This window comes from Schistocerca cancellata, chromosome 10, assembly GCF_023864275.1.
Source record: "Schistocerca cancellata isolate TAMUIC-IGC-003103 chromosome 10, iqSchCanc2.1, whole genome shotgun sequence".
Taxonomy (NCBI): Eukaryota; Metazoa; Arthropoda; class Insecta; order Orthoptera; family Acrididae; genus Schistocerca; species Schistocerca cancellata.
The window spans coordinates 74078541-74299211 of record NC_064635.1 but is presented as its reverse complement, the minus strand read 5'-3'; the positions used below and the strand labels follow the sequence as shown (position 1 = coordinate 74299211).

General features: G+C 44.9%; 1 protein-coding gene, 1 non-coding gene and 1 pseudogene across 2 annotated transcripts; 2 read left to right on the top strand and 1 right to left on the bottom strand.

Moving 5' to 3' along the window:
* The first annotated feature begins 59733 nt into the window (after positions 1–59733).
* Positions 59734–196539, top strand: LOC126106636 (UDP-glucosyltransferase 2-like). The gene is made up of 5 exons (XM_049912991.1): positions 59734–59882; positions 137025–137859; positions 165498–165720; positions 176779–176998; positions 196060–196539. The coding sequence occupies exons 2-5, from the start codon at positions 137026–137028 to the stop codon at positions 196337–196339; spliced, it is 1557 nt and encodes a 518-aa protein (XP_049768948.1). The 5' UTR covers positions 59734–59882; position 137025; the 3' UTR covers positions 196340–196539.
* On the top strand, positions 85306–85423 carry LOC126106987 (5S ribosomal RNA; annotated as a pseudogene).
* Positions 106335–106409, bottom strand: Trnal-caa (transfer RNA leucine (anticodon CAA)). The gene has a single exon. It is a non-coding gene; the product is annotated as a tRNA-Leu (tRNA).
* Positions 196540–220671: the final 24132 nt, after the last annotated feature.

The following is a 220671-nucleotide window of genomic DNA, read 5'->3' as shown; positions in this document are numbered from 1 at the left end:
TACCTAGGCAACAAAATAGCCAATAACGGACAGAGTAAGGACGACATCAAAAGCAGACTAGCATTGACAAAATAGGGCACTCCTGGCCAAGAGAAGTCTATTACTATCAAACTTAGGCCTTAATATGGGACAAATTTCTGAGAATGTACGTTTTGAGCGCAGTATTGTATGATAGTGAAACATAGACTGTGGGAAAACCAGAACAGAAAAGAATCGAAGCATTTAAGATGTGGCGCTACAGACGAATGTCGAAAATTGGGTGGAGTTATAAGGGAAGGAATGAGGAGGTTCTGTGAAGAATCGGAGAGGAAAGGAATATGTGGGAAACACTGACAAAGAGATAGGACAGGATGACAGGACAATTGCAAAGACGTAAGGGAATGACTTCCATGGTACTAGAGGGAGCTGTAGAGGGTATAAACTATAGAGGAAGAGAGAGATTGGAATATATACAGCAAATAGTTGAGGACGTAGGTTGCAAGTGCTACTCTGAGATGAAGAGATTGGCACGGGAGAGGAACTCGTGGCGGGCGTCATCAAACCAGTCACCTGATGATGCCTACATGTATGATCGCCGAAATGTTGTGCCCGTTGGACACTATAGACCGGCAGTACACCCGTGGATATTTTGATTATCAAATACGCCGGTAGAAACTCAAGAATCAAATCTTTATTATGTGTGAAGTTTTACTGTGAATCACATTGTGTTGTGGTTCTTTTATTTATTTGCCTGAGGTATTTCCTATGGGCTTCATAGGGTGACAAGAACTGTACCTGTATCTGACAGCATCAAAAGTACACAAATTGATTGCTGCAGAATACTGGGACAGAAGGAATATCAACGATACGAACATGATATATTGCATAATGTCAGTACACAAGGAAACTTTTTGTAGTAGCGTTTTTCAGTTGGCTGAATATCGGTGAACCAGGTGTCAAGTCTCTATATGTAAAAGGGGATGGCCTGACTGACTGATTAACTGACTCATCATTGCTCAGCCAGCCCAAACTACTAAGGACAGAACCTCGAAATTTGGAGAGGGTGCTCATCTTATACTGCAGCCATCGTTTAAGAACGCATTTTTCGAAATTTCAACCCTAAAGGGATGAAATAGTGGATGAAGGTTCTTCTTTCTTTTTAATTGTGTAGTGGATGGAGCCAGGTGGTGCCGTATTAAAACTCGGCGAGAACTTTCCAAATGATTTATTTGTTTCCACTACAGAGCTCCATTAACCTCGGTCTGTGTCCCCACAATGCTGAGGAAGCACCTCAGTGGCATATGCAATGCAATGCACGGTAGTGCTCCTACAATTGCATCATTAAGGCAAATTTGAAGCTAGACTTACGAAAACTGGTATTTGGTTTCTCGGTCATAAATAAATACATATTTCAATATTCTTCGAAATTTAACCTATGGGCGTGAAATAGTGGGAGAAAGATTTCTTATAAATTATTAAAGAACTACTGAAGCGTTTTTAGCTACATCTATGAACACTGGTATTTGGCTTGTTGGTTACAAATAAAAAAATATGTGTTTCAGTGTTTTTGGAAATTGAACCGCTAAGAGGTTTAAAGAGAGGATGAGACTTTTTATGAAAATATTTTATTATGATAGCATTTTTAAAGCCAAATCTAACAAAATATAATTTGGCTTTTCAGTTATAATAAAATATGTGCTTTGTAGGTTATCGGGTGTACTGCCGGATGCAATCGACGAAGGTCAAAGTGTTTCCAACTAAGTAAGGCCAGGAGCCACTACTTAGCTCAGTAAAAGAAAATGGTAACACGCGCACGCGAGATGCGATGCCGAAGGTGGATGGCAGACAGAGTGTGTTAGAATGGACTACAAATTTTCTTTCATGCATTAACACTAAGAAAATTGCGTAAAATATCAAACAAGTACCGTGGAGTTACTTACGAACGCCATTGTCTGCAGGTATACACAAAAACGATTATGTAACACCAAAACGACGTCTTCCTGCCATAACATTGAACACAGCGGACATATAATACTCCTTCAATTGTTGCCAGAGCAACGGTTGGCAGCAGCGGAAATTTTCAAGTGTCTCTCATTCTAATCTACAGATGGCAGCACCTGCTAGACGTGGGTAATATTAAGTCCCTTGGCCCCGGGAGAGCATTGGAGTGTATGGAAAGGTATCATCCCAATACCCATGAAAGGGTCTGAAGGAGGATTTAGAAGCTTACTAGATGTCTATAATTCGTTGGGAAGATTAATTCGATTAAATCTTGCATTTTTACCAACTGAAAAATTATCAAGCAATTATGTTACAAGACAAGTGCTTGAAACTTCCTAGCAGATTAAAACTGTGTGCCGGACCGAGACTCTAACTCGGGACCTTTGCCTTTCGCGGGCAAGTGAGCAGGAGAGCTTCTGTAAAGTTTGGAAGGTAGGAGACGAGGTACTGGCAGAAGTAAAGCTGTGAGGACGGGACGTGAGTCCTGCTTGGGTAGATGGTAGAGCACTTGCCCGTGATAGGCAAAGGTCCCGAGTTCGAGTCTCTGTCAGGCACACAGTTTTAATCTGCCAGGAAGTTTCATATCAGCGCACACTCCGCTGCACAGTGAAAATCTCATTCTGAAGACAAGTGCTTATTAATCATTATTAAATAGATAAGAACAAACGAGACCATTCACAAATGATCGAAGTGGATCAACCTAACCCATTGATGTTCCACTGTAGTATGGGAGCCATTTATCAAGGGCATTGCATTTTCAACCTGGTTCCACAAGGGTGGGGAGCCCACAAAAGGTGGAGGTTCAGCCGTGGTGCAAGATGATTGCCCTGGGAAGACTTCGCAATCCATCGGCTCTGACGCAGAAGCAGCAGAGCCATCATGTCGAATGACATCGATATGACCAGTTGATTTACTGTCTGTTTTCGCCAGTGACGTAATCCCCCCGGTTGCTCTTTTATCCTGGAAGGGAGCTACTGCAGCAGCGGTGGATGTAGTGCTGGATTTTTTAACAGGCCCGTCCTTTTGAGACACTGGCAGGTCCACAGTGGTGGCAACTGTTGCTTGTCGTCAGTAGGGCTGAAACAGCTGCAGCTTAACATGTGCACTGACAAAGGCCGGTACTAGTGCTGACACTAGCAACCTACATTTGCGTAGAAGTGTTGGCCTTCGAAATAGACTTCTTAAGGACCAAAACAAAAACTGTAGTGAATGTGGGAGGCTGCATGGCCTTATAGATCTTCTTTGCCTCGTCATATGGCAGGCGTTTCGATGTTTTAATTTCCTGTATCTTTCTTTCTCCAAGATAGATATTCCAGTGCCTACCTCAGAACAATTTACAAACTTCAGAGGGGAGGAACAATCAACTCCATTGTGGGCAGCCTTGCCACATTTGTCACAAGTGGCTTCACCCTTACATCCTAAAGTGGTGTGCACCCTTACAACCTAAGAGGGTGTATCCAAAGCACTGGCATTCAAAACAGTGCACCGAGTTGGCGACATGTGGCTGAATGCTTAGATGAGGTATGCTCTGGGAGTTTTGTGCTATAGAAGGTAAGCATGAAGGAATCTGATTTTATGAGATCCCCATCCAACCTTTGAAATATATTTTACACATCAACGATCCCTTCCTACATGTACATCTACATCTACATGGATATGCAAATCAAATTTAAGTGCCTGTCAGAGAGTTCATCGAACCAACTTCTCAATTCTCTATTATTCCAATCTCGTATAGCGCGCGGAAAGAATGAACAACTGTAGCTTTCCGTACGAGCTCTGATTTCCCTTATTTTATCGTAGTCATCGTTCCTCCCTATATAGGTCGGTGTCAACAACATATATTCGCATTCAGTGCGGAAAGTTGGTGGTTGGAAGTTCGTAAGAAGATTCTGTCGCAACTAAAAATGCCTTTCTTTTAATGATTTCCAGCCCAAATCCTGTATCATTTCTGTTACACACTCTGCCATATTTCGCCATAATACAAAACGTGCTGCCTTTCTTTGAACTTTTTCGATGTACTCCGTCAGTCCTATCTGGTAAGGATCCCACACCGCGCAGCAATATTCTAAAAGAGGACGGACAAGTGTAGTGTAGGCAGTCCCTTTAGTAGATCTGTTACATTTTCTAAGTGTCTTGCCAATAAAACGCAGCCTTCGGTTAGTCTTCGCCACAACACTTTCTATGTGTTCCTTACAATTTAAATTCTTCGTAATTATAATTCTGAGGAATTTAAAATTACGGCATTAAGATTAGAGCGATTTATCGTGTAACCGAAGTTTAACGAGTTCCTTTTAGCACTCATTTAGGGTCAACTGCCACTTTTCGCACCATTCAGATATCATTTCTAAATCGTTTTTTCAGTTTGTTTTGATCTACCGATGACTTTATGTGGTGTGCGTACTGTAAGACCTTCGGTACACACACCATCAGATTATTTGACTTGTCACTCTAACGAAGTAGGCGAGTGTCAGCAATATGTCTCGTGGTCTTATCGTGGCGTGTTTATCTTCTGCCATTAGGTCAGACGATAGAAATACCACTTGCACGCTTAGAGTAGCAGATTGACGGTGATCAACTTTAAACAGAACTTGATTAATTTTCACACACATTTATTAAAATAATAAAGATCATAGATATTACGTAACTTGATTCTGGATGCTGTTTACAATTGACAATCTGAAGTTCCTTTGGTCTTGGTACGTTAATGTTATTCTCACATATCTCTGATACTTGACAAAAGTGTCTATTCATTTATCTTCATGGCTATGTATGAATATGGTAATCTTATAATGTGCAGACTGAAACTTGACTATAGACTGGTACAGACAAATGCAGACTAATGCAGACTAATGCAGACTGGCTAATTGGAGGTCTGTACACTCGTTATAATACCTCGCGCTTTCAGGTATCACTACGCAGGTGTGATCCGCGAGGAGAAAGGGTTCTACGTTAGCAGCACTCTCATTGGCTATGAGACATATTAATACGTGGATCGGCAGAAGCAGAATTTGGTCCGTCTATAAGACAGCGCCATCTCGTAGTGCGGAGACGAACGAGCGCTGCGCCTGTGCTGTTGTGCTTAAGCCGTCGGCACATGGACCGTGCTGTCTAACGTTAACGTTGAGCGTGCCAAGTTCAATGTGCTGCTGAACACTCAGGAACGATGCGATTTGTGCATACGGTACGTGGGCCCCAACGTGGTATACGCGATCGCAACGCACTCCAGTGACAGTTGAGGGATGTTTCTAGTTCGTAAATCACTGTTACTCAACGGGTGCGCGTAATTCCCACGTTAGCTCTATTAAAACGCACATTTCTTCCATCGTCCACGAAAAGGAAAGTACTATGTCCAATCAGTAAGGACACAGGTTTATAAAAGTTCCGTTACAGGCAGTGCGTTACAAATTTGGAATACTTCTCCGTGTAAGATAAACGTTATTTCATGATTCCCACATTTTAGTAAAACTCCAAGGTCAGTCTTACTTGATCACTGTTCCTACCCAGTAGCAGAATCTTTGCAACATGTGAATTACAAAGCGTAAAAGATGAAGGAGTAAAATATCTTTAAACAAGTAGCGCAAGCTGTCCTTTAGATTAAGCCAATCGAACAAAGTCACCCCCAAAAAAAGGTGAACTTGTATTTACATAACATCAAATATTATAGTCGACACTTGTATTAAACTAATAATAAAGTATCGGAACCTAATAAAACGTGAATGTTAAGAAAAAAAAATTGGTTGTGTCAGGACGCGAACCACCGCCCCAACAAAAAAACCCTTTATAGAACACTGACGCTCTTCATTACGCTAAACCAACATCTCCCATAGAGGTACTAATCATAGTAGCTTAGCGCATGCTAAAAACATCAATCGTAGATATGTTACTAACTGAAATTTAATTATAACAAATTGTACCAAGAACAATGCGTTTTGGGTGGATCTTCAGTGTGTCACTGCCTTCAAATAGCCTACTCTCATTATACGCAAGTTACAATAATTCTTTTGCCGCGAATATGATGTTTCTCATTATTTTATTGGAACGAATCACACAGTTAACAACGGGTTTTGCAGTGATTCTCAATTTGCTGGTGTTCGGAACGGCATATATACATATAGGCTTGAAATGAATGCCAATATGGCGCCTCACAACTCTGTACTGAAGGGAGACGGCGTGCTTGTGACGTAGGTGGCGTTGGGCCATCTCATTGGTCAACGCTCAGACGCACGCTCAGAATATCTGACATGCCAGATATTCCTCTGCACGTTCGGAAAGACTCCCGAGCGTGCTATTCCATGCTGTGACGTCAGAAACTCGGCACGCTCAACGCTCAACGTTCGGATGCACGGTCCGTGTGCCGACAGCTTTAGTGGGGCGTGCTCTAGTGGGAAAGTTATATACGCGCTGTCTATACGGAACTATGTACACAACACTATATTAGTCGATAAACGACAGCGTCATCTGCAAACAACCGAAAACGGCTGCGTAGTCTCCAACATCGTTTATATAGATAAGAAACAGCAAAGGGCCTATAACACTACCTTGGGGAACGCCAGAAATCACTTCTGTTTTACTCGATGATTTTCCCTCAATTACTACGAACTGTGACCTCTCTGACAGGAAATCGCAAATCCATTCACATAACTGAGACGATATTCCATAAGCACACAATTTCACTACAAGCCACTTCTGTGGTACAGTGTCAAAAGCCTTCCGGAAATCCAGAAATACGGAATCGATCTGAAATCCCTTGTCAGTAGCACTCAACATTTCATGTAAATAAAGAGATAGTTGTGTTTCACAGGTGCGACGTTTTCTAAACCCATGTTGACTGTGTGTCAATAGACCGTTTCCTTCGAGGTAATTCATAATGTTCGAACACAATATATGTTCTAAAATCCTGCTGCATATCGATGTTGACGATAAGGGCCTGTAATTTAGTGGATTACTCCTACTACCTTTCTTGAATATTGGTGTGAACTGTGCGACTTTCCAGTCTTTGGGTACGGATCTTTCGTCGAGCGAACGGTTGTATATGTTAAGTATGGAGCTAATGCATCAGCATACTCCGAAAGGAACCTAATTGGTATACAGTCTGGACCAGAAGACTTGCTTTTATTAAATGATTTAAGTTGCTTCACTACTCCGAGGATATTTACTTCTACACTACTCATGTTGTCAGCTGTTCTCGATTCGAATTCTGGAAATATTTATTTCGTCTTTTGTGAAAGCATTTCGGAAGGCTGTGTTTAGTAACTCTGCTTTGGCATCACTGTCTTCGTTAGTATCTCCATTGCTATCGCGCAGAGAAGGCATTAATTGTTTCTTGCCGCTAACATACTTCACATACGACCAGAATCTCTTTGGATTTTCTGCCAAGTTTCGAGACAAAGTTTCGTTGTGGAAACTGTTACAGGTATCTCGCATTGACGTCTGCGCTAAATTTCGAGATTCTGTAAAAGATCGCCAGTCTTGGGGATTTTTGCGTCTGTTTGATTTGGCATGTTTGTTTCGTTGTTTCTGCAACAGTGTTCTAACCCGTTTTTTGTACCAAGGCGGGTCAGCTCCGTCGTTTGTGAATTTATTTGGTATAAATCTCTGAGTTGCTGCCGATACTATTTCTTTGAATCTAAGCCACATCTGGTCTACAATTATATTATTAATTTGGAATGAGTGGAGATTGTCTCTTAGGAAGGCGTCAAGTGAATTTTTATCTGCTTTTTTGAACAGATATATTTTTCGCTTATTTTTCGAGGATTTGGGGATTACAATATTCAATCTCGCTACGACAACTCTATGTTCACTAATCCCTTAATCGGGTTTGATGCTCGTTATTAACTTCCACTACGTAAATCGACACTGCACTGGCTTCAGCTCACTCATCTGCAGAGCACTGATAACTAGGATCACTGTTATCAACACTGTAAGCGATAACTAATCGATTTCTGGCACCATGATAGTCATGCGCTCGATATATATCGCTTATGAGAGGTCTTGGAAGCTACCGTTCACGTTTCAGAAACATACAGTCTATTATAACTCGTAAACGGCAAGCTGATCGACAAACATCAATGTGTAAAAAAATGATTGAAATGGCTCTGATTACTATGGGACTATAACTTAGAACTACTTAAACCTTACTAACCTAAGGACGTCACACACATCCATGCCCGAGGCAGGATTCGAACCTGCGACCGTCGCGGTCGCGCGGTTCCAGACTAGCGCCTAGAACCGCTCGGCCACTCCGGCCGGCATCAATGTGTACATAATATAAAAACACACAGTATAAAATTTTGCGAAAAACTAAGGCTTCAGAAAGAGAATTAAACTGCTCAACAGTGAAAACGCTACGCAGGTAAAAGTAACCACTTTTTTCCTCATTTGATAGCGCAGATAACGAACATGACATTAGTTTTCGAAGATTGGCTAGGGTTTCAAAGATATACATTGTTACAGGATATTCCCTAGTGTGTAAAATAAGAGTTCATGACAACGGCCATTGTCTGCTTATTTAATAAAAATCCATTGTTCGGCGGTCAGCTACATCGCTATTCTTATCGCTAGCACTCTGACACCAACAAAGAAATTTCAACCACCTCATCACTGTTGCCAGTTTAGTAGTTTTGTCACAAAATCTAGGGATTTTGGATATTGTTCTGCGGAGAAAATCTTCCTAATTTTACGTTGCTTATATGGTAGTTTAGCAGTGGGAAGACATGAGGGCTGCCCGACTTTTTTTCTTCAACAATTCTTTATTGAACATAATGAAAATTACACACACGAAAGAATGCTATTTTATCCACACGCCCTATTTTTCAACGTAATCTCCATCCCATTCTATGGCCTTCCTCCAAAGCGAAACAAGGGCGTGGATGCCTTGTAGTTCCAATCCTTGTCCTGGAGGCGGAACCAGTGCTTCACTGTGTGAATCATCTCCTGATCGTCCTCAAAATGTCTTACGCGAATTGCATCCTTTAATGGAGAATGGCATCAGCACCTCGCTCCAACGTGTCAAGTTTGACAGCCGTGGATGGTCTCCCCGAACTGCCTTCTGTTGACCACACCCTCCGTGCCCAGCGACTAACTGTACTTCTGCCGACAGCAGATGCTCTATAGACATTGTACAAGCGTTTCTGAATATTCTCCACAGTTTCTTTCTCTGCAGTGATAAATTCAATGACGCCACGTTGCTTGTAACGTACATCACCTACAGGCGCAATTTTGAAACTGTCCTGCAGCTACGCTATCTGTCGGAAGTGACAGAAACTTGGCGTACTCACTCAGGAGACATCAAATTATACATACGTAACGTTTCGCATTGGTAGCACTGTTTTCGGCTGAGTTAAAAATGCGGTGCGTTACTTTCTAGGCAACCTTCGAATGCTTTTTTACGTTGAAAACATAGAAGTTACCGGACTTATTTTCCAGCGTTTGGTGGTTTTGGTTGAAATTAATTAACAACACTGAATATGAAACTTCCTGGCAGATTAAAACTGTGTGCCCGACCGAATCTCGACCTCGGGACCTTTGCCTTTAGCGGGCAAGTGCTCTACCAACTGAGCTACAGAAGCACGACTCAGGCCCGGTACCCACAGCTTTACTTCTGCCAGTATCTCGTTTCCTACCTTCCAAACTTTACAGAAGCTCTCCTGCGAACCTTGCAGATCTAGCATTCCTGAAAGAAAGGATATAGCGGAAACATGGCTTAGCCACAGCCTGGGGGATGTTTCCAGAATGAGATTTTCACTCTGCAGCGGAGTGTGCGCTGATATGAAACTTCCTGGCAGATTAAAACTGTGTGCCCGACCGAGTCTCGAGTTAAGTTTGGAAGGTAGGAGACGAGATACTGGCAGAAGTAAAGCTGTGGGTACCGGGCGTGAGTCGTGCTTCGGTAGCTCAGTTGGTAGATCACTTGCCCGCGAAAGGCAAAGGTCCCGAGATCGAGACTCGGTCGGGCACACAGTTTTAATCTGCCAGGAAGTTTCATATCAGCGCACACTCCGCTGCAGAGTGAAAATCTCATCCTGGGAACACTGAATATCATGCTTTAGTTTATATTACAAACTTTGCCAGGGAAAATGTGTTTGTGTAGAGTTCTTGTGTAGTTATGATTTGCATTCCCAGAGGTGGTCGTGGTGATATGTCACGTTACTGTGTTGTGTCACATGTTTTACCATTAGTTGAAGTGACTAATTTGACACATATCGCCTAAACCTGTGTGCACAGAAAATTTATTTTGCGAACTTGTAGGACAGGCTGCATGGGAAAAGACCGAGAATGCCGTTCGTTGTTCCCATGATGTGGAGAGATCCGACTGGTCATTCTACAAATTGCTATTTTTGCATGATTCCTCCAATTAAGGGCGTATCCAGAAAAAAGTGAATTATCACTGGCCCCAATATCCCTTTGGCTATTCAACCTGCGCCACATTCTGAAGAATCGCCTGTTCCACAAACTGCCACAGCTTATTCCAGTGGTTCATCCAACCAAGAGCAAGGCTCTAATAAACTCGACGCAGGAAAGCCAAACGCTGTTGTAGATTCGTCGTCACCCACTGATCCTGACTTCACAGCCAACATCTCGTCATCTAATCGCCATCTGATCACTCAATATAAATTAAATGATCTCGTTAGGGTCCTGGGGTGGTCAAAAAGTCTCATCCCCGTCCGACGTTCGAGTCCTTCCGTCACTGTTCCACCTACCACCTCAAAAAGTTCAAGGTAATCGTAAAATGTGTTCTAGCCAGGTACGTGCCAGGTAAAGCTGTGAGGGACGGGAAAAGCCCACTGTGGTTCAACAACAAAGTTAGGAAACTACTGCGAAAGCAAAGAGAGCTTCACTGCAAGTTTAAACGCAGCCAAAACCTCTCAGACAAACAGAAGCTAAACGATGTCAAAGTTAGCGTAAGGAGGGGTATGCGTGAAGCGTTCAGTGAATTCGAAAGTAAAATTCTATGTACCGACTTGACAGAAAATCCTAGGAAGTTCTGGTCTTACGTTAAATAAGTGGCTCGAAACAGCATATCCAGACACTCTGGGATGATGATGGCATTGAAACCGAGGATGACACGCGTAAAGCTGAAATACTAAACACCTTTTTCCAAAGCTGTTTCGCAGAGGAAGACCACACTGCAGTTCCTTTTCCAAATCCCCGCACAAACGAAAAAATGGCTGACATCGAAATAAGTGTCCAAGGAATAGAAAAGCAACTGGAATCACTCAACAAAGGAGAAAGTCCACTGGACTTGACGGGATACCAACTCAATTCTACACAGAGTACGCGAAAGAACTTGCCCCCTTCTAACAGACGTGTACCGTAAGTCTCTAGAGGAACGGAAGGTTCCAAATGATTGGAAAAGAGCACAGGTAGTCCCAGTCTTCAAGAATGGTCGTCGAGCAGATGCACAAAACTATAGACCTATATCTCTGACGTCGATCTATTGTAGAATTTTAGAACATGTTTTTTGCTCGCGTATCATGTCGTTTCTGGAAACCCAGAATCTATTCTGTAGGAATCAACATGGATTCCAGAATCAGCGATCGTGTGAGACGCAACTCGCTTTATTTGTTCATTTTTTTTTTTTTGTTTTGGTTGGGTTTAAGGGCGCTCAACTGCTGAGGTCATTAGCGCCCAGTCACTGTTGTTTGAGCACATGGAATCTGGTAAAACTCAAGGGGATGGAGGGGACACCAGAAGGACCCGACAAAGATGCAGACAAAATAAGTAAAAAGATTAAATGTCCTTGGACAAGCCAGTTAAAGTTATAAAACGCAGAATACGAGCAGCTGCTCGAGCGTCATCAGCTAAAACATCCGGTAAAGTAGATGGCAGGGACAGGACAACACGAAATTGACTAAAACGGGGACACGACAATAAAACATGGCGCACTGTTAATGCCTGACCACAAGGGCACTGCGGGGCTGGGTCACCGGAGAGCAGGTAGCGGTGGCTAAACCGGCAATGCCCAATCCGCAACCTGGTCAGAAGGACCTCCTCGCGCCGAGATGGTCGGGAGGATGTTGTCCAAGCAGTTGGCAGTGGTTTAACTGCCCGGAGCTTGTTTCCTTGGAGGGATGACCAAGCATCCCACCACAACGACACAAGCCTCTTACAGACATCCCCACGAACGTCGGATGACGGGACACAATGGGAGGCTGGCCGAGGCAGGAGGACTGCAGCCCTGGCTGCAGCATCCGCAGCCTCATTCCCAGGCACTCCCACATGTCCGGGAACCCACAGAAAGCTGACAGAACCACCATTATCAGCCAAAGAATGGAGGGACTGCTGTATCCGTTGTATCAAGGGATGGACCGGATAGGGAGCTCCAAGGCTCTGAAGAGCACTGAGTGAGTCAGAGCACAGTACATATGATGAATGGTGGTGGCGGCGGGCATACTGAACGGCCTGATGGAGAGCAAAAAGCTCGGCCGTAAAGCTGGAACACTGGTCGAGGAGCCTGTATTTAAATGTGGCGGCCCCGACGACAAAGGCACAGCCGACACCATCGTCAGTTTTGGAGCCATCGGTGTAAATAAAGGTGTGACCGGCAAGTCGAGCACGAAGTTCGGCAAACCGTGAGCAATAAATTGCAGCCGGAGTACCATCCTTCGGGAGTGAGCTGAGGTCGAGATAAATATGAACCGGAGCCTGGAGCCAAGGTGGTGTCGGGCTCTCACCCTCTCTGAAGGTGGTAGGGAGGGCAAAATCCAATTGTCGAAGCAGGCGACGGAAGCGGACTCCGGGGGGCAGCAGGGCAGACACATACAACCCGTACTGACGGTCGAGAGAATCGGCGAAGAAGGACTTGTAAGTGGGGTGGTCGGGCATAGACGACAGCCGGCAGGCATACCGACACAGCAGTACGTCGCGCCGGTAGGTCAACGGTAACTCGGCAGCTTCAGCATAAAGACTCTCGACAGGACTAGTGTAGAAGGCTCCGGTCGCAAGACGTAACCCCCGATGGTGGATGGAGTTGAGCCGGCGTAAGAGGGACGGCCGAGCGGACGAGTAGACGAAGCTCCCATAATCCAGCTTCGATCGGACTATGGACCGATACAAGCGAAGCAGGACAGTGCGATCCGCTCCCCAAGATGAACCGCTAAGAACTCTGAGGACATTAAGGGAACGTGTACAACGGGCCGCCAAATATGAGACGTGTGGAGACCAACACAGTTTCCTGTCCAACGTGAGCCCTAGAAACTTAGTTGTGTCCACGAATCGGAGAACAACGGGACCGAGATGTAAGGATGGCGGAAGGAACGCTTTATATCGCCAAAAGTTGATACAAACCGTCTTTTCTTCAGAGAACCGGAAGCCATTTGCCACGCTCCATGAGTAGAGGCTGTCTAGACAACGCTGAAGGCAGCGCTCCAGGAGGCATGTTCTCTGGGCACTGCAGTAGATCGCGAAGTCATCGACAAAGAGAGAGCCTGAGACATTAGGTGGAATGCAATCCATAATGGGATTGATCGCGATGGCAAAAAGGGCTACGCTCAAGACAGAGCCCTGAGGCACTCCGTTCTCCTGGAGGAAGACGTCGGACAATACGGAGCCCACCCGTACCCTAAACTTTCGTTCCGTTAAAAAGGAATCAATAAAAAGGGGCAGGCGACCGCGTAGGCCCCACCTGTGCATAGTGCGGAGGATACCTCCTCTCCAACAGGTGTCATAAGCCTTCTCCAAGTCGAAGAACACGGCTACCGTTTGGCGCCTTCGCAAAAAGTTGTTCATGATGAATGTCGACAAGGTCACGAGGTGGTCAACAGCGGAGCGGCGGCGACGAAAGCCACATTGGACATTAGTAAGGAGCCGTCGAGATTCAAGAATCCAGACTAACCGAGCATTAACCATGCGCTCCATCACCTTACAGACACAGCTTGTAAGAGAAATGGGGCGGTAACTAGAAGGAAGGTGTCTATCCTTCCCGGGTTTGGGTATAGGAACAACAACGGCGTCACGCCAACGCATGGGGACTTGACCTTCGGTCCAGACGCGATTGTAGGTACGGAGAAGGAAGCTTTTGCCCGCCGGAGAAAGGTGTGCCAGCATCTGAACGTGAATGGCATCCGGCCCCGGAGCAGAGGACCGGGACAGTGCAAGCGCACGTTCGAGTTCCCGCATAGTAAAGGGGGCATTATAGGTTTCCAGATTCAGCGAGTGGAAGGAAGGTCGCCGAGCCTCTTCGGCCTCTTTCCTGGGAAGGAAGGCAGGATGGTAATGGGCGGAGCTTGAAACCTCCTCGAAAAAGCGGCCAAAGGCGTTGGCGACAGCCACCGGATCAACAAGGACCGCATTACCTGAGGTCAGGCCAGGTACCGAGGAGTGGGCCTTAATGCCCGACAGCCGGCGCAGGCTACCCCAAACGACGGAAGAAGGAGTAAAACTGTTAAAGGAGCCGGTGAAAGAGGCCCAACAAGCTTTTTTGCTGTCTTTGATGACTCTACGGCATTGCGCTCGGAGTCGTTTGTATTCAATACAATTCGCCAACGTAGGATGGCGGCGAAAGGTGCGTAAAGCACGTCGTCGAGCACGGATAGCGTCCCTACAAGCCTCGTTCCACCAGGGGACGGAAACGCGACGTGAAGAAGTAGTACGAGGAATGGAACGTTCGGCAGCATGGATGATAACAGCCGAGAGGTATTCGACCTGACTGTCACAACTGGGAAAATCGTGGTCCGGAAAGGTTGCCAGGGATGAGTAAAGTCCCCAGTCAGCTTTCAGTATGTTCCAGCTCGAAGGACGTGGGGATGGGGTGTGGTGCAGGAGACGAACGACACAGGGGAAGTGGTCGCTCGAATAGGTGTCAGAAAGGACATACCACTCGAACCGATGGGCAAGAGTGGTAGAACATATTGATAGGTCCAAGTGGGAGAAGGTATGAGTGGAGTCCGAGAGGAAAGTCGGGGCGCCGGTATTGAGGCAGACAAGATTGAGATGGTTGAAGACATCTGCCAAGAGTGAGCCTCTTGGACAGGATGCAGGAGAGCCCCAAAGGGGATGATGGGCATTGAAGTCGCCAAACAATAAAAACGGCGGGGGAAGCTGAACGATCAGGTGCATCATGTCAGCCCGACTAACGGCAGACGACGGTGGAGTGTAGATGGTACAAACTGAAAAAGTAAAAGCAGAAAGAGTAATGCGGACAGCTATTGCTTGGAGTGGGGTGGTCAATGGGATGGGATGGTAATAGACGTCGTCCCGAATGAGCAACATGACCCCACCATGAGCTGGGACACCGTCCACAGGGGTAAGGTCATACCGCTCCGAGGTATAGTGGGTAAAGGCAATACGGTCAGTCGGGCGCAACTTGGTTTCCTGTAGTCCAAGGACGAGCGGACAGTGCAGGCGGAGGAGCAGTTGTAATTCCTCCCGATGAGATCGAATACCTCTTATGTTCCAATGAAACAATGCCATCGCTAGTCAAAAAGTTGTGGGAACGAGACGGGGGAAGAGCTGGTCACCTCGACGGCCGCGGAGGGCCAGGTTGCGAGGGAACAACGCTACAACCGACGGGAGGCGGATCCGGTTCCATCGACTGGTCGCCAGCTGCGGCCGCTGTCCCTGGTTGTGTAGGAGGGGCAGCATCATTTGCCGACGAAAGGCCAGCTGAGCGCCTGGCAGTAGAGCGTCCCGGCGAAACTGAGGACGGCCGGGAGCGGCGACTCACGGATGGAGCATCAGTCGAAACGCGCCGGGGTGGAGAGGGGGATAAAGATTTCTTCTTGGAGGCCTTCTTGGAAGGCCGAGGAGGCACAGGGACGGTGGGCTGGACCCGAAGAAGGTCCTCACGCGCGGGGTCCGTTTTGGAACGCCGGACCTCGGAAGCCGGGGTCCGGAACGTTTCCCCGATGGACGCCTGAGAAGAGGATCGCTTCTCAGGCGGCGTGTGGGGGGAAGGAGGAGGAAGGATGGCCCCTGGGGCAGAGGGGGTGGGGGCCACGGGGGAGGAGGATTTGGAAGGGAGGGATTTGGGAGGCGGAGGCAGAGCCCCCTGATGGGCGGAGGAGGCGGAGGGGGGATAGGAGAGGGGTGAGGATACCGCGGAAGGAGTGGACACAACTGAGGCAAATGAAGTGGTCAATGGCACGGGATGGAGGCGGTCGTACTTCTTCCTGGCCTCAGAATAAGACAGCCGATCCAAAGTTTTGATTTCTTGTATCTTCTTCTCCTTCTGATATGCGGGGCAGTCTGAGGATCTAGGCGAGTGGACGCCAGGACAATTAACGCACCGAGGTGGTGGGGTGCATGTATGTTCCTCACGAAGAGGACGGCCACAATCGCCACAGAGGGGCTCAGCCTCACACCGTGACGACATGTGCCCAAAGCGCAAACACCTAAAACAGCGCATAGGAGGCGGAACGTAGGGTCGCACGTCACACCGGTAGCACATTACCTTTACCTTCTCTGGGAGAACGTCCCCCTCGAAGGCGAGGATAAAGGCCCCAGTGTCGATGCGACGGTCTTTGGGGCCGCGCTGGACTCGCCGGACGAAATGCACGCCTCGGCGCTCCAGGTTGGCCCTGAGCTCCTCATCAGATTGTAGCAGGAGGTCACGATGAAAAATAACCCCCTGCGTCCTATTGAGTGCCTGATGTGGGACAATGGAGACTGGGATGTCCCCTAGGCGGTCGCACGCCTGGAGCGCCGCCGACTGTGTGGCGGACGTGGTCTTGATAAGTACGGACCCTGAACGCATCTTGCTGAGAGCCTCGATTTCCCCGAAGATGTCCTCAATGTGCTGAACAAAGAACATGGGCTTGGAGGTGGCGAATGTCCCCCCATCGGTCCGAGAACAGACTAAATAGCGGGGGAAGTACTTCGCTCCAAGCCGGCGGGCCTGTCCCTCCTCCCATGGAGTGGCCAAGGGGGAAGGGGCAGGAGAACCAGAACCAGAAACGGTACTTTTTCTTTTAAAAGACTCGGCCGCAGAGCGACCCGATACGTGGTGACGTTTCATCTGCGAAACGTCCGCCCCGATACCACCCACTCCGACCAGGGGCTCTCCCCACGGGCGCCACCCAGCCGCAGCAAGGGCCACCTGGCAGGATGACCATTGCCGGGAGTCCTGATGCCCCAAGGAGACGGGCATCTACTCCTTGGCCGACGTGGGGAGGGTGCAGCTCAGGTATCGGCAGTACGATCCCTGTGTTGTCAGGGGGCTACAACCTAGAGGGTACATGACGACCCCACCACAACGGGCTGGCTACCGTGCTGGATTTCTGGTGCCATGGAAAGTCCATCATGATCGCTGGTGCAGATGGAGACGCACTATGGGCGTAACTGGGACAACCCAAAAGGCGTTTAGGCCCAATTTGAGCAATAGTGGGTATGGTTACAACGCCGGTGCAATGCTGAGTGCCAAGGTCTGAGTGCACTTAGGACCAGTGGTACACCACGTAAGGTGTCCTTCCCCAAAAGGCTCGTACTTCTGTAGAAATTTAGAAAAATGGAGGTCAAACCCCAAGGGGGACCATCACATGGAAGGCCGAAACGGTTGAACTCCTTTTAGTCGCCTCGTACGACAGGCAGGAATACCTCGGGCCTATTCTTACCCCGGACCCGCAGGGGGGTTATTTGTTCATGAGACCCAGAAAATATCAGATACAGGCTCCCAGGTAGCTGCCATTTTCCTTGACGTCTGGAAGGCGTTCGATACAGTTCCGCACTGTCGCCTGATAAACAAAGTAAGAGCCTACGGGATATCAGGCCAGCTGTGTGGCTGGATTGAAGAGTTTTTAGCAAACAGAACACAGCATGTTGTTCTCAATGGAGAAACGTCTACAGACGTTAAAGTAACCTGTGGCGTGCCACAGGGGAGTGTTATGGGACCATTGCTTTTCACAATATACATAAATGACCTAGTAGATAGTGTCGGAAGTTCCAAGCGGCTTTTAGAGGATGATGCTGCAGTATACAGAAAAGTTGCAGCATTAGAAAATTGTAGCGAAATGCAGGAAGATCTGCAGCGGATAGGCACTTGGTGCAGGGAGTGGCAACTGACCCTTAACATAGACAGATGTAATATATTGCGAATACATAGAAAGAAGGATTTTTATTGTATGATTATATGATAGCGGAACAAAACCTGGTAGCAGTTACTTCTGTAAAATATCTGGGAGTATGCATGCGGAACGATTTGAAGTGGAATGATCATATATAATTAATTGTAGGTAAGGCGGGTACCGGGTTGAGATTCATTGTGAGAGTCCTTAGAAAATGTAGTCCATCAACAAAGGAGGTGGCTTACAAAACACTCGTTCGACCTATACTTCAGTATTGCTAATCAGTGTGGGATCCGTACCAGATTGGGTTGACAGAGGAGATAGAGAAGATCCAAAGAAGAGCGGCGCGTTTCGTCACAGGGTTATTTGATAAGCGTGATAGCGTTACGGAGATGTTTAGCAAACTCGAAGTGGCAGATTCTGCAAGAGAGGCGCTCTGCATCGCGGTGTAGCTTGCTGTCCAGGTTTCGAGAGGGTGCGTTTCTGGATGAGGTATCGAATATATTGCTTCCCCCTAGTTACACCTCCCGAGGAGATCACGAATGTAAAATTAGAGAGATTAGAGCGCGCACGGAGGCAGTCGTCCTTCCCGCGAACCATACGCGACTGGAACAGGAAAGGAGGTAATGGCAGTGGCACGTAAAGTGCCCTCCGCCACACATCGTTGGGTGGCTTGCGAAGTGTAGATGTAGATGTAGAAACGATAATCGATGCTAACGTTATACCTCCGCGAGGATTTTTTGAGAAAGTTGACAGTGAGGTAACCTTATGGAAATAGAACAATCAAACTGGAACTCCTTTCCAAAACACTCCAGCGGAGTATAACTAACAGTAAGATGTCGGTCAGGAACACGTTTTTCCAGCACAAAAGCAAGTTGTAGCATTAGATGCTGAAACCAGTCGCCAGCCTAATTAAGCACTCCTGTGTCAAATAAAATGATAAAGGAGAAGGCAGTGCTAAGGTTAAACTAACTTTCCTTGAGACACACAGACAAACTCTTTCCTTATAACTGTTCGTACTACAACACAGTAACCTAACCTTGAAGATAAATGTGCTACTAACGAACAAATGGCTATTGAGATAGTGAACTAGGTGTAGCAGTTTATAAAACCAATTATCGACACACATGAAACAAGTAGCAATACTGAACAGGGAAAAGCTGGAAATGGTTCTGAATTTAAATCTGGGGGTCCGCTAATGATCATAATCTATAACTTCATTGCCTAGTAACGGGTCTCTACGCCTGTGCATTAACCAACTTAATTAGAAGGGATAACACGGCAAATAGTTGTTTCTCAAACTCGGTTTGACGCAACGAAGCAGAATGCAAATATAACCACACTGGCTCTGTAGGAGCCTTTGCATTGCTTCATTAACTAACTACTCTAGTACATGATGACCCTTAATCTTCCATGGAGTGAAGAACCATGCTCATTAACACAACGCCAGTATGTACGAGAAATGGTAGGTATTCTTATCATAATTATTAATTAAATAAAGCACAACAAACTACAACTCTTTAAATAACAATTGTGCGTTGATAAGTAGTCTTTTGATCTACTCAAAAGTGTAATTGGTTGTGCAAATGACAAGAGAACATTAAATTCAAGTTCAACCACTTTTTAATAACAAATTAGGACAGGATTCCTGTCCAGGTTTTTGATTTGGGATAATCACGGATTTAAGATAGAGTTTTTAGCAATTATTATTATAAAATGAACCAAATTTCACAAATATCAGGTCCATTTACAGAGAACCAAATTTACGGAAGGCTGGTGGCAATGGTGGCGTAATTTGCAGTGGCTGTTAAACTGGCAGCGATGCAGTCATAACAATACTGTTAGCCTGTAACGTCCCCCTTCCCTTCTATCGACAATGTTAGAAATATATGACCGTGTAAGTATGTGGCTAAACAATTGGAATAAAATTTTGACAAGGCTGTCGTTCCGAAGATTCAATATAAAGTCGATAAACGAGCGGGAGGTGAACAAGAAGATGCCTTCTAGGACAACTTATTCTGCCTACTTAATTACTGTAAAATTTAGTATGGTTGTTCGAAAGGTTTGTGCTATCATTCACGTACTGTGCCAACGAGAAGGGGTACCACGTGGATCGGAACAGAATAATAAGAGTTACTGAACTAATTATAGCTAAAAGCCCAATTGGGCAAAATTTCTGTTCGGCAGGTGAATTAAATAGCCGAACAGTCAATGTCAAGAATTACTCGAACACGTGCGACAACAGAGGGCTGCGCGCACGTTAGCAAAAGCAATTCACGTAACAAAATGAGGAAGAAAATAGTTTGCACTCTAAGTATCATTAACTAATAGGGCTTAAATTTTGAAAACATACAAGATAACACTTAGATTAATCGTTACTTACTATTGTAAGTGACAATGGCGCTACTTCACAAAAATGGTTCAAATGGCTCTGAGCAGTATGGGACTCAATATCTATGGTCATAAGTCCCCTAGAACTTAGAACTACTTAAACCTAACTAACCTAAGGACATCACACAACACCCACTCATCACGAGGCAGAGAAAATCCCTGCCCCCGCCGGGAATCGAACCCGGGAACCCGGGCGTGGGAAGCCAGAACGCTACCGCACGACCACGAGCTGCGGACGCGCTACTTCACAATAACGTCTACTATTTTCGTATGAATTTTGGATAAATGGCAAAAAATAATTAAAAGAAACTCTATTGACTTCTGAACAGGGAAGTAGAAATTGATAATTATTGTATCAAAAGGTAATTATTATACCTTAGCACGACTGCACGTCGAACTGTGAACCAGAACTTTAGTAACAACAAATTACAATAATCAATGATATTTGCACTCTCTCGTTAATTCTAGTTAGTGCTTTTGTTCATAGTGCCAGGAATCGTTTTAATTTGATTAGTTGTTTTACTATTTGCAACAATTAGATCGCCTCAGATTAAAGTTCAAATTTAAAGTTAGTGAGACTGAAATTACTGAATGCTTTAAGTTCAAATCTTTAATCTAATTGAGCCATTTAGTTCATAAACAAAATTAACTGGCACTGCAATTTTCATTTTTCATAAACGGTACTCGGATTATTGTAACACTAGGACATGACAAGAACGTACTTGGTGAATGATTTTAGGAGAATCACAGGTAAACAGTTTTGATTAAACTATGGTAATTACTCACTCGCAAAACATCACAAAGCTGATTAACGCCGTTACAAAACTAGTTGACGATAAGCTGTGATGCAGCAATCTTGCTTCAGTCCATTCTCGCCGTAACGAAGTTGCTGACGACGATACTGCTGCTGGCTCCTTTCCGTGATAATTAGCGAGCACGGGAGTTGGTGGCAATGATATTGGCGTGGCGGGTTCTTGATGTTGCTGCAGCCAATATTGCCACCGCCCACGCTCACCACTTGCCACGTGCTGCTAAACAATCATTCCTCCAGTACAGTGCACGCCATCCATGCGTCCGCACTTCACCAAGTCTCACACCACAGTTCTCTCTCTGTGCAGCGCGCGCTCTGACGTAACATCCTCCCGCGTCCAGAGACGCCGCTACTCCAACGATACCTATTCGTTGACAAAAACCTAACGTTTCCCTAACATTCCCTCAGCGATTACTCAGTGATATTTACATAATATACATAATTGATTATACAGCAAAATAAACAAATTAATTCATACATTGTGTACATATAAATTTACATAAAGATAAAAGCAAGTATATATGCAATAATAAATAGTCAAAGAGCACATCGGCATGAAAGTGTTACAGGCCTCGTTCTGTTACGTATCTTATTGGCGTCGGAATTATATTTTTATATGGCCAACAACCATGCCATGATAATGGTATCACCAAATGCAGCATCCGAGGCCCATAAATACTGCCCTTTAGCTCTTCTGGCCTCAAAACTCCAGGAATACGAGCCACAATGATCCGCTACTGCTTGCGAGGTGTTAACCACAGCACTGCTCAGCCCAGACTCCTTCATCATCACAAAGGACGGGTTGCCACTTGCGTGCCAACCACACCTTTTCCACTCCGCAAGGCTACTTCCGTAGCTGCGGGGCTTCCCTACATCTTTTACATTCAACCGTATGGCTCTGAGCACTATGGGACTTAACTTCTGAGGACATCAGTCCCCTAGAACGTAGAACTACTTAAACCTAACTAACCTAAGGACATCACAAACATCCATGCCCGATGCAGGATTCGAACCTGCAACCGTAGCGATCGCGCGCTTCCAGACTGTAGCGCCTACAACCGCTCGGCCACCCCGGCCAGCCATTCAACAGTATAACCCCTGACTATGGACCAAATTATTTACAGTACATTATACAACAATTATCCAGTAGTTACACTCCTGGAAATGGAAAAAAGAACACATTGACACCGGTGTGTCAGACCCACCATACTTGCTCCGGACACTGCGAGAGGGCTGTACAAGCAATGATCACACGCACGGCACAGCGGACACACCAGGAACCGCGGTGTTGGCCGTCGAATGGCGCTAGCTGCGCAGCATTTGTGCACCGCCGCCGTCAGTGTCAGCCAGTTTGCCGTGGCATACGGAGCTCCATCGCAGTCTTTAACACTGGTAACATGCCGCGACAGCGTGGACGTGAACCGTATGTGCAGTTGACGGACTTTGAGCGAGGGCGTATAGTGGGCATGCGGGAGGCCGGGTGGACGTACCGCCGAATTTCTCAACACGTGGGGCGTGAGGTCTCCACAGTACATCGATGTTGTCGCCAGTGGTCGGCGGAAGGTGCACGTGCCCGTCGACCTGGGACCGGACCGCAGCGACGCACGGATGCACGCCAAGACCGTAGGATCCTACGCAGTGCCGTAGGGGACCGCACCGCCACTTCCCAGCAAATTAGGGACACTGTTGCTCCTGGGGTATCGGCGAGGACCATTCGCAACCGTCTCCATGAAGCTGGGCTACGGTCCCGCACACCGTTAGGCCGTCTTCCGCTCACGCCCCAACATCGTGCAGCCCGCCTCCAGTGGTGTCGCGACAGGCGTGAATGGAGGGACGAATGGAGACGTGTCGTCTTCAGCGATGAGAGTCGCTTCTGCCTTGGTGCCAATGATGGTCGTATGCGTGTTTGGCGCCGTGCAGGTGAGCGCCACAATCAGAACTGCATACGACCGAGGCACACAGGGCCAACACCCGGCATCATGGTGTGGGGAGCGATCTCCTACACTGGCCGTACACCACTGGTGATCGTCGAGGGGACACTGAATAGTGCACGGTACATCCAAACCGTCATCGAACCCATCGTTCTACCATTCCTAGACCGGCAAGGGAACTTGCTGTTCCAACAGGACAATGCACGTCCGCATGTATCCCGTGCCACCCAACGTGCTCTAGAAGGTGTAAGTCAACTACCCTGGCCAGCAAGATCTCCGGATCTGTCCCCCATTGAGCATGTTTGGGACTGGATGAAGCGTCGTCTCACGCGGTCTGCACGTCCAGCACGAACGCTGGTCCAACTGAGGCGCCAGGTGGAAATGGCATGGCAAGCCGTTCCACAGGACTACATCCAGCATCTCTACGATCGTCTCCATGGGAGAATAGCAGCCTGCATTGCTGCGAAAGGTGGATATACACTGTACTAGTGCCGACATTGTGCATGCTCTGTTGCCTGTGTCTATGTGCCTGTGGTTCTGTCAGTGTGATCATGTGATGTATCTGACCCCAGGAATGTGTCAATAAAGTTTCCCCTTCCTAGGACAATGAATTCACGGTGTTCTTATTTCAATTTCCAGGAGTGTATTTAAATTCACAAGCACAGTTTCAACTACATTGTCCAAAAGTTCACGTAACTGAAATCTGTATACATAGTCAAAGAATTTCCGTAATATATACAATATTCTATATAAGGAACACTAAAAACTGACAGAATTATCGATACAGATATAAAATATGTGGAAAATAGGTGTTACACTCCCTCAGGCATGGGCATGAGTGTTGACCGTAACGTACGTTAGTTTCAATTAGATTAAGTAGTGTATAAGCCTAGGCACCAATGACCTCAGCAGTTTGGTCTCCTAGGAATTTACCACAAATTAGAGTTTTCGTCAAAAAGTGGCACAGAATTGTTGGCATCTAGATTGCAGCAGTGGGGAGCTCTTGCTTAATATGTTATGGTATGCGTTTTCGGACACTCTCGAACATTATTTTTCAGTGTAAAGTGATCTAGAGTATTGTAAAAATGTAACTGGCCTTATAAATAAATTTAACATAGAACATAATCCCAATGAATGTTCATAGACGCATCCAAACTAAGTCCGAAAGCTGTGTTTGTGACTAGTGGAAATGTGTTGGCCATCAATTTCAATCGTTTATGCACTGAACTGGAAGGAGACACATATCAAGTTGGAAAAACTGTTGAGAGAAGTAAATTACAGTGAACACAATTGGGACATATGTGGTGACTTCATAATCCTAGCCATACTTCTTGGCCTGCAGCACGGCTACACAAAATATAGCTGTTTTCTGTGCGACTGGGGTAGCCGAGATAAGACTTCCCACTACGTAAAAAAAGACTGGCCATTCTGTAATTCTTTGGACCCAGAAAAAAAAGACCATTCAGCATGTTCCTTTAATGGATTCCAACAGGGTTTTACTTCCTCCTCTACCTATTAAACTAGGTGTAATCAAGAAGTTTTAAGAGTATAAACCGAGAAAGAGATTCATTCAAATACACTCTGAGTAAATTTCCACGAATTCCTGAAAGTAAAGTCATGAAGGTAAGTAAAGTTGGACCCCAACCTCGAGAACTCCTCATTGATCCCGACTTTGACGCACTGCTACAAGATAAGGCGAAGATTACATGGAATTCTTTCCGAAAAGTGATCGCAAATTTCTCGGGATATTTTCGAGCTCAGAACTCTAAGGACTTAGTGGAGTACTTCATATCATCGCACCAAGCAATGGGGTTCCGTATGTATCTACAAATATATATGTTACATTGCCACACACACTTCTTCCCATAAACTTGCGCAGCAGTCAGCGATGAGCAAGGGATACATTTCCACCAAGTGATGTCTACAGTGGAAAATTAATCTCAGAGCCATTGGAGCAAGTCATTGTTATAGATTATTGTTGGACGAAAGCTAGAGATGTTCCAGATCCACAATGCAAGCGAAAGGCAAAAATGTGCCGTTTGTAATATCTAGGTAAGTTATGTTATTATCACTTCCGTTGAGTGCATCCCGTTTATTTCTCAACACCACCCAATAACACTGACTCATGTGGTCACCTTAAACTGGAACCAAGTCAGCATTTTTATCATCATTTTCGTATTCATCACCCCTGAATTCATTAGAAACTTCACTTTTCGTTCTATCCTGAATTATTAATTAGAACACTACTAAAGCATGAAATAGAAATAGTACTTATAATACACACACCAAAAAAAGTTTTGCATCACTCCTATTCCCAAAACTCCTGAAGACAGACGTTGACTGTGGATGTTGTATCACAGACACAGTCCCATTGACTGACCAAAGATGTCACTAAACCCGCCCAAAGATGTAAACAACCGACAGCCGATCAGTTCCAGTCATTCCACCAGTAAGGAGGTACACGGCTCCTGCTGTCTGTAGTTCAACCATGCCTCGACGGTCAATACCGCGGTTCGATCGCGTCCGCATTGTTACTTTGTGCCAGGAACGGCACTTCGTGATGGAAGTGTCCATGCGTCTCGAAGTGAACCAAAGAAAAAAAAGTTCAAATGTGTGTGAAATCTAATGGGACTTAACTGCTAAGGTCATCAGTCCCTAAGCTCACACACCACTTAACCTAAACTATCCTAATGACAAACACATACACCCCTGCACGAGGGAGGACTCTAACCTCCGCCGGGACCAGCCGCACAGTCCTGAACCAAAGAGATGTTGTTCGGTCATGGAGGAGATACCGAGAGACAGGGACTGTCGGTAATATGCATCGCTCAGGCCACCCAAGGGCTACTACTGCAGTGGATGACCGCTGCCTAGGGATTATGGCTCGGGGGAACCCTGACTTCAACGCAACCATGTTGAATAATGCATTTCGTGCAGCCACAGGACGTCGTGTTACGACTCAAACTGTGCGCAATAGGCCTCATGATGAGCCCTTTGATTGTGGCACCATACACAATCATTAACCTGGCTCCAGGGAGGTAGGGTGCCCTTCCCTATTCCTCCACTGGGGTAATTCCTGTCTGGCGCGTCCACGTCGCGGGCATCCTACACTTCAGTAGGCCGGAGTGCTAGGATGGCTGAGTTCAGGCAGGGACCCAATCCCGTGGGGTATAACACGGAACCCATGCCCAGGGTTACGGGTGAAGACCTTAATGGCAGCGACGGCGGAGAAGGAAGACTTCGGAACGGCGTAGCTGGCAGATGAGGCAACCCTCCTTTCTGGGGATTAAATGAGAAGGGAACCACTGCCTTGTGGTGGAGGAGAAACTCCAAAGGCTAAGGGAGACAACCCCAACAGAAAATCCTTCCTTGCGTTAGGCCTAGCAAGCCAGTAGGAAAGTGTTCATATATTGCTTTCAAAACACAGACGAGCCTCGGAACGAACCACTCAGGATTTGACCCAACTGCTTCTTCAAGTACTGGTGCAAATGACGGGAGACCTGATGTTACTCATCAGTACAAGAAGAAGAAACCAACTGGACTAAAAAAATAAACTAAATATTGGCACCCTTAATATATTAACCCTCAATGGAAAAATGGAAGAAATGACAGATGTACTGACAGAGAGGAAGTTAGATATATTGGGATTAAGCGAAACAAAGTGGAAGGGAAAAGGTGAGAAGAATTTGAGAGGAGGAGGAAAACTGTACTGGAGTGGGAATAACAGGTCTGGAAGAAATGGTGTGGCAGTGATGGTGAATAAGAATGTACAAAGCTGTATTGAAAATGTGAGATATATATCAGACAGGATCATAATCTTAAACCTGAGATTCCAAAGGAAACACTAAAAGTAATCCAGATTTATGCACCTCAAGTGGGATGTAGCGAAGAAGAGAAGATGGACTTTGAAAATGTGTTAGAAAACCATATAGAGAGTGCTAATATAGTGATGGGAGATTTTAATGCACAGGTAGGCAAAGACAGAAAGGGATTTGAGCAAGTATTGGGATGTTTTGGATATGGAGGTAGAAATGAAGAAGGGGAAAGACTCCTGGATTTGTGCCAGAGAAATGGAATGAAAATAGCAAACAGCTGGTTTATGAAGAGAGAAAGTCATGTTATCACCAGATACAGTTGGGATGGAAGAACGAAGAGTGTAATTGATTATATTCTAGTAGATAGGGAATGGAGAGAGAAAGTTACAAATGTGAAGGTAATTCCAATTGTGAGTGCTGATGGAGACCATAGGTTACTGGTGGGACAATGGAAAATGAATCAGTGTGTGAAAAATAGAAAACAGAAGAAAGTGACGAGGATACGGGATTGGAAATTGAAGGAGAGTGAATGTGCTGAGAAGTACAGAGAATTAATAACACAAAAATTTCCAAAAGAAGTCTTCTGCGATGTAGAAAAAGAATGGAGTTTATTCAAAGACACTTTAGTCGAAGCAGCACAAAAAGTATGTGGCAGAACATCTGGAAAGGAAAAAATAAGACAGACAAGTTGGTGGGATGATACCACAATCCAAGCAGTTAGAAGAAAAAATGGAGGATGGAGAAAATGGTGGAAAACTAAAAATGACGAAGACCATAAAAGATATATAGAGGAAAAGAAGAAGTGCAAAGAAATAGTGGAAACAGCAAAGAAAAAGGCATGGGAAGAGTTTACAAAAAAACTTGAAGAAGATGTGAAGAGCAATAAGAAAATGTTCTATAAAATGATGCAAAATAAAAGGAAGGCTTCTGAAGTACCAGTAAAGATGGAAACAGAGGACGGTACCATTATTGAAGATCCAGGGAATATAAAAGATCTCTGGAAAGAACATTTTAAGAAGCTGTTAAACGCTGAGGACCAGGTACATGAGGAAACAATGGAGAAATTGAGAGAAGTTGGGAAGCAGAATTAGGACAAATTACACAGGAAGAAATGGAAAAAGCTGTGAAGAAGATGAATGGGGGGAAAGCCCCAGGACCTGATGAAGTATCAGTGGACATGATAAGAGCAGCAGGTCCAGTGGGAATGCAGTGGCTGTATAGAGTACTATCAAGCGTGTGGAGAAATAGTAAAATACCTGGCGACTGGAGAACAGGAGACATTGTTCCCATCTTCAAGAAAGGCAATAAAAGACTTTGTAAAAACTACAGAGGAATAACCCTCATAAGTCATACAGCCAAGATTTTTGAAAGAATTTTACTAAATCGAATAAGTGAAAAGATAGAAAAGGAGCTGAGTGAAGAACAGCATGGGTTTAGGAAAGGAAGGAGCACAATCGACCTGATATTTTCTATCCGTCAACTGATGGAAAAAAGTTGGGAGTATAACAAAAGGGTGATAATGGTTTTTATAGACATAGAAAAGGCATATGACTCAGTTGACAGGGAAAGACTCTGGGAAGAACTGAAGAAGATAGAATTAGAAGATGGATACATTAATGTTATAAAGACAATGTACAGAGGCCACAATTGTAGAATTAGAACACCATTGGGGAACTCTGAATACTTCGAAATAAGACAAGGACTTAAGCAAGGAAGTATTCTATCTCCTGCGCTTTTTAATGTTGTGATGGAGGGAATGAATAGGGCAGTTAAAGATATAGTAAAAGAAAAAGACAAAAAGATGATTTTTGCAGATGATATGGTAATATGGGGTGATAAAGAGGTAGATGTACAGTTACAGCTTGATGCGTGGAAGGAAATAATGAAAAGGTATGGATTAAGAATAAATAAAGATAAGAGTGAAGTAATGGTATTTGGAAGAGAGAAAGGAATCAATGGAAATATTACCTTGAATGGAGAACCCCTCAAAGTGGTAGAAAGTTTCACTTATTTAGGGAGTGAAATATCTAGGGATGGAAGAATAACTAACGAAATTAATAGGAGGTTACAGAAGGGAGGCAATTTCTACCAAACAATAAAACATCTGATTTGGAATAATGAAGTTTCAGAAAGAGCAAAACTCCTGATGTATAAGAATTATTACTTCCCTATTGTCACCTATGGTGGAGAAACATGGACAATGAAAGAAAGGGACTGGAGCAGACTGCAAGCAGGGGAAATGAAATTTCTCAGAGCAGTTAAGGGAAAAACAAGAATGGACAGAGTAAGGAATGTAGAGATTAGAAAGGACCTCAAACAAGAAAGTATGAGAGAAGAAGTTGAAAGAAAGAGATTAAGATGGTATGGGCATGTTAAGAGGATGCATGGGCAGAGACTCCCCAAAATTATGGAAGAACTAAAGATGGATGGGAAACGACCTATAGGGCGCCCAAGAACACGGTGGAAAATGGGAGTGAGAATATCTGTTGAAAGGAGAGGTGTGACCTGGCAGCAAGTGGAGGAAGAAAAGTGGTGGGAGGACCGAGCCAAATGGAGAGGACTCGTCAGCACCCAGACCCGGCAGTAGCTGGAGCGGGATTCGGATATAGATAGATAGATGAGCAACTTCACTCCCAAGGTCAATGGCGAGGTCCATCTTTGCAACCACGACGCCATGCAGCGCTGTACATATGGGCCCAACAACATGCCAAATGGACCGCTCAGAGTTGGCACCATGATCTCTTCACCGATGAGTGTCGCATATGCCTTCAACCAGGCAATCGTCGGTGATGTGTTTGGAGGCAACCCGGTCAGGCTGAACGCCTTAGACACACTGTCCAGCGAGTGCAGCACGGTGGAGGTTCCCTGCTGTTTTGCGTTGGCATTATGTGGGGCCGACGTACGCCGCTGATGGTCATGGAAGGTGCCGTATTGGCTACACGATTCGTGAATCCCATACTCCGACCGATAGTGCAACCTATCTGCAGCATATTGGCGAGGCATACGTCTTCATGGACGACAATTCGCGTCCCCATCGCGCACATTTTGTGAATGACTTCCTTCAGGATAACGACATCGCTCGACTAGAGTGGCTGGCATGTTCTCCAGACATGAACCCTATCGAACATGCCTGGGATAGATTGAAAAGTGCTGTTTATGGACGACGCGACCCACCAACCAGTCTGAGGGATGTACGCCGAATCGCCGTTGAGGAGTGGGACGATCTGGACCAACAGTGTCTTGATGAACTTGTGGATAGTATGCGTCGACGAATACAGGCATGCATCAATGCAAGAGGACGTGCTACTGGGTATTAGAGGTGCCGGTGTGTACAGCAATCTGGACCACCAACTCTGAAGGTGTCGTTGTATGGTGGTACAACATGCAATGTGTGGTTTTGTTGAGCGACAAAAAGGGTTGAAATGATCTTTATTTTGATCTTTATTCCAATTTTCGGTACAGGTTCCGGAACTCAAGGAAACGAGGTGATGCATAACTTTTTTTGATGCGTGTAATAACCAGTGCAAATAGCCCTACATATTTTATAGAAAAAAGGTCTATGTCACTGCCAGGTACACTCATAGGTGGGAATTTTATTACCATTACAAAAGAAGGGTAACACGGCAACACTTTAGCTTTAGAAAAAACCAAAAATGAAGTAAGGAAGGATGGAAGGAATTAGATCTTTTGACCAAGAGTAGAATAGTACGCCATAATCGTAATCTATTTACTGCGATACGAACTAAATAATTGAATCTAAAGTTCCCAAGATTTGTAGTTTCAGGAGACATTCATCTTGAGTTGTTTCTAAACTCCTTTAAGGGTGTGTTGCCAGAATCTCTGACAGATTGCAACAAGAGACTATTTGTAGTGAGTCAAACGACAGGTGACGCAGCACAATAGAGTATGCGGCAATTAGAAGATTTTGTAACTTATCAAGACCTCAGAATTGCTTACAAACCTAAATACTGAAGTAAAGGGGCACAAAAGGATTTACGACTAGAACCTTTTTGGTTCCAGCCTTTTTATGTAGTGGCTACACACGTTTCCGAGGATGGCACATTAACAATGCAAAGTATTTAAACGAGACAATAAGAGAAGGACAATTACTGGTGGACGTAATTCGAAGATTACCATGGAAAGTGAAAGACAAGTTCGTAGAAAATGGTTGGACAAAAGTTAACAGTTTATTAGAACGCTTGGAACAAGTACACACGGTGAAAAGACAGAGTCGTTGCTAACGATACCTGTTTGCCATCTTTCTGACTAGCCAGCATAACAATAACAGTAGAGGGTCAAGTGTACCTAGAGAAGATTAATAATGTAGAAATCAGAGAAAACAACAACCAGAATCATATTTGATTTGGAAATAATAATAGAAACGGAGATAGTAATATAAACAATCAGAACAGTACATTCAACAAAAGTTTTATTACGGAAAGGGAAAAGTAATATGCACCTGGGGAGGGGCTCGGTCCTCTGGAGAAATGCGAAATGAGCCACAAGAAACTGCTTGATTAGGTATGACCATGAGAATAAGTTAAGAGAAGAATTACTACTTGTGAATTAACATCCAATAAAAGAATATATTAAACCAAAATTAAGAGATATAGCGGAAAATGTAAAAGTATTAATAATTTTAGATTCTCAGAGTGATATTTTGGTGATTGATCACCATTTATTGGAACGAAATAACTTATTGGATGTATTCCCAGGACTATCAATAAGAGGACTAAAGATAACGGGAATAACAAGGATGGTGGATAAACTAGTACATGGTGAGTTATTTGTTACATTCACATTAAGAGATTATACATTTAAGCAACGAGTGTTAGTCGCTGCAGGTTTAAACGCACCTCTAGTATCAGGTGTAGACTGGCTTTCAGACCAGAAGGTAGGATTAAATTTCTGTAATGGAGTAGCAACATTTCCATACGCATAACAGGAAGAAATAGTTATGATATAATATGAACAAATAACCACATCAATTGGGTTTAACTCTTATGACAGAAGTGCAGCTAGGACAAATTACCAAACACCTATTACGCAATTACAATTTACTGTTTGATAAAAATGATGTGATCAGCACTAGAAATAAATAAAGAATAGCCCAGCGAAAACAAAAAAGAAAATATGATTGCTTTATAATGTAGCCATTAAAAATCAGATGTTACTGTGCAGTTGGTATTAGATGTACACACACTATTAGTATAAGAGTTGAACGAGAAAGAGGCAGGCCAACTATAATAGAAGAAATCTTAACAAAGTTATCAGGTGCAGGGTAGATAAGCACAATGGATTTAATGGGTGGATATAACCAAATTGCGCTACAGAACGATTTAAGAAAATATGCAACATTTTTATTCGAAGGTTTATCATATCAATATCAAATACTGGATTTTAATCTAAATATTTCCATATAAGTATTGATAAGGGCACTGGATAAGGCAACAGGTAATGAATTAAGGGGTAAAGTGTTCTTATGATTCAAATGGTTCTGAGCACTATGGGACTCAACTTCTAAGGTCATCAGTCCCCTAGAACTGAGAACTACTTAAACCTAACTAACCTAAGGACATCACACACACCCATGCCCGAGGCAGGATTCGAAACTGCGACCGTAGTGGTCGCGCGGTTCCAGACTGTAGCGCCTAGAACCGCTCGGCCAGCCGGCCGGCAAAGTGTTCTAATATGTGGATGATATGGTAGTGGTATCTACAACGTAGAAGGAATACCTTGGGAGTTTGGACGAATTTTTCAAGAGATTAAGTTATAAATAAATGTAACATATTGCGCATACATAGGAAAAGAAATCCACTACTGTACAGCTACACAACAGCTGGAGACAGCGGACGCGCGGGGTTAGCCGAGCGGTCAGAGGCGCTGCAGTCATGGGTTGTGCGGCTCGTCCCAGTGGAGGTTCGAGCCCTACCTCGGGCATGGGTGTGTATGTTTGTCCTTAGGATAATTTAGGTTAAATAGTGTGTAAGATTAGGGACTGATGACCTTAGCAGTTAAGTCCCATAACATTTCACACACACTTGAAAATTTTTTTGGAGACAGCGTCTGCCGCAAAATATCTAGGTGTAACTATCCAGAGCGACCTTCAGTGGAAAAGCACATAAAGCAGATAGTGGGGAAAGCAGATACCAGACTTAGATTCATAGGAAGAATCTTAAGGAATCGTAACTCATCCATGAAAGAATTTGCTTATAACGTGCATGTTCGCCCTATTCTTGAGTATTGTTCATCTATCTGGGATCCTTACCATGTAGGACTGATAGAGGAGGTAGAGAAGATCCAACGAAGAGCGGTGCGTTTCGCCACAGGATCGTTTAGCTGACGAGAGAGCGTTACGGAGATGCTGAAGAAACTCCACTGGCAGACGGTACAAGAGAGGCGTTGAGCATCACGGAGAGATTTATCACTGAAATTTCGAAACAGTACATTTCGGGAGGAGTCGGACGACATATTACTTCCCACCCACATACATCTCGCGTATTGACCACTAGGAGAAAATTCAGCCGGCCGCTGTGGCCGAGCGGTTCTAGGCGCTTCAGTCCGGAGCCAAGCTGCTGCTACGGTCGCAGGTTCGAATCCTGCCGCAATGGATGTGTGTGGTGTCCTTAGGTTAGTTAGGTTTAAGTAGCTCTAAGTCTAGGGGTTTGATGACCTCAGATGTTAAGTCCCATAGTGCTTAGAGCCATCTGAACCATTTGAGAAAATTCGAGGAATTAGAGCCAATAGAGAGATTTACCGACAATAATTCTTCCCACGCGCTATTCGCGAGTGGAACAGGCTTGGAGGGATCAGATAGTGGTACCGAAAGTACCCTCCGCTGTACACCAGTAGGTGGCTAGCAGAGTATAATGTAGTATAATGAAGTATCCGCAGCTTGTGGTCTAGTGGATAGCGTTGCTGCCTCAGGATCATAGGTTCCCAGGTTCGATTTCCGGCTGGATTTTCTCCTCATGGGGACTGGGTGTTTGTACTGTCCTCTTCATTTCATCATCATTCGGGAAAATGGCGAGATTGGACCGAGTAAAGACTGACAATTTGTACGGGCCCTGATAACCGCACAAACCAAACGTCATCATCATCAGCATCATCCGAGTAAGTGGACGTACCATCACGCAGCTCACTAGGGAATCTGACCTTCGCACCCCTTCAGATTTAGTGTTAAGATGTCCAAGTGGACAGCCCGTCCAAAACTGCACACAGTTCAGGCACGGAAACAGGAAGAAGATATACTAAACTGTGGAAAAAGAAGAAAACTCGAAACAGTGAGCTGTACAAGTTCAAGATGTGCAACATCGAGCAAATGTGAAAATCTGTGACGTCATGGTTATATGGTCACGCTGTTGGAATACGAAGCGGGAGGCCTCTCTCGCGCCCAATTATTATTATCATAATTATTATTATTTTTGTTTTCACAATATTTTGAACTGACCGTCCGGTTATCGGACGTGTCTCTTAGCTGCGTTCAGATTTTTGTCTATGTCATTTTGTAACGTCCGTTTGCAACAGCGAGGTCTAGGGAAGGGACTTACAGACGTATGTACGTCCTGTTCGTTCTAAATAAGTACTATATGTTCCGATTTGGAAGTTTTGACTATTTAATTGGTTTGTTGTTACGTAGTTCACATCCGATTATTTGTTGTTTTCATGTCTGTGAGCGGTCTATGCGACATCTCGTCTGCTCTCGCTGTTCATCGCATTAGCTTGCGATGTTAATATATTCTTACCACATGCATCATACTCTATAACCAAGGTACAGCATGGCAATTGCGAAGACTAGAGAAGGAGAACAGACACGTCAGTGACCGATTGTTTTCTGTGGGGGAAAAAAATGGGCTGGGAGGGAGATTTGAACACGGACATCCCAGTTAGCAATCCAAAATCGTAACCACAGCATCACGACGCCATGATTCTTATTTCACAGTTCAGTACACCACCTTCCTGTTTTCATGCCTGATCTGCGTTCAGTTTTTGAAGGGCTGACCGATGGGGCATTTTACCACTAAAGCTGAAGTGGGTGAGATGGGAAGTCTCCCTTGTCAAAATACAGTGAAGAAGCACCTATGGGTAACAGAAGATTTTGTCATTACACTTTTTATTCTATTTAATGATCGATGACACATTTCAAATGAATTTACAGTCATGCCTCAAAGCGAGTTTTTGTTTTCTGTGTCATCAGTTTCGAAAGAATGGGTAGATGCAAAACTTTTGTTGATATGTGTGTTAACTATTTCAACGCCGATGTAGATGTTGTGACGGCTGAAGAGCCAACACTATGTTAATAGAGGAGGCCGAAATGCACGCGTTTAGCTCACGCAGGCTGGCGTGAGGAGGGAAGGACTATACTGACGTGAGGCCTGGAAGATGACAAGGAATTAGAATTCAGAAAGCGGACGTTTGATACTTGACTTTAATCCATTAATGATGAACGTCGCTCTTGACGGTACATGAGTCACAATATTATCTGTTCAGAAGACATAGTAACTGAATATGGCGCCTTGCTAGGTCGTAGCAAACGACGTAGCTGAAGGCTATGCTAAACTGTCGTCTCTGCAAATGAGAGCGTAAGCTGACAGTGAACCATCGCTAGCAAAGTCGGCTGTACAACTGGGGTGAGTGCTAGGGAGTCTCTCTAGACTAGACCTGCCGTGTGGCAGCGCTTGGACTGCAATCACTGATAGTGGCGACACGCGGGTCCGACGTATACTAACGGACCGCGGCCGATTTAAAGGCTACCACCTAGCAAGTGTCTGGCGGTGACACCACAGTAGAAACGCCAGATTTTGTGGTGAAACTATTCATTGGTTTTGTACCATAATGATATACATGGTCACATCTCGTTGGTTATTGGTTAATTTTTGGTTATGTTAGTGGTCAACTGTCAGTCCATGCAGTAAGCGTACATCCTCTGCAGGTCTTCACGTATTTCGCTACAATTTTCTGGCGTTGCGAATTCTCTCATCATCCGCAGTTTTCCACTACATCATTTATAACTATAGTGAAAAGTAATGGTGCTATAGCGGACACTAACGGATACCGCCGAACATATTTTCTCGGCAGAATATTCCGCTCCCTTATGAAGGACGTGCTGTATTCTATTAGCTAGATACTCTTCAAAAAGATTTCGGGCTTGCTGCCGGTCGATGTAAACTTCATTGAGCGATATTTCGGCTGGACAACTGCCAGCCATCTTCAGGTGAGCCGAACGAGGACTGACGAAGATTTTTTTTCTTTATTGTGATTTCATTCCCCTGCCCCATATGGGCATGGGAGGGCTGTCAGCGGCACAATCCGCCGCTCTTCAGGCGAGTGAGATGACAACTTAAAATAAGAATAAAATGTTACATATAAGGCGATAAAAAAGGGGGATATAAAACAGAATAAGGGGAGATAGTGGAGGTAAAAATACACTGACATGGAGACGTTCATGGGGGGGTCAATTAAAAAAGTCGACATAAAGTTAAAAAGCACAGTTGTCGCTACTTAAAACACAAAGGAGACACTGAAGGCACACGCACACAGGTTAAAAGTCAGCCACAGTGTTAAAACCACTCCAGAACAACACACTTAAAACCCACTTGGAGCACACACAATGAAGAATAAAACTGCCGAGGGAGAGGCCAGAGAGGATGGAAAAGGAGAGGAGAGCAAGTTGCTGCAGGGGAGGGGGGCAGGAAGGAAAGAGGAGGGGCATCAGTGGGTACAGGAGATGAAGAGGGAAGACAAGGCAGGAGGGAGTGCAGAGACACTGACGGGGAGCACAAGAGAGGGAGGGGGAATAGGAGGGGAAAGCCACTCAGAAGAAGGGAGGGGAGGAGAGGGAGCCCTGAGGAGGAGGCAGGAGGAAGATGGGGTTAGAGTTGGTAGATGTCAGGGCAAAGGTCATCATCTGGGAGGGGTAGATGGTGGAAGTTGCATTGGGAAAGGAGGCGGAGGGTGTGCAGATGGAGAGAGGTTGGGACACAACGGTAAAGGCGTGGCAACGGGCTGGGGGTGGAAAGGAAGGGAGACACCAGGGGGTCAGAGGGATCAAGGTGGCAGACAATATATACTGTGCGGATGTGTTCAAGGAAAAGGAGAAGGTGGGAGAAGGGAATGAGGTCGTAGAGGATGCCCATGGGGGACAGAAGGCGGATGCGGAAAGCGAGGTGGAGCGCATGGCGTTCGAGGATTTGGAGGGATTTATAGAACTGGGGAGGGGCGGAAATCCAAGCTACGCTGGCATAACTTAGGATGGGTTGGATCACGGATTTGTAAGTGTGAAGGATGGTGGAAGGGACGAACATCTCCTCCACTCCGTCTTATATAGTACACTGATAGTAATGCCACGCATGCATTGCAGTCGCGTAGACAGAAGGACCACACCGCCCAGCGACAGCGCCTTCGCTGGTGGAACTGCAAGACTCAGCTGCCGTCGATGTTGTCTCTGGCCGCAGCTGTCGAAGTCTTCTGGCGTTTTTGTCTCGAGCAAATTTAGGAGATGACGGGGTTCCACGCGTTATTCAATTGGTAACCACTGTCATGGTTCATTAGATTTCCCGCAATGCGTATTTCAACGGATTCTTTGATGGTGGAGTCTCAAAAAATTGTTGCTGTGGCCAAAATCGAAGTTTTGTCGTACTCCATTGAATGTCCGTTAGAAACACAACGTTCCGCAACTGCAGACTTACTGCGCTGCAGAAGGCGAGTGCAACGTTGATGTTCCGTACAACGCACTTCCACCGTACGTGTTATCTGTCCTATATAGGTCATACCACATTGAGACGGTCTAACATTCTGCGTGGTGTCTGTTTGTCTTCCTACCACTTTCGCGCAACGACACTCTGAGCGTGTTTTTTAGGGAATTGACTAGTTTGAACCTGGGACCTGTTGCTGGTAAGGAGACGCCAGACCACACATGACATGTAGAGTTGAGAAGAGTTCAGTGAGACTAGCAATGATATAATCAAATACTTAATTATTTCAGCGTCAGCTCCACTGCACTCCCTGTAAAAGAATCTTAATACTAACTAAATTTAGTGGAAGGGGTTCAAGACTTTCCTATTTTTTAGTTAGCTGGTAAAATAACGTCGAGAAAGTAGTTGTTTACCATTGGAATTTTTATTCTATTCACAAAACATTGTTTATAAATTGCACTATTGATAAAAGGAAATATTTTAATATACGATGATAAAAACCAACTGTGTTCAACAAAAATGTGAACGAATATTGCCTGAATGGGTTTCCAAGTTCTATAATGGATCGAAGGATGACCTTTGCCATATCACATCTATAATCTAGGTTTAAGTTTCATAAGAGAGAAAACCATCAAAATGGTTTACAGTGACCCTCAATTATCTTTAATTACTTATTTAACTTGTCGTAAATTACAGTGGGTGATGTGGCTTCTCAATAATTACATAACAGAAAAATCATAGCGTTTCAGATTTTAACTTCAAGTAGCAAATGTGAATACCATGAGCTTTAATTGACGATCGATATTAGTATTACGTAAAAAGGGGATGTAACAGATGAGACTTCTGCAGTTCTGAGTGAAGCGTTATGCACTGTTATGCGGCATCATGTGCATTCATTACCTTGAAGGTGTTTAGGCAGCGTCAGGGGGCGGCGGACGGCACAGCTCCACACACCTCGCCGTCTCGGAAGCAACTCCCTCCTAACTTCTCCTTACTACAATGTACCGAAGTTGGTTTTAGAAAAGCTATCCAGCTGTGTTTTCAACCGACCAATCAGGGTCTGAATGTTAACCTTAAGCTCCGCCTACAAAAATTCTGTCTATCCAATGAGAAACGTTATACTTTCCATGATGGGGCAACGTTTTTAACGTTTGCAACGTAACAGAGACGCGAAAAAGTCTCACGCTAAGACTTGCAGCTGGTGTGGCCCTTTTAGTGTTATCGCAAGATCTATACTGTTCTTCTGGAGGGCTCTATCTTTTAACATGGGCTGGGGGGTGGTCCTGGCGGTCAGCTGGCGACGTGGGTCTCCGTCCCTTATCGAAGGGCCTCCTAGCCTACACGATTCTGCTCTCGGCTTCTGTTCTCGTTTCTCCCCTCAGAACTGCGGCTGTTTCATGGTGGGAAGGTATGACATGCATTTAGGCGTTCTTGTGTTAGTCAGTGGTATTCCATTTGCTCACTCGTTGATCGTATTACTTTGGTTAATTTAATGTCAGGGTTTATTCGGAACTATGTGACATACTGCCGGATTTGCTTATCATGTCAGGGTTTCCATGGAAGGTGTTGGATTTGCCTGACACCTTACAACGGTATTTTGTAAATTCCCGCCTTCCGCAGTAACAAATCATCCTTCACCGATCCCAGAAAATCCGAAATCTTAGAAGCCGGACGAAAAACCACTTCCACATGAAAATGATTAAGAATCCTCGTTATTTTGAAGGTGATATTTCGTCAGTCTTCGTTAGGCTCACCTGAAGATAGCTGGCGGTTGTCCAACCGAAATATCGTCCAATGAAGTTTACGACGACCGCTGCAAGCCCGAAATCTTTCTGAACAGTTGATTCGCTGCGAAAATTTCAAATTTTTCAGCTAGATACTCTTCAGTTACATCATAAAGTTGCTGTGCTATTCGGAACGCTTATATTTTGTTTAGCATACTGCAATACAGAACTATGTCCAACACCTGCCGCAACTCGAGGAAGGCAACACCAGCCTTGGCGCAGCCGTTTACTGACTTCCAGTCTCGTGGATGAACAGAGCGAGCCGGGTTTCACACGATCGTTGTCTGTGGAATGCGTCTAGTTTAATATCAGAGCATCACTCACACCCTACATCTACCATTACTTGTTGGTTGCATTCATGTCTCTGTATTTCCTACACATGTTACCCTCTACAGCTTCCTCTAATACCATGGACGTTATTCCCTGGTGTCTAAATAAATATATGTCCCATCATCCTGTCCCTTCTTCTTGTCAGTGTATTCTATATGCTCCATTCTCTGCCAGTTCTGCGGAGAACGTTATCATTTCTCATCTCACCAGTACACCTGATTTTCAAATCCTTCTGTAGCTCCATGTCTCAAAACTTTCATTGTCTTCTGTTCTGAGTTTCCCGTACACCAGGTTTTACTTCATACAGTGCTGTGCTGACAAAGAAACTGGAGTCGATAGAGAAGACATAGGAGATCCAGTACTAGGATCAGAATTTAAAACAGCTTTCGGAGACTTTTGGAGCAAATAAGTCAGGAGGGGTAGACAAGATCCCTTCGAAATTTCTAAAATAGCTGAGAGTAGTGGAACCAAAACAGCTATTCATGTTGGTGTGCTCCGGACGAACATTCTCAAAATGATTCAAGTGGCTCTGAGCACTATATGACTTAACATCTGAGGTCATCAGTCCCCTAGAACTACTTAAACCTAACTAACCCAAGGACTAACCTATGGAAATCACACACATCCATGCCCGAGGCAGGATTCGAACCTGCGACCGTCGCAGTCGCGAGGTTCCGGACTTATGTGCTTAGAACCGCTCGGCCACATCGGCCAGCGAACATTCTCACATATTTCTTCCTCAAATTAAGCTTTTAGCCATAAATGACCTCTTAGTCCGCTTTTATGTCCTGCTTGCTTCCTGTGTCGTAAGTTATTTTGCTTCGAAGGTAGCAGAATGACTTCATTTTGTCTATTTTGTGGGCCCTTATTTTAATGGTAAGTTCCTCATTATTTTCGTCTTTCTTCAGTTTACTTTCAGTCCACAGCGTGTGCTCATTAAGCTGTTCATTCCATTTAACAAATCCTGCAAATACTCTGAAGCGCCAAAGAAACTGATGTAGGCATGCTTATTCAAATACAAAAAATGGTTCAAATGGCTCTGAGCAATATGGGACTTAACATCTGAGGTCATCAGTCCCCTAGAACTTAGAACTACTTAAACCTAACTAACCTAAGAACAACACACACATCCATGCCCGAGGCAGGATTCGAACCTGCCCCTACAACTGCTCGGCCACACCGGCCGGCGTATTCAAATACAGAGATATGTAAACAGGCAGAATACGGCACTGCGGTCGGCAACGCCTATAGAAGACAACGAGTGTCTGGCGCAGTTGTAAGATCGGTTACTGCTGTTACAATGGCAGGTTATCATGATTTAAGGGTGTTTGAACGTAGTAGTCGGCGCACGAGCGATGGGGCGCAGCTTCTCCGAGGTTGTGATGAAAGGGGGATTTTCTGTTATGACTATTTCATAAGTGTATCGTGAATATCAGGAATCCGGTAAAAAATCAAATCTCCGACACTGTTGCGGCCGGAAAAAGAACGGGACCAACGACGACTGAAGATAATTGTTCAACGTGGCGGAAGCGCAACCCTTCCGCAAATTCCTGCAGATTTCAATGCTGGGCCATGAATAAGTGTCAGCATGCGAACCATTCAACGAAACGTCATCAATAAGGGCTTTCGGAGCCGAAAGCCCTCTCGTATAGCCTTGAAGACTGTACGACACAAAGCTTAACGCCTCTCCTGGGCCCTTCAACATCGACATTGGACTGTTGGTGGCTGGAAACATGTTACCTGACCGTATGAGTCTCGTTTCAATCAAACGGATGGACGTGTACGGGTATGGAGACAATCTCATGAATCCATGGACTCTGCATGTCAGCAGGGGAATTTTTAAGCTGGTGGAGGCTCTGTAATGGCGTAGGGCATGTGCAGTTGGATTGACATGGGACCCCTGATATGTCTAGATACGACTCTGACGGGTGACACATACGTAAGCATCCTGTCTGATCAGCTGCATCCATTCATATCCATTGTGCATTCCGATGGGTAATTCCAGCAGGACAATGCGACACCCCACACGTCCTTACTTGCTACAGAGTGGCTCCATCAACAGTCTTCTGAATGTAAACACTTCCGGTCGCCACCAAATTCCCCAGACATGAACATTATTGTGCATATCTGGGATGCTTTGCAACGTCCTGTTCAGAAGGGATCTCCACCCCTTCGTTCTCTTACGGATTCATGGGCAGCCCAGCAGGATTCGTGGTGTTACTTCCGTCCAGCACTACTTCAGACATTAATCGAGTAAATCCGACGTCGTGGTGCGGCACTTTTGCGTGCTCAAAGGGGCCCTACACAATATTACGCAGATGTACCCGTCTCTTTGGCTCTTCTGTGTGTTTTCGAGCTCCACTGAGAAAAGCATCCTAATGCTAGCACCTCGATCTTTATCCTCTGTTCTTATTTTTTCCTAATGGTACTTGTACGTATTTTTCTATAGATTACACCTTTCTCGCTCCTCTAGGACCATTTTACGCAACTTGTGATCATAGAACTCATTATAAAAACACCACAGCTGAGCGATGTAGGCCTATCGCGGTGTACCTATTTGTGACACATACGCGTCAAAAATCCGAAGATTAACGTCACACAAAATAAGGCTGATTGGAGAACCAGGTCAGAAGTGTGACGAAGCCGCTATGACGACACTTACGGATCGACCTCGTGACTGAGCAGCACGTACTTTGCGATAAACTTCTGCAGCCCACCGATAACAGCTGGTACCGAGCACGTGCTTTTCACGTGAGACACAGACTTGCCAGAAGGGACGAGTTATCACAGCGGGTCGTTGACGTAGCTTTCTCGTGACTACTGTGTGTTTACTAAGCGAGTCTCTGTTAGCTTCTGGATAAAAGGCCGGCGTATGTGCACCGTCACTGCCGTCAAATGCTCGCTATCTTTTCTTTGCCTTATTTCACTCACCCGTTGGAGCCGACAGCTATAAAAAGATGACTAATCTTCAGCCACAGATAGAACGGAGAATTAATTCAACATTTACAGGTTACATGAAATACACTACTGGCCATTAAATTTGCTACATCACGAAGATGATGTACTACAGACGTGAAATTTAACCGACAGGAAGAAGATGCTGTGATATGCAAATGATTAGCTTTCCCAGAGCATTCACACAAGGTTGGCGCCGGTGGCGACACCCACAACGTGCTGACATGAGGAAAGTTGCCAACCGATTTCTCAAACACAAACAGGTGTATATGGAATAGGTGGATTCAGGAGGGTAATATGGAACGCCGTGCTGGATCCCAACGGCCTCGTATCACTAGCAGTCTAGTTGACAGGCATCTTATCCGCACGACTGTAACGGATCCTGCAGCCACGTCTCGATCCCTGAGTCAACAGATGGGGACGTTTGCAAGACAACAACCATCTGCACGAACAGTTCAACGACGTTTGCAGCAGCATGGACTATCAGCTCGGAGACAATGGCTGCGGTTACCCTTGACACTGCATCACAGACAGGAACGCCTGCGATGGTGTAGTCGACGAACCTGGGTGCACGAATGGCTAAAAGTCATTTTTTCGGATGAATCCAGGTTCTGTTTACACAATCATCATGGTCGCATCCGTGTTTGGCGACATCGCGGTGAACGCACATTGGAAGCATGTATTCGTCATCGCCATACTGGCGTATCATCCGGCATGATGGTATGGGGTGCCATTGGTTACACGTCTCGGTCATCTCTTGTTCGCATTGACGGCACTTTGACTGTGTAAATCATGGAATACTTGTAAATAAGCTCAAGTACTGTGGTATGAATGGTTCAGTGCTCAAATGGTTTAAATCATACCTAACTGGAAGAGTGCAGAAAGTTGAAATAAGCAGTTCACATAATACGCAAAAAACTGATGATTTCTCAAACTGGGGAACAATCAAGAATGGGGTGCTGCACGGTTCGGTCTTTGGTCCTCTTCTGTTCTTAACATATATTAATGACTTGCCATTCTATATTCACGAAGATGCAAAGCTGGTACTTTTTGCCGATGATAGAAGTATAGCTATCACACCCAATAGACAAGAATTAACTGATGAAACTGTAAACGATGTTTTTGAGAAAATCATTGAGTGGTTCTCTGGAAATGGGCTCTCATTAAACTTTGACAAAACACAATATATACAGTTCCACACAGTAAAAGGAATGACACCATTAATAAATATAGACTTCGAGCAGAAATCGGTAGCTAAGGTAGAATATTCAAAATTTCTAGGTGTATGCACTGATGAGGGGTTGAACTAGAAAAAACACACTGAAGATCTGCTAAAACGTTTGAGCTCAGCTACTTATGCTATTAGGGTCATTGCAAATTTTGGCGATATATATTTCAGTAAATTAGCTTACCACGCCTATTTTCATTCTCTGCTTTCGTATGGCACAAAAGCGTGTAATCAGAATAATTGCTGGAGCTCATCCAAGATCATCCTGCAGACACTGTAGCCTCACAATATATATATTCACTTATGAAATTTGTTACTAACAATCCGAACGAATTGAAAAGGAATAGCAGTGTACATGGCTAGAACACTAGGAGAAAGGATTATCTTCGCTACTCAAGGTTAAATCTAGCTTCGGCTCAGAAGGTGGTAAGTTATGCTGCCACAAAAGTCTTCGGTCACTTACCTAATAGCATCAAAAGTCTGACAGATAGCCATATGGCATTTAAAAGGAAATTAAAAGTATTTCTGAATGGAAACTCCTTCTACTCATTAGATGAATTTTTGGATATAGTAAGTGGGTAATTTCCCCACCCCCCACCAAGAAAAAAAAATAGCTGTCATGTAATATTTTGTAATATCTCGTATAGACACATTTTATTAACCTGACACGTTCCACATCATTACGAAGTGTCGTATTCACGATCTATGGAACAAGTACTAATCTAATCTAATCTAATCTATTCCGAGAACGGAACTGATGAGGCTGCTACCCGGGGACTGTACAACTGGCCCTTAGTAGGGTAGTGATCTGGCATACATTTTCTGTCAAAATTTCATTTTCTTAGATACACCGAGAAGATTAACATGTGATCTTCCTTGTCTGTTATTCCTGTTACTCGTTTATTTCCACACTGGTAGTCTGAATCTATGGATTTCGCTAATAATTCTAACAACGCTGATCATTCGTACTCCGAATCGACAACATAGACAAACAGTGATTGGCATTCACCCATTGTTTTATTCGGCTCAGCTCGTATAGCCCCGTCCCCTTCTGTCTTCGGGAAAGTTTTTTTATTTCTAGATGTGAGGGGGATTCCCCTATCAGAGACATCACATACACTACGCGCGCATCATTCGTTCAGGAATCAAGTTAGAATGTGTTCAAATACATTCAAAAACCAACAGGGATGCGTTTCAAAATCGTATGGATAATCGATCGAAGTGTGAAACAGGGTCCTTCTTTTTTTTCTTTTTTTCAAGAAAACGAGTTTGGTACTCCCCTTAAATTGCCGCCCAGTGTTTGCATACTTTAGAATGTTATATGTTCGTATAATTACTATCACTGTCCGTACAGGAGGCAGTTCTCTTCCATCTGTACGTTTGGTTCGTAATAAACGTGCTTTCAGTGTTCAGTGTTGCATTCCATTGACGACCTGGATTCCCGATTTGGACTTGGTTGTGACTACGAGACATTACGAGACATTTTAACCATTACCTCCTGTTTTTCTTTTTTTTACTATAATTGGTCTCCCTGATCCTTTCCGTCCCCCCTCCCCCCGCCCATTTCCACCAACACCACCATCCAACGGCACAGCAATGCAAAGCTCCTATCTACAATATGAGGGTTATTCGGAAAGTGAGGAACGATCGATCGCCATTGGAAAATACAGTGAAAATCTGATGAAGCTTTGCACAGATGCGTGGGGCACTGTTTCTAGTATGCTTTTGATCGCATCATGTCTCTCTTTTCAGTTCTAAACTCACAGTGATAACGTAAAGATACCTAGAAATTAGCGTCTCCCGCCAAGTATGAGGGCCTGGCGAAAGATTTCGCCTGAAGCTATGCAACCCACCTACCATAATTGTCATGCAGCTGGTTCTACACGACAATTCTCGGCCGCACTCTGCAAGGGCAATGAAGATGCTCCTGCAGCGTTTTCGATGGGAAGTGTTTGATCACCCACAATACAGCCCGTAATTGGCTACCCCTGAGGTTCATCTCTGCTCAAATGAACCGCTGGCTCTGAAGACAATATTTTGACACAGCCAACGATCTGCAGTTCAAAGCAGAAAATTGTCGAAAAACACTGGCGGCTGTCTTCTACAACGAGGGAATTGAATAGTTGGTACAACTCTATGACAGATGTCTATGTCTGAGCGGCGACTGTGTAGAGAAGTAGCTGGAAGGTGTAGCTAAACGTTGCAAATAAAACAGTCTTGATTTTCACTGTTGTTTCCATTTCGCCGGCCGGTGTGGCCGAGTGGTTCTACGCGCTTCAGTCTGGAACCGCGCGACCGCTACGGTCGCAGTTTCGAATCCTGCCTCGGGCATGGATGTGTATGACGTCCTTAGGTTAGTTAGGTTTAAGTAGTTCTAAGTTCTAGGGGACTGATGACCTCAGATATTGAGTCCCATAGTGCTCAGAGCCATTTGAACCATTTTGTTTCCATTTCGTGATCTATCGTTCCTTACTTTCCGAAGAGCCGTCGTAGTTTTAGTCATTATATTACGATGACCAGCCATCCTTGTTGTCTGGGGACAGCCTTCAGTTTCAGGCTTTGTCCTCAAATGCTTTGAAACGGACTGAGGACAACAAATTTCGACAGCTTCCTATTTTTTGTCCTCAATTTTTGAAATTTCGCAAAGTAATTGAAATAGGAAGAATTTGTTGAACATTTTAAACTATAACTCAACTGAATACACCAGTGCACCCAGATTTGGCATCGAATAGTTGGTTAATTGCAAGGAAATGGACAAATAAAGGTGTGGAACTGATTTCTGGTATGAACGAATTTTTCCTTCAATTTAGAAATTATGCTATATACCGATGGAAGACATTGCGAAGCATCATAGTAGGTCATTTGGTGATCGTGGCGTTATTTCGTTTCTGTTTTAATTGAAGTAATTTTAAAATAATGACTAATGTTTTTCAGTATCCACTTTCTTGCCATTAAATAAATGACGCCCTGATTCCATTTCGTATTGAGGGTTTTAAACTTTTGTTAGCCGCAGTTGTCTAAGCGATTGGCCTCTGATCCCGGCGAGGGATGAATTCTGTAGTTTTCTAAAGACAGTGACTCTTTCCGCTGTTTCCGTTTCGTACTTAATAGTGGCTGCTTTAATTTTGAGTTACCAAGTAAAGACTTATTGAATAATTGTTCCCTATGCTTTTGAAAAGAGTTCGAAGTTTTCATTTTCCCTCTTTTCCATTTCTGTCCTCATTTCCCCAATTTTTTCCGCTGTTTGGCTTGAAATTAATTTTTTCCGCCCTTCGCCGTTCCTAAAATTTAGTCGCGCTAGGCGGCCACCTAGTCTTGCCTATAGGTAGAATCCTAGGTACATAGATCCAATGTGGGAGCGTACTGCTAAAACTAGTAATGAATAGAGGAAATTGGTGTTTCCGCTTATTTACGTGCGGTGCGTTACAATCGACTATGTGGAGCGTCAACTGTCACTCTGCGCACTAAGCTACAATTTTATAGCATTGCAACTTCTCAATATATTACACCATCATCCACAAGCCACCTAGTGAAACTTCAGACGTTATGCACTGCGTTTCTCGTCAACCATCTGACATCTGCTTTCTGAAAGAAAGCTTTCAATAGACTTCTTTGTGAATCACGTTCATCTAATCGTTTGCGATTAGGTTCTCAACTTAGTCGTTTCTCATTTCCTGGAACCCAGCATGCAGTTTTATTAGTACCTCTTCCATCCATTCCAATGACTACGTATTTATTCCTACGTACACTCCAACCCTACCTATGGAAACATTTTGGGATCCCGTAAATTAAACTCATACACATTAGTCAAACTACAGAATAGGGCATTAGAATAATACAGTTAATCGCGGTAACATTGCACTACTTTTTATAATTTTTTTTGAAAATAGCTGACAAAAAATACAACTAGGTCTTTACTCACACTTAGTGCTGAGTGCTACCGACAAGAAATTTCAGATTGATTCCGTGTATCTAGATTTCCAGAAGCCTCTTGACACCGTAGCTTACAATCGACTTGTACACAGATTGCATGTTCATGGAATACCGTTTCAATTATGCAACTGGATACGTGAATTCCTGTCACAGAGGTCACAGTTAGTAGTAATTGACGGAAAGACGTCGAGTAAAACATAAATGTTTTCTGGCGTTCTCCAAGGTAGTGTTATAGGCCCTCTGCTGTTACTTATCTATATAAACTAATTAGGAGAGAATCTGAGCAGCCATCGTAGGATGTTTGGACATGACGCTGTCGTTTATCGACTAATAAAGTCATCAGAAGATCAAAACAAGTTGCGAAACGATTCTGATAGTCTATCTGAATGGTGCGCAAACTGGCAATTGACTCTAAATGATGAAAAGTGTGAAGTCATGTACATGAGTGTTAAAAGTAAACCGTCAGACTTCGGTTACACGATAAATAAATCAAATCTCAAGGCCATAGATTCAACTAAATGTCTATGAATTACAATTACGAACAACTTCAGTTGGAAAGAACACAGAAAATGTTGTGGGGAAGGTCAACCAAAGACAGCGTTTTATTCGCGGAACACATAGAAGAAGCAAATGACCTACTAAAGAGACTGCCTGCACTATGATTGTCCACCCTCTTTTGGAGTATAGCTGCGCGGTATGGGATTCTTCCCAGGTAGGATTATCTGAGTACATCGATGAACTTCAGAGACAGGCAGCACGTTTAGTTATTAACGCGAAATGGGGGAATAACGAAATGGCGTTAGTCAGGCAGTAGTAGCCGACCGCGACAGACGCAGCAACAGATAAGTAAACCATCTTCTGCGTGTAAATTTAAAATCTAATAGCCACAGTTTTGCGGTTTTGTTTGTGTCAGAAAGTAAACCGATTGTGTGATATATTATAAGCTCCTTATCAGGGGCAAATTATTTAGTTTCACCTGAGTGCTTTGGTAGTTAGTTTTTTGAATATCTGCGTATTACTAGACACAGTTCGTGCGTTTTTGTCAGGGTCTACATTAGAGTTGCGCAGCACGTGCCGATAGTCCGTTTATCTCCATAGTTTAGTTTTCCACGGTCTTTGGTACGGACAGGGAGTGCGATTGTTGTGTGCAGATGTGAGCTGAGTTGGTGACACTTCGTTCTCAGCTTCAGGCTGTGATGGCTTCGGTTACTCAGCTTGAGGCTGCAGTGGATGGGGATCCTCTGATCGGTCCTCACCGGTGGCCAACCCAGTTCCTATTAGCACTGAGGTTGACCCCTCACCTGTGGTCGAGTGGAAGGTCGCCCCAAGAGAAGTAGGTGGCGAAAGACTTCCCAGGCAGCCGCACTTAAGGCCTCCCCAGCTTGTCTGACAAACAGGTACCAAGTGCTGTCTGTGACTGTCGCTGAGCCAGATGCTGTCGCCTGTCCGGTTTCAGCGGAAACCTCTGAGCCTGCAAGATTCGGGCAATCGCAGAGGGTGGGACTATTGATAGTTGGGAGCTAGAACGTTAGGCGCGTTATGGGGCTCCTTAGGGACTTGGCTGACAGGGAAGGTAAGAAAACCAATGTGCACTCCGTGTGCATACCTGGTGGAGTCATTCCAGATGTGGAAAGGGTCCTCCCGGATGCCATGAACAGCACAGTTTGCAGCCAACTGCAGGAGGTTGCTCACATCGGTACCAATTATGTCTGTCGCTTCGGATCAGAAGAGATTCTCTCTGGTTTCGAGTGGCTAACAGAAGTGGTAAAGGCTGCCAGTCTTGCTTGCAAGATGAAAGCAAAGCTGACCATTTGCAGCATAGTCGACAGGACCGATTGCGGACCACTGGTACAGAGCCGCGTGGAGGGTCTGAATCAGAGGCTCAGACGGTTCTGCGACCGTGTAGGCTGCAGATCCCTCGACTTGCGGCAAAGGGTGGTTGGGTTTCGGGTTCCGCTGAATAGGTCAGGTGTCTACTATACGCAGAAGGAGGCTACACGGGTAGCAGGGGCTGTGTGGCGCGGACTGGGCGGTTTTTTAGGTTAGAGCAGGCTGTTCCAGCTCGTCGGCTCCGTTGTGAGCCGCAGAGCGCTCCCCGCTCCAGGGAGCCGTGTCGCTGGCTGTGACCATTCCAGTGGGCCGGCACGCCGGCACGCCAGCATGTGGCACGGCTGGCTGAGGCAGGCGGCAAGGCAAGCGTTTTGATGTCCCAGCTGCGTCTTAACAAGATGACAACCTCATACTCTTTGCTGCTAAGACGTGGTGACATGCTACACCAGGAAATACAATGTCCAGGAAATAAGTAAGAAACAACTGTTTTACAAGAAATTGCATACTAAATTTATTGGGCCTTTGTAGCTTGACATTTTCTTTTCTTTACAAGACCGGAAATATCAGGCAACAAAGTGTTTGCAGCGTTAATGCAGAGGACGGCCTTCATTGTTGCATCCTGAAGAAACGATCATTCCTTACTTTTCACTCTTATCATTGCTGAGAAAAGCTGCTCACAACAATACGTAGATCCAAACATGCGCCTGATCTCAGCGGCATTGTTGTGAAGCTTGGGAAATGTTTTTTGCTGTAATGAACGATACCATCGTGACAAATCTAACGTGTTGTGGGTACCTCTCTTTCAACAAAGTTGAACTTTGCAAATCAATAATCTCCAATTGAAGTGACGATGACAAGTCATCGGGGGAAACTGAAAACCGAGTGCTGAACACCTTAAGGGGAGCTGGAGGTGGTCAAATCCAAAAAATTACGATTTTTTTTTTTTGCTACCGAAAATTAATTGGAACATTCCTCTTTAATGTAAACTTTGAATTATTGTTCTACTCGCCCTAGAAGTGGAATTATTAGCATTTTCCCCCACGCCTGCAGAGGAAATGGGCGGGCGCTGAATGCATCTAACACCCTCTCGTGACTTCCTGGCGAACTGCTTGGGATTTTCTCGGCCTGTTACGCATACAGCGCCTTATGTTACGCATACAGCGAGTGTGCAAGGGTTGGCTACATTGTTTTCTGTGACAAATGAAGCGCTAAGAGCGCGGAACATCGTCTCTTTGCTGTTTACCGTTTCGAATTAGTTCAGTGTTGCGCCTGTTGTTGGTAGTATTATACTTCTTGTGTAAAGCGTTGTTCTGGTTACGATGCCACGTTTTAGTAACCGTGTATATAAGAAGAGGAAAAACGGAGCGAAAAGAAAATTAACACTAATACCAAGTTGCGATACTACAATTACTGAAACAGTGCGTTCTTCTGCTAAGCAACACATGGCCGGCCATAGCCCTGTGACATTTTCTAGCAAATACTACCTTGGGGGTGGTGACTCCAAAGGTTTCAAGACTATAGAGGAACTGAAACCATATGGAAATGAATTTGTAGTTGAAAAGTTGGAATGCCCTGGGCATGTGCAAAAGCGTATGGGAGCACGGCTTCGAAGGCTCAAACAAACTTTGGGTTCAAGTAAGCTCAGTGATGGAAAGATAATAGGAGGGAGAGGCAGGCTTACTGATGAGGTGATTGAACGTCTACAGAGATACTATGGGTATGCTATAAGGCAAAATACTAGTAATGTTAGTGACATGCGAAAAGCAGTGTGGGCATTGTTCCTTCATTCTGCCTCTTCCAATGAATACCCTCAACACAGCCTGTGCCCAGAAGATTCCTGGTGCAAATATAATGCAAAAAAGGACTATGATCACAAACATGGTTTGCCAGCAGCTGTGATAAATGCAATAAAACCAATTTTTCATGACTTAGCACAGCCAGAATTGTTACACAAATGTCTACACGGTAAGACGCAAATTCCTAATGAGAGTGTAAACAATTTGATTTGGAAAGTGATTCCTAAAAGGGTGTTTGTAAGCATAAAAACACTGCACTTTGGCATTTATGATGCAATAGCAACCTACAACCAAGGGAACAGTGTAAAGTGTGAAGCTCTGAAGGCATTGGGATTTACAGCTGGGGTGAACACTGTACGAGCACTAAGAAATATTGACACAGAAAGGATAAGAGGAGCAGAAAGAAGAGAAAGGCATATGAAGTATGATGGAACAACAGGCCAGAAAAGAAGACAGAAGAGGAAGCTTTTGGAGGATGAAGAAGAAGACCCTGATAATCCATCCTGTAGTGCAGGAATGTATTGAGAAACTTTGATAGCCATTTCCCGTAAATTAGAATTTTTCGAATATAAGGAACATTTTCTCAAAATCCACTCAAGCTAGAGAGATGAAATTTTTATACAGCACTCCTAGTGGTCAAACTTACATTGTAACACAGCCATTTGGCAATATGTTCAGTAGTTTCATTTCAGTTTAATTATAAAGCAATTCTTTGTAAAAAAAAATTTGGGTCATTAATAAAAAAAAATAATTGGAAGGAAACTAGAAAAGATACTCCAAAATCCCTCTGTCATAACTGCAATACTAAACCACTCTATATGTAAAAAAAATTCAAATTTTTCTATTTGGTAGTTTATTCATAAATGTTCCTCAAACTTAGTGATTTTAACATGGGCAGCATAGGCACCTCCGGCTCCCCTTAAGTTCCATTTCCAAACTGCTGAAGTCTCGGAATCGTGTTTCAAACGACGTGATGAGCTGCTTTAACTTTGCTTGGTAATCGCCGAAAGTAGTACCTTCAGGTAGTTTTAAAGAAGCAAGACGATTGAAGAACGTTAAATGTCCATTACTCATCTGCCTCTCAAATAAACATAATTTTTCCATGAACGCTTTGATCTGGTCGTGCATGTCAATGCCCTGCAATGACAGATTTAAATTATTCAGATGCATAGTTATGTCAGCTAGGAACGCCAGGTCTGATACACATTTTATATCTTTCAGACAACGCATTTCTTCCCCTTTCATTTCGAGAAAAAGGGATATTTCCTCACGAATGGCAAAGAAAACATCAAGAGCTTTTCCCCGACTCAGCAAACGAACTGTACTGTGGTAAGGTGTATCCCCATACTCCGCTTCCATATCTTTCAGGAATCCTTTGAATTGGCGATGATTCATACCGTGACGTTGCACAAAATTCACACAAAAAAATGGTTCAAATGGCTCTGAGCACTATGGGACTTAACTTCTAAGGTCATCAGTCCCCTAGAACTTAGAACTACTTAAACCTAACTAACCTAAGGACATGACACACATCCATGCCCGAGGCAGGATTCGAACCTGCGACCGTAGCGGTCACGCGGTTCCAAACTGAAGCGCTTAGAACCGCACGGCCACACCGGCCGGCTATTCACACACTTCACGACATCTTTCATTACGGCACCTAGCTCTACTGTTTCAGCACTCAGCGCCTCATGGTGAATAAAACAATGAAGAGTCAAAATGTCTTTCCCGAATTCGTCCCTGAGTTTATTTTTCAAACGAGAAGCAAAACCTTGGTGATGCCCGATCATTTGTGGTGCACCGTCTGTCGCTACAGAATGGAGCTTATCCCACGGCAAATTCATGTTGTCCACTGATTCACAAACAGCTTCAAAAATGTCACGTCCTGTTGCGGTGTAATCGAGTGGTACCGCATCCAAGAGTTCTTCAGTTACTTGCAGCTCCATGTCGACACCACGCACAAAGACTGCAAGCTGAGCACAGTCCGATATGTCGGTGCTTTCGTCAAGCGCTAGCGAAAATGCAGCACAGCTCTCCGCCTTTTTCCTGAGCTGTGTCTCTAAATCTGCTGCCATGTGCAGGATTCGACGAGACATTGTTTGCTTCGACAGGCAAACCCCTTCAATTGCCTACACCTCCCTTGGAAACAAATATTCTGCAACTGCTACCATGCACGATTTTACGAGTGGTCCAACCGAAAACGGCTTGCCACTCGTCACAATGATGTGAGCGACCCTGTAGGTTGTTCGAATTGCAGATTCAGTAGTGTTTTCTCCGCTCTCATTCACCTGAAAATTATAAACGTATTACAGAACACGAACTATGTTGCATGTTTTTATACCCTCCGTATTACGAAACTGTTTTTAATCTTACGTGTCCTGGTACGTCGTTCTTAAGCCTGGCTACCAGTTCTCTGCGTGCAACGCCTTCTACCTGATTGTAGTGCGCTGCGTGAAGAAGTGTTTAATGTCGTTGTATATTGTACCTCTTCGCAGATTTAAACACTTTATGACATACAAGACACTGCGGACGACCATCCCTCTCAATGAATAGAAAGGTATCCTCCAATAGAGGCACAGGGCTCCCGCGGCTAGTCATAGCTGTCATTGAACACGGGTTATTGCGTCAGTAGCGGCTGCATGCGGCCAGGGGGCAGGGAGTTCGCTTTCCCCCTCCACGCGGGCTCCGAGCTGCCGCAGTGAGCGCTCCGGAGCGCTCCGCCCCCCTGGAGCTCGGTTGAAACAGCCTGGGTTAGAGGGTCTCGGGAAAACACAAAAAGGGCTTCAGTCGCAAGGGGTGCAGGCTGGACACAAGAAGAACATAGATACAGGAACCATTGGTATAACAGTTGTAAATTGTCGTAGCTGTGTTGGGAAAGTACCGAGTTCCAAGCGCTAATAGAAAGCACTGATGCTCAACTCGTTATAGGCACTGTAAGCTGGCTAAAGCAGGATATAAGCTGAGCCGAAATTTTTGCGAAGAACCTAACGGTGTTCCGAAAAGATAGGCTAAACACGGTTGGCGGTGGCGTGTTTGTTGCTGTTAGAAGTAGTTTAACTCGTAGCGAAATTGAAGTAGATACTTCCTGTGAGTTAGTGTGGGCAGAGGTCATTCTTGGCAACCTGAATAAAATAATAATTGGATCCTTTTACCGACCTCCCAGTTCAGATGCTACAGTTGCTGAAAGGTTCAAAGAAAACTTGAGTTTGATTTCAAACACGTACCTGACTCACACCTTAATTGGTGGTGACTTTAATTTACATTCGATATGTTGGCAAAAATACATGTTTAATTCTGGAGGTACGCATAAAATATCATCCGAAATTGTGCTAAACGTATTCTCTGAAAATTATTTCGAGCAGTTAGTTCATGAGCCCACGGGAATAGTAAACGGTTGTGAAAACACACTTGACCTCTTAGCAACAAATAATCCTGAGTTAATAACGAACATCAAACCCGATTCAGGGATTGGTGAACACAGAGTTGTCGTAGCGAGATTGAATATTGTAATCCCCAAATCTCCGAAAAATAAGCGAAAAATATACCTGTTCAAAAAAGCAGATAAAAATTCACTTGACGCCTTCCTAAGAGACAATCTCCACTCATTCCAAATTAATAATGTAACTGTACACCAGATGTGGCTTAAATTCAAAGAAATAGTATCGGCAGCAACTCAGAGATTTATACCAAATAAATTAACAAATGACGGAGCTGACCCGCCTTGGTACACAAAACGGGTTAGAACACTGTTGCACAAACAACGAAACAAACATGCCAAATTTAAACAGACGCAAAATCCCCAAGATTGGTGATCCTTTATAGAAGCTAGAAATTTAGCGTGGACTTCAATGCGAGATTCTTATGTTTCCACAACGAAACTTTGTCTCTAAACCTGGCAGAAAATCCAAAGAGATTTTGCTCGTATGTGAAGTATGTTAGCGGCAAGAAACAATCAATGCCTTCTCTGCACGATAGCAATGGAGATACTATCGAAGACAGTGCTGCCAAAGCAGAATTACTAAACACAGCCTTCCGAAATGCTTTCACAAAAGAAGACGAAGTAAATATTTCAGAATTCGAGTCGAGAACAGCTGCCAACATCAGTAACGTAGAAGTAAATATCCTGGGAGTAGTGAAGCAACTCAAATCACTTAATAAAAGCAAGTTTTCTGCTCCAGACTGTATACCAATTAGGTTCCTTTCGCAGTATGCTGATGCATTAGCTACATACTTAACAATCATACACAACCGTTCCCTCGACGAAAGATCCGTACCCAAAGACTGGAAAGTTGCACAGGTCACACCAATATTCAAGAAAGTTAGTAGGAGTAATCCACTAAATCAGAGCCCCATATCGTTTACGTCCATATGCAGCAGGATTTTAAAACATATATTGTGTTCGAACCTTATGAATTACCTCGAAGGAAACGGTCTATTGACACACAGTCAAAATGGTTTACAAAACATCCTTCTTGTGAAACACAGCTACCTCTTTATTCACATGAAGGGCTGAGTGCTACTGTCAAGGGATTTCAGATCGATTCCATATTCCTGGATTTCCGGTAGGCTTTTGACAATGTACCACACAAGCGGCTCGTAGTAAAATTTCGTACTTATGGAATATCGTCTCAGTTATGTGACTGGATATGCGATTTCCTGTCAGAGGGGTCATAGTTCGCCGTAATTGACGGAAAGTCATCGAGTAAAACAGAAGTTATTTCAGGCGTTCCCCAAGGTAGTGTTATACGCCCTTTGCTGTTCCTTATCTATATTAACGATTTTGGGGACAATCTGAGCAGCCGTCTTCTGTTTTTTGCAGGTGACGCTGTGGTTTATCGACTAATAAAGTCATCAGAAGACCGAAATAAACTGCAAAACGATTTAGAAAAGATATTTGAATGATGCGAAAAGTGGCAGTTGACCCTAAACAACGAAGAGTGTGAAGTCATCCACACGAGTACTAAAAGAAATTCGTTAAACTTTGGTTACACGATAAATCAGTCTAATCTAAAAGCCGTAAATTCAACTAAATACCTAGGTATTATAATTGCGAACAGCGTAAATTGGAAGGAACACATAGCAAATGTAGTGGGAAAGGCTAACCAAAGGCTGCGTTTTATTGGCAGGACGCTTAGGAAAATGTAACAGACCTACTAAGGAGACTGCCTACAATAAGCTTGTCCGTCCTCTTTTAGAATACTGCTGCGCAGTGTGGGATCCTTACCAGATAGGACTGACGGAGTACATCGAAAAAGTTCAAAGAAAGACAGCACGTTTTGTATTGTCGCGAAATATAGGAGAGAGTGTCACTGAAATGATACAGGATTTGGTTCAAAATGGTTCAAATGGCTCTGAGCACTATGGGACTCAACTGCTGAGGTTATTAGTCCCCTAGAACATAGAACTAGTTAAACCTAACTAACCTAAGGACATCACACACATCCATGCCCGAGGCAGGATTCGAACCTGCGACCGTAGCGGTCTCGCGGTTCCTGACTGCAGCGCCAGAACCGCGCGGCCACTTCGGCCGGCCAGGATTTGGTATGGACATCATTAAAAGACAGGCGTCTTACGTTGCGATGGAATCTTCTCACGAAATTCCAGTCACCAACTTTCCTCTCCGAGTGCGAAAATGTTTTGTTGACGCCGATCTACATAGGGAGAAACGGTCAAAATAATAAAATAAGGAAAACAGAGCTCGTACGGAAAGATATAGGTGTTCATTCTTTCCGCGCGCTATACGAGATTGGAATAATAGAGACTTGTGAAGATGGTTCGATGAGCCCTCTGCCAGGCACTTGAATGTGATTTTCAGAGTATCCATGTAGGTGTAGATGTAGATGTAGAGTGTCACTGAAATGACACAGGTTTGGGGGTGGACATAATTAAAACAAAGGCGTTTCTCGTTGCGGCGGTACCTTCTCACGAAGTGTCAGTCACCATCCTCCTCTTCTGTATGCGAAAATATTTTGTTGACGCCGACTTACATAGGGGGAAACGATCAATACGATAAACCTTGTGTGAATGCTCTGGAAAGCTAATCATTTGCATATCACAGCATCTTCTTCCTGTCGGTTAAATTTCGCGTCTGTAGCACGTCATCTTCGTGGTGTAGTAATTTTAATGGCCAGTAGTGTAGTATGTGTGAAGTGAGGGCAGCGACTAGTGATGCGATACAAATGCATAGTGTGAAAGTGTTTTTTACCGGAAAATAGGACTTAACTGCAAACATGAATTAGTTGTTCTCTTTTAAAGCTATATCGTTCTGGAATAAAGGTGACATGTCTGATATCATATTGTAACTAATCTCTATATGAATAGACAACTTATGAATCATTTTCTCCTCGTGTCTATTATCTTCTCAGTACGATAATACGTACGTTTCCATTATGAATTGCCGGACGCTGTGGCGAGTGGTTCTAGGCGCTTCAGTCCGAAACCGCGTTGCTGTTACGGGTTCGAATCCTTCCCCGGGCATGGATGTTTGTGATGTCGGTTAGTTATGTTTAAGTAGTTCTAAGTCTAGGGGACTGATGACCTCAGATGTTGTCCCATAGTGCCTAGAGTCATTTGAACCATTACGATCTCTTCCCAGATTGATTCGTTTGCATTCTCCTAGTAATTACCAAAACGCAACTCTCAAGTGGTCACTGAACAACCCTCATTGTCCGCTTATACGTTTTACGAATCCTGCAAAATACTACAGCCTCCTATAGATCGTTCCTTTACTGACCGTGACAACCATGACGGTGAAAATACATCCGGGCTTATATGACGGCTAACCGAAAGAAGTTCTTCCCGTGCAGGATTCACTGGTGAAACATGAAGGGGTGGAAGTGACTGTGGCTTGCGAAGCACCCTCCGCCATACACTAAAAGGTAGCTTGTGGTGTGTAGCTGAAGATGTTGAGGTGTGATTTTATCCATACTGGATCAGAGGTCGTGGTTGTGAATGTCAATGTTAAAAAATATATCGGCTCAACCACTTTTTTATAGCGTAAAACACTAAGATTGACGCGTTTCGGAAGTCAAGCTTCCATCATCAGAATAATAAAAGGTAAAAGAACCTGTTAAAACTCGCTAAAATCGAACATGCACCAGGCACAATAAAATTGATAATAAAATTAAAACATCGTGGCTGCTTGACTTGTTGCAGCCGTGTCTTCCAGGGTGCATCTCCACATAGTCGTCAAAATATAAAAAAAACTCTAAAATGATGTCACCTATGGTGTTCAGCCGGCCGGAGTGGCCGTGCGGTTCTAGGCGCTACAGTCTGGAACCCCGTGACCGCTACGGTCGCAGGTTCGAATCCTGCCTCGGGCATGCATGTGTGTGGTGTCCTTAGGTTAGGTAGGTTTAAGTAGTTCTAAGTTCTAGGGGACTAATGACCACAGAAGTTAAGTCCCATAGTGGTCAGAGCCATTTGAACCTATGGTGTTCAACATCTAACGACATGGCTCTTTCCTCTATCGTCATAAACTGCCCGTGCGTCTTCGTTGATACCACACACCACGTAGCCAAACATGAAATGTGTAGGATTGACGGAGTACATCGAAAGAGTTCAAAGAAGGACAGCACGTTTTGTATTGTCGCGAAATAGCAGAGAGAGTGTCACAGAAATGGTCAGAGCCATTTGAACGTATGGTGTTCAACACCTAACGACATGGCTCTTTCCTCTATCGTCATAAACCGCCCGTGCGTCTTCGTTGATACCACACACCACGTAGCCAAACACGACATGTGTAGGATTTGTAGGATTGACGGAGTACATCGAAAGAGTTCAAAGAAGGACAGCCAGTTTTGTATTGTCGCGAAATATCAGAGTCACAGAAATGATACAGGATTTGGGCTGGAAATCATTAGAAGATAGGCGTTTTCCGTTGCGACGGAATCTTCTCACGAAATTCCAATCACTAACTTTCTCCTCCGAATGTGGAAATATTTTTTTGACGCCGATCTACATAGGGGGAGACGATCAAAATATTAAAATAAGGGAAGTCAGAGTTCGTACGGAAAGATATAGGTGTTCATTCTTTCCGGCGCGCTATACGAGATTGGAATAATAGAGAATTATGAAGGTGGTTCGATGATCCCTCTGCCAGCCACTTAAATGTGGTTTGTAGAGTATGCATGTAGATGTAGATGTAGACGTGACGTCACAGCGGCGACCCTGCCCGCGGCGAGCCTCTCCCTGCGGCCACGCGTCGGCGCCTGACCTCGCACAGTGCGCTCCTGGACGTCCCGACTCGACGAGTAGCGAACTGCCGACCCGTTTCGTAACACCCTTTCAAGGTCAGCCCGCTCGTCTGTCTATTTGAACGGCGGAGGCGGTCGTCTCGCCTCTGTGCGCCAACTCCACTGACGGCGAGGCGACGGGGGACGGAGGACCACTCTCGCAGGCACCAAGGTACCACTCCATACGGTCTGCGTGGCGCAAGTGTTTGCTTTCGCAGCAGCTCCTACACCTCTCATTAAGCAGCCGCGCTTTTTGTAGCGGTAGGTACATCTGCAGCATTTGCGTCAACAACTCCTTTCATGTTTTTAGTAGGTAGTCAGTCTTCCGACTGCTTTGGCGTCGCCTGTCACGACGTCCTCTTCTGCACCAAACTTTTCCTCCTCATGATTAGGGCTAATGCGTGAAGCGTTCGGTGAATTCGAATGTAAAATTCTACATACCGACTTGACAGAAAATCCTAGGAACTTCTGGTCTTACGTTAAATCAACAAGTGGCTCGAAACAGCATATCCAGACGCTCTGGGATGATGATTGCATTGAAACAGAGGATGACTCGCCGTAAAGCTGAAATACTAAACACCTTTTTCCAAAGTTGTTTCACAGAGTTCCTTTCTAAATCCTCGCACGAACGAAAAAATGGCTAACATACAATAAGTGTCCAAGGAATAGAAAAACAACTAGAATCACTCAACAGAGGAAAGTCCACTGGACCTGACCGGGTACCAATTCGATTCTACACAGAGTACGCGAAAGAACTTGCCCCCCCCCTTATAACAGCCGTGTACCGCAAGTCTCTAGAGGAACGGAAGGTCCCAAATGATTGGAAAAGAGCACAGGTAGTCCCACTCTTCAAGAAGGGTCGTCGAGCAGATGAGCAAAACTATAGACCTATATCTCTGACGCAGATCTGTTGTAGAATTTTAGAACATGTTTTTCACTCGCGTATCATGTCGTTTCTGGAAACCCAGAATCTACTGTGTAGGAATCAACATGGATTCCGGAAACAGCGATCGTGTGAGATCCACAGAAAGTATTAGATACATGCTCCCAGGTAGACGCCATTTTCCTTGACTTCCAGGAGGCGTTCGATACAGTTCCGCACTGTCGCCTGATAACGTAAGAGCCTACGGAATATCAGACCAGCTGTGTTGCTGGATTGAAGAGTTTTTAGCAAACAGTACACAGCATGTTGTTGCCAATGGAAAGACGTCTACACACGTTAAAGTAACCTCTGGCGTGCCACAGGGGAGTGTTATGGGACCACTGCTTTTCACAATATATATAAATGACCTAGTAGATAGTGTCGGAAGTTCCATGCGGCTTTTCGCGGATGATGCTGTACTATACAGAGAAATTGCAGCATTAGAAAATTGCCGCGAAATGCAGGAAGATCTGCAGCGGATAGGCACTTGGTGCAGGGAGTGGCAACTGACCCTTAACAGAGACAAATGTAATGTATTGCGAATACATAGAAAGAAGGATCCTTTATTTTATGATTATATGATAGCGGAACATACGCTGGTCGCAGTTACTTCTGTAAAATATCTGGGAGTATGCGTACGGAACGATTTGAAGTGGAATCATCATATAAAATTAATTGTTGGTAAGGTAGGTGCCAGGTTGAGATTCATTGGGAGAGTCCTTAGAACCTGTAGTCCATCAACAAATGACGTGGCTTACAAAACACTCATTCGACCTATACTTGAGTATTGTTCGTCAGTGTGGGATCCGTACCAGGTCGGGTTGACAGAGGAGATAGAGAAGATACAAAGAAGAGCGGCGCTTTTCGTCACAGGGTAATTTGGTAAGCGTGATAGGGATGTTTAGCAAACTCAAGTGGCAGACTCTGCAAGAGAGGCGCTTTTTATCGCGGTGTAGCTTGCTGTCCAGGTTTCGAGAGGGTGCGTTTTTGGATGAGGTATCGAATATACTGCTTCCCCTTACTTATACCTCCCGAGGATATCACGAATATAAAATTAGAGAGATTCGAGCGCGCACGGAGGCTTTCCGGCAGTCGTTCTTCCCGCGACCCATACGCGAGTGGAAGAGGAAAGGCAGGTAATGACAGTGGCACGTAAAGTGCCCTCCGTCACACACCGTTGGGTGGCTTGCGGAGTATAAGTGTAGATGTAGATGTAGATGTAGCAAAGACACCCGCGTCGGTCGTCTGTTGCCACAGCCCATCAACTCCATTCACCACACTGTCCTAACGGATACGTTCCTCGTGCACTCCACATTGATTTCTAAGCTTATTTCACGCAGTACTGCTTGTCTGTTATCACTGACAACTCAGCGCAAACGCTGTTGCTCTCGGTCATCACGTGAAGTGGTCAGAGGTAATACCTGAAATTTGGTATCTCCGCCACATTTTTGACACTGTGGATCTCGAATTATTGAATGCCGTAAGGATGTCCGAAAACGGACTTGCTGTGTGGGTACTGCGAACGGCTAAAAGCAAGGGGAAACTACAGCCGTAATTTTTCCCGGGGGCATGCAGCATTATGTAAGGACGTGAACGTGGACGATAAATATTTTAGACAAGAAGAGAATAGAAGCTTTCGAAATGTGGTGCTACAGAAGAATGCTGAAGATTAGATCGGTAGATCACATAACGAGTGAGGAAGTATTGAATAGAATTGGAGGGAAGAGAAATTTGTGGCACAACTTGCCTAGAAGAAGGGATCGGTTGGTAGGGCATATTCTGACGCATGAAGGGATGACCAATTTAGTATTGGAGGGCAGCGTGGTGGGTAAAAATCGTAGAGGGAGACCAGGAGATGAATACACGAAACAGATTCAAAAGGATGTAGGTTGCAGTAGGTACTGGGAGATGAAGAACCTTGCACAGGATAGGGTAGCGTGGAGAGCTCCATCAAACAAGTCTCTGGACTGAAGACCATAACAACAACAACAACAAGGATTTCCGAACTGAAATGTCCCATGCATCTATCTCCAACTACGATTCCGCATTCAAAATCTGTTAATTCCCGTCGTGCTGCCTTAAGCATGCCGCAGATCCCCTCACATGGATCACCTGAGTAAAAATGAGAGCTCCGCCAATACACAGCCCTTTTGTAACTTATATATGCGATAACGTCACCGTGTGTATATGGGCATATCGCTATCCCACGACGTTTGTCACTTCAATTGAAACATGCCCTTAGAAAAATTTATAAATGACTGTGCTCATAAACCTCTTACGTTATATGATTTTCAAACAGCTGAACGTATTCAGACACTTCCATCTTTACTTATTCTGGTCAATACTATACTGACACACAATATTTTTTTAGCGCAAGCGCTGTGCACATCCAACTGCCCAACACTACAATAGTGAATATTCCAACAATGCAAACCAGCCACAGACTGCACACAGCACAGTCAGTGATTTTCACACAGAGTGTCGTTATCAACATAAAAACCTAAACAGCCTACTTAGACAGCGTAAACGTGAAGAAAATATGATCGGACGATTAATTTATGAAATCGCCGTCGTATGAAATTTTCTATTTGGATGACCTTGTTATCGCTATAGCTCTATTTTGTTACGTGTTTGTTCAGTGAAAATGATTTTCTGAGGTACTTTCGGCAGGACTGGCTCATTAGATGTTGTATTCGCTACTTTTCAGGTGCCACAAAGACACTTTTTTTTTTTTATATGCTGCTACACCAATGTTAGCACTGAATAGGGGATCATGGAGGAACTGTATAAGGGGGGCTATGCTCCAGACTGAACGCTGAAAGGCATAATCAGTCTTAAATGATGATGATGATGATGATGCAGCTAGATGAATACTTTTTGGACTCGTGTATCACACCGCAGCGACGCTCTGGACTTCACACTTCAGACCAAGGGCAATTCAGTCAGCGGTCTCCGGCCTCGAAATCAGTTCAAGGGCGGCTCGCTCAGCCGTGGTGCCACTGACCAGGCACGAGATAAGTGATCCTCATTGGAGCCTCCATCCACGATGCTGAATGCGATTCTCGTATGTCTCCCGAGGCAGCGACAAATCCCGCCTACGTAGCCGAGGTCGCTAAAGCCGGTATTACACTATCAAATTTCTTTGTCAAATGCCTTTGTCAAAGATATTTGATGGTGTAATAGGGAACTTTATCAAATGTCGTCCAATATTTGATCAAATCTAGGGCCTCGCTGTAGATTTGATCAAAGAAGTCGCTTGTCTTCTGTTCACTGCGATGTGACATGTTACCACGTGGAGCGCTAGCATCGCTACAGCGGCCTGTCGTCTGTAGTGTTTTTATAAACATTGCCAGTAAATACAATTGGAGTGTGCTGACAACTACAAAATTAATAGAGATGTATGAAGCTGATGAGGCGCTTTACAACGTGAGGCACCCTGAATACAAAAATAGATTCAGAAGATTTAGAGACCTAACCTGACCGAACCTAACCTAACCCTCTCCTGTAGCAAGGAACTGGTTACAGTGAGACTGTCTTCTGCAGATATAGCAGTTCTTAAGTGAGTATTGTGCTTTGTCATATGAAGAAACACTTCACTGTGCACATACAGAAATGTATGCTCATCCATTCGTAAGTAACTGATGCACGACTTGACGTCCTCCACTATAAGCTCACGTAACAAGTTTTGCTGATTGCTTTTATAGTCTCGTCGTAAAACCCACGGTTTCACCCAGGCATGTTTCCATTTTACCCCCCGCTTCTCTTCCACATGTGCGCACAGTGCAATTGTGGTACAAGCAACTGCTGCGGTTAATAACAGTTTGTTGTTATCAGCCATCTTGAACTTGACGAAAATTTTGATGACAGTGTAACACCCCTTTTTAGCACCACGTCAAAGATCTTTGTCCAATATATTTGAGGAATATTTGATCACGTCTTTGATCAAATCTTCAACAAAGAAAGTTGGTACTGTAATACCGGCCTAATCCACGTCTGTGCGCTGGCACTAGGCGCGGAGGTAAGCCAGTTCGAATCCTGGGGTGGATGATATAATAGCCAGTACGAAGGGGGGGGGGGGGGGCGGGGTCGAAAACTTTCTAGCCTAACAAATGAAGAATGGCAAAAATATCGTAATGCCATTTAATGTTTGGGAAACGGCCTTGCCGCAGTGGATGCAGCGGTTTCCGTGAGATCACCGAAGTTAAGCGCTGTCGGGCGTGGTCGGCACTTGGATGGGTGACCATCCAGGCCGCCATGCGCTGTTGCCATTTTTCGGGGTCCACTCAGCCTCGTGATGCCAATTGAGGAGCTACTCGACCGAATAGTAGCGTCTTCGGTCGAGAATACCATCATAACGACCGGGAGAGCGTTGTGCTGCCCCACGCCCCTCCTATCCGCATCCTCCACTGAGGATGACACGGCGGTGGGATGGTCCCAGTAGGCCAATCGTGGCCTGAAGACGGAGTGCAATAATTTTTCAATATAATGCCCGTGTACACTAATACACTCGCGGGCACGCTCAAAAAACTTCTGAAAACCATTCAAATAAAAGGTCTTCGAGTTCGAGTCCAACGAATCACCGAGCGAGGTGGCGCAGTGGTTAGACACTGGACTCGCACTCGGGAGGACGACGGTTCAATCCCGCGTCCGGCCATCCTGCTTTAGGTTTTCCGTGATTTCCCTAAATCGCTCCAGGCAAATGCCGGGATGGTTCCTTTGAAATGGCACGGCCGACTTCCTTCGCCATCCTTCCCTAATCCGATGAGACCGATGACCTCGCTGACTGGTCTCCTTCCCCAAACAAACCAACCCAACCCAACGAAGCGTTCACAGTATCCATTGCGTCATCGTTGTCAAATCGTCGTACTTTGAGGTCTTTCTTTAGATTTTGGAAAAGAAAAAAGTCCGATGGAGCCAAATCTGGAGAATATGGTGGATGACGTAACAATTCCAGCCCGCAGTCAGAGGTTCCAGTGTTACGAGAGTTTTGTACGCCGGTGAGTTATCCTGATGCGAAAGGTCTCCACACACCAATTTTCCACGCGCAGTAGGGTTCAAAAATGGCTCTGAGCACTATGGGACTTAACATCTGTGGTCATCAGTCCCCTAGAACTTAGAACTACGTAAACCTAACTAACCTAAGGACATCACACACATCCATGCCCGAGGCAGGATTCGAACCTGCGACCGTAGCAGTCGCGCGGGCGCAGTAGGGTGCAGTAGTATAATGCATTGATAGTTACTCGGACACTTTGCGAGTAATCCACCATAATTACCCCTTCTGCATCCCAGAAGACCAATGCTATCACCTTACCGAATCATTTTTGCACCCAGATTTTTTTTGGTGTAGAGGATGAAGGATGTTTCCATTGTTGTGACTATTGTTTTGTCTCAGGATCAACGTGGTTGGAACGTCCCCTTAGAAAAATTTATAAATGGCTGTGCTGATAAACCTCTTACATTATTTGATTTTCAAACAGCTGAGCAAAACTGAACGTACTCAGACATTTCTCTCTTTACTTATTCCGATCAACACTAAACTGACACACAATATTTTTAGCGCAACGCACTCTGACTTCCAATAATACCTAAAAAAGAATGGCCCTGACTAACAATAACCTATACCTTTCATGAATCACTTACCTCACAAAAATCTTCGTTACTCGAACTACTGCAATACAGCGAGTACCAATACTGCCAGCTAAATAAAAGATTCTAACTACTCAAGGCACTAACTACTGATAGGCATAGTTAGCAAATGAAAGATTTTGATATAGAACAAACAATGTATTTACCTTAATAATGTTCAAAAACCATTTTATACCAGTTCATGACATCGAGTCTTACAAATTTCCTTTTTCTAACGGACACACGTCCTGATCGTCAGCTCTTAAAATTCTGCCATCTCTCTACCCATATCCACCACTGCTGACGGCTCACCTCCAACTGCGCAATGCTATGCGCTGTTCACATCCAACTGCCCAACTCTACAATAGCAAATATTCCAACAATGCAAACCATCCACAGACTGCACACAGCAAAGTCAGTGATTTTCATACAGAGCGCTACGTGGCGTTACCAACATAAAAACCTAAACGGCCTACTTACATAGCCCTCATGTTCCCCACTAAAAATTTTACAAATTGTTTTGAGCAGTGGTCAAGACACATTTGTAATTTTTTTATATTAACGATACCAAATATAGCAAATGCACACAATTATTGATACAATGTTGGTCAAAAGCAAAAATTGTTCTCATAAAGACAGTCCTGATCATTCATCACAGTAGGAATTGCAGTTTTTTTCTCAAAGTCCGAGCAGTAAAAGAAAATGCACACAGAAGTAGTGGCTTTCCATGCAATCTTGAATCAATAGTGTTGTCCTTCCAACGGAAAGACATTGCTAACTCGTGACATGCAGACAGGTAATGGTCCACAACAGAACAAACCAGCCGCAGACTGCAAACAGCACAGTCAGTAATTTTCGTATAAAGCGCTATAAAAACCTAAACAGCCTACTTACATGGTGAACCCTCGCTTCGTCCATTGTCACATACCTTCCAAGAAAGTCGTCCTCATCCGCTTTAAATTGGCGGACGATTTCTTCACAACACTGCACACGCTCCCGTCTCTGATTTACATTCAAGTCTTTCGGGACGCACCGAGATGAAACTTTCCGTATTCCCAAAATATCGAGATTCGAAATGTGGGTTCAATGTGCTGCAACGTTGTTCGACAGTCCTGCTAAGTCGTATCGTGAATTGCAGTCGCTGTCTCATCAGCGGCAACGGTGACACATCTTTCGCTCCCTGGCGCATCTTCCACACTCGTTCTTCCACTGTTGCATAAGACGGAGGACTGTCCTTAAGTGTATTCCGCATGTCCTCCGCAATTTCCTTCGGCGTCATTCCCTTCGAATGAAGATATTCAGTCACAGCACGGTTCTTGATTCTCTCCATATTCGCTATTTTGCTTACAGTGCGGTATACAACGCACGCTAGCGGCAAAATGAACGAAGCTGGAGCCGCGAAATTTGACTATCATACCCACAAAGGGTCGCCGTAAAAGTAGGTGGTGTTGTTTGTGCGAGACATTAGGCAACTATCTCGGGCTAGAAACTTTTCGACCGCCCCTAGTATTTGCATATGGTTCCTATCCACCAATCTTTGCGTCAATGGCTGGGATTAAATTCCAAACTTCTCCAAGGTGTGCTACGAAGGGAGGACATGTCACACTGTGGATGGTGATACGTTCGCTGGATGGAGACTTGGGGCTGCCTTCACAGTCGCACCAAGAAATGTCATCAGACGCTGTTGCTAGAGATGGCCTGGTAACATTGGCCACCAGCTCAGTCTCAGTGCGTTAGATATCCTTCGTCAGTTTTTGGGGCAGCCAAGGAGATTAGGTTAGGTTATGTTGGAAGCTATTCTACGTGTGAAGTAGATTTTAAAGTCCTAGGGTGGGAAGGATAGTACGATATCTCTGTGCTGGAAGACGAGTGCTGCAACGCGGCTCCTTCTATTAACAAGGTGGCAAATGCACGTGAACCTGATGTATCTGCCCTCAGTTATTGGTGTTAGCAAACAAGTTTTACATACAGGGTGACAACTGCTGAAATACAGGGTGGTCCATTGATAGTGACAGTGCGAAATAGATCACGAAATAAGCATAAAACGAAAAAACTACAAAGAACGATACTAGTCTAGCTTGAAGGGGGAAACCAGATGGCGCTATGGTTGGCCCGCTTGGTGGCGCTGCCATAGGTCAAACGGATATCAACAGCGTTTTTTTTAGGAACTCCGATTTTATTACATTTTCATGCAGTACGTAAAGAAGTATGAATGTTTTAGTTGGACCACTTTTTTCGCTTTGTGATAGATGGCGCTGTAATAGTCACAAACGTATAAGTACGTGGTATCACGTAACATTCCGCCAGTGCGGACGGTATTTGCTACGTGATACATTACCCGTGTTAAAATGGACCGTTTACCAATTGCGGAAAAGGTCGATATTGTGTTCATGTATGGCTGTTGCGATGAAAATGCCCAAGGGGAGTGTGCTATGTATGCTGCTCGGTATCCTAGACGACATCATCCAAAGTGTCCGGACCGTTCGCCGGATAGTTACGTTATTTAACGAAACAGGAAAAGTTCAGCCGCATGTGAAACGCAACCACGACCTGCAACAAAAGATGATGCCCAAGTAGGTGTTTTAGCTGATGTCACGGCAAATCCGCACATCAGTAGCAGACAAATTGCGCCGAGAATCGAGAATCTCAACACGTCGGTGGTGAGAATGCTACATCAACATCGATTGCACCCGTACCATATTTCTATGCACCACGAATTGCACGGCGACGACTTTGAACGTCGTGTACAGTTCTGTCACTGGGCAAAAGGGAAATTACGGGACGATGACAGATTTTTTTGCACGCGTTCTATTTAGGGACGAAACGTCATTCACCAACAACGGTAACGTAGACCGGCATAATATGCACTATTGGGCAACGGAAAATCCACAATGGCTGCGACAAGTGGAACATCAGCGAGCTTGGCTGCTTAATGTATGGTGCGGCATTATGGCAGGAAGGATAATTGGCCCCCATTTTATCGATGGCAGTCTAAATGGTGCAATGTATGCTGATTTCCTATGTAATGTTCTACCGATGATACTACAAGATCTTTCACTGCATGACAGAATGGCGATGTACTTCCAACATGATGGATGTCCGGCACATAGCTCGTTTGCGGTTGAAGCGGTACTGAATAGCATATTTCATGACAGATGGATTGGTCGTCGAAGCACCATACCATGGCCCGCACGTTCACCGGATCTGACGTACCCGGGTTTCTTTCTGTGGGGAAAGTCAAAGGATATTTGCTATCGTGATCCACCGGCAACGACTGACAACATGCGTCAGCCCATTGTCAATGCATCTGCGAACATTACGGAAGGTGAACTACTCGCTGTTGAGAGGAATGTCGCTACATGTATTGCCAAATGCATTGATGCTGATGGACATCATTTTCAGCATTTATTGCATTATTGTGGTATTTACAGGTAATCACGCTGGAACAGCATGCGCATGATAAGTTCACAAAGGTACATGTATCACATTGGAACAGCCCAAATAAAATGGTCATGCGTACCTACGTTCTTAAAAACCCTACCTGTTACCAACTGTTGGTCTAAAATTGTGAGCCATATGTCTGTGACTATTACAGCGCCATCTATCACAAAGCGAAAAAAGTGGTCCAACTAAAACATTCATATTTCTTTACGTACTACACGAATATGTAATAAAAATGAGGGTTCCTATTTAAAAAAACGCAGTTGATATCCGTTTGACCTATGGCAGCGCCATCCAGCGGACCAACCACAGCGCCAGCTGGATTCCCCCTTCAAGCTGGACAAGTTTCGTTCTTTGAGGGTTTTCGTTCGACACTTATTTCGTGAGATATTTGGCCCGGTCACGATCAATGGACCACACTGAATATGAAATAACATCAGCGTTACTTCCGAACAGTTTGCGTTAGGACGTTCCAACTGCACGGTTGGCCGTGGGGCATGATGGGAATTAGAATGTAAATACAACCTGGTTTAGCGACGAAGCCCACTTTCACTTGGATGGGTAAGATAATAAGCAACATTGGCACATTTGGAAGACTGTGAATCCGCAAAATGCGGATCGAGAAATCTCTTCACCTTAACGGGTGACTGTGTGGTGTGTCGTGGAATAATCGGTGCGATGTTCCTTGATGGCACGGTGACTATCGAACGGGACGTGAGCCGGCCTCGGTAGCCGGCGCGACTGCTGCGGTCGCAGGTTATAATCCTGCCTCGGGCATGGATGTGTGTGATGTCCTTAGGTTAGTTAGGTTTAAGTAGTTCTGAGTTCTAGGGGACTGATGACCTCAGATGTTAAGTCCCATAGAACTCAGAGCCATTTGAACCATTTGAACGGGACGTGAAGGTTTTGGAAACTGATGCCATTCCCATTATGGGTAAGTTAATAACCCTTAAACCATAGCAGGGCTGAAAACAGCCATTCAGAAGGTCATCGATAGCATCGACACTTCAGCGGATCATGCAGAATTTCGCTATTCGTCTGCAGCACATAATCGCCAATGATGGCAGGGACATCGAACATGTCAAAACCTAAATCCGAATATCTGTAGGGACGTTTACATATTGAATAAAGTCTGTGCACGCCCTAGTTTGTAACTACACTCCTGGAAATGGAAAAAAGAACACATTGCCACCGGTGTGTCAGACCCACCATACTTGCTCCGGACACTGCGAGAGGGCTGTACAAGCAATGATCACACGCACGGCACAGCGGACACACCAGGAACCGCGGTGTTGGCCGTCGAATGGCGCTAGCTGCGCAGCATTTGTGCACCGCCGCCGTCAGTGTCAGCCAGTTTGCCGTGGCATACGGAACTCCATCGCAGTCTTTAACAATGGTAGCATGCCGCGACAGCGTGGACGTGAACCGTATGTGCAGTTGACGAACTTTGAGCGAGGGCGTATAGTGGGCATGCGGGAGGCCGGGTGGACGTACCGCCGAATTGCTCAACACGTGGGGCGTGAGGTCTCCACAGTACATCGATGTTGTCGCCAGTGGTCGGCCGAAGGTGCACGTGCCCGTCGACCTGGGACCGGACCGCAGCGACGCACGGATGCACGCCAAGACCGTAGGATCCTACGCAGTGCCGTAGGGGACCGCACCGCCACTTCCCAGCAAATTAGGGACACTGTTGCTCCTGGGGTATCGGCGAGGACCATTCGCAACCGTCTCCATGAAGCTGGGCTACGGTCCCGCACACCGTTAGGCCGTCTTCCGCTCACGCCCCAACATCGTGCAGCCCGCCTCCAGTGGTGTCGCGACAGGCGTGAATGGAGGGACGAATGGAGACGTGTCGTCTTCAGCGATGAGAGTCGCTTCTGCCTTGGTGCCAATGATGGTCGTATGCGTGTTTGGCGCCGTGCAGGTGAGCGCCACAATCAGGACTGCATACGACCGAGGCGCACAGGGCCAACACCCGGCATCATGGTGTGGGGAGCGATCTCCTACACTGGCCGTACACCACTGGTGATCGTCGAGGGGACACTGAATAGTGCACGGTACATCCAAACCGTCATCGAACCCATCGTTCTACCATTCCTAGACCGGCAAGGGAACTTGCTGTTCCAACAGGACAATGCACGTCCGCATGTATCCCGTGCCACCCAACGTGCTCTAGAAGGTGTAAGTCAACTACCCTGGCCAGCAAGATCTCCGGATCTGTCCCCCATTGAGCATGTTTGGGACTGGATGAAGCGTCGTCTCACGCGGTCTGCACGTCCAGCACGAACGCTGTTCCAACTGAGGCGCCAGGTGGAAATGGCATGGCAAGCCGTTCCACAGGACTACATCCAGCATCTCTACAATCGTCTCCATGGGAGAATAGCAGCCTGCATTGTTGCGAAAGGTGGATATACACTGTACTAGTGCCGACATTGTGCATGCTCTGTTGCCTTTGCCTATGTGCCTGTGGTTCTGTCAGTGTGATCATGTGATGTATCTGACCCCAGGAATGTGTCAATAAAGTTTCCCCTTCCTGGGACAATGAATTCACGGTGTTCTTATTTCAATTTCCAGGAGTGTATTTTACGTTTTTTTCATATACTGTAATTCAATAATTATGACCCTCTATATGTGAGATGAATAAACAACCATTATGTTACATACTGGAGGTGATTCGTGATGACTGTGAAAAGCAAAATTACAAACACTGCATTTTGCTGAATTTGGTTTTAGGGGTGTTTTGGGGGAGGGAACCAAACAGGTAGGTCATCGGTCTCATCGCATTTGGGAAGGATGAGGAAGGAATTCGGCTGTGCTTTTTTTTTTTTTTTTCTTTCTTCAAAGGAACCATCCCGGCATTTGACTGAAGCGATTTAAGGAAATCACGGAAAATCTAAATCAGGATGCCGGACGCAGGATTGAACAGTCGTCCTCCCAAATGCGAGTCCAGTGTGCTAACTACTGCACCACCTCGCTCGGTTGGCTGAATTTATTTGAACATGTGCAGACAAATTTCAATTGATGTACAATGACTGTCATTCAGCGTAAGTCTGAAGGACAGAGAAAGAGTTTAGAATAAGGTAGTCTGAACACCTAAACCACTGAAAAGTGGAAAGGCATACACCACGCTTGCAAACCACTCCATATGACGGAATCAGCGTCCAACTGGCATAAAGCGGCCAGCAAGTAGTAGGCTGACAATAATTTGTAGACAGCTAATGCCCAGCTACCACGACAGAAAAAAGATCCACTACAGTGTTAACAAATTATTTTTTGAGGTTATGGTTAGGCCTAAAATATCCGAATATTTTTCCTACTTGTGGTTTCCGAACTAAGAGGTTTTTAAGAAAAGTAAAGGTACTGACTACACAGCGAGCAATCTGACAACGCAGGGTTGTTCTGGGCGACTGGACTGGACCGCCCCGTTCCAACAACTTCAATCTCATCCAGCACGAACGGAATGCGTGGGAGAGACGTACTGCAGCCCGCCCACGTGCACCGACGGCCGTTCAAACAGTTGGCAACCGCCCTGGTGGAGGAATGCAACGCCCTACCACAGGGACTGCTTACCAACTTTGTGACCAGCCTGGAAGCGCGTTGTAGAGCGTGCACTGTTGTCAGCGATGATAAGACATCGTATTCAGAAATCATGTCACACCTTTTGTAATAGCCGGCGACCGTCACAGCTAGCCAGTCACCTCAGTGTAATAAGCACTCCGTCTTCAGGCCACAAGTGGCCCACCGAGACCATCCGACCGCCGTTTCATCCTCAGCTGATGGTGCGGATAGGAGGGGCGTGTAGTCAGCACAACACTCTCGCGGCCGTTAAGAAGGTTTTCTGTGACCGGAGCCGCTACTATTCGGTCTAGTAGCTCTTCAATTTGCATCACGCGGCTGAGTGCACCCCGAAAACTGGCAACAGCGCATGGCGGCCCGGATGGTCACCCATTCCAGTGGCGGCCACGCCCAACAGCGCTTAACTTCGGTGCGCCGGCGGGAACCGCTGTTTCCACTGCGGCAAGGCCGTTGCCCACCTCAGTGTAATAATTGTCTTTAAATGAAATTGTCGTTCGTCTCATGGCGTATTTCCTTCTGTTATCTTCTCTATTGTACCAATTCTGTCTGTGTAAGGTCCAAGTTTCCTCGAACTATTATACGTGGCAATGACACATTATCTGAAAGCTACTTTAGTTCTTAACTTTTGCACGTCGGTGAATCATAGAGATTTCTTGGAGCTGCTTCTTCTCAATGAACGGCACTTTTCGCTAAATTCGCGAATTGTTTGACGCGGAGACCGAAGCGTAAGAGGTTCGTCGCTGTAGAGACATTGTACTTGTTGAGGGCTTGTTCCGTGCCACGACTGCGTGCGTCTGCGTGCGTGCGGCTGCCTAGTTGTCTTCCGCCTGTTCGAGCCGCGGGCAGTTCTCCAAGGTCGTTCCCGTAAAGGAAAACTCTGAAGTTAATTACAGAATTGACCGTTTGCGAAACAGCAAAGTGGATGAGAGATTCTAGTCTGCAAACTGCCTGTACATCCTGCAGGCTATGTTTCCTCACGCAAAGATCTCTCACCTGTCAGAGAATGCACAGGAAGACGCTCGTCAAATATGCGAATGTTTCTGGATATCCTGTAACATACGCACATTCTCCTACAGTACAGGCCATTAAAATTGCTACACCAAGAAGAAATGCAGATGATAAACGGGTGTTCATTGGACAAATATATTATACTAGAACTAACATGTGATTACATTTTCACGCAATTTGGGTGCATAGATCCTGAAAAATCAGTACCCAGAACAACCACCTCTGGCTGTAATAACGGCCTTGATACGCCTGGGCATTAAGTCAAACAGACCTTGGACATCTGCCCGTACAGCTTCAGCACGACACCATAGTTCATCAAGAGTAGTGACTGGCGTATTGTGATGAGCCAGTTGCTTGACCAGACGTTTTAAAGTTGGTGAGATATCTGGAGGATGTGCTGGCCAGGGCAGCAGTCGACCATTTTCTGTATCCATAAAGGCCGGTACAGGACCTGCAGCATGCGGTCGTGCATTAAGGGTTTCGCAGGGATCGAATGAAGGGTAGAGCCACGGGACGAAACACATCTGAAATGTAACGTCCACTGTTCAAAGTGCCGTCAATACGAACAAGAGATGACCAAGACGTGTAACCAATGGCACCCCATACCAACACGCCGGGTGATACGCCAGTATGGCGATGACCAATACACACTTCCAATGTGCGTTCACCGCGATGTCGCCAAACACGGATGCGACCATCGTGATGCTGTAAACAGAACCTGCATTCATCCGAAAAAATGACGTTTTGCCATTCGTGCACCCAGGTTCGTCGTTGAGTACACCATCGCAGGCGCTCCTGTCTGTGATGCAGCGTCAAAGGTAACCGCAGCCGTGGTCTCCGAGCTGATAGTCCATGGTGCTGCAAACGTCGTCGAACTGTTCGTGCAGAGGGTTGTTGTCTTGCAAACGTCCCCATCTGTTGACTCAGGGATCGAGACGTGGCTGCACGATCCGATTCTGCTAACAGTCATTGGATCTCGACCAACGCGAGCAGGAATGTCGCGATACGATAAACCGCAATCGCGATAAGCAACAATCCGACCTTTATCAAAGTCGGAAACGTGATGGTACGCATTTCTCCTCCTTACACGAGGCATCACAACAACGTTTCACCAGGCAACGCCGGTCAACTGCTGTTTGTGTATGAGAAATCGGTTGGAAACTTTCCTCATGTCAGTACGTTGTTGGTGTAGCCACCGGCGCCAACCTTGTGTGAATGCTCTGAAAGCTAATCATTTGCGTATCACAGCATCTTCTTCCTGTCGGTTAAATTTCGCGTCTGTAGCACGTCATCTTCGTTGTGTAGCAATTTTAATGGCCAGTAGGGTATAATTAACGACTCGTGTTCTTAACATTCTGCAACTTTCAAAAATAGCATCATTTCCGAAGAATGTGTATCGACAGAATGCGGATTAGTGTGCTACTGAACATTACAATGCCAACGAAATAAGTTGTGCCAATAAGAACTGAAAGAAAGACGAATGTGGATTTTGTGTCGATGTGCAGCAGGATTTTCGAACATTTGTGTTCAAATATTATGAATTACTTCGAAAAAAAAAACAGTCTATTGACACACCATGAACATGGCTTTAGAAAACATCGTTCTTGTAAAACACAAATTGCTCTTTACTCGCAAGTAGTGTTGAGTGCTATCGACAAGGGATTTCAAACTGATTCTGTATGTCTGGTTTTCCGGAAGGTTTTTGACACTGATTCACACAAGCTGCTTGTAGTGGAATTGCGTGCCTATTGAATATCGTGTCAGTTATGTGACTGGATTCGTGATTTCCTGTCAGAGGAGTCACAATTCGTAGTAACTGACGGAAGCCATCGAGTAAAATATGAGTGATTTCTGGCGTTTCCCAAGGTATTGCTATAGGCCCTTGGCTGTTTCTTATCTGTATAAACGATTTGGGAGACAAACTGAGCAGCCGTCTTAGGTTGTTTGCAGATGTCGTTGTTTATCGACTAGTAAAGTCATCAGAAGATAAAAAAAAAACTCCAAAACGATTTACAAAAGATATCTGTATGGTGCGAAAATTGGCAATTGACCTTAAATAACGAAAAGTGTGAGGTCATCCACAGGAGTGCGAAAAGGAATCCGTTAAACTTGGGTTACATGGTAAATCAGTCAAATGTAACGGTCATAATTTCAACTAAATACCTAGAAATTACAATTACGACCAACTTAAATTGCAAGGAACACACAGAAAATGTTGTGTGAAAGGCTAACCAAAGACCGCGTTTTATTGGCAGGACACTTAGGAAATGCAACACATCTACTAAGGAGACTGCCTACATTACACCTGTCCGTCCTCTTTTAGAATACTGCTGAACGGTGTGGGATTCTTCCCAGATAGGATTGGCGGAGTACATCGAAAAAGTTCAAAGAAGGGCAGCACGTTTTGGATTGTCGCGAAATAGTGGAGAGAGTGTCACTGAAATGGTACAGGATCTGGGATGGACATCATTAAAACAAAGGCGTTTTTCGTTGCGGAGGAACCTTCTCACGAAATTCCAATCACCAACTTTCTCTTCCGAAGGCGAAAATGTTTGTACATAGGGAAAAACGATCACCATAATAAAATAAGGGAAATCAGAGCTCGTACCGAAAGATATATGTGTTTGTTCTTTCCGCGCCCTATATGAAAGAACTGTGAAGGTGGTTCGATGAACCCTCTGCCAGGTATTTAAATGTGATTTGCAGAGTGTCCATGTAGATATAGATGTAGCTTTGAACTAGTGGCATAAAATTTTACTAATTATGAACCTGAAATTTAGTAAGACTGTAGTAGTTTAACGAATGAGGAGAAAAGTTATGAAACTTACTACGTTGACCTAAAAATTGAATTTACGCAAGAATTACTGAAATTTATGTAACCGATAGCGGTCAACGCACGGGCGATAGCTCGACTGAAATTGCAAGAGGTTAATAAATGATTTGATAGTATATTATCATTATACTGAACATCCTGCAGTCATTCAAACTCAAAAGTAATATATTAACTGCAACACGTAACGCGTTAGTGACGGAGGAACTATACTTCACATTACCGTTCGCTCTCTTCAGTTTCACTAAACATTTCTTTCTAACAAACAAGACCTCTTACTAGAAACATAGAAACATAATAACGGCACTGAAGTTAAAATCTTCTGGGTTATTAGGCCGCGTCATGTTTCTTCTAAAATGTTCGACGTTTCGACCCCTCTGCTGGGATCTTCATCAGGATATTTTGGTGTCCACTACTGCTAGAACACTGTCAGAGACGAGTGTCGCGTCCATTTATAAAGGGGAAATTTTCTGGCGTTCGTGCAGGAGAAGTGATAGTATTGATTAAAATTCATATGGCTACCACTGGTGGGCCATAGTCATAGGCTAATACAGAAGAAGGGGCGATGGTAGCTTATCTCCTGTGGACACCATTGGCGGTCATCGTCATTGGATAGAAAGGCACTATTCCACACTATGCTGGAGAAGTGTTATTGGTTGAAATGCCTGCTACTGCTAGTGGTTAGTCGTCATCAGTGGCTAGATTCTAAACGGACAGAGCAAGAGAGGGGGAATGTTCACCCAAAATATTATTGTCCGCCGAGGTGACTTGCAGCGCATTGTTTATTCCGCTCACACACCGCGGCCGCGTATTTACTTCCTTGATGACGGAGAGCCACGATGCCGGCAGCCTATATCCGTCCTCTCTACTGAATGTAATAATAATGTGTCGTGTGAGGAGGGCCTCCCGTCCGGTAGACCGCTCGCCTGGTGCAAGTCTTTCGATTTGACGCCACTTCGGCGACTTGCGCGTCGATGGGGATGAAATGATGATAATTAAACAACACCCAGTCCCTGAGCGGAGAAAATCTCCGACCCAGCCGGGAATCGAACCCGGGCTCTAAAGGATTGACAGTCTGTCGCGCTGACCACTCAGCTACCGGGACGTACCTCTCTATTGAAATTAGATGCATTCTTAGAAATTTCAACCGCTTCTCGGACCTTTCTTCTATAAATGTTTGTTTCTTTAGCCAGTACAAGTACGTTATTAAAATCGATGTCAGAGCCACAGTTCTCGTGAGTTCCGCTATTGCCGATTTTTGTTTTAAGTGGACGCGACACTCGTCTCTGACAGTGTTCTAGCAGTAATGGACACCAAAAGATCCTGAGGACGATCCCAGCAGAGGGGTCGAAACGTCGAACATTTTAGAAGAAACATGACGCGGCTTTTTTTTTTTTTTTTTTTTTTTTTTTCATCAGTCTACTGACTGGTTTGATGCGGCCCGCCACGAATTCCTTTCCTGTGCTAACCTCTTCATCTCAGAGTAGCGCTTGCAACCTACGTCCTCAATTATTTGCTTGACGTATTCCAATCTCTGACTTGCTCTACAGTTTTTGCCCTCTACAGCTCAAGTCATTCCCTCATGTCTTAGTAGATGTCCTATCATCCTGTCCCTTCTCCTTATCAGTGTTTTCCACATATTCCTTTCCTCTCCGATTCTGCGTAGAACCTCCTCATTCCTTACCTTATCAGTCCACCTAATTTTCAACATTCTTCTATAGCACCACATATCAAATGCTTCGATTCTCTTCTGTTCCGGTTTTCCCACAGTACATGTTTCACTACCATACAATGCTGTACTCCAGACGTACATCCTCAGAAATTTCTTCCTCAAATTAAGGCCCGTATTTGATATTAGTAGACTTCTCTTGGCCAGAAATGCCTTTTTTGCCATAGCGAGTCTGCTTTTGATGTCCTCCTTGCTCCGTCCGTCATTGGTTATTTTACTGCCTAGGTAGCAGAATTCCTTAACTTCAATGACTTCGTGACCATCAATCCTGATGTTAACTTTCTCGCTGTTCTCATTTCTACTACTTCTCATTACCTTCGTCTTTCTCCGATTTACTCTCAAACCACACTGTGTACTCATTAGACTGTTCATTCCGTTCAGCAGATCATTTAATTCTTCTTCACTTTCACTCAGGATAGCAATGTCATCAGCGCATTGTATCATTGATATCCTTTCACCGTGTATTTTAATTCCACTCCTGAACCTTTCTTTTATTTCCATCATGCCTCCTCGATGTACAGATTGAAGAGTAGGGGCGAAAGGCTACAGCCTTGTCTTGCACCCTTCTTAATACGAGCACTTCGTTCTTGATCGTCCACTCTTGTTATTCCCTCTTGGTTTTTGTACATATTGTATATGACCCGTCTCTCCCTATAGCTTACCGCTACTTTTTTCAGAATCCCGAACAGCTTGCACCATTTTATGTTGTCGAACGGTTTCTCCAGGTCGACAAATCCTATGAAAGTGTCTTGATTTTTCCTTAGCCTTGCTTCCATTATTAGCCGTAACGTCAGAATTGCCTCTCTCGTCCCTTTACTTTTCCTAAAGCCAAACTGATCGTCACCTAGCGCATTCTCAATTTTCTTTTCCATTCTTCTGTATATTATTCTTGTAAGCAGCTTCGATGCGGCCTAATAACCCAGAAGATTTTAACTTCAGTGACACCGGCCACGAAAGCCTGCAGACTTGCACAATAAGGACACATTAACTTCATCAGAGTTACCGGTAATTAGAACAGATCAAACAAACACCGTCTGAACAGCCTTGCAGTCCCAACGGAACCGACCGGCCGCCATGTCATCCTCATCCTTTAGGCGTCACCGGATGCGGATACGGAGGAGCAGCACAAGGCTCTGCCGGCCGTTGTCAGTTATCGTGAGCGGTGCCTCCACTTCTTAATCGGGCGGCTCCCCAATTGGCCCGACGAGGCCCGAGTGCACCCAACACCGACTCAAAGGAAGGCCTCGGCGCTTGTTGGTGACGTCACGTCAGCTAGGCACGGCGAACGCCAGGTCTGTTGCTGGCAGAAACGCCTGGTCATCCTAATCACTATAAATCTCTTATTTTTTGACGGAATGTTTGGTATTGTTTTGAATTCTGCAGTTTTATTTAGATGAAATATTTTCTTAACTATCGTAAAACTTCAAATGAAGATCATAGTTCTGTATTACTGAATCCTGTCGAAGCAAACGTAGATCAATATGGGAAGATGCTTTGCCGCATTGCAAGCTTCGGAAATTTTACATTCAAGTAACTATATTTACTTGATCCATTTTGCTATCGAAACTTACCCCAACCCCCTACAGTTAACTCGTTTCTTTTATTTATTTATTTATTTTGGTTTGACATCGTCACTGGAAATGTGAACTAATTTACATGTGTAAATGTCCAACTGTTGCCAGTCATTAGATTATAGTCGTTTTCAACGAAAGGAATTGTAAACAGGAAACAAAATAGCTTCATACATCGAAAATACTGCTGAGCTTAAACTTTTTTAAACATGCACATTTGAAAAGATAAATATTCCCCTATTGCAACTGAAAGGAGAAACATTATAAGATAAAAAAATTTTATTTGATAAAACAAGTATCTCTCTTTTGCTTCTTCTTCTTCTGTCCCCCACCCCCTCCCCCAACGTGTACAATCGCAAGATATTTCATTAACATTCAGTGCTCCTCACCCCATAGTCAACCAAGATACCTGAAGAAGAACACCAATATGTTCACAGTTTCTTGTAAAAGCAACCCAGTACAAACGTAACTTCCTCAGATTTACAAATAAAGTAAAGAAGCACGAATTCTGTTGCTGCTGGACCATGAAGTTGTTTTTGTATGTCAATCCTTAAAACAGGTGGAAATTTAAGTTCTGGAGTACACTATTTGTTAAGAAGTGTAATGAACTGCACAATTAATTGATTGCTGAAATCTCTCAGAACAATGAGTGTTGGCCAACTACCGCCAATAGTTTCACACTTTCCTGTGTCCGAGAGGGAGACATCACCATTATGAGTATGCCTGCAACAGACCTGGCGTTCGCCGTGCCTAGCTGACGTGACGTCACGAACAAGCGCCGAGGCCTTCCTTTGAGTCGGTGTTGGTGCACCCCGCTTGCCAACGACACACGGTAGAGCCGGACGGTGGCCCATCCGAGTGCTCAACTTCTGTGGTCTGACGGGAACTGGGGTTACCACTGCGGCAAGGCCTCGTGCAGTAATTAAAAGAGGCAACGTCGAAGGTACGAAAACCAACATCGCAAACCAAAGAACAACTTCCAAACAACGCGTCCACTGTAGTATCGCGTTTGTCCGCCAATACCAAGCAAGGAGTTTCAATAAAAAACGTCCTCCCCTGTACCGGAATTACACAATGTGTACGAGTAAAGGTTGTGACACAGGAACGACAACTTATCCAAATTTTGGTCTGGCCCTATGTCGTGCACGGAAAGCCAAAGCGGTGAAGGGGACCGCTCCAGTAAAGCGGAATAACGGGGTTCGAGTCCCGATCTGGCACATACTGTCGCCATCTCCTTATACAACAGATGATGGTTCGTATTTGCAACTGCGAATACATTTCATGTAAATTACAAAATATTATTGAGTTATGTTATGAATTCCTACTTTTCCAGACAACATATTTTGATAATTAGTAAGTTTCCTCCTCAATTAGACAATGAACGTAGGAAATAAAATTTTAGCTAAATCGTTTCTCTTTTTCATTGAAATTTGCCAAATTTAATATTTACCTTCCGGTTTAAGGGGGGTAGGACTTCAAACGAGCCGACTTGGAGCAGGAGAGGCACCACAGGAAGTTTTAACTTCCACTGTCTACACTTTTACAAATAAATTCATAAAATTTTGTCAGCACGACCAGCAATGATTCAGGATTCACTCTCATGGAACTGCAAGTTGAAAAACATAACAAAATTTTTTTACATGTGAAATTTCATCACTTTTTTTTCATTTACAATTGACTGTATTTGCTGCGATAGGTACATTTCAGAGCAGTTGGCAAGTGGTGAGCGTCCCACTGTTGGGAGATGTCTTAAGTCGTAGGTGCTGATGCGAGAGCTAACGATCCAGTGACTGTACGGAAGGGGAATAGCAGTCAGACGATCCTACCAGCTGGCGTGAAGACAGGAGTGCAATGGAGCGTTCGGTGCGGAACAAAGAGCTCCATGAAATCTACGAACGCAAATTGCCAAAGATAGTAAATGTATTGTAATTGTTAATTATCAAGTTGAATACCAGATCTTTTATGAGCGTATCACAGAGTGGCAGTATGCGAGTTGATAGCTCTCAACACGTATCATGTCTTGAGATGATAGAAGAAATTGAATTGAATCTCGCCTCTTATTTACACTGAAGAGGCAAAGAAACTGGTACACCTGCCAAATATCGTGTAGGCCCCCGCAAGCACGCAGAAGTGCCGCGCCACGACATGGCATGAACTCGACTAATGTCTGAAGTAGTGCTGGAGGAAATTGACGCCACGAATCCTGCAGAGCTGTCCATAAATCCGTAAGAATACGAGGGGGTGGAGATATCTTCCGAACAGCGCATTGCTAGGAATCCCAGATATGCGCAATAATGTTCATGTCTGGGGACTCTGGTGGCCAACTGAAATGTTTAAACTCAGAATAGTGTTCCTGGAGCCACTCTGGATGTATGGGATGTCGCATTGTCCTGCTGGAATTGCCAAAGTCCGTGGGAATGCGCAGTGGACATGAATAGGTGCAGATGATCAGACAGGATGCTTACGTACGTGTCAGCCGTCACAGCCGTATCTGGACGTATCAGCGGTCCCATATCACTCCGACTGCACACGTCCCACACCATTACAGAGCCACGTCCATCAATTTATGAGGTTGTCTCTATACCCGTACACGTCTATCTGCTCGTCACAATTCGAAACGAGATTCGTCCGACCAGGCAGCATGTTTCCAGTCATCAACAGTCCAATGTCGGCGTTGACGTGACCAGGCGAGGCGTAAAGCCTTGTGTCGTGCAGTCATCAAGGGTACATCAGTGGGCCTTCGGCTCCGAAAGCCCATATCGATGATGCTTCGTTGAATGGTTCGCTCACATACACTTGTTGATGGTCCGGCATTGAAATCTGCAGTAATTGACGGAAGGGTTGCACTTCTGTGGTGTTGAATGATTCTCATCAGTCGTCGTCGGTCCCGTTCTTGCAGAATCTTTTCCCGGTCGCAGTGATGTGCGAGACTTGATGTTCTACCGGATTCCTGATATTCACGGTACACTCGTGAAATGGCCGTACGGGGATATCCCCACTTCATCGCTACCTCGGTGATGCTGTGCCCCATCGCTTGTGCGCCGACTGTGATACCCCGTTCAAAATCACTTAAATGTTAATAACCTGCCATTGTAGCAGCAGTAACCGATCTAACAACTGTGCCACACATTTGTTATCTTTTACAGACGTTGCCGACTGCGGCGTCGTATTCTGCCTGTTTACATATCTCTGTATTTGTATACTCAAGCCTATACCAGTTTCTTTGGCGTTTCAGTGTATATGGTGGAGTGAATGAGAACGTGAAGATTATTTTCAGCAGCTTTATCGGCAGCCTGTAAGGAGACGAATTCTGACCCCAGTTGGAGGAAGACGACACACCGATTCAGAGCACATACTAGCTGCACCCTGATTAATAATATACCGGCAGAATATCCCGTAAAGCAAAACTCATTGCATGTAAGGTTGTAGCCTATGCCCGATGTTATTCAGTCCGTATATTGAGCAAGCAGTAAAGGAAACAAAAGAAAAATTTGGAGTAAGAATTAAAATATAAGGAGAAGAAATAAAAACTTTGAGGTTCGCCGATGGCATTGTAATTCTGTCAGAGACAGCAAAAGACTTGGAAGAGCAGTTGAACGGAATGGACAGTGTCTTGAAAGGACTGTATAAGATGAACATCAACAAAAGCAAAACCAGGATAATGGAATGTAGTCGAATTAAATCGGGTGATGCAGAGGGAGTTAGATTAGGAAATGAGACACTTAAAGTAGTAAAGGAGTTTTCCTATTTGGGGAGCAAAATAACTGATGATGGTCGAAGTAGAGAGGGTATAAAATGTAGACTGGAAATGGCAAGGGAAGCGTTTCTGAAGAAGAGAAATTTGTTAACATCGAGTGTAGATGTAAGTGTCAGGAAGTCGTTTCTGAAAGTATTTGTATAGCGTGTAACCATGTATGGAAGTGAAACATGGACGATAAATAGTTCGGACAAGAAGAGAATAGAAGCTTTCGAAATGTGGTGCTACAGAAGAATGCTGGAGGTTAGATGGGTAAATCACATAAGTAATGCGGAGGTACTGAATAGAATTGGGGAGAAGAGAAATTTGTGGCACAACTTGATTAGAAGAAGGGATTTTTTGGGACATGTTCTGAGGCATCAAGGGATCACCAATTTAGTATTGGAGGTCAGCGTGCAGGGTAAAAATCGTGGAAGGAGACCAAGAGATGAATACACTAAGCAGATTCAGAAGGATGTAGGTTGCAGGAGGTACTGGGAGATAATGAAGCTTGCACAGAATAGAGTAGCATGGAGAGCTGCATCAAACCAGTCTCTTGACTGAAGACCACAATAGCATAAACGGAGTATTCGGGTAGCAACTTATTTTAGTATTTGGTGAATGATTTGAAATATAACAAACCACCACACAGCCCAAGCCAACCTGAAGCACTTCAAGGCTCGTACCAGTGCAGTGTACCGTATGGTATGAAACACAACCGCTGCCGCAAAGCACGGTCTAGTGACACATGACGGATGGCTATCACCTCGGCCTACGTGTCAAGCTGTGCTGCATGCGCTCCACGCCTTGAGCAGTCACACAGCCGTTGCCCGTGGATATACCCTAACATCAACATCCAGTGTCTTCAAACTCTCTCGTGTCATAGTTCGGTTCGAGAATCAGGAAGTGCAGCACCGCACTCTCGACGAAAATCACGCCGCACAGTAGAAACGCAACTACTGATGCTGAAACGGAAAACGCAAAACGCCTTTTGTTAGCTGAGTCATCTCCATGTCGACTCGACGCACGCTGAGCGACTAACAGGTGTGACAGCTAGCTGCAGAATGGAGAGCGCTACTGGCTGTATTTTAGTTTTAACGTAGAAAATATAACCCGAAGGTGTATCTTTATTCAGGTACGAGGCAATCTTGTGAGCCGACGGCCTTGCCACAGTGGTAACACCGGTTCCCGTCAGATCACCGAAGTTAAGAGCTGTCGGGCTGGGCTAGCACTTGGATGGGTGACCATCCGGTTTACGGAGTGCTGCTGGCAAGCGGGGTGCACTCAGCCTGTGTGAGGCAAACTGAGGAGCTACTTCATTGAGAAGTGACGACTCGGGTCTCGGAAGCTGACATACGGCTGGGAGAGTGGTGTGCTCACCACACGGCCCTCCATATCCGCATCCAGTGACACCTGTGGTCTGAGGATGGCATGGTCGCCAGTCTGTACCGTTGGGCCTTCCAAGGCCTGTTCGGGAGGAGTTTGTAAAACAGTCTTGTGACGTCGTAAGACTGTTCTTGAAACACCCTGTTCAAAGTGATAATGTTATCTCAAAACTTGGTGGTTCATTTCAATATTTTCATACGATTTTCATCTGGCTTTCTTTAAAATTTCTTTCTTCACATTATACTATCGCAAAGACAATCTACACTCCTGGAAATTGAAATAAGAACACCGTGAATTCATTGTCCCAGGAAGGGGAAACTTTATTGACACATTCCTGGGGTCAGATACATCACATGATCACACTGACAGAACCACAGGCACATAGACACAGGCAACAGAGCATGCACAATGTCGGCACTAGTACAGTGTATATCCACCTTTCGCAGCAATGCAGGCTGCTGTTCTCCCATGGAGACGATCGTAGAGATGCTGGATGTAGTCCTGTGGAACGGCTTGCCATGCCATTTCCACCTGGCGCCTCAGTTGGACCAGCGTTCGTGCTGGACGTGCAGACCGCGTGAGACGACGCTTCATCCAGTCCCAAACATGCTCAATGGGGGACAGATCCGGAGATCTTGCTGGCCAGGGTAGTTGACTTACACCTTCTAGAGCACGTTGGGTCGCACGGGATACATGCGGACGTGCATTGTCCTGTTGGAACAGCAAGTTCCCTTGCCGGTCTAGGAATGGTAGAACGATGGGTTCGATGACGGTTTGGATGTACCGTGCACTATTCAGTGTCCCCTCGACGATCACCAGTGGTGTACGGCCAGTGTAGGAGATCGCTCCCCACACCATGATGCCGGGTGTTGGCCCTGTGTGCCTCGGTCGTATGCAGTCCTGATTGTGGCGCTCACCTGCACGGCGCCTAACACGCATACGACCATCATTTAAGTGTCAGGAAGTCGTTTCTGAAAGGATTTGTATAGAGTGTAGCCATGTATGGAAGTGAAACATGGACGATAAATAGTTTGGACAAGAAGAGAATAGAAGCTTTTGAAATGTGGTGCTACAGAAGAATGCTCAAGATTAGATGGGTAGAACACACAACTAATGAGGAGGTATTGAATAGGATTGGGGAGAAGAGAAGCTTGTGGCACAACCTGGCTAGAAGAAGGGATCGGTTGGTAGGACATGTTCTGAGGCATCAAGGGATTACCAATTTAGTATTGGAGGGCAGCGTGGAGGGTAAAAATCGTAGAGGGAGACCAAGAGATGAATACACTAAGCAGATTCAGAAGGATGTAGGTTGCAGTAGTTACTGGGATATGAAGAAGCTTGTACAGGATAGAGTAGCATGGAGAGCTGCATCAAACCAGTCTCAGGACTGAAGACCACAACAACAACAACAACAACAATGCTGCTCATGTGAAATCAAGGAATCGTTGAAAATCGATAAATAAACGTACGTTTTGTTTCAGAACCTTCAGCTGTATTTTCTAGATAACACCTCCCTAGTACAGATGTCTACAAGTAATTAACTGTCTAGACAATATTATGACTTCCACTTTCCCAAGATAAGAATTTACTCAATGGCAGCCTTTAATACTGTACTGCCATAGAAAGGCTATCGTTATCAGAAAGCTTGACTATCTCGTACTCTGAATCGATTACGAGTGAATACTGATTACCAACGTTAGACTAACATAGGTGAAAACAAAGAATGATTATGAATGTCTCACAGTGCTGAAGGCGATCATAGGCGAATATAGCTGCTTCTTCTTTACAGTACATTAACAAATTTCCATAATAACTGCGCTCAGCAATTGGATGCGTGTGCTGCATTGTACTAGAAAAAACTTCATCTCCAATGGTTTGTGGCCAGAGCAACTACGACAGTATCCCGGTCATCAACTTCAGTAAAACCAAATCAGTGGACGGTAGAAACAGTTGAAAAACGGGTATGCTTAAAACAGTTACAAAAAATTCGTCGTCGGACACTTGGAGAAATAAACAAGACCGTAAAATCTATTCTTAGTGCATTTGGGAAACGCCCGTACTGAAAAGTAAATTCGCTATGCGTCTCAAAGAGAAAGTCTGTAATCAGTGTGTAGCGCCAGTACTGACTTACGAAAGAGAAAACACAGACGCTAAATGCGCAAACAGTTCCAAATCGAGGGTTGTCAGTGAGTAATGGACAAATGCGTAGTGGCCATAAGAAGAGGGGAGTGGTAAGTAAACAAATGGCTAAGAGGAAACAACAGCAGTGAGCGATGTGTGACATGAAATTGAGTGTTACATAGCTGAAGTGGAGGGGAACTTGATATATACAGGGTGAAGAAAAATTCGCGCACTCGGACTTTGCAATACAAAAATACCTGTCACAAAAATTTCGTCCTGTGCATATTTCTGGCAGTAAATAGGTGTTAAAGACTTGCAATGTGGTAGCGCTGTAATCACGTGTATACTAACTACCTCTGTCAGAATACCACAGTAGTGCTGTTCTGTTGGTGCAGTGGATCGCGTTTTAAGTTAGCGTGCAGGAGGTCGAGGGTTCGATTCTTGATCGAGGCTTATTCTTTTTATCTGCTAGAAGTAGTCTGCGTGGTACGGTGTCTGGCGTCTTAATCGTCATACAAAAAATACAGCACGTCTTCCACAAAACATTTGCAGTTACGTACTACCAACACAGAAATGGAAATACAGTCGTTTTCATTGGTCAGCTTTAAAACAAACCTTTTACACTTCATGCACGGGCATTGTTTCGCACGCCTGCCCTACTAGATTTCTAACTTGTTTTGTGTGTACCCTCCCGCAGTGGTCCAATCGATTAATAGCAACTTGTGACGTTCAGGTCCATTATATTCCGTCACGGTCTTGCGTCACCAGTAGGGCTAGCAACGTGCTTTACAAATACACTTCTGGAAATGGAAAAAAGAACACATTGACACCGGTGTGTCAGACCCACCATACTTGCTCCGGACACTGCGAGAGGGCTGTACAAGCAATGATCACACGCACGGCACAGCGGACACACCAGGAACCGCGGTGTACGCCGTCGAATGGCGCTAGCTGCGTAGCATTTGTGCACCGCCGCCGTCTGTGTCAGCCAGTTTGCCGTGGCATACGGAGCTCCATCGCAGTCTTTAACACTGGTAGCATGCCGCGACAGCGTGGACGTGAACCGTATGTGCAGTTGACGGACTTTGAGCGAGGGCGTATAGTGGGCATGCGGGAGGCCGGGTGGACGTACCACCGAATTGCTCAACACGTGGGGCGTGAGGTCTCCACAGTACATCGATGTTGTCGCCAGTGGTCGGCGGAAGGTGCACGTGCCCGTTGACCTGGGACCGGACTGCAGCGACGCACGGATGCACGCCAAGACCGTAGGTTCCTACGCAGTGCCGTAGGGGACCGCACCGCCACTTCCCAGCAAATTTGGGACACTGTTGCTCCTGGGGTATCGGCGAGGACCATTCGCAACCGTCTCCATGAAGCTGGGCTACCGTCCCCCACACCGTTAGGCTGTCTTCCGCTCACGCCCCAACATCGTGCAGCCCGCCTCCAGTGGTGTCGCGACAGGCGTGAATGGAGGGACGAATGGAGACGTGTCGTCTTCAGCGATGAGAGTCGCTTCTGCCTTGGTGCCAATGATGGTCGTATGCGTGTTTGGCGCCGTGCAGGTGAGCGCCACAATCAGGACTGCATACGACCGAGGCACACAGGGCCAACACCCGGCATCATGGTGTGGGGAGCGATCTTCTACACTGGCCGTACACCACTGGTGATCGTCGAGGGGACACTGAATAGTGCACGGTACATCCAAACCGTCATCGAACCCATCGTTCTATCATTCCTAGACCGGCAAGGGAACTTGCTGTTCCAACAGGACAATGCACGTCCGCATGTATCCCGTGCCACCCAACGTGCTCTAGGAGGTGTAAGTCAACTACCCTGGCAAGCAAGATCTCCCGATCTGTCCCCCATTGAGCATGTTTGGGACTGGATGAAGCGTCGTCTCACGCGGTCTGCACGTCCAGCACGAACGCTGGTCCAACTGAGGCGCCAGGTGGAAATGGCATGGCAAGCCGTTCCACAGGACTACATCCAGCATCTCTACGATCGTCTCCATGGGAGAATAGCAGCCTGCATTGCTGCGAAAGGTGGATATACACTGTACTAGTGCCGACATTGTGCATGCTCTGTTGCCTGTGTTATGTGCCTGTGGTTCTGTCAGTGTGATCATGTGATGTATCTGACCCCAGGAATGTGTCAATAAAGTTTCACCTTCCTGGGACAATGAATTCACGGTGTTCTTATTTCAATTTCCAGGAGTGTAATTTCGATGGGACCACTGGGGGAGGTTACACAGTAAAATCTGAAATCTAGCAGAAGCAGTGGCACGAAACAGTTCGCGTACGACGTGCAAAAGGCTTCTTTAAAAGCTGACCAATGAAAACGACTGTATTTCCATTTCTGTGTTCGTAGTACATAAATGCAAATGTTTTGCAGAAGTCTCACTGTAATCGCTGTAGATTAAGACGCTAGATTTCCCACCACGCAGACTATTTTTAGCTAGTTAGTTACGTGTTCCATTGATCAATCTCACGGTAACCGTTATGATGTGGAACGTGCCAAGTGCATAAAAAATGCAGATAGGAATCAACGTTCTTTTTTAAAAATAAAATAAAATAAGAGCTTAAAACTTTTTATTATCTACTCCATTTCCTTAAATGGCACAAAATGCATACATTATACCTATAGATTTATTATGTCACCCTGCTCATCATCAAATATGGGGTGTCTAGGAAACCTGCTTGTTCGGATCGCTAGACAACATCCAAACAAATCGTAGTAATGAAAAGGGACAATACTTAACTTTGCAATTACACAGATCGGTCGCAAAGAATGGGCGACACACTAAATAGCAATCGAAGCTGCTACTACTGAACTGGGCCGCGACCAATTGTTGGGACGCGCCGCTTATGTCCTCTTCACGTAGGAGCCGCTGCTGTAGTGTTGTCGTCCTGGAGAGGGTTCAGTCAGCGTGCGATCGGCTGACGTCTCCTTCACAGCCATCTCTTCTCTACCATTCCAGACTGGCGTCCCGGCGCTTGACTTTACACCGTAACTAGATTTATTTATTCCTATTCAAGAATTAATCCATGGTATAGAAGGAGTTCTCAAGGAGATATGATTTCAATTTGTTTTTTAAACTATTACTGCTGTCTGTCAGACATTTTGTTTCATCTGGTAATTTATCGCAAGGTTCTACAGCAGCATATTTTACCCCTTTCTTGCCCATGATATGTTAATTAAAGGACAGTGTCAGTCTTTCTTTTTTCTGGTATTATAGTCATGAATGTCACTGTTGTTTTTAAACTGGTCCATGTTGTTAAAAACTAATTTCATTACTGAGTAAATGTACTGTGTGGCTGTTGTAAGAATTCCTAACCTTTTAAACAGATGCCTTCAAGATGTGCGACTATGTGCCTCACACACTATTCTAGCCACTTTCTTTTGAGCACTGAATATTTTCTGCCAAAATGGCAGAATATTATTCAGTATGACATCTGAGACTGAAAACATGCAAAGTATGTTAGCCTGCTAATTCCTATGTCCCCAAAATTAGCAATTATTCTGATTGCAAAAGTTTCTGAACCTAGTCGTTTTAGGAAATTCAAAACATGAATTTTCCAATTGAGATTCTCGTCTATATCTACACCCAAAATCTTATCAATCTCTACCCTGGCTCCTGACTTCTGTTGATGTGTTATATATACTGAAGGAACTGTACTCCTTGCAGTGGAAAATTGGATGTACTGTGTTTTTTCAAAGTACAGAGCAAGCACATTCGCAGGAAACAAATCGAAAACTTTTCTAAGGCCATTATTTGTATCATTTTCTATTGGTGTTTCTTTTACTGGATTAATAATAATGCTTGTATCATCAGCATACAGTGACAGTTTAGCTTCTTGTTTCAGATAAGAAGGGAGGTCGTTCACATATATCAAAGCCGGCCGGGGTGGCCGAGTGGTTCTAGCCACTACAGTCTGGAACCGCGTGACCGCTACAGTCGCAGGTTCGAATCCTGCCTCGGGCATGGATGTGTGTGATGTCCTTAGGTTAGTTACATTTAAGTAGTTCTAAGTTCTAGGGGACTGATGACCTCAGAAGTTAAGTTCCATAGTGCTCAGAGCCATTTGAACCACTTATATGAAGCACAGAAGGGGACCCATGATCGAACCCTGTGGGACACTTAATGTAATTTCACCCCACTTGGATGAAGTGGGAAACTTTCTTGAATCACTTAAACCAAATAAAGAAACTTTTTGCCTCCTATTATGGAGATATGACTTAAACCACTCACATGTTGTTCCATTTATACCGTAGGATTGTATTTTCTGTAACGTAATGTCATGGTTCACACAATCAAATGCTCAATTTTACTATTTAAAGACTCTGTTATGTGGGCAGTGAAACTCTATATTTCTGTTTCAGTAGGACAGCATTTTTGAAATTCAAACTGTGATTTATTAAGTATCCCATTACCGCTGAGATGGCTGACTTTCTGAACGATTTTTGAAAATACTGTAAGCAAGGATGTTTGCGGGTAATCATCGACATCTGTGGTTTCCCCTTTTTTGTAGAAAGGCCTGACGAGGCACATTTTAACCCGTCTGAGAAAATACCTTGAGTTAGTGATGCATTACGGATTGCAAATAAAAAGAAATCAACCTCGACCTCCTCCATGCAAACCCAACACGCCATACACTCCGCCGATCATGCAAGACTGTTCGCTGTGCTGACAGAGGTAACTACCAGTCACGCGATTACAGTGTGGCCAGACTACCAGTCTACCATCCATTTACTGCCAGAAATATGCGCAGATATCTGTCAGATATTTTCGTATTGCCAGTATGTGAGGAATCGCGCTGGGAAGTCTTAGTGAGAGAGTTTTTCTTCACCTTGTACAGGGCTATTACAAATGATTGAAGCGGTTTCATAAATTCACTGTAGTTCCATTCATTGACATATGGTCACGACAAACTACAGATAGGTAGAAAAACTCATAAAGTTTTGTTCGACTAAAGCCGCACTTCAGGTTTCTGCCGCCAGAGCGCTCGAGAGCGCAGTGAGACAAAATGGCGACAGGAGCCGAGAAAGCGTATGTCGTGCTTGAAATGCACTCACATCAGTCAGTCATAACAGTGCAACGACACTTCAGGACGAAGTTCAACAAGGATCCACCAACTGCTAACTCCATTGGGCGATGGTATGCGCAGTTTAAAGCTTCTGGATGCCTCTGTAAGGGGAAATCAACGGGTTGGCCTGCAGTGAGCGAAGAAACGGTTGAACGTGTGCGGGCAAGTTTCACGCATAGTGATGTGAAAGATTCAGTGTTTAAACCTCCTCTACCAAGAAACGTGCGAGCTCGCATCAACAATGCTTTCGAACTCATTGATGGGGACATGCTGCGCCGAGTGTGAGAGGAACTTGATTATCGGCTTGATGTCTGCCGAATCACTAAAGGGGCACATATCGAACATTTGTGAATGCCTAAAAAAACTGTTTGAGTTTTTGTATGTGTGTGCAAAGCATTGTGAAAATATCTCAAATAATAAAGTTATTGTAGAGCTGTGAAATCGCTTCAATCATTTGTAATAACCCTGTATATAGGGTGATCGGAAATTCCATGTACAAACTTCTAGGATTCATATAGAGGGGACTGAGTACATAAAACTTGAAATAGGAACCCATGTTCGGAAAGGTACCGTTTCAATTCAGATATATAACGCGTCCACGTCTGCTGAGGGAAAGAGAAATGTCTCAGAATTACTTGCCGCGGTACACAATTTAACTCCTGTCGACTTGTTCTTGTAGTGTCGTATGCAAAGTTTAATTGAGGAAACTCCTGTAGAAGAAGAGGAAGATCTGCTGGCAGGAATTCGGGTCGCTGCATTAGAAACTGAAGAGACTCCAGGTGGGGTGGAGAGAGTGCACCAGAACATGCTTCAGATGTACAGTGCCTGTAACAAAGTTGGTGGTCGTCACATCGAACTTCTATCGTAATGCGTCAGTGCTGTTGTGTAAGTACAGTAACTGGGTTCTTTCTCGTTTTGTAACAACGTAAACACATAATGTACTAGTGTCCGTACAAATAAATGCGCTTAATTGATAAATGGATATTTCGAAATGTTCCCTTGCGAATTGTTACCTAATAACTGTACTGCGACACGCCTAATTCAGTTCCTCAAGCTGAAGTGTGTGAGGTAAACTTCTGAGTTGAAACTGTCATGGAACGGAAACAGTACGTTTCCAGACATAGGTTCCTATTCAAAATATTATGAACTCACTCCTCTCTACAAGTCCTAGAAGTTTGCAACGGGAATTACCGGACCCCTTATATGTTGCTGTTGTGGACCTCACTCCTGAGACTGGTTTGATGCAGCTCTCCATGCTACTCTATCCTGTGCAAGCTTCTTCATATCCCAGTACCTACTGCAACCTACATCCTTCCGAATCTGCTTCGTGTATTCATCTCTTGGTCTTCCTCTACGATTTTTACCCTCCATGCTGCCCTCCAATACTAAACTGGTGATCCCTTGGTGCCTTAGAACATGTCCTACTAACCGATCCCCTCTTCTAGTCCAGTTGTGCCACAAATTTCTTGTCTCCCCAGTTCTATTCAATACCTCCTCATTATTTATGTGATCTACCCATCTAATCTTCAGCATTCTTCTGCAGCACAACATTTCAAAAGCTTCTATTCTCTTCTTGTCCAAACTGTACATCGTCCATGTTTCACTTCCATATGTGACTACACTCCATACAAATACTTTCAGAAACGACTTCCTGAGGCTTAAATCTATACTCGATGTTAACAAATTTCTCTTCTTCAGAAACGCTTTCCTTGCCATTGCCAGTCTACATTTTATATCCTATTTACTTCGACCATCATCAGTTTTTTGATCCCCAAATAGCAAAACTCATTTACTACTTTAAGCGTCTCATTCAGTCTAATACCCTCAGCATCACCCGATTTAATTCGAATACATTCCATTATCCTCGTTTTGCTTTTTTTTATGTTCATCTAATATCCTCCTTACAAGACACTGTCCATTCCGTTCAGTTGCTCTTCCAGGTCCTTTGCTGTCTTTAACAGAATTACAATGTCATCGGCGAACCTCAAAGTTTTTATTCCTTCTCCATGGATTTTAATTCGTACTCCGAATTTTTCTTTTCTTTCTTTACTGCTTGCTCAATATACAGACTAAATAACATCGGGGATAGGCTAAAACCCTGCCTCACTCCCTTCCCAACCACTGCTTCCCTTTCATGTCCCTCGACTGTTATAACTGCCATCTGGTTTCTGTACAAATTGTAAATAGCCTTTCGCTCCCTGTATTTTACCCCTGACACCTTCAGAATTTGAAAGAGAGTATTCCAGTCAACATTGCCAAAAGCTTTCTGTAAGTCTACGAATGATAGAAACGTAGGTTCGCCTGTCCTTAATCTTTCTTCTAAGATGAGTCATGAGGTCAGTTTTGCCTCACGTGTTCCAATATTTCAACGGAATCCAAACTGATCTTCCCCGACGTCGGCTTCTACTAGTTTTTCCATTCGTCTGTAAAGAATTCGTGTTAGTACTTTGCAGCTGTGACTTATTAAACTGATCGTTCGGTAATTCTCACATCTGTCAACACCTGCTTTCTTTGGGATTGGAATTATTATATTCTTCTTGAAGTCTGAGGTTATTTCGCCTGTCTCATACATCTTTCTCACCAGATGGTAGGGTTTTGTGAAGGCTGGCTCTCCCAAGGCTATCAGTAGTTCTAATAGAACTGTTGCCTACTCCCGGGGCCTTGTTTCGATCTTTGAGTGCTTTGTTAAACTCTTCAGGCAGTATCATATCTCCTATTTCATCTTCATCTACATTCTCTTCCATTCCTATAATATTGTCCTCAAGAACATCGCCCTTGTATAGACCCTCTATATACTCCTTCCACCTTTGTGCCTTCCCTTCTTTGCTTGGAACTGGTATTCCATCTGAGCTCTTGATGTTCACACAAGTGGTTCTCTTCTCTCTAAAGGTCTCTTCAATTTTCCTGTAGGCAGCATCTATCTCACCCCTAGTGAGATAAGCCTCTACATCCTTGCATTTGCCCTCCAGTCATCCCTGCTTAGCCATTTTGCCCTTCCTGTCGATCTCATTTTTGGGACGTTTGTATTCTTTTTTGCCTGCCTCATTTACCGCATTTTTATATTTTCTCCTTTCATCAAATAAATTCAATATTTCTTCTGTTACCCAAGGATTTCTACTAGCCCTCGGCTTTTACCTACTTCATCCTCTGCTGTCTTCACTATTTCATCCCTCAAAGCTACCCATTCTTCATCTACTGTATTTCTTTCCCCCATTTTTGTCAATTGTTACCTGATGCTCTCCATCAAACACTCTACAACCTCTGGTTCTGTCAATTTATCCAGGTCCCATCTCCTTAAATTCCCACCGTTTTGCAGTTTTTTTCAGTTTTAAACCCCTGTGTAGCGAGAGGAAATGGAAAATGCGGTGATACTACGTTGGATTCCTCACGATAAGAAAATACCGAGAGCATGAGCACTACGGATGAATTGACGATATAAGGAAAATAATAATAATAATAATCAGTACAAATTTGGATGTACAGAACCTAAAGACGAATGGAGGAATTTGGTACAGGCCTGACTCCAGCAGTGTAGGCAAATGGATGATGATGATGATCAGGACACGTATGATGATAGGGCGATGACCATAGTGTGACTGTTGTATCTGATTCGAGAGTTCTCTGGACGTTAGGAGTGAAAGCTGGCTCCATCACGGGAGGAGGCGACGGACAAACGCGTTGCGCCACAGCAGCACGCCCTAGGGCACCGGCTTCCGTGACGGGTAGCAGGAAACTCAACTCGACGCCGGTGTCTGTCCTTCAGAGGAAACATGCAACTCTTAGCTCCTCTCCAGCCTTGAAGAAAGCTACTGTATCCCGCGGCCATTAGCAAAGAGCGCCTCAAAACAGCTTAGTCAGAGCACCGCGACGGACACAGTGGTTCAGGTGTAAACACGTGCGTGTATACGGACACCTACAGCTACAAGACGAAAATTACACGCAGCGTGAGGACTCCTAAGCCGAGTATTCTGGAATGACGACATCGACTGCAGTTGCTATTCACAGCTAATTTTTCACTGTTTGCCGATTTCTCCTACTATGTCGTTGGCAAGTGACAGTTGACGTGAATCGGTACTATACGTGTTTCTGTTTTTTAAAAATTGTTTTTGAATACATTTCCCATAAAGACAGGAGAATCTACATTAAAAGATATAAACGGAATTTTAGTGTAATATCTAGGGGTACGATAGATACTGTCTACAGGAAAATTAAAGAGACCTTTGGAGATAAGAGAACCACTTGTATGAACATCAAGAGCTCAGATGGAAACCCAGTTCTAAGCAAAGAAGGGAAAGCAGAAAGGTGGGAGGAGTATATAGAGGGTCTATACAAGGGCGATGTACTTGAGGACAATATTATGGAAATGGAAGAGGATGTAGAGGAAGATGAAATGGGAGATACGATACTGCGTGAAGAGTTTGACAGAGCACTGAAAGACCTGAGTCGAAACAAGGCCCCCGGAGTAGACAACATTCCATTGGAACTACTGACGGACTTGGGAGAGCCAGTCCTGACAAAACTCTACCATCTGGTCAGCAAGATGTATGAGACAGGCGAAATACCCTCAGACTTCAAGAAGAATATAATAATTCCAATCCCAAAGAAAGCAGGTGTTGACAGATTTGAAAATTACCAAACAATCAGATTAATAAGCCACAGCTATAAAATACTAACACGAATTCTTTACAGACGAATGGAAAAACTAGTAGAAGCCGACCTCAGGGAAGATCAGTTTGGATTCCATAGAAACACTGGAACACGTGAGGCAATACTGACCTTACGACTTATCTTAGAAGAAAGATTAAGGAAAGGCGAACCTACGTTTCTAGCATTTGTAGACTTAGAGAAAGCTTCTGACAATGTTGACTGGAACACTCTCTTTCAAATTCTAAAGGTGGCAGGGGTAAAATGCAGGGAGCGAAAGGCTATTTACAATTTGTACAGAAACCAGATGGCAGTTATAAGAGTCGAGGGACATGAAAGGGAAGCAGTGGTTGGGAAGGGAGTAAGACAGGGTTGTAGCCTCTCCCCAATGTTATTCAATCTGTATATTGAGCAAGCAGTAAAGGAAACAAAAGAAAAATTCGGAGTAGGTATTAAAATCCATGGAGAAGAAATAAAAACTTTGAGGTTCGCCGATGACGTTGTAATTCTGTCAGAGACAGCAAAGGACTTGGAAGAGCAGTTGAATGGAATGGGCAGTGTCTTGAAAGGAGGATATAAGATGTACATCAACAAAAGCAAAACGAGGATAATGGAATGTAGTCGAATTAAATCGGGTGATGCTGAGGGAATTAGATTAGGAAATGAGACACTTAAAGTAGTAAAGGAGTTTTGCTATTTGGGGAGCAAAATAACTGATGATGGTCGAAGTAGAGAGGATATAAAATGTAGACTAGCAATGGCAAGGAAAGCGTTTATGAAGAAGAGAAATTTGTTAACATCGAGTATAGATTTAAGCGTCAGGAAGTCGTTTCTGAAAGTATTTGTATGGAGTGTAGCCATGTATGGAAGTGAAACATGGACGATAAATAGTTTGGACAACAAGAGAATAGAAGCTTTCGAAATGTGGTGCTACAGAAGAATGCTCAAGATTAGATGGGTAGATCACATAAGTATTGAATAGGATTGGGGAGAAGAGAAGTTTGTGGCACAACTTGACCAGAAGAAGGGATCGGTTGGTAGGACATGTTCTGAGGCATCAAGGGATCACCAATTTAGTACTGGAGGGTAGCGTGGAGGGTAAAAATCGTAGAGGGAGACCAAGAGATGAATACACTAAGCAGATTCAGAAGGATGTAGGTTGCATTAGGTACTGGGAGATGAAGAAGCTTGCACAGGATAGAGTAGCATGGAGAGCTGCATCAAACCAGTCTCAGGACTGAAGACCACAACAACAACATCTTACAGGATGTCCGCAGTTCGTGGTCGTGCGGTAGCGTTCTCGCTTCCCACCCCCGGGTTCCTGGGTTCGATTCCCGGCGGGGTCATGGTTTTTCTCTGCCTCGTGATGACTGGGTGTTGTGTGCTGTCCTTAGGTTAGTTAGGTTTAGGTTGTTCTAAATTCTAGGGCACTGATGACCATAGATGTTAAGTCCCATAGTGCTCAGAGCCATTTTTTCCTTACAGGACGTATAGGGTGTATTGAGCAGCAACTATTTGCTGCACTTAGTGTTTCGTATGTTTAAGTAGGTTCGCAGCTGAATCAAGAAGTACGTACAAAATTGTTTGTCGGCATGTAACATACACTGAAGAGTCAAAGAAACTGATACACCTGCCTAATATCGTGTAAACCCAACCCCCTCCCCCCCCCCAACTCGTGACGTCATGCTGGATATCTACCACTACCAGACTGCTGAAGTGAGATTTGGAATGCAGCGTTTGACAGCTATTCCTCAGAGAGGTAGTAAGGCCGATACCAGACAGTATAGCAGTTTAAAGAGACTCGCGTTCACCTCCAGTTTTGGCTCCCACATAATACCTTTGTACGAGGGCAGTTCAATAAGTAATGCAACACATTTTTTTCTGAAACAGGGGTTGTTTTATTCAGCATTGAAATACACCAGGTTATTCCCCAATCATTTAGCTACACAACACTATTTTTCAACGTAATCTCCATTCAATGCTACGGCCTTACGCCACCTTGAAATGAGGGCCTGTATGCCTGCACGGTACCATTCCACTGGTCGATGTCGGAGCCAACGTCGTACTGCATCAATAACTTCTTCATCATCCGCGTAGTGCCTCCCACGGATTGCGTCCTTCATTGGGCCAAACATATGGAAATCCGACGGTGCGAGATCGGGGCTGTAGGGTGCATGAGGAAGAACAGTCCACTGAAGTTTTGTGAGCTTCTCTCGGGTGCGAAGACTTGTGTGAGGTCTTGCGTTGTCATGAAGAAGGAGAAGTTCGTTCAGATTTTTGTGCCTACGAACACGCTGAAGTCGTTTCTTCAATTTCTGAAGAGTAGCACAATACACTTCAGAGTCGATCGTTTGACCATGGGGAAGGACATCGAACAGAATAACCCCTTCAGCGTCCCAGAAGACTGTAACCATGACTTTACCGGCTGAGAGTATGGCTTTAAACTTTTTCTTGGTAGGGGAGTGGGTGTGGCGCCACTCCATTGATTGCCGTTTTGTTTCAGGTTCGAAGTGATGAACCCATGTTTCATCGCCTGTAACAATCTTTGACAAGAAATTGTCCCCCTCAGCCACATGACGAGCAAGCAATTCCGCACAGATGGTTCTCCTTTGCTCTTTATGGTGTTCGGTTAGACAACGAGGGACCCAACGGGAACAAACCTTTGAATATCCCAACTGGTGAACAATTGTGACAGCACTACCAACAGAGATGTCAAGTTGAGCACTGAGTTGTTTGATGGTGATCCGTCGATCATCTCGAACGAGTGTGTTCGCACGCTCCGCCATTGCAGGAGTCACAGCTGTGCACGGCCGGCCCGCACGCGGGAGATCAGACAGTCTTGCTTGACCTTGCGGCGATGATGAGACACGCTCTGCCCAACGACTCACAGTGCTTTTGTCCACTGCCAGATCACCGTAGACATTCTCCAAGCGCCTATGAATATCTGAGATGCCCTGGTTTTCCGCCAAAAGAAACTCGATCACTGCCCGTTGTTTGCAACGCACATCCGTTACAGACGCCATTTTAACAGCTCCGTACAGCGCTGCCACCTGTCGGAAGTCAATGAAACTATACGAGACGAAGCGGGAATGTTTGAAAATATTCCACAAGAAATTTCCGGTTTCTTCAACCAAAATTGGCCGAGAAAAAAAATGTGTTGCATTACTTATTGAACTGCCCTCGTAATATGTGGGTCCACTTCTCCTCAATATAGGCTACCTCCTGCTCCCAGGCGTTCGGAACGCTTCAATGGACTGACTCGAGTGATACTTAAGGTTTTTTGAAACATAAACCAAATCCTTATGTTCACTAGTACAGTTTAATCATAATCATAATGTTAATAAGTCTTCTTCTTAGAGTCCGCACCTCGTGATCTAGTGGCTAGCGTTGCTGCCTGTGGATCACGGGATCCCGGGTTCGATTCCCGGTCGGGTCGGGGATTTTCTCCACCTGGGGACTAGGTGTCTTGACCTCATCATCTCATCATCATTCTGGAAGTGCCGAGACTCGAAATGGAAATATTTAGAGCTTTTACAGGCGCTGATGACCACGATGCTGAGCGCTCCACAAACCAACATCATCACCATCTTCTTCTTCTTAGCGTTTATGCCGCGCGAGCGTCTTGCTGACACAGCTGCCTCCGTTTGGGTCTGTCAAGGGCATCTTCATGGATGGCATTGGTGAATTTCATATCTTTCATTATACTGTCCATCCATCTTGTCTTGGGTCTGCCACTAGCTCGTCGGCCATTTATGTCCAGATGCATAGCTGTTCTTCCCACCAAGTCTGCTTTACCGCGCATGGCATGTCCGTACCATCTTCGCCTACTTTCCCGTTTTGTCTGAGATGGATGCAACTCCCAAGTCGCCGTCGATCGTCGACCTTGGTTGCATGGTCAAACCGGGTAAGCCCAAGAGACCACGCATTTCCATCACGTGGAGAGCCTGCCCATGCTACATTGTCGTTGGCCAACACTCCGACCTTTAAAGTCCTATAAACCTTTGACTTAAGGCGTAAAAGCATAGAGAAATCACACAGGACGCCGATCACTTGGCGCCAGGCTATGTAAACACGGGCACGGACATTCCGCATACTTCCACCATCACTGCATATCGGTGAGCGAAGGTATTTGAATTGATCCACGTTTTTCAGGTCTCCGCCACCGACTTTGACGGCCTCATCGGTTCGAATACCATACACCCTGTGTTCTGTCTTCTTAACATTCAGTCGGAGGTCAAGATTGCCAGTTCGTTGATTCCATTGCTGCGTCTGTTCCTGGAGCTCTTTACAGTGTTCGCTTGCCAGTAAAACATCGTCTGCATATAGGAGTGACCAATGGTGGGGTGACTGTAGGTCGTACGTCATACAGAGGATGAGCATGTCCATACAGAGGATAAACAGTAGGGGTGAAGTACTCCGATACTGATGTTCCCACTGCACACTGAGCGTCGAAAATTGAAATATTTTTAATACTAATTGCACAAGGAGGACAATCAAACTTGTAGAGATCTAAATATATCCTGCCGTAGATGCGCACAAGTAGGAAATCACGGGTGTACGTAGCCGGTAAGAGAGGAAAGAAAGTAAGTAGACACGCACACTTTAGAACACTTTCCCTCTGTTCTCATACTGGTAACTGTGGTGTCACCGCCAGACACCACACTTGCTAGGTGGTAGCATTTAAATCGGCCGCGGTCCGTTAGTATACGTCGGACCCGCGTGTCGCCACTATCAGTGATTGCAGACCAGGCCCCGCCACACGGCAGGTCTAGTCTAGAGAAACTCCCTAGCACTCGCCCCAGTTGTACAGCCGACTTTGCTAGCGATGGTTCACTGTCTACATACGCTCTCATTTGCCGAGACGACAGTTTAGCATAGCCTTCAGCTACGTCATTTGCTACGACCTAGCAAGGCGCCATATTCAGTTACTATTCTGAAAAGGTAATATTGTGAATCATGTACCGTCAAGAGCGACGTTCATCATTAATGGATTAAAGTTAAGTATCAAACTAATTATGTCCGCTTTCTGAATTTTAATTCCTTGTCATGTTCCAGACCTCACGTCAGTATAGTTCTTCCCTTCTCACGCCAGCCTGCGTGAGCTAAAACGCGTGCATTTCGGCCTCCTCTCGTAACACGGTGTTGACTCTTCTGCCAACTACAACAGCAACAACTTCTAGCCATGAGGTGCTACGCTAGAAAGGACGGTTGAAAGCAACAACCGTTCGCGAAATTGCATTATTGTAGGGACGTCCATGGTTAAATGCTGCAGATTGTCCATTCGCAGTTGCACACGCACGCCGGGCAGCTGTGATACCACAACTGCTACGTCGCTGAAAACGATACCTCGTAGTAACGAAGCCTTAGGGGGCAACGAAGACTACATCACGCTGTGTATTGACGATTCTTCGCTCACTTTTGACTAAGAGTAAACGGAAGTAGCTTTGAGTTCAAAATCTACATCTACATTTACATTTATACTCCGCGAGTCACCCAACGGTGTGTGGCGGAGGGCACTTTCCGTGCCATTGTCATTACCTCCCTTTCCTGTTCCAGTCGCGTATGGTTCGCGGGAAGAACGACTGTCTGAAAGCCTCCGTGCGTGCTCTAATCTCTCTAATTTTACATTCGTGATCTCCTCGGGAGGTATAAGTAGGGGGAAGCAATATATTCGATACCTCATCCAGAAACGCACCCTCTCGAAACCTGGCGAGCAAGCTACACCGCGATGAAGAGCGCCTCTCTTGCAGAGTCTGCCACTTGAGTTTGTTAAACATCTCCGTAGCGCTATCACGGTTACCAAATAACCCTGTGACGAAACGCGCCGCTCTTCTTTGGATCTTCTCTATCTCCTCCGTCAACCCGATCTGGTACGGATCCCACACTGATGCGCAATTCTCAAGTATATGTCGAACGAGTGTTTTGTAAGCCACCTCCTTTGTTGATGGACTACATTTTCTAAGGACTCTCCCAATGAATCTCAACCTGGTACCCGCCTTACCAACAATTAATTTTATATGATCATTCCACTTCAAATCGTTCCGCACGCATACTCCCAGATATTTTACAGAAGTAACTGCTACCAGTGTTTGTTCCGATATCATATAATCATACAATAAAGGCTCCTTCTTTCTATGTATTCGCAATACATTACCTTTGTCTATGTTAAGGGTCAGTTGCCACTCCCTGCACCAAGTGCCTATCCGCTGCAGATCTTCCTGCATTTCGCTACAATTTTCTAATGCTGCAACTTCTCTGTATATTACAGCATCATCCGCGAAAAGCCGCATGGAACTTCCGACACTATCTACTAGGTCATTTATATATATTGTGAAAAGCAATGGTCCCATAACAGTCCCCTGTGGCACGCCAGAGGTTACTTTAACGTCTGTAGACGTCTCTCCATTGATAACAACATGCTGTGTTCTGTTTGCTAAAAACTATTCAATCCAGTCACGCAGCTAGTCTGATATTCCGTAGGCTCTTACTTTATATATCAGGCGACAGTGCGGAACTGTATCGAACGCCTTCCGGAAGTCAAGAAAAATAGCATCTACCTGGGAGCCTGTATCTAATATTTTCTGGGTCTCATGAACAAATAAAGCGAGTTGGGTCTCACACGATCGCTGTTTCCGGAATCCATGTTGATTCCTACATAGTAGATTCTGGGTTTCCAAAAACGACATGATACGAGAGCAAAAAACATGTTCTAAAATGCCGTTGCCACGAAATCTGAAGTAAGTTTTTGATTTTTAATTTCTACAACTCCACGAGAATTGTATTTGTTTTCGGCTGTGCCTCGAAGAACATCAACAAGTCTAACTGAAAAACATTGAGCTAGAGAGACACAATTTTTTGCGTAAACAAAGTAATAGGACGTTGATAATGATTATCCTTGTCATGAAAGATACATTTAAATATACACCGAACGTAATTCCACATAATTTTGCGAGTAATAATTGCGATTTGATGAATTTACAGTGCAGATTTTGTAATGCAAAATATTTCGCATCTGAGGTTGTTTTACGTGATAAACGAAATTAACTTTGTGTTGTCGTAAGGATAAAGTTAATTTGGCAGTGTTAACACAAAATTTATTTTTGGATAGACTGTATCAAGGACGCACTTCGAATGATCGAACGATTAAAGAGAAACGAGGGAATTATTTCGATGATATTCGTAGCTACACTGCAGCACTTGCTATGGTCTGTTTTGAGGGTGAAATTTAGGCCCAACAACTCCTTCCGGTGGTCGTTCACAATGTTCTTTTCCTTATAGCGTTCATTTAAGAACTAAAGTTCTGCATGTGTTCAGATAAGAAATAAGAATCTGCGTGATACGCGCGCTAAACCCGCTGGGAAGAACAGGTGCTTAGGACTGTGGAAAGGGCCAAATAAGGTTGGGTTCAGTTCCACCTGAAAATTGTAATTTATTGTACTTTAATAACATTTACAACCAAAGCGGCACATAGCCAAACCTTCACAACTATGAATTTCAAAATGCAATTCTTTCACGGTCGAAGGCGTCCAAACAAGAAATCTTAAAAATCAACAAGTAGGTTTAAGTAGTTCTAAGTTCTAGGGGCCTGATGACCTCAGCAGTTAAGTCCCATAGTGCTCAGAGCCATTTGGACCATTAATATACACAGACAAACGTCCTTGTTGGTGTTTCACGTTTGATGTTTGTTCAGTGCGCTGTTGATGTTTCGAGCCTTCTGACAGAGGGCAGAGCCGTAGTACAACGTCAAAATGACGTCTACATACGACTCTCGTTACAAGCAGCGTGCTGTTGTTTAATTCTTGTGTGTAGAAAAAGAAACCGTGGTGAACATATATAAACATTTTCGTGCAGTGTGTGGCGACGCTGCAATTGATAGGAGTACGGTTGGGTGATGGGTAGAGAAAGTTATAACCTGCCGCGCGGAGTGGCCGTTCGGTTTGAGGCGTCATGTTACGGACATCGCGACCCCTCCCGCCGGAGGTCAGAGTCCTCTTTCGGGCATGGGTGTGTGTGTTGTTCTTGGCATAAGTTAGTTTAAGAAGTGTGTAAGTCCAGGGGGCCGATGACCTAAGCAGTTTGGTCTCTTAGGCATTAACCCGCATTTGAACATTTGAAGTTACAGTCTCAGGAAATGCAGAGACAGAGAACCACGATCAGCCACGCACTGGAAGTCCTATCACAGCCACTGATCCAGACGTGCCGAATCGTGTGAATGCCATTATTCGTGCCGACCGGCGCATTATACCTCGACAATTGGCTTCACAATTGTCGGTCAGCATTGGAAGTGCGTCTGCAATGATCGACGCTCTCGGATATTCAAAGAGGTACTCACGATGGGTTCCACGAATGCTCAGGGCAGACCACAAGGTTTAAAGAAAGGCCATTTCATCTGAATTGTTGGAGCGTTTCGAGACCGACGGAGAGGCCTTTCTGTCACAGATCGTAACGGGGGGCAAAAACTGGGTGCACCACTTTGCGCCGGAAACAAAAAGGCAGTCTATGGAGTGGCATCATCTTCATTCACCAGCTGTAATGCGAAATTGTGGCTGAGCTCCGTCATGCAGAAACCATATAACCTGTCGTATTGCTAAAGGCACATTCTCAAGGAGCCCAAGCAGAGTGTTCCGCAGGAAGTCCGGGTACATTTCTCCGTCAAGGCGTTGTGGTATGAAAACTGTTCCGAGTATGAATCCCTGCCCACACATTGATGCTAAACTGACATTAATGATACGCCTCAACCATTCCCCATTCTCTAGCTCATAAATGACGATTACGCAGACTGATGACAGTTCTGCTAAAAGTTGTGATTTTCTGGCGTAAAAACCATCGACAAATTTTCCCACAGAGGGAAATCCGCTGCTGATAATCGTTGAACTCGTTGTAGGTGACAGGGATAGAAGGGTTGGCATGCAGGATACACATGAAATTTCCTGGCGGATTAAAACTGTGTGCCGGGCCGAGACTCGAACTCGGGACATTTGCCTTTTGAGGGCAAGTGCTCTACCATCTGAGCTACCCAAGCACGACCTCGTCTCCTACCTTCCAAACTTCACAGAAGCTCTTCTTCGCAGGTTCGCAGAAGAGCTTCTGTGAAGCTTTGAGGACGGGTCGTGAGTCGTGCTTGGGTAGCTCAGTTGGTAGAGCACTTGCCCGTGAAAGGCAAAGGTCCAGAGCTCGAGTCTCGGTCCGGCACACAGTTTTAATCTACCAGGAAATTTCATATCAGCGCACATTTCACTGCAGAGTGAAAATCTCATTCGGGATACACGTAGTTATACTTTGGCTTACACCATGTTGGTGGGCCACTTGCCTGGAGTTTGTACCAGGTTTGCCTCAATATCGTGTAGAACCTTGTCCTCTAGATCTGGTGTACCCACAGTTCGCCTTCTCCCTGCACGTCCGTCGGTCTAGAAGTGCAGATGATCACACAAACTACAGAGAAGAATTAAAATGCTGCGTCATATGGCTGGTGTCTGTGAGGGTACTTATTTTGGTATAGTCGTGCTGGCTCTCCACCGTTTCCCTGTACTTGGCTGTACTCAAACACCATCTCGGCTTGTTCCCGACATGACCATTCTGCTAGTTACAGTACACTGCGTCTATCACACAGTCCGCAAAGCACGAGGAACACACGGCACGCATTGGGTTGGGTGGCGGGTCGACTGTGGTATCCTTGGATGTCCCCCTCCAAGACAAAAAAAACTGATATAATAACTTTTTTTGATCCGATGCGCAGTCTTCGAGATATTTCAATGTCTTCAGTTAAAATGAACTCTCTGTATTTTTCAGAAAAAGGGGAGGTGGCCGGAGTTACATGTGATAAGCGGAGATGATCCTTATGGAATCTTCACGGGTTATCAGCCGAGTGGCGTCCTCTTCTAGTCGCAACGTCCTCTACCTATCCAATGTTGACCATACGTCAGTGTCAGAAGCTGGTGCACTCGTACACCGTCATGCATAACTAACATGTTCAGGCGTTGCCTCAGTCGGACATCATCATGTACATCTGGAAGTACAGTCCGCATAAACCGCTGTCTGTGGTAGGCGAAGATGATGGATACGCAATCCATTCAAATGTTGCGACTAGAAGACCACGCCACTCGGCTGATAACCTGTGAAGAGTTCATAGCTGAAATACGTCGAGAGAACCTGCAATCGCATAGAGATGATCCTTCTCAAAATAAAACTTAACAATCGGTTGTCATCTTCTCAAAGATAAAATACTGTTTAGCGTCTCTGCAGAGCTAATGTCCATATGACGGTGAGCTTCATGGTCTCTTCTTCCCTACTAAAATTATCCTTACGTTTATATATTTCAAAGTCTTCTCTACATAGCCGAAGTCGTCTTGCTGATTGAAGATTATGCTCTGGTACAACCGATTTGTCGATTTTCTCTAGTTGGCAGAGAGTAGGTCATGAATGCCTTTATTGGATCAAATGTTCTAAATGGAATAAGAAACTGCTCTTGGACCACAGCACTGGAAGAATTGGAGGCGATGATCGGTATTATATGCACCAGAGGTGCTTTTTCGACGAAAAATGTTTCCTTGAATGACTTCTGATCGCGTCCTTGGTGGTCTAAGTTTAGCAGGGATAATGGACAAGAGACCGATTAATCGATGACAACTCGTGTAGAGATCATTGCATCCTTGCATGTTAGTTTGCTCCTTTTTCTGAAATACGCAACTAGTTCGTGCAAAACTGCCTCCGCTGGTACTACACTGCCGAAAACATTATAAATACTGAGCACTTCAAATATGTGAATTCCTCAGCGACCAAACTGTTGAGGTCATCTGTCCCTAGACTTACCCACTACTTAAACTAACTTATGCTAAGAACAACACAGACATATCCATTCCCGAGGGACGCAGTCCGTGACATGGCGCCTCTAACCGCGCGGCCACTCCGCGCCGCACTGAGAAGTTGGGTTGGGTCGTTTTTGGGGGAGGAGACCAGACAGCGATGTCATCAGTCTCATCGGATTAGGGAAGGAACCATCCCAGCAATTACCTGGAGCGATTTAGGGAAATCACGGAAAACCTAAATCAGGATAGCCGGACGCGAGATTGAACCGTCGTCCTCCAGAATGCGAGGCCAGTGTGCTGATCACTGAGCCACCTCGCTCGGTCTCTGAGCAGTTAGTTCGAAGCAAAGCAAGGTGCAGGTTTACACAGTTTATGCCAAAGAAACGTGACAAATGGTTCCCAATCCACGACTTGTATTTAGGCGAACACACTGATCAGCCAGAACATTATGACCACTGTCCACTGCAAGGTTGGATGGCTCCTGGTGGCATTTCGGAAACGTGGCGCAGTAAGAAAGGTATGTAAGCCGAGGAGAGCCGGATGGGGGATTACCCTAGCGAAGATGTGCGCTCCAATTGGAGAAAGCTGCTAAGATAAGTCAGATTATTATTATGCAGAATCTGTCAAACGGCGAAGCTGGTAGAGTGTTCACGTGCTACTGTCGTGAGCATCTACGGAAAGTCGTTGAAGGGCAGTGGAACTATACTAGCGTTAAGCGGTTGGACGTCCATGACGACTGTTCACTGAACGGCTTGTCTGCCCTGTAAAGATGGTGATCTGTGACACCTGTAAGGAAAGGGCACAATGCCGGTGGAAGCACGTGTGTTCCGGAGCGCACCATTCAGCGTACATTGTTGACCAATGGGCTCCGCAGCAGGCGATCCGTACCTGTCCACATGTTGGAGCAACGACATTGTCAATTACGAATCTAGCGAACTCGAGGTCATCGAGACTGGACCGCGTATCACTGGAAACGTGTCGGTTCGTCAGAAGACTCTCGTTTTTGGAACACCAGATCGACGGTCGTCTCCAAAACGCCATAATTCCGGCAAATGTTTGCTCGAAACGTACATCGCGCCACGGGTGCAGGTTGGTGGGAGCAGTATTATGCTATGATAGACATTCTCCTACACGTGCATGGGACATGTGGTAGCAATCGAAGACACCATGTTAGCTGTGGACTAAATGCATCCCTTCATGCTTGAGTCTTCCATTTCAGCGGTATAATTATCCTCTTCTCGAAGCCAGAATCGTGCTACCTTGGATCGAGGAGCATAACAGACAAATCCCTTTAATGTCGTGCCCACTAAATCCGCCTTATGTGAATCCGATGGTTCCCATATGGGTCACTATGGAGCGCAATCACCGAGTACATAATCAATGACCAGTCATTTACCATGATTAGATGAAAAGTGTGTACACATCTGGTGCCACATATCTCCACAAATCTATCAACGAACTGTAGAATCATCACTCATGCTCATAAATTAAGGATAATTTCAGAATGTGGTGCCACACAACGTGGCGCAAATAGCATAGGCACATAGGGAACACGCACGACACAGATCTGTAAGTCCACAGTATTGGACAAAAGTTGAGAAAACCGTTCTGAAACACGTGTACTATAAAACGCCACTGTTTCCTGCGCATGTACCCCAACATCAATGTGGGATATGATCACAATGCACACATACACAGGTCGCACAATGGGTTGGCATACTATGGATCAGGTGGTCGATCAGCTGCTGGGGTATAGCCTCCCATTCTTGCACCAGTGCCTGTCGGGGCTACTTAAGTGTCGTAGGGGTCTGAAGACGTGCAGCGATAAGTTTACTGAGAGCATCCCAGACATGCCCGATGGGGTTTAGGTCTAGAGAACAGGTAGGCCACTCCATTCACCTGATATCTTCTGTTTCAAGGTACTCCTCCACGATGGCAGCTCGGTGGGGCCGTGCGTTATCATCCATCAGGAGGAACGTGGGACCCACTGCATCCCTGAAAAGGCGGGCATGCTGGTGCAAAATGACGTCCCGAAACAGCTGACCTACTACAGGTCCTCTGTCAAAGACAGGCAGGGGTGTACGTCCACCAATACTAATCCCACCCCACACCATCATTATGGGGTTGGTATCTGGTTCCTGGTTCACGCCAGATGAAAACCCGGCGAGTATCACTGTTCAGACTATACCTGGACTCGTCGGTAAAATAACCTGGGACCACTGTTCCAATGACCATGTACCGTGTTCTTGACACCATGCTTTACTGGCTCTCCTGTGACCAGGGGTCAGTGGAATGCACCTTCCTGGTCTCTTGGCGAATGAACTATGTCTGTTCTTTCGTCTGTAGACTGTGTGTCTATGGACAACTGTTCCAGTGGCTGCGGTAAAGTCTCTAGCAAGGTTACCGGCAGTACTCCGTGGCCATCTGCGGGCACTGATGGTGAGATATCGGTCTTCTTGTGGTGTCGTACGCTGTGGACGTCCCGTACTGTAGGGCCTGGACACGTTTCCTGTCTGCTGGAATCGTTGCCATAATCTTATCACACTTTGTGGCACAGGGAGGGCTCGTGCTACGACCTGCCGTGTTTGACCAGCCTCCAGTCGCCCTAGTATTCTACCCCTCATAACGTCATCAAAATGTGTCCATTGAGCCATTTTCAACACACAGTCATTATTAGCACCTCTGAAAACGTCTGCATATTTAATCGCTGCACCGTACTCTGACACGCACCAACACCCCTTTGCGTATGTGGACTGCTGCCAGCGCCACCGTGCGACGACCGCTGGTCAAATGCACCGCATGGTCATACCCCGAGGTGATTTAAACCCCAAACCGCCCACCAGAGCGTTGTTTCACCATGTATCAGCATTATCCTTAATTTATGAGCATGAGTGTAGTAATAAATATCAACAAGCATTCTGAGGGAACCTTCGAAAATAACCTCAAATTTTGCACACAGGCCCGAAAGGTATTCTGCTTAATACTGTAGAGCAGTGGTTTCCAACCTGTGGGTCATCACCCCCTGAGAGGTTAAATGAAATTTCCTGAGGGGTAAAAACTAAATGATTAGATTCTGTTGGAGTCATGAAACTAATTTTTTTAAATCATTACTATTATCACAATTTTGTAAGTGTCTAACATTGATTATGTAAGCTATCCGTAATTACTTATTCTCGATTAGTAGCATTAATGCGGTGGAGGTTACAGGTTCCTCAAACAGTCCACCCAATATACACATATGGTGATCTTCACCCCGTACATCACCGATGATAAAAGTGAGACATATACGTAACAAATGTTATTATCACAAGAAAATGTGTTCTCCAAGTTGTAGATAGTACCTGCAAGAGTCCAGAAATTGCTTCAATACTCGTTCAAAACAGATAAATGAATTAATCAACAGCAACACATAGCAATGACTACATAACAGATAGTATGGTGCTGTATATGGTATTGGTATTATTATTATTATTATTATTATTACTATTACTATTAGTGGCTGTGGTCAGACACAAAGCATTAACAGCCTGAAGTCTTCCAATATCTGCCAGTTCAGAAGTAAGGAGTGCAACAATCAATTCATTTACGAAGAGTAAGTGTAATGCAGAAATTTTAACTTGGTTCATTTTAAATGGAGTTTCAGTGTGCAGGTCAAGCAAGTGCCGCAAAGGAAAGGAGTAATGCAGGGGAAGCACGTTTTGTAGCAAGCGTCTGCCCTCACTGTGGATAGTTAGCTTTCTTACCATGTGAGCTGCACTTGCGATGCCCCAAGAATTCTTTCGTTATTCATTCTAACACACACACACACACACACACACACACAAACTAGATATTCTTCATCTTTCATCATTTTAAAAATAAAAGTATTCCAAGAAAAGTCTTTTATTCTACAGTTTTGGCGGGCGGTCTGGCCGTGCGGTTCTAGGCGCTTCAGTCTGGAACCGCGTGACCGCTACGGTTGCAGGTTCGAATCCTGCCTCGGGCATGGATGTGTGTGATGTCCTTAGGTTAGTTAGGTTTAAGTAGTTCTAAGTACTAGGGGACTGATGGCCACAGATGTTAAGTCCCATAGTGCTCAGAGCCATTTGAACCACTTTTTCTACAGTTTCTAAAGTTTCTAAAGTTTCTAAAGTTGGTGATAATGAGTGGTGGGTCAAAAGACGGAGGGGGGGGGGGAGGGGGGGGGGGAGTGCGAGGTCTTACTAGTTAGTGTCTAATTGCACTCTGCGGTAATTCGTGTAAGAAAGTTTGGGAACCACTGCTCTTGAGGCTCTCGAAATTTACACTTACCATACAAAGGAGCCAGAGGCTCTTCTTAAGGAATAACTGGATTTTAGAGAAAAATTTTTCTTCGATTCATTCGATGAGCTACTCTAATACACTCCTGGAAATGGAAGAAAGAACACATTGACACCGGTGTGTCAGTCCCACCATACTTGCTCCGGACACTGCGAGAGGGCTGTACAAGCAATGATCACACGCACGGCACAGCGGACACACCAGGAACCGCGGTGTTGGCCGTCGAATGGCGCTAGCTGCGCAGCATTTGTGCACCGCCGCCGTCAGTGTCAGCCAGTTTGCCGTGGCATACGGAGCTCCATCGCACTCTTTAACACTGGTAGCATGCCGCGACAGCGTGGACGTGAACCGTATGTGCAGTTGACGGACTTGAGCGAGGGCGTATAGTGGGCATGCGGGAGGCCGGGTGGACGTACCGCCGAATTGCTCAACACGTGGGGCGTGAGGTCTCCACAGTACATCGATGTTGTCGCCAGTGGTCGGCGGAAGGTGCACGTGCCCGTCGACCTGGGACCGGACCGCAGCGAGGTACGGATGCACGCCAAGACCATAGGATCCTACGCAGTGCCGTAGGGGACCGCACCGCCACTTCCCAGCAAATTAGGGACACTGTTGCTCCTGGGGTATCGGCGAGGACCATTCGCAACCGTCTCCATGAAGCTGGGCTACGGTCCCGCACACCGTTAGGCCGTCTTCCGCTCACGCCCCAACATCGTGCAGCCCGCCTCCAGTGGTGTCGCGACAGGCGTGAATGGAGGGACGAATGGAGACGTGTCGTCTTCAGCGATGAGAGTCGCTTCTGCCTTGGTGCCAATGATGGTCGTATGCGTGTTTGGCGCCGTGCAGGTGAGCGCCACAATCAGGACTGCATACGACCGAGGCACACAGGGCCAACACCCGGCATCATGGTGTGGGGAGCGATCTCCTACACTGGCCGTACACCACTGGTGATCGTCGAGGGGACACTGAATAGTGCACGGTACATCCAAACCGTCATCGAACCCATCGTTCTACCATTCCTAGACCGGCAAGGGAACTTGCTGTTCCAACAGGACAATGCACGTCCGCATGTATCCCGTGCCACCCAACGTGCTCTAGAAGGTGTAAGTCAACTACCCTGGCCAGCAAGATCTCCGGATCTGTCCCCCATTGAGCATGTTTGGGACTGGATGAAGCGTCGTCTCACGCGGTCTGCACGTCCAGCACGAACGCTGGTCCAACTGAGGCGCCAGGTGGAAATGGCATGGCAAGCCGTTCCACAGGACTACATCCAGCATCTCTACGATCGTCTCCAAGGGAGAATAGCAGCCTGCATTGCTGCGAAAGGTGGATATACACTGTACTAGTGCCGACATTACGCATGCTCTGTTGCCTGTGTCTATGTGCCTGTGGTTCTGTCAGTGTGATCATGTGATGTATCTGACCCCAGGAATGTGTCAATAAAGTTTCCCCTTCCTGGGACAATGAATTCACGGTGTTCTTATTTCAATTTCCAGGAGTGTATATCCCCGCTCTTCCCGTTTTTAATGGCCTTCTTCTAGTTACCCTTACAAAGATGGATGGCAGGTTCGAATCCTGCCTCGGGCATAGATGTGTGTGATGTCCTTAGTTAGGTTTAATTAGTTCTAAGTTCTAGGCGACTGATGACCTCAGAAGTTAAGTCGCATAGTGCTCAGATCCATTTTGAACAGATGGATCATTGTTTTACTTAAGCCAATCAATTTTTAATATTAAATGCAATTACTATTGCTTACCTTAGAAGTTACAGATTGTTTTACAACTTCTTTTCTTCATATCCTTTATGGTTTTAATTATACACCCATGCCGCAACGGTGATGCTTGTGTTTTTTAGGCCTTTATTGGCGAAGTTGACATTGTAATTCTAGGCATTTTTACATAAATTGTTCTTAACAACATCTGTAGCAGCAATGGGAATTAAACAGTCTCCCTTTAAATTAGTCTCCGGGATTACGTGTTTTCTTCTGCTGCACCAGTATATTAAAATGCACTGGGCAAATCTCTTCTGATACGTATACATTAACTTCGCTTTCACAGTCTGCTCTAGAATACATTTTAGGCAGCTGTTTCGTTATTTTTTTCATTGTCATGTAGCGACCTGTTATGTAATAACTGATGTTCGTGTATGTTGTCTGCACACGCATCACTTTTACTGGCAAGGTACTCGGTAGCCGGCCGCTGTGACCGAGCGGCTCTAGGCGCTTCAGTTCGGAATCGCGCTGCTGCTACCGTCACAGGTTCGAATCCTGCCTCGGGCAAGGATGTGTGTGATGTCCTTAGGTCAGTTACGTTTAAGTAGTTCTAAGTCTAGGGGACTGATGACCTCAGATGTTGTCCCATAGTGCTCAGAGCCATTTGAACCATTTGTAAGACGGCTACTGAGGCTGAGACCACATAATGCGGTACCACCAAGACTATATGGTCCTCCCGAGATTCACAAGAATGGTGTCCCACCACGATTAATAGAAAGTAATATTTGTAATAAAATATGGCGTTTCAATCTTCGATCGCTATTCTTTTATTTTCAATTACCGGTTTCGGGCTAGCTGCCCATCTTCAGATCTGTTAGACAATGTTAAAAATGTTAATAAGAGAGATACAGTTAGTGATAAAAATATCTTAGTTTACAAAAAGAAATTTTGGGACGTATTAAATGCCAACATACCATGTGTTGTAGTTACAGAGTAACTTGTCCGTACAGAACACACAGTTCACTGTCATAAGTAAAGTAAATTTCAATCTGTTAAAACATAAAACTAAAGTTTTAAACGAGCATCATCCAAAAATTCAATTCACACTAGAAATGGAAAACAATGGGGCGATTAACTATTTAGATTTGACCGTCGGAAAGGAGGGAGGCAGGCACGTTTTCGGCGTCTATAGAAAAGACACTTGCTCCGACAACATCATAGTAGCGACGTCGCACCACCCGGCACAGCATAAAAGAGCGTACTTTCATGCAATGTGCAACAGAGCCCTCAGATTGCCGTTACAGGAAGATGAGTTGCAGAAAGAACTGGGTATTATTAAGCAAGTAGCAGCAGCTAACGGATACAGGACACAAGATGTTACACGTATGTTTAACAAGATCAAAAACAAATCCGCGGGCATCAGTAGCGATTCTAGGAAAATTAAAGTTAAGAAGAAGTTTGTCACCCTGACATACAAAGGGCATGTGTCGGAAAGAATTGCTAAATGCTTTCCAAAAAACATCGCAGTGGCATTTCAGAACGAAGGGCAAATGGCACATAGATTAAGACATAAACCAGCAACGACAAAACAAATGAAATACAATAATTCCGGAGTATATAAGATTAAATGTGCTGAATGTGACAGTTATTATATAGGACAAACAGGGCGGAATTTTGAAATTCGATACAGGGAACATTGCAGTCATAGCAATCGTACAGCATTTGGAACACATGTAAAAGAGAGTAGACATGAAGTGAGTAATATAAATGAACAAATGGAGGTGCTACATAAAGCTCCAAAAAGTCTCTATCTCAACGTGCTCGAAGAGATTGAAATATATGCACATCAAAGAAACACCCCAGGCCTACTACTTAATGAACAAAGTGATTTTATGCACAGTAATTATTATGAGATTTTTAAAGAACTGTTTTAGGCTTACTCTTGAATGCAACAGCACGCCCCAGTAGGAAACAGCTACAGAGGAACGGCCCTCAGCGTACTGGCGGCGAGGCGAATTGGGCGCGGCGCAAGACGACTCGGCGTGGCGTTGTATACCTTCTGACGTAGGGAAATCCACTCCACCACCAATCAAAAACAAAGAAGAGCAAACGCACATTTTCGGAAGAATATCTACATTTTAATTATATTTTATGTTTCTTTATGAAGAAATTTTAAATTAATGTAAAAATCTTTCGTTTCATGGTCCACTCAAAAAGATTATTCATATGTTATTACCTTAAAAATTGTTTTATTATAAAGAATATTCGCGATTAATATATACGGCGAAATAATAACAGATGCACAATTGTTTTAGGTAGAGGGCACTTTTTACTGTTACCAATCAGGGTACTCTTAAATACTGCGATATAATGTTTTAACAGATTGAAATTTTTATCACTAACTGTATCTCTCTTATTAATTACATTTTTAACATTGTCTAACAGATCTGAAGGTGGGCAGCTAGCCCGAAACCGGTAATTGAAAATAAAAGAATAGCGATCGAAGACTGAAACGCCATATTTTATTTCATGAACGATCGCGGAATTCCCAGTGAAACAACCATGTCCAGTTTTGATAGTAATATTTGTGCCTCGGACTATTCTACTGCAAGACATCTGACCCCTCTGCTCAAGCCATATGTGGGTAAGTGTTGCCACTATAAAGGTAATTCTGTGGGTTTTGTCAATCGCTTGAAAACAGCTAAGATTAGCAGCCCAGATTTACTAGCTTTGATGTGGTCCTACTTTTTACCAAAGTGCCTTCATCTGACTCGTTAAATCCTATTGGTAACTTATTTAGTGCTGACCAAAAAAAAATGTTCAAATGTGTGTGAAACTTACGCGAAGGACATCAGTCCCTAAGCTTACACACTACTTAACCTAAATTATTCTAAGGACAAACACACACACCCATGCCCGAGGGAGGACTCGAATCTCCGCCGGGACCAGCCGCAGAGTCCATGACTGCAGCGCCTCAGACAGTGCTGACCTGACGGCTTTGTTTGAGCATACTCTCTCCTCAACCTTTGAACGAACAGGCGGCGACACCGTGTGGAGCCCTTTGTCCCCTGTGCCGGGTTTTATGGAGGACTTGAGGAGAAAGCGCTTGAGTCTGCTGTTTCCTGGCGTTATGTACATGATACTCGTGTTCTATGGCCTCATGGCAGACACGAACTGGACATTTACCATTTAAACTCATTAGATGATAACATCAAGTTCACGATGGAGATTAAGAAATATCGTAATTTACCTTATCTATACGAGCTAGTACACCTTAAGAATAATGGGTCATTAGGACGTACTATGCACAGAAAATCCACGCACACAGAATTACATATCCACGCGTGAAGCTGCCTTCAGCCCCCCAGAAACCACCGGTGTTCTTAGTACCTTAATACATCATCCGGAAAACTTCCACGCAGAATTAGAACAAGTGGACGAGGTTTCTAAAAAGAATGGCTACACTTCACGCCAAATAAGGAAGGCCATGCATAGCTATAATAACAAGGAGCAACGCACGGAGGACACTGATGACGACTATAAATCAACTGCGATCCTGCCATATGCCGGGAATGTGTCTTCTAAGACAAGCAGATGGTTCCGTCCACCAACGAGAAGCCTGCCCCTTGTTGGATCTGTTAAGGATGACATACAATTGCAAAAAGGGGGCGTTCACAAAATTTCCTGTGAATGTGGTGTTGCATACGTTATAGGCGAGAGGACACCAACTGTCCACGAGCGTTGTACAGAATACGAAAGATACCCCCATATTCCGTACTGTCAAAATCATCAACATCAGAACACTGTATTTCCATGGGACACTCAAGGGAATGAAATAGAACAAAAATTTTAGGTCCAGTTTCCACTTTTTGGGATTCAGCAATCAAAGAATAGGTAGAAATACGTCTTGCCGATAATCTAACAAATCGTGGCAACGGTTTTCAACTGGATAAAAATTTGAATTCTATAATTAAAATTATTTAGTCACAGCAGAATCGACGGGGTCATTCGATACTCAGTGATTAGATCATCTCTCACTCCCACCACCGAGGGCAGCACACGCAACTCGTTTGTCCCGCGCACGTCAACAACTGGCGCATGCGCCAAAAGACGCCAGCTCATTTCGCATGCGCGAGATTGGGCATAAATGCAGTGAATGTACCTCCTTCCTCCCGCCGACTTGATTCCCCTCATCCCCTGGTTGCTCCTCTCAATCCCCGCCCTCTGCTGCGCCTTCACCATTGTGTCCCCCTACCCTCCACCTCTACACCCTTCACCTCCTTTCCCAAGGTGGCTTCCATCAACTCTCCCTCCCAGAGATGCCCTCCTCCCCCCCATTTTCCCTTGTATGAACTCCGATCCTCACCTCCCCCTCCCTCCCTCTGAGCTTTTCCTAGGCTCCCTCCCCCTCCCCCTTCCCCTCCTGTGTTTTCCCCACCTACCAACTCTCAGACTTCCTCAACTTTTATAGTCCTGTCCTCCTCAGTTGCGCGCAATATTACGGTATATTAATAATTTTTACTTATGGACCGTCTGACAGCAACTGAATAAAACAGAATTTTAGTGCCATACGCGTTTCGCCTTTATTTTCTGCAAGGCATCATCAGTGGCAGGTTGCGTGGACAATTTCCTACATATTACGCTCCTGTTGCATTTTTGGTGTTGTTCTTCTTCTTATGAACGCCAATTTGCTGTTTTTCCTACGTTTTTTGCCAATTCTAGATGAGTCTCATAGAGCATCATGTTTAGGTGCTGTTTTATCACCATCACTTCCTTCTCTCCCCCGAGTCCTTTTGCTTTCTCCTCCACTACCTTCCCCAATCCTTTCTGCGTCCGCCCTGCCCCACTTTTTTCTATGTCGTCTCTCTCCATCGGCTCCCCCGTTTTCCTCGCCTCCCCCATTTTTTCCCCCTCACCGGTCGGGGTCCTCCCCCCGCCCCCATCTGCCGCCGTGTTGCCTCTATAGTGCTGTTTTCAGTGAATGTTCAGTGTTGTGCATCCCTTGTCAGTGTTGCGAACAACCATACTGTCGCTACTTGTGTTTTTTATCTCGTGTGAACAGAAACCAGACTGTAGCTGTGTGTGTGGTTTTTTTTTTAATTGTGCCTGTCTACTGTGTGTCTTCATCTGCATCGTCAATGCCGTGTTTTTATATTTTAAATTCCACAATTTTCCGCCACTTTACAGTTTTTTACAATGTCACCGTTTTATCACCATTTTTCATTGGTTGTTTATACTCTCATTATGTTTTTCAACTTATCTGTAAGCTAAAGAGCGGCCTATTACGCTGCTGCCAGCCCCCCCCCCCTTGCTGGGGGGAATCGAAATGCAATAAAGAAAAAAGAAACCGGCTTCTTCAGTAGTTGCCTGCTCGCCTGCAAATGGCCAAAAACCTCTCCGCCAAAATTCCGTAGCAGAATGTCGACAGGATCTGACTGCACACCCGAAAATTATTAGAAGACGTACTCTTTCTTTTAATTATATTTTATGTATGTGATATGCACGTTTTGTGACAGACCCAGCACATAATTTCATATGTGTAAACGCATATTATGGAATTATCTTTTAATTTCACGAAAGATTGTTACATTATCGACTCTTACATCGTCTCCATGGTCACTGGATGGCATCCTTTGCAAAAGGCAACCTTCACAACATATTTGGTCTATAGAGGAATCGATGAAAGTGTCGTTTCCGTAGTTACCAATCTGGTGTCCCACCATCCGTCACCTGTAGAGGGCAGCCAACTCTCGTACGATCATTCTCATGATTAACGAAGTTTTATCCACGTTTAAACTGTTATCTATGAAGTTTGAGTTTAAAATGAATTATTATTCTCGTCTTTACTTTTATGGTCAAATTCAGCGTATTTTAGGAGTAGCTTTTATTACTTATGCTGACGACTCATAGCCGTCGGCCAGTAATGACGCCATGCTGGCGATGGGGAGCGTGTCTGTCTCTACTTAGCCACAAGCAGCTGAGCTACAGACAGCGGTGTATTACATCTGTCTGGAGCAGCTGGCTCAGCCAACCCAGCTCCAGCCGCCATCATCATGGACATACTATTCATATTAATTATATATTACAACTATTTCGCTTTATAATGTTGATACCTCTAAGCTGGTTTACTACTCTCTTTGCAGAGTACAAGGTCTGAAGATGATCACAGTACAACAGATCGAAACCGGTCACCAGTTTAAACAAAATATTTACGCGATCAAGGCCGTTTTAGAAAATTTTAACTGCAGAATCGACGGTACGCGGAATAGGTCATATACATTGCACTAGACAGATGGTCAACAGCAGGTGGTCGTAATGTTTTGGCTCATCAGTGTTTAGTCATTGAGAGAGGAATCGGAACGACACTCGTGCTAGGTGACTTGCAGATTCCATCGTGTGAAAGCAGCTTGCGTTGCTGGCGACGGCAGTCGGCGGACGAGCTCCATGAGATAATTGGACTCCCTCAACAGGCTTCAGTGGGGACGAGTGAGTCATCGTTGAGCTGGGACCGACGTCCAATAGCCTCTGCTCGTAATTCTTACAGCCCACATGGTGCTTGTCACGCACCTCTGACATCGTGCGACAATGCTACAGTGTTCGATGTCTGACAGTTTTAAGCGTATAACTCCAGACACCAGGCAATGCCTCTGCTGCAGGGCCTCCGTCTGGGAGAGAGTGTCACACAAATGATACAGGATTTGGGCTGGAAATCATTAAAAGAAAGGTATTTTTAGTTGCGACGGAATCTTCTCACTAAATTCCAGTCACCAACTATCACCTGCGAATGCGAAAATATTTTGTAGACACCGACCTACATAGAGAGGAACGATCACCACAATAAAATAAGGGAAATCAGAGCTCGTACGGAAAGATATAGATATTGATTCTTCCCACGCTATACGAGATTGGAATAATAGAGAATTGTGTAGGTGGTTCGATGAACCCTCTGCCAGGCACTTAAATGTGATTTGCAGAGTATCCATGTAGATGTAGATATAGAAATCAAGTACTGTTTTGGCAGTGGTGGGGCCTGAGGAGAGACGTTCTCAAGATACAGCTGTGGTGGTACTTTTTCTAGTAAAAAATATTTTTTTAAATAATTTGAGTATATTATTTATACTTTGAAAATATCTTTGACGGGCCGGTTTTTGACCTCCCGCGGTCCGTCTGCTACCGACGGCCGCTCTAGACCATAGGTGCCACTTTTATAGTTAGACGTTTTGTAAACCTTGGTCGCCAGTTTTGTAAGGGCTTCGCCACTACTGCTGTGGAGGCCCAGTTGTCACTGTTGCTACGGTAGACAGAATTTGTAAGTTCGTGAAACGTTTTCTAGTGCAGTACACTGCTCAGGCAATATCTCCCTGTCACTATTACACTACTATGCCCTAGGGTCAGGCAACAGCATAGGAGAAAGAAGGTTCTACAACACCCCAACAAATTAGCAACAAAGCCACACAAATGAGTTACAAAGTTCTTCTTTTCTTTGTGACTTGTCGGATAATGAAGTCTGCAATACTGCATGTAATATACGAGGATCACTCCAAAAGAAATGCACACTATTTTTGTAAAAACACAGTTTTCATTCGGCATATGTGAAAGTTTTACAGTGTGTAGATACATCCTTCTCGCTTGTTTTCAAACTTAGTTCAACCTGTTCCCGTGAGTGGCGTCGTCACAGCATGTCTTCAGGATGGTTGCTACACTTGACGTTCGTCAGAACCAACGCGCTGTCATAGAATTCCTGTGCTGTGAAAACGAGACAGTGGGAAACATCCACAAGAGGCTGAAAAAGGTGTATAGAGATGCTGCTGTCGATCGCAGTACAGTTAGTTCGTGGGCAAGCACGTTACGTGATGAAAGCGGGCACGGCAATATTGAGGATTGTCCTCGCAGCAGCAGGCCTCGTACTGCACACACTCCAGACAATGTGCAGAGAGTTAACGAATTGGTGACTGCTGACAGACGCATCACAGTGAACGAATTGTCACACTACGTTGGGATAGGGGAAGGAACTGTTTGCAGAATACTGAAAGTGTTGGCGTTAAGAAAGGTTTGTGGCAGGTGGGTTCCCAGGATTTTGACTGTGGCTCACAAAGAAACAAGAAAAACGGTACGCAGCAAACTTTTGGAACAGTACGAGAATGGAGGAGATGAATTTCTTGGAAGAATTGTGACAGGTGACGAAACATGGCTCCATCATTTTTCACCAGACACGAAGAGGCAATCAATGGAGTGGGATCATGCAAATTGACATAAGAAAAAAAAATCAAAACCACACCTTCTGCTGGAAAAGTTATGGCTACAGTGTTTTTCGATTTCGAAGGACTCTTGCTTGTGGACATCATGCCAAGTGGAACCACCATAAATTCTGATGCATATGAGACGACACTGAAGAAACTTCAAGCTCGACTGAGTCGTGTTCGACCACATCGGCAAAAGCAGGATGTTTTGTTGTTGCACGACGATGCACGGCCACATGTCAGTCAAAAAACCATGGAAGCGATCACAAAACTCGGATGGAAAACACTGAAACACCCGCCTTACAGTCCTGACTTGGCTCCATGTGACTATCATCTCTTTGGGAAACTGCAAGACTCTCTTTGTGGAACAAGGTTTCAAGATGATGACTCCCTTGTGCACGCTGCCAAACAGTGGCTCCAACAGGTTGGTCCAGAATTTTACCGTGCGAGTATACAGGCGCTGGTTCCAATATGGCGTAAGGAAGTTGATAGGGATGGAAATTATGTGGAGAAATCAAAATATTGCTCAAATGGCTCTGAGCACTATGGGACTCAACTTCTGAGGTCATCAGTCCCCTAGAACTTAGAACCACTTAAACCTAACTAACCTAAGGATATCACACACATCCATGCCCGAGGCAGGATTCGAACCTGCGACGCAGCGGCCGCGCGGTTCCAGACTGTAGCGCCTAGAACCGCTTGGCCACTTCGGCAGGCAAAATATTGTTCCTAACGGATATATCTACACACTGTAAAACTTTCAAACATGTAGAATAAAAGTTGGTTTAAAAAAATGGTGCATTTCTTTTGGAGTGACCCTCAAAAAAGACTCTCAATGGCTAAGTGCAAATAATCGTAGGTCAACTTCACTATACGTAGCAAATGCAATTTGAAGTAACTTTCCACTTCTAAGGGTTCACTGTGTAAGGCAGCCTTGGACGATGATCTATTAGCAAAGTGGACGAGGGCTGCTCTTCTATCTTCTGAGTAGACTCCTGTCCGTGGTCGTCCGGTCATTGGTGGATTGTACTCGGCCTGCAATAGGCCGAGGCGAAGTATATATATTCATTCTCAGAGCCACCTGTGGCGCTGGTGGAGTTCGCGCAAGTGGCGAGTCTCTATGGCACCAGCTCGCAGCTTTGCGCCTATTGTGCTTCTGCCCTGGCTCCGTCTTGTTCGGACAACATAGCAAGACCATAAGTAAGGGTAAAACGTGACGTCTCGGCTTTTTTAATTGTTACTTCCAGTTTAGACTTTAGACAGTTGGAGGCGTGATAGGGCCGCTCTTGTTCTTTATAAACAATAGTAAATCTGAGGGATAGACCGAGAGGCAATCTGCGACTATTTGCTGATGGCGCTGCAGTGTACCGAAAAATTTCACAAGCTGTGACGCGGTCGCGAATAGAACAGTGATCCAGATCGTCCAGAACTTTCATTTCCGTCCATGATCCTTACACACCGGTTTCGGTCAGCGATCACCATCTACGGATCTCTTTTAAAATACGTTCTAATATGACTTCATGATATTAGGGCATGTTTTACAACAGACCTGAAGATGGCCATCGCTGACCATAACCTGTAGTCTAAGGACCTAATAATCCTGTGATCATGAACGGAAATAAAAGAAATTTATTTTACCGGTTCAGATAATGACTCTGAGCACTATGGGACATAACATCTGAGTTCATCAGTCCCCTAGAACCTAGAACTACTTAAACCTAATTAACCTAAGGACATCACACACATCCATGCCCGAGGCAGTATTCGAACGTGCGACCGTAGCGGTCGCGCGGTTCCGGACTGAAGCGCCTAGAACCGCTCGGCCACAACGGCCGGCTACTTTAAGGGAAAGTGACGTTTTTGTAGAAACATACAGGGTAACTCAGGCAGTAGGATGCATGGCAGCTTGTTCTAAACGTAAAAGAGTGTAAATTAATGCATATGAGAAAGGAAAAGATGCTGTAATGCTTCGAATACTGCATTAATGGTGCGCTGTTTGACAGAGTCACGTCGACTGAATACCTAGGCACAACGTTGCAAAGAGGTACGAAATAAAATGAGCAACTACGTTATAGGGGAGGCAGATGGTCGACTTTGGTTTACTGGAAGGATTCTAGCGCAGTACGAGGTGCATTCAAGTTCTAAGGCCTCCGATTTTTTTTCTAATTAACTACTCACTCGAAATCGATGAAACTGGCGTTACTTCTCGACGTAATCGCCCTGCAGACGTACACATTTTTCACAACGCTGACGTCATGATTCCATGGCAGCGGCGAAGGCTTCTTTAGGAGTCTGTTTTGACCATTGGAAAATCGCTGAGGCAATAGCAGCACGGCTGGTGAATGTGCGGCCACGGAGAGTGTCTTTCATTGTTGGAAAAAGCCAAAAGTCACTAGGAGCCAGGTCAGGTGAGTAGAGAGCATGAGGAATCACTTCGAAGTTGTTATCACGAAGAAACTGTTGCGTAACGTTAGCTCGATGTGCGGGTGCGTTGTCTAGGTGAAACAGCAACGCGCAGCCCTTCCCGGACGTTTTTGTTGCAGTGCAGGAAGGAATTTGTTCTTCAAAACATTTTCGTAGGATGCACCTGTTACCGTAGTGCCCTTTGGAACGCAATGGGTAAGGATTACGCCCTCGCTGTCCCAGAACATGGACACCATCAGTTTTTTCAGCACTGGCGGTTACCCGAAATTTTTTTGGTGGCGGTGAATCTGTGTGCTTCCATTGAGCTGACTGCCGCTTTGTTTATGGACTGAACAATGGCATCCACGTCTCATCCATTGTCACAACCGACGAAATGAAAGTCCCATTCATGCTGTCGTTGCGCGTCAACATTGTTTAGCAACATGCCACACGGGCAGCCATGTGGTCGTCCGTCACCATTCGTGGCACTTTTCGCATTTTCAGGTCATCATGCAGGATTGTGTGCACAGAACCCACAGAAATGCCAACTCTGGAGGCGATCTGTTCAACAGTCATTCGGCGATCCCCCAGAACAATTCTCTCCACTTTCTCGATCGTGTCGTCAGACTGGCTTGTGCGAGCCCGAGGTTGTTTCGGTTTGTTGTCACACGATGTTCTGCCTTTATTAAACTGTCGCACCCACGAACGCACTTTCGACACATCCATAACTCCATCACCACATGTCTCCTTCAACAGTCGATGAATTTCAATTGGTTTCACACCACGCAAATTCAGAAAACGAATGATTTCACGCTGTTCAAGTACGGAAAACGTCGCCATTTTAAGTATTTAAAACAGTTCTCATTCTCGCCGCTGGCGGTAAAATTCCATCTGTCGTACGGTGCTGCCATCTCTGGGACGTATTGACAATGAACGCAGCCTCATTTTAAAACAATGCGCATGTTTCTATCTCTTTCCAGTCCGGAGAAAAAAATCGGAGGCCTTAGAACTTGAATGCACCTCGTATAGCTCATCTGTAAAGGAGACTTCGTATATATCACTGCCGGCCGGAGTGGCAGAGCGGTTCTAGGCGTTTCAGTCCAGAACCGCCCGACCGCTACGATCACAGGTTCGAATCCTGCCTCGGGAATGGATGTGTGTGATGTCCTTAGATTAGTTAGGTTTAAGTAGTTCTAAGTTCTAGGGGACTGATGACCTCAGAAGTTAAGTCACATAGTGCTCAGAGCCATTTGAACCATAAATCACTAATCGGACCCATTATTGAGTACTTCTCGAGTTTTTGGGGTCCCCACCAGGTCGCATTAAAGACATTTAAGCAACTCACAAGTGTGATGTTAGTTTTTTTACCGGTATTATTACGGAGAAACCTTGTGAACATTAATATGGAGGGAAGATGATTTATTATCGCAAAACACTAGCAAGACAATTTAGAGAACCGGCATTTGCGGTTTATTGTAGAACAGTTCTGCTGTGAGCAATGTACAATTCGCGTAACGACCATGAACACTTAGAAGATGCAACAGGTCTACTAAAGAGACTGCTTACACCACGCTTGTCCGCCCTATTCTGGAGTATTGCTGTGTGGTGTGGGATAGTCATCAGGTGGGACTGACGGATGACATCGAAAAAGTAAAAAGAAGGGCAGCTTGTTATGTATTATCGCGAAATAGGGGAGATAGTGTCACAGACATGATACATGAATTGGAGTGGCAATCATTAAAAGAAAGGGGTTTTTCGCTGTGACGGGATCTTCTCATGAAATTTCAATCACCAGTTTTCTCCTTCGACTGCGAAAACATTCTGTTGGCACCCACCTACAGAGGGAGAAATAATCATCACGATGAAATAAGAGAAATCAGGGCTCGCACAGAAAAATTTAAGTGTTCATTTTTCCGGCGTGCCGTTCGGGAGTGGAACGGTAGAGAGACAGCTTGAAGGTGGTTCATTGAACCCTCTGCCAGGCACTTTATTGTGAACAGCAGAGTAATCACGTAGATGTAGATGTAGATGAAGACAAGGTATGAGAAATTCGGGCAGTGGAACAGGAAAGGGAATGACCGGCAGTGCTACAATGTACCCTCCGCTATGCACCGTACAATGGTTTACGAAGTATGTATGTAGATGTATTAGTACAAGGGATCAAAATGAGGATTGTTAACAGTCCGCGTCTGCGTAGGGAGACATGCGGCAACACCACGTGCTCAGCATGTGTCCGCAGAAGCGTCGACCTCAGAGCATCCCAGTTTATCTCGAACGCTCAGCAAATGCTTCTCTTATCTGCCCCCGCTCACTGATCAGCGCTTCCTGTATTTCATACAGTATTTACGAGCTCGTTACGATGCGCAAGGCCACTGCTTTGGGCCTCGTCATGGAGCGATTGTCGCTGTGCACCCAAGCTGCCACGCTGAGTCAACAACAGACGAAAAGAAAATAATGTGCACTGATGTGTTAACATCAAGAAAGTGTTCGATTCTGTAGGCACACAAATAATACGAGAGCTGTCCAGAAAGTAAGTTACGATTGATCGCGAAATGAAAATCACAGTGAAAATCAGAAATGTTTCATTTGTAACAGTTAGCTACACCTTTCAGCTACTTCTCTACGTAGTCGCCGTTCTGACTCAGACATTCGTCGTAGCGTTGAACGAACTTTCCAACACCCTCATCATTGAAGGCAGCCGCCAGTGCTTTCCGCTAATTCTCTTCGCTGGCCTAAATCTCGTTGTCTGTGCCAAAATGTTGTCTTCATAGCCAGCGGTTCGTTTGAGCAGAGATGAAACTCAGTGGGAGACAATTACGGGCTGTATTGTGGGTAACCAAACATTTCCAATTGAAACGATGCAGGAACATCTTCATTGCCCCTGCAGAATGAGGCTGAGAATTGTCTTGAAGAAGAAACCGCACGACAGTTATGTAATGTTGGTTGCATAGCTTCAGGGGAAAATTTTTCACCAGGCCCTCATACTTGGCGGGAGACACTATTTTCTGTAACATCTTTACGCGCTCAGTAAGAGCTCAGGAATGAAAAGAGCGACATAATTCTACCTACAGTCATACTAGAGACGCTACCCAACACTTCTTTGCAAAGCTTCATCGGATTTTCATAGTCGTTTCCATTTCGCGACCGATCGTAACTTACTTTCTGGACAGCCCTCGTACATACAATCAGATAATTTCGTTTCGAAGAAAAATTAACAGACACAGTACTTGGAAGGAATGCGATAGCTCAAGTCAAATAATAGGATAAATATCTTTATCTTTCTTCAACTAGTGATGTACAAGGGAAAGTGAAAGTCACGCTTCTTTCGACATCTCTACCGAATATGTAACAAGCTGAGGAAACAAATAGTATTGTGTTTTCTGAACAAGGAGTTACAAATAGTATGAATTAGGTAAATATAAAAACATCTAGAATGAAACATTGAACAATTGGAAATAACAAAAAAAAAATCAAGAGTAACAGAGCAGAAGAGAGGAAAAGATACATGAGGATGGAGGACCACTGTGAAAATAGAAATCAAGAAAGAAAGAAATGGGTGTGGGGCAGTTGCTCAATACGAAGAAAAAACAATCACTGTAGTAGTATATAGCTGTTCACTTTATGGTAATGTTATCAGTTAGCGTGAAGACATGGTCACTTTTATAACTGTCCCTTTTTAAAATGAGCAAAAGAACTCATACAGTCCTATTACGAAATTATTATATTCTTTGCAAGGTTACTTTCATCAAATCACCACTCATAAATAAAAACATTACCCCGTCATACGGTCGGAACTATTCAGTTGCTTTGCCTAGTTTTGTAGCCACACTCCTGGAAATTGAAATAAGAACACTGTGCATTCATTGTCCCAGGAAGGGGAAACTTTATTGACACATTCCTGGGGTCAGATACATCACATGATCACACTGACAGAACCACAGGCACATAGACACAGGCAACAGAGCATGCACAATGTCGGCACTAGTACAGTCTATATCCACCTTTCGCAGCAATGCAGGCTGCTATTCTCCCATGGAGACGATCGTAGAGATGCTGGATGTAGTCCTGTGGAACGGCTTGCCATGCCATTTCCACCTGGCGCCTCAGTTGGACCAGCGTTCGTGCTGGACGTGCAGACCGCGTGAGACGACGCTTCATCCAGTCCCAAACATGCTCAATGGGGGACAGATCGGGAGATCTTGCTGGCCAGGGTAGTTGACTTACACCTGCTAGAGCACGTTGGGTGGCACGGGATACATGCGGACGTGCATTGTCCTGTTGGAACAGCAAGTTCCCTTGCCGGTCTAGGAATGGTAGAACGATGGGTTCGATGACGGTTTGGATGTACCGTGCACTATTCAGTGTCCCCTCGACGATCACCAGTGGTGTACGGCCAGTGTAGGAGATCGCTCCCCACACCATGATGCCGGGTGTTGGCCCTGTGTGCCTCGGTCGTATGCAGTCCTGATTGTGGCGCTCACCTGTACGGCGCCAAACACGCATACGACCATCATTGGCACCAAGGCAGAAGCGACTCTCATCGCTGAAGACGACACGTCTCCATTCGTCCCTCCATTCACGCCTGTCGCGACACCACTGGAGGCGGGGTGCACGATGTTGGGGCGTGAGCGGAAGACGGCCTAACGGTGTGCGGGACCGTAGCCCAGCTTCATGGAGACGGTTGCGAATGGTCCTCGCCGATACCCCAGGAGCAACAGTGTCCCTAATTTGCTGGGAAGTGGCGGTGCGGTCCCCTACGGCACTGCGTAGGATCCTACGGTCTTGGCGTGCATCCGTGCGTCGCTGCGGTCCGGTCCCAGGTCGACGGGCACGTGCACCTTCCGCCGACCACTGGCGACAACATCGATGTACTGTGGAGACCTCACGCCCCACGTGTTGAGCAATTCGGCGGTACGTCCACCCGGCCTCCCGCATGCCCACTATACGCCCTCGCTCAAAGTCCGTCAACTGCACATACGGTTCACGTCCACGCTGTCGCGGCATGCTACCAGTGTTAAAGACTGCGATGGAGCTCCGTATGCCACGGCAAACTGGCTGACACTGACGGCGGCGGTGCACAAATGCTGCGCAGCTAGCGCCATTCGACGGCCAACACCGCGGTTCCTGGTGTGTCCGCTGTGCCGTGCGTGTGATCATTGCTTGTACAGCCCTCCCGCAGTGTCCGGAGCAAGTACGGTGGGTCTGACACACCGGTGTCAATGTGTTCTTTTTTCCATTTCCAGGAGTGTATGACATATGAGTACCAGAGTCAGAAAAAGCGGTCAAATTGTACGTTTTGAAAATTAGTCTGTGTATAAAGAAAGTATTTTTGTTCGTAAAACTTTGAAATTTAGTGACTTTTATTTCCTGTAAACAGAGATACTACAGAATAAATTACTGTTCTATAGGTATACTCAGTGCACTGATTTCTCACTCGCTGCCTAGGATCGCGGCAGTGGTAATATTGGCGGATTGTTCTTTACGCACATGTGTTGCCTGGAAGCTATACTTCTTTAAATTTATTTATTTTTGTTGATGGCCCAACACATAGCTAACCAAATGGACCGTTTTTCCATACATTACATTTTGAAATGAGTTATTTAAAAACGAACATATACATTTTTGTCGCCATTCTTACAGTACCTAACATATATCGTAACGATTTCTTAATCCCCAGCAGTGAGTGATCATCTGAATTTCTTTCTTCTAGGAGCTATCTATCAGTGAATTATCCAGTAGAACTATCACTTGAAACTATCTAATCTCTGGGAGTACTAAAAATGCTCAGTTGCTTTGCTCATGTCTGGGACGAGATGCTTAAATAAATAAATAAATAAATGCTGTTGAGGTGGTAGCTGATTCACGCTGCGCCTGAAGTTCTTAATTGTGTGTTCGTCGTGGTAGGTGCCGATACTGGCAATGGCTCGCAAGTTGTCTAAGGATAAAATATGCAATGCTTAGATTACCTGCGTAGTCTTTCAGAGCAAGAGTCAGAAGATAGTAGTATTGAAAGGCAAGTAGAAACTAGGAATGATGATTTTATTCAACACAGCGCTAAATCGATTGAAAGTAGTTCTTATGTTCCCGCGGCATTACACCCGTGACTAGCGCAGTGGCAAGACAAACTCGTATCTTACAGTTACTGGATGTGGGTGTCATGGACCATTTACTGACAAAGTTGGTCCCCTCAAAATGTAATCATTTGCGGTCCTACCGTTGTCCAGATTCTGATCAGAATCTTCATTACTGATATTGTTGTGGCCTTCCGCCCGAAGAATGGTTTGATGCACCTCTCCATGCTACTCCATCTGTCGTGTCCTGACATAGGTGGGAGAAGGAAAAAGGGGGTTACTGGTCAGTCTGCGCTCCCGGTCGGTACAGAGCAGAAGGCAGAAGAATTCACAGTGAAGGCATTTGATTGTTTCCTTCTATCTGAGCCAACACTGGTACAGGCATTTACTAGAAAAGCAGGTGGTAAGACTCGGTAGGGAACTCGTTGTGGAGACTCTTAAACAAACAGGGTTTTGATATAGTTGTTTATTTCAGACAGGACTAACTAATTCACTGGAGGCTAGTTCTAGGGTTAGAAAAAGCATGAATAACACTGTTACTACAGCAGCCAGTGCAGAAGTCCCAGGAGTGGATGCTAACCACAGTAGCAAACACCGGCAGCGTCTTAAGGCAACAGATTAGTTGCAAAACAAAACATACCGAATGTGGCACTGTTCACTGAGGCACTCCAAGTGAGGGAGCAGACTTGCGCGGAGCTGGACCGAGGCTGGAGTCGACGGTCGCGGATTCCGTGCCCAGATCGTCTGACTGAGAACTCTGCCGAAATGCGGAATCTAGGGGTTTTAAAGAGTCGCGTGGGGGCACTGTTTTTCCCACTTAAAGCCACCCAGCTAATCCCGTATGTCTTTTGCAGTTGCCTGCCAATCACATGTTAGGTCCCCTCTACTGCTCCTAAGGCGGGGATGTTAATGCAGTTGCACTGAGTCCCTATTTGGTATCAACACTGTTCAGCTGAAAGCTAAATGTAACTGCTCTGTCAAAGAAGGCTTGCAAAATTATTGCTATACGTCATTTAGCCCCGCCCCTTTGTCTCCCCGGAGTAGGGACTGCTGGGTCAACAGTTTTTGGCGTTTTCGCTCTCTTTCTAACCCTTGTGAGTCTAGTGGCGTTGCTGTTCTCAGGGCTGGTATCAAGCTGGCTTTATACACTAGTACGTGCCTGTTGGTTACAAAGTTCTACAGTGACAACCTACTACAGCGTCTAGACGACATATGAAGTTACATGTTAATTCCTTGAAGAATAACTAACGCCCTGGGACCGCGTCTGGGGGGCGTCTGCATTTTCGCAAGGCTCTCCCCTCACGGTTTACTTCATGTAACAATATCTCTCCTAGTTTCGTCTGCCCTCAGCATCGTCTCTGCTTCCGCGCCTTGGAACGCCTGTCCTTCTTTCTCACAGTTTCAAGATAACACTACAGTAGCAAGGATTAATCAGTATATTACACATCCTGTCCAAGCCTCTTCATCTCCGAGTAACTACTGCAACCTACATCCCTCTGAATCTTCTTACTGTATTCCTCTCTTGATATCCCTCTGCGGTTTTTACCTAACACCCCCCCCCCCCGCTCCGCCTCCCCAGTTCGCCTAAATACTAAATTGGTGATCCCTTGATGTCTCACAATGTGTTGTACCAATTGTCCCCTCTTTTTAGTCAGGTTGTGCCTCAAATTTCTTTTCTTCTCAATTTTTTTCAGTAATTCCTCATTACTTACGTGATCTACCCACCTAATCTTCAGCATTCTTCCATAGCATCACATTTCAAAAGCTTCTATTCTCTTCTTGTCTAAATTGTGTATCATCCATGTATCACTTTCAAAAATGGCCATATTCCGTACACTGCGCTGAAAGACCTAAACCGAAACAAAGATCCAGGAGGAGATGACATTCCGTCAGAACTACTGACAGCCGTGGAAGGGCTAGCCACGACAAGACTCCTCCATCTTGTGTGCAAGACGCATGAGATAGGCGAGATACCCTCAGACTTCAAGAAGAATGTAATAGTTCCAATTCCAAAGGAAGCAGGTGCAGACAGATTTGAATTTTACCTTCATTACAATCACCATTTCTTCGCTCGTAGTCTGACAATTTCGGGGTGTTGGTGACTAAATTCCAGATAAAGGGTTTGCTGACCCTTTGCATGGTGGAACTATGAAAGCCATCCACGATTCTGTGAACGATGAGCACTGTATTTCGCACATCTTTAGCCAGTGATAATATCCTGCTTTTTCACTCTTGGCCATCTGTACAGTAGACCACTAACTGTCAGCCAGAGTCCTGCCACTAATGAGCCCCACCCTCATAGCGACAACATCATCTACATCTACATCTACATCTACATCCATACTCCGCAAGCCACCTGACGGTGTGTGGCGGAGGGTACCCTGAGTACCTCTATCGGTTCTCCCTTCTATTCCAGTCTCGTACTGTTCGTGGAAAGAAGGATTGTCGGTACGCCTCTGTGCGGGCTCTAATCTCTCTGATTTTATCCTCATGGTCTCTTCGCGAGATATACGTAGGAGGGAGCAATATACTGCTTGACTCTTCGGTGAAGGTATGTTCTCGAAACTTGAACAAAAGCCCGTACCGAGCTACTGAGCGTCTCTCCTGCAGAGTCTTCCCCTGGAGTTTATCTATCATCTCCGTAATGCTTTCGCGATTACTAAATGATCCTGTAACGAAGCGCGCTGCTCTCCGTTGGATCTTCTCTATCTCTTCTATCAACCCTATCTGGTACGGGTCCCCCACTGCTGAGCAGTATTCAAGCAGTGGGCGAACAAGCGTATTGTAACCTACTTCCTTCGTTTTCGGATTGCATTTCCTTAGGGTTCTTCCAATGAATCTCAGTCTGGCATCTGCTTTACCGACGATCAACTTTATATGATCATTCCATTTTAAATCACTCCTAATGCGTACTCCCAGATAATTTATGGAATTAACTGCTTCCAGTTGCTGACCTGCTATTTTGTAGCTAAATGATAAGGGATCTATCTTTCTATGTATTCGCAGCACATTACACTTGTCTACATTGAGATTCAATTGCCATTCCCTGCACCATGCGTCAATTCGCTGCAGATCCTACTGGTAACGTCCTGGTATTTCAGTGTATGAACTATCTGTCTGTGTGTCGATCATACTGGGCTTTTGTGTAGTTGGCCATTGAGAGTCTTCCACGGTCGTATTCCTGAAGAGCATCACTGTCACAGCACCACATATTCATCCATAGATAATAATCTACGGTTTCAGGACATGTAAAACCACAGACTGGGTATACTGCCCCTCTTTATACTGCGAGTTTGTGAATCCAATGGTCCGCAGCTCGTGGTCGTGCGGTATCGTTCTCGCTTCCCACGCCCGGGTTTCCGGGTTCGATTCCCGGCGGGGTCAGGGATTTTCCCTGCCTCGTGATGACTGGGTGTTGTGTGATGTCCTTAGGTTAGTTAGGTTTAAGTAGTTCTAAGTTCTAGGGGACTGATGACCATAGATATTAAGTCCCATAGTGCTCAGAGCCATTTGAACCATTTTTGTGAATCCAACAATAACGTACGTATGTTAAGCACTACCTCTCACCGTCAACACATCCTCACAAATGAATACTGTCACATAGTTTTAAGAAGTGCGAGACTTTAGTCTCGGGGTCGGCCCTTCTGCCCTCTGGTGGGAGATCTCGTAAGTACTGCGAGATACTGTAAGTACTGAGTATCCTCCAGACCATCTCTTGTACAGCCATTTATAAAATCCTGTGTCATAAAAACTAACCCTAATTCTGGTTCGTCCCTGTGAGGCCAACACACTCAATTACCTTATGAGAGTACAATTGTGTTTTGGCCATTCTAAGGCTCTCACTGGTCGTCCCTGTAAGCCCACGATGATTTCTGATGCACACCATTAATCACACGTTCGTAATGTCCTATTGTTTCAGCATGTAGAAGACTGCCCTCTAGGTTTTGGCCATACTGACCCTCCACGTTGTTGGAGTCTAACAACAAGCCGTGTAGATGGGCACAACTCCCGCAACCACCACATTCTCACAAAATCAGGATTTTGTACTGTTTTGAATGTGTAAGGGTTCGTTCTGGTGTCGACCATTTTGACGATACTCGGTTCGCTAGAAAACAATTTAAACAAATCGTATTAATGACTTTTATTACAAAAAGCAAATGACAATACTTAACTTTGACAATTACACAGAAGTGTTTCAAGCAAAGGGCGACGTACAAAATAAGCAGTCTTCTTCAGTATAAACTATCACAAGTCTGTGCTACGTAGATTCTACAAGCGCAGTGAGTGGAGCTGGCGCTGACATCCCAGCCAATAGTCTTGAAGCTGCTGTTGAATCGGGCCGCATCAGTCGCGCGCGGCGCTTATGTCCTCTTCACATAGGGCCGCTGCTGTTGCGTTGTCATCCTGGAGGGAGGTCCAGTCAGCATGCGATTGGCTGACGTCTTCTCACAGCCATCTACGCTCTACCACTCCCGACTGGTGTGGCAGCGCTTGACTTTACGCCCTAACAGCTTACATTGTTGTCGTCCAACGTACTGTAGATGACGAGTATCCTCAAACCGGTGACGTATTCGTTCATCTGCTGTGTGAAGGCTGTGTCAGGTGGACTAATCTAGCTATTGGTGGACCCCTGTGAGGAAAAAAACTAATCACCTTATGAGCACCATTTTGCACAGCCAGGAGATTTTCACTACCTGGTGAGCATCTTTGTGTCTGACAAGATGATGTAGCTGATGAACATCCGTCACAACACCAAACGTTCACTGGTTGATTACGTCCCAATGTTTCAGGACGTGGGAGACTTCAGTCTGGATATAAGCTACACTGTACTTGTGTGTAAAGAGACTCAGGGAAGATTCCTTACGTGATGAACACCATCTCTCATAGTGCTAAAATGGTAATCCCAAAAGTAAGGTCTTCTATTTTTTTATGAGTACATAGACCTGTTTATTTCTACAAGGGTTTACATCAGTTTACAGCTTGAACATTTAGCTATTTTTCGACATAATCACCATTTCTGTCGATGCATTTTTGTAGACGCTGTGGCAGTTTTTGTATGCCATGTCATACCAGCTCGCCGCCATGCTGTTTAGAAAGTTATGAACCTCTTCTTATCGCTGGGACCACAATTAACGCTGACAGGCACTGTGAGACTCCGCAAAAAACTTAAACGGACATTTCAGAACCGGAAAAGAGGAATGTTGAGCAAGGGCGTACACATTCTCCATGGCAACGTTCGCCCACACATCGCTCGGCAAACCGTTGCTCTCCTGCAACAGTTTCAGTGGAACATAACCACCCACCCACCCTATAGTGCCGGCCGGTGTGGCCGAGCGGTTCTAGGCGCTTCAGTTTGGAACCGCGCGACCGCTACGGTCGCAGGTTCGAATCCTGCCTTGGGCATGGGTGTGTGTGATGTCCTTAGTTAGGTTTAAGTAGTTCTAAGTTCTATCTGACTGATGACCTCAGATGTTAAGTCCCATAGTGCTCAGAGCCATTTAAACCATTTGAACCACCCTATAGTCCTGACTTGGCGCCCAGTGACTATCACCTGTTCCCTAGGTCAAAAGAACATTTGGCCGGAAAGCGATTCAGCTCCGACGACGAGGTGAAAGAAGAGGTTCATAACTTTCTGAACAGCATGGCGGCGAGCTGGTATGACATGGGCATACAAAAACTGCCACAGCGTCTACAAAAATGCATCGACACAAATGGTGATTATGTCGAAAAATAGCTAAATGTTCAAGCTGTAAACTGATGTAAACCATAGTAGAAATAAACAGATTTGTGTACTTATAAAAAAATGGGAGACCTTACTTTTGGGATTACCCTCGTATATTTTGTATCCTAGTATTTCACGATGAAACAGACAACAGACTCCTCGTGAGTACACTACACTTGGGTTGGCGGGACCCTGAGACCCAGGAAAACTATTGTACTCGATAAACACTATCTCTTGGAGCTACCACATATTCACCTGCTGATGGTTCCCCATAGCTTCAGGGCGTGAGTGTCTGTACTTTGCTTGTGACTTGTAGGATTCTGTAAGCCAGCCAAGATCCTTTAATCGACGAACGTCTGTGAGTAGTTGATGATGTCCTGCTGTTTCAGGATGAGGAAAAGTACAGCGTGGGTGTCAGCCGTACTGGTCGTGTGCCTCGCCGGCCTGTGTGAGTCGGCCAAGATCCTCTGCCTGATGACCACCGTCTCTCGCAGCCACCACATCTTCAACCGCGCCCTCACGCTCGAGCTCGCCAAACGCGGTCACCAGGTGACTGTGTTCGCTCCAGACCGGGAGAAGAAACCCGTTCCCAACCTCCGGGAGATCCTGGTAGAACGGGCATACGAGGCAATACACGAAGATTACGACTACGAGAGCTTTGCCGAAGTAAGTCAGATGGGCATGGTCGGGGAAATCTTCACCTGGGGACTAACCACTTGCCGACACACCTTAAGCTCGAAAGGTGCTCGACAGTTGCTAGAGCTGGCGAAGAACGAGACGTTCGACCTCGTCATCACGGAAGTCGCCATACAGGAATGCGTGTTGGGATTTGTCAGCAAATTCGGCAACCCTCCAGTCATCGGTATCACTGCCTACGCCTGTCCTCCGTGGGCGAACGACCTGACGGGAAACTTCCAGAACCCGTCTTACGTGAACACGTACACGTTACCTCTCACTGACCACATGACATTCACCCAGAGGATGCAAAACTTTCTGCTCGACACGTATGTGGGTCTGTATCGGAGGTTTTTATACATGCCAGAGCAGGATGAGCTCAGCAGGAAGTTCTTCGGCGACTCTACGCCGCTGCCCAGCGAGATCGAGAAGAACGTCAGCTTCGTGATGGTCAACACCCACTTCAGCACGGACTACCCCAAGCCGCTGGTGCCGGCCATCATTGAGATTGGAGGGCTGCAAGCGAAACCTCCACAGCCATTATCCAAGGTGAGTTGAACCTTGTCACACTGTGCCCTTAAAGCACGGATTCTAGAATTCGCTGAACTTTGTGATAAGAGTGTACTGTCATGTAATCCAGCACTACGTGAGTAGAGAAAACTGTAGACAGTCAGAAAAAAACGTCAATGCTTGTTTATCTTGCAACATTATTTGACCACATCTGGTGTGCGTACTGTAAGACCTTCAGTACACACACCATCAGATTATTTGACTTGTCGCTCTAACGAAGTAGACGAGTGTCAGCAATATGTCTCGTGGTCTTATCGTGGCGTGTTTATCTTCTGCCGTTAGGTCAGATGATAGAAAAGCCACTTGCACGCTTAGAGTAGCAGATTGACGGTGACCAACTTTAAACATAACTTGATTAATTTTCACACACATTTATTAAAATAATAACAAGCATAAAAATTACTTAACTTAGTTCTGGATGCTATTTACAGCCGGCCGAAGTGGCCGTGCGGTTAAAGGCGCTGCAGTCTGGAACCGCAAGACCACTACGGTCGCAGGTTCGAATCCTGCCTCGGGCATGGATGTGTGTGGTGTCCTTAGGTTAGTTAGGTTTAACTAGTTCTAAGTTCTAGGGGACTAATGACCTCAGAAGTTGAGTCCCATAGTGCTCAGAGCCATTTGAACCATTTTTTGCCATTTACAATCGACCATCTGAAGTTCCTTTGGTATTGGTACGTTAATCTTATTCTCACATATATTCTGATACTTGACAAAAGTGTCTATACATTTATCTTCATGGCTATGTACAGGAATATGGTAATCTTATTAGGCGCAGACTGAAACTTGACTATAGATTGGTACAGACAAATGTAAAACTCCTACAGACTGGTACAGACTAATGCAGACTGGTACAGACTAGTGCAGACAAATGCAGACTAACTAATCGGAGGTCTGTACACTTGTTATAATACCTCGTGCATTCATGTATCACTGCGCGAGTGTGATCCGCGAGGAGAAAAGGTTCTACGTTAGCAGCAATCTCATTGGCTGCGTTACATATTAATACGCGGATCAGTGGAAGCAGAATTTGGTCCGTCTCTAAGACAGCGCCATCTCGTAGTGCGGAGACGGACGAGCGCTGCGCCTGCGCTGTTGTGCTTAGTGGGGCGCGCTCTAGTGGGAAAGTTGTGTACGCGCTGACTACGTGGAACTGTGTACACAACACCACATCAACGCACGAAATGGCCAGTTGCGATGGCTCTGGCCAGACAAGTTATGTGTCTACCACACTGTGTGTTTGCTTCATAAGCTCATTACTACATAACCACCTCAGTATCTAGCATCAGAGATCATATACATGCTATGCCATCACAGTCCCAACACAACCTCTCGCTTTTCTAGTATCTTAGCTGTGCCCATCCGTAAAACAGAAACTCCTCCTCTGCTGCTGCTGTCCGCCTGTGGAACACGCTGTGCCAGCTGGAGTGGCCGAGCGGTTCTAGGCACTAAAGTCTGGAACCGTGTGACCGCTACAGTCGCAGGTTCGAATCCTGCCTCGGGCATGGATGTGTGTGATGTCCTTATGTTAGTTAGGTTTAAGTAGTTCTATGTTCTAGGGGAATGATGACCTCAGAAGTTAATTCCCATAGTGCTCAGAACGATTTGAACCATTTTGAACACGCTGCCCTGTAGTGTGCACAAAACTGAATGCTCTGCTGCATGTTTAGGAAATTCAGAATCGTTTCCTTTTGTCACCCTCATAACATTTCGCTGAAAAGATTATCATACGGAGCCAGCTTCCCGTGTCAAACAATAAAGCTGAAGCTCCCATCTTCTCCCAGCTGTGTTTGTTTCTCTTTTCACTTCTCAGTGAGTCAGGCCACTGTCTTTCACCCTCTCTTCAATACTTGTGTTCCTACCATATTCCTCTTTCTCTCCTCCTTCTTCCTTTCACTTACTTTAGTTGCCGCTAGTGCCCTCAGTTTAAGTCCATCTGCCTCTAATTTGTTTTTGACAATGTACTTCTCGAGGAATAATATGAAGTGTATTAGCTGCTGTTATTCATGTTATATGGTGCAGACAAAGTAAAACTGGCAGGAAAAATATTCCCTGCGCCTTAAGATAGGCCACCCAATTGTCCTGTGTGTGGACAATGTAAGATGGGTTGTCTACCTTAAGGTGCAGAAAATTTTATTTTGCCAACCACACCCCCCCCTCCCCTCCCCCCAGTTATTCCTAAATGTTTTATCCCTTATTAAATACGAAACTTATGATAAAATGTGTGTCGTTCTGGACGTAATGTAAAATATATAGAATGCTTGCTTGGATGTATGTGGGGACATCAAAAATTAACTTAAACATTTTTGCTATTGAATGCTTCACTGTGCTTCAAAGTAACACATATACATCATCATATTGCAAACACATTGCAAACAAAGTCGGAAGATTCTATCAGTCGTTCAGTTCCTCGACAATCGAAAGCCGGTCCTTGATCACGTAGCTGTTCGAGAAGCGCTCCCGTGAACTTCCTCGCCGGTGGAAACTCTCTCCCTCTTTCGGTTTGCCAAAAAGATGGAAATCGCATCGCGCAAGATCTGGTCTTCCCGATCAGCATCATCCATCTCGGTTGTGGCCTTGGTCAAATTTTTGGCACTATTTCACTACAGTTGGAAGCGACAGTGCATTTGGACCATTTCACGTGAAATCTGTGTGCAGTTTCGATGTTTCGCCTACAAGATTCGTCCCACGTCTCGCGTACTTGATCTGTGGACTGCGTTTTCAGGTTCTGCACTATTTCAGTCGCACACCTTTCGTCCGTAACGCAACAGAACTGCACTTGCTGGAAAGATGGAACACGATCTCTCTTGTGACAATGCTCTGCTCTTGTTACGCAATGGTCTTAGTAACTTACACTCTGAAGCCCATACGTAAGAGGGCTCCCGATTGCCCTAATCTTGCTAAGGTGATGAGTGAATGGTAAAAATTGAAATGACTACAGATTCGTTTTTTTGTTAATTTGATAGTTTTCGCAGATGCGATGCTTATCGCCGTGCATGTGAGGACTTAGGATCAGATACAACGAAGGTACAAAGATTTATTTTACGACAGAATCAGGTTTATGTTTTCAGAAAACTCGTTTCGACTGTCTGAAACAAGTATCCTCAGTGCAGCACAGGAACACTATGCGTTGCACTTGGAACTGAGGATTGTCAACTGAGAGTCGCAACTAGTTTTCTTAAAACGTAAACGTGATTCTGTCGCAAAATTTAAATCTTTTTGACGCTTACAGTAACAACTGTAGACTCCGGCCGACACAAAATCAGTGTCCTTTGACTGCAGAAAGACATTGGATACAGTTCTGGATTGCTGCTTAGTGAAACAGCCAGTAATATCAACATCGAGCACCAACGCACAAAACAGTATCAAAACTTGATTGCCTTACAAATGAGTTAGTTTGTTAAATATTGCAAGTTGAGCAAGTGAAAGGTTTGCGTCTGGAACCGCAGAGTTCTGATCGTGTTTACACCTACATCTGCATCTACATAGATACTCTGCAAATCACATTTAAGTGCCTGGCAGAGTGTTCATCGAACCACCTTCACAATTCTCTATTATTCCAATCTCGTATAGCACGCGGAAAGAATGAACACCTATATATTTCCGTACGAGCTCTGATTTCCCTTATTTTATCGTGGTGATCGGTCCGCCCTATGTAGGTCGGTATCTACAAAATATTTTCGCATTCGGAGGAGAAAGTTGGTGATTGGAATTTCGTGAGAAGATTCTGTTGCAAAGAAAATCGCCTCTCCTTTAATGATTTACAGCCAAAATCCTGTATCATTTATGTGACAATCTCACCCATATTTCGCGATAATACAAAACGTGCTGCCTTTCTTTGAACTTTTTCGTTGTACTCCGTCAGTCCCACACCGCGCAGCAGTATTCTAAAAGAGGGCGGACAAGCGAAGTGTAGGCAGTCTCCTTAGTAGATCTGTTACATTTTCTAAGTGTCCTGCCAATAAAACGCAGCCTTTGGTTAGCCTTCCCAACATTTTCTGTGTGTTCTTTCCAGTTTAAGTTGTTCGTAAGTGTAATACCTAGATATTAAGCTTTTAGATTAGACTGATTTATCGTGTAACCGAAGTTTAACGAGTTCCTTTTAGTACTCATGAGGATGACCTCACACTTTTCGTTATTTAGGGTCAACTGCCACTTTTCGCACCATTCAGATATTTTTTCTAAATCGTTTGCAGTTTGTTTTGGTCTTCTGATGACTTTATTAGTCGATAAACGACAGCATCATCTGCAAACAGCCGAAGACGCTGCTCAGAGTGTCTCCCAAATCGTTTATATAGATAAGGAACAGCAAAGGGCCTGTAACACTACCTTGGGGAACGCCAGAAATCACTTCTGTTTTACTCGATTACTTTCCGTCTATTACTACGAACTCTGACCTCTCTGACAGGAAATCACAGATCCAGTCACATAACTGGGACGACATTCCATAAGCACGCAATTTTACTACGAACCGCTTGTGTGGTACAGTGTCAAAATCCTTCCGGAAATCCAGGAATACGGAATCGATCTGAAATCCCTTGTCAATAGCACTTAGCACTTCACGTGAATAAAGAGCTAGTTGTGTTTCACAGGAACGATGTTTTCTAAGCCCATGTTGACTGTGTGTCAATAGACCATTTCCTTCGAGGTAATTCATAATGTTCGAACACAATATATGTTCTAAAATCCTGTTGCATATCGACGTTAACGATATTGTCCTGTAATTTAATGGATTACTCCTCCTACCTTTCTTGAATATTGGTGTAACCTGTGCAACTTTCCAGTCTTTGGGTACGGATCTTTCTTCGAGCGAACGGTTGTATATGATTGTTAAATATGGAGCTGAAGTTTGTTGCAACTCGCTAAGGAAACGCACTCACTGTAACACAGCGCATGAGTTTGCTCTGGATAACTTGCGCTCCGTTTTAAGAAAATCTAGTTATTCAAACATCTCAGTGTTTACGTTATCATACCTATGTGGCATATAATGATATAACCTTGCAGGTACATTTAGTGATGTACGTGGATACTGTCTGCAAAATTTATTGCGAGTAGAGATAGTAGAGGGCGTCTAGGGAATGGGGGCGAATATAGAAAATACAAAATTTATTGAAAATGTAATTTTTTTACAATCACATTAAGTAACTTCTCCCATTTATGTATGAAAAGTTATATCTTCCATGTGTCCACACTGGGCCGCGGTGCAACAAACAATGCGTTCATGGAAATTCTCGATCACGTGTTCACAAATACCTGGTGGAATTCCATTAATAGACCTTTTAATTTCATCCTTCATTTGGTCTATTGTTTGTGGTTTCTTCACGTACGCTTTTGATTCCACAAATTTCCACAAAAAAAAGTCACAAGGTTTAAGATCGCATGATTTGGCAGGCCGTTCCTGGTTGCCGTGCAAAGAGATAATTTTTTGAGGAAACATTTCATTCAACAGAGCAATCGTTTCGCAGCATGTGTGCCAAGTCGCACCATCTTGTTAAAAATTGTCATCTTCATCAATAAGAGGAGAAACCAATCTGAAAGCATATTTGGGTAACGGTGGCCATTCACAGTAATGGCAGCTTCCTCTTCATTTTCAAAAAAGGACGGACTGATCACCCCTCCTGCCCAGAACCCGCACCTCATCTTCCACAGTCACACGCAGATTTTCGTTACCCCGAATTCTCCAGTTCTGCTTACTGACGTTCCCACTGAGATGAAAGTGCGCCTCATCTGATAAAATTATTCTTTTTGTGAAGTTCTCGTTCTCCCCCTCTCGAGCCAAGACCCACTGAGCAAATCGATGCCTCTTTCCATGATCCGCAGGCTCCAACTCTTGCGTAAGTTCAATCTTGTACGTATGCGTTTTCAGATCTTTTGAAAGGATTTTATGTAGTGAACTTGTTGATAAATTCTACTGTCGGCGAACCGATTTTCTGGGACTTACGATCACATTGACACGCGCGATAGCAATGTTCTCTTGTGTTCGAACAGGATGCGGTCGTCCTTTTTTGCATAACGATTGAAAAAGAACCCGTGGTCTCAAACTTCCGGATCAACTTCCGAACTGATGATTCGGTCGGAGCAGCATCACGTTCGAGTGTCACGCGCAATTCACGAACGGTTGCCGTGGGACTTTCACTGTTTTTGAAGTAACTTTTAATCACCTGGTTAAGTTTCTCAGTTGTCATTTGCTCCACAATGAAAATGAACATCAAACAACAATGCTCAACACATAAAAGGTATGGGGCTACTAATGAGGAGGGTCGCAGACAATAAACATGAAAAAACCACGGCTACCAACCGTCATGTGACAAAATGACGCAAAATTCAAACTCGTTCTTACTTTACGGACACCCATTAGTTAAGGGGACCACACCCTGCCTGTCTAACCCATGTTAATTTAGGCAAGTATTTGACCCATTTCTGAAAAAACTATTTGATGCAGGACCTTAATATTTTTACTGTATGTTACATGATGCTAATAGAGACAACTGTACTAAAATCTACTTTATCCATGTTATAGTTTTTAAGAAATACTTTTTTAAATTTATTTACAAAAATATTAAGTTTTTTCTGCAGAAAATATTTTTTGCGAACTTCGTAATGGGGGAATATTAATGAATGTACTACCAGAGGTGGCTTTTTATGTTATGCAGAGTCTCTGAAAATTTCATTCTTTTTATCTATGATAGTTTCTCATATAGTGGGCCATATGTACTGAAAATTTTAGTTTTCAGGAAATTGACTTTAAAGAAAAACTTTTTGAAATTTGTTACTTACAGTTAATTAAAACTGTCCTGCAGCTTTTTCAGTACCCAGCACTTTCCAATATTACCACAATTGAATGTAGTAACAGCATCATGAACTCCTAGCATCATTGCATGCATGCCTACAAATACAGTTTTAGGAAGGCGGTTCCAAATTATGCTGTTGAAACATTCATTTGGGTTCTGTGTCTGCCCATGCAGACGTTTCCTTAGAATATCAGGATGAGCCAAGTCTCTGAAAATAGGTTTAATTGCTGTAATAACAGCAGCAGGAAGAGAATGGTGGTGATAATAAGATTCTCCAGTTGCCTGAGCCCTATTGTATTTACACCACGAATTTTCTCCCGATGGACGCAATCCATGGCATGGCTTATCATCAGCAGAGGACTTATGGAAGAATATGGCCCAAACATCTCTCTTCATTGCCTCCAGATTTTCTGTATTTCTCCTAATTGCCTGCCCATTGTATACCTGCAAGTTTTCTATTTCAGTTTTATTTAACCGACCCTGTCCGGTCAATAATTTTCCACCTTCTAATTTTTTTCCTCTCATATCAACAGTTAGTTTTCTCAGCCTTGTTCCCAAACGTTTTTGAACATGGCCTACACATTCTATTTTGCTTCTAATGGCATCTACATATGGCTTAGAGTTCACCACAATGTTGTATGCCTTACTGTCAGCATCGCCCAAATATTTGGTGTACCGTACGCCTCTTGTTTCTATGGAGCGATGAAACATTTGTTGTTCTCCATGAACTTCCATACCACCACCTGTTCCTCTAAAATTGGCCACACCGTTGTGTTCTTTATGCACATTGACTTTACAACATTTGCAATATTTAGACATTACCTCCACACCTAACACTTTATCGGTGTCTACATTCGTGTCAGTCACTACTTTATTCAGAGAAGTATGTCCTCTTTTCTGGCAACTTCCATCAAGTGCAACTGCAATATCCGAACGTTCATCATTTTCTTCTACTGCTTCCCAATCAGCCAGTTTCATGCTTTCCTCACTGACCTCACATACAGCTTTCTCTAATATTGCAGTCAGTTTTTCATGTAAGTTCGTCACTGAACAAAATGTTCTCCCTGCAGCCATGCCCTTGCCAATGGGTCGTAACACATAAACGAATCTAGTATTGATTTCATAAGGGCCACTTGCATCTGGTTTTGAAGAACTCATAAATGAAATCACAGCTGAGAGTTTAGTGCAAATTAAATCCGAAGCAATTGCTAGGCCTTTTCTCCACTGGCACATTCACAAATTTTCACACTCTGTGACTCACCACACTGTCTACATTGTACTAATTTAGAAATTACATCTGATAATATTCTCAAATTTATAATAATGTTACTGCACTCCTTGTCACTTACAGTAAATGCATTGTAACTCTCTTGAAATGGTGAGTGGCTCTTTGATGATACACTTGTCGAAGAATTACTATTAGAAACATCGTTGCCAGGCGACATAACCTCTTGTACAGAAATCTTTCTAAACTTGTTTCCTTTAAATTGTCGTTTCTTGAAAACGCTTTTACCTTTCGTCATCTTCAATAAACACAACAAAACACACGTCAAGCACTTCAAACGTATGAATAACAACTACTCGTAATTACACTTGAACAAAACTAACCGAGTGTTTGAAAGCGTGTTGTTTACAAACAGCAGAAACAAAAGAATACCGACCGTTGCATTCCAAGAATAGCCAATACATTTGGGAGTAAAATAAAATCCATAGCGTGCAATGCAGGGGATATAAATATCTAAAATATATGCAGAAAAGTGGGTGACAGAAAAGTGGGCGTACCACATAAACACATGTGGTAGGAAAATGCTCTTTAAATACTCGAAAATATTTTTTTGAGCAAAATCCTTTTCAGAGTGCTTAAATAAAACCTTAATCTATCGAAATATGATGAAAACCGAAAGTCAAGTTTTTTCGACCTGAACCACAGTGTGGTCCCCTTAGTGCCTGATGCTAAAGTATTACTGCATGAACAGCGAAAGTCCAGTAAGCATAACTTTTTGCCTTTCATTATTATGTCAAAGGTGCTTGCGAGAAAAAGTTTCGAGAAGGTTTGAAATTATCTGTTAAGTGTCTTGCAGTCGCAAACTACTCTCTTTCTAAAATGCTGGACGAACATATACTGGGTACTTTAATATAAGAGGTGATCAAAAATTTCTGTTCGAGGTCGTACATTTCAGGATCGATATGCCAATCAGGCAAAATCGCCGTGAGCTTTCAGGCAATCACGGTCCGCATGGTTTCCCCCGTCGGAGGTTCGAGTCGTCCTCGGGCATGCGTGTGTTTCGTCCTTAGCGGTAAGTTAGTTTAAGTTACATTAAGGGGACCACACCGTTGTTCAGGTCGAAAAAAGTCTATTTTCGGTTTTCATCATATTTCGATAAATTAAGATTTTATTTAAGTAATCTGAAAAGGATTTTTCTGAAAAAAAATTTTTTCGAACATTTAAAGAGCACTTTCCTACCACGTGTGTTTATGTGCCTCGCCCACTTTTCTGTCACCCACTTCTCTGCATATATTTTAGATCTTTATATCCGCTACATTTCGCGTTTGGGATTTTTTTTTTTTACTCCCGAATGTCATTGCGGGTAGTTGTTACAGAAAACTTGCAGGTATACTATGGGCAGGCAATTAGGAGAAATAGAGAAAATCTGGAGGCAATGAAGAGAGATGTTTGGGCCATATTCTTCCATAAGTCATCTACTAATGATAAGCCATGTCATGGATTGTGTCCATCAGGAGAAAATTCGTGGTGCAAATACAATAGGGCTCAGGCAACTGGAGAATCTTATTATCACCACCATTCTCTTCCTGCTGCTGTTATTACAGCAGTTAAATCTGTTTTCAGAGACTTGGCTCATCCTGACCTTCTAAGGAAATGTCTGCATGAGCAGACACAGAACCCAAATGAATGTTTCAACAGCATAATTTGGAACCGCCTTCCTAAAACTGTATTTGCAGGCATGCATACAATAAAACTAGGAGTTCATAATGCTGTTGCTACATCCAATTGTGGTAATATTGGAAAGTGTTGGGTACTGAAAAAGTTGGGTATTAATACTGGTGAAAATATGATCACTGGGCTGCAGCATTGCGATAAAATGAGGGTAGCCGTTGCAGACAGGTTTGCATCCAATATGGCCAAGAAAGCAAGACAAACATCCAGGAAGGTGAAAAAGAAGCTGGAAGACCTGCTAGAGGCAAAAGATGGGCCATCATTTGCAGCAGGACAGTTTTAATTAAATGTAAGTAACAAATTTCAAAAGTTTTTCCTTAAAGTCAGTTTCCCGCAAACTAAAATTTTCAGTACATATGCCCCATTATACCAGAAACTATGATAGATAAATGAACGAAATTTTCAGAGGCTCTGCATAACATAAAAAGCCACCTCTGGTACTACATTCATTAGTATTCGACCATTGGGAAGTCCACAAAAAATATTTTTTGCAGAAAAAACTTAATATTTTTTGTTAATAAATTTAAAAAAGTATTTCTTAAAAACTACAGTATGGATAAAGTAGATTTTAGCGCAGTTGACTCAATTAGCATCATCTAACATACAGTAAAAATATTAAGGTCCTGCATCAAATAGTTTTTTTCAGAAATGGGTCATATACTTGAATAAATTAACATGGGTTAGATAGGCAGGGTGTGGTCCCCTTAAGTAGTGTGTAAGCTTACGGACCGATGACCTTAGCAGTTTGGTCCCGTAAGACCTTACCACAAATTTCCAATTTCAGTCAGTCACCCCACCAACCGTGTCCCCCTGCATGAAGAAGTCCGTTACTGCCTCCTACGGATCCTCCTCTAAAAGTAGCTGTCGACCCTCCAAGGCCTTTTTTTAAGCAACTGAAGACGTAATAATCGCGTGGTGGGGGATCAGAACTATAGGCGGGTACTAGAGTACTGGCATAACTTCTGTGTTACGACGTTTGTAATATGGGGACGTGCATTATCATGAACAACTAGCACCTTTTGGGGCAGTTTTACTGGACGTTTAGCGTCAACTGCACCCGTAATTGGTCCAACGTTGCGCAGTACTGTTCCCCAGTGATGGAGGCCCCAGGTTCCTTGAAATCAAAAGGCTATGGGCCCATTGATGAAAGGACACGGTGAGCATCATTCTTGCAGCGGGTGGCTGGCTCTTGAACTCGCTGGAACGAGGAGGTCACGGATGACACCACTGGTCGTCGACGCTTTCGTCTCCGGTTCCCTGTGGTGAAAATACACTCCTGGAAATTGAAATAAGAACACCGGGATTTCATTGTCCCAGGAAGGGGAAACTTTATTGACACATTCCTGGGGTCAGATACATCACATGATCACACTGACAGAACCACAGGCACATAGACACAGGCAACAGAGCATGCACAATGTCGGCACTAGTACAGTGTATATCCACCTTTCGCAGCAATGCAGGCTGCTATTCTCCCATGGAGACGATCGTAGAGATGCTGGATGTAGTCCTGTGGAACGGCTTGCCATGCCATTTCCACCTGGCGCCTCAGTTGGACCAGCGTTCGTGCTGGACGTGCAGACCGCGTGAGACGACGCTTCATCCAGTCCCAAACATGCTCAATGGGGGACAGATCCGGAGATCTTGCTGGCCAGGGTAGTTGACTTACACCTTCTAGAGCACGTTGGGTGGCACGGGATACATGCGGACGTGCATTGTCCTGTTGGAACAGCAAGTTCCCTTGCCGGTCTAGGAATGGTAGAACGATGGGTTCGATGACGGTTTGGATGTACCGTGCACTATTCAGTGTCCCCTCGACGATCACCAGTGGTGTACGGCCAGTGTAGGAGATCGCTCCCCACACCATGATGCCGGGTGTTGGCCCTGTGTGCCTCGGTCGTATGCAGTCCTGATTGTGGCGCTCACCTGCACGGCGCCAAACACGCATACGACCATCATTGGCACCAAGGCAGAAGCGACTCTCATCGCTGAAGACGACACGTCTCCATTCGTCCCTCCATTCACGCCTGTCGCGACACCACTGGAGGCGGGCTGCACGATGTTGGGGCGTGAGCGGAAGACGGCCTAACGGTGTGCGGGACCGTAGCCCAGCTTCATGGAGACGGTTGCGAATGGTCCTCGCCGATACCCCAGGAGCAACAGTGTCCCTAATTTGCTGGGAAGTGGCGGTGCGGTCCCCTACGGCACTGCGTAGGATCCTACGGTCTTGGCGTGCATCCGTGCGTCGCTGCGGTCCAGTCCCAGGTCGACGGGCACGTGCACCTTCCGCCGACCACTGGCGACAACATCGATGTACTGTGGAGACCTCAAGCCCCACGTGTTGAGCAATTCGGCGGTACGTCCACCCGGCCTCCCGCATGCCCACTACACGCCCTCGCTCAAAGTCCGTCAACTGCACATACGGTTCACGTCCACGCTGTCGCGGCATGCTACCAGTGTTAAAGACTGCGATGGAGCTCCGTATGCCACGGCAAACTGGCTGACACTGACGGCGGCGGTGCACAAATGCTGCGCAGCTAGCGCCATTCGACGGCCAACACCGCGGTTCCTGGTGTGTCCGCTGTGCCGTGCGTGTGATCATTGCTTGTACAGCCCTCTCGCAGTGTCCGGAGCAAGTATGGTGGGTCTGACACATCGGTGTCAATGTGTTCTTTTTTCCATTTCCAGGAGTGTAGTTTCCGTGATGAGGCTGGCCCCCGAGATGGACTGGCGTCTTGTGTCGAATCGCAACCAGCACCGAACTTGGCGCACCATTCCACAACAGTGGGTTCCGACAGACACGCTGCCCCGTATACATTCTTCATTCTCCGATGGATGTCTACTAATGTTTGTCCTTCGGCAGCCAAGAAAAGAATAGCAGCACACTGTTCCTATTAGACGCACTCAGTAATAACATCGCCAACACGGAGTGTCTAGTGCTATTGACAAGGGGTTTCAGACTGACTCTGTATTTCTAATTTTCAGAATGCTTTTGGCACTATACCACACAAGAGGCTTGTAGTGAAATTGCGTGTTTATGGAATACCCTGGCTGGATTCGTGAATTCCTGTCAGAGAGTTCACAGTTCGTGGTAATCGACGGGAGGTAATCAAGTAAAACAGAAGTGATTTCTGGCGTTCCCCAAGGTAATGTTATAAACCCTCTGTTGTTCCTTATCTATATAAATGATTTAGGAGACAATCTGAGCAGCAGTCTTAGTTTGTTTGCACATGATGCTGTCGTTTATCATCTGGTAAAGTCATGAGAAGATGAAAACGAATTGCAAACCGGTTCAGAAAAGATATCCATATGGTGTGAAAATTGGCAACTGACCTTAAATAATGAAAAGTGTGGGGTCATCCACATGAGTGTTAAAAGGAATCCGTTAAACTTCGGTTACACAATAAATCAGTCAAATCTAAAGGCCGTAAATACCTAGGAATTATGAGGGTGAATCAAATGAAAACCTTAAATTTGTAATAACAAATTGAAATTTCGCGCCGTTATCCTGTAAGTTGGTGGGCGTGCTATAAACAGCGAGCAGAATGCCCTTAGGTGGCAGCATAGTGCAGATGCACACATACCGTCGCTATATCAGTATAAAGTTGGCCGCCCCACTTGCGACTTGCACCAGCGAAGAACAGCGTTTTGTTATTCGGATTTTGCGTAGTGAAGGTGTGAAATATATTGAAATTCATCGACGAATGAAGGTTCAGTACGATGATGCATGTTTGCCACAGCAGCAAGTCTACGAATGGAGCAGAAAGTTCGCAAATGGTGTGACTTCAGTGGAAGATGCTCCTCGTCCAGGTCAGGCACAACGAGTTGTGACTCTACAGAACATTGCAGCTGTTGAAGCCGTAATGAAGGAAAACCACCGAGTGACATTGAATGACATTGCAGCATGTTTACTGATTAGTCATGGGCCAGCACACGACATTGAGCATGATGTGCTTCAGTTTTACAAAGTGTCTGCAAGATGGGTGCCACGGCATCTGACACCTGAAATGAGAGAACGACGTGTTGATGCTTGTGAAGAACTTCTTCGGCGCTTTGAACGAGAAGGTGATGGCTTCCTAGCAAGAATCGTTACTGGGGATGAAACCTGGGTTCACTTCCACCAACCGCAAACGAAGAGAGCGAGCAAGGAATGGCGCCATTCCTCATCACTAAAACCAGAGAAGTTTCGAACAGAACCATCAGCAGGGAAGGTTATGCTGACTATCTTTTGGAACGAAAAAGGCGTCATTTTGGAGCATTACATGCCTAGAGGGACCACTGTCACCAGTGCATCATACACAGATCTCTTAAAGAATGATCTGCGGCGAGCAATCAAATCAAAGCGACGTGGATTGCTGTCAGCAGGTGTGCTTTTGCAACATGACAATGCAAGGCCCCACTCTGCCCGTACAACAGTTGCAACAATCACAGACCTGCATTTTGAGTGCCTTCCTCATCCACCATACTCACCAGACCTTGCCGCAAGTGACTTCCATATGTTTGGACAACTCAAAGACGCAGTGGGAGGAAAGAAGTTCCGTTCTGATGAAGAGGTACGCCACGCGGTGCATGAGTGGTTGCGCGGACTACCAAAAGAATTTTTTTCTAAAGGAATGTATGTACTTTTTAAGCCCTGGAGGACTTGCATTGAGCGTGGGGGAGGTTATGTTGAAAAGTGATACAGATTTGTACCACTTCTGCACAATAAATAATATTTAAAAAAAATATTTAAGGTTTTCATTTGACTCACCCCCGTACAGTTACGAACAACTTAAACTGGAAAGAACACGTGGAAAATGTTGTGGGGAAGGTTAATCAAAGACTGAGTTTTATTGGCAGGGCACTTAGAAAATGTAACAGATCTACTGAGGTGACTGGCTACACTATGCTTGTACGTACTCTGTTAGAATACTGCTGCGCGGTGTAGGATCCTTACCAGATAGGTTTGACGGAGTAATGCGATGAAACGGCTCTTAATTGCAAGTAAAATTGCAGAGTACTGACGCGCGATGCAGGGATTGGTATTTACGCAGCACATAGATAACTTATTAATTGGCGACTCCGTACAGTGCTGTGTGCACGACGACCAATACGTGAAATTAGAGAGAAGGTCAGCGTTGGCCGTAATATTGATGGTTTATTGACAGCAAAATCGATTTTCAATCACATAGTGATCATCTTCAGTGCTGTGGTGTGCAAACTAACCTCATAGGCACTGGTGTCAAGTTATTATCAATAACCAAAGCTTATGAAACATCACAATAAATCCGTGTGATTATTGGTGGTGGGGTTACCTTAAGTTGCAAGTCTACCACGATCGTCCGACCTCATTAAAGATGCTAAAAGACAACATCCGACAGCAATTTCTCAACAAATCTAGTGATATGCTACATAGTGTCGTTCACATCATTGTCCCTTGAGTACAAGTAATGATGACTGACACGCTGAACGTGCGCTATATAGATAACTGTCTTTGCTAAAAATCAATTTTCTACTAATTATTGCTTTATTATCATATGAAGTAACATCGGTTGGTAATTTCGTGCATGTTTTTTGTTTGAATAAACCACATGTCAGTTCAAGCATCTGCATCAATTTTTAACTCTTTCCTAAATTACTCCGCGAAGTATTAAATTTTCAAACTGGTGTTAGTGTATTGGTACAGATATTGTGATAATTAGTATCTTAAAATGTACCCACTCCAGGGGGTAAGTTGTCTTTCCCTCTGCATCTAATGATCTTATCGTAAACACATCACAAAATTTTGTTATCATAAAGCATATCACAAAATTTACTATCTGATGTTACTATGCCGCAAAGAGGGCTACACCTGTTAGCATAGACGTTCCATTTTGTGTCCACACTTCTGTATCTGACCTACTGCATAGGGAAAGATGAACGTTAATAGCTTGCTTGTGACACGTAACCACCCTAAAAACATTTTGTTAATACACTTAAGAGCCAAAGAAACTGGTACACCTGCCTAATATCATGTAGGGCCCCGAGAGCACGCAGAAGTCCCACAACATGACTTGGCATGGACTCCACTAATGTCTGAAGTAGTGCTGGAGGGAACTGACGCCATGAATCCTGCAGTGCTGTCCATAATTCCGTAACAGTACGAGGCGGTGGAGATCTCTTCTGAACAGCACGTTGCAAGGCATCCCAGATATGCTCAATAATGTCCATGTCTGGGGAGTGTGATGGCCAGCGGGGGTGTTTAAAATCAGAAGAGCTACTCGGTAGCAATTCTGGACGTGTTAGGTGTTACATTATCCTGGTGGAATTGCCCAAGTCCGTCGGAATGCACAATGGACTTACATACGTGTCATTTGTCAGTCGTATATCGACGTATCAGGGGTCGCATATCACTCCAACTGCGCACGCCCACACCGTTACAGAACCTCCACCAGCTTGAACAGTCCCCTGGTGACTTGCAGGGTCCATGGATTCATGAGGTTATCTCCATACACTTACACGTCCATTCGCTTGATACAGTTTGAAACGAGACTCGTCCGACCAAGCTCCATGTTTCCAGTCAACAGTCCAATGTCGATGCTGATGGCCCCACGTGAGGAGTATAAAGCTTTGTATTGTGCAGTCATCAAGGGTACACGAGTGGGCCTTCGGCTCCGAAAGCCCATATCGATGATGTTCCATCGAATGTTTCTCACGACGACACTTGTTGATGGCCCAGCACTGAAATCTACAGCAATTTCCGGAAGAGTTGTACTTCAGTCGCGTTGAACGATTCTCTTCAGTCTGCGTTGGTCCCGTTATTGCATGATCTTATTCCAGCCGCAGCTGTGTCAGAGATTTGATGTTTTATCGGATTCCTGATATTCACGGTACGCTCGTGAAATGATCGTACGGGAAAATCCCCACTTCATCCCTACCTCGGAATTGCTGTATCCCATCGCTCGTGCTCCGACAATAACACCAAGTTCAAACTCATTAAATTCTTGATAACCTGCCATTGCAGTAGCAGCAAGCGAGCTAACAACTGCGCGAGACACTTTTTGTCTTGTATAATCGTTGCCGACCGGAGGGCTGTATTCTACCTGTTTACATATGTCTGTATTTGAATGCATCTGCATCTACGTGACGGGATACCAATTCGATTCTACACAGAGTACGCGAAAGAACTTGCCCCTCTTCTAACAGCCGTGTACCGCAAGTCTCTAGAGGAACAGAAGGTTCCAAATGATTGGAAAAGAGCACAGGTAGTCCCAGTCTTCAAGAAGGGTCGTCGAGCAGATGCGCAAAACTTTAGACCTATATCTCTGACGTCGATCTGTTGTAGAATTTTAGAACATGTCTTTTGCTCGAGTATCATGTCGTTTTTGGAAACTCAGAATCTACTATGTAGGAATCAACATGGATTCCGTAAACAGCGATCGTGTGAAACCCAACTCGCTTTATTTGTCCAGAGACCCAGAAAATATTAGATACGGGCTCCCAGGTAGATGCTATTTTTCTTGACTTCCGGAAGGCGTTCGATACAGTTCCGCACTGTCGCCTGATAAACAAAGTAAGAGCCTACGGAATATCAGACCAGCTGTGTGGCTGGATTGAAGAGTTTTTAGCAAACAGAACACAGCATGTTGTTATCAACGGAGAGACGTCTACAGACGTTAAAGCAACCTCTGGCGTGCCACAGGGGAGTGTTATGGGACCATTGCTTTTCACAATATATATAAATGACCTAGTAGATAGTGTCGGAAGTTCCATGCGGCTTTTCGCGGATGATGCTGTAGTATACAGAGAAGTTGCAGCATTAGAAAATTGTAGCGAAATGCAGGAAGATCTGCAGCGGATAGGCACTTGGTGCACGGAGTGGCAACTGACCCTTAATATAGACAAATGTAATGTATTGCGAATACATAGAAAGAAGGATCCTTTATTGTATGATTATATGATAGCGGAACAAACACTGGTAGCAGTTACTTCTGTAAAATATCTGGGAGTATGCGTGCGGAACGATTTGAAGTGGAATGATCATATAAAATTAATTGTTGGTAAGGCGGGTACCAGGTTGAGATTCATTGGGAGAGTCCTTAGAAAGTGTAGTCCATCAACAAAGGAGGTGGCTTACAAAACACTCGTTCGACCTATACTTGAGTATTGCTCATCAGTATGGGATCCGTACCAGATCGGGTTGACGGAGGAGATAGAGAAGATCCAAAGAAGAGCGGCGCGTTTCGTCACAGGGTTATTTGGTAACCGTGATAGCGTTACGGAGATGTTTAACAAACTCAAGTGGCAGACTCTGCAAGAGAGGCGCTCTGCATCGCGGTGTAGCTTGCTCGCCAGGTTTCGAGAGGGTGCGTTTCTGGATGAGGTATCGAATATATTGCTTCCCCCTACTTATACCTCCCGAGGAGATCACGAATGTAAAATTAGAGAGATTCGAGCGCGCACGGAGGCTTTCTGGCAGTCGTTCTTCCCGCGAACCATACGCGACTGGAACAGGAAAGGGAGATAATGACAGTGGCACGTAAAGTGCCCTCCGCCACACACCGTTGGGTGGCTTGCGGAGTATAAATGTAGATGTAGATGTAGATGTAGATGAATGTAGATATAGATGTACTCTGATATTCACAATAAAGTGTCTGGCAGAGGGTTCAATGAACAACCTTCAAGCTGCCTCTCTACCGTTCCACTCTAGAACGGCATGCGGGAAAAACGACCACTTAAATTTTTCTGTGCGAGCCCTGATTTATTTTACCGTGACGATCATTTCTCCCTATGTAGGTGGGTGCCACCAGAATGTTTTCGCAATCGGAGGAGAAAACTGGTGATAGAAATTTCATGAGAAGATCCCGTCGCAACGAAAAACACCTTTCTTTTAATGATTTCCACTCCAATTCATGTATCATGTCTGTAGCACTATCTCCCCTATTTCACGATAATACAAAACTAGCTACCCTTCTTTCTAGTTTTCGATGTCATCCGTCAGTTTCACCTGATGCGGATCCCACACCGCACAGCAATACTCCAGAATAGGGCGGACAAGCATGGTGTAAGCAGTCTCTTTAGTAGACCTGTTGCGCCTTCTAAGTGTTCTGCCAATGAATCGCAGTCTTTGGTTTGCTCTACCCACAATATTATCTGTGTGATCGTTCCAATTTAGGTTATTTGTAATTGTAATCCCTAAGTATTAAGGTGAATTTACAGCCTTCAGATCTGTGTGACTTATCGCGTAATCGAAATTTAGCAGATTTCTTTTAGTACTCATGTGAATAGCTTCACACTTTTCCTTATTCAGGGTCATACGTATGCCTATACCAGTTTCTTTGGCCCTTCAGTCTAATAGCTTTAATTATTTGTCTGCAAATGTAGTAAATATTGATTTAATGTTGTTTAGTACAGTGTCTTCTCTCATCAACAGAAGTATCCGCTCTCACTCTTTCTCCCTCTCTCTCTCTCTCTCTCTCTCTCTCTCTCTATCTCTGTCTGACGCTCTCTGTGTCTCTAAAGCATTTGCGTATTGTGTACGAATACTGGCATATTTTTGAGATTGTACTTCATGCAATGAGTGTATGAAGAGTTGAGAGCGCGTAGTTCACAAAGCTATCGGCATTAATTTAAATGCACATGATACGGACCACAAGGCGTATTAGCTAAATGTATAAGATGGGGACTGCAACAGGCAAATTTTAATATGTTCTGGTTTATAAGACATTTAAATCTTTAAGATGTTTACTATTTAAATGCCATGAAACGACGCTGTAAGAAGAGATAGGCGACATTCTACTTCCTCCCACCTTGGAAATGGATGAGAACGGGAAAATGAAAGATATTAGAGCTGATACATCTACATCTAAGTCGCTATAGTTCACAGTTACGAGCTTGGCAGAGAGTTCATCGAAACACACTCCACCTATTTCACCTCCTTTCGACTGTTGAACCCCGTGTGAGAAGAACCAATATTTAAATCTTACAATTTAATCTATGGGTTCTCTTGTTTTAATACGGTGTTAATTTCTCCCTATGACGGTAGGAGTCAACAAAGTATTTTTCGCATTCGGAGGAGAAAGTTGATGATTGAAATTTCGTGAAAAGTCCTCACCACAACAATAAAGGCCTTTGTCTTAAAGTTTCTCTCCTCAACTCGTGAATCATATCCAAAGGACTCTCTTCACTTCGTGATAACACCAAACAAGCTAGCCTTTTTGAACTTTTTCGATATCCTTTATCAGTCCTGTCTGATAAAGATCCTATAGCGCACAGCAGTACTACAGAAGGGAGCAAACGTTGAGGTAGACAGTCTCATTAACAGGTAGAAACCTATCATGTAAGTGTTCTCCCAATAAGAAGCAGTCTTTTATTGGCTTACCCCGCAACATTTTCTATGCGATTGTTCTAGATGATGTTTTATATACTGATCTTCCAAAGCAACGGGCCAGGACAGAGGGATATGATAATGGCAGCACAGGCCCCTTTTGTATCACGCCCTCTGATGGAGTGCTTAGTGTACACACAGATTATATTTCGCACTTTTGTACATTTTGGAAGTGTCTGATAAATAGTTTAGAGACGATGATATAATCAGTTGCATACTTTCCTCTTATTGTCCACGCATATTGTACTTAGACTCCATACATCCACTGAACTTCAAATAAAAATCAGCATTATGGAGACCTAGACGTCATAGCCGGTAGCATTTACAAATAATTTGAAATCTAACAACTGAAGAACTTTAGTAGGTATTGAATTGAAACTTTTACCGAACAATGAGTATATTGTGACCTCTATGTGAAAAAAAATTGGGAAACATGGGGTACAAAGTGGAGTGAATATTGAATTTAATCATGCATTCTAAATTATATGTAATTTTTATTTTTGGCACACTGTACTTCCACACTATTCAAAATACAAAGCCTAAACAAATTTTATTCTATTAATTATTCAGTTGTTGCAACAGTCAAACAGGAATATTCACCAATTTGTTATTTTGTGTATTAATGAAATATTTTTAGTTGTCAGTTTTTAAGGAAATATGACGTTCCCAGCTTAAAATTTTTAACAGTTCTTGAATAATGTGGTTCACTGTGTTGGGAAGCACTATACAGGGCTATTACAAATGATTGAAGCGATTTCATAAATTCACTGTAGCTCCATTCATTGACATATGGTCACGACACACTACAGATACGTAGAAAAACTCATAAAGGTTTGTTCTGCTGAAGCCGCACTTCAGGTTTCTGCCACCAGAGCGCTCGAGAGTGCAGTGAGACAAAATGGCGACAGGAGCCGAGAAAGCGTATGTCGTGCTTGAAATGCACTCACATCAGTCAGTCATAACAGTACAACGACACTTCAGGACGAAGTTCATCAAAGATCCACCAACCGCTAACTCCATTCGGCGATTGTATGCGCAGTTTAAAGCTTCTGGATGCCTCTGTAAGGGGAAATCAACGGGTCGGCCTGCAGTGAGCGAAGAAACGGTTGAACACGTGTATCTGGACATGCTGGAAAATTGGCTCATGCCACAACTGGAGACCGACAGCACCGACTTCATCTTTCAACAGGATGGTGCTCCACCGCACTTCCATCATGATGTTCCGCAGTTCTTAAACAGGAGATTGGAAAACCGATGGATCGGTCGTGGTGGAGATCACGATCAGCAATTCATGTCATAGCCTCCACGCTCTCCCGACTTAACCCCATGCGATTTCTTTCTGTGGCGTTATGTGAAAGATTCAGTGCTTAAACCTCCTCTATCAAGAAACGTGCCAGAACAGCGAGCTCGCATCAACGATGCTTTCGAACTCATTGATGGGGACATGCTGCGTCGAGTGTGGGAGGAACTTGATTATCGGCTTGATGTCTGCCGAATCACTAAAGTGGCACACATCGAACATTTGTGAATGCCTAAAAAAACTTTTTGAGTTTTTGTATGTGTGTGCAAAGCATTGTGAAAACATCTCAAATAATAAAGTTATTGTAGAGCTGTGAAATCGCTTCAATCATTTGTAATAACCCTGTATTATTATTCACGCAATATTCGATGGGATAATGAGATCTAAGTATATATATACTTCGATAATGAGAAATTGAAACTAAAGATTTGCATGTCATTTCCTTCTCAATGATAACATGTCACAACATTTCAGCTCCATAACCTTGTTGATTCTTTGTGTCATTTCATCTGCTTTAGTTTTCTCCATTCTTTGGTATTCTGGCCTCTTTTTCATGGTTTCAGCAGCTTTTTCAGAGTCAGTGAGACGTTGCCTGTCCACTTGTAGCAGCCCACTTTTCATGTTGTACCGAGTTCTGATGCCTAGTCTGCTCACGGCTTTTAATTTTCTTGTTACTCCATCATTAAAATATATTATAGCGTTTATCACACCAGTCTGAAAACCTCACAGGCCTACAAAAGCAATTATTGGCTAGCAGACCCAAATGCAACTGCTGAAGATTCAATTCGGATTCTGTGTTTTGGCCGGCCAGAGTGACCGAGCGGCTCTAGGCGGCACAGTCTGGAACCGCGCGACCGCTACGGTCGCAGGTTCGAATCCTGCCTCGGGCATGGATGTGTGTGATGTCGTTAGGTTAATTAGGTTTAAGTATTTCTAAGTTCTAGGGGACTGATGACCACAGCAGTTGAATCCCATAGTGCTCAGAGCCATTTGAACCATCTGTGTTTTGTCATGTAAATATTTTTCCAGGAGTTTAGAATCTGAAAGATCTATTTGCTTAAGTTCTACCATAACAGTTTCTGCCATGGGGTGTGCATGCCTGTGTTTTGTGCATTTGCTTCATACCTATTATAATGCACCCTGGAGTGTTTCCTTTTGGGCAGAGACCACGCTGTGGACGCCCATCAGTGGATGTTCTATGAAACAGGATTGCTCAAATTACTTTCGCATCCCACTGACATTTTCGCTGTTTCTCCTGATGCCCAGACCATAATATTCTGCAAGGTTTTCTATTGTTGATTTGGTGAGGCTGTTTTGTCCACAATTGTTATGCACCAGAGAGCTTTTTCCTGTCATGTCCTTGCAGAGTTTTCTTAGTCTTACCCCCATTCTCTTCTGACATGCTATACTTTCCACTATTTTAACTTCAGGTTCACCACATGTTTTAGCAGCTACAACACCATTGAAGCTTCTACAGTCAGCACCACCAAGTAGTGAGTGTGTCGCATTACCACGTCTAGCAGCTGACCTACTAAAAATAGGGAGTGCCCCTTTGCTTTCTGTACTTTCACTGAAACCTTCAAACCTTTTGTCACATTTGTGTTCATTTACGGCCGGCCGGAGTGGCCAAGCGGTTCTAGGCGCTTCAGTCTGGAACCGCGCGACCGCTACGGTCGCAGGTTCGAATCCCGCCTCGGGCATGGATGTGTGTGATGTCCTTAGGTTAGTTAGGTTTAAGTAGTTCTAATTTCTAGGGGACTGATGACCTCAGATGTTAAGTCCCATAGTGCTCACAGCCATTTGAACCATTTGTTCATTTACGTTACTGGCACAGCCTTGGCAGTGTTTTGTCAGGCATTCACAGTGCATCAATTTGCCTGTATCTACAGAGGTAATAGTGGCAACTCCATTCAGCGACGTATAGTCTCTCCTCTGGCAGGAACCGCCCAATGCAGCAACAATATCAGTAGACTGACAAACATCTATGGCTTCTTTCGGTTTCCTCCACATAGATGTTCACTGACTTCTGTTAGGGCATGATGCCAACGTTTATAATAGCTCTCAAATTTATTTCAACTGGTGATGGAAAATCCATTATCCTTTCTTTCCTTCCCAAAACGTCTCATGGCATAAGGAAGTCGAATGTTCATGTCCTACATTTTGTGCATGTTATAGGAGATGTTGCTGTACATTTCGTTTTTTTACACACTTCACATTCCAATACAAATTTGCTATATGCCTTCTCTCTTACTTACGTCCTCACTAAATGTAAATTATTTTTCATTGGTACTGCTTTACATTTAACAAAAAAAAGAAAACAATTCTAAAACCTTGCACTTCCTAATTAAAGTGTACCAGTTATTTTCACTATTTGCAACACCTTCTCGTTCATTTTCGGTACGGTGTTTCAACCTGCTTTTTCAAGCACTGCTTGACGAACTTTTAGGCCTAACCTCGCTTTATTGCAACGAAACAATTTCTTCGTTTTTACCATTTCCAACTGAGATCAAGTGGATAATCGTAAAATTTATGACTGCAATTAAACTTCTTCACTTTTGGCATTTTACGATGCAAAATGCTTGAAAATGCATTCACAATAACAAGTTTACAACACGAACACACGCAAAAAACATGAGCAAACTCAAGTAATCTACTCGCATCGACAATAAATCCCTGCTCACTGTAGACTCGGTATGTTCTTCAAGGATATTACACAAATGAGTTATTATGGAAATAGCGATTCCGAAATACCATTATGGGACGTTATAGCAAAGTTTCGTGTTTGACAGTAGTGTGACACCTAGGCACTCTGTGGTGCGGCAGGTGGAAAATTTATATCTTCTATTGTATTGTTGCCATTCTCAACACAGGCTCTGTGAAATGAAATGAAATGATCGTATGGCATTGTTGGCCGGGAGGCCCCATGCGGGGAAGTTCGGCCACCGTATTGCCAAGTCCTTTTTAGCTGGCGCACTTCGGCGACTTGAGAGGCAATGATGATGAAATGATGACGAAGAACACACAACAGCCAGTCATCACGAGGCAGAGAAAATCCCTGACCCCGCCGGGAATCGAACCCGTGACCCCGTGCGCGGGAAGCGAGAACGCTACCGCAAGACCACGAGCTGCGGACAACAAGAATGTGATTAGCAAAGACGTGATGCCCGTAATTAAATTTCACTGTGCCCACTGTGATGGAGAAATAGAGTTATTGATCATTGAAGTTCGCTATGCTGAGGGTATAGGATGATGTGTGGGATTCATAGAAAATGCAGTTTACTATAACAATTTACACTATATTCTGAAATCGATAAAGCGTAAAATTCCAAACAAATAAATGTTTTCCATTGGAACTACTGACGGCCTTGGGAGAGCCAGTCCTGACAAAACTCTACCATCTGGTGAGCAAGATGTATGAAACAGGCGAAATACTGTCAGACTTCAAGAAGAATATAATAATTCCAATCCCAAAGAAAGCAGGTGTTGACAGATATGAAAATTACCGAACAATCAGTTTAATAAGCCACAGCTGCAAAATACTAACACGAATTCTTTACAGACGGATGGAAAAACTAGTAGAAGCCGACCTCGGGGAAGATCAGTTTGGATTCCGTAGAGATGTTGGAACACGTGAGGCAATACTGACCTTACGACTTATCTTAGAAGAAAGATTAAGGATAGGCAAACCTACGTTTCTAGCATTTGTAGACTTAGAGAAAGCTTTTGACAATGTTGACTGGAATACTCTCTTTCAAATTCTAAAGGTGGCACGGGTAAAATACAGGGAGCGAAAGGCTATTTACAATTTGTACAGAAACCAGATGGCAGTTATAAGAGTCGAGGGACATGAAAGGGAAGCAGTGGTTGGGAAGGGAGTAAGACAGGGTTGTAGCCTCTCCCCGATGTTATTCAACCTGTATATTGAGCAAGCAGTAAAGGAAACAAAAGAAAAATTCGGAGTAGGTATTAAAATCCATGGAGAAGAAATAAAAACTTTGAGGTTCGCCGATGACATTGTAATTCTGTCAGAGACAGCAAAGAACTTGGAAGAGCAGTTGAACGGAATGGATGGTGTCTTGAAGGGAGGATATAAGATGAACATCAACAAAAGCAAAACGAGGATAATGGAATGTAGTCGAATTAAGTCGGGTGATATTGAGGGTATTAGATTAGGAAATGAGACACTTAAAGTAGTAAAGGAGTTTTGCTATTTGGGGAGCAAAATAACTGATGATGGTCGAAGTAGAGAGGATATAAAATGTAGACTGGCAATGGCAATGAAAGCGTTTCTGAAGAAGAGGAATTTGTTAACATCGAATATAGATTTAAGTGTCAGGAAGTCATTTCTGAAAGTATTTGTATGGAGTGTAGCCATGTATGGAAGTGAAACATGGACGGTAAATAGTTTGGACAAGAAGAGAAAATAAGCTTTCGAAATGTGGTGCTACAGAAGAATGCTGAAGATTAGATGGGTAGATCACATAACTAATGAGGAAGTATTGAATAGGATTGGGGAGAAGAGAAGTTGGTGGTACAACTAGACCAGAAGAAGGGATCAGTTGGTAGGACATGTTCTGAGGCATCAAGGGATCACCAATTTAGTATTGGAGGGCAGCGTGGAGGGTAAAAATCGTAGGGGGAGACCAAGAGATGGATACACTAAGCAGATTCAGAAGGATGTAGGTTGCAGTAGGTACTGGGAGATGAAGAAGCTTGCACAGGATAGAGTAGCATGGAGAGCTGCATCAAACTAGTCTCAGGACTGAAGACCATAACAACAACAACAACAAATGTTTAACCAAGCAATGCTACTATCAGCTATTGTACTCTCAGAGTTGTTCAGAGTCTATTGCGCGGCTCCTATTATCCCTAGATAACGAAACTGTTCAGTAACCGTTATCGATGTAAATGTTCAAAGTGAATGCTCGCAAAAATTTGATGTTAATACTGATCAAACGCCACGCTAGTAATGGTAGGTCTGTCCTGCTGCGACACATGAAAATACGACATACACAAACTGAGAATAAATCACTGGAGTTGTTCCGCAATTAACACTTTACCCCAATGAGAACTCATTGTTACGTGCATACCGAGTTACATAATACGACATCCAAGGCTGTTCCTTATAACTGCGCAAACGCGACGCGGCTTCCGATGTGGAGTGCACGCTGATACGAATCTAGAAGAGAACTGGGGCCTGAATCTAGATCGCAGCGTTCTTATTTACTTAGCCGCGGTGCGGACCGTCGAAGGCGCAGCCGACAACATTTGCCTTCCTCACTAGCCGCTGGGCTGGTAAATGACCACTTCAAGTTACTCAATAATTAATTGCTTCATTCGCTGAAGGCCAATGAAGCTTTCAATTTAATTGTGCAATCAGCACACAGATAAGTATTTATAATAAAATTTTGATGTGGCTAGGTTAAATACTTTTGGCGAGTGAATTATTTTAGTTGCACTGCACACAATAGATGAGCTCTGAACTTGCCCTTTGGAGAGACGCTACAGCTATAATTTTATAGCTACGTTTTGGAAACTTCTCATATCTTTGTTATTATAGCGTATCTCCATTCTACCTAAATCCAAACATCATAACTTTCTCTAATTACTTACGTAATCTGTCTTTCTTCCATACTCTTAGGACACAAAAACAGAAAACCACGAATTTCAACCAAAATATTACTTTGTCAGACACAGCATGCTGTTTCCATTAAATTACAATGAAAAAGGAATCCGAATATAAATTTTGAAGTTTCTAGCTCCTTCCCGTTGCGCCGATGATTTTTACATAAAACGTCCAAATTTCGAAAAGTTACTAAACTGAAACTTAACACATTATCATTTTAGTATAATTCCTGACATGCTATTAACTTTTCAGATTATTTACTTTACTTTTAAGGTATTGCGCAACATTCGTGATGTCATAGCTAGTTACAGCGGACTAGGTGGCACACAATGGAAAGCATATGAATTCTATATAGCGTGAGTAGGCTGCTTCCCTACAACTCACGCACCGCATCTTCTTTAAAAATGCATTTATACACGAAAACGATAAAGTACTATACGTAATGTATATTTTTTATAATCAGAAAGAATCACAGGATTTTCTTAAACATTCCATTTTTTGGAGCCTTACGACATCCGCGTCCCCTTAAAGACATCATCGTCGAGATTCGAAACACTAATATCATCGCGATCATTACCAAACGTTTACTTGTTTCACTGCAGGACCTGAAGGAGTTCCTGGACTCGGCAAAAGACGGGGCCATCTTCATGAGCCTGGGCTCCAACATCCGGAGCGACAAGCTGGACGAAGCCAGCAGGCGCGCCTTCCTGGAGGCCTTTGCCACGCTGCCCCACAAGGTGCTCTGGAAGTGGGAGTCAGACTCGCTGCCTGGACAGCCGCCCAACGTCAAGATCATCAAGTGGGCTCCCCAGAACGACATCCTGGGTACGTGAACGACATCGTGCATCATTTTCTGTACCTACCTCTTTCCATTAAGGCAAGTCAGCCAGTATCTCTACTGCGAGTTTACTTATCAAGCAGTTGACAACGCTGGTACCAAACGCCTACGCTGCACCCACGCTGGAAGAAATGTACAGTACCAGTATAGCACAGAGCCCACTTTGTAACTATTGAAAGGTCACCATCTGGTACCACCGCTAATACACTACTGGCCATTAAAATTGCTACACCAAGAAGAAATGCTGATGATAAACGGGTAGTCATTGGACAAATATATTATACTAGAACTGACATGTGATAACATTTTCATGCAGTCTGGGTGCATAGATCCTGAAAAATCAGTACCCAGGACAACCACCTCTGGCCGTAATAACTTCCTTGATACACCTGGGCTTTGAGTCAAACAGAGCTTGGATGGCATGTACAAGTACAGCTCCCCATGCACCACAGTTCATCAAGAGTAGTGACTGGCGTATTGTGACGAGCCAGTTGCTCGGCCACCATTGATCAGACGTTTTCAGTTGGTGAGAGATCTGGAGAATGTGCTGGCCAGGGCAGCAGTCGAACATTTTCTGTATCCAGAAAGGCCCGTACAGGACCTGCAACACGCCATCGTGCATTATCCTGCTGAAGTGTAGGGTTTCGCAGGGATCGAACAAAGGGTAGAGCCACCGGTCGTAACACATCTGAAATGTAATGTCCACTGTTCAAAGTGTCGTCAATGCGAACAACAGGTGACCGAGACGTGTAACCAGTGGCACCCCATACCATCATGCCGGGTGGTACGCCAGTATAGCGATGACGAATACACGTTTCTCACCGCGATGTTGCCAAACACGGATGCGGCCATCGTGATGCTGTAAACAGAACCTGGATTCATCCGAAAAAGTGACGTTTTGCCATTCCTGCACCCAGGTTCGTCGTTGAGTACACCATCGCAGGTGCTCCTGTCTGTGATGCGGCGTCAAAGGTAACCGCAGCCAAGGTCTTCGAGCTGATAGTCCGTGCTGCTGCAAAAGTCGTCGAACTGTTGGTGCAGATGGTTGTTGTCTTGCAAACGTCCCCATGTGTTGACTCAGGGATCGAGATGTGGCTGCACGATCCTTTACAGCCATGCGGATAAGATGCCTGTCATCACGACTGCTAGTGATACGAGGCTGTTGGGATCCAGCACGGCATTCCGTATCACCCTCCTGAACCCACTGATTCCATATTCTGCTAACAGTCATTGGATCTCGACCAACGCCAGCAGCAATGTCGCGATACGATAAACCGCAATCGCGATACTCTACAATCCGACCTTTATCAAAGTCGGAAACGTGATGGTACGCATTTCTCCTCCTTACATGAGGCATCACAACGTTTCACCAGGCAACGCCGGTCAACTGCTGTTGGTGTATGAGAAATCGGTTGGAAACTCCTCATGTCAGCACGTTGTAGCTGTCGCCACTTTGTGTGAATGGTTTGAAAAGCTAATCATCTGCACATCACAGCATCGTCTTCCTGTCGGTTAAATTTCGCGTCTGTAGCACGTCATCTTCGTGGTGTAGCCATTTTAAAGGCCAGTAGGGTATGTATTTTTACACTAAGGTGACAAAAGTCTTGGGATACGTTCTGCTATCGTGGCAGGTCTCCGTTTGCACGGCATAGTGCTCCAACTTGACATGGCATGAACTCAACAAGTCGTTGAAGTCCCCTACAAAAGTATTGACCAATAGCGTCGATAATTGCGAAAGTTTTGAGGGTACAGGAGTTTTTGCATCAACTGACCTCTCAGATACGTCCCATAAACGTTCAATAGGATACATGGTGGGTGATCTGGATAGTCAAATCATTCACTCCAGAATGTTCTTGAAACCAATTGCTAACAATTGTAGCCTGGTGAGATGGCGCACAGTCGTCCATAAAATATTGGGAACATGAACTGCATGAATGGCTGAAAATGGTCTGGAGGTACCCAAACATAAGCATTTCCCGTCAATGATCGCTTCAGTTAGACCTGAGGACCAGTCCATTCCGTGTAAATACACCATTATGGAGGCAGCGCTAGCTTGCACAGTCTCATCGCCGATTTGCGTTTGGCTTTGTGGGGTATGCGTCGCACTTGAATCTTACCATCAGTACTTACCTACAGAAAATGGGACTCATCTGACCAGTCCAGTCGTCTAAGATCCAACTGATATGGCCACAAGACCAGGAGAGGCACTACAGGCAATGTCGTGCTGTTAGTAAAGGCCTGCTGCTACAGCCAATTAACGCCATATTTCGCCACACTGTCCTAACGGACATACACCATGTGGTCAAAAGTATCCGGACACCTAGCCGAAAATGACTCACAGGTTCGTGACGCCATCCATCGGTAATGCTGGAACTCAGTATGGTGTTGGCCCACCCTTAGCCTCGATGACAGCTTCCAATCTCGCAGGCACACGTTCAGCATGCTAGAAGGTTTCCTGGGGAATGGCAGCCAGTTCTTCACGGAGTGCTGCACTGAGGAGAGGTATCAATGTCGGTCGGTGATGCCTGACAGCAAGTCGGCCTTTCGAAAACATCCCAAAGGTGTTCAGGTCAGGAGTCTGTGCAGGCCAGTCTATTACAGGGATGTTACTGTCGTTAACCACTCCGCCACAGGCCGTGCATTATGAGTAGGTGCTCGATAGTGTTGAAGGATGCAATCGCCATACCCGAATTGCTCTTCAACAGTGAGAAGCAAGAAGGTGCTGAAAACATCAATGTAGGCCTGTGCTGTGATAGTGCCTCACAAAACAACATGGGGTGCAAGCCCTCTCCATGGAAAACACGACCACACAGTAACACCACCGCCTCCGAATTTTACTGTTGGCACTACACACGCTGGCAGATGATGTTCACCGGGCATTCGCCGTACCCACACCCTGTCATCGGATCACCATATTGTGTACCGTGATTCGTCACTCCACACAACGTTTCTCCACTGTTCAATCGTCCAATGTTTACTCTCCTTACACCAAGCGAGGCGTCGTTTGGCATTTACCGGCGTGATGTGTGGCTTATGAGCAGCTGCTGGAGCATGAAATCCAAGTTTTCTCAGGTCCCGCCTAACTGTCATAGTACTTGAACTGGATCCTGATGCAGTTTGGAATTCCTGTGTGATGGTCTGGATAGATGTGTGCCTAGTACACATTACAGCCCTCTTCAACTGTCGACGGTCTCTGTCAGCCGGCCTGCACGCTTTTGTGCTGCACGCGTCCCTTAAAATTTCCACTTCACTATCACATTGGAAACAGTGGACCTAGGGATGTTTAGGAATGTGGAAATCTCGCGTACAGGGGTATGACACAAACGACACACAATCACCTGTCCACGTTCGGAGTTCTGCGGAGTGTCCAGTCTCCTCTCTAACGATGTCTAATGACTACTGAAGTCGCTGATATGGAGTACCTGGCAGAAGGTGGCAGCACAATGCACCTAGTATGAAAAACTTATGTTTTTTGGGGGAGGGGGTGTCGCAATACTTTGGATCACATAGTGCATTTGTCATAATACATCCTGCATTGGTTTCTGTGGTTATTTCGCGCAGTGTTACTTCTCTGTTAGCAGTGACAACTGTAAGGAAATACTATTGCTCTCGATCGTTAAGTGAAGACTTTTGGCCACTGCATTGTCTGTGGTGAGAAGTAATGACTGAAATTTGGTGTTCTCACCACACCCTTGACACTGTGAATCTCAGAATATTGAATTCGCTAATGATATCCGAAATGAAATGTCCCATCCATCTAGCTGTAACTACCAGTCTGAATTCAAAGTCTAGTAATTCCCGTCATACGGCGATAATCAAATCTGACACTTTCTGGCATGAAACACCTGAGTACAAATCACAGCTCTACCAATGCACTGCCCTTTTATACCTTGTGTATGCTATACTAACTGCATGTGTGTATGTTCATATCGGTATCTCACGAATTTTGTCGCCTCAGTTTATGTCGCTCACTTTGGCAATTGTACTTATTCTATGACATACCCAAAGTAGTTGTTCTAATTAGCATAAACAATGGGAAATTACTGTTGCATATACACTCCTGGAAATGGAAAAAAGAACACATTGACACCGGTGTGTCAGACCCACCATACTTGCTCCGGACACTGCGAGAGGGCCGTACAAGCAATGATCACACGCACGGCACAGCGGACACACCAGGAACCGCGGTGTTGGCCGTCGAATGGCGCTAGCTGCGCAGCATTTGTGCACCGCCGCCATCAGTGTCAGCCAGTTTGCCGTGGCATACGGAGCTCCATTGCAGTCTTTAACACTGGTAGCATGCCGCGACAGCGTGGACGTGAACCATATGTGCAGTTGACGGACTTTGAGCGAGGGCGTATAGTGGGCATGCGGGAGGCCGGGTGGACGTACCGCCGAATTGCTCAACACGTGGGGCGTGAGGTCTCCACAGTACATCGATGTTGTCGCCAGTGGTCGGCGGAAGGTGCACGTGCCTGTCGACCTGGGACCGGACCGCAGCGACGCACGGATGCACGCCAAGACCGTAGGATCCTACACAGTGCCGTAGGGGACCGCACCGCCACTTCCCAGCAAATTAGGGACACTGTTGCTCCTGGGGTATCGGCGAGTACCATTCGCAACCCTCTCCATGAAGCTGGGCTACGGTCCCGCACACTGTTAGGCCGTCTTACGCTCACGCCCCAACATCGTGCAGCCCGCCTGCAGTGGTGTCGCGACAGGCGTGAATGGAGGGACGAATGGAGACGTGTCGCCTTCAGCGATGAGAGTCGCTTCTGCCTTGGTGCCAATGATGGTCGTATGCGTGTTTGGCGCCGTGCAGGTGAGCGCCACAATCAGGACTGCATACGTCCGAGGCACACAGGGCCAACACCCGGCATCATGGTGTGGGGAGCGATCTCCTACACTGGCCGTACACCACTGGTGATCGTCGAGGGGACACTGAATAATGCACGGTACATCCAAACCGTCATCGAACCCATCGTTCTACCATTCCTAGACCGGCAAGGGAACTTGCTGTTCCAACAGGACAATGCACGTCCGCATGTATCCCGTGCCACCCAACGTGCTCTAGAAGGTGTAAGTCAACTACCCTGGCCAGCACGATCTCCGGATCTGTCCCCCATTGAGCATGTTTGGGACTGGATGAAGCGTCGTCTCACGCGGTCTGCACGTCCAGCACGAACGCTGGTCCAACTGAGGCGCCAGGTGGAAATGGTATGGCAAGCCGTTCCACAGGACTACATCCAGCATCTCTACGATCGTCTCCATGGGAGAATAGCAGCCTGCATTGCTGCGAAAGGTGGATATACACTGTACTAGTGCCGACATTGTGCATGCTCTGTTGCCTGTGTCTATGTGCCTGTGGTTCTGTCAGTGTGATCATGTGATGTATCTGACCCCAGGAATGTGTCAATAAAGTTTCCCCTTCCTGGGACAATGAATTCACGGTGTTCTTATTTCAATTTCCAGGAGTGTATGTATGACATTGAAAAAAATGGCTGCGGACTGTATGACATTAAAAAGCTGTGTATGTAAGAATTACGAAATATGACACAGTAAAAAAAACACATATGTACACAGTCAACTCAAAACAAATGCATACCACAGAACACAGGTCAAAAAGGGATAGTGCATCCCACACTGTAACAGAAGTTGCAGGGAAGAAGGGATCATATTTTATTTAGTAAGGGCTGATGCATTGGAGATGCACTAGCTGTTGCGACATTTAAGTGCTGTGTTTCAACACATGCGGCGTACCAACAGCCGGCTGGCAGCGTGCAACACATGGGCACCGTGTCCGTGGACTATAGCGCCTCCTGGCAGACTGACAAGCGTGCAGCAGAGGACAGGTGGAGTGAGGCGTTCCCCAACCCAACCCACACCCTCTACGCCAGCAAGAGGCCCCACAGTACCGACGCGCTAGTCCCAGGTCGCTCAGAGTTCCAACTCCCCGCCAGCCCCTCACCCCACCGGTCGCCCAACGAAGTCGTGCAGGTAGCTGTGTAGGGTTCCAGGCACACAGACGCTCCCAAAGCGATCTGGCCAATGCATGTAGCCTTTACATTCACGTCAGAATGCGTTACAGCCCTTTGCCGGCGAATCCTCACAACGGGATCGCACCTGCCTCACATTCCATAGTGGCCTGCAACCCCGACATCAGATGGATTGTTACAAAACGTGAAGGGACGACGACAGCCCCTCCGATCTGGTGGAATTTCCTGTCAGTATGGTAGCTCCTAATTCTGTAACGGTAGCACTCCTATTTCACTTCTTGGGTGTTGGTGTAACCTGTGCAGCTTTCTAGTCGTTAGGTGCGAATCTGATGTATCAACAAAAGCAAAATGAGGATAATCTACATCTACATCTACATCCATACTCTGCAAGCCACCTGAAGGTGTGTGGCGGAGGGTACCTTGAGCACCTCTATCGGTTCTCCCTTCTCTTCCAGTCTCATATTATTCGTGTTGTCGGTGTGCCTCTGTGTGGGCTCTGATCTCTCTGATTTTATCCTCATGGTCTCTTCGCGAGATATATGTAGGGGGGGGGGGGGGGAGCAATATACTGCTTGACTCTCGGTGAAGATATGTCCTCGAAGCTTCAACAAAAGCCTGTACCGAGCTACAGAGCGTCTCTCTTGCAGGGTCTTCCACTGGAGTTTATCTATCATCTCCGCAACGCTTTCTCGATTACTAAATGATGCTGTAACGAAGCGCGTTGCTCTGCGTTGGATCTGTCAACCCTATCTGGTACGGATCCCACACCGATGAGTAGTATTCAAGCAGTGGGCGAACAAGTGTACTGTAACCTACTTCCTTTGTTTTCGGATTGCATTTCTTTAAGATTCTCCCAATGCATCTCAGTCTGGCATCTGCTTTACCGACGATTAATTTTAAATAAGGAAATGAAGTCGAATTAAATCAGGTGATGCTGAAGGAATCAGATTAGGAAATGAGATACTTAAAGAAGTAGATGAGTTTTGCTGTTTTGGGGAGTAAAATAACTGATCATGGTCGAATTAGAGAGGATATAAAATGTAGACTAGCAGTGGCAAGAAAAGCGTTTCTGAAGAAGACAAATTTGTTAACATCGAGTATAGATTTGAGTGTCAGGAAGTCTTTTCTGAAAGTATTTGTATGAAGTGTAGCCATGTATGGAAGTGTAACGTGGACGATGAATAGTTTAGACAAGAAGAGAATAGAAGTTTTCGAAATCTGGTGATACAGAGAACTTTCCCTTATTACTATGAATTGAGACCTTTCTGACAGGAAATCACGAATCCAGCAGCACAACTGAGGCGATATTCTATAGACACGCAGTTTGGTTAGAAGACGCCTGTGAAGAACAGTTTGGAAAGCCTTGTGGAAATCTAAAAATATGGAATCCATTTGACATCCCCTGTCAATAGCACTCATTACTTCATAAATATAAAGAGCTAGTCGTGTTTCACAAGAACGATGTTTCCTGAATGCGTGCTGACTGTGTGTCAATAAATCGTTTTCTTCGATGTAATTCATAATGTTCGAATATAGTGTATGTTCCAAAACGCTACTACAAATCGACGTTAGTGATATGGACCTGCATTTCAGCGGATTACTCCTATTTCCCTTTCTGGGTATTGGTGTAACTTGAGCAATTTTCCAGTCTTTTGACGGGTAGATCACAAACTAATGAGGAGGTACTGAATAGAATTGGGGAGGTGAGGAATTTGTAGCAAAACTTGACTAGGTGAGGGGATCGGTTGGTAGAACACGTTCTGAGGCATCAAGGAATCAGCAATTTAATATTGTGTGGAGGGTAAAAATCTTAGAGGGAGACCAAGATATGAATACAGTAAGCAGATTCAGAAGGATATTAGGCTGCAGTAGTCACTTGGAGGTGAAGAAGTTTGCGCAGAATAGAGTAGCATGGAGGGCTGCATCAAACCAGTCTCTGGACTGAAGACCACAACAACAACAGATGAGAATCTTTAGACGAGCGAGCAGCTGTATATGAACCTTCCTGGCAGATTAAAAGTGAGTGCCAGACCGAGACTCGAACTCGGGACCGTTGCCTTTCTTGGGTAAGTGTTACACCGACTGACCTATCCTAGCATGGTTCACGTCGCGTCCTCATAATTTTACTTCTGCCAGTACCTCGTCTCCTACCTTCACGCACACTTTTGCACTGTCACCGATACCGACCAGCACATCAGACACCAATACGGGCAATAAGAGACAAAGACGAGTGGGAGGTAACGAATAAAGTCGCTGATGATGCCTCAACGACATTACATGACGAATCTTGACAGACACCGCCGTATAACAGAACACTGCAAGGCGCACGAAGCACCTAAGACAGCAGCTCCAATTCGTACACCAACACAGACAGCACTACCGAAACACACACTCACTGAAACAGCAAGCACTTTCACCAACATGTACTGCTGACAACCTTACACAACACCTAGAATAATTAAACTGTACTTGTAGTGCAATGAATCCTGTAAACCTGTTCTAGCTTAAGTATAAACAGCAGGCATATCCGTTCTGCGGTCATTATACTGCTGTTGGGATGTAACACTTGTGCCGGCCGATGTGGCCGAGCGGTTCTAGGCGCTTCAGTCTGGAACCGCGCGACCGGCACTGTCGCAGGTTCGAATCCTGCCTCGGGCATGGATGTGTGTGATGTCCTTAGGTTAGTTAGGTTTAAATAGGTCTAAGTGTAGGGGATTGATGACCTCAGATGTTAAGTCCCATAGTGCTTAGAGCCACTTTTTTTGGGCTTTCGGTGAGGAAGGACCACTCGTGTACCCTAGATTACTGCACGACACAAATCTTTACGCCTCGCCTGGGCCCGTGAGTTACAGACGGTGGATGTTGCCTGGTCAGACGAGTCTCGGGTCAAATTGTATCGAGCAGATGGCCGTGTACGGGTACGGAATCCATGGACCCTGCATGTTAGCAGGGGAGTATTCAAGCCGCTGGAGGCTCTGTAACGGTGTGGGGTGTGTGCAGGTGGACTGATATGGGACCCCCGATTCGTCTAGATACGACTCTGACAGTTGACACGTACGTAAGCATCCTGTCTAATCACATGTATCCATTCATTGTGCGTTCCGACGGACTTGGGCAATTCCAGAAGGACAATGCGACACCGCACATGTCCAGAATTACTACAAAGTGCCTTCAGGAACACTCTTCTGAGTTTAAACACTTCCGCATCCCACCTAACTCACCAGACATGAATATTATTGATCATATCTGGGATGCGTTGTAACGTGCTGTTCAGAAAAGATCTCCACCCCCTCGTACTCTTCTACATCTACATCTACATCTACATCCATACTCCTCAAGCCACCTGACGGTGTGTGGTGGAGGGTACCTTCAGTACCTCTATCGGTTCTCCCTTCTATTCCAGTCTCGTATTGTTCGTGGAAAGAAGGATTGTCGGTATGCCTCTGTGTGGGCTCTAATCTCTCTGATTTTATCCTCATGGTCTCTTCGCGAGATATACGTAGGAGGGAGCAATATACTGCTTGACTCTTCGGTGAAGGTATGTTCTCGAAACTTTGACAAAAGCCCGTACCGATCTACTGAGCGTCTCTCCTGCAGAGTCTTCCACTGGAGTTTATCTATCATCTCCGTAACCCTTTCGCGATTACTAAATGATACTGTAACGAAGCGCGCTGCTCTCCGTTGGATCTTCTCTATATCTTCTATCAACCCTATCTGGTACGGATCCCACACTGCTGAGCAGTATTCAAGCAGTGGGCGAACAAGCGTACTGTAACCTACTTCCTTTGTTTTCGGATTGCATTTCCTTAGGATTCTTCCAATGAATCTCAGTCTGGCATCTGCTTTACCGACAATCAACATTATATGATCATTCCATTTTAAATCACTCCTAATGCGTACTCCCAGATAATTTATGGTATTAACTGCTTCCAGTTGCTGACCTGCTATTTTGTAGCTAAATGATAAAGGATCTATCTTTCTGTGTATTCGCAGCACATTACACTTGTCTACATTGAGATTCAATTGTCATTCCCTGCACCATGCGTCAATTCGCTGCAGATCCTCCTGCATTTCAGTACAATTTTCCATTGTTACAACCTCTCGATACACCACAGCATCATCTGCAAAAAGCCTCAGTGAACTTCCGATGTCATCCACCAGGTCATTTATGTATATTGTGAATAGCAACGGTCCTATGACACTCCCCTGCGGCACACCTGAAATCACTCTTACTTCGGAAGACTTCTCTCCATTGAGAATGACATGTTGCGTTCTGTTATCTAGGAACTCTTCAATCCAGTCACACAATTGGTCTGATAGTCCATATGCTCTTACTTTGTTCATTAAACGACTTTGGGGAACTGTATCGAACGCCTTGCGGAAGTCAAGAAACACGGCATCTACCTGTGAACCCGTGTCTATGGCCCTCTTGAGTCTCGTGGACGAATAGCGCGAGCTGGGTTTCACATGACCGTCTTTTTCGAAACCCATGCTGATTCCTACAGAGTAGATTTCTAGTCTCCAGAAAAGTCATTATACTCGAACACAATACGTGTTCAAAAATTCTACAACTGATCGACGTTAGAGATATAGGTCTATAGTTCTGCACATCTGTTCGACGTCCCTTCTTGAAAACTGGGATGACCTGTGCTCTTTTCCAATCCTTTGGAACGCTACGCTCTTCTAGAGACCTACGGTACACCGCTGCAAGAAGGGGGGCAAGTTCCTTCGCGTACTCTGTGTAAAACTGAACTGGTATCCCATCAGGTCCAGAGGCCTTTCCATTTTTAAACGATATTAATTGTTTACTGCTAAGGGTTTACAGACAGCACTGCAGGATTCATGGTGTCATTCACCTCCAGCACTGTTACAGACATATGTCGAGTCCATGCCAGGTCGTGTTGTGGCACATGTGCTTCGTCGCGGGGGCCCTACAGGATATTAGGAAGTTGTACCGGTTTCTTTGGCTCTTCAGCGTAGTATCCTTCCAAGCTGTCTCTTTCCGCTGGAAATATGTCTCGCTGCATGTCAAAATTGTCTGGTTTCCAGCGCACCCCAATGTGAAGGTGTTCATCAGCCACGGAGGGATGCTGAGTACCATGGAGGCGGTGTACCACGGCGTCCCCGTGGTGGGGGTCCCCTTCCTGGCCGACCAGTACGCCAACCTGCGCAAGAACGTGGCCAAGGGCGCCGCCGTCGAGCTGGACACGCTGCGACTCACCAAGGAGTCGGTCCTCGAGGCGATCAACAAGATACTCAAAAACCCCAGGTACAGTTATGAAAATTTTCGTCACATCGAATGTCCGCAGTTCTGACATTTCTGCCGTAAGCAACTTTTGATAGCTCACGTAACGACTTTACTGGAGCGCATGGGTTAGTGCTCTACACAACGTAGAACCCACAATGTGGGATGTACTTGGGGTAGAGGACTAGTTCGTGTCGTTGATAAAACAATCCTAGTGGAGCTGGGTAGGTTTTGAAATAACTGCGATTGCAGCGATCCGGTGCGAGGACTAACAACGTTGGTTTAATCCAGATTTAAGAGAGGTGTCAAATCGGGTGAAGCGAATCTGAAGGAACTTACGGTACGGTATTGAGAGTAGGATTGATGCTAGGGTTCTCTTCTTTACTTCTTCTTCTTCTTCCAACCTCCAAGGGCCTCTTTCGTTCCAATCATCCGTCATTAGACTTCTGTCTTCCATTGCATGCTGTATGTACACAAGTGGCCATTAAAATTGCTACACCAAGAAGAAATGCAGATGATAGACGGGTATTCATTGGACTAATATATTATACTAGAACTGACATGTGATTACATTTTCCGCAATTTGGGTGCATAGATCCTGAGAAATCAGTACCAGAACATTCACCTCTGGCCGTAATACGGCCTTGATACGCCTGGCAATTGAGTCAAACAGAGCTTGGATGGCGTGTGCAGGTACAGCTGCCCATGCAGCTAAAACACGATACCACAGTTCAACAAGAGTAGTGAATGGCGTATTGTGACGAGCCATTTGCTCGGCCACCATTGACCAGACGTTTTCAATTGGTGAGAGATCTGGAGAATGTGCTGGCCAGGGCAGCTGTCGAACATTTCCTGTATCCAGAAAGGCCCGTACAGCACCTGCAACATGCGGTCGTTCATTATACTACTAAAATGTAGGGTTTCGCAGTGATAGAGCGAAGGGTAAAGCCACGGGTCGTAACACATCTGAAATGTAACGTCCACTGTTCAAAGTGCCGTCAGTGGGAACAAAAGGTGACCGAGACGTGTAACCAATGGCATCTCATACCATCACGCCGGGTGATACGCCAGTATGGCGATGACGAATACACGCTTCCAATGTGCGTTCACCGCGATGTCGCACAAACACGGATGCGAGCATCATGATTCTGTAAACAGGACCTGGATTCATCCGAAAAAATGACGTTTTACCATTCGTGCACCCAGGTTCGTCGTTGAGTACACCATCGCAGGCGCTCCTGTCTGTGATGCAGCGTCAAGGGTAACCGCAGCCGTTGTCTCCGAGCTGAAAGTCCATGCTGCTGCAAACGTCGTCGAGCTGTTCGTACAGATGGTTGTTATATTGCAAACATCTCCATCTGTTGACTCAGGGATTGAGACGTGGCTGCACGATCCGTTACAGCCATGCGGAAAAGATGCCTGTCATCGCGACTGCTAGTGATACGAGGCCGTTGGGATCCAGCACGGCGTTCAGTATTACCCTCCTGAAGCCACCGATTCCATATTCTGCTAACATTCATTGGATCTCGACCAACGCGAGCAGCAGTGTCGCGATACGATAAACCGCCATCGCGATAGGCTACAATCCGACCTCTATCAAAGTCGGGAATGTGATGGTACGCATTTCTCCTCCTTACACGAGGCATCACAACAACATTTCACCAGGGAACGCCGGTCAACTGCTGTTTGTGTATGAGAAATCGGTTGGAAACTTTCCTCATGTCAGCATGTTGTAGGTGTCGCCACCGGCGCCAACCTTGTGTGAATGCTCTGAAAAGCTAATCATTTGCGTATCACAGCATCTTCTTCCTGTCGGTTAAATTTCGCGTCTGTAGCGCGTCATCTTCGTGGTGAAGCAATTTTAATGGCCAATAGTGTATTTTCCCAATGTTAGCGCTCCCATGTCCGTCCCTGGTAGCTCAGTGGTCAGCGCGACAGAATGTTACTCCTAAGGGCTCGAGTTCGATTCCTGACTGGGTCGGAGATTTTCTCCGCTCAGGTACTAGGAGTTGTGTTGTCCCAATCATCATCATTTCATCCCCATCGACGCACAAGTCGCCGAAGTGTCGTCAAATCGAAAGACTTGCACCTGGCGAACGGTCTACCCGATAGGAGGCCCTGATCACACGATATTTACATTTAGCGCTCGCCTTCCTCACATTCTTTTTCTTCGCGGCTGCCGGCTTAAAATCTTTCTTCGTCGTCAACGGTTAGCTATTGTCTTCACTTGCCCATACGTCTGAAGGACTCTGTTCTCCAAAGCTTTTGTTATGGAGTACGTTATCTCCATTCGCTTCTATTCCTTATCATTCGAATGTTACCTTGCCTCATTAACTGCAGCCCGCTCTCTTCCCCATTGCTGTTCTGGAAATAATATCATCGTCTCATTCCTCTGTGTCACTTTTCACCGAATCCTGTTCCACACACATACACTCTGTCTTGCTCAGATTTGTTTCCAAACGTTCTTTGCTATATCCTTCTCTGAGCTCTTTCTGCATGTATTCCATATCCTCTTCACCTCGAGGTAATACTAGTTGGTCGTCCGTAAATAAAAGAAACCGACGAGTGTCGCTACCAATCTTTATTCCAATGCCTGAGCACTCCCTGTACCAGCCATTCAGCGACTGTTCGAAATAAATGTTAAATAGGCAGGTGATATCCCTCAACCTTGTCTTAGGCATTTTTAACGAAAATACTATGGATAGCGTTGTTTCGCATTTTAATTACAAACAAATCAACCCTCTTTCTTTTCACGTTAACCCTTCTCATTGCGTTCCAAACTTTTATTCTATGGATATTGTCATTTCTGCATGCCCACAAAGATCATGCATGCGCTTTTATTTTCATTTCTGCATTTCTCCAATAACTGCCTGACACAGTGGATCTTATTAAGACATGAGACATGCTAAAGGTTGTTGATATAATTCCATTTGAGAAGCTAAGTAGTTTACTCAACAACATTGCCCTCTGATTGAAGGTTTCCAGTTTTTTTTATCGAAGTACCCTCAACAATAACCAGCCTGAATAATCAGTACTGGCTCTCATTTGGTTTAATATATATCTCCACAGCATTTCAGCAACTACCTCGAAGAAAATCCAGTATGCAGATGACCTGGTGTTAATACGAGGTGCATTCAAGTTCTAAGTCCTCCGATTTTTTTTTCTCCGGACTGGAAAGAGATAGAAACATGCGCATTGTTTTAAAATGAGGCCGCGTTCATTGTCAATACGTCCCAGAGATGGCAGCACCGTACGGCAGATGGAATTTTACCGCCAGCGGCGAGAATGAGAACTGTTTTAAATACTTAAAATGGCGACGTTTTCCTTACTTGAACAGTGTGCAATCATTCGTTTTCTGAATTTGCGTGGTGTGAAACCAATTGAAATTCATCGACAGTTGAAGGAGACATGTGGTGATGGAGTTATGGATGTGTCGAAAGTGCGTTCGTGGGTGTGACAGTTTAATGAAGGCAGAACATCATGTGACAACAAACCGAAACAACCTCGGGCCCGCAGAAGCCGGTCTGATGACATGATCGAGAAAGTGGAGAGAATTGTTTTGGGGGATCGCCGAATGACTGTTGAACAGATCGCCTCCAGAGTTGGCATTTCTGTGGGTTCTGTGCACACAATCCTGCATGACGACCTGAAAATGCGAAAAGTGTCATCCAGGTGGGTGCCACGAATGCTGATGGACGACCACATGGCTGCCCGTGTGGCATGTTGCCAAGCAATGTTGGCGCGCAACGACAGCATGAATGGGACTTTCTTTTCGTCCGTTGTGACAATGGATGAGACGTGGATGCCATTTTTCAGTCCAGAAACAAAGCGCCAGCCAGCTCAATGGAAGCACACAGATTCACCGCCACCAAAAAAATTACGGGTAACTGCCAGTGCTGAAAAAATGACGGTGTCCATGTTCTGGGACAGCGAGGACGTAATCCTTACCCATTGCGTTCCAAAGGGCACTATGGTAACAGGTGCATCCTACGAAAATGTTTTGAAGAACAAATTCCTTCCTGCACTGCAACAAAAACGTCCGGAAAGGGCTGCGCATGTGCTGTTTCACCAAGACAACGCACCCGCACATCGAGCTAACGTTACGCAACAGTTTCTTCGTGATAACAACTTTGAAGTGATTCCTCATGCTCCCTACTCACCTGACCTGGCTCCTAGTGAACTTTTGGCTTTTTCCAACAATGAAAGACACTCTCCGTGGTCGCTCATTCAGCAGCCGTGCTGCTATTGCCTCAGCGATTTTCCAGTGGTCAAAACAGACTCCTAAAGAAGCCTCCGCCGCTGCCATGGAATCATGACGTCAGCGTTGTGAAAAATGTGTACGTCTGCAGGGCGATTACGTCGAGAAGTAACGCCAGTTTCATCGATTTCCGGTGAGTAGTTAATTAGAAAGAAAATCGGAGGCCTTAGAACCTGAATGCACCTCGTATGTCAGAACAAAGATTACCAGGCACTGTAATGGTACCCTGTCAACTCACTTCATCATACTGAGCAAGTAATTTTGTGAGTGGACACTCCTATTACATCCAAGTAAAACAGAGGCCACATAACAAATAGGTAGAAATTGAGGTATTTATCACTTCGGATTGGATATTTAAGCACCACTGCCCAAGCCTTCCTGCAGGCCCACAAAGATCACGTACACGCTTTTATTTTCATTTCTCCAATAACTGCCAGACACAGTGGATGTTATCAAGACATGAGACATATTAAAGTTTATTGATATAATTCCATTTCAGAAGCTAAGTAGTTTACTCAGAGTTAACGTGGCTAGATATCCGATCTTGTCGACCAAATAGTTGTAATTATTTGGGCAGCAAATACGGCTATGCTATAAAATGCTGAAATTTCACTCGTGTATTCAGGTATTGAGTCCTGAGCCACAGTATGGGAGAAACAGCGCACATACACTAAGACGTTCTACAGTAATGATGGAAGCTGAAGAAACGAATTAAAGTTCATGCCACGGTTGGGACTTGAACCTGGGTCTCCTTGCTTACTAGGCAGGAATGCTAGCCATTACACCACCACAGCACTAAAACTAGCGTTGCTGCATGGACTACCCAAGTGCAATGCCCTCCCGAACAGAAACTTCAGTTCACATCTTTAGCTCATTTTACTGGCCATGGCACAAATTTTAATTCACTTCTTCAGCTTCCATCATTATCGCAGGTGAAGATTAGAATCAAACATGTTGAGGAAAAATTAAATGATAATATCTATAGATCACCTACACCTGAGGTGCAGGATTTCCCTATTACATCCAACGCTGGGGTGCTATTCCAGTGCCGGAAAGCCTCAGCAATAGTGATGATTTAAGAAGGGGAAAATAATCTGAAGATGTGAACTGACGTTTGTGTCGGTAGTATGTGGATCAATGGCTAGCATTCTTGCCTTGTAAGCAAGGATACCTGGCTTCAAGTTCTAGCTGAGGCACAAATTTTAATTCATTTCTTCAGCTTCCATCATTATTGTGGATAAAGATGAGTCTCAAACGTCCTGAGAAAAATTTAATTATAAGAACTGAGACATTCGTCTTAATGAGGTCACAAAGACCTTCACAGGCGCTGTCCTATCTACCGCAATTCAGAGGTTGCTTGTTCCGTTCAGTATTGCCTCTACATCTGAAAAGCGAAGCTGACAAGTTGCACAATCTTAAGAAGACAATGTAGAGGAGAAACGGACAGCATGATGTACTATGAAGAATTCCCCACTCCACGTTTTCAAAGATGGTCTGTGAGACGCCCACTAAACTCTCTGGTCAGAACAGGTAATAGGATTGTGGAAAGGGCCAAGGGTTGAGGTTAGTTTCTGCTTCTAATTGTCATTTATTGTAATTTAATAACCTTTACAACCAAAGCGGCACATAGCCGAATCTTTACCGAATGCAACTCTTTCACGGCTGAAGGCCTCCAACAAGAAATCTTAACAAGATAAAAATCCAATTAAGACAGCAGTAAAATAATTCAAAAAACAACATACGCAAAGTGCAATACAAATGGCTGAGGGGCACAATTAAATTCCAAAATTTTAGAATATATCACCATAGACCTTTAAAGGGAGAAGGTCAACAAGAAATCTTTAAAAAATCAAAAATTCAATTACGATGGCAATAAAATAATTTAAAACCCAAAAAGCAACACATGCAAGGTGCAACACAAATAGCTGAGGGCCACAATTAAATTTCAAAACTTCAGAATATACACTCCTGGAAATTGAAATAAGAACACCGTGAATTCATTGTCCCAGGAAGGGGAAACTTTACTGACACATTCCTGGGGTCAGATACATCACATGATCACACTGACAGAACCACAGGCACATAGACACAGGCAACAGAGCATGCACAATGTCGGCACTAGTACAGTGTATATCCACCTTTCGCAGCAATGCAGGCTGCTATTCTCCCATGGAGACGATCGTAGAGATGCTGGATGTAGTCCTGTGGAACGGCTTGCCATGCCATTTCCACCTGGCGCCTCAGTTCGACCAGCGTTCGTGCTGGACGTGCAGACCGCGTGAGACGACGCTTCATCCAGTCCCAAACGTGCTCAATGGGGGACAGATCCGGAGATCTTGCTGGCCAGGGTAGTTGAATTACACCTTCTAGAGCACGTTGGGTGGCACGGGATACATGCGGACGTGCATTGTCCTGTTGGAACAGCAAGTTCCCTTGCCGGTCTAGGAATGGTAGAACGATGGGTTCGATGACGGTTTGGATGTACCGTGCACTATTCAGTGTCCCCTCGACGATCACCAGTGGTGTACGGCCAGTGTAGGAGATCGCTCCCCACACCATGATGCCGGGTGTTGGCCCTGTGTGCCTCGGTCGTATGCAGTCCTGATTGTGGCGCTCACCTGCACGGCGCCAAACACGCATACGACCATCATTGGCACCAAGGCAGAAGCGACTCTCATCGCTGAAGACGACACGTCTCCATTCGTCCCTCCATTCACGCCTGTCGCGACACCACTGGAGGCGGGCTGCACGATGTTGGGGCGTGAGCGGAAGACGGCTTAACGGTGTGCGAGACCGTAGCCCAGCTTCATGGAGACGGTTGCGAATGGTCCTCGCCGATACCCCAGGAGCAACAGTGTCCCTAATTTGCTGGGAAGTGGCGGTGCGGTCCCCTACGGCACTGCGTAGGATCCTACGGTCTTGGCGTGCATCCGTGCGTCGCTGCGGTCCGGTCCCAGGTCGACGGGCACGTGCACCTTCCGCCGACCACTGGCGACAACATCGATGTACTGTGGAGACCTCACGCCCCACGTGTTGAGCAATTCGGCGGTACGTCCACCCGGCCTCCCGCATGCCCACTATACGCCCTCGCTCAAAGTCCGTCAACTGCACAAACGGTTCACGTCCACGCTGTCGCGGCATGCTACCAGTGTTAAAGACGGCGATGGAGCTCCGTATGCCACGGCAAACTGGCTGACACTGACGGCGGCGGTGCACAAATGCTGCGCAGCTAGCGCCATTCGACGGCCAACACCGTGGTTCCTGGTGTGTCCGCTGTGCCGTGAGTGTGATCATTGCTTGTACAGCCCTCTCGCAGCGTCCGGAGCAAGTATGGTGGGTCTGACACACCGGTGTCAATGTGTTCTTTTTTCCATTTCCAGGAGTGTATTACCATAGAACCTTAAAGGCAGAAGGCCAGCATGTTTAACAACAAGAAATCTTAAAAAATCAAAAAGATAAAAATCGAATTAAGACAGCAATAAAATAATTTAAAGAAGCAACATATGCAAGGTGCAATACCAATGGCTGAAGGCCACAGTTAAGTTTCAAAACTTTAAAATATATTACCATAATCTTGTGTTTAAGCTTGAAAGATAAATTTAAAAATCAATTTTGCAAAATTTTAAGAAAACGAAACAAATAACCATAAGCCTAAAATTTAAAATAGCTGACAACAGATAATTAAACACCGGTGTCACTCAGAAGTCCTCCAGGGAGGTCGGCCTGCCCTCGTTCACTTAGGTGAGACAGGTGGTGAGCCCAACTATAATTCATCCCGCAGAACCCAACCAGGGGACATGGACAGACCGACACAATGAGTTGCTTCCCGTCAATCATTACATGAGAACTCAAACCTGCAATGCTACAAACGTGATAATCCACAATGGGGTATGTATTAGCTGTCAAAATTACACACCATGTTTGACAGCGACAACAGGCGAGGAAAGGACGCTGCCTGAAATTACGTTAGTGGCCAGGGCAGGTAACCGGAACACTAACGGCCACAAGACAGAAAATTCCGTTGGTACACTTGAATTTGAAACACGGCAATATAGTTAACTTCACTCAAAAGAACACTGCCTGAATTTACGTCAGTGCCCAGGGCAGGTAATCAGAACACTAAAGGCCACAAGACAGAAAATTCCACTGGTGCACTCAAATTGTAGTCGACCAAAATAGTTAATTGCACCGCATGGCGGCTAAATCTCAGCCGTAGAACCACTCAGTGTTGCTCACTGGAAAAGCTCCCTAACAGCAAACCACCGAAGCGAACCACCACAACATGAGCAGACGTGGCTTGGGTAGTTGAAACCACTACTCGACTTTGACGTCCTGGGTCTGTGAACCACGAAGCTCGTAGCGATCGGACAGCTCCACACACGCTCCGAGACTGCGCAGGGGCTGCCAGCGGCCCCAGCCGACTGCACCGTGTGGAGATAACTTCCCTCGTCCGCCAAATACCGACCGACTCACTTCAGACCCCCTTGCCGGAAACTATATGCACCAAACAAAAAGTGGTACATGGCGCAAATATCGATACACATCACTGCTGCCACACGTAGAAGGAAGAAGAACCACGACGTCACCGCGACAAGGGCGGGAAACCAAACACAGACAGACAGCGAAAACGCGCAGTTGGGAGAGAGCACGACTCAGTCTGGTAGACTCGTATGAACTGACAGCAAATGCTGCCTTCTGCTTGTCAGATTCAAACATTAACCAGTAAATTCATTGTATATACATATTTTTATGTTCTGTAACATCATACGATGGCAAAACTGGTATTGCTCTCATCTCAACCCTCGTGTAAATAAGTAACCATTGTGTAGTCACAGTGTGGCATGTTAAGTGATGGGAATGTATCATTCAGTACTCTACAAACACATTTCTTGCTTGAAAGTTGACTCTACAGTACACACGGTCGCAACACTGCGGAATAGACGCAGCGGCAGAATCATAGAAATTTCACACATCACAAATCTGCGACGGGGTATTAGCGAAACAATGGGAATTAAGATTACGAAAATATACATATACTGGGCTAAGCTCAGCAAAAACTCAGAGTAATGCTATGGGTTACTCCACCCTAGAAAATAAGTCGAGCCCGCATCTCGTGGTCGTGCGGTAGCGTTCTCGCTTCCCACGCCCGGGTTCCCGGGTTCGATTCCCGGCGGGGTCAGGGATTTTCTCTGCCTCGTGATGGCTGGGTGTTGTGTGATGTCCTTAGGTTAGTTAGGTATAAGTAGTTCTAAGTTCTAGGGGACTGATGACCATGGATGTTAAGTCCCATAGTGCTCAGAGCCATTTGAACCAAAATAAGTCGAAGCAAACAAACAAATAAAATTACAAAATTGGCTGTGGCGGCGCCTCCATTGTTGCCAGTTAATTGAAAGCGGTGACAGTCAACCGAATCCCTACCGCCCACCAGAGGGCTTGGAAACTTTCCTGCTGTGTGATAGACGGTAGCGATTATAAAAACAATTTCATTATGTTTTCATAACATTTTGACACAAATTATTTTGTAAGTGATTATTATTATAAGCTTTGACTCGCTGTATCTCTGCTTTATGAACTTCATGAAGTAACGTTACGTTGCTACTTCATAAACGATCATTACTGAGGCTTTGAGGAACCCAGTAGGCGTTTAGAAAATTTTGCTGCTAACAGAGACTAAACTGTAAATGTGGTCGGGTAGACCGTTCGCAGGGTGCAAGTCTTTCGATTTGACGCCACTTCTGCGTCTTGCGCGTCGATGGGGATGAAATGATGATGATTGGGACAACACAACGCGCAGTCCGTGAGTGGAGAAAATCTCCGACCCAGACGGGAATCGAGCCCAGGGCCTTAGGATTGAGATTCTGTCGCGCTAACCACTCAGTTACTGGGGGCGGACAACAGACACTAAATACCAAGGAATTACAATTATGAGCAACTTAAATTGGCAAGACCACATAGATAATATTGTGGGGAAGGCGAAAGAAAGACTGCGCTTTGTTGGCAGAACACTTAGAAGATGCGACAAACCCACTAAAGAGACAGCTTACATTACGCATGTCCGTCCTCTGCTGGAATATTGCTGCGCGGTGTGGGGTCCTTACCAGGTGGGACTGACGGAGGACATCGAAAAAGTGCAAAGAAGGGCAACCCGTTTCGTGTTATCGCGCAATAGGGGTGAGACTGTCAATGATATGATACGCGAGTTGGGGTGGCAGTCACTCAAACAAAGGCGGTTTTATTTGTGGCGAGATCTATTTATGAAATTCCAATCGCCAACTTTTTCTTCCGAATGCGAAAATATTTTGTTGACACCCACCTACGTAGGGAGATATGATCATCATAATAAAATAGGAGAAATCAGAGCTCGAACGGAAAGATTTAGGTGTTCCTTTTTCCCACGCGCCATTCGAGAGTGGAGTGGTAGAGACGTAGTATGAAAATGGTTCGATGAACCCTCTGCCAGGCACTTAAGTGTGAATTGCAGAGTAACCATGTAGATGTAGATAGGTGTAGATGTAGAGACACAAAAGTGGGTGACAGGTAAAAACATTGACTACCACCGATTAAAAGTGACCTTAATCATTTGTAACATTATTGCAGATGGATTTTTTCCACCTCTGCTTTCAGTGCGGACTAATTATTCCGACACTGCTATTTATGTAGCAGATCCTTTTTATGTTCAACGAATTGTGGAAATGTATGAGAGCGAACAGACATTAGTGGGCCGTATGACCAACAGAAAACAATAAGATGAACAAAGCAATAAAGCAACGGTAGCCAGGAGGAACCACTTCAACCATCAGTATGTGCATACCGCTGTCGTAAAATTGTGTGGAGTGATGAAAGGTGTGGGAACAAGACCAGAATCATGCCCAAGTTTTCTGGTTTCCAGATGAGTGAGTTCACAGAAATGGCGCGACATATGGTGGCGAAGATGTTGATGGGAGTCATACTCGACGAAACGTCGTGCCATTTCGATGAACACACATGGCTGGAAACCCGAGAGATTTTTATTAGTGCAGCATGCCGAGAAAGCGACGAGCTGATAAATTACACTCCCTTCATCAACGTCGTGCTTACCCCACAGTTAATTTTGCTGATTAGTAGTTTCAACCCGTTGTCAGTATCATTCAGGAAGGTTAGTAAACGAGGTGTCCGAGATAATTTGGATACTTCGAGGAAAGTTGATGCATTTTAGTGTCCTTGTGTAACTTGACTGTGGAAGGCGAATTGATAAGCTTAGAAACGATTAATGCTGAACAGAACAAGTTACAAAGTGTGTAACATTGCAGGATCGATCACCAGGTATGAATGGTTGTACTGGGTGTGAAGTTGTAGGGGTTTTGTAGTGCAGTAGGATCGAACTGTATGCAGAGAAGTTGGATGTTTAGCTATAGGGATGGAGGAATGCGTTGAGGTGTGGCAGAAGGTGTGTGGGAAATACTGACACAGAAGGGGCGATGGTATAGTACAGTCCGTTCCCTCCTTCTCACACTTCCTCCTCTACTGATCTCGATGAGTACTCTCGACTCCACCAAAGACCGTATTGCAACCGTACTGCACTGTCAAAGATTATGCTCTAATCTAGCACTCAGTTTCAGAATTAACATCATACTAAGTCCCTGCCATTGCCATTGCAACTAATGTTATAATTTTACAGTATATTATTTGTAAGTTACACATAATATTGTTGGCACAAATCTTGACATAGTTTTTATATGCAGGGTGGTCAGAAACGTTCTCAAGACCTTGTAAGGGTGCGAAATTTTTAAGCTCTGCAAAATAAATATAGATGTATAACGAGATTATGGCTGTGACCAGTCATTTTCAAATGTGTATTATTAAAAGTAAGAAACTAAAATGAAAGATTAAAAGAAATTGGGATGAAAAAGTAAAAGGATATCAAGTATAACCAGTTAAACTGGCAGAAACAGGGTATGAAAGTAAACTGCGTGGTATTTGTAGACGATACTGTACTTCTGCCTGAAAATTTAGCATGTGCAGAAATACAAGTCAATCTCTCGGAGCTGACAGAAACTACATAATATTTATGACCTCAGCAGACAAACCCAAAGTTTTCTCTAACTCAAAAAATGCACGAAATTTTTCCACCTCGACATTTGTCAATTATTGATGTTCAAAAAGTATAAATGTGTTAAACGGCGAAGATTAATTAGGAAAATGTGCTATAAATAAAAGGACTCAGAAAATAGAAAGGAAATATGGAATTAAAAATATTTACGTTATAAACTGCATATCAAGGAACACAAATAGAACGCATTATAACACGGTATTAAACCAAAATGCCTCTACAAAAATCAATACCTAGAAATGAATTACAAGTCCCAGAAAGTAGAAGTATTCAAGAGAATATCTTGAAGAAAATTTTAGGTCCAATAGGAAGCGAAGGTACGTAGAAACTAAGGAGCAATGATGATTTATACCAAAAATAGAAAAAATAAGAGAAACACTAACGGAAAGAAGACTGATATTTTATAGGTATTTATACAGGATGAAAGATAATCGGCTGACAAAATAAATATTGAAGTATTCCTATAAGATGAAATCAACACAACTGATCCAAGAAGTTACGTATGCTACTGTAGTCCTGCTGCATCCTACATTCATCTGAACCTGCTTACTGCATTCATCCGTTGGTTTCTCTCTTTACAATTTTTATCTTATTTACTACCCTCCATTACCAAACTGGTGAGCCTGGAATGTCCTATCACCCGATCCCTCCATGTAGTCAGGTTGTGCTATGAACTTCTTTTTTCCCAGTTCAATTTAGTACCTCCACACTAGTTACTCGAACTACACATCTAATCTTCAGTATTCTTCTGTAGCACCACATCTGAATAGCTTCTATACTCTTCTTGTCTAGCCAGTTTATATTCCACGTTTCACTACTGTTCAACGCTAGACTCCAAACACCTTCAGAAATTTATGTCCGATGTTAACAAATTCCTCTTCATCACACATGGTTCTTTTTCCCTAAAAACAATACACATTTTATATCCTCTCTTCTTCGATCTTTATCTATTATTTTGCTATCAAAATTGCGAAACTTCTCTGCAAGTTTTACTATCCTGTTTCTTAATCTAATCCCTCCATGCCCACCTCCATAACTGAGAGGTCAGCACAGGTGGCTACCACACAGAGGACCCGTGTTCCACTCCCAAAACTGACAAGGAATTTTTCCTGTGGGTGTTGGGGGGGGGGGGGGGCTTTTGTGGGGTGCACTCAGCCTCTCGATACCAACTGAGGGGTTGCTTGACCGAATAGTAGCGGCACCTCGGCCCGGACCCTGCAAAACGGCCAGGAGAGAAGTGAGCTGACCGCGTACCCCTCTGTACCACATCTTCATGACGCCACAACCCAGAAGATGACAGGGCTGCTGCTAGACATACCTTAATCCTTCACAGTCTGGACGTCGACCTCGACAATTCTTTCTGCGTAGCCTTATGTAATTCTGCCTTCCATTACTTTTGCTTTACATGTCTTTTCAACACACTGACCGTTCCATTCAATTACTTTTGGAAGTCCTTTGCTGTCTCTGACAGGATTACCATGTCGCTGGCAAACTTCAAAAGTTTTATTAATTCCCCCTTTAATACATTCCATTTCCAAATTTTTCCATGCATTCTTTTATTGCTTGCTCAATATACAGATTGAGTAACATCAGCGGTAGGTTACAACACCGCCTCGTTCTATTCTCAACGATTGCTCCAATTTCATGTACTTGGACGCTTACAACTGCAGTCTGGTTTCGATACAATTTATGAATAACTTTTTACTTCCCTGTATTTTGTCCCTGCCACCTCAAGTGTATTCCAGTTAACATGTTCAACAGCTCTCAAGATCTACAAATACTACACACATCAAAAAAAGTTTTGCATCACCCCGGTTTCCAGAACTCCTGAAGATAGACGTCGACTGTGGATATTGAATCACAGACACCGTCCCTTTAACTGTGCAGAGATGTCACTAAACCCGCCCAAAGATGAAACCAACCATGCATGAGCAGCGTCTATTAGACGCAGGGTTCCTGACAGCCGATCAGTTCCAGTCATTCCACCAGGAAGGAGGTACACGGCTCGTATTGTGTGTAATTCAACCGTGCCTAGACGGTCAATACCGAAGTTCGACATTGTCCGCATTGTTCCTTTGTGCCAGGAAGCGCTCTCAACAACAAAGTGTTCAGCCATCTCGAAGTGAACCAAAGCGATGTTGTTCGGACATGGAGGATATACAGAGAGACAGGAAATGTCGATGACATGCGTCGCTCAGGCCGCCCAAGGGCTACTACTGCAGTGGATGACCGCAGACCTACAGATTATGGCTCGGAGGAATCCTGACAGCAACGTCACCATAATGCTTTTCGTGCAGCCAAAGAACGTCGTGTTACGACTCAAACTGTGCGCAATGGGCTGGATGATGCGCAACTTCACTCCCGACATCCATGGCGAGGTCCATCTTTACAACCACGACACCACGCAGCGCGGTACAGATGGGCCCAACAACATGCAGAATGGACCGCTTAGGATTGACGTCACGTTCTCTTCACCGATGAGTGTCGCATATGCCTTCACACAGACCGTCATCGGAGACGTGTTTGGAGGCAACCTGGTCAGTGTGAACGCCTTAGACACACTATCCAGCGAATGCAGCGAGGTTCCCTGCTGTTTTCGGGTGGCATTATGTGGAGCCGACGTACGCCGCTGGTGGTGATGGAAGGCGCCGTAATGGCTTTCTCGATACTTGAATGCCATCCTCTGTCCGATAGTGCAACCATATCGGCAGCATATTGGCGAAGCATTCATCTTCGTGGACAATTCGTGGACAATTCCCGCCCCCATCGTGCACATCTTGTGAATGACTTCCTTCAGGATAACAACGTCGCTCGACTAGAGTGGCCAGCATGTTCTCCAGACATGAACCCTATCGAACATTCCTGGGATAGATTGAAAAGGACTGTTTATGGATGACGTGACTCACCAACTACTCTGAGGGTTCTGCGCCGAATCGCCGATGAGGAGTTGGACAATCTGAATCAACAGTGTCTTGATGAAGTTGTGGATAGTATGCCACAACGAATACAGGCATGCAAAAGTGCAACAGAACGTGGTTCAAATGGTTCAAATGGCTCTGAGCACTATGCGACTTAACTTCTGAGGTCATCAGTCGCCTAGAACTTAGAACTAATTAAACCTAACTAACCTAAGGACATCACACACATCCATGCCCGAAGCAGGATTCGAACCTGCGACCGTAGCGGTCACGCGGTTCCAGACTGAAGCGCCTTTAACCGCACGGCCACACTGGCCGGCGCAACAGAACGTGCTGCTGGGTATTAGAGGTACCGGTGTGTACAGCAACCTGGATCACCACCTGCGAAGGTCTCGCTGTATGGTGGTACAACATGCAATGTGTGGTTTCCATGAGCAATAACAAGGGCGGAAATTATGTTTATGTTGACCTCTATTCCAATTTTCTGTACAGGTTCTGGAACTCTGGAACCGAGGTGATGCAAAACATTTTTGGTGTGTGTATAAACATAGGCTTTGTGATCTTTAACTCATCTTCTTAGATAGATCGTAGAGTCAGTACATCGATGCGTGTTCCGACATTTCTCGAGAATCATAGCAGATGTGCTCCTGCTTAGCTGGGTGGTTACGTGCTTGCCTCCCATGCAGTGGACCCAGGTTCGATTCCGCGCCGGGGTGGAGATTTTTCTCCGCTCGTGAACAGGGTGTTGTGTTACCCTCATCATCATTTCATCCTCATTACCGGCAAGCAAGTTGCCCATTGTGGCGTCGACTAAAATAAGACTTGCACTCGCCGGCTGAACTTCCCCAGATGGGGCCTCCTGGACAACAATGCCATATGCTTATTTCATTTCATAGCTCATCTTCCAGAAGGTCTCTCGTTCTATCGGGTTTCCCATTCTATAATCTGCATCAGTATTTTGCAATCTTGGCTCATTATGTTATGTACTACTGTAACACCCCACCCGTTGCGTTTGGCGTGTGTTCACCCCAGCTGATTGACTAACAGATCAACAGAGAGTGCAAAACTGCCACAATATCGGATAACGCAAAGAAAGTAATAAGCCCCTGTGCCTCCTGATTCAACTGCGGTGGCAGTCTTGACATTAATTGATTCATAATTGATCCTTTTTAATTAAAAAGGGGTGCACATTGATGTTATATTCAGCTATTGAACACCAGATGCAAATGTTGAACATAAAATGAATTAAGAAAGTGACTTGGGATTTTAACTACTTGATTGAAAACACATGCAGTCGATTAGCACAAATTTATTTTAACTCACAACCTTCAATCATCACATTGCATGACTCTCCTAACAGGCAGTGGGATAAATTGCGTTTACGTGGAGTAAAGCGCGATAAATCAAAATTAATTCCTATCGGTGACCCAGGTGTAATGCAAAGTGCGAGAATAATTCTACAGTATACGACCCATGAAACCCTTGTGGAAACTTGGTCGACGTGATCCAACAAATTAATCAGTAGCCTAACTCAAGCCGGAGCGGGCGCAATATCACCGAATTCAGCATGGCGGGACAGCATCATTGTGCGGACGTCGGCCGGCCTCGTGGTGCTGCAAGGCTGTGCTCGTCTATTCACTCCTAACTATCTTGTTCAGTACGCAGCTGAACGGAAACTTTCTATCTCCAAGCTCAATCGTTCCTTTTGCAAAGTCCTAAACTGTAGAGATGCTCACTCTCTCTCAGGGAAGCTGAGTAAAGAGTGCCACGTCCACACTCTACACAAGCTGGGAACGGAAAACCTCTACGGAGAATTCTGCCAGTCCACTCTTCGCCTCCGTTTCCCCTCCAGCAAAATAAATTACGCCAATCGCAGCGCAAGTTGCGTTAATTATGCATCGCTTCCCAGCGCCAACCAATGCCTGCTCTGGGAAGTGAACAAATTCCCACAAAATTTCCCTTCCTCTCAACTTCTGCTGTCTAGCTCCTCCCAGGCCACCCATCAAGGTTAGCATCTGCATAAAACACCAATTTTTCCGAAATTCTGACTCCCAGGAGAGTGCTTCAAATTCCTTGGTCCTACATTCCCATTGCAGGCCGGTGTATTTCATTCTGTCACTCTTCACCTGATTTACTTCAGACTCTGCAGACCGTGAATTCAGTGTGAAGTTGCTATAGTCATGAACACGCATATTTCGCCCTCTATTGACCGCTCCACCGTAGCTTTGCACGGCTTTCTCGCATGTTCCACTGAAAATGGGATGATGGACATTTATCAACAGGCATACAAGTTCTCTGTCTGCTCCCCGGTACACTAGCATGGGGTCAACCACCCCCTCACTGTCACTCATCTTAAGGCAGCTGGAGGCTGCACCCCGTTACTGCTTTCTCAGAGTTCGAGCTGCCCTAAGCTGCCTATTGTCGCTTCCTTTCGCCTCTCCCCAGCCACACGCCGCCGCCCGGTCGCGGTCAACTCTGAGTACTTCCCTAGGATACCCTAGCCTTCAGTAAATCGACGCTTTTCCACAAAGTTTTCATGTCACGTGAATTACTTTAAAACCATCACCCAACATTAATTATTCCAATACGACCATACTATACCCTCTACAAGATGCATTGTGCCTTGTCAGTCATTTTTGTTCAGACCTACTGTTCGCTCAATGTGACTTCGGTGATCGTTAATGACTTCATGTAAATTCTTGCCATCTTACCCGACTTTGTGTACAGTGGTAAAGAGAGATGGGCTACAGAGTGGAGCAGCAACTGTCGTTGGAGGAAAGCTGAAATCAAAACTGATTAGTGAACAGATTATCACAGTAAATAAAAGATTTTTTGAATGTATATTATCCAGAAGAAGAAGGACTCAATACTCATTGTGCAGCAAGAAACAGAGTCCAGTTCATACAACAGAAACAACGATGATGTTGGAGCCATGTCTGCGTGGCTTCCCATACCGAAGAGGCTCTGAGTATGAGTTTCCTGAGATGCTACCGCTGGGTGTCCTGTATTGCGACAGCAGAGGAGGCTTGAAGTACAGAGCTGCTGGGTCAGCCAGATCCCATGTGACTGCAATTGGCGCCAAACGGAAACATTGACACCCTTTGGGTAGTACTGATACGTGATAGCACACATTAAGCTGAGCCGGCCGTTGTGGCTGAGCGGTTCTAGGCGCTTCAGTCTGGAACCGCGCGACCACTACGGTCACAGGTTCGAATCCTGCCTTGGGCATGGATGTGTGTGATGTCCTTAGGTTAGTTAGGTTTAAATAGTTCTGTTCTGGGCGACTGATGACCTCAGATGTTAAGTCCCATAATGCTCAGAGCCATTTGAACCATTAAGCTGATATTTCGATGACATTCAGAACAGAAAAGCAGATGGCGTTGCAAAAAGATATAGCTTTAGGAGCAAAATGTCAAAATTGTCAGAAATCTGTAGTTGTAGCAGTAAGAGAACAAGTAGGAAATAGTCTGAACTATGTGAAAGGAAACAAAAATGAAGTTAAGTTGAAAGAATAAGGAAGGAATAAAATGAGAGTAATCACAAGAAACTGCAACTGGCACATGGTTCCCAGTTGTCCAGAATGGAGGAAAAAAGGGGAGCGAAATAATATTTGAGTAGTAACAAATGAAAAGAAATTGCAACTGGCACATAGTTCCAAGTTGTCCAGAACGAAGGGTAGAGGGCGAAGGAAGTAACATTTGAGTAGCAATCACTGAACTGTTGTGTGACAATTTGGATATGTTGTTCAGACTGTTTCCATGTTTTTAAATAACTACTGCCGATAACACGGTTGTGAACCAGAACCTGTTTGTGTCGCCAGCTACGAGCAGCGCATGAAGCGGCTGTCGGCCATCTACCGGGACCGGCCGCAGACAGCCCTGGAGACGGCCGTCTGGTGGACGGAGTACGCCCTGAGGCACCAGGGGGCGCCCCACCTGCGCTGCGCCTCGCTGGACCTCCACTGGTTCCAGCGCTGGCTGCTCGACGTCATCGCACTCGTCCTGCTTGCCGCCGCTGCCGCGTCCTCAGCTCTGTACCTCCTCACCAGGAAGGTCCTCTCGGCGCTGTTCCAGGAGGGCGGCAAGCTCAAGAGGTCGTGACGCGGCATTCCAGCTACGGCTGCTGGCGACCCTGACAGTACAAACAAACCCTCCCAGTGTTCCATAGTCTACATTCTCATTCCAATCTTGTGAAAATGCTTGTCATTGTATACCACTATTATCGTCACCGAGCTTCAAAGCAAATCACTCCTTACTTGTTATTGTTATACAAATAAAAGACGAGGTTGTTCGTAAACAGAGTTCTGCAGTTTTATTACACACAGTACAGCACTACTGCTTCGGTAGTGGCATTCCTAAACCTCTTCACTTTAGATGACGAATCTACAAGTCCATTCACATTAATGTGACCACCACCATGTTCTACTTCGACATGCAATAACCCCATTCAAGTGGCGGGTGGCAGCACTAGTGGTAGAGGGTATATAAAGCACATCTGAGAGACACGGGAGACAGTGGAATCATTTTAATGCAGAAACAGAGTGATTTATCAGACATCTGTAAGGGCATGATCATTGGCTTTCAGACCGAAGGTGAAAGCATTTCCCAAAGAGCTAAGTTTGTAAACTGTTTGCAAGCCACTCTGGTTAAAGTATGCCATGCCTGGCAAAATGGCACTATTCAAAACGCGCCCAGATCATTGTGGTGCACCACAGGCCATAGATGACAGGAGATGTGTACAACTGAACAGACATGCAACTGTTGCACAACATAACTCCCAGACAAACCAAGCAGCTACCAACAATGCTCCATCAACTACTGTGGATGTCTATGCGATGTACCTGGTTCTAGCTGTCATGCTGTCTACTGTTCATCGCCGACGAAGGCTGGAATTTTCACACCAATACCGCGAATAGACGTCCACTGAGCAGCGACAGGTGGCGTTTTCTGATGAATCACATTTTATGGTCAGTGGACAGATGGCTGTTGGCGCATACGGCACGAAACGTCTGAAAGAAAACACCCTGCATTCATCATGTTCTGGGAAACGTTTTCGTAGCATTCTCGGGTGATCTCGTCGTTCTGGAAGGCACAATGGATCAACACAAGCATGCGTCTATCTTTGGGAACCATACCCACTCACCGAACGGGGTGGTGCAGTGGTTACCACACTGGGTTCCTATTCGGTAGGAAGATGGTTCAAATGCGCGTCCGACCATCTTGACGTAGGTTTTCCACGATTTACCTAAATCGCTTCAGGCAAATGCTAGGATGGTTCCTTTGAAAGGGTATGGCTAACTACCTTCTCCGTCATTCCCTAATCCGATGAGACCGATGACCTCGTTGTTTGGTCTCCTCCCCCTAAATCTACCAACCATGTCCACTCTTACATGCAGTTTGTTTTTCCTCATCATGAGGGTATCTGCCAGCAGGACAAAGCAACGTCTCACACAGCTCGCAGTGTTCGTGTGTGGTTCAAAGAATGCCAGGAGCAGTTAATCGCACTCCACTGGCCGCCAAACTCCCCATATTTAAATCCAATCGAGGACCCGTGGGAAGCTGTCTATCTACCGTTCCACTCTCGAACGGCACGCGGGAAAAACGAGCACTTACATTTTTCTGTGCGAGCCCTGATTTCTCTTATTTTATCGTGATTATCATTTCTCCCCATGTAGGTGGGTGGCAACGGAATGTTTTCGCTATAGGGGGAGAAAACTGGTGATTGAAATTTTATGAGTAGATCCCGTCGCAACTAAGAACGCCTTTTTTTTAATGATTGCCACTCCAATTCACTTACTATCTCCCCTACTTCGCTATAATACAAAACGAGCTACCCTTCTTTGTACTTTTTCGATGTCATTCGTCAGTCCCACCTGATGCGGATCCCACACCGCTCAGCAATACTCCAGAATAGGGCGGACAAGCGTAGTGTAAGCAGTCTGTTTAGTAGAACTGTTGCACCATGTAAGTGTTCTGCCAATGAATCGCAGTCTTTGGTTTGCTCTACCCACAATATTATCTATGTGATCGTTGCAATTTAGGTTATTTGTAATTGAAATCCCTGTTTTTAGATGAGTTTACAGCCTTCAGATTTGTGTCATTTATCGCGTAATAATGTTCAAAATTCGTCATACATATCTATCAATTCATGACAATCATCTTTACAAATTTCCTTTATTTTGCGGACACGCGTCCAGATCGTCCGTTTATAGTAACTTCTCAAATCTCTGGCATCACTCTCTCCACATCCACCACTGCTGGCGGCTCACCTCCAACAGTCAACGCTTCGCGCTGTTCGCATCCAACTGCCCAACACTACACTAGCGAATATTCCAACAATGAGTCCAACCGGCTATAGACCGCACACAATACAGTCAGTGATTTTCATACAGAGCGCTACGTGGCATTACCAACATAAAAACCTAAACAGCCCACTCACAACTGTATCTTGCCGTTAAATGCCTTTTTCAGTGGTGGTGAACAGCTCCGAAGTAATCGCCTGTTGCACTGGAACGAAATTACTGAGACGAATCTCGATCTTCGAATGTATGTGATGTAAGTTATTTCAGAGGATCAGTAGTCAGTACCACCTCGAGAATATGAATATTATGCATTCGAAAACTGGCATCACACGCTATTCTTTAACTATACTAAATTTAAAACAGAAACTAGTGTGTATCTCGGTCCATAGTACATCGTTGTACACTACTGGCCATTAAAATTGCTACACCACGAAGAAATGCAGATGATAAACGGGTATTCATTGGACAAATATATTATACTACAACGTACATGTGATTACATTTTCACGCAATTTGGGTGCATTGATTCTGAGAAATCAGTACCCAGAACAACTACCTCTGGCCGTAATAACGGCCTTGATACGCCTGGGCATTCAGTCAGACCACAGTTCATCAAGAGTAGTGACTGGTGTACTGTGACGAGCCAGTTGCTCGGCCACCATTGACCAGACGTTTTCAATTGGTGAGAGATCTGGAGAATGTGCTGGCCGGGGCAGCAGTCGAACATTTTCTGTATCCAGAAAGGTACGTACAGGACCTGCAACATGGGTCGTGCATTATACTGCTGAAATGTAGGGTTTTGCGGGGATCGAATGAAGGGTAGAGCCACGGGTCGTAACACATCTGAAATGTAACGTCCACTATTCAAAGAACCGTCAATGTGAACAAGAGGTGACCAAGACGTGTAACCAATGGCAACCCATATCATCACGCCAGGTGATACGCCAGTATGGCGATGACGAATACACGCTTCCAATGTGCGTTCACCGCGATGTCGCCAAACACAGATGCGACAATCATCATGCTGTAAACAGAACTTGGATTCATCTGAAAAAATGACGTTTTGCCAATCGTGCACCCAGGTCCGTGGTTGAGTACACCATCGCAGGCGCTCCTGTCTGTGATGCAACGTCAAGGGTAACCGCAGCCATGGTCTCCGAGCTGATAGTCCATGCTGCTGCGAACGTCGTCGAACTGTTCGTGCAGATGATTGTTGTCTTGCAAACGTCCCCATCTGTTGACTCAGGGATCCAGACGTGGCTGCACGATCCGTTACAGCTATGCGGATAACATGCCTGTTATCTCGACTGCTAGTGATATGAAGCCGTTGGGATCCAGCACGGCCTTCCGTATTACCCTCCTGAACATCTTGATTCCATATTCTGCTAACAGCCATTGGATCTCCACCAACGCGAGCAGCAATGTGGTGATTCGATAAACCGCAATCGCAATAGGCTACCATCCGACCTTTAACGAAGTCGGATATGTGACGGTACGCATTTCTCCTCCTTACACGAGGCACCACAACAACGTTTGACCAGGCAATGCCGGTCAAGTGCTGTTTGTGTATGAGAAATCGGTTGGAAACAAAATCAAATATCAGTTGCCCCTGGAAGCCGTTAGGCAACATGCTCTGGGACTATGAGCCTAGAACCTGGTTAGCCACTTTGTAGTACAGATAACACCGGGATAATACGGGACAGCCTTCGCACGTTGGTAATACCGGGTGCAGCCCAATCAGTAAAGCTAAGCAACGTTGGGCTCAGCTAGTACTTGACTGGGTGACCTTCTTAGGAAAACCGATGGCCGTTGACTTTAAGAGCACGCAAGGCGCCCAAGTGGCATCCTATTGGAGGACGTACACTAGGCCGTCGTACCACATGACATAAAAAAGTTTTGACTCACTCGCAGAATTTATGAAGATAGCCGTTGACTGTGGATACTGTATCACAGATACAGTCCCTTTGACTATTCAGAGATGTCACTAAACCCGCCCAAAGGTGTAAACAACCGTGCATGAGCAGCGCCTATTAGACGGAGGTGGGTCCGACAGCCGATCAGTTCCAGTCATTCCACCAGGAAGGAGGTACAGAGCTCGTGTTTTCTGTAGTTCAACCTTGCCTAGGCGCTCAATACCGCGGTTCGATCGCGTCCGCCTTGTTACTTTGTGCCAGGAAAGGCTCTCAACAAGGGAAGTGTACAGGCGTCTCAGAGTGAACCAAAGCGATGTTGATCGGACATAGAGGGACAGGAATTGTCGATGACATGCCTCGCTCAGGCCGCCCAAGGGCTACTACTGCAGTGGATGACCGCTACCTACAGATTATGGCTCGGAGGAATCCTGACAGCAACGTCACCATGTTGAATAATGCTTTTCGTGCAGCCAAAGAACGTCGTGTTACGACTCAAACTGTGCGCAATGGGCTGCATGATGCGCAACTTCACTCCCGACGTCCATAACGAGGTTCATCTTTGCAACGACGACACCATGCAGCCGGCCGTGGTTGACGGGCGGTTCTAGGCGCTTCAGTCTGGAACTGCGCGACCGCTACGGTCGCAGGTTCAAATGCTGCCTCGGGCATGGATGTGTGTGATGTCCTTAGGTTAGTTAGGTTTAAGTAGTTCTAAGTTCTAGGGGACTGATGACCTGAGCTGTTAAGTCCCATAGTGCTCAGAGCCATTTGAACCATTTGACACCATGCAGCGCGGTACAAATGGCCCCAACAACATGCCGATGGGCCGCTCAGGATTGACATCACGTTCTCTTCACTGATGAGTGTCGCATATGCCTTCAACAGGACAATCGTCGGAGACGTGTTTGGAGGCAACCTGCTCAGACTGGATGCCTTAGACACACTGTCCAACGAGTGCAGCAAGGCAGAGGTTCCGTGCTGTTTTGGGGTGCCATTATGTGGGGCCGTCGTACGCCGCTCATTGTCATAGAAGGCGCCATAACGGCTCTACGATATATGAATGCCATCCTCCGACCGATAGTGTAACCATATCGGCAGCATATTGGGTAGGCATTCGTCTTCATGGACGACAATTCGAGCCCCCATCGTGCACATCTTGTGAAGACTTCCTTCAGGATAACGATATCGCTCGACTAGAGTGGCCAGTACGTGCTCGAGAGATGAACCCTATCGGACATGCCTGGGATAGATTGGAAAGGGCTGTTTATGACGATGTGACCCAGCAACCACTCTGAGGGATCTAAGTCGAATCGTCGTTGAGGAGTGGGACAATCTGGACCAACAGTGGCTTGATGAACTCGGGGTAGTATTCCAGGACGAATACAGGCATGAATCAATGCAAGATGACGTGCTACTGGGTATTAGAGGTACCGGTGTATACAGTAATGTGGACCACCACCTCTGAAGGTCTCGCTGTATGGTGGTACAACATGCAGTGCGTGGTTTTCATGAGCAATAAAAAGGGCGGAAATGCTTTTTTTATGTTTGTAAATAAAAATCAGTTTCCGCAAGTATGAAAGAGCATCATTTAAGAATGACTAGACAGTTTGACAGATTTTTTTATTGTGTTCGTAATAGTCAGCACAAGGTTTGTATGAAAGGAATTTTGGAAAACCCACCCAACAAGTCGGAAATTAATATGGTATTTTTCTGCGAAAGTCTAAATCAAAGAAATGTGACATTTCCACTATCGTACGCGCTCAATTGATTCCAGTTCGCAGTTTATTTCTTTGGAAAAAATGCCACCAGTGAGGTGCTGAAATACCAGTCGGCTTGCACGCAACGCATCCAATTACGTGAACGTCGAGTCAATGAGACTGACGAAAAGTATCAACAGCGTTTGGAGGCTAATCGAATTATGCAATGAACACTTTCTGTTAAACCAGCTGCGAGAAAGAACACACTGAGCTACGATTTGAAAATGTGCGGTTCTGTTATCCTTTCCGCAGCCATTTTCTACAGAAACAGGAAATTGCTTTTATGAGTAACTAAATGACCCTACCTGTTCGTAGATTAAAACCATACGAAATAATTTACTGTCCTTAAAGCTACTATACTCACAGATCGAGTAGTTGGAAAGGTCTCCCTCATACACAGTGTAATAATGGTTCCAACCGATTTGCCCATTCATTTTGACTTCTGTTCACAGTCAAGGTTCCGTTTGCGATAACAATAAATAAGGTGAGAGAAACAGAGTGGTAGGAGATGGATAGAGAAGATGGAGGGAAAGGATATGAAGGAGGACGAAGATATGGGCAGAGATGTGAGGGAGGAGGAGTTGGATAGAGAGAGTGTGGAATAAGAGATGTACAGGGAGTGGGAGGAAGGTGAAGGGCAGAGATAGGAAGAGGAGGAAGAGATGGACAAATGGGAGGAGAGGAGGAGAGGAATAGAGAGAAGAAACAGAAGGAGGTTAGGACGTATATTCAGTTCGAATACATATTTAGCAACTGTGCAGCATTGCCGGATTCACCAGTATAATTATAATATCAATCATACTCCTCCCTTGTACTCAGAACGGAGAGGATCGGTGTTTCAACTTAATTTTTTTTAGACCTTTGTCTACGAATAAAAATTTCCTCAGAGCTGGTTCCCAATTTCTTTGATGTTTCCCTAAGTCTGCAATTTGTGTTTTATTCTTTCGTTTGGAACTTCCACGAAACAGTTAAAAACACACACGCTGGTCTAGCCAAGTGACCTTTCACCGCACTAAAGGTTAACTTAGAGGCAGAACCTGGTATTAATGTTAACGCCTACTCACGGGTTACTCGCTCGTGCACTTTGTTAAAGCAGTTAAGAGACAGCACATTGATTCAGCAGAATGAAGTTGCACACTGTCTCCTTGATCTTTTGTTAGTTTGATGTAGGTAGTTCACAGTCCCAAGTTTCGAGAGCTGATGCCTGCTTGTTGTCCTTGGCGAATTCCGGCCTCACAGTATTTTCCCTGGTCTGTTTACACTTTTCCAGACACTTCAGAAAGTCTAAAAACCAGTACCTTTCGCGTAACGCAGTTGTGTAACAGACGCTACGCGAGACGGCATGTGTATCACGTAACCTGAAACACCGAGGCGCATCCGCTGGCTACACCTCCAAGCTAAACGATGATACTAACAGCCTCAAACATCGTGCTGTTTCGTGGTTGTTCGACATCTTATCAGTAACTCTTGTATTTCATGTAATAGCTATCAATAAACTTAAAAAAAAACTAGTACACTAGGGTGAAGAACTCCGTACACGTGTGCTCGGAAAGGGCTTCTACAACTTATATAACCACAATTAGCTCCATAATTGTACTTTCTTTCTTCTACATCGTTATCATATCCGTTAACTTGCTCGTGCTGAGTAATGAGGGATGATCTGTAAATGTTCATCTTGGAGAAAGACATCTTGGCCAAGATCGAGTTTGTACAACATTTCTGTACGATAACCGGTTTCCGTTAACAGAGTTACCATCATCTAGTCTATGAAAAGTGAATATTAAGTATAAAACATATTAATTGCAAAAGCTAGCGTACGTGTCATAAATCAGATTCCCTGGGGTGTAAAACATGGCGAGTGATATTTTAGTGTTTTGAAGTTATTAGATACAAAGTTCTACGAACATTATAATTACAGATGTACAGAGTTCCACTGTCGCTTCTTAATTTTAATAAAATGATCCGCGTTAAAGCGTGCGCTGGTAAAGTTACAAAATGGAAATAATTTTTCTAATTAGAAATGAGAAATACTACTTGAGATACTGACACAAATTGTATCGTAGATGTCATGTTATTCAAGGTCATAAAATGTAAATGATATTATTCGTGGCATTAAAATGTGCACTTGCTACAGGAAAATTTAAATCTAAAAGCTGGTGGATAATAATTTAAGGCAACATATTAATGAGAAAATGTTATGTCATTAAATTTACTAAGTTGAAGACTTGAAAACACTAATAACGATAATGTTTCACTTTAACTACTCTTACCGTTTGCTTTGGATTTCTCAACTACTTTTAATGGCTCGTAATAAACATGATGAACTCCCGGTGTGCATTGGAAACAAGGCAGAACATCAGTAAATAAATAGGACATGGACCTATGCACAGAATGTATAACATGTTAAGTATAGTAGGTACCGTTGTGTACGTGTACATGCGAAACCGAATTTGAGGTGGCACTTCGTACCTCGTTTACTTCCTTACTATCACTTGTCATCACCTTCATTATCTGATGCTTGGCCATCTGAATCTTTAACGGTGTATTCAAACTCATAATCACTGTTTAATAGCTACAATTAAATATTATTTTTTCAGTATTATTGTTACTTAATATTGCACTATTGTTCACATTCATCTTTCCTCCAAACCCCAACGTCATCCTAGAAGCCATTTTGTCACACATACCACTTTGTACATGCAGCAGTTTCTAACTGCCAGGAAAAAACAGCTGTATACTTCTGCCATCTGTAGAAATTTTTGAAAACTAGCTACACATTTAACTCTGAATTTAAGATATTACGTCATATGCTTCACAAGTGGTTCTTGTCAAAAATGTCAGTTACAAAGTTTATCAACTGATCCTCTCAAATATAATACATAGATTGACTTATTATTACACATACTCCAGTTAATCTACACTCCTGGAAATTGAAATAAGAACACCGTGAATTCATTGTCCCAGGAAGGGGAAGCTTTATTGACACATTCCTGGCGTCAGATACATCACATGATCACACTGACAGAACCACAGGCACATAGACACAGGCAACAGAGCATGCACAATGTCGGCACTAGTACAGTGTATATCCACCTTTCGCAGCAATGCAGGCTACTATTCTCCCATGGAGACGATCATAGAGATGCTGGATGTAGTCCTGTGGAACGGCTTGCCATGCCATTTCCACCTGGCGCCTCAGTTGGACCAGCGTTCGTGCTGGACGTGCAGACCGCGTGAGACGACGCTTCATCCAGTCCCAAACATGCTCAATGGGGGACAAATCCGGAGATCTTGCTGGCCAGGGTAGTTGACGTACACCTTCTAGAGCACGTTGGGTGGCACGGGATACATGCGGAGGTGCATTGTCCTGTTGGAACAGCAAGTTCCCTTGCCGGTCTAGGAATGGTAGAACGATGGGTTCGATGACGGTTTGGATGTACCGTGCACTATTCAGTGTCCCCTCGACGATCACCAGTGGTGTACGGCCAGTGTAGGAGATCGCTACCCACACCATGATGCCGGGTGTTGGCCCTGTGTGCCTCGGTCGTATGCAGTCCTGATTGTGGCGCTCACCTGCACGGCGCCAAACACGCATACGACCATCATTGGCACCAAGGCAGAAGCGACTCTCATCGCTGAAGACAACACGTCTCCATTCGTCCCTCCATTCACGCCTGTCGCGACACCACTGGAGGCGGGCTGCACGATGTTGGGGCGTGAGCGGAAGACGGCCTAACGGTGTGCGGGACCGTAGCCCAGCTTCATGGAGACGGTTGCGAATGGTCCTCGCCGATACCCCAGGAGCAACAGTGTCCCTAATTTGCTGGGAAGTGGCGGTGCGGTCCCCTACGGCACTGCGTAGGATCCTACGGTCTTGGCGTGCATCCGTGCGTCGCTGCGGTCCGGTCCCAGGTCGACGGGCACGTGCACCTTCCGCCGACCACTGGCGACAACATCGATGTACTGTGGAGACCTCACGCCCCACGTGTTGAGCAATTCGGCGGTACGTCCACCCGGCCTCCCGCATGCCCACTATACGCCCTCGCTCAAAGTCCGTCAACTGCACATACGGTTCACGTCCACGCAGTCGCGGCATGCTACCAGTGTTAAAGACTGCGATGGAGCTCCGTATGCCACGGCAAACTGGCTGACACTGACGGCGGCGGTGCACAAATGCTGCGCAGCTAGCGCCATTCGACGGCCAACACCGCGGTTCCTGGTGTGTCCGCTGTGCCGTGCGTGCGATCATTGCTTGTACAGCCCTCTCGCAGTGTCCGGAGCAAGTATGGTGGGTCTGACACACCGGTGTCAATGTGTTCTTTTTTCCATTTCCAGGAGTGTATCAGCACAATGCGAACCATAAATGTACCGCATATCTTAATTAACTGGACAGTTGATGTTAGATGCACTGGCATTTCAAAGTTAAAAGCAGTAAATACAATATGTTTCGCCAAGTGCATTCGTCCTGTATTACAGGTTATAGAGTACATTACTGTTGCAAGAGCACCACTGAACTGAGATACAGAGAAAATTATTAGAGAACATATAGATATGTATTGCCTTTAGAGGTCGCTTTGGCATTTACATCACTGTCAATTGCAAATATAAATATGCAATTTTAGTAAAAGTGTATTTACACTTTACTAGGAGGTAGGTGAATATTCTCTAAAAACAGAAAGAACACACGAAGCCATATGGAGGTAAAACAGTAAGTCAAAATAGGCAATGGGCAACATGTCGTTAAGACTACAACCTAAGTTGTATTCCAAAATTCTATCTATGTACAACGTCAGATACAAATAAAATAATTGCACACTAACATTTATTGACGATATGCTTGCAAAGCGGAAAACCAGCTGACAGCGAGGTGGTACAGTACATACGTAGCCCATTATGTAGGTGACGAAGAGGCAATCTTTCACTAAGCGATTTCACCATCACTGCCTCAGCACATACCTGCACGGCAGCGGCAGCAGAAAATACATCAGGGGAGATACCATATGATACATAGCCCGAGGTCTACGTGTCATGCTCGATTCTCAAGAACCGTTACAGAAGGAAAACTCACAACATAGTAATACGTTAGCACTTACAAATAAAATTCACTAAGACATCAAAAGATTTAGTTAAAATAGGGATACAATCATATATGTAAGGTGTAATTATGCAGTACATTGCCATGGACATGAGCAAGGACAAATGTACGATGTAGGTACACACACACTGGGCCAAAATACAGTAAATAGCCCATGCATGATCCAGCTTAAGACAAGTGAAACAAGTTGACACTCGGCGCTGAGGTAACGTGAAATGTTCATCATACCTACATCACCACATTTGCAACTCCAGATATTTAATTGTAGTATCTAATTTATTTCGAATTTTGATGATGCCTGGAGCCAGGGGCTTAGTGTAATGTTTGGGCCAATCGAAAGATGTGATACTATGATGAGCCAACAAACAGTTTCATTACCACTGCTGTCAACCGAATGCAGTCAAACGAAAATTGCGATACCTCATCAGTCAATAGAAAGCTGGGGTACCAATTGGCGTGGAAAAAAATATATCCAAGTAAATGCAGTATCATAACTTCCGCTTTATTATTCTGTTCCATTCGCCAAAATCACCAACTCCACTAGTTCGAATTACGAGAATTCCTGATCCCACTTGAGTTCGACGTATCTGTGACATTTATTGCAGTATCCTGCACTCTTCTAATATAGGGTGACTAGGAAACTGATTCTCGTATCGCTACATAACAATTCAAGCAAATAATATTCATGGAGATTTTTACAGTAAGTTAAATTGACAATACCAAATTTGCGTATTCACAAAGGTGTGTCGGAATCAACTGGCGACAGGCAAATAATCAGTGGCCTTCAGTATATACAAGTTCAATGCATGCAAAACAAAATAGTTCATAAGTCACTGCTGTAGGGTTTGTATGACAGCTCTTTTTCTAATGCGCCGCCGCTAGGCGCTTATGTCCTCTTCGTGTAGAGGCCGCTCCTGTTATGGTGTCGTGCTACCCTGCGTACTGTTGACTGACGACGTCCCACGGCTCTCTCTGCTATTGCGTTCTTCATCGTCATGCCGGCGCTTCTCATTACGCCGGAACATTTATGTTGCAAGGTAGTTTACAGACCTAACCTCTTAGATTTTATTTATACTAGTGGTATTTGGAAATCAGTACGTGGACATCAATTTCCTAAAGCAATACGATACAATTCCCAAAAGAATTAAATAAATTGACTTCAAAGATTGACAAACTTCCGAGCTCTGCAAATTCCAAATAAATGAAGCTCATTAACATTAAATTGCTGAGAGTGCAGCATAGGAGAACTGTAAAAAAATGTCAGTCTCACTGGTAGAAATTCTGTTTTTAACGTTTATCTACATTCCACATCAACAAATGGAAATTTTAATTATAAAATAATGGATTATAACTTTTTGATGAAAAATAATGTCTTTTTACTTTTATCTACGTCCATAGCTCGGTGGTCAGCGCGTCTGTTTCCTGTGCGGAAGACACAGGTTCGATTCTCAGTACTGACAGGGATTTTATCCTTGGTGGGAGGACTGTAACTAGATGCACTCAGCCTTGTGGTGGTCACTGAGGAGCCACTTGAGGTCGAGAAAGCCGACAACAGCCACGACACCAGTGTGCAGACCGCATACCGCTCCACACCACATCCAAATGACCCCACTGGCAGAGGATGACATGGCGGTCGGTCGCTGATCAGTGAGCCACCTGAGGACAGAAGGTGAAGATTTGCTTTGCCCCGCTGTCTTTTGTTTCTAATGACGAGTCATATGGAACAGGATTACAGCTTGATAAAAACTTTTGTGTAAGCCCGTTTCAGATGGTACACAGCAATACTAGGACTGCTTATATTTTTCCTTAAGTCGGGGAATCGATATTTCGGTATTTAAACAAATCGTATTCGGCTCCAAGTACATCGAGGAAATGAATCTAATTATCGATATATCGACGGCGAAATGGTCTCATGACTGGCCATATGGAACAGGATTCCAGTTTGATAAAAACTTTTGTGTAAGCCCGTTTCAGATGGTACACAGCAATACTAGGACTGCTTATATTTTTCCTTAAGTCGGGGAGTCGATATTTCGGTATTTAAACAAATCGTATTCGGCTCCAAGTACATCGAGGAAATATATCTAATTATCGATATATCGACGGCGAAATGGTCTCATGACTGGCCATATGGAACAGGATTACAGTTTGATAAAAACTTTTGTGTAAGCCCGTTTCAGATGGTACACAGCAATACTAGGACTGAATTTTCTTTATATCAGGGAATCGACATATCAATATTTAAACATATCGTTTTCGGCGCTAGGTACATCGCGATAATGAATCTAATTATCGATTTATCGACGGAAGAAATGGTCTCATGACTGGTCATATGGAACAGGATTACAGTTTGATTAAAAACTTATGTGTAAGCCTGTTTCAGATGGCAGAAGGACTGTTGATATTTTTCTTGATGTCGGCTAATCGATATATCGATATTTAAACATAAAGCTTTCAGTTATTGGTAAATCGCTGCAACGAATCTAATTAGCGATATATCGAAGAAGAAATATCGACGTACTTGCCTGTAAAAATATCAGCTGCACATTGTAAATATACTGTCGGTTTTAGAGCTGTATATTTAAGTACTGACTTATTGATAGAGATTCGGGTACACCAACAATCTAGCCGCCTGTTTATGCCCCTTACAGCCGGAATTGAAAGGCAAAAGATGCTCGTTCACGCTTGGCAATAACCACTTTGTTAAAAATGGTGACAGCACATAAGTGGCACAATGAAAGGTTTCCGATAGGTCCGTCGTTCGGTTTCGTCATATAGCGCTTTGGTCCGGAACAATTCACGCCGACTTTCCTGGTTTTCTTCATTTCTACCAACGCCAGAGACCTAGCAGCTGTAATGTCAAAATTACGTTGTGAAACTAAACGTTGCAGTTTATGTTGGTAGCGCCGAGTGCCGATTACGTCAGGATTTCCGCTCATGCGTCTCCGCCCACAGCAAAGACCAATCCTGTCATTTAGATTTCTGTGTATCACTTTCAGCAACTGTTTTTGAAGATCCCAATGTGAAGAGAAAGCACACTAGTTGCGTTAAAAATTATTTTTTAATTCAACTTGTGTGCTATTTCTTGACATCGGAAATCTTGTCATTCCATTCACACCGCCACCGCGAGTGCCACATATACTTGCTTCATACAGCCAAAGACTCCTTCACACAGTGAAAGTAAAATTATATTCTAATACAATTTCAAAACAATAACTTCAAATAGTTGCCGAAAATTGTAAAAAAAGATATAAAATAAAAATATCGGCACTCGACATTGCCATTTTGATGTCGATATATCGGGGTTGGGCAGGGTGGGATGCGGAATATTGCCTTATATATCTACACTCCTGGAAATGGAAAAAAGAACACATTGACACCGGTGTGTCAGACCCACCATACTTGCTCCGGACACTGCGAGAGGGCTGTACAAGCAATGATCACACGCACGGCACAGCGGACACACCAGGAACCGCGGTGTTGGCCGTCGAATGGCGCTAGCTGCGCAGCATTTGTGCACCGCCGCCGTCAGTGTCAGCCAGTTTCCCGTGGCATACGGAGCTCCATCGCAGTCTTTAACACTGGTAGCATGCCGCGACAGCGTGGACGTGAACCTTATGTGCAGTTGACGGACTTTGAGCGAGGGCGTATAGTGGGCATGCGGGAGGCCGGGTGGACGTACCGCCGAATTGCTCAACACGTGGGGCGTGACGTCTCCACAGTACATCGATGTTGTCGCAAGTGGTCGGCGGAAGGTGCACGTGCCCGTCGACCTGGGACCGGACCGCAGCGACGCACGGATGCACGCCAAGACCGTAGGATCCTACGCAGTGCCGTAGGGGACCGCACCGCCACTTCCCAGCAAATTAGGGACACTGTTGCTCCTGGGGTATCGGCGAGGACCATTCGCAACCGTCTCCATGAAGCTGGGCTACGGTCCCGCACACCGTTAGGCCGTCTTCCGCTCACGCCCCAACATCGTGCAGCCCGCCTCCAGTGGTGTCGCGACAGGCGTGAATGGAGGGACGAATGGAGACGTGTCGTCTTCAGCGATGAGAGTCGCTTCTGCCTTGGTGCCAATGATGGTCGTATGCGTGTTTGGCGCCGTGCAGGTGAGCGCCACAATCAGGACTGCATACGACCGAGGCACACAGGGCCAACACCCGGCATCATGGTGTGGGGAGCGATCTCCTACACTGGCCGTACACCACTGGTGATCGTCGAGGGGACACTGAATAGTGCACGGTACATCCAAACCGTCATCGAACTCATCGTTCTACCATTCCTAGACCGGCAAGGGAACTTGCTGTTCCAACAGGACAATGCACGTCCGCATGTATCCCGTGCCACCCAACGTGCTCTAGAAGGTGTAAGTCAACTACCCTGGCCAGCAAGATCTCCGGATCTGTCCCCCATTGAGCATGTTTGGGACTGGATGAAGCGTCGTCTCACGCGGTCTGCACGTCCAGCACGAACGCTGGTCCAACTGAGGCGCCAGGTGGAAATGGCATGGCAAGCCGTTCCACAGGACTACATCCAGCATCTCTACGATCGTCTCCATGGGAGAATAGCAGCCTGCATTGCTGCGAAAGGTGGATATACACTGTACTAGTGCCGACATTGTGCATGCTCTGTTGCCTGTGTCTATGTGCCTGTGGTTCTGTCAGTGTGATCATGTGATGTATCTGACCCCAGCAATGTGTCAATAAAGTTTCCCCTTCCTGGGACAATGAATTCACGGTGTTCTTATTTCAATTTCCAGGAGTGTATATTCTCTGAAAAAATATCGAATTAGCTGTATATCGTTATTTTATAGACAGCCCTAAGTGGTAGCTACTCCGATCAGTCACCACCCAGACAGCGCTCATAAATGGGAACATATTTATGCTTCCTCTAAAAGACCTACGAAGAGTCCGCTCTATCTGCCAATATTTATTTCAGGCTCCACAGTGGCTGCAAACACTAGGAACTGCTTCACACCTTCGCAAAATAGATCGCTGATGGAGAGCCTTCCGCCTTTCGCGGATGCACGCGGACGTACAGAAACATCGGTCAGCTCACTTTCCAGCAACACTTGTCGTAGTTGTACAGTTATCTCCAGCAGACGCAGAGCATCAGTTTGCTCCATTGAAGCCAGCCGCTATCTACAAGCGAAAGTCGGACAGCAAACATGGAGTGTCAAACAGCAGTTCATTTTGTTAAAGGTGTGGGCTTTCAAATAAAATGAATGGAATAATGGTGATGTGGTGGCCCTCAACTACGTACCCTCTGACTCAGAGTTGAAATATTAAAAGTTTTGGATGGTTTGGTGTTGTCTAGGGGCTGGGATACGTAGTTGCCGCATTGCAAACCAAATACTGCTGAGTCTACTGTATACAACATGAATAGACACATCAGTTCAATGGTCGAAGATTCTTATCACAACTGCGAACTTTTAATGCAACATAGTAATTTATAAATGAAAGATTGCAATCAAATAAAATCTGCAGGTACTATCTTAACGACTTTTCATTATGAGTACCATAGCAGAAGCACCTTTTATTACTGCATAACACTTATTGGTGTCGATGGTCCAGCAATTAAATAAAATATAAGTTGAATAACAGGAAAACAATAAAGGCTTTCACGACCGGGTGACATGGCTGTTGATATACTTTCCGGGATGTGAGGTCGTGGTCCAAGAACTTTTCTGCTCCTTACGTTGCAGTCGGCAAGACTCAGCGGAGCAGCGCCTCTGAGGAAGTCCAGCGCAGTCCTGGACGAAACGAAGGAGCAGAAAAGTTCTTGGACCACGACCTCACATCCCGGAAAGTATATCAACAGCCAGGAAAACAATAGATTCCTACTTCAAGTAATTAGTTATGAACAGCAACATAGCTCGCAAGATATTCACTTCTAAACTAAACGCATACTATGTCTTCACTGCAGAAGCCACGGAAATCTCACAATTGCACAAGTCGACACTACGAAGTATCTATCTCCCGCAATCACACGCAAAACTGCTTCATTCTCCAAGTCCTTCCCGCAACTGTCAGTCCATCGCGCCGTCCTGTCCAGAACTCCCTGTGACCTGTCCCGTACTCTTGTCCCACTTCCATCCAGTCTCTCTATTCACGAGCGCTGTGATCTGCTAAAGCACTCCCGCCATGTCTTCAAGCCAATGCCCACTCACAAACATAATGAAACACATTCGAAATACTGGATTTACATGAATAGTATATATCGAATATAAACAAAGACATAGATGAATAAATATATTTATAGGCATGCTACTACCGCTTTTTGTACAACTGTGGAGCACTTATGGCCTGACACGATCGATAGTAATTGGCCACTTTGACCTCCAATAACTCATGTACTATTCAAGTTAGATGCCTGTAATTTATACCAATTTAGGTTTACACTAATAGGTTTCTAAAGACATGTCGATCAACAAAATCGGATGAACCGTTTAGATTTTGGAAATTCGTTGTTTGGTGTTCAAAAAAAATGGTTCAAATGGCTCTGAGCACTATGGGACTTAACAGCTATGGTCATCAGTCCCCTAGAACTTAAAACTACTTAAACCTAACTAACCTAAGGACAGCACACAACACCCAGCCATCACGAGGCAGAGAAAATCCCTGACCCCGCCGGGAATCGAACCCGGGAACCCGGGCGTGGGAAGCGAGAACGCTACCGCACGACCACGAGATGCGGGCGTTGCTGGGTGTGACTTTTATAATTTACAGTCAGATATTAAACTTTAAACTAATAAAGATATTTAAAATCTTATTACACCATCAGAATTGTGGTGCAAGTAATGGTAATATACATGTTTCTTTTTGAGGTATCATGATTCATCTGGCTACCATTAATTTCTACACGAACTGTGTAATGCCTGCCATTAGGGTTTCACAAAGTCCGCCATCTTTGGCACTCTTGGCATACACATCTATTTCATATATACATTTCATTTCATACATACTACACATCAGTCCCGACCGACATAAGAGAAGACTGCTGAAAACAGGGACGTGGAGAAAGGGCTAAACAAGACATACAGAAATGGAGATCCAAAACTAAAAATTAAATGGTGTTCGCCATGTTGCTTTGGTGGATGAAAAGTAAAACGCGGTCGACAGCCCGCACGTCATTTGCTAAAACGGCCGGTAACTCAGATGGCAAACCCAAGTGGGAACATAAACAGTTAAAAAACGGACATCCCGTCAGCAAGTGGTGGGCAGTTAAAACTTGGGTGCAATGTGTACAAAGTGGTGGGATAGCGCAACTTATCAAATGACGATGGCTAATAAGGCAGTGCCCAATACGCAACGTAGATAAAATGAACTCCTCCCAGCGGGAGGGCCGAGAGGAAGTCGTCCAAGCCGCGGGGAGAGAGTTAATAAGCCAGAGCTTACTCCCATATAGGGAGGACCACTGGCGATGCCAAAGGGACACCACCTCCTGACAGACCTCAACACTGAGGTCATCAGAGAGAATATAGGAACTAGCAGGCTGATGTACGAGGACTGCAGCCTTGGCAGCAGAGTCAGCAGCCTCGTTTCCTGACAGTCCAACGTGACCAGGAACCCACTTAAAGCATCACAGTGGCTCCACCAAGAGTGAGCAAGTGACAGTTTTCCTGGACCTGCTGCACTAAGGGATGGGAGGTGTACAGCGCACATAGACTTTGGAGGGTGCTGAGTGAGTCTGAGCGGAGGACACAATTGAAAAGTCTGTGTCTCCGAATGTACCCTGTGGCCTGATACAGGACGAAGTGCTCAGCTGTAAATACTGAGCAGTGTGCTGGAAGCCGATATCTAAAGTCGTGGGCGCCAATGACGAAGGCACACCTGACACCACGGTCAGTCCGAGAGCCATGAGTGTAAACAAAGGTACTATTGCAAAGTTCCATTCGAAGGTCGTGAAACTGAAGGCGATAGAGCGAGGCTGGAGTAGTGCCCTTAGGAAGCGAATGAAGGCAAACGTTAACATGGACCGCTTCACGAAGCCAAGGTGGGGAAGGTTTCACATGCACTGGTAGTGAGAAATTAAGTCACCATAGCAAGTGCCGAAAGTGGACTCCAGGAGATAACAGAGAAGAGACACACCCCATACTGGCGATCAAAGGAATCATCGAGGAAGGAGGCATATGATGGGTGGCTAAGCATGGCAGACAAACGGCATGCATACCTGCTGAGGAGAAAGTCATGGCGGTAGGACAGTGGTAGTTCAGCAGCTTCAGCATACAGGGTCTTAACTCGGCTAGTGTAAAAGGCGCCAGTGGCCAAACGGATGCCACGAGGGTGGATAGTGTTGAGACGGCGTAAGAGGGATGGACGCGCAGATGCATAAACAAAGCACCCATAATCGAGTTTCGAATGGAGAAGGGACCGGTACAAACAGAGGAGGGTGGTTCGATCGGCACCCCAGGAAGTAGCATTGAGAACATATAGGACACTGAGGAACCGCGTACAGTGGGCTGCCAGATAAGACACCTGGGAGGACCAAGAGAGTTCCCTATCAAGTATGAGCCCCAGAAATTTCGTAGTTTGAATGAACGGAAGGGCAACAGGCCCAAGATGTAGAGATGGTGGGATAAACCTTTTGCTCCGACAGAAATTCATACACACAGTGGAAAAACGAAATCCATTGTCGCTGCTCCAGGAGTAAATCAAGACATCGCTGAAGACACCGCTCTGTGAGACAGGTCCGTGGAGAACTGTAACACATGGCAAAATCGTCAACAAAAAGGGAGCCGGAGATGCCCAGTGGAAGACAGGTTGTTATAGCGTTAGTGGCGATAGCAAAGAGGCCGACGCTCAGGACGGAACCCTGACGCACACCGATTTCCTGGATAAAGATGTCCGACAAGGCAGAACCCAAATGCACCTTGAAAACTCGGTCTTTTGAAAATTCCTGAAGGAAACGGGGCAGGCGGCCACAGAAGCCCCACGTGTAAAGATCCTGAAGGATACCAGTTCTCCAGCAGGTGTTTTGTAGGCTTTCTCCAAATTGCAAAACACGGCCACAGTCTGGAATTTCCGCAGAAAACCATTCATGACATGGGTGGACAAAGTAACAAGATAGTCAACTGCAGAACGCCACGCTCGAAATCCACACTGTGCATTCGTTAGTAAATTGCGAGACTCGAGCCACCATACCAGCCAGGCATGAATCATACATTCCATCACCTTGCAAACGCGGCTGGTGAGAGAGATGGGGCAGTAGCTAGAAGGAAGGTTTTAGTCCTTTCCGGGCTTAGGTATGGGTATGACAGTGGCTTTACGCCAAAGCCTGGGAAATGTGCCCTCTGATCATATGCAGTTGTACATGTTAAGCAGAAAGTGATTGCCAATAAGAGAAAGGTGCTGCAACATATGGACATGTGGACAGCGTCTGGCCCTGAGGTGGAGGATCAGAATAAACTGTGATCATGGCGTTGGAGATAGCAATAGGGTCCATGATAACATCACCAGCTACTGTCAGGCCAGAAATTGGCGAATGGATCTTGGTTCCAGAGAGCCGTCGGAAGTTGGCCCACATGACAGAGGAATAGGTGGAACTGTTAAAAGAACTAATGAATGACAATTGCAAGAAATAAGCCCTCAGTCACTATTTTTAGACATAATTAACCTGGTTTCGACACTACTAGGAGTGCCTTCATCAGAATTGAAATCGATTAAAGTGTCCTATAGCATAGTCACAGAGTTATAGGATAAGACATTTTTATATAAAGAGTGTGTTGTGTACATAGTTCCGCATAGTCAGCATGTACACAACTTTCCCACTAGAGCGCGCCCCGCTAAGCACAACAGCGCAGGTGCAGCACTCGGCCATCTCCACACTACGAGATGGCGCTGTCTTAGAGACGGACCAAATTCTGCTTCTGCCGATCCGCATATTAATATGTCTCGCAGTCAATGAGATTGCTGCTAACGTAGAACCTTTTCTCCTCGCGGATCACACTCGCACAGTGATACATGAACGCACGAGGTATTGTAATGAGTGTACAGACCTCCGATTAGTCAGTCTGCATTTGTCTGTACCTCTCTATAGTCAAGTTTCAGTCTGCGCTTAATAAGATTACCATATTCCTGTACATAGCCATGAAGATAAATGGATAGACACTTTGTCAAGTATCAGAGATATGTGAGAATAAGATTAACCTACCACGACCAAAGGAACTTCAGATTGTCAATTGTAAACAGCATCCAGAATCAAGTTACGTAATATCTATGATTTTTATTATTTTAATAAATGTGTTTGAAAATTAATCCAGTTCTGTTTAAAGTTGGTCATCGTCAATCTGCTACTCTAAGCGTGCAAGTGGCGTTTCTATCGTCTGACCTAATGGCAGAAGACAAACACGCCACGATAAGACCATGAGACATATTGCTGACACTCGCCTACTTCACTAGAGTGACAAGTCAAATAATCTGATAGTGTGGTACCGAAGGTCTTACCGTATGCACACCACAGAGTGTAAGTACTGATTAACAGTAAAAGACAAACACTACTTACATGTCACATATAAAGTAATTAACGGCTTTAGTGGTCTAGGGTTAGCGCCTTTGATTCATAATCAAAACGTCTTCGGTCCCGGGTTCGATCCCCGTCACTGCCTAAATTTTGATAAATAATCAGCATTGGCGGCCGAAGACATCCGGCATAAGAAGTCAGCCTCATTCTGCCAACAGCCCTGTCAAAGAGGGCGGAGGAGCGGATAGAGGTTCAGGGCACTCTCTTGTCCTAGGGGTGGGAAATTGCCCCTAAAGGCGGAACAATCAGAAATGATCAACGACATGACGATGCAGAAGGCAAAGGAAACCACTGCATTAAAGACACGTAACGTGTATCCACAGGACATGTGGCCTGTATTTGAAGAAGTGTCATGATGATCTCTCCATTGGCAAAAGATTCCGGAATAGTCCCCCATTCGGATCTCCGAGAGGGGACTGCCAAGGGGGAGGTTACCATGAGAAAAAGATTGAATAATCAACGAAAGGATAACGTTCTACGAGTCGGGGCGTGGAATGTCAGAAGCTTGAACGTGGTAGGGAAACTAGAAAATCTGAAAAGGGAAATGCAAAGGCTCAATCTAGATATAGTAGAGGTCAGTGAAGTGAAGTGGAAGGAAGACAAGGATTTCTGGTCAGATGAGTATCGGGTAATATCAACAGCAGCAGAAAATGGTATAACAGGTGTAGGATTCGTTATGAATAGGAAGGTAGGGCAGAGGGTGTGTTACTGTGAAGAGTTCAGTGACCGGGTTGTTCTAATCAGAATCGACAGCAGACCAACACCGACAACGATAGTTCAGGTATACATGCCGACGTCGCAAGCTGAAGATGAACAGATAGAGAAAGTGTATGAGGATATTGAAAGGGTAATGCAGGATGTAAAGGGGGACGAAAATCTAATAGTCATGGGCGACTGGAATGCAGTTGTAGAGGAAGGAGTAGAAGAAAAGGTTACAGGATAATATGGGCTGGGACAACGAATGAAAGAGGAGAAAGACTAGTTGAGTTCTGTAACAAGTTTCAGCTAGTAATAGCGAATACCCTGTTCAAGAATCACAAGAGGAGGAGGTATACTTGGTAAAGGCCGGGAGATACGGGAAGATTTCAATAAGATTACATCATGGTCAGACAGAGATTCCGAAATCAGATACTGGATCGTAAGGCGTACCCAGGAGCAGATACAGACAAAGATCACAATATAGTAGTGATGAAGAGTGGGTGAAGTTCAAGACATTAGTCAGGAAGAATCAATACGCAAAGAAGTGGGATACGGAAGTACTAAGGGATGACGAGATACGTTCGAAGTTCTCTAACGCTATAGATACAGCAATAAGGAATAGCACAGTAGGCAGTACAGTTGAAGAGGAATAGACATCTCTAAAAAGGTCCATCACAGAAGTTGGCAAGGAAAACATAGGTACAAAGAAGGTAGCTGCAAAGACACCATGGGTAACAGAAGAAATACTTACGTTGATTGATGAAAGGATGAAGTACAGACATGTTCCGGGAAAATCATGAATACAAAAATACAAGTCGCTGAGGAATGAAATAAATAGGAAGTGCAGGGAAGCTAAGACGAAATTGCTGCAGGAAAAATGTGAAGACATCGAAAAATATATGATTGTCGGAAGGACAGACTCAGCATATAGGAAAGTCAAAATAACCTTTGGTGATATTAAAAGCAACGGTGGTAACATTAAGAGTGTAACGGAAATTCCATTGTTAAATGCAGAGGAGAGAGCAGATAGGTGGAAAGAATACATTGAAAGCCTCTATGAGGGTGAATATTTGTCTGGTGTGATAGAAGAAGAAACAGGAGTCGATTTAGAAGAGATAGGGGATCCCGTATTAGAATCGGAATTTAAAAGAGCTTTGGAGGACTTACGGTCAAATAAGGCACAAGGGATAGATAACATTCCATAAGAATTTCTAAAATCATTGGGGGAAGTGGCAACAAAACGACTATTCACGTTGGTGTGTAGACTATATGAGTCTGGCGATATGCCATCTGACTTTCGAAAAAGCATCATCCACACAATTCCGAAGACGGCAAGAGCTGACAAGTACGAGAATTATCGCACAATCAGCTTAACAGCTCATGCATCGAAGCTGCTTACAAGAATAATATACAGAAGAATGGAGAAGAAAATTGAGAATGCGCTAGGTGACGATCAGTTTGGCTTTAGGAAAAGGGACGAGAGAGGCAATTCTGACGTTACGGCTAATAATGGAAGCAAGGCTAAAGAAAAATCAAGACACTTTCATAGGATTTGTCGACCTGGAAAAAGCGTTCACCAATATAAAATGGTGCAAGCTGTTCGAGATTCTGAAAAAGGAGAGGTAAGCTATAGGGAGAGACGGGTCATATACAATATGTACAACAACCAAGAGGGAATAATAAGAGTGGACGATCAAGAACGAAGTGCTCATATTAAGAAGGGTGTAAGACAAGGCTGTAGCCTTTCGCCCCTACTCTTGAATCTGTACATCGAGGAAGCAATGATGGAAATAAAAGAAAGGTTCAGGAGTGGAATTAAAATACAAGGTGAAAGGATATCAATGATACGCTTCGCTGATGACATTGCTATCTTGAGTGAAAGTGAAGGAGAATTAAATGATCTGCTGAACGGAATGAACAGTCTAATGAGTACACAGTATGGTTTGAGAGTAAATCGGAGAAAGATGAAGGTAATGAGAAGTAGTAGAAATGAGAACAGCGAGAATCTTAACATCAGGATTGATGGTCACGAAGTCAATGAAGTTAAGGAATTCTGCTACCTAGGCAGTAAAATAACCAATGACGGACGGAGCAAGGAGGACATCAAAAGCAGACTCGCTATGGCAAAAAAGGCATTTCTGGT

What these genes read in the sequence shown, in the direction of transcription:
- LOC126106636 (XM_049912991.1), top strand. Translation starts at nt 137,026, where the DNA reads ATGAGGAAAAGTACAGCGTGGGTGTCAGCCGTACTGGTCGTGTGCCTC. An exon ending in CTCCACAGCCATTATCCAAG is followed by an intron (nt 137,860 to 165,497) that starts GTGAGTTGAACC and finishes GTTTCACTGCAG; the next exon opens with GACCTGAAGGAGTTCCTGGA. An exon ending in TCCCCAGAACGACATCCTGG is followed by an intron (nt 165,721 to 176,778) that starts GTACGTGAACGA and finishes TCTGGTTTCCAG; the next exon opens with CGCACCCCAATGTGAAGGTG.